The 246,738-nt window shown below is 44.6% G+C and overlaps 2 protein-coding genes across 5 annotated transcripts; one reads left to right on the top strand and one right to left on the bottom strand.

The window, feature by feature from the left end:
• Positions 1-118,054: 118,054 nt before the first annotated feature.
• Positions 118,055-172,438, bottom strand: PCBP3 (poly(rC) binding protein 3). The gene is made up of 14 exons (XM_056534291.1): positions 172,331-172,438; positions 150,040-150,142; positions 147,870-147,893; positions 146,577-146,609; positions 143,494-143,610; positions 143,156-143,287; positions 141,348-141,476; positions 139,213-139,287; positions 135,976-136,017; positions 134,953-135,031; positions 134,567-134,626; positions 127,172-127,224; positions 125,687-125,856; positions 118,055-119,753 (listed from the first exon to the last, which is right to left on the bottom strand). Exons 2-14 carry the CDS (start codon positions 150,106-150,108, stop codon positions 119,717-119,719), a joined length of 1,020 nt encoding a protein of 339 aa, XP_056390266.1. The 5' UTR covers positions 150,109-150,142; positions 172,331-172,438; the 3' UTR covers positions 118,055-119,716.
• Positions 160,821-239,150, top strand: SLC19A1 (solute carrier family 19 member 1). 4 transcript variants are annotated; one of them, XM_056534287.1, is made up of 7 exons: positions 211,786-211,926; positions 214,649-214,821; positions 216,629-216,879; positions 225,593-226,346; positions 227,203-227,395; positions 227,483-227,624; positions 238,374-239,150. In XM_056534287.1, exons 2-7 carry the CDS (start codon positions 214,716-214,718, stop codon positions 238,551-238,553), a joined length of 1,626 nt encoding a protein of 541 aa, XP_056390262.1. In that variant the 5' UTR covers positions 211,786-211,926; positions 214,649-214,715; the 3' UTR covers positions 238,554-239,150. The 4 variants fall into 4 exon arrangements, with proteins under 4 accessions (XP_056390265.1, XP_056390263.1, XP_056390262.1 ...); XM_056534290.1 differs by lacking the exons at positions 211,786-211,926; positions 214,649-214,821 and adding an exon at positions 160,821-161,017; XM_056534288.1 differs by lacking the exon at positions 214,649-214,821 and having other exon boundaries at positions 211,779-211,926.
• Positions 239,151-246,738: the final 7,588 nt, after the last annotated feature.

The following is a 246,738-nucleotide window of genomic DNA, read 5'->3' as shown; positions in this document are numbered from 1 at the left end:
CTTTGGAGATATTTGGCTAACAGTTCAAGGGGATCTATACTTTTATATATACATAAAAAGTAGAAAAGTAACAGAGAACATTGAGATTGGCGCCATGTTTAGCTTGCCATTAAATCACAGATCGAGGCTCATATACACACAATAAAGATCGCAGATCATATACACACTATACAGAGTCAGTCTGTGAGATTTGGGAGTGTGAGATGTGTGATATGGTCATTCATTTATAACTGCTTTTAAATGATCATAATACAATGCATTTTGTAGCCATATTTTGTCCACAAGCCCCAATCTGACCTGATCTGACAGGTGATAGTTCGGGTCATTAGACCCAGGTCAGGACCAGGGGCATAGCTATAAGGGGTGCAGAGGTAGCAGTCACACCGGGGCTCTGGTGCCTAAGGGGGCCCCCAAAGCACATCTGCTCCATAGGAGACCAGTGTTATAATTGGCGTACAAGTTACGCCCCTGGTCAGGACAGGACATGTGGCCTGTATATTTGTGCAAAAATATGTCTGTATTATTCTTGTGTGAAAACCATCCTTAATTTGTAAAACACTATACAACTAATTAACCTCTAGTCTAAGCCCGGTAACATTCACAGTATACTGGTAACTGCAAAATCACTAGTGGACAATACGCTTATACGTTATTTATTACCTAAATAAATAGAAGAAACAGATCTGCCAACAGCAGCTTGATGGGGGTTTTCAACAAAATGCTGTTTATGGGTCCAATAACATTATTACGTGTCTTTAGTACAGTCTGGTGCTTTTACAGGCTGAATATATGCATTTGACCACTGACTTTGAGGCACATACTGTAAGCATATGACACACAAAACTGAACGATTGAGATAAAAATAATACTAATAATAATAATGATGTAGTATTGCCCCATTATAATATATAAATGACCACACTCTGCAACATCTTGTATTCTGCATTTCTATAAGCCACATGGCGGAATATCCAATCGGAATCTGGCAGAAAAATTATGATCTGAAAATTTGAAAAAGAACAAAAAAACGGGGCGTTCTCATGTGATATCACCAAAAAAAAGGGAAAGGGGACCCACCACCTCACCTAATGTGTTGTACCGACCTGCTGGGAGGGTGCAACCTTGCAAGCCCAACACTGTTGGGAGGTACGGGTGGAGAACGGTGGATGGAGTATGCAGCTCTATCTCCCCTATCCGTGTCCTCTAGAGTACAGAATAATGGAGGAAGAGTAGGTAGATAAAAGTGGGGAATTTGTAGAGCGCTCCTGCTAGCAAAGGACGGACTCAAGATGCCACAGTTGCACAGGAGGATTTATCTGAACTTTTTTGGACAACGCGTTTCAGCGGTCACAAGCGCCTTCATCAGGTCCACAAACAAATGAGTTAGATGCGTCCTGAAGGAATGACTGAGACTTCCACTTAAAGTTCAGTTAAAAGCCTGAACATGTGAACACACCCCTAGGTCCAGTATTGTGAGAAAGATAAATACAAGTACATAGATGCAGCTGCTTGGTTAGGGTCTATTCGTATGGCAGAATTTCGGATTGAGAATCCCACCTCAAATTAAAGCCCATAGACTTCTATGGGATTTCACACTCCCATTCACACTACTGAATTCCCGCTTGCGGGAATTCAGTAGTGTGAATGGGAGTGCGAAATCCCATAGAAGTCTATGGGCTTTAATTTGAGGTGGAATTCCACAAGGCGAAAATCTGCCGTGTGAACAGACCCTTACTCTGATCCAGGTATTGGCTTGGAATAGAATCAATGTACTCTATTGCTTTCTAGATTAGCCTTGTTTGGGAGATAGGAGTGGATGCGATTGAAGTGGTACTCCGGTGGAAAACCTTTTTTTTTTTTTTTTTTTAATCATTTGGTGCCAGAAAGTTAAACAGATTTGTGAATTACTTCTATAAAAAAAAATCTTAATCCTTCCAGTACTTTTCAGCTGCTGTATAATACAGAGGAAGTTCTTTTCTTTTTGAATTTCTTTTCTGTCTGTCCACAATGCTCTCTGCTGACACCTCTGTCAATGTCAGGTACTGTCCAGAGCAGAAGAGGTTTGCTATGGGGAATTGTTCCTGCTCTGGACAAAAAAGAAATCCAAAAAGAAATTAACTTCCTCTGTAGTATACAGCAGCTGAAAAGTACTGGAAGGATTTAGATTTTTTTTAATAGTAAATAGTAAAGTAATTTACAAATCTTTATAACTTTCTGGCACTGGTTGATTTAAAAAATTTTTTTTTTACCGGAGTACCTCATTAATACCCAATTCCTTTATCCACAAAAACTTTTAATATCAAAGCAAATCAATTCACTAACATTATCAGCTGGTAGGTGGCAGGGCTATGGAAGGGAGCAGACTTTACCACAATTTTTATTCAAAATAACTAGGAGTAACTAGTTCAGTGGGGATACCGAATCTAATTGAAGAGACCTAGTGGTGTGTGGAGACTTATTTTCAGGCAATGTTCTATGGGAAAACAAGTATATAAATAAGCAAGAGGTACTGTAGCTAGGAAATGAATGCATCCTTGTCCCTCCTGCAGAAGAGATACAGGGCTATAGTGACAACTACAAGCGTGCATTCACCCTACAGAATTTCAGAGCGGAGAAATTCCACTCGGAAATTACAGTGCAGCACCCTCCCATTGTTTTCACACTGCACACTACTGAATTTTCACACTTGAATGTTCCACCACGGAATTTCTTATTCCAGACTCCACCAAAAGAATGAACATGTTCAGTCGGCACCTGCTGTGCATGGAATGTTCACCCAGAATTTCTCCAGATTGACATTCCCTAGTGTGAATGCGCCCTGAGGATTTATAGGTGGCAGATACACAAGGATTCTGGAGCCTAATGGTGATCCAAGACCCAAAACATTAATATTATAAATGGGGGGGGGGGGGGGGGGGTATGTAACAGATATTGCATTGGGAACCAGAAACTTCGATTACAATTTTGACGAGGACCGTTTGTTTTGTTTTGTTAAAGGGGTACTCCGGTGAAAACCTTTTTCTTTTAAATCAACTGGTGCCAGAAAGTTAAACATATTTGTAAATTACTTCTATTAAAAAATCTTAATCCTTCCAGTACTTATTAGCTGCTGAATGCTACAGAGGAAATTCCTTTCTTTTTGGAACACTGATGACATCACGAGCACAGTGCTCTCTGCTGACATCTCTGTCCATTTTAGCAACTGTGCATAGCAGCAAGGGCAGCATGGTAGCTTAGTGGTTAGCACTGCTGCCTTGAAGTGCTGGGGCCTTGGGTTCAAATCCCACTAAGGACAACAATAAATAAATTATTATTATTATAACATCAACAGAGAGCACTGTGCTCGTGATGTCATCAGAGAACATTCCAAAAAGAAAAGAATTTCCTCTGTAGTATTCAGCAGCTAATAAGTACAGGAAGGATTAAGATTTTTTAATAGAAGTAATGGAAAAATCTGTTTAACTTTCCGGAGCCAGTTGATTTAAAAGAAAAAGGTTTTCACCGGAGTACCCCTGTAAGCTCTGGGGGGGGTACTGTGTCCAGCATTTAGTTGTAAAATGAAAAGTATAAAAGGAACTGCTTACCGCCCTAATCCCAAGGCCATGACTTGACTATGCAAGTATAGGAAATAGAGATGAGCGAACTTACAGTAAATTCGATTCGTCACGAACTTCTCGGCTCGGCAGTTGATGACTTATCCTGCATAAATTAGTTCAGCCTTCAGGTGCTCCGGTGGGCTGGAAAAGGTGGATACAGTCCTAGGAGACTCTTTCCTAGGAATGTATCCACCTTTTCCAGCCCACCGGAGCACCTGAAAGCTGAACTAATTTATGCAGGAAAAGTCATCAACTGCTGAGAAGTTCGTGACAAATTGAATTTACTGTAAGTTCGCTCATCTCTAGTAGGAAAGCAATGCAAGCATCATCTAACAGCAGTAAGAGTGCCACCATACTGTTTAGAATTCATATAAACAATCCCAATAATAACATTGTTACATAGCCATCTTTCAAAGTGCCATGATCATACATATGTGGGTGGGTTGTATGCATGTACATTAACCCCTTATACCTCAACACAACTATGGGAATCACATCCACACCCATCCCTGATCGGTTTACGTACAAACTGACACCTAGCAAAATCTATCATATGTATTGTGTCCCCGGGGGAAGCTTTTTTTTTTTTTTTTTTCCTTGTACAAATGGAACTTATGATCAGAATCCTCTGCACCTCACATTTTTACTTTGAAGCCTCAACTGCTGCAATAACTCCAAGAAAGAGCGAGTGACACAGGCAACGTCTGCAGTCAATCTCTCTCCATATATGGCTGTTCTGCCACATCTGGGAATGATCACAGACACATGCTTTTAAGCTGCCAAACACATCTGTGCCAAATCTTTGCACATTTACCTAATGGGTGCCAGAATAAGACAGGACCACACTGCCACCTGGTGTTTATGTCTAGAACTGCATTACGCCCAAGGTCTGAATTCACTGCTCACTCTGTTAAATAAGACATATAAACTCCATTATTAACTATATTTCACCCTACTCTGCTTTGTAGGATTCTTCCCCCTCCCGAATTGTGTATGTCTCCAATCCCGCCTACACTTTACAGTATTTGGCAGGACTTTGTGTACGCACCCATCCCCCGTATAGCTCTGCAGCAGCCCCTTTCCGCTCCCCATCCACCGTAAAACTGTAGCAGATGAGAGCTGAAAATCACAAAAGTATAAACCAGTGTTTTTCAACCAGGGTGCCTCCAACTGTTGAAAAACTACAACTCCCAGCATGCCCGTTGGCTGTCCGGGCATGCTGGGAGATGCAGTCTTGCAACAGCTGGAGGCATCCTCGTTGGGAAATACTGGTATAAACACAAAGGCGTTAATTTTTAACGTAAATTTGTTTTCCCTTAGTCCTAACAGCAGCACAAGTGGGGTGTTCTGCCCCTGTGAAGCTGGCAGGACGGTGGAATTTTTAATTCCGCCCAAGCAATTTAAATTAATTAGCCCCCCCCATAAAAGGCCTCCTCCCCTAGGCCATCTCGCTTAATAACAAGTAACAAAAAAGTTTAGGGCGGGAAATTTGTGTGCTGCTGTTAGGACTAAGGGAAAACAAATTTACGTTAAAAATTAACGCTTCCCTTACGTCCTAACCAGCAGCACAAGTGGGGACTTAGCGAGTAACAACACAAATAGGGAGGGACTACGGCAGAGTGGCACTTAGGATTGACTGCCCAAAGGCCAACTCTTCCGATCGTTTGGCATTAACCCTGTAATGACTCAAAAAAGTATTGTGGGTGCTCCAAGAAGCAGCAGCACAAATCTGTTCCAGAGGAACAGACCTTTTCTCAGCAAAGGAAGTAGAGACTGCCCTAGTGGAATGGGCAGTGACAAAGGCAGGAGGAGTTAGCTCCTGGACTATGAAGGTCTCTCGGATTGCCTCCTTAATCCACCTACTTAGGGTAGGTTTAGAGGCTTTCAAACCCTTGTTCTTTCCAGAAAAAGAGACAAGGAGGTGTTCCGACTTCCTGAATTCTCCAGTTCTTGAGATATAGACTCTGAGAGCTCTAGAGATGTCCAGAGTGTGGTCAACCGCTTCTTCAGGAGAGGATGGATTAGGCAGTAGAACTGGAAGAGAAATGACCTGGTTGGTATTGGAGAAAGTCGGAACCTTAGGAAGGAAGGTAGGTAAAAACCTCAACAGGACTCTGTCCTGTAGAAAAACAGTGTAAGGCTCGAAAGCCGAAAGGGCCTGAAGCTCACCCACTCTCTTGGCTGAGGTTATGGCCAATAAAAAAGTGACTTTAAGGGATAAATATCTAAAGTCTACTTCTTCCAGAGGTTCAAAGGGGGGAGCGCATAACCCCCTGAGAACAGTGGTTAAATCCCAACTGGGAATAGGTCTGAGAACTGTAGGTTTAAGTCTTTCAGCCCCTTTGAGGAATCTTCTAACCAGGGATTCTTGTGATAGAGACCTGCCTAGGAAGGCAGAGAGTGCTGCGACCTGAACCTTTAAGGTGGATGGGCTAAGACCCTTGTCAAGGCCATCCTGGAGAAAACGCAGTATTGCAGAAAGAGGAGGATCTGAGGTAACTACCTCTTTCGTTGCACACCATTGAAGGAAAATCTTCTTTATCCTGGAGTAAACCTTGTTTGTAGACTCTGCTCTCGAGTGTGCAATAGTTCTCAAGACCTCCGCAGGAAGCCCACTCCTTAGTAGGGTCCTGTCAATCTCCAGGCTGTCAGATTGAGTCTCCTCAGATCTAGGCAGGAGCCTGTGTTGTGAGACACAAGGTTCTGCACGTGGGGAAGCCTCCAATAACACCCCTGACTCATCCTCATGAGTTGGGTGAACCAAGACCTCTTCGGCCAGAATGGGATGATGGCAATCACTGAGGTCTGGTCTTGCCTGACTTTCATCAATACCCTGGGTATCATGGAAAGTGGAGGGAATATGTAGGCCAGCCTGAACCTCCATGCGATGGACAGAGCGTCTATCGCCACCGGATTGTCCTCCTTGTAAAGGGAACAAAACTTGCTCACTTTGGCATTCAGCCGGGTTGCCATGAGGTCTATTTCTGGTGTACCCCACTTCAGGGTTATCCTCCTGAAGATCTTCTCGTTGAGAGACCATTCTCCCTGGACTGCAAGCCCGCGACTTAGACGATCTGCCACTACGTTGAGATCCCCCTTGATGTGGACTGCAACAAGGTGGGATAGGTTGAGCTCTGCCCACGATAGAATAAGTCCGGTCTCCCTGAGGAGCACTTGGGACTTTGTGCCACCCTGTCTGTTGATATAAGCCACTACAGTGGTGTTGTCTGACCGGACTCTTATTGCTTTCCCTAAGATATGGGGAGCAAAGTGGAGGAGCGCAAGACGAACTGCTCTCAGTTCTCTCATGTTGGATGAGAGTAACCTTTCCTGAGGGGTCCAGGTACCCTGAACCGGATGGTCGTCCAGATGGGCTCCCCACCCTAGAAGGGAGGCGTCCGTGGTCAGAGTGATCCACAGAGGTTGAATCAAGGATTTCCCATCTGTCAGGTTCGTCCACCACCTGAGAGAGGCACGGACTTCGGACGACAGGGTGCATTTTTTGTCCAACCCACTGGGGTTGCGATTCCAGGCAGTCAAGACCTGATCTTGGAGAGGTTGGAGGTGCCACAGGGCCCAGGGGACTGCTTCTGCAGACGCTGACATGTGGCCCAACATCTTCATTAGAGTTCTGATGGGCACTCTGCGGGGTACCGGCAAAAACTCTGCGGCTCTTATGACGCGCTCTCTCCTTTCTGGGGTGAGAGACAGCGTCATCCGAGAGGAGTCAGGACAAACCCCAGAAACCTTCTTGAGGTAGATGGAATGATCTCGGATTTTTCCCAATTTATGAGCCACCCTAGGTGTTGAAGAAAATCCAGGGTCAGTTGAAGATGAGCTTGAAGAATGTCTAGAGTCGCGGCTTTTAAAAGCCAGTCGTCTAGATAAGGAACAATCTCTAGGCCTTTTAGTCTTAGAGCAGAGACAACTGGAGCCACCACCTTTGTGAAGGTGTGGGGAGCGGAGGTAATGCCGAACGGTAGAACAGCAAATTGGAAATGCCTTACCATACCTTTTATGGTGACGGCGATTCTTAAGAACTTCCTGTGGGCAGGAAATATAGGGACATGAAGGTATGCATCCTTCAAGTCTATAGTGACCATGAGATCTTGTGGGTTCAGGATACTGACCACCGAGCGAATGGTTTCCATTCTGAACCGCCTTTTCCTTATAAATCGGTTTAGGTAGCGCAGGTCTATTATCATGCGCCAGTCGCCATTTGGTTTGGGAACCAAAAATATCGGGGAGTAGACGCCAGATCCTCTTTGATCTGGGGGAACTTCTTCCAAAGCTTGCTTTTCCAAGTATTGGAGAACTGAGGTTTCTATGACAGCCTGTTTTGGCTGAGGAAGTAACTTTGTTAAGACAAACTTCCTTGGGGGAGGGGAGGTAAATTCTATCCTGTACCCCGACTGAATAACCTTCAGAACCCAGGGATCCTGGATTTCTTGCATCCAGGTTGTAAGGAATAAACTTAAACGTCCTCCTACTGGAGGAGGATGGGCAGATAGATTCTCTGCAACAAACACTTGAGGGGAAGGGAGAGGGAAAACGTTGGTGGATGTCAGTGGAGAGTCATAGCTCGGCCTTCCGGTCTTTACCGCGGCCGCGACCTCCACCACGTTTTTGAAAGGACTGACGTCTCTGGGATCTAGGAGGGCCCTGGGACTTCCCCCCTCTTGCTCTACCTTTACCCCGAAAGGCCTGAACAGGAAGGCACCTGCCTTTTTTGTCAGCATAACCTTCCATTATGCGATCCAGCTCAGAACCAAATAGCCAAGTAGGCTCGAAAGGCATCCCACACAAGTTAAACTTGGAGGTGTTGTCCGCTACCCAAGGGCGTAACCACAAGGGACGTCTGCTAGCAGAAGCGAGTGCCATGGACTTGGCAGCTAGCTTAAGGTGTTGCTGGGAGGCCTCGCAGAGGAAGTCTATACCAAGGAGGAGTGTCTTGAAGCTGTCCAAGATGTCTTCCCTGGGGACATTGTTGTCAATCTCAGTCTGTATGCGCTCCACACGCTCCTTCACGAAGTCAGACACTTCTCCCGAGGCAATAGCCACAGAGGCAGACGCTGATGCTGCCGAATATGTGCGTCTGAGAAGGGAATCCACCTTCCTATCAAGCGGGTCTGGAGGTTGCTTCCATCATCCGCGGGAACCAAGACTCTCTTGGACAGTTTATTTACTGCCATATCAACCTTAGGAGGTGGCATCCAGGAATCAGATTCCGCGTCCGAGAGAGGGTACATCAATTTGAAGGTACGAGTGACAAGCGCAGGTTTATCTGGGTGCTTCCACTCAGCCTTCATCATCTTTTTGCGTGCATCATTCACCTTGAAAACCCAAGGTTCTCTAGAGGTGGATGCAGAGGCTTCCCCTTGGTCAACATCCTGGTCCCTTGACCGGATGGACCTAAGTAATCTCTGCGTCTTTTCCGCAGGGAAAAGAGGCGGAAACATCTTCACCTCAAAAGGCTGTTCAGACTGTACAGATGACCTCTGGTCCAATACATCGACCGACATAACGGATTCTTCCGCCACAGAAGGAGGAGTGGATTCAGTTCTAGCTCTTTTGGGAACAAGAGCACTCTTAATTTCAGATATGGAATTTCCCATAAACTCCTTCATCCAGATGAACATGTCCTGGACAGTAGGTTCAGCTGGATTAGAGGGTGGACGGCAACCGGGACACCTGTTATATTCGTAAGCGTCCGGAAGCGGAGTGCCGCAATTGGCGCAAGTTAGATGGCGTTTTTTGGCGCTAGCCTTACGACCACCAGAGTGTGGGTCACTAGAGGAAGGAGTAGACATGACTCTGGAAAGAAAGAAAATAAGTTAGGGATAATAAATAAAATTATTATCGCCCTAACGCCAAATAGAGAGGGAGAGATACCTATAATGCAGATAGGAGCTCTAACCACTAATGCTAGGCTTGTAAATAGGACTAGCTTTGATGGCAGCAGAGACTGAATGAAGGTCTCAGCTGTCTTTATATGGGAAGGGGCCCGGAAGCCCCGCCCCCTTCAGAGAAAGACCAGCCTGCAATAGGCTGAAACACCCGGAAGGGAATTTTAATAAAAATTATCCACTGAGCCCTTCCCTAACTAGGAAAGGGCTCACGCCTGAATTTTCACCTAAATATAAAACTTAAAAGGCAGCGCAAAGCGCTGAAGAAAGTGAGGCCGGGACCGGAAGTCGTCAGATGACGTACTTCCGGTCCACGGCTCGCACAGTGTAATGGAGGCGAGCGTGCGCCGGGACAAGTGGGAAGCCAGGCGGGTAAGAAAAAACCCGCAGCGGCATCCCTAATGCTATGAGGGATCACCGGATCCCTATAGCAACATAAAATAGTCAAAACAAATAGTTTTAAGATAAACCAGGCCAGAGGCCCAGATAATATAAAAAGAAAAAAACAGGGGGCAGTTGAAAAAGGTACTGCGCCCCAAAAATATCTCCCCAATACAGGGGAGACATCCAGGCAGGCTCCAAAGGAGCCTGCACCGTCCTGCTGTCCTTACACAGGACAGAAAAAAAGCGAGATGGCCTAGGGGAGGAGGCCTTTTATGGGGGGGGCTAATTAATTTAAATTGCTTGGGCGGAATTAAAAATTCCACCGTCCTGCCAGCTTCACAGGGGCAGAACACCCCACTTGTGCTGCTGGTTAGGACGTAAGGGAAGCCGGCATTTATCATTGTATGTTTAAGTGAAGCATTTTTTTTACACCATTTTTTGTGTGCTGGTAATGTGTAGGAACACCAAATGTATTAATGGTCACAGAGCATTTGATAAATTTTGTGCAGGTCACATTTTCTGAAATCTCTCTCTTGATATACTCCAAAAAGCTAAGTCTGGGCTGGTGTCGTTTTAGAGACTTTTCAGTGGCTTTGCGCCTTTTTTTTACACCTTTTCACAAAAAGACGCAGTTCATAAATCCCTTCCATATCATGTGTATTGCCAAAATCAGTGGATTGCAACTCAAAATCAGCAGAAATATGTCAACCAAAAGGTGCAAAAAAGGCACAAACAAACCCTTTTTTATGCCTTTTCTAGACACAAAAAACAGTCTAAAGACAATGATAAATGTCGGCCATAGGCCGACATTTATCATTGTCTTTAGACAGTTTTTTGTGTCTAGAAAAAGCTCAAAGAAGGCGCAAGCAGGGTTTATTTGTGCCTTTTGGTTTACACATTTCTGCTGAATTTAAGTTGCAATCCACTGATTTTGGCAATACACATGATATGGAAGGGTTTTATGACCGGCGCATTTTTATGAAAAAGGCGCAAAAAAGGCGCAAAGCCACTGAAAAGTCTCTAAAACTACACCAGCCCAGACTTAGCTTAGCTTTTTGGTGTATGTGAAGAGAGAAATTTCAGAAAATGTGACCTGCGCAAAACTTATAAAATGCTCTGCGACCATTTAATAAACTTGGTGCTCCTACACATTATCAGCACACAAAAAAAAGGTGTAGAAAAATACTTCACTTACACTTACAATGATAAATGACCCCCAAATAGTGCTCCTATTTCTCATGTATTCAATGCAAAAAGTTCTTATTTGATGTATGTTAAATACGTGTAAAAAGGAATGGCTAGGATGGCACCATGTTACGCTGAGCGCTCCGGGTCCTCGCTCCTCCCCGGAGCGCTCGCAGCGTTTTCCTGTTCGCAGCGCCCCGGTCGGACCCGCTGACCGGGTGCGCTGCGATAATGTTTCTAGCCGGGATGCGATTCGCGATGCGGGACGCGCCCGCTCGCGATTCGCATCCCGGCCCGTTTACCAGACTCGTTCCCCGTCTGTTCTGTCCCGGCGCGCGCGGCCCCGCTCCCTAGGGTGCGCGCGCGCCGGCTCTCTGCGATTTAAAGGGCCGGTGCGCCACTGATTGGCGCCTGGTTCTAATTAGTGTGTTCACCTGTGCACTTCCCTATATAACCTCACTTCCCCTTCCCTTCCTTGCCAGATCTTGTTGCCATTGTGCCAGTGAAAGCGTTCTTTGTATGTCCCAAGCCAGTGTTCCAGACCTCTTGCCGTTGCCCCTGACTACGATCCTTGCTGTCTGCCCGGACCTTCTGCTACGTCCGACCTTGCTCTTGCCTAATCCCTTGTACCGCGCCCATCTCAGCAGTCAGAGAGGTTGAGCCATTGCCGGTGGATACGACCTGGTTGCTACCGCCGCTGCAAGACCATCCTGCTTTGCGGCGGGCTCTGGTGAATACCAGTAGCAACTTAGAACCGGTCTGCCGGCACGGTCCACGCCAATCCCTCTCTGACACAGAGGATCCAGCTCAAGCTTGCCAAATCCTGACACACCAAATGCTGGATACAGGCAATAGGTAGATATACAGCGAGGTATGCATACAATCGAGCCACCAATCAAAAGGGCCGGGTGGAGGTGCTACGATAAATGAAAATGTAGGTAGCAATATCAGGAGTAAGAAAGAAGAAAATATATTTCCGGATTAGGCAACGGGAGCTCCTAAGTGGAATCAATCTTCTGACCAGGACATAGGAACATCTTTGTGCGCTCAGAGGCGATAACCGGTCATCGCCTCTGAGCGCACAAAGACGTTCCTATGTCCTGGTCAGAAGATTGATTCCACTTAGGAACTCCCGTTGCCGAATCCGGTGGTGAGTGCGGATATATATTTTCTTCTTTCTTACTCCTGATGTATGTTAAAAGCTGCTCCACTAGTATGACATCTCCACCAAATAGTAGCAGTCATAATGTAGTGACGCTGAAAGAGAATCCGTTCTTTTCTGTCTGTTTCCACGCACATCTGCTAACAATATTTTTTTAATAAATGAGGCCGTGGAACACATTTGGTTTTTGCTTATAAAAAAGTAGAGGGGGGTGAAGGAGGCAGATGACAGCATATAAGAGAGTGGGATGAGAGAAGGAGAGAAGAACAAGAGCATGAATGCTAGTATTGGATGGACACTTGGGCAAAGGAGTCTTGTGATACACAGTTAAGGAGGGGATGGTGGGCTGTAGCATCTGGCTCCCAGAAGCCGTGACCACAAAACATCTGTATGAAATATTATACTGGTGGTTTGTAGAGAAAATGACGCAGTGGTTAGAGATCAGACATGGGATTAATCTGCATTGTTGTGTTGCCAACAAGGGCCGATGGGGTCCATTTGAAGTACATCGTCCCAATGTTAATGCGGAGACCTTCAAGGCTATGATGTTCTGCGCTTGTGTTTATGTGTTCGATTAAAGGAGATTTTATCCAGAGATTAATTAATTACTTTGATGGTTTCCAAAATGCACAAGACTCATTATGTTATTACAAGAATTAATCCCAGCGCGCTCGGTCACTGACACAGGCGGAGATGGCTGAGCTCGTGATAGGGAGATAATGATTTCAGGGCAATAGACTGTTTTTTTTTTCAACATCTGTTCATTCCGGAAATGGAGGATGATTTTACACGCTGGCCTGATTTCCAAAATGCAGGGATGTCTGCAAGTCCTAGGAAAGAACCTTGAGTACTTGCAGTTTCTTCTTGTCATCCCACAGACGCGTCAGATTGGGTCAGGAATCTTAGCATACACAACGTGTTCTCTGTGTAGCTTCACTAGATCTGGTGTGATGTCATTTTCATAATTAATAAAAGATAAACTCTCGAGCTGACAAGGAGAGGAGTGTAGTCTGACCAGAGCGTATTCTGCGTGGTGTAGGTAAAGATACAGGGGGAACAGTATATTTTGTTGGTCGGTTTGTGGTAATTGATGTCCTCCCACTTTTTTCATTCACCTAAAACAGTGTTCACCTAAAACAATCCAAACAGCTTGTCTCCAGCTGTTGCAAAACTACAACTCTCAGCATACTCAGACAGCCAAAGGCTCCCATGAGTCTTCTCTCTTCCTGAAAATATGCAGATTGGTCAGACACAAACCACCACATTTTCTCCCGTTTTCTATGTCCCAACCTGCATAGGGAGGTCACTGCTCCCCCCACCTCCCATTCCAGTACGTCCATAGACGGACATTTTTTTTCCCTTCTCCCTAGAGATAAACACCCATTGGATCAACAAACTAACAGTAGGCTGCCTCTGGGGAGTAAGGAAAAATCATGATTTGTTGGGGGAAACTAAACCCGGACCCTGATCTAAGTAGGAATCCAAAGGGGACATTAAAGGGGTTATCCACCATAAGGTGATTTAAGTACGTACCTGGCAGATAGTAATGGACATGCTTAGGAAGGATCTGCGCTTGTCTTGGGGCTAAATGGCTGTGATGTGAGATTACCATAACACTGTGGCTAGCTTTTTGTGAACTTGTATTTCCTGTTTGACTTTTCTTTTTTTGACTACAAATCCCACAATTCCATTTTACTCCCTCCCACACATCAGCCATCCCACCCATTTAAACATAAATGAGCTGCATCCATCAAAAGACCTTTGGTATTCAATCAGGGTGCCTACAGCTGTTGCATTAGTTGCAGATTGTCTCTCTCCCACCAAGCGATCGCTCCACCCATTGAAGCAGACAGGCTCCCTGTCATCAGCTGACTAGTGAGTCAGGTCTCGGCCGCATTGCAAGCTGGGAAAAATCCGAGACAACAGTCATTTTGTATGCTGTTAAAAATAAATAGTGGGGTGAAAATCACAGAAGAATTGTGAGAAAACCGTCACACACAGGTACAGACACTATATTATGAACTATACTAACTTTACAGGCCCTGTAGCATAGTCAAATAAAAAAAAATCCTGGAATACCCCTTTAATATTCCAAAAATGTGTGGCAGCCACGGGGTGTTGGCAAGAGTACCTGATCACTTTGTGATGCCAGGGCACCGTTATCCTATACACAGTCTGAGGTTGAAGGCAGCTTCTCCTGGGCCAGACACGATGAGAAAATAAACACACCAACATCAGGTTACTGATAAGTGTCTTTATTGAGCAAATGCAGGTGGAATTGCATAGACAACTGGCCTTTGGTCCGAGAGTGAAGCGTAACCCCTTGGGAGCTCTGTTGCCATTCTGAGACTTGTAGTAGTTGAATGAATGAATTCTGGTAGCTAGGGTCCTGCCAATATACTGTAGCTTTCTCCGCAGGGGCATGAATTTCCCACACGGGAGTACACGACACACAGCACACCTGAGCCAACTTGTTGCTCAGGAGTTGAGCTTAGGGTGAACTAGTCTGGACTAGTACCAGCAGTAGACTGACTAACTCCTCAGGGAGACTTTTGGGGTTTCATTGACAGGCAGAGTCACACGGGGTTCACTGCAGGGTCTCATGGGTAGCATTCTTAAAGGCACAATAACATGTAAAATATATATACATAGAACAATAACAAAATTCATTTAAGAAAATATATTACTCTGATATTACAATACACACATAATCAATCTAACAACAAAACCTCCAGTGGGCCCAACACCTTGTGCTGCCAAGCTGCCAGAGACAGTCCAAAGCCACAAATGACCTTATGGTAGGGTCACATGTAGCGCATCCACAGCGTATTCCAGACAGACAGGACACACAGGCACAGAAGGGAGCTCACTCTAGGGACAGTTATCATCGCATCCACAGAGTGAAATGCTCTGCGGAGGCACTAGTGTGATCCTACCCTTAGGATTCAGTATTACAGCCTAAGGGAGTTCAGAACGAAGTTATGGAGAGTATGGGGAAATGGCTGTCACGATTCGGCTTACGGGTTGTGGATCCGCTGTGTCAGCGAGGGATTGGCGTGGACCGTGCTAGTGGACCGGTTCTAAGAGGCTACTGGTTTTCACCAGAGCCCGCCGCAAAGCGGGATGGTCTTGCTGCGGCAGTAGCAACCAGGTCGTATCCACTAGCAACGGCTCTACCTCGCTGACTGCTGAGAAGGTGTGGGACAGAAGGACTAGGCAGAGGCAAGGTCAGACGTAGCAGAAGGTCGGGGGCAGGCGGCAAGGTTCGTAGTCAGGATGGGTAGCAGAAGTTCAGGTACACAGGCTTTGGACACACTAAACGCTTTCACTGGCACAAGGCAACAAGATCCGGCCAGGGAGTGCATGGGAGGAGGTCAGATAAAGGCAGGGAGCAGATGGAAGCCAATTAAGCTAATTGGACCAGGCACCAATCATTGGTGCACTGGCCCTTTAAGTCTCAGAGAGCTGGCGCGCGCGCGCCCTAGAGAGCGGAGCCGCGCGCGCCAGCACATGACAGCAGTGGACCGGGACGGGTAAGTGACCTGGGATGCGATTCGCGAGCGGGCGCGTCCCGCTGTGCGAATCGCATCCCCGACGGCCATGACAGTGCAGCGCTCCCGGTCAGCGGGACTGACCGGGGAGCTGCAGGGAGAAAGACGCCGTGAGCGCTCCGGGGAGGAGCGGGGACCCGGAGCGCTAGGCGTAACAGTACCCCCCCCCCTTAGGTCTCCCCTTTTTTTTGTCCGGTGACTGCCTCCCCTGGGATGAGGACACCGGGAAAGAATGGATGGTTTCCTCAATGGCAGGCAGTACAGCAGGAGTAGGAATGGGGAGGGGGGGCAGAGGGTGAAGCTTGGCACGGGGCAGGGAGACACAAGGACGTGAGCCATGAGGAGGCACAGAGGCTTGCCAGACGGGACTGGGAGGGGGGGAGAGGCACTTCCTGTGGCAGGCAGAGTCCCAGTACTTGATCTCCCCGGTGGTCCAATCAAGGGTGGGCGAATGAAGCCGGAGCCATGGCAGACCGAGGAGGACCTCAGAGGTACAGCCGGGGAGAACGAATAGCTCAATCCTCTCGAGGTGGGGTCCAATAGACATGAGGAGGGGTTCTGTGCGGTAACGCACGGTGCAGTCCAATCTGGCTCCGTTGACCGCGGAAATGTAGAGCGGCTTGACGAGACGGGTCACCGGGATGCTGAATTTATTAACAAAGGACTCCAAAATAAAATTCCCGGAGGCACCAGAGTCCAAGCAGGCCACGGCTGAGAGGGAGGAGTTGGCTGTAGGAGAAATCCGCACGGGCACCGTGAGACGTGGAGAAGAAGACTTAGAACCAAAAGATGCCACACCCACGTGAGCTGGGTGCGTGCGTGCGTTTCCCAGGCGTGGAGGACGGATAGGGCAATCCACCAAGAAATGCTCAGTACTGGCACAGTACAGACAGAGATTTTCTTCTCTACGGCGATTCCTCTCTTCCTGGGTCAGGCGAGACCGATCCACTTGCATGGCCTCCTCGGCGGGAGGCCCAGGCGAAGACTGCAAAGGATGCTGTGGGAGAGGTGCCCAGAGATCTAAGTCTTTTTCCTGGCGGAGCTCTTGGTGTCGCTCAGAAAAACGCATGTCAATGCGGGTAGCCAAATGGATGAGTTCTTGGAGGTTGGCAGGAATCTCTCGTGCGGCCAGCACATCCTTGATGCGACTGGATAGGCCTTTTTTAAAGGTCGCGCAGAGAGCCTCATTATTCCAGGATAGTTCAGAAGCAAAAGTACGGAATTGTATGGCGTACTCGCCAACGGAAGAATTACCCTGGACCAGGTTCAGCAAGGCAGTCTCAGCAGAAGAGGCTCGGGCAGGTTCCTCGAAGACACTTCGGACTTCAGCGAAGAAGGACTGGACTGTGGCTGTGGCAGGATCATTGCGGTCCCAGAGCGGTGTGGCCCAAGACAAGGCCTTTCCTGAAAGAAGGCTTACTACGAACGCCACCTTAGACCGTTCTGTAGGAAACCAGTCCGACAACATCTCCATATGCAGGGAACACTGAGACAAAAATCCACGGCAGAGTTTAGAGTCCCCATCAAATTTGTCCGGCAGGGACAAGCGTAGGTTAGGAGCGGCCACTCGCTGCGGAGGAGGTGCAGGAGCTGGCGGAGGAGATGGTTGCTGCTGTAGCAGAGGCAGAAGTTGCTGTAACATGGCGGTCAACTGCGACAGCTGCTGTCCTTGTTGGGCAATCTGCTGCGATTGCTGAGCGACCACCGTGGGAAGATCAGCGAGACTTGGCAGCGGCACCTCAGCGGGATCCATGGCCGGATCTACTGTCACGATTCGGCTTACGGGTTGTGGATCCGCTGTGTCAGCGAGGGATTGGCGTGGACCGTGCTAGTGGACCGGTTCTAAGAGGCTACTGGTTTTCACCAGAGCCCGCCGCAAAGCGGGATGGTCTTGCTGCGGCAGTAGTAACCAGGTCGTATCCACTAGCAACGGCTCTACCTCGCTGACTGCTGAGAAGGCGTGGGACAGAAGGACTAGGCAGAGGCAAGGTCAGATGTAGCAGAAGGTCGGGGGCAGGCGGCAAGGTTCGTAGTCAGGATGGGTAGCAGAAGTTCAGGTACACAGGCTTTGGACACACTAAACGCTTTCACTGGCACAAGGCAACAAGATCCGGCCAGGGAGTACATGGGAGGAGGTCAGATAAAGGCAGGGAGCAGATGGAAGCCAATTAAGCTAATTGGACCAGGCACCAATCATTGGTGCACTGGCCCTTTAAGTCTCAGAGAGCTGGCGCGCGCGCGCCCTAGAGAGCGGAGCCGCGCGCGCCAGCACATGACAGCAGGGGACCGGGACGGGTAAGTGACCTGGGATGCGATTCGCGAGCGGGCGCGTCCCGCTGTGCGAATCGCATCCCCGACGGCCATGACAGTGCAGCGCTCCCGGTCAGCGGGACTGACCGGGGAGCTGCAGGGAGAAAGACGCCGTGAGCGCTCCGGGGAGGAGCGGGGACCCGGAGCGCTAGGCGTAACAATGGCATTAGCAGCCGACCGAAAGATCAAAATGATTGTTCTGGCGACTCTTTACTATGAATTATTGGCGTGTCTCAGTGTACGTCTACACATTCAGGTTTATATTTGCAATCATTGAATACAAGGTCACGAAATAGTAGAACATCATAAATGGGAGACACATACAAAGGAAAGACTGAGACTTCTCCTCTTTTCAAATCAATGGATTAAGGTTCAGTAATAGTAACTAAAAACCTAAACGTGGTGGATGGGGGACACATTTTGATCAAAAAGTGCGCTAAGAGCCTCCATTTTGTTGACCAAGTGTCCTGCTGCCATTTTCTTTTTTTACATGTCTTGTACTTGCCACAGCAGCATGCATCCGTGTATTGGGTTTAGGTGCTACATTTCAGTTTTATTTTGTTTTTGCTGTGCAATGTGGGGGGAGTGGCTCCCTCTGTAGCCGTGCATCCCCTCCCCTATTTCACAGGAGGTGGTTTTAGGTTGTTAGTGTATCCAGCATGTCGCCCAGCCTGAGTGAATGTTAGGGTCCCATCCTATATGAGGCCACCTCCACGTGATGGACCGGGGGGGGGGGGGCACATTTTGATCAAAAAGTGCGCTAAGAGCCTCCATTTTGTTGACCAAGTGTGCTGCTGACATTTTCTTTTTTTACATGTCTAAAAACCTAAACGTGTGAACATGGCCTAAAGGGCTTTTTAACCATGCACCGATCAACTTCAAGGGGTACTCCACTGCTTTAGTGTTTGGGGTGGAGCTATGACATCACGAGCCCCCTGCACTGGCCCTAAGCATTCATAATATTTTGTTCCAAACACTGAGCAGCGGAGTACCCCTTTAAACATCATCGATGAGTGCTCATATCGGGCAACTATGTGTCCATGTAATACATCCCTAAAGGACAGGACACAAGGGATGGGACTAGTTTCTTCATACTGAAAGCATCTTGAAGCTGTAATTAGCAACAAAGGCTTTTATTTAAAAGGGTATTCCGGCCATAGACATCTTATCCCCTATGCAGAGGATAGGGGACAAGATGTTTGATCGCAAGGGGCCATGAATGGAGGGGGCATGGCGTGACGTCTCCAGTCCCGGAAACAGAGGTTTCCGAGACTGGAGCAGCAGCCCCACATAGAATGCGGGTGCTGCACGGAAATCGTAGAGGGCCCCAGCGGCGGGCCCCCCACAATAGACAAGATGTCTATTGCCGGAATACCCCTTTAATACTTTTGTAGTATTAAATAAATATCAGTCAGCATCTTCAATACTTTTTCCCTGTATTATTTCACTTTAGTAAACATAACTTAATTTCCGGGCTTATTTGTATTGGTCTCTTTGTATGTATGGATTACTTGGGTTGTTACCAACATCTGGTGAAAATTTCATGTCAATAGCACCTTTGTTGATAATGGTGACGTGTTCAGTTTTTTCAACGCTGTATATCACTGCTTACTTTTTTGGACAAGCAGATCGTTTCACTGAAATGGGGCCTGGCCCTGTGAATATTCAATAATCAGGAGGCATACGGCATATACTTCGTGCTCAATATGTAGTTTCTGTAGTGCCCTATAGTAGAGCAACATGGAAACTACATATAGGAGCAAAAACTTCTGACATTTTTACAGGTGATGACTGTACAGTAAGGGCATTGTCACTTAATTCCATACACTCCATCGGCCGGGCCCTCTGCACCTGGCCCAAGGAGAGTAGGGATCAATTTAAAACAGCATTGAATCTCATACAAATTTGATCATCCCAATCCGGTGAAACTTGAATAAAATCCTCTGCAGAAATCTGAAGCAGGCCATAGGGCTTTGTTTATGCAATGGATTTGTAAAAAATCACTGAATTGTGATTTACTTGCCTTATTTGGCAACAGTATCCAGAAGAGTGGCCATTGCCAGGAAAAATGAGCTCAATCATGATCAGGATATGGAATGTTCAGTCTGGACTGTTGTCATAATAACATATTTTATACATTTTGAAATGTTTAAAGAAGTAAACTTAAAGGGGTATTCCGGGCAAAAACATTTTATCCCCTATCCAAAGGAATGCGGGTGCTGCAAGGAGATAGCAGGGGGTCTCAGCAGCGGGCCAGACATCTTATCCCCTATCCTTTGGATAGGGGATAAAATGTTTTTGCCCGGAATACCCCTTTAACCTCTAAAAGTTAACTCAAATGTTATGGTCATGCCATGCGGTTCTTCCAAAAATTTTGGGAAATATTTTGGAAAATTGTGACAAAGCAATGTGACATGGTAGCAAAATGTTAATAAGCTCCAAATGACTAAACGTAGCAAACAGCAATACCCTCTGTGCATCTCTTGCACTGCTGGTTCCATAGCCCATGCCATGGCTTAGTTCCATCGGCACTGTTGTACATGACATGTTGTACAGGGGCATATGACTATAACAATCAAGAAATCGCAACAGTAATGACATCAGTATGTACAGGACAGTGTGGGAAATTCATCATTGTAGGTGTAGGTGAAGCATTCTTGTACACCATTTTTGTGTGTTGGTAATGTGGAGGTGCAAAAATGTATTAAATGGTCACAGGGCATTTGATACATTTTGTGCAGGTGCCCTTCTACTCCACGGGAGGTTTCTGTCCTCCCTGAGCTCGCCTTAGGACACCTGCATTACGATTTGACAGGTGTACCGCCCAAGTGAAACTCCCCACATTTCTGAAACTTCATTCTTCACATACATCAGAACGCTAAGCTTAGTCTGGGCTTGTGTATTTTTGTGACTTTTTGACGGTTCTTTGGGAATAAGTTAAAGGAGTAGTCCTGTTTAGGAAAATGTATCTCCTATCCACAGGTTTACAGCACTTTGGCTCTCTCATAGGGATGGATGGAGGGTACGTACCAACCCCTGTTCCGTGCACGAGGAGAGCCAGGGTGCTGTGCAGAAGATCATGGGGGGTCCTGGCGATCACCAACCCCCCCCCCCCCCCCCCCCCCGCAATGAAACACCTATTCCCTATCCTTTCAATAGGTGATAAATTTTCCTAAACTGAAGTACACCTTCAATTTTGCAATGGAAATCCTTTTAAAGGGTTGTTCAGATATGAGAATATTTTTAAGAGGACTGTAATGTCTGTTTATCTGTATTTTGCATTTTCTACTGTTCAGACATTAGGTTTGTGTCTGAACAGTTTTTGGTGCTAGTTCTCCCTGGGATGGGAAGAGTTAACCATCCTGACTTCAGCACTGGGAGGATATATAAGGCATCTTCAGGTGCAGTTCTGGGCTGTAATTATACCTGTTACTCTAACTATGTTTGTATTATGTTTACTATGTCTGTTTTAGCACATGTATTTTGAGTTTTAACCATGGTTATCTGTCCTGTTTGATATATAGATTTTAGCTTGCCTTGTTTGAGTACTTTTAGTATTCTTGTATGGTTAGTTCTGCATTTTCTTTGTGTTTCCTTAGTCCGTATTCACATTGTGCGTTTTGTCAGTCCAGTTTTGACCTTGCTTGATCCTGGATCTCCTAGGATATAATCCTGTTCTGAGCCTTGTGCTAATCCATCTATCTAGGAGTGAGTTAGTCTTTTTCCTGTACTCATGTTTGCTTGTATTTAGTATTTTTGTTTCCTCCTAGACTATTATTCCACTAGCTAGGAGCCTATTTGGCTTTGGTATTGATGTGCCTTCATGATTGGGGTGGGGTGTCTAGTGTGTTCCTTGTTCTGAGTCCAGTGTGAACAGTGCTCTTGATTTCCCATCCTGTTAGTATGCTATACCCTGCCTTGTTTGGGTTTATATATTTGTTTGGTTCCATTATGTTCCTGACTTGTTTCAAAACATATGCAGTTGGTTTGTTTTGTTTGCCTTGCAAACCCATGCACTTTAGCGTAGGAAGGAACTTGCTCCAAGTTATCGATCCATTGTTTAGGGTGGATGGGCAAGTAAGCAGGGAGAATGGTCTTAGGGACAGCTTAGGGCTCACTTCTCCCTGCCCCCCATTCATGACAGAATTACCAGCCTACCCACTTGCTCCAGTGCCACTTTCCGTCTTGTATTCCTGGAATCCTGTTTTCAAGGGGACCTGATGCAAGGACCTCTTTGGCCAATCCTGAAAGCAGAAGTGATGGCATACTTCCATTCCTGTGGCAAGTATCTGCGTCCAGGTGGCAATTGTGAGGCCCCAGGTATTTTTTGTAAAAAAAATTCTGATTCATGTTTTGCTTGTTTGTGTTTTTTTAGTGTGTCCTGTGGCCCCTCTTTAAAAGGGGGCATGTACTGTAATGTCCGTTTATCAGTATTTTGTTTATATTTTCTGCTTTGGTTCCTGTTCAGACATTAGGTTTGTGTCTGAACAGTTTCTGTGTGGGAAGAGTTAAAGGGGTACTCCGGCGGAAAACATATATTTTTTTTAATCAACTGGTGCCAGAATGTTAAACAGATTTGTAAAAGACTTCTATTAAAAAAACCTTTACCTTTCCAGTACTTTTTAGCAGCTGTATGCTACAGAGGAAATTCTTTTCTTTTTCAATTTCTTTTTTGTCTTGTCCACAGTGCTCTCTGCCGACACCTCTGTCCGTGCCCGGAACTGTCCAGAGCAGCATAGGTTTGCAATGGGGATTTTCTCCTGCTCCAGACAGTTCCTAATACAGCCATCAGGTGTCAGCAGAGAGCACTGTGCACAAGACAAAAAAGAAATTAAAAAGAAAAGAATTTCCTCTGTAGCATACAGCTGCTAAAAAATACTGGAAGGGTAAAGATTTTTTAATAGAAGTCATTTAAAAATCTGTTTAACTTTCTGGCACGAGATGATTCCACAGGAGTACCCCTTTAACCTTCCTGACTTCCAGCACTGGGAGGATATATAAGAACAATATCACTGACAGTTGGACACAATGGTGTCCTATAGCTATTTTCTACCAGAATAACACTAAACCATGTAGCTAGAAATTCACAATTTTATTAAATCCTCGTAAAAAAAACAATAACAATACTATAAATAGTTAGTATCAGTACACAAGAAAGAAGTTCTCCTATGATGAACAACTGTATATCCCAATATACAGGGATCCCAGTTGTTCATCATAGGAGAACTTCTTCTTTCTTGTGTATTGATACTAACTATTTATAGTATTGTTATTGGGTTTTTTACGAGGATTTAATAAAATTGTGAATTTTTAGCTACATGGTTTAGTGTTATTCTCGAGGATATATAAGGCCTCTTCAGGTGCTGTTCTGGGCTATAATTACACCTGTTACTCTGACTGTTTGCATTATGTTCACTCTGTCTGTTTTAGCACATGTATTCTGAGTTTTAACCATAGCTATATGTCCTGTTTGATATATAGATTTTAACTTGCCTTGTTTAAGTACTTTGTCGGGTTTTAGTATTCTTGTTTGGTGAATTCTGCATATGCTTTGTGTTTCCTTAGTCCGTATTTACACTGTGCATTTTGTCAGTCCTGTTTTTACCTTGTTTGATTCTGGATCTCCTAGGATAGAATCCCTGAGCCTTGTGCTATCCATCTATCTAGGAGTGAGTTAGTCATGTGTCTATACTCGTGTTTGCTTGTATTTAGGATTTTTGTTTCCTCCTAGGCTAATATTCTGATCACTCTGGAGAGTGCCTGCTGTCTAGGAGCTTATTTGACTTTGGTATTGATGTCCCTTCATGATTGCAGTGGGGTATTGATGTCCCTTCATGATTGCTGTAGATTGTCTAGTGTGTTCCTTGTTCTTGAGTCCAGTGTGAACAGTACTCTTGCTTTCCTTACCTGTTAGTATGCTATATCCTGCCTTGTGTATATTTATATATCTGTTTGTTGGTTCTGTTATGTTCCTGACTTGTTTCCCGACATGTACAGTTGGGTTGCTTTGTTTCACTCATACGCCAATGCACTTTAGCGCAAGAAGGGGCCAGCTCCAAGTTGTCGAGCCATCGTTTAGGGCCAATGAGCAAATAGGCAGGGAGAGAGGTCTTAGGGACAGCTTTAGGGCTCACTACTCCGTTACCTTCCCCCAAATCATGACAAGGACTCTAATTGCTGTCAAGATAAAAACTAACCCATTCTCATCTGCCTCATTCCCCAGCCGCTGCAGTCCTGCTAGCTCACAGTTCCAGTGCTCTTAGCTTCTTCCTGTTTCCTGTTACATGGCGATCATGCATGAACTGCTCGCTTAGCCAATCACTGTTTCGGTTCTTTTAATATATATATTTTTTTAATTATGTATTAACACTGCTTTTATTTCATTATAAAGCATTTTTAGGGTAATGTTATGGCTTTAATTTTTAAGATAATAGATGCCTCTGTGAAAAACATAAAAAGTGCAAAAATGTATTGGTCAGGTGTAGCCTAATCACAAGTGACATAAATACTCATATACAATACAGTGTATTCAGAATTATTTTGAAAATAAAAATTAAAGATCATCAAAAATGTCTGATCTCAGTTTTTCATTACATAGTCAAGGGATTTGTGCTGCACATGTCAGATTTTATTGGGCTAAAATCATTATTTGAGGGATATTTTGTCTTTGAAAATGCATTTTTTAAGTTTTATAGTTTGATGCTATATTTCATTTATATGCCATAATGGAAGTCACAGGGGGGTACACACTTAAAATATAACTTTTAATCAGACACGTTCTAAAAGCATAGGCCCCACAACAAAATTAAGCCAGTATGGTAATTGGACACCAGATCTGTGATATGCAATACAGACCGTGTATGGATGAGGTGTGTATTGTATAGAGGGATAGGGTCTAGAAGAGCAGGGTACACAAATAATTGGTCACCCTAGTAATCCCTGTCGGGGAGATGTGGTGAGGTCTACCCCTGCTCCCACAGGGACCGTCGGAGCACTCGCCCTAGAAAGGGCGACCCCTGCCCCGATCTACCCCTTGGACTACACCCTAGAAATCCCTAGTAGTAAAAAATAGCCCTTGTTCTGGTGTACCCGACGTGTTTCAACCACATCGGTGGGTTCATCAGGGGTTAACCAGGCAAGATACAGTACAAGGATAAATATTATCAATAATTAAACTAATTACAAAAATAGAAAGATGTAAATAGTCGGGAAAAAGCGGAACCGTGAGCGCACATGTAGCTGGAGCACCTATGCGGTTTATGCAATAATGGTGCTAACACTTATGCTTATATTAACCTGGTGACAATGTTGCCCTCAGGTGGCTACTCACGGTTACCAAACGCTGCCGCAGTGGCGGTATCCCTAGGTGCACTGCCACAGTGGTGGGCAGTGCCTTCAGCCGATCGGTGTCCTGGCTTGCCTGCCGCGGACACCCATGCTGTATTTATGTGTGTCTGAAGCGAAAATCGCGCGCGCACACTAGCTGCCGCGCGTCACTTCCGGTCATGACGTCTAACTTCCGGTGACGCGTCTCTGGGCGCTGAGCGTCGCTCGTTGCTAGGCAGCGCTCAGGATGAGAGCGCAGCGCTGTCAGCAACTAGTAGAAACAAGGTATTAAGCCGGGAATAACAGACAATTGGACATAATATACAAGGTGCGGGGTGACGGATAACTCATATCTCGAATAGAATCGTGAATAAGTAACTAAGTTAGAGGACCTCAGTACCTCCATATGTATGTGCAGAGTGTCAATGGGACAACCGCATCATTAGGAGGGGAAAGGATGGTTGCTACATATGATGACACGGGGGGGGGGGGGGGTATGAAAAGAGCAGATAATTTAGAATGAAAAATAAATCAATAAAAGTGAAAACATATTGGAGATGTGTAACTGAGGTACAGACCTGACAGAGAGGGGGGGCGGGGAAGGGGGCGCTACTGGTGAGATTACTCCAAAAAGCAGGCATAACTCAAGGCCTCATTTAATCCACCAGGAGACTGTGTCTGTAGGGAGAAAATCCACCGGGTTTCCTTTTGGAGGATCAACCTATCCCAGTCTCCTCCTCTGGTGGGAGGTCTAACAAGTTCTATCCCCACAAATCTCAGGTTTTGGGCATCTCCGCCATGTTGGCCATTGATGTGCCGAGCTAGTGGCTTGTCGGCCAAATTAATGATGTCTCTCAAGTGCTCGCCAACTCTTCTCCTAAACTCCCTGATTGTCTTGCCAACATATTCCATACCACAGCTACAGGTGGCTTTGTAAACAATCCCCTTACTCCGGCAGTTGATAAAGTCACGTATGGAATAAATCTGCCCAGTATTGGTGCTAGAGAATGTTTTAGTCACTTCAATATGTTTACAAGCAATGCATCCGCTGCAACGGAAGCACCCTTTAATCTGCCTATTCAACCAAGTGCCTTGTGCCTGAGGTGGCACATAGTGGCTTTTCACAAGCCTGTCTCTCAGACTACGGCCCTTTCTGAAAGAAATCTGAGGATAGAATCCCAAAACGTCCTTCAGGTCAGGGTCCATCCTCAAAATCTCCCAGTGTTTGCTGAGAATACATCTAACATCTTGTGCTCCCCCATCATAGGTAGCCACCAATCTAATGAGATTATCTGAGTTCAAATCCCGGGGTTTGGGTACAAGCAGACTAGCTCTGTCTACCTCCCTTGTTTCTTGGTATGCTTTTCGTAGAACCCAATCCGGGTAACCTCTGGCCTGAAAGCGCTGCCTCAAATCAGCAGCTTGACTCATGAACTCAGATTGGGATGAACAATTCCTCTTCATCCTCAAATATTGCCCCTTAGGGATGCCTCGTTTTAATGGTACCGGGTGAAAACTACGCCATTCCAACAAAGAGTTGGTCGCAGTGGCCTTACGGTATACAGTAGTCTGTAAAGTACCCCTGGCGTCCTTCTTAATGAGGACATCAAGAAAGGGTAACTCGTTGTGTGCCAGTTCAAAGGTAAATTTGAGGCCTACTGCGTTGTTGTTAAGGGCGTCTACAAAGAGTGTAAAGTCATCACGGGTACCATTCCATATGACGAAGATGTCGTCAATATACCGTGCCCATAGCCCAACCTGCTCCGTGAATTGCACCAGTTGTTCACCAAAAACTAGCACCTCCTCCCACCAGCCCAGATAGAGATTCGCATAAGTGGGGGCACAGGGGCTTCCCATTGCGGTCCCTCTGAGCTGGTGGAAGGTGCGTCTGTCAAATAAAAAGTAATTCCTGGTGAGGGTGAAACGGAGCAAGTCTATAACAAATTGGCTATGGGCACGGTATTGGCAACCTCTACTATGTAGAAAATATTCTACCGCCGCTATTCCCAGGTCATGGGGAATGCACGAGTATAAAGACTCCACGTCTATGCTGGCTAACCATGTATTCTCCTCAAGGGTCAGACCATCTAACTTTTTTAATAGATCTGTAGTGTCTCGGGTATATGAGGGCAATGCCATCACAAAGGTTTTCAGTATGGCATCAACATACACACCAGCATTCTGCGAGAGATTGCCCACGCCCGATACTATGGGTCTGCCCTTGAGGGGTATGGTGCCTTTATGTATTTTTGGCAAGGAGTAGAACGTTGCCACCCTAGGATGGCGAGGTACCAGAAAATCAGCTTCTTCTTCGCTCACTAGGTCTGCATCCTTGGCTATCTGTACAATCTCAGCTAGTTCCGTACGGTACTATACGGTGGGGTCCTCCCTTAGAATCTCATAACAATCTTCCTTCAAGAGGAGTTCCAGACACATCTGACAGTATTTTAGATGGTCCATAATCACAATCTTGCCCCCCTTATCGGAGGGCTTGATTACTAGGGACTTGTCTTTTTCCAATTTCAGCAGTGCCTGCATCTCGTCATGGGTAAAGTTTGCATTACCGATTGATCTGACCTGATCTAAGTCATTTAAGACCAGGTTCATAAAGACATCGATACAGGACATATCACCCGTAGGTGGCATCTTTTTACTCTTATTTTTCAACTGAGTGAAGGGACCTGATCCACTGGGTTGGTCTCCTTCACTCATTAGGTCAACCAGTATTTCTGCATTCCTGAGGACGTCCCTAGGCAGATCAAGTTCCTGGGCACGACGTCTCTCACAGTTTGCATAGAATTTCTTCCAATGCAATTTCCTGGTGAACAGGTGTAGATCCTTCACCCAGTTGAATTTATTGAATGCCGAGGTGGGTACAAAGCCCAAACCCTTGCTAAGAATGCACATTTCAGATTCAGAGAGTTGATATGCAGATAAGTTAATAATTTGTAGGGCAGAGTTCAATTGTTTCTGTTCCTTAGTGGGTAGAACGTGTCCTGAGGGGGTCTCTCTGTTCGGGTGGGGCCCCACCCCTGCCTCCTCTCTTAGGACCTCTTTCTCCTCTCTTCCCACGGCCTCGACCTCGCCCCTTATTCCTAGATGGTTGGTCTCTATCAGAGTCAGAAAAATCGGTCTCTGTAGAGGAACCTTCAACCGTTGGTTCACCAGTGCCGCCTTTGGGGAGAAACACATATACTTTGTTGTCTTTAAAGTCCTGTAAGTCACAGACAAACTGTCGGTGTTTTCTCTCCTTCAGGTGGTACTGGAACCTTTCAATAGTGTTTTTTAACAATAACTCCTTGGCTGGAAACTCAGCCTCAGATGTAAAACCTTGAGTAATCTGAATATGTGACTTCAGTCTCTCTTCCAAGGAGTTGTGATTGATCTTCTCCTCCTCGAGGAGTATCTGCATAAATCTCAGGGAGCTCTGAGTGGCTTCTTTCTCCCACTTACTGATTAGGTTTGGGCTTCTATACCTTGCTGCTGAGGTTAAGTTAATCCGCAAACCTCTAGGTACGATTTGATGTTTGAGGTAGTTCTCCAGGCTCTGAATCTCCCACCAAGAGGTGATATGTTCTTTATAGAGCCTGGTGAGTTCCCTGAATGCGGATTTGAATGAAGGAGTATATTGTTTTTGAACAAAAATTTTGTCCGAAAAAACCTCCGATACCTCGGTAGCCCAAATGTCTGTATTAAGACCTGCCGCTAAAAATCCAGCCATACCAAAAAATTAAATTCTTTAAACCAATGATTCACAGTTAGTCCACTACGGGATGTGTGACAGTGCCAGAGAGAAAATAGAAGTCACAGGGGGGTACACACTTAAAATATAACTTTTAATCAGACACATTCTAAAAGAATATTTTCTATGTAGTAGAGGTTGCCAATACCGTGCCCATAGCCAATTTGTTATAGACTTGCTCCGTTTCACCCTCACCAGGAATTACTTTTTATTTGACAGACGCACCTTCCACCAGCTCAGAGGGACCGCAATGGGGAGCCCCTGTGCACCCACTTATGCGAATCTCTAGCTGGGCTGGTGGGAGGAGGTGCTAGTTTTTGGTGAACAACTGGTGCAATTCACGGAGAAGGTTGGGCTATGGGCACGGTATATTGACGACATCTTCGTCATATGGAATGGTACCCGTGATGACTTTACACTCTTTGTAGACGCCCTTAACAACAACGCAGTAGGCCTCAAATTTACCTTTGAACTGGCACACAACGAGTTACCCTTTCTTGATGTCCTCATTAAGAAGGACGCCAGGGGTACTTTACAGACTACTGTATACCGTAAGGCCACTGCGACCAACTCTTTGTTGGAATGGCGTAGTTTTCACCCGGTACCATTAAAACGAGGCATCCCTAAGGGGCAATATTTGAGGATGAAGAGGAATTGTTCATCCAAATCTGAGTTCATGAGTCAAGCTGCTGATTTGAGGCAGCGCTTTCAGGCCAGAGGTTACCCGGATTGGGTTCTACGAAAAGCATACCAAGAAACAAGGGAGGTAGACAGAGCTAGTCTGCTTGTACCCAAACCCCGGGATTTGAACTCAGATAATCTCATTAGATTGGTGGCTACCTATGATGGGGGAGCACAAGATGTTAGATGTATTCTCAGCAAACACTGGGAGATTTTGAGGATGGACCCTGACCTGAAGGACGTTTTGGGATTCTATCCTCAGATTTCTTTCAGAAAGGGCCGTAGTCTGAGAGACAGGCTTGTGAAAAGCCACTATGTGCCACCTCAGGCACAAGGCACTTGGTTGAATAGGCAGATTAAAGGGTGCTTCCGTTGCAGCGGATGCATTGCTTGTAAACATATTGAAGTGACTAAAACATTCTCTAGCACCAATACTGGGCAGATTTATTCCATACGTGACTTTATCAACTGCCGGAGTAAGGGAATTGTTTACAAAGCCACCTGTAGCTGTGGTATGGAATATGTTGGCAAGACAATCAGGGAGTTTAGGAGAAGAGTTGGCGAGCACTTGAGAGACATCATTAATTTGGCCGACAAGCCACTAGCTCGGCACATCAATGGCCAACATGGCGGAGACGCCCAAAACCTGAGATTTGTGGGGATAGAACTTGTTAGACCTCCCACCAGAGGAGGAGACTGGGATAGGTTGATCCTCCAAAAGGAAACCCGGTGGATTTTCTCCCTACAGACACAGTCTCCTGGTGGATTAAATGAGGCCTTGAGTTATGCCTGCTTTTTGGAGTAATCTCACCAGTTGCGCCCCCTCCCCCCCCCTCTCTGTGAGGTCTATACCTCAGTTACACATCTCCAATATGTTTTCACTTTTATTGATTTATTTTTCATTCTAAATTATCTGCTCTTTTCATACCCCCCCCCCCCGTGTCATCATATGTAGCAACCATCCTTTCCCCTCCTAATGATGCGGTTGTCCCATTGACACTCTGCACATACATATGGAGGTACTGAGGTCCTCTAACTTAGTTACTTATTCACGATTCTGTTCGCGATATGAGTTATCCGTCACCCCGCACCTTGTATATAAGGTCCAATTGTCCGTTATTCCCGGCTTAATACCTTGTTTCTACTAGTTGCTCACAGCGCTGCGCTCTCATCCTGAGCGCTGCCTAGCAACGAGCGACGCTCAGCGCCCAGAGACGCGTCACCGGAAGTTAGACGTCATGACCGGAAGTGACGCGCGGCGGCTAGTGTGCGCGCGCGATTTTCGCTTCAGACACACATAAATACAGCATGGGTGTCCGCGGCAGGCAAGCCAGGACACCGATCGGCTGAAGGCACTGCCCACCACTGTGGCAGTGCACCTAGGGATACCGCCACTGCGGCAGCGTTGGTAACCGTGAGTAGCCACCTGAGGGCAACATTGTCACCAGGTTAATATAAGCATAAGTGTTAGCACCATTATTGCATAAACCGCATAGGTGCTCCAGCTACATGTGCGCTCACGGTTCCGCTTTTTCCCGACTATTTACATCTTTCTATTTTTGTAATTAGTTTAATTATTGATAATATTTATCCTTGTACTGTATCTTGCCTGGTTAACCCCTGATGAACCCACCGATGTGGTTGAAACGCGTCGGGTACACCAGAACAAGGGCTATTTTTTACTACTAGGGATTTCTAGGGTGTAGTCCAAGGGGTAGATCGGGGCAGGGGTCGCCCTTTCTAGGGCGAGTGCTCCGACGGTCCCTGTGGGAGCAGGGGTAGACCTCACCACATCTCCCCGACAGGGATTACTAGGGTGACCAATTATTTGTGTACCCTGCTCTTCTAGACCCTATCCCTCTATACAATACACACCTCATCCATACACGGTCTGTATTGCATATCACAGATCTGGTGTCCAATTACCATACTGGCTTAATTTTGTTGTGGGGCCTATGCTTTTAGAACGTGTCTGATTAAAAGTTATATTTTAAGTGTGTACCCCCCTGTGACTTCTATTTTCTCTCTGGTACTGTCACACATCCCGTAGTGGACTAACTGTGAATTATATGCCATAATGGACTGAAAATCTGCCACATGAAGGGAATTTCTTTTTAGGCTTTATTTGGATTCGTGTTTTCTATGTAGCTGTATATATAATCTTTATCATGTGCATACCAGAAAAATCTAAGTTATGTTACAGTGTATATATATATATATATATATATATATATATATATATATATAGCCTGACAGGGCAGCAAGGGTACGAGGGAACATCTCCCGTACTGGGTTACCACAAACTCCACCTCTTAAATACAGTCGTCCTTGATGCCCAGTCCTGGAGGGCAGAGGACTGAAGTGGCCACTGGGGCCTAGTTACAGTTCCTGTGGCATTATGCAAAATGTTCTTCACAGGTCTGGTTATAGAACAAGGTAGAAACGCGTCCATGTAGCACTGTAAATGTCCATTGTACATGGCTCTTTGGTTTGGTAAACATGTGGGATTAGCAAGCTTTGTAACTGCTCTAGTAACACATTTTAGAACATAATATACACAAGTTTGCAGATTGGGCTGCCGGAGACTATCTACCCAATGCCTTGGCTGCTGAGGCCCCTACGGTTCTGAATACTTCTCCCCAGAACTCAACAAGTAGTGTGATACTATATAACCATTTTACCTCTGCATAATGTACTCTGCCTCTACACATGTCTTACGTTTAGTTTCAGGGGAACCCTCTGGCCAGTGAAGTACCCTGTACACGAGAACAGAAAAATGTTAGACAGATATGTATACATTGGACATTTGTGGACTACTACAAGTAATGTTACAGCCCTTACATAAGTGTTTATATATGAACTGATGTGTGGTACATAACCTTATACACTATATTGTGAGCTAATCATTGTAAGTTGTGGGAATTTGTCCTTGTGTTGACCTTTGGGACCTACACAACACCACTTCTGGAGAGTCTGGAACGCCTGCATCTTTGGGAGCTCTGGGAACCTCTGAAACTGCAGCTTGCTCTTCCTCAGCATACTCGAGAGCTGGTATTACTGGGTCACTGTCAGCAGTGGTGGAGAGACTGGTGACCAGGTCGGCACTCTAGAGACGAGGGTATAGCTGGAGCCTGTTGAGTACCCCTGTTGATAATCAAGTAACGGTCTCCTCTTGCTCCCCCAGTGATACAGCGATGAGTTTGAAGGAATATGGACTCAGAAATGTAAGTGACTTTACACCTAACGTGGATTCTCATGCTATTGAGTCTTTTGCAGAATGTGTAAAAAGGGATATTGTAAGACTAAAATGTGACTATGCAAGATTAAAACTCCCCAACATGACCAGTGGAGAAATTAACTCTTAAGTCTCTTGTCCATGACCACGACCTGGTCATCAAGCTGGCCGATAAAGGTGGCGCGGTCGTGGTCATGGACAGGGAACTTTATATTCAGAAGGCCTACAGGCAACTTAATGATACAGAAGAGTACCAATGTTTATCAGGTGACCCAAAGTTTGCGATTGAGAAAAAGATTAATGTGGTTATTGAGAGGGGTCTGGGTGCCAGATTGATTGATGAAGAGATTCAGAAATTTTTGATAGTTCTGTTTCCAGTAACACCGTTGCTATATCTGTTACCTAAGGTTCACAAAGACCGGGTGAATCCACCCGATCGTCCAATTGTCTCAGGCAGGAACTCGATTACTTTGAAGATTTCTGTTTTTCTTGACAAAGTTTTGAGACCGTTTGCAGTAAAGGCGAGATCTTACATCAGAGACACAGCTGACTTTTTACAAAAAATTGAGACTATTCAAATACCAGAGGGAACGATTATTGCATCGTTTGATGTGGTGAGTCTCTACACCTCCATCCAGCATGATGGGGGTGTAGAGGCTGTATCCACTTATCTACACCAAGCAGGATTTTCGGAGGTGAAGATTGATTTTTTGGTTTCCCTACTGAGAATAATACTGGAAAACAACTATTTTCTATTTAATAACAAATTTTATTTACAGAAGCGGGGGACCGCTATGGGTAGTAATGTTGCGCCGACGTACGGAAATATCTTTATGTCAAGATTTGAGGACTGTCACGTCTATGTATCCCACCACTCCAGGTATATCCTGGGGTGGTGGAGATACATAGATGATGTGTTTCTTATTTGGACTGGTGGATTAACTGAATTACTATTGTTTCAGGAATACCGTAACAGCAGGGACACAGGAATACGCTTTACACTGACCCACTCAACAGAAACGGTGAGCCTTTTGGATGTAAAAGTCACTATATCCAATGGACGGTTGTCAACTGACCTATACACAAAAGACACAGACTGTAATACACTTGCCATCCTAGACCGATGGTGAACTCCTTGCCCTATAGTCAACTACTGAGGGCAAGGAGGATCACGGACACTGATGAGAAATTTGAGAAAGCGCTGGAAAAAATGGTAGCCAATTTCAGAGAGAGGGGTATCCGCAGAAACTCATTGACAAACAGACCTCTGTCTTGTACATTAATTCTAGATATTTATCAGTGGGACAGGTCAAACCACATAGGGATCCCTGCCTGACCTTTGTTACTACAAATAGTGAGATATCCCCAGAGATTGGTAAAGTCATCCGCAAGCACTGGCACATATTGGAGGGCCACACAAATATCCCTGAATTTAGATCCCCACCAACCATGTCATATAGGCGTTCAGCTAACCTTAAGGACAAGTTGGTGAGGGCTGACATTTCTTTGAGAAAAAGTGACAGTCAACAATACCTTACTACAATCAGAAAAGGAAGTTTCCCATGTAGGTCATGCACTAACTGTGGCCTGATGTGTAAAGGTGAGAGATTCACACATATGGCCACGGGAAAATCTTACCCAATCAGATATTACCTAACATGTAACACATTTCATGTGGTCTATGTCTTGTGGTGCTCATGTGGTCTCCTGTATGTTGGGGAGACCACATGGGACCTCAAGACAAGACTGAATCAACACAGATATACGATTCACAAAAAGAAACTGGATCTCCCAGTATCTAAACATTTCACTGAACTGAACCATGGTGAGAGAGACCTGAGGTTCATGGTCATTGACCATGTGCCACCCATGAGACGAGGTGGGGATAGACAGGGTCGACTCAAGAGACTGGAACTGAAATGGATCTATGATCTGAACACCTTAAAACCATCTGGATTGAACGTTGAATTTAAAACACCACAGAGGGTGGTTGGAAGATGAGGTAAGCTAAGCTTCAGCCGGAGGGTGGGGACTAACTAGCATCAGAGTGGTTATTACAAGTGTGCTATTTACATCTTTACTGTTAAAGACATAATAACTAATACTCTTTCTCTCTTCCTTTGTTTTGCAGAGGCCATATGGGAATACTTCGTCACTCACTGAACACAAGACATATTGTTTTGCTTTGATCTAATAAATTATGATTATTCATATTTTTTGCATGTGTATATGTTTCAGAGGGGATATGGGAGTGCACCTCACGAATATCATCAGTAGCCTCTGACTATTGGATTACTTTCATTTTTCTCACCTTCAATCTTGTTCTTTAAAAATAATTTTTCATTTTTATTTTTTTATTTTTATTTATTTATTTATTTATTTTTTAATTATGTTATTTCATTTTTAATTTTACTTTCACATAATTTATTCATTATGATTTTATTTGATTTGTGGACATAAGCCAGTGTACTGAGTGCAATATTATCCCTAGATATGGGTTAAATCTCCAATTCTCTGTAGGGCTCTGTGCACACTAGTGGCCAGGACTTGCTGAAGTCCTCAGACTATGGATTTCGGCATGGACAGGACCACATGAGAACCAAGGCCGGACACTTGATCGTGCCTGACTGTGGTTTCCTGAATAGCACAGAGCAGAAGGAGAGAAGTGAATGAATGAGGTACCACCACAAGTACTGTGAGTTCAAATCTGGGCAGTCCTGATTTTATTTTATTTCTTTTATTATTTTTCTTTTTTCTTTTATTTGTCACTCTTTATTGTCTTTATCTATTTTTTGTTAAGAATGACCTTTTGTATATTGGTGAAGTTGAGTTGCCATGGTGATGCCGGCGCTGTCCGCATGAAAATCATGGCCGGGCCGACTGTGCGCGTGCACAGCGTGACGTCCATGAGTGGAACGCAGCGTCTGGTATACCTATGGCAACTTCCGCACTCCCAACCCTCGTTCTGAAACTACACATTTCCGGCGCATATGCGCCGTAGAATACCTCCACGCTGATTTACATATACATAGCGGTGAGTGGGGATTCCCTTATAGCCTGCAAGTATTGATTTTAATTGTTTTTAATACACGTGCACATATGTTCTGAGACTGCAATCAGAACCTTATTAAGGATATAGTAGAACGGTGTGTTATCACTTCACTATGTAGGGGAATATTATATATGGTTATAATGAGCACGTATTTATGTATACTATGGATTGTATGATGTATACCTTACTTTGTGTATTTTATGTTTTTCACAGATTTTTTTTTGTAATTGACTTTGTAATTGTTGCCATTATAAAATGGGTGATTTGGAACACTTGTATAAGCTTGACAAAGGTTGGGAGAGCCAGCAGAAATGTCGCTGTGTGACATTCACATGATGGAATAAAGTTTTTTCTTTTTCACCATATTGGACCTGTGTGCTGCAGATTTATATGAACTTTCTGTGAATTGGGACCCCTGACCAAGGTCTGGTTCTGCGTGCACCCACGGATATTGAGCTCAAGGGAGTGCTGTTTCTCTTTGGATTACTGGAGCCTGGTGTGGAGATTAGTGTCGGTTGGACCGGCCCCGGGGTTGGTGAGACACAGAAGATCGCAGGCTAACTCGGAGAAAACATGGGGAAATCCATAGATTGATGGATCTCTTCACCTGGGACGTACTCTCTCGCAGGTCTGACGGCTGGAGGAGATGGTGCCGGAAGCACTGGCAGATCTTCTTTCAGACACAACTTGATCCGGTTTTGGTGAACAACTTGCGGCTCATATCCATGCTTTTGTACTTTGTACACATCAGAATCTGGATAGGGTATGGCTGTCACCATGTATGGTCCTATCTCCCAGATAGAGACTAACTTATGGGTTCTTGGAAACTGACAAACTTTGTCGCCCAATTGAAGTGCTTTGGCAGAGGCATGAAGATTATAGTCCTGTTGTTGTCTTTGAGCCTCGCCCATCTTCCTACCGACTATTTTTTTGGCTTCTTGGATTCTTCTCTGGTGATCAGAGACCCACTCCAGGGAGGCTTTACGGAAAGTTGTTGAACGGGCCTTGGAGCCCAAATGCTGGGTCCTTAGGCAGCTGCCCATGGCGCCCCATCATCAAGTAGAATGGGGTGTATCCTGTAGAACAATGGGCTGTGTTATTATAGATCTCCAATAGTTCGGGCAGCAACCAAGGCCACTCTTCATGTCTGGAGACAGAGGCTGCTCGCAACATGTGGATAAAGACTTGATGCATACGCTCACAGAGCCTGTTCCCCTGGGGGTGGTAAGCAGTAGTCTGGAGTTTCTTACAGGCATGGAATTGACACAGCTCTTGGAGGAGTTGGGCCTCAAAGGTCGTTCCATGGTCCATCAGGACAGACTCCAGACACCCAAGGGTTTGCACCCAATTGGAATAGAACATCTGGGCCGCTGTCTTGGCTGTGAGGACAGAGCATGTTGGACCCCTTAATAATGATAATGGGGAGGTTGTCACAGGCGATAAAGAGAAAGCGGAGCTACTGAATGGGTTATTTAGTTCTGTATATACTAGGGAAGAAGGAGGAGCTGACATTGGACAGGTCAGTGCTGGTAACACATCATGTAATGTACTGAACTGGCTTAATGTAGAGATGGTACAAGGTAAGTTAAGTAATATAAATGTTAGCAAATCTCCAGGGCCGGATGGATTGCACCCAAGAGTTCTTAGAGAGGTAAGTTCAGTAATATCTGTACCCCTGTTCATGATATTTAGAGATTCACTGGTGTCTGGTATTGTGCCAAGGGACTGGCGCAAGGCGAATGTGGTGCCAATCTCCAAAAAGGGCTTTAGGTCTTCCCCAGGAAACTATAGACCGGTAAATTTAACGTGCATTGTGGGTAAATTGTTTGAAGGACTTATAAGGGATTACATACAGGAATACATAGGGGATAATTGTATTATAAGTGATAGCCAGCATGGGTTTACTAAGGATAGAAGTTGTCAAACCAATCTAATTTGCTTTTATGAAGAGGTGAGTAGAAGCCTTTACAGAGGAATGGCTGTGGATATAGTGTTTCTGGATTTTGCTAAAGCATTTGATACTGTCCCTCATAGACGTCTGATAGGTAAGTTAAGGTCTTTGGGTTTGGAAACTTTAGTTTGTAACTGGATTGAACACTGGCTCATGGATCGTACCCAGAGAGTGGTGGTCAATGATTAGTACTCTGATTGGTCCCCGGTAATTAGTGGTGTACCCCAAGGTTCTGTACTGGGACCGCTGTTGTTTAATTTATTTATCAATGATATAGAGGATGGCATTAACAGCTCTGTTTCTATCTTTGCAGATGACACCAAGCTTTGTAGCACGGTACAGTCTATAGAGGAGGTGTATAGGTTACAAGATGACTTGGATAGACTAAGTGTCTGGTCATCCACTTGGCAAATGTGGATTAATATAAAGTTATGCATCTGGGTACTAATAACCTGCATGCGTCGTATGTCTTAGGGGGGATTAAACTGGCAGAGTCACTGGTAGAGAAGGATCTGGGTGTACTTGTAGATCACAGACTACAGAATAGCATGCAATGTCAGGCTGCTGCTTCCATGGCCGGCAGGATATTGTCATGTATAAAAAAAGGCATGGACTCAAGGGACAGGGACATAATACTCCCCCTTTATAAAGCATTGGTACGGCCTCACCTGGAATATGCTGTTCAGTTTTGGTCGCATGTCCATAAAAGGGACACTGTGGAGCTGGAAAGGGTGCAGAGACGCGCGACTAAACTAATATGGGGCATGGAACATCTTAGCTATGAGGAGCGATTAAAGGAGTTACAATTGTTTAGTCTTGAGAAGAGACGTTTAAGGGGGGGATATGATAAACGTATATAAGTATATTAATGTCCCATACAAAAAATATGGAGAAAAACTGTTCCAGGTTAAATCCCCCCAAAGGACGAGGGGGCACTCCCTCCATCTGGAGAAGAAAAAGTTTAGTCTCAAGGGGCGACACGCCTTCTTTACCATGAGAACTGTGAACTTATGGAACAGTCTACCTCAGGAAATGTTCACAGCAGGAAAAATTAACAGCTTTAACCTCTTCAGGACATAGGGCGTATGGATACGCCCTGAATCCCGAGTCCTTAAGGACCGAGGGCGTATCCATACGCCCGTGGGAATTCCGGCCCCCACCGCTAGCCGGTTGGGGACCGGAGCCGGATGCCTGCTGAAATCGTTCAGCAGGCATCCCGGCATATCGCCCAGGGGGGTCATTATGCCCCCCCATGTCGGCGATCGCCGCAGATCGCTGGACAATTCAGTCCAGCGATCTGCGGCGATTCGGGGTCAATCGGGTCTCCAGTGACCCGGTGACCCGGAATTACTGGCTGTTCGGGGCCGTCTCTGACGGCCCCGAACAGCCAGAGCCTGCAGGGGTGAGGTGGCACTGGTGCCACCTCACGATCGCCCTGATTCGTCGGCCGGATTACCGGCCGACCAATCAGGGCGCCTGCTGCGGGTGTCACTCCCGCACCCGCTCCGCCCCTCTTCTGGAGGACGTGAGCGGGTGCGGGACGTGCACCCCGGGTGCTGGGGACCCCGATCCCCGGCACCCCTGTTGGGATCGGGGCCCCAGGAGCAGCTGCGGCGGCGGAGACGATGAGGGACTGACCTGCAGCGTCTGGATCGTTGGAGGTGAGTGACAGCCTCCTGCTGTTGCTTAGCAACAGCTCCCAGCATGCAAAAAGGGCATGCTGGGAGCTGTAGTTATGCAACAGCAGGAGGCAGACCACCACAACTCCCAGCATTCCCTTATGGGCATGCTGGGACTTATGGTTTTGCAACAGCTGGAGGCACATTCTTTCTATGGAAAAGTGTACCTTCAGCTGTTGTCTAACTACAACTCCCAGCTTGCACAAACAGCTAAAGTGCATGCTGGGAGTTGTAGTGGTGCATCTGCTGGTTGCATAACTACAACTCCCAGCATGCCCGTTGGCTGTCGGTGACTGCTGAGAGTTGTAGTTTTGCTTCAGCTGAAGGCCCACTGGTTGTGAAACTCAGAGTTTTTTTTTACCTAACTCAGTGTTTCACGACCGGTGTGCCTCCAGCTGTTGCAAACTACAACTCTCAGCAGTCACCATACACCATGCACCGTACATGCTGGGAGTTGTAGTTTTGCAACAGCTGGAGGCACACTGGTTGTGAAACACTGAGTTAGGTCACAAACTCAGTGATACATAACCAGTGTGCCTACAGTTGTTGCAAAACTGTAACTCTCAGCAGTCACCGACAGCCAACGGGCATGCTGGGAGTTGTAGTTATGCAACAGTTGGATGTCCCCCCCCCCCCAATGTGAACGTACAGGGTACACTCACATGGGCGGAGGATTACAGTAAGTATCTGGCTGCAAATTTGAGCTGCCGCAAACTTTCTGCTGCAGCTCAAATTGCCAGCGAGAAACTACTGTGAACCCCCGCCCATGTGACTGTACCCTAAAAACACTACACTACACTAACACAAAAAATAAAATAAAAAGTAAAAAACACTACATATACACATACCCCTACACAGCCCCCCTCCCCTCCCCAATAAAAATGAAAAACTTCTGGTACGCCACTGTTTCCAGAACGGAGCCTCCAGCTGTTGCAAAACAACTCCCAGTATTGTCGGACAGCCGTTGACTGTCCAGGCATGCTGGGAGTTTTGCAACAGCTGGAGGCACCCTGTTTGGGAATCACTGGCGTAGAATACCACTATGTCCACCCCTATGCAATCCCTAATTTATGCCTCAAATGCGCATGGCGCTCTCACTTTGGAGCCCTGTCGTATTTCAAGGCAACAGTTTAGGGTCACATATGGGGTATCGCCGTACTCGGGAGAAATTGTGTTACAAATTTTGGGGGGTATTTTCTGCTTTTACCCTTTTTTAAAAATGTAAAATTTTTGGGAAAACAAGCATTTTAGGTAAAAAAAAAATTTTTTTTTTTACATATGCAAAAGTCGTGAAACACCTGTGGGGTATAAAGGTTCACTTAACCCCTTGTTACGTTCCCCGAGGGGTCTAGTTTCCAAAATGGTATGCCATGTGGGCTTTTTTTGCGGTCCTGGCACCATAGGGGCTTCCTAAATGCGGCATGCCCCCAGAGAAAAATTTGCGTTCAAAAAGCAAATGTGACTCCTTCTCTTCTGAGACCTGTAGTGCGCCAGCAGAGCACTTTTCACCCCCATATGGGGTGTTTTCTGAATCGGGAGAAATTGGGCTTCAAATTTTTAGGGGTATTTTCTGCTATTACTGTTACGCCGAGCGCTCCGGGTCCCCGCTCCTCCCCGGAGCGCTCGCTTCACTCCCTCCGCTGCAGCGCTCCGGTCACGTCCTCTGACCCGGGGCGCTGCGATCCCGCTGCCAGCCGGGATGCGATTCGCGATGCGGGTAGCGCCCGCTCGCGATGCGCACCCCGGCTCCCCTACCTGACTCGCTCCCCGTCTGTTCTGTCCCGGCGCGCGCGGCCCCGCTCCCTAGGGCGCGCGCGCGCCGGGTCTCTGCGATTTAAAGGGCCACTGCGCCGCTGATTGGCGCAGTGGTTCCAATTAGGGTTTTCACCTGTGCACTTCCCTATATTACCTCACTTCCCTTGCACTCCCTTGCCGGATCTTGTTGCCTTAGTGCCAGTGAAAGCGTTCCTTGTGTGTTCCTTGCCTGTGTTTCCAGACCTTCTGCCGTTGCCCCTGACTACGATCCTTGCTGCCTGCCCCGACCTTCTGCTACGTCCGACCTTGCTTCTGCCTACTCCCTTGTACCGCGCCTATCTTCAGCAGCCAGAGAGGTGAGCCGTTGCTAGTGGATACGACCTGGTCACTACCGCCGCAGCAAGACCATCCCGCTTTGCGGCGGGCTCTGGTGAAAACCAGTAGTGGCTTAGAACCGGTCCACTAGCACGGTCCACGCCAATCCCTCTCTGGCACAGAGGGTCCACTACCTGCCAGCCGGCATCGTGACAGTAGATCCGGCCATGGATCCCGCTGAAGTTCCTCTGCCAGTTGTCGCTGACCTCACCACGGTGGTCGCCCAGCAGTCACAACAGATAGCGCAACAAGGCCAACAGCTGTCTCAACTGACCGTTATGCTACAACAGTTGCTACCACAGCTTCAGCAGTCATCTCCTCCGCCAGCTCCTGCACCTCCTCCGCAGCGAGTGGCCGCTCCTGGGATACGCTTATCCTTGCCGGATAAATTTGATGGGGACTCTAAGTTTTGCCGTGGCTTTCTTTCCCAATGTTCCCTGCATCTGGAGATGATGTCGGACCTGTTTCCCACTGAAAGGTCTAAGGTGGCTTTCGTAGTCAGTCTTCTGTCCGGAAAAGCCCTGTCATGGGCCACACCGCTCTGGGACCGCAATGACCCCGTCACTGCCTCTGTACACTCCTTCTTCTCGGAAATCCGAAGTGTCTTTGAGGAACCTGCCCGAGCCTCTTCTGCTGAGACTGCCCTGTTGAACCTGGTCCAGGGTAATTCTTCCGTTGGCGAGTATGCCGTACAATTCCGTACACTTGCTTCAGAATTGTCCTGGAATAATGAGGCCCTCTGCGCGACCTTCAAAAAAGGCCTATCCAGCAACATTAAAGATGTTCTGGCCGCACGAGAAATTCCTGCTAATCTACATGAACTTATTCACCTAGCCACTCGCATTGACATGCGTTTTTCTGAAAGGCGTCAGGAACTCCGCCAAGATATGGACTCTGTTCGCACGAGGCGTTTCGTCTCCTCGGCTCCTCTCTCCTCTGGTCCCCTGCAATCTGTTCCTGTGCCTCCCGCCGTGGAGGCTATGCAGGTCGACCGGTCTCGCCTGACACCTCAAGAGAGGACACGACGCCGTATGGAGAACCTCTGCCTGTACTGTGCTAGTACCGAACACTTCCTGAGGGATTGTCCTATCCGTCCTCCCCGCCTGGAAAGACGTACGCTGACTCCGCACAAAGGTGAGACAGTCCTTGATGTCTACTCTGCTTCTCCACGTCTTACTGTGCCTGTGCGGATGTCTGCCTCTGCCTTCTCCTTCTCTACAGTGGCCTTCTTGGACTCTGGATCTGCAGGAAATTTTATTTTGGCCTCTCTCGTCAACAGGTTCAACATCCCGGTGACCAGTCTCGCCAGACCCCTCTACATCAATTGTGTAAATAATGAAAGATTGGACTGTACCATACGTTTCCGCACGGAGCCCCTTCTTATGAGCATCGGATCTCATCATGAGAGGATTGAACTTTTGGTCCTCCCCAATTGCACCTCGGAGATTCTCCTTGGACTTCCCTGGCTTCAACTTCATTCCCCAACCCTGGATTGGTCCACTGGGGAGATCAAGAGTTGGGGGTCCTCTTGTTCCAAGAACTGTCTAAAACCGGTTCCCAGTAACCCTTGCCGTAACTCTGTGGTTCCTCCAGTAACCGGTCTCCCTAAGGCCTATATGGACTTCGCGGATGTTTTCTGCAAAAAACAAGCTGAGACTCTACCTCCTCACAGGCCTTATGATTGCCCTATCGACCTCCTCCCGGGTACTACTCCACCCCGGGGCAGAATTTATCCTCTCTCTGCCCCAGAGACTCTTGCCATGTCCGAATACGTCCAGGAGAATCTAAAAAAGGGCTTTATCCGTAAATCCTCCTCTCCTGCCGGAGCCGGATTTTTCTTTGTGTCCAAAAAAGATGGCTCCCTACGTCCTTGCATTGACTACCGCGGTCTTAATAAAATCACGGTTAAGAACCGCTACCCCTTACCCCTCATCTCTGAACTCTTTGATCGCCTCCAAGGTGCCCACATCTTCACTAAATTGGACTTAAGAGGCGCCTATAACCTCATCCGCATCAGAGAGGGGGACGAGTGGAAAACGGCATTTAACACCAGAGATGGACACTTTGAGTATCTGGTCATGCCCTTTGGACTGTGCAATGCCCCTGCCGTCTTCCAAGACTTTGTCAATGAAATTTTTCGTGATCTGTTATACTCCTGTGTTGTTGTATATCTGGACGATATCCTAATTTTTTCTGCCAATCTAGAAGAACACCGCCAGCATGTCCGTATGGTTCTTCAGAGACTTCGTGACAACCAACTCTATGCCAAAATTGAGAAATGTCTGTTTGAATGCCAATCTCTTCCTTTTCTAGGATATTTGGTCTCTGGCCAGGGACTACAGATGGATCCAGACAAACTCTCTGCCGTCTTAGATTGGCCACGCCCCTCCGGACTCCGTGCTATCCAACGCTTTTTGGGGTTCGCCAATTATTACAGGCAATTTATTCCACATTTTTCTACCATTGTGGCTCCTATCGTGGCTTTAACCAAAAAAAATGCTGATCCCAAGTCCTGGCCTCCTCAAGCAGAAGACTCCTTTAAACGACTCAAGTCTGCCTTTTCTTTGGCTCCCGTGCTCTCCAGACCTGACCCTTCCAAACCCTTCCTATTGGAGGTTGATGCCTCCTCAGTGGGAGCTGGAGCTGTTCTTCTACAAAAAAATTCTTCCGGGCATGCTGTCACTTGTGGTTTTTTCTCTAGGACCTTCTCTCCAGCGGAGAGGAACTACTCCATCGGGGATCGAGAGCTTCTAGCCATTAAATTAGCACTTGAGGAATGGAGGCATCTGCTGGAGGGATCAAGATTTCCTGTTATTATCTACACCGACCACAAGAACCTCTCCTACCTCCAGTCTGCCCAACGGCTGAATCCTCGCCAGGCCCGGTGGTCTCTGTTCTTTGCCCGATTTAATTTTGAGATTCACTTTCGTCCTGCCGATAAGAACATTAGGGCCGATGCTCTCTCTCGTTCCTCGGATGCCTCAGAAGTTGATCTCCCTCCGCAACACATCATTCCACCTGACTGCCTGATCTCCACTTCTCCTGCCTCCATCAGGCAGACTCCTCCAGGAAAGACCTTTGTTTCTCCACGCCAACGCCTCGGAATCCTCAAATGGGGTCACTCCTCCCATCTCGCAGGTCATGCGGGCATCAAGAAATCTGTGCAACTCATCTCCCGCTTCTATTGGTGGCCGACTCTGGAGACGGATGTTGGGGACTTTGTGCGAGCCTGCACTATCTGTGCCCGGGATAAGACTCCTCGCCAGAAGCCCGCTGGTTTTCTTCATCCTCTGCCTGTCCCCGAACAGCCTTGGTCTCTGATTGGTATGGATTTTATTACTGATTTACCCCCTTCCCGTGGCAACACCGTTATTTGGGTGGTCGTTGATCGATTCTCCAAAATGGCACATTTCATCCCTCTTCCTGGTCTTCCTTCTGCGCCTCAGTTGGCTAAACAATTTTTTGTACACATTTTTCGTCTTCACGGGTTGCCTACGCAGATTGTCTCGGATAGAGGGGTCCAATTCGTGTCTAAATTCTGGAGGGCTCTCTGTAAACAACTCAAGATTAAATTAAATTTTTCCTCTGCATATCATCCCCAGTCCAATGGACAAGTAGAAAGAATTAACCAGATCCTGGGTGATTATTTGCGACATTTTGTTTCCTCCCGCCAGGATGACTGGGCAGATCTCCTTCCATGGGCCGAATTCTCGTATAACTTCAGGGTCTCTGAATCTTCCTCCAAATCCCCATTTTTCGTGGTGTACGGCCGTCACCCTCTTCCCCCCCTCCCTACCCCCTTGCCCTCTGGTCTGCCCGCTGTGGATGAAATTTCTCGTGACCTTTCCATTATATGGAGAGAGACCCAAAATTCTCTCTTACAGGCTTCTTCACGCATGAAGAGGTTCGCGGATAAGAAAAGAAGAGCTCCCCCCGTTTTTTCCCCTGGAGACAAGGTATGGCTCTCCGCTAAATATGTCCGCTTCCGTGTCCCTAGCTACAAGTTGGGACCACGCTATCTTGGTCCTTTCAAAATTTTGTGTCAAATTAATCCTGTCTCTTATAAACTTCTTCTTCCTCCTTCTCTTCGTATCCCTAATGCCTTTCACGTCTCTCTTCTCAAACCACTCATCCTCAACCGTTTTTCTCCCAAATCTGTTCCTCCCACTCCTGTTTCCGGCTCCTCGGACGTCTTCTCGGTCAAGGAAATTTTGGCTGCCAAAAAGGTCAGAGGGAAAAATTTTTTTTTTAGTAGACTGGGAGGGTTGTGGTCCTGAAGAGAGATCCTGGGAACCTGAGGACAACATCCTTGACAAAAGTCTGCTCCTCAGGTTCTCAGGCTCCAAGAAGAGGGGGAGACCCAAGGGGGGGGGTACTGTTACGCCGAGCGCTCCGGGTCCCCGCTCCTCCCCGGAGCGCTCGCTTCACTCCCTCCGCTGCAGCGCTCCGGTCACGTCCTCTGACCCGGGGCGCTGCGATCCCGCTGCCAGCCGGGATGCGATTCGCGATGCGGGTAGCGCCCGCTCGCGATGCGCACCCCGGCTCCCCTACCTGACTCGCTCCCCGTCTGTTCTGTCCCGGCGCGCGCGGCCCCGCTCCCTAGGGCGCGCGCGCGCCGGGTCTCTGCGATTTAAAGGGCCACTGCGCCGCTGATTGGCGCAGTGGTTCCAATTAGGGTTTTCACCTGTGCACTTCCCTATATTACCTCACTTCCCTTGCACTCCCTTGCCGGATCTTGTTGCCTTAGTGCCAGTGAAAGCGTTCCTTGTGTGTTCCTTGCCTGTGTTTCCAGACCTTCTGCCGTTGCCCCTGACTACGATCCTTGCTGCCTGCCCCGACCTTCTGCTACGTCCGACCTTGCTTCTGCCTACTCCCTTATACCGCGCCTATCTTCAGCAGCCAGAGAGGTGAGCCGTTGCTAGTGGATACGACCTGGTCACTACCGCCGCAGCAAGACCATCCCGCTTTGCGGCGGGCTCTGGTGAAAACCAGTAGTGGCTTAGAACCGGTCCACTAGCACGGTCCACGCCAATCCCTCTCTGGCACAGAGGGTCCACTACCTGCCAGCCGGCATCGTGACAATTACCCTTTTTAAAAATAATTTTTTATTGGGAAAAACAAGCATTTTAGGTAATTTTTTTTTTTTTTTTTTACATTTGCAAAAGTCGTGAAACACCTGTGGGGTATTAAGGTTCACTTTATCCCATGTTACATTCCCCGAGGGGTCTAGTTTCCAAAATGGTATGCCATGTGTTTTTTTTTTGCTGTTCTGGCACCATAAGGGCTTCCTAAAGGTAACATGCCCCCCAAAAACCATTTCAGAAAAACGTACTCTCCAAAATCCCCTTGTCGCTCCTTCCCTTCTGAGCCCTCTACTGCGCCCGCCGAACACTTTACATAGACATATGAGGTATGTGCTTACTCGAGAGAAATTGGGCTACAAATACAAGTAAAAATTTTGTCCTTTTACCCCTTGTAAAAATTCAAAAATTGGGTCTACAAGAACATGTGAGTGTAAAAAATGAAGATTGTGAATTTTCTCCTTCACTTTGCTGCTATTCGTGTGAAACACCTAAAGGGTTAAAACGCTGACTGAATGTCATTTTGAATACTTTGGGGGGTGTAGTTTTTATAGTGGGGTCATTTATGGGGTATTTCTAATATGAAGACCCTTCAAATCCACTTCAAACCTGAACTGAGTTTGAAAATTTTGTGAAAAATCGGAAAATTGCTGCTGACCGTTGAAGCCCTATGGTGTCTTCCAAAAGTAAAAACACGTCAATTTTATGATGCAAACATAAAGTAGACATATTGTATATGTGAACCAAAAAAAATGTATTCGTAATATCCATTTTCCTTACAAGCAGAGAGCTTCAAAGTTAGAAAAATGCAAAATGTTCAAATTTTTCATCAAATTTACGGATTTTTCACCAAGAAAGGATGCAAGTATCGACAAAAATTTACCACTAAGTTAAAGTAGAATATGTCACGAAAAAACAGTCTCGGAATCAGAATGATAACTAAAAGCATTCCAGAGTTATTAATGTTTAAAGTGACAGTGGTCAGATGTGCAAAAAACGCTCCGGTCCTTAAGGCCAAAATGGGTTCCGTCCTGAAGGGGTTAAAACAGGATTAGATACATTCCTGGAACAAAATAACATTAATGCTTATGAAGAAATATAAAATCCCATCCCTTCCCCAATATCGGGCCACACCCCTACCCTTCAATTCCCTGGTTGAACTTGATGGACAAATGTCTCTTTTCGACCGTACTATCTATGTAACTATGTAACGGTTACAACCACATCCCACTTAGAGTAGTGATCCCCCATGGTGAGAGCATAAGTGTACCCGGACCGTGTAGCAGACAACTTGACATGGTCAAACGCGACCAACTGGTTAGGCCTTTCACTCTGGATGGAATGAAGGGGTGCTCTTGCGTCCTTGCACACATTCTTAGTGACATTACAGACTGCGCATTCACTGCACCATTTCTCAACGTCGCTCCGCATTCCGGTGATAGAATCTTCGCCGGAAAGTAGCTTCAGTCCAAAGAGTCCCAACTGATACTATGCGGTGAGGACCATTGCTGCGTCTCTTCGGGGAACCAGAATCTGGTGAAGTCGATCACCTGAGACCGGATCCAATGAATTTCTGTACAACAGTCCCTTGTGCACAAACAGTTGCTTCCTCGGTCGCCACAGACATTTGAGCTCATAGTCACACTGAGCCTGGCGTAGATGGGTTGGTGCCTTTTTTGCCAGAAAGTAGTCCAACAGATCCCCCATGACTCGACTTTCATTTTGAAGAGTCTTCCAGGTGTATATGTCTTCTTTAACCTTTTCAGACCTGGGCTAATTGTCCATGAGGGCGGTCACAACATTCTGGTTCACGAACCGTTAGTAAAATGGGGGCATCTCCACATCTTGACACACATCTTCGACAGGGGGTTCTTCCCCGGGGGTCATCCTAGACAGTACGTCGGCATTGACATGCGACTTGCCGCTTCTGTACTTGCTGGTGAAACTGAAGATGGCTAATCTTGAAGCTCAACGCTGTTTGATGGCATCCAACTTGGCAGTGTTTAGGTGGGCCAACAGGTTATTTTCTGTGTAGACAGTAAAGGGCGTGGCAGCCAAATAGTCTTTGAACTTTTCGGTCACGGCCCATACCAGTGCGAAAAGTTCCAACTTGAATGAGCTGTAATTTGCATCATTCTTCTCTGCCCCTCTGCGACTGGTATAAGCAATCACTCTCTCTTGCCCCTTTTGGACAGGACAGCTCCGAGACCCTCAAAACTGGCATCAGTATATAGCCGGAACGGCTGTCTGTAGTATGGATATGCCAAGATGGGGGGGTTCTGTCAGCAGATGTTTAAGAGCTGGGAATGCTGTCTCTTGCTCTTTGGCACCATTCAATAGGTAGTCTTCCATTGTAGTTCTCCTTCACTGTACCCCGTATGAGTGCTGTGAGGGGTTCTGCAATCTGGGCGAAGTGGGGAATGAGGCGGCGATAGTAGCCGGCAAATCCCTGGAATCTCCTGACATCTTTCACCATGTGAGAGGTAGGCCAGTTCTTGACAACTTCCACCTTTTCAGGATTGAGCTGGACTCCCTCGGCGCTGACAACATGACCCAAGTAGTGAACCCGAGGTTTAAGCAGATTACACTTTGACGGCTTGATCTTCAGCCCATGCTTGATCAGGACTTGGAAGACGTCTGACAGATGACTGAGGTGTTCCCAGTAGGACTTGGAATACACAATGACATCGTCCAAGTATAATAGGACACTTTGAGGGCGGTGAGTGACTCCTCGATCCTTGGCAATGGATGAGCGTCCTTGTGTGTGACATTGTTCAATTTCCTGTAGTCAACACAGAAGCGGATGGTTCTGTCCTTTTTCTTGACTAGGACAAGTGGTGCTGCCCAGGGATTCTGACTCTCTTGGATCATGTCTGCCTCTTTCATGTCAGCCAGCATTTTCTTGACAGTCTGATACATGCGCGCGACCAGGCGGTGTCTTTCCTTGATAGGTGGGCTGTCACCTGTGAGGATACGGTGCTGAATCATTGAAGTCTGCCCAAAGTCTGTGGGGTGCTTGCTGAAAGCCTCATGGTACCTCTTGGCAACAATAATGATTCTGTTGACTTGGTCCCTTGGGGTAGTATCATCTCCAACTTGGAGTTGCATCAGGGCTTGGGAGGACTTGTACCAGAGCCTACAGCCACTTTGGTTGCTTGCTGTTGGGCCACCTGATGTTCTGTCACAATGTCCTTCGACTCTAGGAGGTACAGCTACAGGAGTGTATTTGGGCAAGACAGTAGAAGAATCAGACGGGTTTACTAACCACATCGGGGCATTCCCATTGGTGACAGTGACAAGGCTTCTTGCAGCTCAAACAAGAGGATGATCTTCCAATTGCATAGGTTCCAGCAGGGCTTGATAGTCCTTATTCTTGACTCCGGGACGTGCACGACACCAGATGATGGTCTCCGTGTTTGGTTGTAAGGTCACCTACCTGATGTCTTGAACTCGTACTCTGCAAATTTCACCTTACTTGTTGGCAAACTTCTGCTCCGCCTGCAGGACTTTCAAGTGTGCTGCACAGCCCGCTGGCCTGAAAGGGAAAGATGGGGAAGAGAGGCATGCAAGACATCTAACACTTCAGTGAAACAGTTCTTCATAATGTTCATCCCCAATATAAACTCAGCAGACCCCTAATCTGTCACATTAGTTACAATCACTCCCTACCCGGTAAGTACATGCTTTCCCAACTGAATAGTTGTCTCCCAGTATCCTAGTCTGGGGACTGGTTGCCCATTACCCGCAACAACTCTAAAGTTAACATCCTCAGGCTGACAAAATAAACTAGCATCCCAATGCTGATAGAAAACACTTTTAGGTATAGTTGTGATCGGGGCTCCATACTGTCACGATTCGGCTTCCAGGTAGTGGATCCTCTGTGTCAGCGAGGGCTTGGCGTGGACCGTGCTAGTGGACCGGTTCTAAGAGGCTACTGGTGTTCACCAGAGCCCGCCGCAAAGCGGGATGGTCTTGCTGCGGCAGTAGCAACCAGGTCGTATCCACTAGCAACGGCTCTACCTCGCTGACTGCTGAGAAGGGGTGGGACAGAAGGACTAGGCAGAGGCAAGGTCAGACGTAGCAGAAGGTCGGGGGCAGGCGGCAAGGTTCGTAGTCAAGATGGATAGCAAGGGTTCAGGTAACACAGGCTTTGGACACACTAAACGCTTTCACTGGCACAAGGCAACAAGATCCGGCAAGGGAGTGCAAGGGAGGAGATCAGATATAGCCAGGGAGCAGGTGGAAGCCAATTAAGCTAATTGGGCCAGGCACCAATCATTGGTGCACTGGCCCTTTAAGTCTCAGAGAGCTGGCGCGCGCGCGCCCTAGAGAGCGGAGCCGCGCGCGCCAGCACATGACAGCAGGGGACCGGGACGGGTAAGTGACCTGGGATGCGACTCGCGAGCGGGCGCGTCCCGCTGTGCGAATCGCATCCCCGACGGCCATGACAGTGCAGCGCTCCCGGTCAGCGGGACTGACCGGGGCGCTGCAGGGAGAAAGATGCCGTGAGCGCTCCGGGGAGGAGCGGGGACCCGGAGCGCTAGGCGTAACAGTACCCCCCCCTTAGGTCTCCCCTTTTTTTTGTCCGGTAACTGCCTCCCCTGGGATGAGGACACCGGGAAAGAATGGAGGTTTTCCTCAACGGCAGGCAGTACAGCAGGAGTTGGAATGGGGAGGGAGGGCAGAGGGTGAAGCTTGGCACGGGGCAGGGAGACACAAGGACGGGAGCCATGAGGAGGCACAGAGGCTTGCCTGACGGGACTGGGAGGGGGGGAGAGGAACTTCCTGTGGCAGGCAGAGTCCCAGTTCTTGATCTCCCCGGTGGTCCAATCAAGGGTGGGAGAATGAAGCCGGAGCCATGGCAGACCGAGGAGGACCTCAGAGGTACAGTTGGGGAGAACGAAGAGCTCAATCCTTTCGTGGTGGGGTCCAATAGACATCAGGAGGGGTTCTGTGCGGTAACGCACGGTGCAATCCAATCTGACTCCGTTGACAGCGGAAATGTAGAGCGGCTTGACGAGACGGGTCACCGAGATGCTGAATTTATTCACAAAGGACTCCAAAATAAAATTCCCAGAGGCACCAGAGTCCAAGCAGGCCACGGCTGAGAGGGAGGAGTTGGCTGTAGGAGAAATCCGCACGGGCACCGTGAGACGTGGAGAAGCAGACTTAGAACCAAGAGACGCCACACCCACGTGAGCTGGGTGCGTGCGTGCGTTTCCCAGACGTGGAGGACGGATAGGGCAATCCACCAAGAAATGCTCGGTACTGGCACAGTACAGACAAAGATTTTCTTCCCTACGGCGATTCCTCTCTTCCTGGGTCAGGCGAGACTGATCCACTTGCATGGCCTCCTCGCCGGGAGGCCCAGGCGTAGACTGCAAAGGATGCTGTGGGAGAGGTGCCCAGAGATCTAAGTCTTTTTCCTGGCGGAGCTCTTGGTGTCGCTCAGAAAAACGCATGTCAATGCGGGTAGCCAAATGGATGAGTTCTTGCAGGTTGGCAGGAATCTCTCGTGCGGCCAGCACATCCTTGATGCGACTGGATAGGCCTCTTTTTAAAGGTCGCGCAGAGAGCCTCGTTATTCCATGATAACTCGGAAGCAAGAGTACGAAATTGGATGGCGTACTCGCCCACTGAAGAATTACCCTGGACCAGGTTCAACAGGGCAGTCTCGGCAGAAGAAGCTCGGGCTGGCTCCTCGAAGACACTCCGGACTTCAGCGAAGAAGGACTGGACTGTGGCTGTGGCAGGATCATTGCGGTCCCAGAGCGGTGTGGCCCAAGACAAGGCCTTTCCTGAAAGAAGGCTTACTACGAACGCCACCTTAGACCGTTCTGTAGGAAACAAGTCCGACAACATCTCCATATGCAGGGAACACTGAGACAAAAATCCACGGCAGAGTCTGGAGTCCCCATCAAATTTGTCCGGCAGGGACAAGCGGAGGCTAGGGGCGGCCACTCGCTGCGGAGGAGGTGCAGGAGCTGGCGGAGGAGATGGTTGCTGCTGTAGCAGAGGCAGAAGTTGCTGTAACGTGGCGGTCAACTGCGACAGCTGCTGTCCTTGTTGGGCAATTTGCTGCGATTGCTGAGCGACCACCGTGGTAAGGTCAGCGAGACTTGGCAGCGGCACCTCAGCGGGATCCATGGCCGGATCTACTGTCACGATTCGGCTTCCAGGTAGTGGATCCTCTGTGTCAGCGAGGGCTTGGCGTGGACCGTGCTAGTGGACCGGTTCTAAGAGGCTACTGGTGTTCACCAGAGCCCGCCGCAAAGCGGGATGGTCTTGCTGCGGCAGTAGCAACCAGGTCGTATCCACTAGCAACGGCTCTACCTCGCTGACTGCTGAGAAGGCGTGGGACAGAAGGACTAGGCAGAGGCAAGGTCAGACGTAGCAGAAGGTCGGGGGCAGGCGGCAAGGTTCGTAGTCAAGATGGATAGCAAGGGTTCAGGTAACACAGGCTTTGGACACACTAAACGCTTTCACTGGCACAAGGCAACAAGATCCGGCAAGGGAGTGCAAGGGAGGAGATCAGATATAGCCAGGGAGCAGGTGGAAGCCAATTAAGCTAATTGGGCCAGGCACCAATCATTGGTGCACTGGCCCTTTAAGTCTCAGAGAGCTGGCGCGCGCGCGCCCTAGAGAGCGGAGCCGCGCGCGCCAGCACATGACAGCAGGGGACCGGGACGGGTAAGTGACCTGGGATGCGACTCGCGAGCGGGCACGTCCCGCTGTGCGAATCGCATCCCCGACGGCCATGACAGTGCAGCGCTCCCGGTCAGCGGGACTGACCGGGGCGCTGCAGGGAGAAAGACGCCGTGAGCGCTCCGGGGAGGAGCGGGGACCCGGAGCGCTAGGCGTAACACATACGTGTACTAGTGACAGGAAAGATTGCCTACATACCTATACAAGATCTTACCCTAGCATAGCGGTCTGAGTTGTGCCATAACCGCGCAATGAGGGCACGCCTATAGAGGGCAAAAAGCAACCATGCTAGGATAAATACAATTCCTGAAATAAAACATCCTACATCCAGCATCCATTTTCATATACCCAAAGTAGACTATACCTAGTGTGCTGAAAGAGTAGCCCTGACCAACTAGTGACTACTAGAGGTGGTAACCATACCTTTGAAACCGTGGTAGTAACGTCCATCTGTAAAGAATCAACCTGAGAATAACCTTCGCTGCCAAATACTAACTGAACTATACCTATCACCATCCCTACTTGTGACATTACTTCAAATGGACACGGAAAGGCTAACTTCATGGCAGGTCTGACAAGCACCAATCCCCTGCTATTTAATAGGCAAAAACTAAACTGACAGGTAAATGACAAGAAATACCTATTACCTGATAGACCGTGTGGGTCATGTCGCCTGACAACGTTCACGAAGGCACCTTAACTGATTGAGACTGTAACAACAGACATACCTAACTAGCCACTGTACTGACCCAACTGGACTTGGAAGTGATGACCCGTTGCAGATGACAGCTCCCTGCGAGAGCAACGTACCTGTAGACGTGACCAGTGTTTAGGTGAACCATCATGCCTGTAGACCTAACAGGTCTTTGTGACACCGTCGTGCCTGAACCCGTCACAGGTCCCCGCGGAACCATCGAGCCTGTAGACATGACAGGTCTTTGTGAAATCATCGTGCCTGTAAACGTCACAGGTCTTTGTAAACCACTTTTTTTTTTTTTTTTTTTAAATACGTAAGTGTGAAATGCCATATTGAGATTGTATGCTATCTGAAACGTGTCAGATTACCTACATAACCATGTCAAATCAATTGCTCTGAAATGAGATCCTAAAGAAATGAGTCATGTAACTGTATTAAATGCACAATATATCTGCAACTAAATGCTGGCCCTCCTTAAAAGAGAACGCGCAATTATGCCGGATAGTTGAATCTGTGTACTATAACGAAATGATAACGTCATCGAGAAATACAACAGACGAGGTTGTATCTGACCTGAAAACGTGTCAGGTCATAACAAATATAACACACGACAAAATTGCTCTGAAAACGAGTCAGTAGCAACTGGCATTACCCCTTTTAACCTGAAGAGGAGTCAGGCAACAGGGTAACATCATGAGTATGCATGACAAGATACCTGTATGAAGCTGGCGTGTTGTTCTGAAGGCGTGTCAGTAACAAAAATGACCAATTGTGTCCAATACCCTAAGCAAATGATCTACCTCCCCTGTGTGCACCGCATGAAACATGTTAACCGGCATAACCTGCTAACAGTATACCAAACTACAAGTCGCTACTCAATATGTTATTGCTCTGAGACATGTCTGTAACAATAACCTATGTGGTGCATCCCCCCCTGCAGACGTACAAGGTTTAAGAATATGTGCTCGATATATCTGCAATGAATGTAAGCACAATATGAATACTGTAATCGTGTATTGTAAATATATGTACAGCCAGAGGTGCAACTGCTATTCAACACTAGGAACGAATGCACATAATAACCTACCCGCATACAACTATGGTAGTATGCAACAAATGCTGTGTACTGGTGCATGTATCATACACAAGCTGGGAGCGTAAGTACCATGAAAACGTAAGGAACGTTATGAATTTATGCTCTAACATCATTATGAGTACAGCATACATGCCTAGAAAATAAAGTGTAAACATATATCTAAAAAGATAAAAGACAACGTGCAACTATGCCGGATAGTTGAATAGGTCTACTATAAGTAACTGATAACGTGGTCTGGAAATACCACGGAGGAGGCTGTATCTGTCCTGAGAACGTCTCAGGTCATGACAATAAACCACAATGTAATTGCTCTGAAAATTTGTCGGTAGCAACCGACATTAACTCCTTAAGCTGAAGGAGTCAGGCAAATAGGGCAACATCCTAACAAAGCTGTATAAGCTTTCCGTATAAACACTATGCACGAATATGCAGTATGGAAGCTATGAGCATGAGTACAGTAAAGCTACGGGAGCATATGTGTAGTGTAGACTCTAAGGATGGAAATGCAGAAAAACTATTACCCATGTGCAGTACAACAAAATAAAGCTATGAACGTAACCAGACTACCAGACTATGAGCGTAACGTGCAACTATGCCAGATAGTTGAATCTGTGTACTATAACGAAATAACGTAATCGAGAAATACAACAGACGAGGTTGTATCTGACCTGAAAACATGCCAGGTCATAACAAATACACCAACGACAAAATTGCTCTGAATACGAGTCAGTAGCAACCGACATTACCCCTTAACCTGAAGAGGAATCAGGCAACAGGTTAACATTGTGAGTATTCCTGAAATTGGTTGCTCTGAATGTGAGTCAGTAACAACCGCGATTCAACCCCTGAAGGAACGAGTCAGGTGACCGGGTATTGAACAGCCGATTAGTGCCACTAAAATGATGACCACCCTTTGAACGAGTACCTGTGCCGGATAGTTGAATATGTGTACTATAACTAACTGATAACGTAGTCGTGAAATACAACAGAGGAGGTTGTATCTGACCTGAGAACTTGTCAGGTCATGACAATAAACAATGCGATTGCTCTGAACGAGTCAGTAGCAACCGACATTGACCCCTTAACCTGAAGAGGAGTCAGGCAATAGGGCAACATCCTGACAAACCTGAGTGAACTTTCCGTATAAAAGACTATGCACGAATACACAGAATGAATGCTATAAACATACGTACAGTAAAAGCTATGGGAGCATGTGTGTAGTTAAGACGCTATGGATGAACATGCAGAATACCATTACCCATGTACAGTAAACGCTATGGATGTTAGTGCAGAGAACATAACAGAATGAATGCTACATGTACACAGAATAAGTACTACAACGTGTCAGAATAATAATTACTACCATCGTATGTACAGAATGAATGCTACGAATGTCCGTGTAGTGTATTGCTACAATTCTATGTGCAATATACATGACGTGAACATGTCTGTGGTATGAATACAACGAGCGTATATGTGGTATAAATGCTATGAGCGTATAGTGGTATGATACTATGAGCAGTATAATGCTATGAGTATACTTGCGGTATCAATGCTAAGAGCGTATGTGCCTGATGTAGGCCATGTGTTTGTGCAGTATAAATGCTACAAGTACATGTGCAGTATAAGCGTCGAGCATATGTGCTACGAATTAATATGTGGCATGACGCTATGAGGTATGAGTACTATGAGCAGTATAATGCTGTGAACATGCTATGAGCGCATGGCCACAATTGCACGAAACAGCATGACACTATGTGTGAGAACCGTATGAAACCTGCGTGTATGAATGCGGTGAACATGTGAACAACAAAACCATGACCGTGTAACCAATATAACTGCCATGAGCGTATGAATGCGATGAACGTGTGAACAACAAAACCATAACCGTGTGACCAATATAACTGCCATGAGCGTATGAACCCTGCGTGTATGAATGCGATGAACGTGTGAACAACAAAACCATAACCGTGTGACCAATATAACTGCCATGAGCGTATGAAACCTGCGTGTATGAATGCGGTGAACGTGTGAACAAAACAATGACCGTGTAACCAATATAACTGCCATGAGCATATGAACCCTGCATGTATGAATGCGATGAACGTGTGAACAACAAAACCATAACCGTGTGACCAATATAACTGCCATGAGTGTATGAAACCTGCGTGTATGAATGCGGTGAACATGTGAACAACAAAACCATGACCGTGTAACCAATATAACTGCCATGAGCGTATGAACCGTATGAACCCTGCGTGTATGAATGCGATGAATGTGTGAACAATAAAACCATAACCGTGTGACCAATATAACTGCCAGGAGCGTATGAAACCTGCGTGTATGAATGCGGTGAACATGTGAACAACTTAAGAACCATGAGCGTGTGACCACTATAACTGCCATGAGTGTATGAACCGTATAATCGCTATAGGCAGTATACTGCCGTAACCAGTATGAAATACCATTAACATATGAACCGAATGATACTTTGAGCACATGAACCAGTGATAATTACGAGGTGTTTGATTGCCATGAACGTAACATGGTAGAAAGAACGTAACATGCCAAGAATATGTGAACAGCATAAATGGCAAGTTTGTGGACCGTGTAAAACACCAGCGAGTGAGAGAATAACCATGAGGTGAACAGCATAAACGAGTTTGCACAGTATAAATGCTGTGAATGTATCGTCAGTGAGTATATGTACCCTATATAATGATATTAGCACATGAAACTGTATACATACTATGCGCGTACGACCAGTGTGCCATAAGCGTATGAATTAACCATGAGAGTACAGAAAATAAGAAACTGATGGCGTTATCAAACCGTGAAGATGCTCTACTCGTGTGCACCTTGTACCAGTAATGCGTGTATGCCCATAATAAACCAAGCGTATGAACCGTATGGATACCATGCTCGTTCAAATAACGAGTATTACACTGTGTATACTATGATTTAATTAGATGTAGCCTGTTATATATTGTTATACTATACTATACTATTATACTATACTATGTTATACTATATTGAAACAAGACAGTCTGCAGAGCACTGCATCACCACACACAGCATATGCTACCCTGCAACGTGACCCTCTGCAGAGTATTGCACCACACCAAACAGTAAATGCCACCCTGTGTTGTAACGAGACCCTTCGCAGAGCACTGCACCACACTGGACATGCTAACTGTAATGACCCTCTGAAGAGCATTGCACTATGCCCTATATAATATGTTGTATTGAAACCATCCCATCTGCAGAGCATTGCAATAACTGTATAAAGTTTGTTTATAATGAGACCATCTGCAGAGTATAGCACTATACTGTATATAGTATATATTATATTGTAACAAGACCATCTGCAGAGCATAGCACCATAGCTGTATATCATGTATACTATATTGTAATGAGACCATCTGCAGAGCATTGCACCTTAACCATATATCATGTATACTATATTGTAACAAGACCATCTGCAGAGCATATCACCATAGCTGTATATCATGTATACTATATTATAATGAGACCATCTGCAGAGCATTGCACCTTAACTATATATCATGTATACTATATTGTAACGAGACCATCTGCAGAGCATATCACCATAGCTGTATATCATGTATACTATATTTTAACGAGACCATCTGCAGATTATTGCACCATAACTGTATATCATGTATACTATATTTTAACGAGACCATCTGCAGATTATTGCACCATAACTGTATATCATGTATACTATATTGTAACGAGACCATCTGCAGAGCACTGCACTATACCGTTATACAGTACATGTTATATTGTAACGAGACCCTTTGCAGAGCATTACACTGTACCGTATACTGCAAGGGCACCGTATACCCCGCAGACCACCGCAGTACACAGCAAAAGTTATATTGAAACGACTCTTTGCAGAGCATTGCACCACACTGTATACAGCAAACGTTATATTGAAACAACCCTCTGCAGAGCATTACGCTATACTTTAGATTAACGATAGCAGACAAGCTGACAGGACTGCAAAACGAGGACTGGGCAGCTGCCGCAATCTGTCCCAAGGGCATAGACAATTGTAGCTGTGCGGGTGGCGGGCGGTCCACATGTCGCCATGAGGCAGCTAGCGGGCTGCGCAAAATGCTGAGGCCGCACCACCCCCAGCACCGATTTAACTCACCTGCTTGCCGCTCCTGGCCCCCCCTACCGCTGCGGGCAGAGCCAGCCAGAACCATACCTGCCCAATATTACCTTATAATCAGAGTGAGACACAGCATCCCCAGATAAGACAGCCAGCGGAGCTGCCTGGAATGCCGCGCCTGCACCCCCCTAGACTCATGATCAGCGAGGCCTCCGCTCCGTGAGCAGCAGCTCTGAAGATTTTTGTGGGAGATTCAATCACCAGACCCAGGAAGCAGAGATTCCACAAACGACACGTGCTCCGCCCCTGTAGGAGAGGGGGGAGTTATATACACATGCCCCCACCTGTTCCCAATAAGCCCCACCTGGAAGTGCAGGGAGCGATAATTACTTCCGCCCCTCACACAAATACAGCCCATCAGGCTTTATACTAGACACTTGCAACTCTGTATCTATAAATGCCTCCAACGGTACACCTTCTACAACCATTTTTACACAGGGGCAAGAGGCGACATAAAATGAGAGTCCTGACTTAGGTAGTTTGGGGATTGGACCTGATGACTGTTTTCCTGAGGGTCAGTCCTTGACCTCAGGAGAAATCTGTTTAAATCCCAGCACTACATTTTCAAATGTCCTGATTTGTTACAGTAAGTGCAAAAAGGTCTTTGAGTCCCAGAGAGTCCACTGGAAGGAGGATTGCAGATATTGAAGTTCAATGTCCTGCCTAACACTCTGTAAATCTGAGGCTGAAGTGACTGGTAAAGTAGAGTCACAATAAAAACAAGCAATCTCCAGGAAGCAGAGCGGGATCAATGGAAGCGCTGAGACCAGATAAGAAGTTAAAAGGATTTATTTCCCATAATGCAACGCGTTTCAGTCACCCGCTTCCTCAGGCATCTTGGGTTTAGCAAATTACAAGGTATATATAGGGAAAAGGGGTTAACCCCTTCAAGGAGGAAAATTTAATTAACCCCTTGAGGGGTCAAGCCCTTTAGACCCTTCACAACAAGATAGAAGCACATAATAACATCACAACAAAGTACCCAATAAAACAAATACAATTAAAAACAAATATTATATTTTAACAAAAATATAAAAAATATTATAGTACTATATAATTTTTTTATATAGTACTATAATATTTTTAATAATGTTGTTAAAATATAATATTTGTTTTTAATTGTATTGTATTTGTTTTATTGGGTACTTTGTTGTGATGTTATTATGTGCTTCTATCTTGTTGTGAAGGGTCTAAAGGGCTTGACCCCTCAAGGGGATAATTACATTTTCCTCCTTGAAGGGGTTAACCCCTTTTCCCTATATATACCTTGTAATTTGCTAAACCCAACATGCCTGAGGAAGCGGGTGACCGTGAAACGCGTTGCATTATGGGAAATAAATCCTTTTAACTTCTTATCTGGTCTCAGCGCTTCCATTGATCCCGCTCTGCTACCTGGAGATTGCTTGTTTTTATCGTGATTCTATTTCAGCGGGACGAAGCTGCAGAGACCCTTTGATGATACGCCCTGTTCCATTGTTGTACTTGGTTGGAGTACAACTTCATGTGGTAAGCGCAATTAACACTTAGCGTTACCAACTCACCTTTGGTGTTACACTACGGAGCGCATCCATTTGTGCTTTTTTATTTTGGTAAAGTAGAGGACATTGGGGCGGGGACTGGTGACGGAGGTGGTATCGATCTGGCTACTGCCCCTAGTTGCTCTGGTACAGGTGTAAGGGGCACACAATCTTCCTCTAACTCAGTCCCGGACTCAATCACTTGGAAAGCCAGTCTTTTGAAAGCGGGGAAAGATAAGTTGGGGTTTTGGACCCCTAATATTCTCAGCTGGGCTTTGTCCCACTTATTATGAGCCCCATCAATAAATTTGTCCATTAACACCTTATTGCCCTGCTCAGGAGTAATACCATCTAGATTTTGGACAGTCTCTAGGGCATTCTGTATGGCTATGGTCTATGCTCTCAAGGTCTCACCTGGCTTTTGTCGCCTTTCATACAGCCGGAGAAACACCTCTGATGGAGAATGTGACTCATATACCTGATACAGTCCTTCAAAGATCTGTTCTACAGTTGCCTTCTCAGAGGCCGGCCAGGTGTGGACTTCCTCTAGCACTGATCCCTGGAGTTGTCCTGTGAGTAATTGCACCTGTTGATTAGGAGGGAAAGAGTAAAAGACAAACAAACTCTGGATTCTCTCTTTGAAATCCCTCAGGGTGAAGGGGACTCCATTATAGGTAGGGAGGACAGGTTTCCTCATGAATACCGGTGCAGATTCTGGAACACCAGGACTGTTGATGCTGACTACAGGTAGAGCTGACAAGATCCTGGCTGCTGGGGCAGGTGATGACCTCGCCGTTGTCGCCTGGTTGATCTGGAGAGCTGGGTTCTGACATCTTGTTGAGTTTTGAGTGCTCTGTCGCTTTAAGAAGAATAAGGTGCTTTCCCCTTTAAGATAATTGCTGAAGTGTTGCAGCGGCTTGGACTTGACTGATGGGGGTACTGTAATGGATGCTCCCCCTCTATTTTGCAGGCGCCCGGTTGTAATCCGTCTTGCAACCAGACTTGCAGGTACTAATGGGTTAATGCTAGCAGGTACTGACAGCGGAGACTTAATACTGACAATCGTTGGTGTTTGCAGAGTCTGCGCTGCAGTGGGTGCATGTCGGATATCGGCAGAGCCGGACGCAGCAGCCGGAACCTCCAATATGGCTGCGCCCAGGGAACTTTCTGTTTTGGTCCGATTGGCAAAATATTCCCCTGTGTAACACAGGGCTGCCCTTTGGTTCGTCCTTGCTTGATTGAAGAGGCGTCACTGCTGGGGACTGACGGGGCGGAGCTGCACCCGCTCGCGCATGGGAAACACCGGATCAACTTAACCCTTTCAGGTACTACCTCTATACAGTTCACAATAGCAGACAACAGTCTTTTCTTCCCCTCCCCTTCTATTTCACAAGCGCCACGGGTAAACCACTTTTAATTTGCAAAGTCCCATTCACTTTCTGGCTCAGACTTAAATTGCATCGGCATGCGGATCTTGCAGACAATATTGGACACAGTTTGGACTAGGGGAGGACTTGTGGCATAAGGCGCACACCCGTATCCTGTTCGTAGGATGCAAAAAGTTGTGGTAGTGGGGTGTGATGAGGGCAGATGTTGTTACTCTAGGGGCAGATGGCATTAACCCCTTGTATTTGTGATGCCAGGGCGTAGTTTAGCCTGAAACCACCCGAAGGTATACCGCTAAATCCTGGGCTAGGCACAGGGGCAATAAAGACTCTGATGCCAAGTTACAGACAACGGTAGCTTTACTGAAGGTAGACAGTTGGTGAAGTCTATACAGATTAGCCAGGGCCAAAGGAGGTGACCAGTGACGCAGAGACCTTAAAGGCTTGCTGGGACTTGTAGTAGGACAGAACAATTCACTGCAGATCACACTGACTTGACAGATGACAGGGACTGACTTGCCTTGACTCATAAAGCTGTGACTTTAGCTTACTTGACTTGTGACTGCAGGACTCGACTTTGAGGCCTCCAACATTCAGGACACACACACTAGGCGCAACTACACTGGACCTCAGCAGGAAGCAAGAGCTAAGAGCCGAGAGAGAAGCTAGCTCCACACAGGGCTTATATTGGGGAGACAAGCAGGGAGCCCATAGGTCACTCTTGGGATCACCTGGTCACTGGTACCTCCTGGGTAACAATCACATGACATAGCTCTTAAAGATACAACACATTTTATAATACAATACACTGCAGTACATTTGTATAGGGGGGAAACAGATGCAAGGGGCCCTGGGGACACTGAAGGAGGCTGCCTGACAGGGCAGCAAGGGTACAAGGCAACATCTCCCGTTCTGGGCCACTATATATATATATATATATATATATATATATGAAAAGGAAATGGAGCAGCACTCTCAGAGGCAAAAAATCTGTGGGTGTAGGCAGTCTCAGGGACCCCGGTCCTGGGTGCAAAAATTTGCAGAGGAAAAGAAGCGGCTGCAGCACACCGGAGTATCACAAAATGAAAAAAGTGTTTATTCCAGCTAAAAATAATACAACGTTTCTGTGGTCTCACACCACCTTTCTCAAGTCGACTTGAGAAAGGTGGTGTGAGACCACAGAAACGTTGTCTTATTTTTAGCTGGCATAAACACTTTTTTCATTTTGGGATACTCCGGTGTGCTGCAGCCACATCTTTTCCTTGAAATATATATATATATATATATATATATATATATATATATATATATATATATAATTATATAATATTGATATGTGATGTAATTTCTTACTATGACTAAGGTCCAGTCTTAGGACCGAAACGCGTCACCTTGTCATGTTCTCCTTGTCTTTTTGGCTTTCATTGGAATAAACATCCAGTTCCTTGATATTCGCGCTGGACATTTTGCTTTTGCTTGTAATTTCTTAATATGTTACAAATAACCTATTATGGAATACTGTCAATTGAATTTTGTTTTCACTTAGTACCACTTACCCACCCCATATTAACAGTTTAAAATACTGTGGTAAAAGCTGTATTTCTGAACTAATAGGAAGCCAGCTTCTGTCTTCACTCCAGCATCTACTACCTCACTGTACAAGGATGACTTAAAGCTTACCTGTCAGATTCCACACAATTAAAAAAAAAAAAAAATATATATATATATATATATATATATATATATATATTACTCAGTACCTAATCCTTGCCATGTACATGGAATGTCCGTTTGTTTGTTTTTGTATTTTTCTGTTTAGGTATGTATTCACACACTAGGGTGTTCTGAGCAGTTTGCCATTTTCCCTGGATAGGGAATGGTTAATGCTCAGAACCAATGAGAACTCGGGTGGGTCTATTTAAACCAGACTTCTCCTGCATTCTTTGCTGGTTATTTGTGCAATACACTTCCAAGTCTGCTTGAGCATGCACCTTGTATTTATCATGTGATATTATCTGAGTTTTAGCCATGGTTAAATAGTCTTGTTTATTGTAAATTTTAGTCTGTGTTCACACTGAGTCTTGTATGTTATAATTCCTGTTTGGTATCCTGGAGTCTATTCAGACTCATCCGGTTCTAGTCTACAGTTTTGTGTTTTATATTTCTATCACATGGTAGAGTGTGCCTGCTTGCTAGTAGTCTATTTGGCTTTATTATGCTGACCACTCCTTTTGTGGAGTGGGTGTCCAGTTTGTTTCTGTTCTGTGTCCCAGTGGGAACAGTGTCCCATGTCACCTGATCTGTGTAGTGTTTTTGCTTTCAGTTCTTCTGTTTATCCCCTTCATCTCCTGTATTCTGCTGTATACATGTTCCATACCTAGTCTAGTTCATTTTATCATATCTGCCGTTTATCTGGATTCCAGTTTGTGAACTGCTTGTTAATACACTATATTCTGCCCTGTTTGTGAGTTTACATTATATCTGGTTGTCTGGTAGTTTTCCCGTTTCTGTTTCTGGCCTGTGTCATTATCCTCACAGGCCCTGAGGATCCATCACTTGCCGCGACCCGTTGCAGAAGGGTTAGAGCAGGAGAAGCAGAATAATTTTAAACTTACAGTGTCAGTAGTTACTCTGGTTAAAACTCTAACCTGATTCTAGCATGGCATCTGATGGAACGTGGTATGATTTTTGCAATCCGAAGAATATATTTATAATGCAGCATCCAACAAAACATCAAACATCTATTATTTCTCTACTATTTTCAATTGTAAACACTAAGTTGAAAGCCAAAACAGAAGTAAAGTAGAGCCCTAATGATTTCTATGGGCACCACATTACAGCTGTACAACTTGGAAATAGTACAAATGCATTATATGGTGATTTACATAAGGACTAACTTATAGTTGACCATCCTGATGGATTTTAGCTTTGTATGGATATTTGATGAACATTATAGTCCCATCTTCCTCTTTCTTACCATTGAAAATATTTTTGTTTCTGCCCTTGTGTATTGTACATATTTTATGCATGACGTGTACTTTCTGACCTCAAGAAATCCCCGACTCTGTCCATTATAAAACACCATAAATTAGAAAGATAAAGCTAATTTAATTGCAAAGCATTTGGAATGTTGTATACAGACCATGTTTGAGTAAGAAATATGCTCTCTATAATGGGTGTTTTATCTTTAAGCCTAGGAATTACTTACTAATGTGTGTTAGAAACATTTTATGTACAAGTTATTAACCCCTTAAGGACGAAGTCCATTTTCGTCTTAAGGATCAGGCCAATTTTCATTTTTGCATTTTCGTTTTTTCCTTCTCTCCTTTTAAAATCCATAACTCTTATTTTTTCACCTACATACCCATGTGAGGCTTGTTTTTTGAGCGAAAAATGGTACTTTGTAACGACATCTTTCATTTCACCACAAAATGTACGGCTAATCGAAAAATATTATTTGCAGGCAGAAATTTGTAAGAAAACTGCAATTTTGCAACTTTTGGGGGGTTAGATTTTTACGCAGGGCACTTGATGGTAAAGATGGTATATTATCGTTAATCTGTAGGTCAATGCAATTATAATGATACCCAGTTTATATAGTTTTTATATTGTACAATTTAAAAAAAATGTTAACTTTTTTAAATCTAAATTGGTATGCATGAAATTTCCTTTTTCTGACTATGTTTAAGGACATATTTTTTGGTGTTTGGTATTTTTTTTACATTTATGCCATTTACCTTGTGGGATCAGAAATATGATATTTTAATAGTTTCGGCATTTGCGCATGTGGTGATACCAAATATGCAAATTTTTTATTTTTTTTTGTAAAATGTGAAAATAAGGGTAATTACATTACACAGTAAGATTGGCAATCCACGGATATAGCCTGGCTAAGCCATTTTCACTCATGGAACTCCCGTGATCACGTTCCATTCCGGGGGTTCCGTGAGCTCCCGGCATCTTTCCCTTTCATTTTAGACGCCATGATCAGCATCAGTTAAGGCGTCTAAAGGGTTAAATGTTGGGCAGCTGTGGGATCGCCGCCCTTCCTTTATTTCTTATATTTTTTAGTTACCTATCTTGATATTGCTCTGTATTTTCTGCTCAGCCTCACAGTCAGATGTAGACTTGCATTGAGGGGGTGGGGCATGAAGTCACGAGCTCCTGGCGTCGGCTCCAGCATTCGGAACAGTTTGTTCCAAATGCTGAGCAGCGAAGAACCCCTTTAAGTGTGAAAGGAGCTATGATTGGATAAGGCTGGACACACACCCCTCAGTACTCCAGGCTGCATTTCCTGTGTTTGGACTTCTGTCAGGCCAGCAGGAGTCCAAAGTCTGTGCATGAGATGGGTGGGAAATGTGCTCTGGACAAGTAGGGAGACACTTAGTGGAAGCTTTTTTAAGCACACATAAAACATAGAAAACTTCATCTTTTTTTAAACCAAGTATATGAGAAAGATTTTTTACTTACCATAAGAAAAATTTTTTTAACAACCCCTTGGGGACTGAGTCCATTTGGACCCTTAGGACCAGAGCAATTTTTGCAATTCTGACCACTGTCACTTTAAGCATTAATAACTCTGGGATGCATGTACTCATGAATTTGATTCCGAGAGCGTTTTTTCGTGACATATTCTACTTTATGTTACTGGTAAATTTTTGTCGATACTTGCATCATTTCTTGGTGAAAAATTCAAAAATTTCATGAAAAATTAGAAAATGTGGTATATTTATTTAATTTGAGGGTCTTTATGTTAGAAATTCCCCAAAATGGACCCCATTATAAAAACATCACCCCTCAATGTATTCAAAATGATATTCAGAAAGTTTCTTAACCCTTTAGGTGTTTCATAGGAATAGCAGCAATGTGGAGGCAAAAATTCAAAATCTTCATTTTTTACACTAACATGTTCTTGTAGACCCATATTTTTTATTTTTACAAGGGGTAAAAGGAGAAAAAGCCCCCAAAATATGTAATCCAATTTCTCTCGAGTAAGGAAATATCTCATATGTGGATGTAAAGTGTTCTGCAGGTGCACAAAAGGGCTCAGAAGAGATGGAGTGACAATGGGATTTTGGAGAGTGAATTTTGCTGAAGTGATTTTTGGGGGGCATGTCGCATTTAGGAAGCCCCTGCCACAACAGCGAAAAACACCCTGCATGGTATACTATTTGGGAAACTACACTCCTCAAGGAATGTAACAAGTGGTACAGTGAGCCTTAAAGGAGTAGTCCAGTGGTGACTCAGTGGTGAACAACTTATCCCCTATCCTAAGGATAGGGGACAAGTTGCAGACCGCGGGGGGTCCGACCGCTGGGGCCCCCTGCGATCTCCTGTACGGAGCCCCGAGAGCCCGCGGGAAGGGGGCGTGTCGACCTCCGCACGAAGCGGCGGCCGACACGCCCCCTCAATACAACTCTATGGCAGAGCCGAAGCGCTGCCTTCGGCAATCTCCGGCTCTGCCATTGAGATGTATTGAGGGGGCGTGTCGGCCGCCGCTTCGTTCGGGGGTCGACACCGGCTATCTGTCCGGAGAGAGCCGGGGCTCTGTACAGAGAGATCGCAGGGGGCCCCAGCGGTCGGACCCCCCGCGATCTCAAACTTATCCCCTATCCTTAGGATAGGGGATAAGTTTTTCACCACTGGACTACCCCTTTAACACCCACAGGTATTTCACAAATTTTCAATACAGTTTTCATTTTCACAAGGAGTAATAGGTGGAAGTGCCCCCCAAAATTTTAAACTCCATTTCTCTTGAGTAAGGAAATACCTCATATGAGGATCTAAAGTGATCTGCGGATGCACTAGAGGGCTCAGAAGGGAAGGAGCGACGTTTGGCTTTTGGAAAGCAAATTTTCCTGAAATGGTTTTTGGGGGCATATCTCATTTACGAAGCCCCTATGGTGCCAGAACAGTCAAAAACACCCCACATGGCACACTATTTGGAAAACTACACCCCTCAGGTAACATAACAAGGGGTACAGTGAGCATTTACACTCCACTGGCGTTTGACAGATCTTTGTAACAGTGTGCAAAATTTACATTTTTCATTTTCACGGATCAAAAATCTGTCAGTCACCTGTGGGGTGTTAAGGCTCACTATACCCCTTGTTACATTCAGTGAGTAGTGTAGTTTCCACAATGGGGTCACTTGTGGGTATTTATTTTTTTTGCATTTATGTCAAAACCGCTGTAACCAGCAGCCACCCCTGTGCAAATCACCAATTTAGGCCTCAAATGTACAGGGTGCGCTCTCACTCCTGAGCCATGTGGTGCGTCCGCAGAGCATTTTACGCCCACATATGGGGTATTTCCGTACTTGGGAGAAATTGTGTTACCAATTTTGGGGGTCTTTATTTCCTTATGAAAATGAAAAGTATGGTGCAACACCAGCATGTTAGTGTAAAAAATTTCATTTTTTAAACTAACATGCTGGTTTAGACCCCAATTTTACCTTTTCATAAGGTGTAAAAGGAGAGAAAAAAAAAATTTGTAGCGCAATTTGTATAGAGATACCCCATGTGTGGCCCTAAACTGTTGCCTTGAAATACAAAAGGCTCTGAAGTGAGAGAGCGCCATGCGCATTTGAGGCCTAAATTAGGGATTTTCATAGGGGTGTACCCAGATGCAAGCCATACACTTGCCTCCTCCACCAAAAATACTGTACGTCAGTTTTCCCCAAACAGGGTGCCTCCAGCTGTTGCAAAACTCCCAACATAGCTGGACAGTCAATGGCTGTCCGGCAATACTGGCAGTTATTATTTTGCAACAGCTGGAGGCTCCGTTTTGGAAAAACTGACGTTTTTAATTTTTATTATTTTTATTGTTTTTATTGGGGGGGGGCGACAGTGTAAGGGTGTAGTGTATATGTAGTGTTTTACTCTTTAATTAGGGTTAGTGAAGTGTAGTGTAGTGTTTTTTAGGGTACATTCACACGGGTGGGGGTTTACAATTGCTGCAGCAGAAAATTTGCCGCATCTCAAACTTAAAGCGGGAAACTTGCTGTAAACCCCTGACAGACCGTGCATGCTGGGAGTTGTAGTTATGCAACAGCTGGAGGCACACTGGTTGGAATTGGGAAACACTGAGTTAGGTCACAGACTACCGCAGTGTTTCCGGACCAGTGAGTGTTTCCTAACTCAGTGTTTCCCAACCCATGTGCCTCCAGCTGTTGCAAAACTACAACTCCCAGCATGCATGGTCTCTCAGTGCATGCTGGGAGTTATAGTTTTGCAACAGCAGGAGGCATACAGGTTGGGAAACACTGAGTTAGGAAACAAACAATGTTTCCCAACCAGTGTGCCTCCAGTTGTTGCAATACTACAACTCCCAGAATGCCCAGACAGCTGAAGGGCATGGTGGGAGTTGTAGTTATGCAACAACTGGAGGAGAACAGTTTGGCGACCACTGTGTAGTGGTCTCCAAACCGTAGCTCTCCAGATATTGCAAGACTTCAAATCCAAGCATGCCCTGACTGCCCAGGCATGCTGGGAGTTGTAGTTTGGCAACATCTGAAGGGCCAGATGTTGCCGAACTACCACTCCCAGCATGCCTGGACAGTTTCGGCATGCCTTGAATTGACATCTGGAGCACTACAGTTTGAACAGTGCCCTACCAGATGTTGCAAAACTACAACTCCCAGCATGCTGAGACTGTCCAGGCATTCTGGGAGTTGTAGTTCTGCAACATCTGAAGGGCCATGCCCAGACTGTCTGGGCATGCTGGGAGTTGTAGTTTTGAAACTCCTAGAAGCAGCAGTGAAGATCACTTTACGGCAATCTTCACTGCTGTGTCTGGGACGCTTCCGCCACCTTCCCCCGCTCTCCCCCAACATCCAGAGCGGGAGAAATTAACTTTCACCCCTGCCCCTGCCCTACGATTTGCCGGTCAGTCCTGATTGGCCAATCGCAGGGGATAGGAGGAGGTGGCACCTTGCCACCTCGCTCCTATCCTTTAAGATGATTGTGGCTGTCTCTGACAGCTCTGATTATCCCTATTTTCCGGGTCATCAGAGACCCGCTCAGCCCGGAATCGCCACGAATTGCTGATCTGATCAGGACCCCCCCAGGCATTTCCACGGGATGCCTGCTGAATTATTTCAGCAGGCATCCCGTTCTGATCCCTGTCCGGCTAGTGGCTGGGATGGAAATTCCCACGGGCGTACAGGTACGCCCTTGGTCCTTAAGTACCAGGGCGCAAGGGTGTACCCATATGCTCGTTGTCCCCAACAGGTTAATGAGAGTGCCCATTTAAGTATCAGGACGCAGGTCCTTAACAGGTTAAGGTATATTTGTCACTGTTTCAATTCTGATTCACGCATTAGTATCTATTTTATACTATATAATAATAATACTTTTAATTACATCTAGTTAATATACCCAGGACATTTCTAAAAAAAAAAAAAAGCTATTGTCTCTGTAAACTTACTTAAAGGGGAACTCCGGTAGAAAAGGCATTTTTTTTTTTATTAACTGGTGCCAAAAAGTTTAACAGATTTGTAAATCACTTCTATTTAAAAATCTTAATCCTTCCAGTTCTTATCAGCTGCTGTATGCTACAGAGTAAGTTGTATAGTTCTTCTCTGTCTGACCACAGTGCTCTCTGCTGACACCTCTATCCATGTCAGGAAATGTCCATAGCAGGAGCAAATCCCCATAGCAAATCTATCCTGCTCTGGACAGTTCCTGACATGGACAGAGGTGTCAGCAGAGAGCACTGTGGTCAGACAGTCTCAATTTCCTTTGTAGTATGCAGCAACTTATAAGTACTGTAAGGATTAAGATTTTTAAATAGAAGTAATTTACAAGTCACCAGTTGATTTAGAATTTTTCAAAGCACCCCATTAACACACTAGACACCTGCCACACACATCATTAACAAAACTGGACAAAACCACACACATCTTACTAGACACATGCACACATTAGTAACACACCTGATATATGCTTTGCCATGCTGGGAGTTGTAGCTTAGCAACAGCTGGAGGCACCATGATGTTAAAATTCAAGCCGCTTACTGCCCACATCTACCACCCGCCCACATCTACCACCCGCCCGCTAGCTGCTGCAGGACTACAACTGCCAGCATGCCCTTACAGGGAGATAAGTACTGCCTAACATGAAGCACCCTGAGTGCTGACATCCTACCTATACTCCTCTCAGGAGTCCTGTCATAACATTTCTGTACATTCTCTTACTTTTCCACTTATCCATAGGGCCGGCATTAGGGCAGGACAAACCAGGCAACTGCCTAGGGCCCCCATCCCCTAGGGGGCCCCCTGCCGGCTGCTAAGCATAGGTGTCCACACGGGGTGTGCTGGGTGTGCCTGGGCACACCCTAATCAAGCCCAGGGTGGGGGATCCGCGGCCCCCACTGAGCAGCCCGCAGGGGGCCCTCGTCACATTCTGGACATTCTGGACAGATTCTGGACAGATCTTTTCGGGACACACGGATGTCTCTGTTACCTTTCTACGGCGGCCCCCACGTTAACTTTAAAAACGCAGGGGCTGCCAGGAGGTAGCGCATGCAGGGACGTCCCTGACGTCTCGTGCGTGCGCCCATAGCAACGGAGGAGCAAAGCATCAAGGAGGACGCGCACTGGCCGGCATGGTAAGTAACCACCAGCACGTCTGGCAGCACCAGCTGGCAGCACGTCATCTTCGGTGTTCCGACCACCGCTCCTCCGGTCCCGGGACCTACTGCAATGGTCTATAGGCCATAGCAGTAGATTGTGACCCTGGCCCGGAGGACCGGTGCTCAGAACACTGAAGTGGGGCAGTACACAGACATACAGCCTCTATGAGGCTAAGGGCACATCCGCGTTTAGCTCTGTTCGGAAGATCCGCCATAGAATCTTTAGGGGTCACAAAATGAAGCTAAACAGGTCCATTGCACAATGGACACTAATTGGTCCTGACAAGTCCCATTGAATTTGAATGAGATCCAAAGGGTTTCCACCTTGTGTCCATTGTTTTGCTAGAGTGGATAAAAAAAAACCAGACCTGTAGTATTGTATTTCTTCACTCAACGACCATCATTTGAATGGATTCTGCGAACAGAACTCCGAACTCCTACGTGAACAAGCCCTTAGGCCGGTCAATGCACCATGTAAACATGAGGGATCTTGTAGATCAGAGCTCATTTCCAGAGCCTATTACAGACTATTGTGCTGAGATTGCCACTTGAACAATTGCAGGATCATTTCTGTGACCCTTTGCTTAATTTGTTTGCTGGCTGCACATCTCCTCTTGTGAATTACGGTTTTTAAGCAGGACAAAAAACAGCCAGGACACCTATTAGCACAACTTACTTGTTGGCTCTTATGCTTGCATTTCTCGGCTTCTTGTCTGAGTCCTTGTGGGAATATTGATATACAGGTTGTATATGGTTTACTCATTGCCTATTGATAGTGAATTTATTGCTACAACTATATGTACCTGGACAGTATTGGATTGTATACAACTTGGTATATTTATGCATAGAGGCAGCCATTGCATTAGATACACTTATAGGTGTCCTGGGTGGAGTCTATTTGACTCCCCCTGTTGTGGGGGGGGGGGCAGTTTTTTTGCCTTTAAAATGGTTTTTATGACGGGATAGTTTGGTCTGATTATACTTTTTGTATGTAATTCTAAATAAACTTTTTTGTACTGGATTGGGTGTGCGCTATTTGGTGTACTACTTTTTTCTTTGGTTTTGTATTGCTATATGGTACACGCAGCAGCACCCCCTATTTATTTATGTAGATTTTAGCTGAGCCTGCTGTTGTTTAGAGTGTTTCAAAAAATAGCCAGCCGACAGACAAGGGGTTTGCTTGTTCATTGGCTCATCGCTGGCCCTATTGGTGTGAATGGCTGATAATCACTTTGTGTAATGGGGCCCTTACTCCCTTTCAAATTTAGGATGATGTCATCAACATTCTTCAGAGTCATAGCACAGTGGCCTTAATCACCCTAAAGTACCCTTGTGTGCTCCCAAAATGTCTTTTTTTTAAAGCCGGTTTGCAGTTTGCCAAAATCTGAAGAGTTGGCCGATATGCTTTTATCAGTATACTGTTACATATAGACTACAAACTGTATGTAATACAGTGGTCCCTCAACATACGATGGTAATCCGTTCCAAACGGACCATCGTTTGTTGAAAGCATCGTATGTTGAGGGATCCGTGCAATGTAAATGTAATCGGCTGTCCGGACATGCTGGGAGTTGTAGTTTTGCAACATCCGGAGGTCCGCAGGTTGAAGACCACTGGTATTGGAGGTTATACTCACGCGTCCCCGCCGCTCCGGATTGTCACCGCTCGTCACCGCTGCCCTGGATGTCTCCCTCCATCACTGTCGCCGCGTCCCCGGGGTGTCCCCGATGCTCCGGCACGGCCTCTGCTTCCCCGGCATCCTCGCTCTCCTTCGCCGCCATCACGTCGCTACGCACGCTGCTCCAATTGGATGACGGGACGGCGTGCGCAGCGACGTGATGACGTCGATGGAAAGTGCTGACGATGCAGGGATCCCGAAGAGGATGCACCATAGCCCCGAGGACATGTAAATGATCATCAGCAGACCACACGGGGCACCGTAAATGGCTATCCGGTGGCAGCTGAAGCAGTCTGCGCTGCCGGATAGCCGTTTATGCGATGGCCCCTACATGCAAAAGCATCGTATGTTGATGCTGCCTTCAACATGCGATGGCCTCTGAGAGGCCATCTTATGCTGAAATGATCGTATGTCGGGGCCATCGTAGGTCGGGGGGTCACCTGTATCTGTGACATCACTATACACTATTATTTGTTAATATGGGCCACCATGTTCAGCATTAAATTGTCTGAAGCCATTTTGTACTATACAAGGGAACCCCAGCGCAGTGCTGGATCTACCATAAGACAGATACATCTACTGCCTGATAAATCCTATTGCTTTATAATGAGGTGCACAGTGTTCTATTGTAATGTCAATCACTTTGACTGAAAAGAAGCCCTGCATTCAGCTGTATTCTTTTTGTCATACTAGACTGCAGAGGTCTGAATAGAGACACAGGGGGTCATATTCAAAACTCTTCACATAAAAAAAATTTGTGTTTTGCACCAAAATTGTGGCACGAAAAAGTTTACATCAGATATTCAAAGTGTTTTACATGAGAATTTTCCAAGGTTTACGCTAGTCACACCAGTTCTGCAAAAGTGGGCGTGGCTATGTAAATTTCATGATTTGCATGATATTTTCAAAGGGGTGAGAGTCCATTTTACATAAAAAAAATTTCACATAATCTTTTAGCTAGTGTAGAAATCAAAGAAATGGTTGTAGTTTTTTTTTCTTTTTTTTTGGAAAAGGTGTTATTTAATCAAAATACAATACATCATTATTATTGGAAAATGTTATAAAAAATATTTTTTTCCTCTTTTTTTTTTTCACGGTCACTGCACCTGAACTCACATTTCAGCCCAAGAAAAGTTTTATACAGTTATCGCTTGTCTGGGCACTGGTAATCATGAACTATTACGTGAGATGCTTCCGCCAGAATTTTCCAGGATGTAAAATTTGGTTCCAAAATTGGCAAATTTGGCGCAAAAAAATCAAATATGGCGGCAACAAAAAAAAATTTGACAATTTTTGGCACGAAAAAAAAAATAACTAAAGTGGCATGAAAATAAACTCCCACATATTTTCAAAGCAGCACAAGAGACCTTTGAAAAATGTGAGGAGAAAAAATAAGTGTCATTAAGATCCCTGTAACAGAAATGACAGTAGTTTTTGAATATCTCCCCCACTGACAGAAGTGGGAGCGTAGCCTCATACAGCAGTGAACACATCAAAGTAAACTCCCTATGAATTTACGCTAACAATGCTGAATATTTTATGCCGCCCAAAATGACATCATCATCTTTTCCATGTGACGGTTCTACCAGTACGAACCGTTACACCATCCATGTCACAGGTTGCTCTCTTCAGCCAGAGATACAAAAATAACTCTGCACAGAAGTTTCTTCTTTAATGACTTTTACAGTTCGGTTGGGCGGTGTCTGTGGAAAGTAAGTGTGGGATTGTATATTTTGGCTTAGTGCGTGGAGGAGACGTTTTTCTTTTTCCTTTTTTGTCGTCTTTCTTTCACGTTCCTTCCCTCGGGCTCTGGAGTAAACTCGAAAGCAACACTATAAAAAGATGTCTGTGCTACCATAATCAAACACTGAAAGGCGGAGGGATTACCGTATGTTACTGTCCACAAATACCATGTTTACTGATATAAATACTGCTTATGCGTCATGAAAAATTTAATAATTTCATAAATAGCAGGTTTTCATTGTATACATATTTTTTTAAAGTTTATAATGGTTCTTTTTTTTTACTTTTTGTGACTTTTCATATAACAATTGTTACAGTTTTCACACTATACTGACACTATCTGTTTCTAACATTCCATATTTTAAAACATCTTCAAATATTCAACATTTTAACACTAGGTTGACTATTTCCTGCAGCTATTGCGCATAAGCAAGATAAACAGAGTCGTCTTATTATTATAAAAGGGATACTCTGCCCCTAGACATCTTATCCCCTATCCAAAGGATAGGGGATAAGATGTCTGATGGCGGGGGTCCCGCTGCTGGGTCACCCCTTGATCTCTGATGCGGTATTCCAATCATCCAATGCACAGAGCGAACTTCGCTTCACGTCAGATGACTAGCATTGCGGCGTCGGAGGCTTGTGACGTCACTTCCACGCCCCCTCCTATAGATCTGCATTGAGGGGGCATGGTGTGTTGTCACAAGGGGGAGTGGCCTCAGGCGCCGCATCCGGCATTCTAAATGATCACCGGGTACTGCAGGGAGTTCACGGGGGGATCCCTACGATCAGACTTCTTTGGATAGAGGATAAGATTTCTAGGGGTGGAGTACCACTTTAAAGGGTGGAAAAGTTAATGGCTGCTATATTGTACTGCTGATGGTCCAGATTTGGCAGGGTAGAAAAGAAGTCAAAATAAATGTTGACAGGACCAGACGACCATCTACTCTGTAGAGTGGCCTCCTGAACCTCCCCTGACATTGTGCAGCAAAATGTCACCAACATCAAATGTGTTCATTGGGGGAATACCTGCATGAAATTGATAAATTGAGAAGTACAGAACGGATTTTAATGTACAATTAGTAAAGTTGAAAATCTGTAATGATATAAATTGTGTAATTCATTGAAAACTTATTGACGTATTAATTGGTTAAAGGGGTAATCCTGTGGAAAACAAAAATTTTCAACTGGTGCCAGAAAGTTAAACAGATTTGTAAATTACTTCTATTAAAAATCTTAATCCTTCCAGTACTTCTCAGCTGCTGTATGCTCCAGAGGAAGATTAATTTCTTTCTGGAGTTCTTTCTAGTCTGACCACAGTTCTCTCTGCTGACACCTCTTTCCATGTCAGGAACTGTCCAGAGCAGGATAGGTTTGTTATGGGGATTTACTTGTACTCTGTCCAGGGTTGACATGGACAGAGGTGTCAGCAGAGAGCACTGTGGTCAGACTGAAAAGAATTCCAGGAAGAAATACAACTTCCTCTGGAGCATACAGCAGCTGATAAGTATTGGAAGGATTAAAGATTTTTAAATAGAAGTACCGTATTTATCGGGGTATACCACGCACCGGCCTATAACACGCACCCTCATTTTACCAAGGATATTTGGGTAAAAAAAGTTTTTTACCCAAATATCCATGGTAAAATGAGGGTGCGTGTGTGCGCGTGTATACCCCGATACATCCCCAGGAAAGGCAGGGGGAGAGAGGCCATCGCTGCCCGCTTCTCTCCCCCTGCCTTTCCTGGGGTCTAGAGCCGTGCTGCCGGCCCTTCTCTCCCCCTGGCTATCGGCGCTGCTGCCCGTTCTGTCCCCCTGACTATCGGTACCGGCGCCCCATTGCCGGCGCCGATAGCCAGGGGGAGAGAAGCGGCGCCGACAGCCAGGGGGAGAGAAGGGGCAGCGGCACCCATTGCCGGCGCCGCTGCCCCGTTGCCTCCCCCCATCCCCGTTGACATAATTACGTGGGTCAGGTCCGCGCTGCTGCAGGCCTCCGGCGTGCGTCCCCTGCGTCGTTGCTATGCACGGCGCGGCGCACTGATGTTATGCGCCGCACCGTGCAGCGCATAGCAACGACGAAGGGGACGCACGCCGGAGGCCTGCAGCAGCGCGGACCCGACCCAGGTAATTATGCCACCGGGGATGGGGGGAGGCAACGGGGCAGCGGCGCCGGCAATGGGTGCCGCTGCCCTTTCTCTCCCCCTGGCTATCGGCACCGGTACCGATAGTCAGGGGGACAGAACAGGCAGCGGCGCCGATAGCCAGGGGGTGAGAAGGGCCGGCAGCAGGGCTCTAGACCCCAGGGAAGGCAGGGGGAGAGAAGCGGGCAGCGACGGCCTCTCTCCCCCTGCCTTTCCTGGGGCGGTATCGGCGTATAACACGCACATAGACTTTAGGCTAAAAATTTTAGCCTAAAAAGTGCGTGTTATACGCCGATAAATTCCACTGAGTACCTGAGTACCCTTTTAAAGAAAACCAAAATCATGAACTAATTTAGGGCTGGACACATTGCTTTTTTATTTTTGCGCTTTCCTTTTTTCTTCTCGCCCTCCATAACTCTTTCAATTATCCACTTACAGACCCATGTAAGGGCTTGTTATTTGCAGGGCCAATTGTACTTTGTAATTTTACTATTAAAAATCAAAAGTAAGAATTTTTCGTAAGAAAAAGAGTATGCTTAAAGCTGTTCTCTTCTGACCCCTATAACGCATTTATTTTTTTCATATACATACAGTATATATGTATGAGGGCTAATTTTTTTGTGCCGTGATCTGTAGTTCTTATTGGTACAGTTTTTGTTTTGAAGGGTTTTTTTGATCGCTTTTTATTCATTGATGTCTACTGCACACGGACGTCCTTGCGCGTCAACGCAACGTCACTAGTCTGTGGCCGTCCCAGAGTAGAGAAGAGGGCCTCCCGGTGAAGATGGACAGCCCGGAACGACTAACCCTCCCCACCGGACGGTCCCTGTAGCATAGATGGCCGAAGATGGACGGCCCGGACCAGCTCACCCTTCCTTCCCACCGAGAAGAGAAAGCAACAACTGGGTAGGTGAGTAGAAAACAAATGGGGGTCTGGATGATGACAAAGGGATTGACAGGTGGTGATGATGAAGGGGGGATGATGATGAGGGGGATGATGACGAGGGGGATGATGACGAGGGTGATGATGACAGGGTGATGATGACGGGGGGATAATGACAGGGTGATAATGACAGGGTGATAATGACAGGGTGATGATGTTGAGGGTGTTAATGACTAGGGTCTGGATGATGACAGGGGGGATGATGACATGGGGGGATGATGTATTTCCCACCCTAGGCTTATAGTCGAGTCAATAACTTTTCCTAGGTTTTTGGGGTGAAATTAGGGGCCTCGGCTTATATTCGGTACGGCTAATACTCAAGTATATATGGTACTTTTCTTTTTGGATTTCCTTTCTGTCTGACCACAGTGCTCTCTGCTGACACCTCTGTCCATTTTAGGAACTGTCCAGAGTAGGAGAGAATCCCCATAGCAAACCTCTCCTGCTCTGGACAGTTCCTAAAATGGACAGAGGTGTCAGCAGAGAGCACTGTGGTCAGACAGAAAGGAAATTCAAAAAGGAAAGAACTTCCTGTGGAGCATACAGCAGCTGATAGGTACTGGAAAGATAAAGATTTTTAAATTGAAGTAATTTACATATCAACAAGAAATAAAGAAAAAACGCACATCAACTCACCACTCAAGTCTGAATTTGCGTCAAGTCCATGGCACATGTAGGACATGGAAGCACGGAAACCAATGGGCCGTATCCCACGTAGACATAAATCATAGAAAGAAGGAGGTGCAATTCCAGCTCCCAGGGAAAAAAGTGAGTTAAAACTTCAAACTTTAATATAAGTCCATATTAAAAACAGGAGAGTAGCAACATGTCACTAATAAAAAGTGAAAAAACGCTGATGCGTTTCAGGCTGACATATTAGCCCTTAATCATGGCATTGATACATACAATACATATCTGTTTAACTTTTTGGCATCAGTTGATTAAAAAAAAATGTTTTCCAGCGGAGTACCCCTTTAACATTGTATTTTGATTGTTTGGACATTTACGCACACAACAATACAAAATATGTTTATGTTCATTTTTGTTTGCATTATGTTATTATTATGTGCTATAGCACAGAATTGATCAGTGTTATCTTCACTCTAATTCTCTTTCCTGCAGAATAAGGGTGAAGAAGCAGAGCACCATCAGGAAAGCACTGAGGCAGGTAGGGACCCTCTGCCCATCATGCAGGCTAATCAGAACCCCACTATTACCCCGCAGTGGTCCAGATCCGACACCAGTTATTTACCGGTTTTAAGTGCCGCAATAGACTCTGATTGTGGGATCTATAAGGTAAATAGTCTTACAGCAAAGGGTTAGTAACTTGTTGCAGGCTATCAGCTGTGGCCCAAGGCTATTGATACCAGCTAGGCCCTCCCCATACAGAGCAGGATCCCATCAGAATCACATGCTTGTATGCACTCCAGTCAACACCTGGCATGCTCCTGACAGCATGAAGAATGGTGTCCTGGGAACCCCCTGTCAAATCTAGTTCAGGGTTTTAGTTAGCTTCTAAAAAGTGTGTGGCATTACTTGAAGGCTTCAGATACACCTTCCTCTCAATCAGATTTAAGTCTTGGTCAGACAATGGTATGTCTTTATTCTCCAGAAACTGCCAAACACTATGAGCCCATGAGGCCAGGCATTGTCCTGCACCAGGAGGAGCCCAGGGCCACTGCACCTGAAATCTGACAATAGCTCAGAGGATATTATTAAACAATATTAAACTATTAAACAATATTATACAGGCTGTGCACTCACTACTTTCCATTGTAGCAGAGCATAATTTCTAGAGTATTTCTAGAGTATCAATGTAAGGGGTGTACTCCTTATGGGAGATACTGTATCTATCCATGCCTTGGATAGCGTAAAAGAAATTAAGATGTTTTTACTCTTCTACCCCCATTCCCGGCAGCTGCAGCTCTAATGCTCAGTACTGGTTCCTACTTTCTGGTTCCTGGTGATGCATCGTCCCTGCAAGAAGTGCCTACTCACTGAGGGAGGACACCGCTGTGACCAGTGATTGGCTGGGTGGGGCAGTTCCTGCAGATACAAAATATTATGAGAAACCAGAAGGTATTGGTGACAAGTGAGGACCAAAAGTGTAAACATGGCAGTTGCAGGGGCTTAGGGTGGGTGAGTATAGAACCTTTATTGTATGTACACTTCCTCCAAGCATAAGGTACCCACAAAGAAGGATAGGTGGAGTAGTTCAGGGCAGTTAGGGGTAGTAGTCCCTCTAAACTGGATTAGAAATGATCTGGAAGAGCCAGGTCTAAGCTAATGTGTTGCACAGCAGGATCTGCTGGCATGAAAACACTGAACTAGGCCTAAACCTTCTTCTCCCCCACATGGCCAAGCAGGACATAGACATGACTTGTCTGCTCACTAGCCTAAGCTACTGTAGACTAGGCCATGACTTGATGTTCTCCACCTGTGGTGACAGTACAGAGAAACCTCAACTCTTGCACATCCTAATACCGTAGTGTATACAGATATAGCAGTGTAACAGACAATATGGCATATTATACAAGTTAAACATACAGTCATCTGGAGAGACTCCACAGCCGCACAATAGCCTTAGAGTACTGCAGCTGGGAGATGGGTACAGGGACACTGTAGGCATCTAAATAAAGGTTTCTACCCCCATCCAAGCCTCTTTACTACCAAATACATACCATACTTGCTGAAAAGTGTTTGGGTCTTATAGTCTGCATCTAGAGTGATCAAACAAGGTCACCATGACCATTTCCTAATTGATCGGGCAAATCGCTAATACTGTGCCCAATCACTGAGAGAAAGATGCAGCTATTCAATGCTATGCAGTGCTCTCCCTCCTCCTGTAAAGGACTGAGCTGGATGCTATGTGTACATCATATCCAGCTAACTATTACCAGAAAAGGTCCCCAAAACATAGCTTGCCAGTACAGAAGGTAAAGGTCTATACATCTCATGGATCTTTGATGATTTCACAGGCATGTTATCAGGCACATACAGTCATGGCCGTAAATGTTGGCACCCTGGAAATTTTTCAAGGAAATGAAGTATTTCTCACAGAATAGGATTGCCGTAACACATGTTTTGCTATACACATCTTTATTCCCTTTGTGTGTATTTGATCTAAACCAAAAAAGGGAGGAAAAAAAGCAAATTGGACATAATGTCACACCAAACTTCAAAAATGGTCTGGACAAAATTATTGGCACCCTTAACTTAATATTTGGTTGCACACCCTTTGGAAAAAATAACTGAAATCAGGTCGCTTCCTATAACCCTCAATAAGCTTCTTACACCTCTCAGCCGGAATGTTGGACCACTCTTCCTTTGCAAACTGCTCCAGGTCTCTCTTACAGCAATTTTAAGATATCACTTTTACTTTTAGCTGCTGAGGAAAAGTCCTATGGAGGACTTGAAACGCATCCAGCTTTTCCTTGTCAGTGCCACTCCATACAGCCAATATCCCAATATCCCAGAGGCAGAACCCTTCAATTTCCGGCGCATCAAACCTATGCGCAATGCTCCAGCCACGAGGATATGCCAAACCGGGCTAATTATCAGAGCCGTTATAAGGATCGGATCCTCTACAATTTGCTGTATCTTTTTGAGACAAGCCGTGTCTCTAACATCCGACCATCATCTGTACCAAGCCGGGACCACCAGTGCCACATCAGGTACTATGTATACAGCTATGCTGTGCTTTTGAAGCGCTGCATTCCCCTGTTTATTTGCCCACCAAAACCCACTGCATATTTTGAGACTGCAAAATCTCTAGTTTCATTCAAGAGAACTAAACCCTTTACACAATTGTATGCATACATAGTATCACTTGTCTAGCAACATTGTATCCTCCCTATAAGCTTACTTCAGACATCGCTGAATATCGTTGAGACTGCCCAGTCTCTAGCAGCGGGCTCTTTGCACAAAGAGTCAGAACTTATACATCGGATTACAAACGATTCACATACAAGGGGATTCATTTGAACATTAATATGCACTTTATTTTCATGGTACCCACCATATGAACTATTAGATCAATTTCTGAAGAATATCTCTATTTTTTTGGCTGGCTTATCGGACACTGTGGATAATTTTGACTGATTTATCGGACACTGTGGATAATTTTGGCTGTTTTATTGGATACTGTCATATATATTTTATTATAATAAACATATCATCATCCAATATTAATTGACCCTGAGCCTCAATTTCCATTTTTTATTTGTTGCATTTTTTACACCGTGGGTATAGGTGTTATTTGAGTAGCTCGGGTCCCAGGAAACTAGTTGATAAGAGCCTCTCCTACTCTTTATACATTTTAAGATCTCTCCACAGGTGTTCAATGGGATTAAGATCTGGACTCATTGCTGCCACTTCAGAACTCTCCAGTGCTGTGCTGCCATCCATTTCTGGGTGCTTTTTGACGTATGTTTGGGGTCCTGCTTGAAGACCCAAGATCTCAGACACAAGCCCAGCTTTCTGACACTGGGCTGTACAGCATGACCCAAAATCCATTGGTAATCCTCAGATTTCATGATGCCTTGCACACATTCAAGACACCCAGTGCCAGAGGCAGCAAAACATATCCATCCAATATATCCATACGCCCCCATTTTAAAGTCCTTGAGGACTCAGGGTGAATGAGGCTGTCTCGGACCCTTACCCAGCATAAGTGAGGTGGCACGGGTGCCGCCTCATGATCCCGTGATTGATCGATCGGTGGTCCCGGCGGCAGGATACAGCAGGAGGTGAGGCCTGTTCACCTCCTGCTGTTGCTTAGAAACAACTTGCAGCATACACAGCCAAAGGGAATGCTGGGAGTTGTAGTTTTGCAACAGCTGGAGTTCCAACTACAACTCCCAGCATGCCCCATGGTAGTCTGTGCATGCTGGGGGTTGTAGTTATGCAACAGCTGGAGGCACATTTTTCTATGAAAAAGTATGCATTCAGCTGTTGCATATCTACAACTCCCAACATGCACAGACTTCCAAAGGGCAATCTGGGAGTAGGAGCAGTGTGCTTCCAGCTGTTGCAAAACTACAACTCTCAGCATGCCCTTCAACTGTCAATGCATGCTGATTGTTGCAGCTGGAGACACATTGGTAGTGAAACAAAACTTGTTAGCTAACTCAGTGTTTTGCAACCAGTGTGCCTCCAGCTGTAAAACACTACATATACCACTACACAGTCCCCCCAGCGCAATAAAAAAAAAAAAAGTCTTGTACGGCACTGTTTCCAAAATGGAGCCTCCACCTGTTGAAAAACAACAACTCACAGTATTGCCGGACAGCCACTGACTGTCAAGGCATGCTGGGAGTTTTGCAACAGCTGGAGACACCCTGTTTGGGAAGCACTGCCATAAGGTACTTTTGTGGCAGATTCCAATCCCCAATTTAGTCCTCAAATGCGCTCTCTCACTTCGGAGCCCTGTCGTATTTCAAGGAAACAGTTTAAGGTCACATATGGGGTATTTCCTTACTCGGGAGAAATTGCATTACAAATTTCAGGGGGCTTTTTATCCTTTTATTCCTTATGAAAAGGTAAAGTTCGGGTCTACACCAGCATGTTAGTGTAAAAAAAAAAAACTTTTTTACACTAACATGCTGGTGTTGCCCCATACTTTTAATTTTCACAAGCGGTAAAAGGAAAAAAAGACCCCCAAAATTTTTAAAGCAATTTCTCCGGCATACAGAACTACCCCATATGTGGGCGTAAAGTGCTCTGCGGGCGCACAACAAGGCTCAGGAGTGAGAGCGTGCCATGTACATTTGAGGTCTAAATTGGTGATTTGCACAAGGGTTGCTAATTTTACAGCGGTTCTGACATAAACACAAAACAATAAATACCCATACATGACCCCATTTTTGAAACCACTCCTCACGGAACATAATAAGGGGTATAGCGAGCCTTAACACCCCACAGGTATTTGACAAATTTCCGTTAAAGTTAGATGTGAAAATGAAAAGAAAATGTTTTTCACTAAAATGCTGGTGTTACCCTACATTTTTCATTTTCACAAGGGAGAATAGAAAAAAAGACCCCCAAAATGTGTAGCCCAATTTTTTCTGAGTAAAAACATACCCCATATGTGGATGTAAAGTGCTCTGCGGGCGAACTACAATGCTCAGAAGAGAAGGAGTACCATTGTGCTTCTGGATAGAGAATGTGTCCGAAATTTAAGGCCACGTGTGTTTACAAAGCCCCCATAGTGCCAGAACAGTGGAACCACCACATGTGACCCCATTTTGGAAAATAAACCCCTCACTTATTGTAATAAGGGGTATAGTGAGCATTTACACCCCACAGGTGTCTGACAGATTTTTGGAACAGTGGTCCATGAAAATGAAAAATTTAATTTTTCATTTGCACAACCCACTGTTCCAAAGATCTGTCAAATGCCAGTGGGGTGTAAATGTTCACTGCACCCCTTATTAAATTCTGTGAGGGGTGTAGTTTCCAAAATGGGATCACATGTGGGGGGGTCCACTGTTCTGGCACCACGGGGGGCTTTGTAAATGCACATGGCCTCCCACTTCTATTCCAACCAAATTCTCTCACCAAAAGCTCAATGGCGCTCCTTCCCTTCTGAGCATTGTAGTTCACCCGCAGAGCACTTTAAATCCATATATGGGGTATTTCCATACTCAGAAGAAATGGGGTTACAAATTTTGGGAGGCCTTTTCTCCAATTACCCCTGTGAAAATGAAAAATTGTGGGTAAAACCAGCATTTTAGTGAAAAAAATGTAATTTTTCATTTTCATGTCCAAATTGGCAGCAATTTGTCAAGCACCTGTGGGGTGTCAAGGCTCACTGTGCCCCTTGCTACGTTCCTTGAGGGGTGTTGTTTCCAAAATAATATGCCATGTTGTTTTTTTTTGCTGTTCTGGCACCATAGGGGCTTCCTAAATGCGACATGCCCCCCCCCCCCCCCCCAAAAAAAAACCATTTCAGCAAAATTTGCTTTTCAAAAGCCAAATGTGACTCCTTCTCTTCTGAGCATTGTAGTGCACCCGCAGTGCACTTGACGTCCACACATGGGGTATTTCCATACTCAGAAGAGATGGGGTTACACATTTTGAGGGGCATTTCCTCCTATTACCCCTTGTAAAAATGTAAAATTTGGGGGGAAGCCAGCATTTTAGTGAAAGAAATAATAATTAATTTACACATCCAAATTTAACGAAAGGCGTCAAACACCTGTGGGGTGTTAAGGCTCAACGGACCCCTTGATACGTTCCTTGAGGGGTGTTGTTTCCAAAATAGTATGCCATGTTGTTGTTTTTTTTGCTGTTCTGGCACCATAGGGGTTTCCTAAATGAGACATGCCCCCCAAAAAGCCATTTCAGAAAAACTCACTCTCCAAAATCCCAATGTTGCTCCTTTCCTTCTGAGGCCTCTAGTGCACCCACAGAGCACTTGACATCCACATATGAGGTATTTCCTTACTCGAGAGAAATTGGATTATAAATTTTGGGGTGCTTTTTTCTTTTACCCCTATAAAATTTCATAAACTGGGTCTACAAGAACATGCAGATTTTTAATTTTCTCCTTTACCTTTCTGCTATTCCTGTGAAACACCTAAAAGGTTAACACACTTTCTCAATGTCATTTTCAATACTTTGGGGGGTGCAGTTTTTATAATGGGTTCATTTCTGGGGTATTTCTAATATGAAGACCCCTCAAATCCACTTCAAAATGGAACTGGTCCCTGAAAAATTTCCGATTTAGAAAATTTTGTGAAAAATTGGAAAATTGCTGCTGAACTTTGAAGCCCTCTGATGTCTTCCAAAAGTAAAAACATGTCAAATTTATGATGCAGATATAAAGTAGACATATTGTATATGGGAATCAATATATAATTTATTTTGAATATCCACTTTCCTTACAAGCAGAGAGTATCAAAGTTAGAAAAATGCTACATTTTCAAAATTTTCATGAAGTTTTGGGATTTTTCACCAAGAAAGGATGCAAGTAATGACGAAAATTTATCACTGTGTTAAAGTAGAATATGCCACGAAAAAACTATCTCGGAATCAGAATAATCTGTAAAAGCATCCCAGAGTTATTAATGCATAAAGTGACAGTGGTCAGAATTGCAAAAAAGGGCTTAGTCCTTCAAGTGAAAAAGGGCTCAGTCCTTAAGGGGTTAAGGAAGGTAGATTTCCGGGGAAGAACTGCATAATTGATTTTTTTCATAAAAGGAGTGTTACGCCGAGCGCTCCGGGTCCCCGCTCCTCCCCGGAGCGCTCGCTTCACTCTCGCTACCGCAGCGCTCCGGGCAGCTCCACTGACCCGGTGCGCTGCGATACCGTCTCCAGCCGGGATGCGATTCGCGATGCGGGTGGCGCCCGCTCGCGATGCGCATCCCGGCTCCCGTACCTGACTCGATCTCCGTCTGTCCTGTCCCGGCGCGCGCGGCCCCGCTCCCTAGGGCACGCGCGCGCCGGGTCTCTGCGATTTAAAGGGCCACTGCGCCGCTGATTGGCGCAGTGGTTCCAATTAGTGTGTTCACCTGTGCACTCCCTATTTATACCTCACTTCCCCTTCACTCCCTCGCCGGATCTTGTTGCCATTGTGCCAGTGAAAGCGTTCCCTTGTGTGTTCCTAGCCTGTGTTCCAGACCTTCTGCCGTTGCCCCTGACTACGATCCTTGCTGCCTGCCCCGACCTTCTGCTACGTCCGACCTTGCTTCTGTCTACTCCCTTGTACCGCGCCTATCTTCAGCAGCCAGAGAGGTTGAGCCGTTGCTAGTGGATACGACCTGGTCACTACCGCCGCAGCAAGACCATCCCGCTTTGCGGCGGGCTCTGGTGAAAACCAGTAGTGACTTAGAACCGGTCCACTAGCACGGTCCACGCCAATCCCTCTCTGGCACAGAGGATCCACCTCCTGCCAGCCGGCATCGTGACAGTAGATCCGGCCATGGATCCCGCTGAAGTACCTCTGCCAGATGTCGCTGACCTCACTACGGTGGTCGCCCAGCACTCACAACAGATAGCGCAACAAGGCCACGAGCTGTCTCAACTGACCGTGATGCTACAGCAGCTACTACCACAGCTTCAGCAATCATCTCCTCCGCCAGCTCCTGCACCTCCTCCGCAGCAAGTGGCCGCTTCAGGCCTACGACTATCCTTGCCGGATAAATTTGATGGGGACTCTAAGTTTTGCCGTGGCTTTCTTTCACAATGTTCCCTGCACTTGGAGATGATGTCGGACCAGTTTCCTACTGAAAGGTCTAAGGTGGCTTTCGTAGTCAGCCTTCTGTCTGGAAAAGCTCTGTCATGGGCCACACCGCTCTGGGACCGCAATGACCCTGTCACTGCCTCTGTACACTCCTTCTTCTCGGAATTTCGTAGTGTCTTTGAGGAACCTGCCCGAGCCTCTTCTGCTGAGACTGCCCTGTTGAACCTGGTCCAGGGTAATTCTTCCGTTGGCGAGTACGCCGTACAATTCCGTACTCTTGCTTCAGAACTATCCTGGAATAATGAGGCCCTCTGCGCGACCTTTAAAAAAGGCCTATCCAGCAACATTAAAGATGTTCTGGCCGCACGAGAAATCCCTGCTAATCTACATGAACTCATTCATCTTGCCACTCGCATTGACATGCGTTTTTCCGAAAGGCGTCAGGAGCTCCGCCAGGATATGGACTTTGTTCGCTCGAGGCGTTTTTTCTCCCCGGCTCCTCTCTCCTCTGGTCCTCTGCAATCCGTTCCTGTGCCTCCCGCCGTGGAGGCTATGCAAGTTGACCGGTCTCGCCTGACACCTCAAGAGAGGACACGACGCCGCATGGAGAATCTCTGCCTGTACTGTGCCAGTACCGAACACTTCCTGAAGGATTGTCCTATCCGTCCTCCCCGCCTGGAAAGACGTACGCTGACTCCGCACAAAGGTGAAACAGTCCTTGAAGTCAACTCCGCTTCTCCACGTCTTACTGTGCCTGTGCGGATATCTGCCTCTACCTTCTCCTTCTCCACTAAGGCCTTCTTGGACTCCGGATCTGCAGGAAACTTTATTTTGGCCTCTCTCATCAACAGGTTCAACATCCCAGTGACCAGTCTCGCCAGACCTCTCTACATCAATTGCGTTAACAATGAAAGATTGGACTGTGCCGTGCGTTACCGCACGGAACCCCTCCTAATGTGCATTGGACCTCACCACGAAAAAATTGAGTTTTTGGTCCTCTCCAATTGCACTTCCGAAATTCTCCTTGGACTACCCTGGCTTCAACACCATTCCCCAACCCTGGATTGGTCCACTGGGGAGATCAAGAGTTGGGGCCCCTCTTGTTCCAAGGACTGTCTTAAACCGGTTCCCAGTACTCCTTGCCGTGACCCTGTGGTTTCCCCTGTAACCGGTCTCCCTAAGGCCTATATAGACTTTGCGGATGTTTTTTGCAAAAAACAAGCTGAGACTTTACCTCCTCACAGGCCTTATGACTGTCCTATTGACCTCCTCCCGGGCACTACTCCACCCCGGGGCAGAATTTATCCTCTCTCTGTCCCAGAGACTCTTGCTATGTCTGAGTATATCCAGGAAAATTTAAAGAAGGGCTTTATCCGCAAATCCTCCTCTCCTGCCGGAGCCGGATTTTTCTTTGTGTCCAAAAAAGATGGCTCCCTACGTCCTTGCATTGACTACCGCGGTCTTAATAAAATCACTGTAAAAAACCGCTATCCCCTACCTCTCATCTCTGAACTCTTTGATCGCCTCCAAGGTGCCCACATCTTTACCAAACTGGACTTAAGAGGTGCCTATAATCTCATCCGCATCAGAGAGGGGGATGAATGGAAAACGGCATTTAACACTAGAGATGGACACTTTGAGTATCTGGTCATGCCCTTTGGCCTGTGCAACGCCCCTGCCGTCTTCCAAGACTTTGTTAATGAAATTTTTCGTGATCTCTTATATTCCTGTGTTGTTGTATATCTGGACGATATCCTGATTTTTTCTGCCAACTTAGAAGAACACCGCCAGCATGTCCGCATGGTTCTTCAGAGACTTCGTGACAATCAACTTTATGCCAAAATGGAGAAATGTCTGTTTGAATGTCAATCTCTTCCTTTCCTAGGATACTTGGTCTCTGGCCAGGGACTACAAATGGATCCAGATAAACTCTCTGCCGTCTTAGATTGGCCACGCCCCTCCGGACTCCGTGCTATCCAACGTTTTTTGGGGTTCGCCAATTATTACAGACAATTTATTCCACGTTTTTCCACCATTGTGGCTCCTATTGTGGCTTTAACCAAAAAGAATGCCAATCCTAAGTCATGGCCTCCTCAAGCGGAAGACGCCTTTAAACAGCTCAAGTCTGCCTTTTCTTCGGCTCCCGTGCTCTTCAGACCTGACCCATCTAAACCCTTCCTATTGGAGGTTGATGCCTCCTCTGTAGGAGCTGGAGCGGTCCTTCTACAAAAAAATTCTTCCGGGCATGCTGTTACTTGTGGTTTTTTTTCTAGGACCTTCTCTCCGGCTGAGAGGAACTACTCCATCGGGGACCGAGAGCTTCTAGCCATTAAATTAGCACTTGAGGAATGGAGGCATCTGTTGGAGGGATCAAGATTTCCCGTTATTATTTACACCGATCACAAGAACCTCTCCTATCTCCAGTCTGCCCAACGGCTGAATCCTCGCCAGGCCAGGTGGTCTCTGTTCTTTGCCCGATTTAATTTTGAAATTCACTTTCGGCCTGCCGATAAGAACATTAGGGCCGATGCTCTCTCTCGTTCCTCGGATGCCTCGGAAGTAGAGCTCTCTCCGCAACACATCATTCCCCCTGACTGCCTGATCTCCACTTCTCCAGCCTCCATCAGGCAAACTCCTCCAGGGAAGACCTTCGTTTCTCCACGCCAACGCCTCGGAATCCTCAAATGGGGTCACTCCTCCCATCTCGCAGGTCATGCGGGTATCAAGAAATCCGTGCAACTCATCTCTCGTTTCTATTGGTGGCCGACTCTGGAGACGGATGTTGTGGATTTTGTGCGAGCCTGCACTGTCTGTGCCCGGGATAAGACTCCTCGCCAGAAGCCCGCTGGCCTTCTTCATCCTCTGCCTGTCCCCGAACAGCCTTGGTCTCTGATTGGTATGGACTTTATTACAGACTTACCTCCATCCCGTGGCAACACTGTTGTTTGGGTGGTCGTTGATCGATTCTCCAAGATGGCACATTTCATCCCTCTTCCTGGTCTTCCTTCAGCGCCTCAGTTGGCAAAACAATTTTTTGTACACATTTTTCGTCTTCACGGCTTGCCCACGCAGATTGTCTCGGATAGAGGCGTCCAATTCGTGTCAAAATTCTGGAGGGCTCTCTGTAAACAACTCAAGATTAAATTAAACTTTTCCTCTGCATATCACCCTCAATCCAATGGGCAAGTGGAAAGAATTAACCAGGTCCTGGGTGATTATTTACGCCATTTTGTTTCCTCCCGCCAGGATGACTGGGCAGATCTTCTACCATGGGCCGAATTCTCGTATAACTTCAGAGTCTCTGAATCTTCCTCCAAATCCCCATTTTTCGTGGTGTACGGCCGTCACCCTCTTCCCCCCCTCCCTACTCCCTTGCCCTCTGGTTTGCCCGCTGTAGATGAAGTGACTCGTGATCTTTCCACCATATGGAAAGAGACCCAAAATTCTCTTTTACAGGCTTCATCTCGCATGAAAAAGTTTGCCGATATGAAAAGAAGAGCTCCCCCCATTTTTGCTCCCGGAGACAAGGTATGGCTCTCTGCTAAATATGTCCGCTTTCGTGTCCCCAGTTACAAACTGGGACCACGCTATCTTGGTCCTTTCAAAGTCTTGTGCCAAATTAATCCTGTCTCTTACAAACTTCTTCTTCCTCCTTCTCTTCGTATTCCTAATGCCTTTCATGTCTCTCTTCTTAAACCACTCATCATCAACCGTTTCTCTCCCAAGTTAGTTTCTCCCACTCCTGTCTCCGGTTCTTCTGACGTCTTCTCAGTGAAAGAGATACTGGCCTCCAAGACGGTCAGAGGAAAAAGGTTCTTTTTGGTGGATTGGGAGGGCTGTGGACCTGAAGAGAGATCCTGGGAACCTGAGGACAACATCCTAGACAAAAGTCTGCTCCTCAGGTTCCCAGGCTCTAAGAAGAGGGGGAGACCCAAGGGGGGGGGGTACTGTTACGCCGAGCGCTCCGGGTCCCCGCTCCTCCCCGGAGCGCTCGCTTCACTCTCGCTACCGCAGCGCTCCGGGCAGCTCCACTGACCCGGTGCGCTGCGATACCGTCTCCAGCCGGGATGCGATTCGCGATGCGGGTGGCGCCCGCTCGCGATGCGCATCCCGGCTCCCGTACCTGACTCGCTCTCCGTCTGTCCTGTCCCGGCGCGCGCGGCCCCGCTCCCTAGGGCGCGCGCGCGCCGGGTCTCTGCGATTTAAAGGGCCACTGCGCCGCTGATTGGCGCAGTGGTTCCAATTAGTGTGTTCACCTGTGCACTCCCTATTTATACCTCACTTCCCCTTCACTCCCTCGCCGGATCTTGTTGCCATTGTGCCAGTGAAAGCGTTCCCTTGTGTGTTCCTAGCCTGTGTTCCAGACCTTCTGCCGTTGCCCCTGACTACGATCCTTGCTGCCTGCCCCGACCTTCTGCTACGTCCGACCTTGCTTCTGTCTACTCCCTTGTACCGCGCCTATCTTCAGCAGCCAGAGAGGTTGAGCCGTTGCTAGTGGATACGACCTGGTCACTACCGCCGCAGCAAGACCATCCCGCTTTGCGGCGGGCTCTGGTGAAAACCAGTAGTGACTTAGAACCGGTCCACTAGCACGGTCCACGCCAATCCCTCTCTGGCACAGAGGATCCACCTCCTGCCAGCCGGCATCGTGACAAGGAGGAGATAGGATATATAGGTTTAGGAATTTCTAATCCATCGAAACTAAAATTTGATACAACCTGTTGATGTTTAAAGGGGTACTTCGGCGCTAAGACATCTTATCCCCTATCCAAAGGATAGGGGATAAGATGCCTGACCACGGGGGTCCCGACGCTGGGCCCCCGTGATCTTCCACCCCGCACCCCGTTAGCATCAGCCCCCGGAGCGTGCTCGCTCCGGGTCTGATTACTAGCAATCACAGGGATGGAGCATAGTGACGTCACGGCTCCGCCTCGTGTGATGTCACGGCTCCGCCCCCTCAATGCAAGCTTACGGAGGGGCTGATGCTAACGGGGTGCGGCGTGGAAGATCATGGGGGTCCCCTATCCTTTGGATAGAGGATAAGATGTCTTAGCGCCGGAGTACCCCTTTAAATGCCACAAATAAATATTACGTTTTGTCACTTGCAGTATCTGTTGTAACTATCAAAAGCTTTTTCTGCCAAGAGGCAATGTCTATATTTCACTTTTATATGTGATATCGTTGGCTTTTAGTTTTACACTATGACTTCAACATTTTGTTGTTTAATATTATTCTAAATCCAAGTTTCATCATCTTGTTTTAATTCAGAATCTGTTCTGAAATTCTAGAGAAAGACAAAAAGAAATATTTCAGAAGAAGGGTGTGCCACTCTAAACAAAAACTTTCTTTTAAAATAATTTACTTAGTTTCAGATAACACCTTTACAGTTTTATTGTTTTATTTACTATGGAGCTTGATTTTGCTTGATGACGTTTGATAGAAATAGATGGACATACGTAGGGTTTGACCCCTTTATTTGTACTCTTAGGGTTACTTCATACATAGTAACTTTGCTGCTGGTTTGATTTAGTAAAATTTATGCTGAAAAATATGCAGCATGAAATCAACCACAAATATAGTATGTGAGAACTGGGTTTTTCCATTCCACATAATGATGGCCCATCAATATCTGATTGACACAGGGCTGACACCCTGCACTCCCGGCAAACCGCTGTTCTACCAGGCTGCTGTGATCAGATTGGCGCTATAAACTAGGCTGGAAACAGTTTGCTCCATTCACTGTGTAGTGGCCATGCCTGGTTACTGCAGTTCAGCTCCCATTGCAGTAAACTACATTGAACTACTGTAACGCATGGATAGCTAAAAAAAAAAAAAAAAAATGTGAATTCCGATATTTATATATTATGACCAGTTTTACTCAAGCATATTATGGCTGCACCAGTATTATAGCTGAGTGTTCTGGCCCAACCATAGATTTAGTGACACACTCACTGTAAGACGAACAGAACTCCACGTCACTCGTTGGCTGATGCTTGAAAAGACCTTTATTCCAAAATGCTTGACACCCCCTCCTGTGTGTCAAGCATCTTACAGTGAGTGTTTCGCTTAGTACTATACTATTGACCACTGAGCACCGCATAGATGCAAGCAATATGGAGGGTGTTTGCCTAATTGGGATCCCAGAGCAGCCTAAGCTTGTTGCAGGGGGGGAATTAGCAGTGCCGACAGCGTACTCTTCTTTGTGCATAGATTTAGTGACACTAGTACTTGACTTTCTTTAGCTGTTCCCCATTGAGTGAATGGGGCAGCAGAGCATTTGGTGGACTACTGTTCCATTTATATTTATTCTCGTTATTCTCGTGTTCAGTGGGGGTCCTAGAAGTTGGACCCTCACTGATTGGGTGATAAGTTATAACCTAGTGATAACCCCATTTTGGACTAGGGCTAAATGGAGACTTTTTGTGGGGCTACAATTGCAAACTAAAGCAAAATATTGGGTTATATGCACTTGTGAGCTGCAGCTGTCAATTAATAGATAAATTCAATCAATAGCTCTGTAAAAAGTTTTCATGTTGCCTTAGCTGACAGAAGGCAATACAGATGGGTGTGTGTGCCCACAATTCCTCATACTAAGCTGCTGTTGAATACATATGGAACCAATCCGACTAAACTCTTGGCATGAATACAGGTAAAAGCATTGGTGTTGTTTAGGAGAGTTAGTACAGATATAGCATTTAGAACTTTCTGGCCTGTACTCCACCTTTAGTCACTTATGACTCACCTGTTCCTTGTCACCCAAAGTGAAGTAATTTCCCTTTTTCCATAAGGAATGTTCTAGGGTCTTATATATTGTGGGCTAGCTATATTTTCCTTCATATTTTACAGGTTTCCAACCTTGTTCGGTGGATGCTCTGACTTACTTTTTCCAGTTTGGGAAAGAACATTTGAAAAGTTTTTAGAACAGAACAGCATCTTCAGGGATCTCACACAGTTGCTTAGTACAACTGCAATAAACTCACAACAGGAAAACACTAGGGCTTGTCACCTTGGCTGGACACTTAAAGAAGGATTTGTATTTTGTTTTGCTTTATAGTAACTTTATGGCATTGCTTCAGTTTAGCATGATTCTTGCATATTTAAAAGGTGCCTGTCTCTTTAAGAAGCTTCAGACATGTCCTAGCAAGATGTTAGAGGTTTTGATCGGTGGGGTCCCAGTGTGAATACCCCCACTAATCCCTAAATTTAACATGCAGCAGCCAGTGTTTGAGCCAAATGTTGTGCCTGTTTACACCCCTGGGCTCTGCACTGATAATGGCACCTGCGGGGAAGGCGATTCCTTTGTGGGATGGCTGGGAGCAATGGATCCGCAGCCTTGCAATGGTTTTTGTCAGGTGGCCACTGGCCACGAAACCTTCCACTCCATAGACTAGTGCAGTGAAGGGGAGCTATACTGTGGGTAGTTTGCAGAGGTGCAAGGTGCAAAGTAAGACATCACTTTACTCTTTGGTAGTAATCTGTGGCACAGCACTCAGGCATAACCAGGAAAGTCCCTCTGACTTAGCAGACAGCACTCACCTAACCAGAGACCCAAAAAAGATATGTCCCATTACAGGATATGTGTCACTATTCGGCTTACAGGTAGTGGATCCTCTGTGTCAGCGAGGGATTGGCGTGGACCGTGCTGGTGGACCGGTTCTAAGAGGCTACTGGTGTTCACCAGAGCCCGCCGCAAAGCGGGATGGTCTTGCTGCGGCAGTAGCAACCAGGTCGTATCCACTAGCAACGGCTCAAGCTCGCTGACTGCTGAGAAGGCGTGGGACAGAAGGACTAGGCAGAGGCAAGGTCAGACGTAGCAGAAGGTCGGGGGCAGGCGGCAAGGTTCGTAGTCAAGATGGATAGCAAGGGTTCAGGTAACACAGGCTTGGACAACACTAAACGCTTTCACTGGCACAAGGCAACAAGATCCGGCCAGGGAGTGCAGGGGAGGTGATCAGATATAGCCAGGGAGCAGGTGGAAGCCAATTAAGCTAATTGGGCCAGGCACCAATCATGTGCTGGCGCGCGCCCTAGAGAGCGGAGCCGCGCGCGCCAGCACATGACAGGAGGGGCCCGGGACGGGTAAGTGACCTGGGACGCGATTCGCGAGCGGGCGCGTCCCGCTGTGCGAAGCGCATCCCCGACGGCCATGTCAGTGCAGCGCTCCCGGTCAGCGGGACTGACCGGGGCGCTGCAGGGAGAGAGGCGCCGTGAGCGCTCCGGGGAGGAGCGGGGACCCGGAGCGCTAGGCGTAACAATATGTTCCTACAGTCCTGTCTGGTTGAGTCCCTGAAGGTTCTCAGGGCTCACCTGCAGCGTTCCCCCATAATGTGTGCAAGTTATGTACTAAGGGTAAAAGTTTGTCACATGTTCAAGTCATATATTTTGTTACCTAGAGAGCACCAGGTGACCAGATGACCCACAGCTAGCCTATGGGCTCCTTGCACAGCCATTCTTTATAAGAGGGGGGGTACTACAATCTCGCTCTTGTGTTTCACTTTCTGCTGAGGTCAAGTCCAGTCCAGACGTCTCAGAGCCAGTGCCCAGTACATCTAGAGGCCTCAAGCCTAAATTGCGCCACAGATCTGTAAGTCAAGTCATCTTTGTCTGCTGTCACTATCTTCAGTTAAGTCAAGTCAGTTATAGTCAGCGTGGCTGTGCTAGAGTCTGTCATGTCACTGCAAGTCCCAGCAAGCTGCGAGGTCCCTTGTGTTACTGGTCACCTCTCTGGGAACCTTACTGCCCTGTAAAGACTGTTATACTTGTTCAACTTAAGTAAAGCTACCGTTAACCTTAACCTGGCCTTGGACTATTATTTACCCCTGCCTAACCTGGGATTACCTTTGGATGGTTACATAGGAAAACCATGCCCTGGCATCACGAACACTAATGGGTTAACACCATCTACCCCTGGGCAACACCATCTGCCCCTATACCTCACATTGCACCCCCGTGGCTCACCACAGATCAATGTAAGACAAAGAGGCTCTTGTACAACTTTTCCTCTTTTAAAAGACAAAATTAAAAATGCAAATTGTTTTTAAAAGGCAAAAAAACAAGGACAAGCCTGAAAGTTAAAGCCAAGAGGGCAGCAGAGCATACAAAAATAGAGCAAGCAAGAGTCAAACGAGGAGGGTGGTGTAGTACAAAATCAGCAGACAAAAGAGAAGACAAAATTCAGGCAAAGGTCAGGTCAGTTTAAGTCAGAATGCAGGGAACAGGCATAGGAAATAGAAAGCTAGTGAAGGGCATTAACCACAATTACTGGCATGTGAGCACAGCAGACCCATTTAAATCTACTGCTTCCAGAAGGCGTGAGCTCCAGAGCCGTTGTGTCCCACAGTGATGAGCAGTCTATTGCCAAACAGGATCGGTCACTAGGGACAACAAGGGATGCGGTCGAGGAGGCCTGGAAAAGATCTAAGGCATGGCTGGGCATGGGCAAAATAACATTATTACAGTATTCATAAAATAAAGTGCCATCCAAAGTAATACTTATGTAACATTCTCCAATATTTGATAAACACATCATACATTTCAGAAAACCGTTATAACTCTTATTTTATGTTTGTGTCTGAACTTAAAGGCTATATTTGTTTTTGTTTCTAAAAAATAAAAACAGGAGAAGCCTTGTTTAAATGTTACCTGTGTCCCTGTCTCTGACTGTTTATTTGCTGCTATTTGACTTTTTTGACAGGGCTTATCTCCCACAGCAATTATAATTTAGGGACTGATGGAGCAATTGTTTTTAAATACTAGACATAGAGACTTTTCTTGTCAGGTTTATGGAAAACCTAGGAATCAAACATTTCATATCACATCTTGTTTCTCCTATCATTCTTTGATGTTAAAACTGCCTTGTTACTAGAGATGTGTGCAAACTGCTATTGCAGCCCTTTGAGTTGTTGTCACTGAGCTTCTGCAGTCACTTACTAAGATACAATCACAACTCACACACTTATACTTTGTAGGTGAAAATGAGAATGGGATCTAGAAAACTCCTTGACGTTGAGAGGGCTTTTAAGATTTGGTTGTACGGCAATAGTCAGGAATGACAATAAAAGTAGATGAAAGTAGACATAGGACATGGTTCTGCTCTTAATTTTATGAAAAAGCTAGAAGAATTATTGTGTCTATAACATAAGTGACAGCAAGGTGGGGGGCACTGGGCTTTTTCAAAAACATTATTAATTCCATGTTAGAAGAGAAACATACACTAAACAGAACATCTGGTAATCCTAACTAAAACACTCTTTAGAATAAACCCCTTTAAACATTTTCCAAACCCCCCAATTCTCCCTGGGAGCCGAATCCTTGTGGTTTTATTTAGTAAATGTAGCGTGGGGAGTCCTATACTAAACAATGGACAGCAGGCAGAAATTAGCAACAATTTACATAAGCGCAGGGTGTGTTTATCTTCCCTGCGCTCAGCTGTTGGGCCATGACTTCCCTCTCCCTCTTACATTTTTTTTCCACTACTAGATTAGTTTAATGTCAATGAGGGAGAGAAAAATTACCCATGATGCACTGGAATGAAATAACCGCACTCCCACAAATCTGACTCATTTCAGTGATGCCACAGATTTTCCAGATAGTGAACTAAGAGACAGGCCTGGCCACAACTTATGAGATGACTCTTAAGTTTTCCATGGAGATATTGCTGCTACTGGTGCTGACACATGCCTGGATATTAGCTCCTATTCTACTTTGGTTAAATCTGAACATACCATGGTTAAATTCACTGCTTAAAATAAAGGGAACACTTAAAGGGGTACTCCACCCCTAGATATCTTATCCCCTATCCAAAGGATAGGGATAAGATGTCTGATCATTGGGGACCCCCGGGATCTCGGCTGCAGCACCCGTTTGTCAGTACTGCACAGAGAAAACTCACTCTGTGCGTAATGACAGGCGATACAGGGGCCGGAGCATCGCAACGTCATGGCCCCGCTCCTCGTTATGTCATGGCCCGTCCCCTTAATGCAAGTCTATGGGAGGGGCGTGACGACTGCCACCCCCCTCCCATAGACGTATTAAGTGGGCTGGCTGTGATGTCACGAGGAGCGGAGCTGTGACGTCCCGATGCTCCGGCCCCTGTATCGCCTGTCATTACGCACAGAGGGAGTTTGCTCTGTGCAGTAATGACAGGCGGGTGCTGCAGCCGAGATCCCGGGGGTCTTCTGCTGCGGGACCCCCCCCCCCCCCCCGCGATCAGACATCTTATCCCCTATCCTTTGGATAGGGGATAAGATGTCTAGGGGTGGAGTACCCCTTTAAACAACACAATGTAACTCCAAGTCAATCACACTTCTGTAAAATCACACTGCCCACTCAGGAAGCAACACTGATTGACAATCAATTTCACATGCTGTTGTGCAAATGGAACAGACAACAGGTGGAAATTATAGGCAATTAGCAAGACACCCCCAATAAAGGAGTAGTTCTGCAGGTGGTGACCACAGACCACTTCTCAGTTCCTATGCATCCTGGCTGATGTTTTGGTCACTTTTTAATGCTGGTGGTGCTTTCTCTGGTAGCATGAGACGGAGTCTACAACCCACACAAATGGCTCAGGTAGTGCAGCTCATCCAGGAAGGCACATCAATGTGAGTTGTGGCAAGAAGGTTTGCTGTGTCTGTCAGCGTAGTGTCCAGAGCATGGAGGCACTACCAGGAGACAGGCCATTAAATCAGGAGATGTGGAAGAGGCCATAGGAGGGCAACAACCCAGCAGGAGGACCGCTACCTCTGCCTTTGTGCAAGGAGGAGCACTGCCAGAGCCCTGCAAAATAATCTCCAGTAGACCAAAAATGTGCATAGGTCCTCTCAAATGGTCAGAAACAGACTCCATGAGGGTGGTATGAGTGCCTGACGTCCACAGGTAGGGGTTGTGCTTACAGCCCAAAACTGTGCAGTACATTTGGCATTTGCCAGAGAACAACAAGATTGGCAAATTTGCCACTAGCTCCCTGTGCTCTTAACGAATGAAAGCAGGTTCACACTGAGCACATGTGACAGATGTGACAGAGTCTGGAGACGCCATGGAGAACGTTCTGCTTCCTGCAACATCCTCCAGCATGACCGGTTTGGTGGTGGGTCAGTAATGGTGTGGGGTGGCATTTCTTTAGGGGGCCGCACAGCCCTCCATGTGCTTGCCAGAGGTAGCCTGACTGCCATTAGGTACCGAGATGAGATCCTCAGACCCCTTGTGAGACCATACGCTGGTGCGGTTGGCCCTGGGTTCCTCCTAATGCAAGACAATGCTAAACCTCATGTGGCTGGAGTGTGTCAGCAGTTCCTCCAAGAGGAAGGCATGGATGCTAGGGACTGGCCCGCCCATTCCCCAGACCTAAATTCAATTGAGCACATCTGGGACATCATGTCTCACTTCATCCACCAATGCCACATTGCACCACAGACTGTCCAGGAGTTAGTGGATGCTTTAGTTCAGGTTTGGGAGGACATCTCTGAGGAGACAATCCGCCACCTCATCAGGAGCATGCCCAGGCGTTGTAGGGAGGTCATACGGGCACGTGGAGGCCACACACACTACTGAGCCTCATTTTGACTTGATTTAAGGACATAACATCAAAGTTGTATCAGCCTGTAGTGTGGTTTTCCACTTTCTATTTTGATTGTGACTCCATATCCAGACATCCATGGGTTGATAAATTTCATTTTCATTGATCATTTTTGTGTGACTTTGTTGTCAGCACATTCAACTATGTTAAGACGTAAGTATTTTATACAATTAGTTTATTCATTCAGATCTAGATGTGATCTAGATATAGATCAGATGTGTTATCTTAGTGTTTCCTCTATTTTTTTGAGTAGTGTATTATACTATTTATGGATTGATTATGATGGATGATGCTTTGAGTTAGGGTCATTAAACGTGTGATCAGGGCTGAGATGTTCAAGCATGATATATATCACATCTATTATGGAATAATGCAGCCCTGAGCTCGCCCACAGCTACTTTCCCTGCCTACTTGAAAGGACGCTGCAGTCTGGGAAGTGCATCCAAGTTAAGTTCCCTGACTTAACAGGTGGCCACTGGTCAGAAAACAAAGTCGTTGTGAAACTTAGTTACATAGTTTAGTTACATTGTTTATAATGTTAAAATGAAGAAAAGAGTCCATCAAGATTAACCTAAAACCCAACTGTATTGATCCAGAGAAAGGCAACCCCCCCCCCACACCCCCCACCCCATGAGGCTGATGCTAATTTACCCATAACAGAGGCAAATTTTCTTCCCGACTCCAATATGGTGATCAGAATAAATCCCTAGATCAACGTACTATCCCCATAAATCTAGTATCCATAATTTGAATTAGTATATTTCATCACAACATCATGTGGCAAAAAGTTCCATAGTCTCACTGTTCTTACAGTAAAGAATCCCCATCTGGGATAATGGTGAAAATCAACTTCACTAAGTCCCTTAAAGACAATGCTAAAGAGCTGAACAAGCCTTGCTACGGGATTTGCTAGGCACAGGCTTTAACGTAGAGTACAGGACTAATGATAATGTGGCCTATTTGTAGGAGGTATGCCTGAAATGATATATACCTTGGCTCACAGAAATCAGACTCCTCAGGAATGTGTAGACGTGTGCTCCTGACCGAAGTCAGGGCAAGACTGAACTAGAGAGAAAACAATCTTAAACCTTAATTCCCAGGCTAAAGAGGGGGTGGAGACATGAAAGATGTTTTGCAAGAACTATCTATTATGTATATTATCACAGAAAAATATTATATATAAATATAGAAACACACATATGCAATGTAGGATTTTTTTCATTGAGCTTTCTACCAGCCTAGAACAGCACAAATATCTATAGTTCTGGTTCCAGGACCACCATCAGAGGGGTGCAGCCAGTTCCCCAGTAAAGGGCCCCAGCCCAGTGACCGACATTAGCATCGACCAACCTTAGCGACATTAGCTGGTTAGCATCCTCTAATGCCTGTACAGCAGCTAGGGCTGCTGTACAGGCCAACTCACGAACTGGTAATGCCTGTGGCTGTCTGGGCCGACTCCTGAACTGGTACTGCCTGTGGCTGCCTGGGCCGAGTCCTGAACTGGTACTGCCTGTGGCTGTTTGGGCTGACTCCTGAACTGGTACTGCCTGTGGCTGCCTGGGCCGACTCCTGAACTGGTATTGCCTGTGGCTGTCTGGGCACGCTGGGAGTTGTAGTTTTGCAACAGCTCTAGGCACCCGGGTTTTTTGGCCCCAAAAAATTATTCCTTAAGAAGGTCTGACTCACTTTTTACTGTCTTTATTAATTTGTGGTGCTAAAAGAAATTAGAAAATAAAGTAAAATAGTCGGCAGGCTCTTGGAATGGACTCTGGTGTCACTGACGGAACATGACTGTAGGTTTTGCCTAGCTGGGAATCAACAGCAGTGCATGTATATGTAAGCAGAAAACGTAAAAAAAAAAAAAAAAAGGCAGCAAAATACAATAAAGCAACATATGTTTATGATCAGTACATAATACTGAATCAGTGGCTGCAATACATGGGGAATGACTAGAGTCGCTCCCTTAGCTAGCATACTAAAGATTGTACGCTTCTATGCCAGATCGGAAAAAAAAATTCTAAATACTGAATAGTTGCATGCAATGGAGAAACAGGAAGCAACCAAGTTAATCACAAAACAGAAAGCTTTATGGCCGTCTTACAAAAGCACAAATGAAACCCATATGAATTTTTTTGCAATGGCTCAAGTCACACAAGACAAATACTCTATTTTAAGGTCAACTTAAAGCTTAGGATAACCAAAGCAAATGTATTAAAAACTGCAAGAAATTGTTAGTAAATCACTCTCAATGTATAAGCATACCACCCAGCATCTGACATAGCAGAAGTAACCAGACTTGTCTCAAGATCCATCTACATCTACTCCAATATGTCCATATTATTACAAGGCTTTCTTAGCAGGTTATACCTCTAAAAACTGTTACCAGTCCGGTTAACTTCTACAAAAAAGCATATGATCAGTGAAGAAGTGTCAGTTAAAATACATTTCTTTATTGAAGACTTCTTAAAATCAATAGAACTAATGGCAGAAAATTCACCAAACCAACATGTTTCCGGTGCAGCCACACCCTTAGTCTTGACAAACAGATAGCTACAACTAAGACTTTGTCCAAAAATCTGGCATAAGAATAACCCACACTAAACCTGTCACACAGGCTTATAGTGCAGGTGATGCTGATTTAAACGGTACTCACATTGTCCAGATTCGCTAAGCCGTTCCGCTGCAAATCGTGTTTTTCTATTTATACTAATGAGGGCCTCTGGGCACGGGCAGAGCTCCCATCCAAGCTTGGGGCACGCTGATGTCATCTTTGCCGGGTGGCTGCTCCGCCCTGCTCATAAATATTCATAACCCCCCTCCCTGCTCCTTTGCCCGTGCTAGTGTACGGCGCATGCGCCGCTTATTGTGTACTCCCGCAAGCGGCATTCCCCTCTGCCTCACTGCCACAGCCATCTTTGATACGTAAGAAGCTGAGGGGAATGCCGCTTCCGGGAGTACACAGTAAGCGGCACATGATCCGTACACTAGCACGGGCGAAGGAGCAGGGACGGGGGTTATGAATATTGATGAGCCGGGAGGAGCAGCCGCCCAGCGAAGATGACATCAGCGTGCCCCAAGCTTAGATTGGAGCTCTGCCCGTGCCCCAAATCAAGCTATTAAAGCTGACAGCGGCATCTAAAGAACCCTGTAAACGCTCCCTGGTGGTCCAGTGGGGTGGATAGCCCGCCCACAGCACGATCGTGGGGAGGTGATCCACTGTGGATATAACCGGAGGGCTTACCTCTGCTTCCTTGCTGGAAGTGCTGATCACACAGATCAATGTGATTCTATGGAATTACATTGATCTGTCCCTAAAGGGACTAATAAAGTGTAAAAAAAAAAGCTTAATAAAGTTTAAAAAAAAAACACATTAACCCCTTCCTTATTAAAAGTTTAAAACACCCCCCTTTTCCCAAATTCAATATAAAATATATACTTAAAAACATAATAAAAATAAACATGTGGTATCGCCGCATGCGTAAATGTCCAAACTATAAAAATATAATGTTAATTGAACCACACGGTTAATGGCGTATACGTAAAAAAATACCAAATTCCAAAATTGCATATTTTTGGTCACTTTGTATACACTAAAAAAAATTATAAAAAACGATCAAAAAGTTCAATCAAAACAAAAATGGTCCCGATAAAAACTTAAGATCATGGCGCAAAAAATGGGCCCTCATACCGCCCCATAAATGGAAAAATAAAAAAGTTATAGAGGACATAAGAGGACAATAATTTTTTTAAAGTAGTAAAATAAAGAAAAACCTATATAAGTTGGGTATCGTTGTAACCGTATGGACCTACAGAATAAATATATGCTGTCATTACTGTAAAGTGCACTGTGTAGAATCTGAAGCCCCCAAAATTTACAAAATGGCATTTTTTTTTCAAATTTTGCCCCACAAATATTTTTCTTTATGGGTTAGCTGTAAATTTTGTCATAAATTGATTGATGCCATTACAAAGTACTATTGGTGGTGAAAAAATAAGCCCCCACATGGGTCTGTATGTGCAAAATTGAAAGCGTTATGATTTTTAGAAGGTGATGAGGAAAAAACAAAAGTGCAAAAATGGAAAAACATGTGATCCTTAAGGGGTTAAAACTTACAACGTGGTGAAAAAATTTTTTTATAAAAAAAATTAGTTACTTTAGGGCTCCTAGAGCCATGAATTCTACAGAGGCCAGTATGAACTGTATCCAGGATGGTCAGAGTGGAGATGTAATGGGCACAGTGTAACAGTTATGGTCAGGAAGAGGTTATGATTCATTCACTGTGGTTTTATAGGGGGTCCCAATTTAGTGGGCAAAAGGTGGCAAGACTCCACGTTGCGGTAATAAAGTAGTAGGGTGTGACACTAGAAGACATTCATGTATGAAATTATTCAGTTACAGAAGTTATTACTACGTTGGAAACACAGTATGGCTGAAAACTGTATTATCCAGCTAGGAGTAGGATGAGGGGGGATCGACCCTGTCAGAAATAGAAGCAAGGAAATGATTTAATTATAAGTACTAACTGGGCAGATACAATGGAAACATACACATCTAATCCAGCTTTCAGAAGCAAGCGTTCTACTGTCAGAAGCATGAGTGAACACACAGAGCCCCCTGGAGAACAATGGCTGCCATTACAGCATTTCATTCTAGCATTCCAGGCTGGCATTACAGTTACTACCGTTGCAGTTATAGAGATTCAAATTGCTAACCAAAAGCTCTTTGAAATGTGTGTTTTTCTCCTATGGGTTACATTGAAATGTTTTAGATCATCCTAATTTTAAAATCAGATGATGACAACACAAGAAAACATAAAATGCAGCTGTTTAGTAATGATAAAGATTTATTCAAAACCTGCCATGTAAAAAAAGTAATTGCCTCCTAAACCAAATAACTGGCTGTGTCTTCCTTCATAGTAACAAGTGCAGGTAAACATTGGCAATAACACGATTGCCCTTTTACATCAATGTTGAGAATTTTATCCTACTACTTTTTGGAATTTTATTCCACTCTTTTATTTGTATTTTATCTGATTCTTTTGGCAGAATAGTTTTTAGCATGAATTGTCCATTCCAGTTCTTGCCACAGCATCACAAATATGTATGAATTGTGTCCTCTTTTTGTGACATCAGGTAAGTAACGCAAATGCTGCAAAAAACATATAGTGGAGATGAGCGAATCGAAGCGGACGAACCCAAATTCGTTACGAATTTCATGAAATATTCGATTTGCAACAAATGCGAATATCGTTGCGATTCTATTGCGTGAATCGCTTCATTAAACTCCATTTCCTGGGGTCCAGGCTCCAGGGCATCTAAAATGGCGGATCCACATGTCAGTACATGGGGCAAGGAACGTTGGGAAGGCAAGGCAGAAAGGGAAGTAAGCGGGATGACCCCAAATCACATGCAGGATGCAGCCTATCAGCAGCCAGTCACCCCTGTGATGTCACAGCCCTATATAATTGGCAGCCATTTTGCAGCTCATCATATCATTCATTACACTGCATAGAGATAGGATGGACATCGTTGTGTGTGTTACACAGAAAAGCTCATTCCAGCAGCGTTTCACATCCTAGTCACATCAGCGTTCTGGTGGACAGAGAGCAGTGTTTTTTTCACTGAAAAGGATTTTAACTGCAGCCATTAACCTCCCAGTCACTTTCTTCAGCATTGTATTACAGAGAGGGGCAGATAGCTGTGTGTTTCCTCATACATTTCAAAAAGCTGCCTCAATTTTTCTGCACAATTCTGTGTCTTTGTTCCACAACAACTCTGCTGGTTATACTTTTCTATAGATGGTATAATACCCAGCAGTCCATTCCTAATAGTCTTTGACAGAGTGAAATTTTGTGTTTAGTACTCAGCTTTTTTTGTGCTGCAACACTGTTGTGTTCTGCTGGTGTTGTGCAAAAATAAGTTTTTTTTAAGCGTACTGTACTGCATTTTTCTGCCCTCATAAGTGCATACCACATACGAACATCTAAGTAGTGTACTATTTTGTACCTGTTAATCTGTCAAGGGCTTACATACTGTGAAAGGACAGCAAAAGTAATCACTGGCTGGTGTATTACTAAAATACATTTTTTTAAGCATACTGTACCGCATTTTCCTGCCCTCATAAGTGCATACCACATACGTACATCTAAGTAGTGTACTATTTTGTACCTGTTAATCTGTCAAGGGCCTACATACTGTGAAAGGACAACCAAAAGTTATCACCGTCTGGTGTTTTACTCTAATATGTTTATTAAGCGTACAGCAGCGCATTTTTCTGCCCTCATCAGTGCATACCACATACGTACATCTAAGTAGTGTACTATTTTGTACCTGTTAATCTGTCAAGGGCCTACATACTGTGAAAGGACAGTCAAAAGCAATCAATGGCTGGGGTTTTACTAAAATACGTTTTTTTAAGCGTATTGTACCGCATTTTTCTGCCCTCATAAGTGCATACCACATACCTACATCTAAGTGGTGTATTATTTTGTGCCTGTTAATCTGTCAAGGGCCTACATACTGTGAAAGGAAAGCCAAAAGTAATCACTGGCTGGTGTTTTACTCAAATACTTTTTGAAGCATACCACAAAGCATTTTTCTGCCTTCATAAGTGCATACCACATACGTACATCTAAGTAGTGTACTATTTTGTACCTGTTAATCTGTCAAGGGCCTACATACTGTGAAAGGACAGCCAAAAGTAATCACCAACTGGTGTTATACTCCAATACGTTTATTAAGCGTACTGCAGCACATTTTTCTGCCCTCATAAGTGCATACCACATACCTACATCTAAGTAGTGTACTATTTTAAACTTTAGATTTAAATCTGTCAAGGGCCTAGATACTTTAAAAGGACAGCCAATAGTACACACCTGCTGCTGTTCTACTCAAATACTGTTTTAAGTGTAGTGTAGCGTATTGTACTCCCCTCATATACGCAATAAGTATGTCAGGCAGAGTAGTGCCAAGATGTGCACAGAGGAATAACAGAGGCCTAAATTCATCAGGCGCAGGCTGAGGTCACAGCAGAGTAGGGGTGTGTGGCAGCTGGAGTCGCAGCGAGATGTCTGAGCTCCTGGTGTTAGCTACCAGTCATGTCGTGATCAGCAACCCAGCAGCCATGATTGATCTGTTCACTCGGTCATCCACTTCATCCCAAGTGAGGTTCACTCGGTCATCCACTTTATCCCAAGTGAGGTTCACTCGGTCATCCACTTCATCCCAAGTGACATCCGACAACCCCAGTCGGTGGGTTCCTCAGACTCAACTCTCAGTTGGCATGGCCCTCATGCTGCTGCTGCCATCTCCAGGCTCTGTCATTGTGCTGCTCTATGGTGTACTCATGCTAATGCTACCACCTCCACGCTCTGTCATTGTGCCACCATATGGTCTCCTCATGCTGATGCTACCACCTCCAGGCTCTGTCATTGTGCCGCCATATGTTCTCTGCATGCTGATGTTGCCACCTCCATGATCTCTAATTGTGCTGCTCTATGGTCTCCTCATGCTGATGCTGCCACCTCCAGGCTCTCTCATTGTGCTGCTCTATGGTCTCCTCATGCTGATACTACTGCCTCCACGCTCTGTCATTGTGACACCATATGGTTTCCTCATGCTGATGCTACCACCTCCAGGCAAAGTCATTGTGCCGCCATATGGTCTCCTCATGCTGATGCTGCCACCTCCAGGCTCTCTAATTGTGCTGCTCTATGGTCTCCTCACACTGATGCTACTACCTCCAGGCTTTCTCACTGTGCTGCCATGGATACTACAAAACATAATTAACCTCTTCAGGATATAGGGCGTATGGATACGCCCTGCATCCCCAGTCCTTACGGACCGAGGGCGTATCCATACGCCCGTGGGAATTCCGGTCCCCACCACTAGCCGGTTGGGGACCGGAGCCGGATGCCTGCTGAAATCGTTCAGCAGGCATCCCGGCATATCGCCCAGGAGGGTCATTATGCCCCCCCAAGTCGGCGATCGCCGCAGATCGCTGGACAATTCAGTCCAGCGATCTGCGGTGATTCCGGGTCAATCGGGTCTCCAGTGACCCGGTGACCCGGAATAATTGGCTGATCGGGGCCGTCAGAGAGGGCCCCGAACAGCCATAGCCAGCAGGGGTGAGGTGGCACTGGTGCCACCTCACGATCGCCCTGATTCATCGGCCGGATTACCGGCCGACCAATCAGGGCGCCTGCTGCGGGTGTCACTCCCGCACCCGCTCCGCCCCTCTTCCGGAGGACGTGAGCAGGTGCGGGACGTGCACCCCGGGTGCTGGGGACCCCGATCCCTGGCGTTAATGTTGGGATCGGGGCCCCAGGAGCAGCGGCGGCGACGACGAGGGACTGACCTCATGCGGCGAGGAACGTTGGAGGTGAGTGACAGCCTCCTGCTGTTGCTAAGCAACAGCTCCCAGCATGCTAAAAGGGCATGCTGGGAGCTGTAGTTATGCAACAGCAGGAGGCAGACCACCACAACTCCCAGCATTCCCTTATGGGCATGCTGGGACTTATGGTTTTGCAACAGCTGGAGGCACATTTTTTCTATGGAAAAGTGTACCTTCAGCTGTTGTATAACTACAACTCCCAGCTTGCACAAACAGCTAAAGTGCATGCTGGGAGTTGTAGTGGTGCATCTGCTGGTTGCATAACTACAACTCCCAGCATGCCCGTTGGCTGTCGGTGACTGCTGAGAGTTGTAGTTTTGCAACAGCTGAAGGCACACTGGTTGTGAAACTTAGAGTTTTTTTTTTAACCTAACTCAGTGTTTCACGACCGGTGTGCCTCCAGCTGTTGCAAACTACAACTCTCAGCAGTCAATGTACACCATGCACCATACATGCTGGGAGTTGTAGTTTTGCAACAGCTGGAGGCACACTGGTTGTGAAACACTGAGTTAGGTCACAAACTCAGTGATACATAACCAGTGTGCCTACAGTTGTTGCAAAACTACAACTCTCAGCAGTCACCGACAGCCAACGGGCATGCTGGGAGTTGTAGTTATGCAACAGCTGGATGCCCCCCCCCCCCCCAATGAACGTACAGGGTACACTCACATGGGCGGAGGATTACAGTAAGTATCTGGCTGCAAGTTTGAGCTTCCGCAAATTTTCTGCTGCAGCTCAAACTGCCAGCGAGAAACTACTGTGAACCCCCTTCCCGTGTGACTGTACCCTAAAAACACTACACTACACTAACACACAATCAAATAAAAAGTAAAAAACACTACATATACACATACCCCTACACAGCCCTCCTCCCCTCCCCAATAAAAATGAAAAACGTCTGGTACGCCACTGTTTCCAGAACGGAGCCTCCAGCTGTTGCAAAACAACAACTCCCAGTATTGTCGGACAGCCGTTGACTGTCCAGGCATGCTGGGAGTTTTGCAACAGCTGGAGGCACCCTGTTTGGGAATCACTGGCGTAGAATTCCCCTATGTCCACCCGCATGGCGCTCTCACTTTGGAGCCCTGTCGTATTTCAAGGCAACAGTTTAGGGTCACATATGGGGTATCGCCGTACTCGGGAGAAATTATGTTATAAATTTTGGGGGGTATTTTCTGCTTTTACCCTTTTTAAAAATGTAAAATTTTTGGGAAAACAAGCATTTTAGGTAAAAAAATATATATATTTTTTTTACATATGCAAAAGTCGGGAAACACTTGTGGGGTATAAAGGTTAACTTAACCCCTTGTTTCGTTCCCCGAGGGGTCTAGTTTCCAAAATGGTATGCCATGTGTTTTTTTTTGCTGTCCTGGCACCATAGGGGCTTCCTAAATGCGGCATGCCCCCAGAGAAAAATTTGCTTTCAAAATGCCAAATGTGACTCCTTCTCTTCCGAGACCTGTAGTGCACCAGCAGAGCACTTTTCACCCCAATATGGGGTGTTTTCTGAATCGGGAGAAATTGGGCTTCAAATTTTTAGCGGTATTTCTGCTATTACCCTTTTTAAAAATTAAAAATTTTGGGGAAAACAAGCATTTTAGGTAAAAAAATATATATTTTTTTTACATTTGCAAAAGTCCTGAAACACCTGAGGGGTATTAAGGTTCACTTTATCCCATGTTACATTCCCCGAGGGGTCTAGTTTCCAAAATGGTATGCCATGTGGTTTTTTTTTGCTGTTCTGGCACCATAAGGGCTTCCTAAATGCAACATGCCCCCCAAAAACCATTTCAGAAAAACGTACTCCCCAAAATCCCCTTGTCGCTCGTTCCCTTCTGAGCCCTCTACTGTGCCCGCCGAACACTTTACATAGACATATGAGGTATGTGCTTACTCGAGAGAAATTGGGCTACAAAGACAAGTAAAAATTTTGTCCTTTTACCCCTTGTAAAAATTCAAAAATTGGGTCTACAAGAACATGTGAGTGTAAAAAATGAAGATTGTGAATTTTCTCCTTCACTTTGCTGCTATTCGTGTGAAACACCTAAAGGGTTAAAACGCTGACTGAATGTCATTTTGAATACTTTGGGGGGTGTAGTTTTTATAATGGGGTCATTTATGGGGTATTTCTAATATGAAGACCCTTCAAATCCACTTCAAACCTGAACTGGTCCCTGAAAAATACAGAGTTTGAAAATTTTGTGAAAAATCGGAAAATTGCTGCTGACCGTTGAAGCCCTCTGGTGTCTTCCAAAAGTAAAAACACGTCAATTTTATGATGCAGACATAAAGTAGACATATTGTATATGTGAACCAAAAAAAATGTATTTGTAATATCCATTTTCCTTACAAGCAGAGAGCTTCAAAGTTAGAAAAATGCAAAATTTTCTAATTTTTCATCAAGTTTACGGATTTTTCACCAAGAAAGGATGCAAGTATCGACAAAAATTTACCACTATGTTAAAGTAGAATATGTCACGAAAAAACAACCTCGGAATCAGAATGATAACTAAAAGCATTCCAGAGTTATTAATGTTTAAAGTGACAGTGGTCAGATGTGCAAAAAACACTCCGTTCCTTAAGGCCAAAATGGGCTCCGTCCTGAAGGGGTTAAGGTGTTGGTCCCCAGTTTCAGAAATTCCTTGCATTAGGGTCACTTTCAGGACTCCTGATGCCACCTCCAGGCTGTCTCATTCAGCCACTATATGGTATCCTCATGCTTCAGCCACCTCCAGGCTGTGCCATTCATCCAATATATGTTTTACTGATGTTTTACTTACCAGCTCCAGTCTGTGTCATTCAGCAACTACATGGTTTAGTGATGCTGCTGGGCCTATTACCTATATATGTTTATGGTAGCACTAGGTACCATACATCTTCAATGGAAATTTCAAAATTAATCTTTTATTCTTAGAGATTGTGAGGCCCTATTGTCTCCTCATCTGGCGCCAACTCCAGGCTGTGCCATTTGGCCACTATATGGTCTCCTCATGCTTCAGCCACCTCCAGGCTGTGTCATGCAGCCAATATATGGTTTACTGATGCTGCTGGGCCTGGGTCTGGGCCTAAACATTTTTTATAGTAGCACTAGCTACCCTAAATCTTTAATTTAAATTTCAAAATTCATCTTTTAATCTTAGGGATTGTGAAGCCCTAGTGTCTACTCATGCCAACAGCTCCACGCTGTGTCATTCAGCCACTATATGATCTCCTCATGCTGCCAACACCTCCATGCTGGGTAATTCAGCCTCTATATGGTCTCCTCATGCTTCAGCCACATCCAAGCTGTGTCATTCAGCCATTATATGGTATCCTCATGCTGCCAACAACTCCATGCTGTGTCATTCAGCCACAGCATGGTCTCCTCATGCTGCCAACACCTGCACGCTGTGTCATTCAGCCACTATATGGTGTCCTCATGCTGCCAACACCTCCACGCTGTGTCATTCAGCCACGATATGGTCTCCTCATACTGATGCCACCTCCAGGCTCTGTCATTGTACCGCTCTGCGGCAGTGATTCTAAAAGCAATGCCTGTAATCTGCATGTCATTCTGAATAACAGAATTATTTCACTACCCCAGCACACTCCATATACGTGTTAGAACAAAGCAGAGTGTTCTACACCCCTATTGAGGCTCTCTGTAATTCAGAAATAGCCATTATTAATATAGATTTGCCGCAAATAAATTCGTATCGAACCAAATTTTTTCGGAAATTTCGGCCAATCTGCCAAATCGAATTTTTCAAAAGTTCGCTCATCTCTAGCATATAGCATTGCTTTCCTGTTTGTGCCAATTCTAAAACCACAAATAACCCATTTGTTTTGTTGCTCTATAGTTACTCTTTTCATTTCAGATTATCATTGTACTTTCTGGTTGAGCAGTTGCTCAGTACTACAATTCCCAAATACATTGTTTCACTTAGCTCTTTATCACATCCCTCTTACCCTACCTTCTCCCCTCCTTCAGCACACCTGCCAGTTTCCCACCCCGAGCTGCTGCAGAACAATGCACCTGTGGTATTTATTACCGGTCTACTCCTCTGCCTGTGGTATTGTTCAGTACAACGCAACATGGCATAAACACACCCCAATCTTTCCTATATGTCCCAATAAAGATATATATGTATCTGACAGGGAGAGTTGCTGACATCACTTAAAGGGTGGGTCTTGTGCTCAGAGACAAGGTCCAGACAGCAGAGGATGATGCATCATCTTAGAAGAGCGGAAGGAGCTGGGAAGCTGCTGAGACAACACCACACTGACAATGAGGGAACTACACAACTTCTTGACATGGGTAATTCAAGAACATTTGCACAAATAACTGATCATTTCATCATTATATTGCAACTGTTTATATCTCCTATAACGTATAAGGAGTTTACGCACATTTGGCTTCTGGCTACAAATAGAGAATTACATTATATTTAAAAACAAAGTTATGTAAGACTTAATCACAGTGCCATGTGGTCTTCATTCGCTTCATTGTTCCTATTAGTTGCACATACAATATACAGTCTTACTTACTTGGAAGATAAATCATTGCACTTATCAATAAACAACTTTAGACAATATCTGGCATTTCTGTGAAGTGATGAAGGTCATCCACACACAATGTAGATATACCATCATGTCACTATGCTACCATGGAGCTCCAACCTAATAAATTAAGGTTGTACGTCTCCCTCCCACATATGGTGACAATCTATGTAATAGGCTTAATGAAGTTTAGGAGAAGCAGCATAAACCTGACATTTATGGGTCAATATACATTTAATTATATGTTCCATACAGCTTGTATTCTGATAATGGGTCCTGCAGGGTAACTTCTAGGAATTCATTGCAGTCATGCAGATTATTAGGACCAGTCCAGCGGAAATCCCTAACACATTACTTACAGTGGCTCCAACCATGAACTTCACTTTAAATTAACAGTAAGAACAAATATGTGAAATACAATGCATCAATTGTCCATCCAACCTGTGATCCGGCTGTTGCAATACGCAGTGTTCAAATTGTACAGGGCTTCAGTTTAAAGATTTTTTTGTATATGAAAGTAGATAATTCCTTTTGTCATTGGCATTGGCAAGGCCACCATTGCCTATCCTATTGATGAAAAAAATAAGTTCTGTATGTGTTCACCATGATTCGTCATTCTGGCACTGACCTATGTAAAAATATAGTAGATGTCTGTAACTAGGGATACACATTCATGATACCAACACTTCCATTAAGCATTGAGAATGTTCTTAGAATTAGTACTTCAAGGAATTCTAGGATGTTAGGAGAAAAATCTTTGTTGATAACACCAATTATTGCTTGTATTAGTTGTTCCGGAAGGTATACTTATTAAGATGAAGGGATCTCAAAGGTTTCAGAAATTTGGGGATATTGACCTTAGTACAACATAGCACTGTGGTGAGGAGGGTATACATGCTGAGTTCATGTCATTAAGGTAAGAACTTCTGATCAGACTAGAGAGTATACTTGATATCCATTACCTTGGGCATTGGTGCCCAATTGAACTGACTGGATGTCCTGTCATTATTTTATATTTTATCATTATATTTGTTGCTGTTTATTTGATACATATTATTATTTTGTTCCAATGAAGCACCACAGTTACTATAAGTTCCTCACTTTCTACTTTTGTAATTTTTTATAGTAATGTCACTTTGTTGTTTACTTATCAATTGTTTATTAGCCTTTTTATTAAAGGGGTTATCTGGCCAAAGACATCTTATCCCCTATCCAAAGGGGATGGGACCCCCCCCCCCCCATCTTGGTGCAGCACCCGCATTCTATGTGGGCTGTGTCTCCGGTATCGGAAAGCTCTTTCTTTCCCTGACTGGAGAGGTTACATAAAGCCACACACCCTCATCGCACCACACCATGCCACGCCAGCTCCATTCATGTGAATGGGAGGGGCGTGACATGAATGGAGGGGGCGTGACATCACGATGGGGCATGGCGTGACATCATGAGGGAGAGTGGCATTATGTCCTGTCTGCAGTCCCGGAAAGAAAGAGCTTTCCGAGACTGGAGACGCAGCCCCACATAAAATCCGGGTGCTGCACCGAGATCGCGGGATAGGGAATAAGATGTATTTGGCCAGATAAGCCCTTTAATACAAATGAAAAGCAACTTCAGCTTATTTTCAAACCGTATCAGTTTTATTTGGCAGACCACGGTTTTAAGTCCAGCAACAAAACTGGATACAGTCCCAAAATGATCCCACCAGAGTCACTATCTGACTCCGTCCAGCTCATTCAAGTGATTGGGGTGCAGCGCAGGTCCGGCGCGAATATGGCAGCAGACTTATTTTTAAACTAGCGGCTGCTGTATTGCAAAAACGTGGTGTGAATGCACCCTTAACTAAAGTGCTGGATTTGCTTTTAATTTGTTGCTAAATTTCATTTGTTGCTAAAGTGGTGTTCCTTCCATGCACGAGGGCCAGGTGAGCACCTATTTATTTATTATCTGCTGAACCAACTGGATTACAGACTATCCTATTCATCTGAAGAAATCCATACATGTGTTGCAGAAACAATCTCAGGCTGGGTCCACACTACGTTTTGTCCCATACGGGAGCGCATACGGCAGGGGGGAGCTAAAAGCTCGCGCTCCCGTATGTTACTGTATGCGCTCCCGTATGTCATTCATTTCAATGAGCCGACCGGAGTGAAACGTTCGGTCCGGTCGGCTCATTTTTGCGCCGTATGCGCTTTTACAACCGGACCTAAAACTGTGGTCAACCACGGTTTTAGGTCCGGTTGTAAAAGCGCATACGGCGCAAAAATGAGCCGACCGGACCGAACGTTTCACTCCGGTCGGCTCATTGAAATGAATGCCATACGGGAGCGCATACGGTAACATACGGGAGCGCGAGCTTTTAGCTCCCCCCTGCCGTATGCGCTCCCGTATGGGACAAAACGTAGTGTGGACCCAGCCTCATTCAGATGTAAGGAATAATTTGTCAAATGTGGCATCATTAAGTGACCTTTTCTTGCCAGGAAATCCATGGTGCCCCAAAACACTGGTTGACTCTTTAAAAATAACTATGTTTAGGCTTTTTTCACACACAGCATTTTGGTCAGTAATTGGTCCTCGTATTGATCAGTATTTTAGCCAAAACCAGGAACGTGTCCACCATATAGAAAAAGGTGCACATTTTTCTATTATAGTTTTTATCTATGTTCTTTTCTGGTTTTGGCTAAAAATACAGACAACAAATGAAGACCAGATACTAACGAAAACGCTACATGTCAACCTATCCTACCTCTGAAACCTCAAAAAATGTCAGAGAAAACTCAGTATAAAATCAAGCCATGGCACCCAGTCAAATGCCATCTGGGTGGCCTTCTCAGTCTCTCCCCAGCAGGCCTGGCCTAAATGAGGAGTCTCCCATCATTGGAGCCCAACAGGGAAGGAAGAAGCCGCCATGGGAATGCCCAGTTGCCACTTGAGCTGGTGGCATATGTATGCCTTATGTGTCTTGTGTTAGTGAACTAACTGGAAGAGACAAGTTTTATAATTTGCACATGGGGCCCTGTTGCAGATTCTACATCGGGGTCCAGAAGCTACAAGTTACGCCTCTGGTAACTGGTATATTATGACATTCAGAAATAAGCAAACTGAGCCATTGGTGAGCACAGAATAATATATATTCTTAGACTTTTCAATAAATAATTGCATACACATCAATAATCTCAAAATATTAAGAAGACAACATTATCATACTTAAATAAACTAAGTTTCATTCCACAGTGAAGACATCAGAAGCTAAGGGATCTCCAATAATGAAACAAGAAAGAATAAATTCAGATGTGTCTGGAGCAGAAAGAAAATTGGGCCTACTGTCTCTGAATACAAGGTAAGTATCAGCGTATAGAGATAGTAAATTATGCATTATATGAGTTGAAAAGGATAATCTATATACATTGGTAGTAAGGGGTTCCTTATTGAAAGTCATGAGAAGTTACTGTACTTGTAAAGCAGCATGTGAAGCAGACAATTTGATGCCCGGAGCAATAATTTTTTTAGAAAGTGAGAATGTGATTGATGGTCTTGTAATGCAGAGATCTCATTGATTCTCCCTACCTATATCCCCCACCGCATGGCACACAGAGTACTGTATTGATCCATCTAGTCATCTTTACATAGGCAGTGTGTTTATATGCTCTTTTCTGAAGCTTTCAACTTCCAAATCTGGACCAAGTGACCAGGATTTAAAGGGGTATTCTGGGCAAAAACATTTTATCCCCTATCCAAAGGATAGGGGATAAGATGTCTGATCGCAGGGGGCCCACTGCTGAGACCCCCCACAATCTCCCTGCAGCACCCGCATTCTATGCAGGGACTGCGTCTCTAGTTTCGGAAACCTCCGGGTTTCCGGGTCTGGGGACGTGACGTCACACCACACCCCCTCCATTCCTGTCTATTGGAGGGGGCGTGACGGCTGTCACGCCCCATCCCATAGACATGAATGGAGGGAGCGTGGCGTGACGTCACGTCCCCAGTCCCGGAAACATGGAGGTTTCCGAAACTGGAGATTGGAGCATAGAATGCAGGTGCTACAGGGAGATCGCGGGGGGTCCCAGCAGCGGGCCCCTCGCGATCAAACACCTTTTCCCCTATTCTTTGGATAGGGGATAAAATATTCTTGCCCGGAATACCCCTTTAATTAGATCGGCCAAATTTTCTGTCGATTTGTCTTTCTTAGAGTTGATCCCTGACACCAGGACAGTTACAGATTGCTATATATAAGTGACTACCGATATGATGCTCAGATGTACAGCATCTTCCTGTTAGTGGAGAATAAAGGAAATAAGTGTATTGCATTATAGAGCACTAATATTATACTCTGGGAGGTTCATGTGAATGGACACTATTGTACTAGTAACTACAGGGAGCATTAATGAGATTAGAACTATTATGGACACTGCAATGTGTCTGACACAATAATATGGTTAATTTTATATGGTAGGCCTAACACTCACAATGGAAGTGGCTCCAGGGCAAAGACCAAAGTGATCTAAGCTTTTGACATATCTGGATGGCATCTTAAAAGTCTATACAAATGACAGTAATTGACATATAGTGAAAAACACATATATGTATTGGACATAAAACATACAATAGAACTCCAATAATTAAGAAGCTTAAACTTTAAAATGTGTTGGCCATCCATTATATGTTCTACATTCAACACATTTAAGTATTTCTTCACTATATGGCTTCAATAAAGTTGTTTTCATACTTACCTGGAGCTGGAGGCCAAAGTTCACATCCTAGTTCTATATTGATGTTATTGCTGTTCTGGCACCACTATTTGGCCTACTCTTCTTTATAGGCTCAACTATGGGGAATAGGAGCAAGGGTACACCCATATAGAGGCACTAAGTGGCCCTGGTGTGAGGACAGCATACTGTGAGCACCACTGCTTGGACACCATCATTTATGACACTCACTCTGTGTACTCAGTCTCAGAATACAGGATCATTAGAAGAATTTACTAGGGTTAGTTTTAGAGGGGTGGTCAGGATAATAAGGCATTGGGTTGGGCTTACATCTGACTTATATGCTGTGGTATAATGACATTATCACTCCAACATAGCAGCCAGGTAGCGAATTGTGGCCCTTAACGGGGAATCACATAATCAGAAACCAGTGAATTGTAGTGCCCCTTTACGTTTAAAGCTCCTACATAGCAGCTAGCCATTACATAGGCTCCCAAAAGGCATACCTAAAGTGATCACTCTTCTATATATTTAAGGATCCAGTTGAGAGACTTTTACACAGGGGGCAAGGTGGTCTAAGACACTACTCCATGCAGGGTGGTCTAGACACTACTCCATGCAGGTGGTGAGCATGTATTGTTCTGGAGGCAACAGGTAAGGAGGACCCATAAAGTTCTCCGCATAGTATGACCTTAGGAAAGGAACAATTGGGAATAAACTCCAACCCATAGTTACGTCAGTGATTTAGTGAATTTTAAAGGAAGTCTCTGGGTGATGCTGTAATCCAAGAACATTACATGAAACAAAAGGAGCACATTCTGTGTGCAGCATTGTAGATCTTTCTTATTTGTCTTTGGATACTTTGATCACAATCACCATACCTTAGGGGAATTATGTAAGAATTTAGTGCAAATGATTTGCAGTAACCCACAGCAACCAATGACAACCCTAGCCTATTGAACCTAATAGGGGATTGGTTGCTGCAGATTGTAACAAATATTCTACCTTCACTACAGCATGACGTCAAGTAAATGTGAGGAGAACATGCTACTTACCTAACCACTAAACACAAATCCATCATTCCATTCAAAACAACACAATGAAAAAAAATTAAAGCAGCAGCAGCTTAATCCTTCACAGACAGATCGCCAATTTCCTAATGTTACTCTATTTCCCCTAGGAAAATTGAATGCATATTCCTTTAGCAAAAAATATGGTACATGCACGTGCTGCTGTATGAACACTGAACATTATGTTAAAATACTCTGTATACTGAGCCCAGCTAGAATATGTATGTAAAGACCAGAATGCACTGACTTGCAAGTCATTGAAACGTCATCTCTCAGCATGCATGTATTGTAATACATTAGTTATACATATGAAATCTGTCTGTAATATAATGAAGTCTTGTGCCATGAGCAGACTTTAATATGACTGTAATGGCTCTTGATGGAACAATATGAAGGGACACGTGGATCCGTAAGCATTCCATAAGCAGCTTTGGCAAGTCCTGTACATATCATACAGGTCTGAAGTGTAGTCGGGATGATGACAGAAAGTAAAAGAATTCTCGGCTGTGGGCGGAAGGGTCAGAGTAGGAAGTCATAGGAGGAAATCACAGCGTGCCCATCCCGGTAACCTCAGACGTCAGCCTGAAAAAGACAACATTGGGGGGGGGGGGGTTAGTGGATGGGCGGCAACACAAGGGGGGAGCATGGTAAGTAGATTATGGAGAAGTTGGGGGTTAGAAAAGGTAAAGAGCACAGGAATAGGAGTGTGGAATAGATGAAGGATTGTAAGGAAAACGACAGACAGCAAATCAGTAAAAGTTGCAACTGTAAAAATAAGTCTAGTAGCTGTCAGTATCCTGCTTCGCAATGTAGTGTGTAGGTATTGCTAATGCTGAACTCATTTTTACAACACTGAAGATGTTTTCTTCTCTTTATTCTTTCCAATGAGTCGTTCTAATTACAAACAATATTCCAGATGCAACCTTTTCTTTTTCTCCAACAATGTCACTCATTGTAAGCCAATGGGAATATCTGATGGCACTCATAGGTGCAACAGAGCATGTGTGGCAATAGCTTAGTCTGTCAGCAATTTTAGTCCCTAAAACCTGCTGACAACCCTATATTGAGGACAGAGAGAAGAGAGTGTAGCAAGATACTATGTCCTGGTCATGCAACCTGCATTATTGAGAAAAAATGTATTTCTGGTGTCCTGACAACCGCTATCGTAGCCGCTTAAGGAAAAGTTCCTTACATTTTAAGGGGTACTCCACTGCCCCAGCGTTCCAAACATTTTGTTCTGAACGCTTGGTGCGGGCTGCAGGGGTTGTGATGTTAAGGTCATGCCCCTTGTGACATCACACCAGACCCCCTCAATGCAAGTGTGGTAGCCCAGTATGGGAGGTGTTACCCTGTACTCCTGCTGCCCTGTTAGGCAGCCTCCTTCAGTGTCCCCAAGGCCCCCTGCATTAGTTTCCCCATTGTAAATATGTTGTACTGTATAAAATGTGTTATCAGTGGAGTGAGTGGAGCTAACTCTCTCTTTTTCACCAAGTCTTTGCTGAGGTCAGTCATGGCAAGTGTGTGTCCAGAGTTTTGGAGACCTCAAGTCAAGTCCTGCAGCCACAGTCAAGTGCAAGTAATCTAAACCTACAACATTGATCATCATCAGTCAAGTCAGTCTCTGTCAAATTGTCAAGCAACGTGGCCTGAACCAAATTGCCTAGTCCTACTACAAGTCCCAGCAAGCCCTTAAGGTCTCTGAGTCACTGGTCACCTCCTTGGGCCCTGGCTGAACTGTATAGACTTTACCAACTGTCTACCCTCAGTAAAGTTACTGTTGTCCGTAACTTGGCATTGGAGTCTTTATTGCCCTTGTGCCTAGCCCAGGATCCAGCGTTATACCTTCAGGTGGTTATAGGCTAAACCATGCCCTGGCATCACGAATATAAGGGGTTAATGCCATCTGCCCCTAGGGTAACAACATCTACCCTGCACCACACATTCCGCCACCACACAAGTCTATGAGGGGGGGGCATGGTAGAGAGCTGTGGGCAATTATGACAAAGGGCCCGCCTACAGGACACTTATTGCAGTGGCAGCTAAAGCATCATAGATTGCTTACATGCCCCCCTTTGGAAGTGTTATACCCCTCCTTCCCAGCTTCTATTCACTGTTCCAAAATAGATTCATTTTTATAGTAGCAAAAGAAGCTTCTGAGATTTACAAAGCACTAAAAGGGTCATGAGGCTGTAGAAGGTGCAGTAGGTACATTTTTTCCCTAATAAATTATATTACATCATCTCTCAAACCCACATGTATTACTGATTTATTCAGGAAATATCATGAAAAAGGTACACTTTGAGAACAAAGACTATACTCCTTCTTTTCACTTATATCTGTTTCAAGTTAGCAGTGACGTGTTTTATTAGCTATAAAAGAAAAGTTAGTTGGAAAATGACAAAATTCAAAAGAACTAAACGTAAGTGTGTTCACAGAAGAAGATAAATATCTGGATGTCATTATATTGCTTCAATCTGACAATTATAATGCCAAAACAGTTGTTGCTTGGCTCATATAGAGCTTTGCTCTCAGTGTAGTGTTTCCCCTGCTGAATTCAGCATAGCCTTATCTAAAACAGAAGATATTCAGTGCAAGAACGTAAAACTATTATTTGCCCTGATGAAGGAGCTCAAAGTATCTTGTCGGCCCTAGGCCCTACCTAATGACACTTTAGCAGTCTTTATCGGGGAAGGTATAAGACTCCAACAACAATGCAACAGTCACTTTTAGTGGTGCTCTGTTTTGATTCAAGATTGCTGTCAAAGAACTGCATTAAGAAATGAGTGGCACTTACCCAGAGAAGTGAACTTCATCAGGTTTTATTCATAATGGAGAACAACATCAGCATGCAAGACTGAATGGGCCCATGCAATCCTGCACGTTGATGTGTTGTTCTCTGCTATGAATAAAGCCTCATGAATTTAAAGGGTACCTCTCATCAAATAAACTTTTTATATATGTTAGATTAATGAATGTTGAATAACTTTCCAATAGCATGTTAATGAAAAATATGCTTCTTTCTATTGTATTTTTCCCGATCAGTCCTGTCAGCAAGTATTTCTGACTCATGCTGGAGTCCTAAACACTCAGAGCTGCCAGCCTGCTTTGTTCACAGCCAAACAGGCTGTGAACAAAGCAGGCTGGCAGCTCTGAGTGTTCTCCTTTGTGAACAAAGCAGACTGGCAGCTCGTAGTGTTTAGGACTCCAGCATGAGTCTGAAATGCTTGCTGACAGGACTGGTAAGGAGACCCCTAGTGGTCATTTCTTCAAAGTGGAAAATTAAATAGAAAGAAGCATATTTTTTAATAACATTCAATTGTAAAGTTATTCTGCATACATTAATCTATAATATATCAAAAGTTTTTTTGATGAGAGGTACCCTTTAACTGATCTGAGTGAGTGCCGTTCATTTCTCTATATATAGATTAATAGGTAATTACTTGGTAATGCTATCTATTTACTCATTCTTTGGTAATTCTAGTTAACGCAATAAAATGACCATACCTTCTGTTCTAAGAATGTGATAAACAGTATCACATACTTCATACTTTATGTGTACTTCAGTTTTTCAGACGTTTTGTTTCCTTTTCTTCCAGCATCCCTAATTTAGCCCCACTATCTTGGAGATATTTGTCAGGATGTGACAAGTGCATTTTTAATATCCAATAAACTTAGAGTGGGGTGGGGCAGAAGACTCAAGGCAAATCTGTTGCCCCCATCAAAGATATATTGAAGACTCCACAGCTATAACACTTTTAGAACATGACAAACTTAGCTATATGACCTCATTACATTGTCCCTGGATATTGCTTTACCATATAATTTGAACCCATGCATACTGTAAGCGCCACTTTCAAATAAAAAAAAAAATAAGCATTGAGTTATGTTGCCCCCACTCAGTTATAATGCCCCTTAGTGCCCTCAAATCAGTATTGATGCCCCACACCATAATGGTTCTCCACTTAGCATTTCCTACACTAGAATTCTGACCTAATAAACAACAAAGTAATACTCGCCTATCCTTGTTCCCTTGTTGAAATAAGATGCTCATTGTTGAAAATATCTGGGCAGGTGCAGGCAGACATGATGGTTTCACTGTGCTTATCATTATGCTGGCCTGTGCAGGGGCATTTCCCAGCATCTCATAGACTACAGGTCTAAACTGGTCTGTAGCCTATGAGAGTGAATTACAGAGAGGAAAGCTTACAGCTCCCTGCTCTGCTATAGTACTCAGCTGTCCTTAAGACACTGATACAGTTGGAAGTGGCTTAGGGGTATTTGGTCAAAAATCAAGGATATATATTAAAGGGGTACTCCGCCCCTGACATCTTATCAGACATAAGATGTCTGATCACGGGGGTCCGGCCACTGGGGACCTCCACGATCTCGGCTGCGGCACCCCAGCCATCCGGTGCATGGAGCAAACATTGCTCTGTTCTGGATGACTGGCGATGCAGGGTGGAGACTCGTAACGTCACTATCACGCCCCGCTCGTGATGTCATGGCCATGTCCACTCAATGCAAGTCTATGGGAGGGGGCGTGACAGCCATCATGCCCCCTCCCATAGACTTGCAATGAGGGGGTGTGGCTGTGATGTCGCGAGCCTCCAGCACTGCACCCGATGATCAAAACAAATGCCGGGTGCAGCATTTGGAATCTTTAATAAGTATGCATCCATCACATATGGCACAGAGATATAGTGGCCATATAGTGGCATATGCAGAGTCTTATTGTGCACAGGAACAGAAGTAAGGCCATAGTAGAAATAAAAGTACAAGGGCAATGAAGCATGCATGGATCCCTTACCCACAGTACACAGTCTTATGGACATGTTCTATCTGGTTTGACAAGATGCCCATTTTTTCCTCAGAAGATTAAGCATGATGTGATTTTATCTTACTTAGGATTCTCAATGAATTTATAAGGGGAAAAAACACAGCATCTCTGTATAAAATCATAGGCACACAGAGTTACAGTATAGATATGGATCTGTGTGCATGAGTGTTCAAAATGTAAATATGGGGGGAAGTAGCACAAAAATAAACAGTTCATATGTAGTACCCAATAGGGCAATCACTCACAGATCCATGGATATTCCGTTTCTGTTTCTTTGTATAACAAAATTTCTTAAATAGTATATACAGACATGGCATGCTGCGGTCTTTGCCTCTGTCTGGCTCTCCCAGCCATGGATTCAATGGTGTTTCGGGGGCGGACTAAGGGGGTCACGCTGCGTCAATGGCTAGGAGAGTCAGATAGAAGCAAAGACTGCAGCATGTTGTGTCTGTTTCTACTATTTAAAGAGTACTTATCCTGATCTAAACTCCCCCTAATACCCTCCCTCCCACATTTGTCCCTGACTCTCACTGACACTATCCCTGTGTTTCTTTTCATTCAAAACCCCCTCTTTCTACCTCAATAATTGGCTTTTTTGCTGCTCATTCAGCTTTTCTAGTGTTAGGGAATAAGGGGGCGTGGCCCAGCAAGCGCAACGTCATCTGAAACCTGCCTTGGCCCAGCAAGCGCAATGTCATCTGAAACCTGCCTTGGCTCACTTTCGCCCTTCCTCCACTATGCTGCAATTCCTGTAGGGAGCATGCATAGAGGTTGTGAACAAAGCACGGCCGGCAGCTCTGAGTCTCCTCCTCTCTGCATACTGCTGTTTACATGCAGAGAGGAGGAAGATCGGAGCTCAGAGCTGCTGTGCCGCTGCTGCAAATAAAGACAATGGTGGGTTCCTAAAGATAACTAATTTATATATATATATATATATATATATATATATATATATATATAGTTATAAACAGCACTATAGATATAGTAAAATAAATGGGGGCATGCAGTAAGGCAAAGTCCGGAGTGCCCTGCTGTGCTACGAGCACAGCGCTCGCCCCTGTCTGTCTGATTGACTCGTCTGGTCCTGGCTGCAGTCTAAGATTTCGGACTTATGCCAGGCCAGCATGAGTCCGAAATCTAACTGCCCGGAGAGGTAGGGAGACCCCTAGTGCTCATTTTTTCAAAGTTGAAAAATTAATAGAAAGCATAGATATTTTTTAATAACATGCAATTGGAAAGTTATTTTGCATACATTAATCTATAATGTATCAAAAGTTTTGAAAGGTACTCTTTAAGAAAGTTTGTTATACTACGTTTGAAAGAAATAAAAGAAACAGAAACTGAATATTCATGGATCCGTGAGTGATTGTTCTATTGGGTACTACATGTGAACTGTTTATTTTTGTGCTACTCCGCATATTTACATTTTGAACAGTGCTGCCTTTGAGGAGTATAGTGGAGCTCCAAAAGAGGGTTGAAAGTCTAGGCTACAAGTTGACGGTTGTGCTGATCGTTGTTAAATCTACTTCTGTGTGCATGAGGCCTTAGAGTTCTTTAAAGTTAAATTTAGTACTGTATTTTCTTTTATTTATATCTTTATTTTTAAGTTGTAGTAAAACCATGGCTAGTTTAATAAAAGTAATGTTGTACGACATACAATGCCTATTATACAGCTTACCTGGCGTTGATGAGGTACTGAGCAAGGCTGATGTTAGCTGGGCTTCCAGTGATAGTGATCTGACGCTCCGCTGACCCTTCCATGGCGCTGGCTATTTTGATTTGTGCTCCAGACATCTGTCGAATTTCATTGATTTTGGTCCCTTGGCGTCCGATGATGCAGCCTATTAGCTGAAAAATTAGAAAAGCTGAAACATATCCAGACGTGAAAGGATACAAGGACAACAATTGCCACAATGCCTGTGAATAGATATATTAAAGGGAATTTGTCATCACTCGCAAACTGAACCACAAGTCATAAGGACAGTCACCGGTGTTTTCTCCCCATTCCACCATTCAATAGATCTTTCCATGTTTGGGCAAAGGAAACAATCTACCAATCAAGGCCAGAGGAACAGGGAGTAGCCACCAGGGACTGCCCTGAAGACTCATGGTTCAGGCAGCATGAAAGCGATCACAGGTTTCCTTTAAATACACAAAATTCGGTAAAACAACAATATTTCCATGGAATATGATAAAATGATAAAATACTCAATTTATATGTACAAATAATATCTAAATCAGTAATAAAAAAAAGCAATTATGCAGTAACTTAAAACATATCCCTATCAACAGACATAAGTCCTGATCGCTGGGGGTCTGACCAATGGGGCCTACCACAATCTTTAGAACGGGGCCCGTATCTCTGGCCCTAACCTTCCAAGATGTAGTACTGATGGCCCCCTCTGTCAATCACAAGCTGTAGCGGTGCATTGCTATGGGTGGCGATTGACTGAGGGGGACATCACTGCCAGGACTCGGACATCTCAGAAGGTGGGGGCTTGAACACTCAGCAAGAAGAGACAGGCCTCGTTTGGGAGATCATGGGGGGATGGGGGAGGTGGTCCCAGCAGTAGCCACCCTGAGAACAGACGCTTATTTCCCATACCGTGGATAGGGGATCTGCTTATAATAACCGTATGATCTCTTTAAAGAACAAACTTCAAACATATATTTTTATCGAATGTAATTTGTTATTATAGAGGGCAGCAGAAATACAGCTTATACGGTATACACATGAATCTTGAACTGTTTAAAAAGGCACAGGAAATTCTGCAGAGATGATAGGCTCTTATTTTAGTGATACACGTGGTTTGAAAATATGGTGACATTATTGGGGAAAATTAATGGAGTTCATATTAATGCCATATCACAGCTAATATTGGACAATGGTCAGATATGACAGCATCAGTTGGCGTAAAACAGTCCCCTTTCCTGCTACTGATTCCGTGGAAAACAGTGAAATGTTTCAGAATGTTCTCTTTGGACTGAGTCCTAGTTGGATGTGCACCATGTAATCGACAATCGGCAACCAGCCGTAAAGTCATCTGGCCTGTTGGAACATGTCGGTAAATGGCCTGGTTTCATGTGAACACCCACGTGCTTGGCCATGTAAGAAATGATTTTTGTTATTCCTAAATTCTTGAGAAAGAAGAATCATACTCACATCATTTGGTATGGTGAGTTCATGAGTACTTGCCTGGGGACTGGCATCCATACCTATTATGTGAAAAAGTGTGTTAGTGTAAAGTCATAGTTTCCTAACACCCCAATTCCAATGTTCCTTTTGTGGCTCACCTGTTCCTTCCTCTTGCTATATCCTACTTGACATCAGCATTTCAATAAGCCTTTGAACTTAGCTTGGTATCTGACACTTATATTTCCCACCATGCACTTACTTACAGGGAAAACTGTCAAAATCCAAGCTAAGAAAGCCCTTGATGTACTACTTACCTGAACACTATATGTAAAGAATGAGCACTACTTACTGTATGTCATTTCTACAATTAACTCCTAAATGACTGATATCTCTACTTGTTAAAACACTAAAGCAAAAAATAATCAAAGTGTTTTACATTAATTAATTTAAGAAAAACAAATGATATGGATTTTCAGTGATATCAATTGATGCGTCAAGTAATGAAGTATAAAAAAAAAGACATGACAGTTTTAGAAAAAGGTCTAAAATATAAAAACAGAATATGCTTTTACCGGAAATCTATTAGGGTACCCATACTTGCTGACGGACCTTAATAGAAGCCATTACCATAAGTATTATAGTACCTATAATATGGCCCTCTGGTTTACCTTTTATCTTTAATATCAGTTTTACTGATATGCAAATTATGTTGTTTGATGCACATGGGGTGTTCTTTTAACCATCAGTGCACCACTACAGCCACCTGCCCACTAGCAAAACCTCCTCATGTATACCATAGCTGCCCCTCTACAGTGACATAAATCAGGGCTACTGCAGAGGGTCAGCTCAGTATTCGGAGGCATTGTTAGAGGAGCAGGCAGGAATGCCTCCACTGAACCATACACGTCAATATGCACATCAATAAAACTGATATTACAGAAGGGGTGCACTGACCAAATGGTTAATGGGCTGTTAGGCCCCTTTAGAAACCCAGGTACCCAGGTGCCCAGGAGCAATAACAAACTCTACATCCCTATAGCTATGTCTGCATATGTCCATGGCCCAGGAGGCAGCTGTCTTGCTTCAGCTGCTGCTCTGCTGTGTTAACAGCAGTTCATAGATATACTTTACAGCAGTCATTGGGAAAACTCTAGTCTGGAGATAACTCATTAACCTGCATAGAGATCATGGTGCAGGGAAGGAGAGGAAGATAGTGGTGAACACTGCCTGTTTTGTCTGCCTCTAGCTTTATAATAAGGACGTAGCATTGTAAACCAACCTGCATGTGATGACAATAGGAAGACTTCTAAGAAGTTATCTCTACAGAGCAGGAACTTGCAACCTATTGATAATGGGAAGACTGCTGAGAAGTGATCTCTACACTACAGGAAATGTCAGCCTATTAATAAGAGGAATACTGCTGAGAAGTCATCTCTTCAGGGCAGGAAGTGGCAGCCTATTAATAAGGGGAAGGCTGCAGAGAAGTGATCTCCACAGAACAGTAAGTGGCAGCCTATTGCTAATGGGAAAACTGCTGAAAAGTGAACTCTAGAGAACAGGAAATTGAGTCTATTAATAATGGGGGAAGACTGTTAAGAAGTGATCTCTACAGAACAGAAAGTGGTAGCCTATTGTATAGCTCAGTGTCCAGTGTAGAAAATGCAATATTTCAGTGTTTTGCATGGTTTATTTTTAACATAACATCATAGAAAACTATAAAAACATACAAAAAAAAGGTATATATATATCACTGATGTTAAAAAAAACTTGACTATCAATTCCCTTTAATTCAATGTAAGTATGTATTGTAGAAGATACCGTTTTAATTCATTTTTTATTGAAAAACTTTCTTGGGGCCTGTCATATTTGTGGCCCACAAATCACTTCTGCATTGTTTCTATAACCACTGTAACAGGATGCTTGTGATTTATGGCAATTAAATATAGATAGTAATCTCTCAAGTTTTTCTGCTAAATAGGTTGTTCAGCTAAAGAAACATTAGTAAAATAAAGCAACTTTCTAATATAATGTAATTAGCCGCAGCACAAATATCTTCCATATCAGCTGTGTTCTCTTATTAGTATGCTGTGAAGTCATGTCACAGGCTCTGAATGTATAGAGCCACCATGCCTCCTCCCCACTCCAGTGATGTAAAGAGGGGCAGCTGGTATTACTGCTCATTAGATTTCTGACTCATTAGATAAGGCAGCAGGGAGCCTGTTTTGATGGTAACTACTGTGATTGAGAACAGCTTTTTGCTGCCTTATCTAATGAATCATAAATCAAATGAGCTGTAATACCCTTTCCCCTCATTTACATAACTGGTCTCTTCTTGTGCTGACTAAAGGGGCAATTTTACCTTGAGGGATCACTGTAATCGACTTAAACAGTCTCCAGGAAGAGGTGGAGCGAAGTCTTCTTTAAATAGCAGCGGCAGAAAAGATATATACAGAATGTATATGTGCATAGCTTTTTTTGTTGTTACTGTCCTACTTTAGTCAGATCTCCACTAGTACAGTAGCTATCATTCATCATGAAATTCCTCAACCTCTAATATTAGGGAGATGACTATGCTGGCCTCTCGCTGTCTCCATGGCAAAACTCATTAGTGTCCTGCAGAAAAAAGGGAATTTCAGCTATTTTGTGGGCTAGATTGAGACCTCATATATTAAATTTTTTTGGCCTTGTTTTCAAGATATGTTTCTATAAATTAAATGTGACATTTTCAACATATTTTCTTACAGATGCAATTTGTGGAAATCATATTTAGCATATAACAAATGTTGACTTTATGAACATTATGCTTCATTTCTAGCATATTGTTAATTGTGTTAGCAAAATTAATTATTTATGATTTGCATAATTTTGTAACAAACAAAACACTAGGGTGGATGTTCTAGCATGAAAAAGAATAAGTTACAAACAGTAAGTCACTCACAAAGATGTGAGACCTACATCCATTTACACTGATAAAACATATTCTCTAGGGACCATAGTCTGTCCAGTCATTTCCAAGCTGTTTTGAATTGTAGAATGAAACCTTTTATGATATGGCAATGAAATGAAGCAGAAATGTACAAATATTTTACTGTGAAATAGTTTGGTACTTTATTGAAGACTTACAGGAAGAAAAAGTTAATTAATTGGATTTCTATATTAATTGCTAAAAAAAACATGGACGGATATCAGTGAAACACAGCCTAAACCAATAACACACAACCAATTATATTGTCTGCATCTTTCATAGAGCACATTGAGCCAACATCCACAGTGCAGGAAGAGAAAATAAGTAAAACTCTGTGATAACTTCTCCAAATACTAATTGGCAAAAATGTTTTCATTTAAGGAGATGAGATTGGAAATGTGATCTCTTGGTGTAAGTCATTTTTAGAAGCTCTCAGAGGATATGTTATAGGAGAAGGCAGAAACAGCTACTTAAAGGGGTACTCCCGTGGACTTTTTTTTTTTTTTTTTTAATCAACTGGTGCCAGAAAGTACAGATTTGTAAATAACTTCTATTAAAAAATCTTAATCCTTCCAGTACTTTTTAGTACTACTGACTCGCTCGATGTCATGACCACAGTGCTCTCTGCTGACCTCTGCTGTCCATTTTAGGAAATGTCCAGAGTAGGATAGGTTTGCTATGGGGATTTTCTTCTGCTCTGGACAGTTCCTAAAAATGGACAGCAGAGGTCAGCAGAGAGCACTGTCAGAGGAATTGCATTTCTTTTTTGGATTTCTCTTTAGTATACAGCCCCTAAAAAGTACTGGAAGGATTAAGATTTTTGAAATAGAAGTGATTTACAAATCTGTTTAACTTTCTGGCACCAGTTGATTTAAAAAAAAAGTTTTCCATGGGAGTACAGGGGTATTCCAGGAAAAAAAAACTTTTTTTATATCAACTGGCTCCAGAAAGTTAAACAAATTTGTAAATTACTTCTATTAAATTTTTTTAATCCTTTCAATAATATCAGCTGCTGAAGTTGAGTTGTTATTTTCTGACTGGCAACAGTGCTCTCTGCTGACATCTCTGCTTGTCTCGGGAACTGCACAGAGTAGAAAAGGTTTGCTATGGGGATTTGCTAATAAACTGGGCGATTCCCGAGACACATGTCATCAGGGACCACTTAGACAGAAAAGAACAACTCAAGTTCATCAGCTCATCAGTACTGAAAGGATTAAGATTTTTTAATAGATTTACAAATCTGTTTAACTTTCTGGAGCCAGTTGATATATAAAAAAAAGTTATTTCCTGGATAACCCCTTTAAGCTTTGCTAAAGACCAGCAGTCCACAGTTAGACAAATACCTACTCTCCCTAGTAGTGGACGTCCTGTAAAGATTGCTTCACGACACAATAGCAGTCCTAAAAGATCACTAAAGGGACAGCAAAGACCTACAAACTACAAAAGCGTTTATTTATGTGTCCATTATTAGGAAATACAGAAAAATAATCATGTTGATGGAAGGAAATCAAAAAGAAAGCTAATTTTAAGTTCTGACCTTTAAAGGTACTCCGGTAGAAAACAATTATTTTTTTTTTTAAATCAACAGGTGCCAAAAAGTTAAACACATTAGTAAATGACTTTTTAAAAATCTTATTCCTTCCAGTACTTATCAGCTGCTGTATGATCCAGAGGAAGTTGTTTAGTTCTTTTATGTCTGACCACAGTGATGTCTGCTGACACCTCTGTCCATGCAAGGAACTGTCCAGAGCAGGATAGGTTTGCTATGGGGATTTGTTCCTGCTCTGGACAGTTCCTGACATGGACAGAGGTGACAGCAGAGAGCACTGTGGTCAGAGAGAAAATAAATTCAAAAAGAAAAGAACTTCCTGTAGGAGCATACAAAAGCTCATAAGTACTGGAAAGATTAAGATTTTTAAATAGAAGTAATTTACAATTCTGTTTAATTTTACTGCACCGGTTGATTTAGAAAAAAAAAAAATCCACTTGGGTACCCCTTTAACTCTATCACAATGTTGCGGTATGACCTAAAGAGGGATTTGCATTCATGGCATCCTAGAGATATTAATGAACTGATAAACATTTGTCCAAAATTCCTCCTTAAGGCTAGGATTCCACTGAGGTTTTTGCATTGCATTGTTTAGGCTTCAAAATACCAGAAAAACTGCCACTGATTTTCCCTGAATTGTGTTTTTTTCTGGCATTTCTGCCTTTGAGTGGAAATTGTATTTTTGGGTCCTTTGGCATTTTATTCAACATTTGTTGGGTACCAAAAAAATTAAAATAAAAAAAGAAATGCAGTAGGGATGGAAAAAATGTTTTATACATTTTTAAACAGGGACCAATTTATGTGGGCAGGCAGGCATCTTTTATAATTTTTTTTTTTATTAGTAATGTATTTTAATAATGTTTTTAATATATTGTGTGTGTGTGTGTTTCACTTTTTTTTCTCAGTTTTTCGAAATTTTTAGGTAGTACTACTACTCCCAGTATGGAACAGACTGTTTCATGTTGGAGTAGTAGTACCTGTACTAATAGACAAATCGCCCCAGGTGTCACTCCTGACACCCCATGCGATCGTCCCATCTCTGCACTATACTCCAGCTGGCCAGTGATGTGAATAGAATTCACATCACTGATTCATATTTGGGTGTTTCGTCGGATGGTGGCAGCCAATCACTGTTCTCAGGGATGTGAATCCTATTCATTTCACTGGCTGGCCAGAGTATAGTGTAGAGATGCGAGCACAGGAGAAAGCTGCTCGCATCTATAGATAGGATGATCGCATCGGGTGTCAGGAGTGACACCCACTGTGATCTGTCCTTAACTGCAGGTACTACTGCTCTCAACATGGAGCACACTCTGCTCCATGCTGGGAGCTGTAGTACCTGCATTAATAGACAGATCGCAGTGGGTGCCACTTCTGACACCCCATGCGATCATCCTGAAAAATATAGAGATGCGGGCGGCACGGACGCTCTTCTCTGGTCCCCTGCACTGCCGTGTATATATATATATATATATATATATATATATATATATATATATATATACCTTTTATTCATATTTCCCACGGACAGTTGTGATTGGCTGGAACCATCTGGCCAATCACAGCTCTCTGCAGGAAATATGAATTTGTGATATGAATAACTTTACATCGTAGAACATAGTGCAAGATAGCTGAGAAGAGAGGCTGTGCTGTCGACTTCTATACATAATATAGGAGGATCACAACTGGTGTCAGAAGTGACACATGGGATGATCTGTCTATTAGTACAGGTACTACCACTCCCATCATGGAACAGTCTGTTCCATGCTGGGAGTAGTACTACCTAAAAAAATGTAAAAAAATTATAAATGTTAAAAACACACACACTTTATTAAACACATTATTAAAATACATTACTTATAAAAAGTTTTAAAACATTAAAAAATATATATATATATATTATTTTTACATTTAAATGGCCCCTTTCTACATTTTTATTATTGTCGGCTACATTTTTAGTGCCCTGCCCGCACACATAAATTGATCCCAGTTTAAAAAAAATTTAAACTTTCGTTACAAAAAATATAAATTTCATTAAATACAATTTTTTCCATCCCTACTGTATCTTTTTTTTTCCCTTTAATGGTACCCTACGAAATTTTATTAAAAAGGCATCTCCTTCCCTTTTATGGATCACTAAAAGTTCAAAACAGAATAAAAACCGCCAACAAAAACCCCAAAGTTAAAAACCACATGGTGTTTTTCTTGGCGTTTGTTCACTCCCATAGACTTCTATGGGACGAAAACGCCAAGATTTTCCCGAAAAAATTGCCAAAAGTCTCAACAAGAGGTCGTTATTGAAAAACTGCCAAGGAGCCAAAAATAGCTGAAAAATGCCTAAAGGATTGAAAAAAAAATGCCAAACGGAAAAACACCAAGTGGATATGACATTTTGCAGTTCCCTACTGACTTGCAGCTAACATCTGGCCGCAGCGTTTTTTCACAGAAAAACCGCTGTGCGGCAGAATGGGCGTTTTTGTGTGAAAAACCTTAGTGGAATTCCAGCCTAATGTGTGTGAAACTTGTTTGTAGCTATATGTAATGTTCAGAGGAGGTGTTTGCTGCTACAGTCCAATCTATAGTTTGGTAAATTCTAATCTAACCTCTGCTCCCTGCACTGTTGAAGTTTACTCAATGTCAGCAATAAAAGACTTGTACATGACAAGTGTGTGTATTATTAGTTTGGATAGTTAAACAAAGCAGGTTAATTCCAAAGAGTTCACTTTGGAAAATCACTGAATCAGTTGTTTATAGGAGAATTATTTGTCAAACGTCTTCACCACCTTCTAACCCTTCATACTTGGTTCACAATGTTCCAATGTTTTCCTGACTTAAGATGTTAATTGTATATAAAGGGCACCCACCCAGTATATTTACATGCAGATATATCTACTCCTGCTTGTTTTACCTGCTGACTGGCCCATCAAGTTTTGAGCTTCTTCAGAGGAATGTAAGGGCAGCTTTTCTCCTAAGGAGAAAGAAGAGATATATTTAACTTTCTTGCCCTTACGAATATTAATATTTTGTATCATCTAAGAAAGCTCAGAAATTGATGAAACAATGGGATAAATCCAGCATTACTTCTAATACAGATGACTAGGTCTACTAAAGATAAATCCCTACCATTTATTATGAAGTGTAAGCTAATGGAGTTAGCAGAACATTACTAATTGTAGTGTATTAAAAAGTAAATTAGTGCATTAAAAAAAACATAAATTAACAAAAAAGTGAAATGCCTGAGACGTGAGAAGAGAAAAGAAGGAAGACTCTAGAACGGGAAAGTTGGGTACGTACCAGGGAAAGCAGGGGTGGTCTGTCCGAGGGGAGTAAAGGGGGTTTGCTGCATGGCCAACTGGTGGAGCTTGGTCAACTGCTGAGGGGTAGGAGGGACATTAGAACTAAGAAGGTTATTGTTAGAAAGTACAAGAAGTCACAGGCACAAGAAAACAGAGTCAAATAATAAAATAAAACAAAACAAGTCATCAGGTTGCCATGGGACATACACACACAATGTAGAGGAGAAGAACTTGGCCCAAAAGGGCATGATGCATGTGGCATGACAAGGCCCACTTAATTTGTTCAGCATTAATGTTTAATTCTCAGTGTTCATTCCATTCTATTACTGGAAACATCCATGCTGTTTTCCCTGTACGTGATGGTCATTTAGACTATAATAAGCATTGCAGCCAAAATCTATGCCCTCAGGGCTATGTAGGCCATTCAGACAGCCAATCAGGCCAGAATCAGGTCAGATTTTTAGGAGATAACTAGTAAAGCAATGGTAATGTCCAACAATTTTGTTAGATGTTGGAAAATCTTACCACACCTTTTTTTCCAAGTGTATGGCATCTCTCTAGATAATGTCGATACCATTCACTTTAGGTGCTATAGGTCACCATTGATTAGTATTATGTTTACTGATGTGTAGATTCCAAAAACTAACAAAAAAATGATGGCGGCCAGTCCTTATGGAAGGCTCTAGTATTCCGTATTGGTATGACAATTTAGAGGATTGGAATCTGTCATCTTTAACATCAGCACTAGTTGTTCCTGTTTTGCCCTGTCTACATGTGTTGATGGGGGAAATGATAATACTATATGTAAAAAGGAATATATGACACAAATCTAACGATGAAGCCAAGTCCTCTTTCCATTGTGACATACATTCCATGGCCTCCCACCGAGTAACATATAAAGAGCTCCCATCTCAGACATATTAATATTATGATGTAATATTAATGATCAGTAACATCAGCATGCTGGGGCAGAAAGTGTAAGGAAGAGGCGGGTGATAGAAAATGAGAGATGAGAACTCACATCAGGGTGGGGAATTGCGTACTGTCCTTGGATAGAATAGGCCTGAAACAGAAGGGGAGAGAAAATCAGAGTGGTATATAGAAATGGAAATATAGCCATAGACTAAGAGAAGAAGACTATGAATGCCCTAAGTGACCCAGGGAACTACAACGCAACATTCGGAAACTTGCACAATTTCATACTATGGAATCGCATGCTTCTTATTTATGAGACTCATATAATGCAGATAATATGAGATAAGAGAATGACAAGTGTAATCAGTGAGGTCGTCAATCACATACAGAATATATTCTATAATTAGTGATGAGCGGAATTGGCCATATTCGAATTCGCGATATTTCGCGAATATATAGACGAATATTCGTCCAATATTTGCGAATTTCGCCAATTCGTTATATTCGCATATTCGAGGAAGAAAACAGTGAGTGAGTGGGCAACTTTACTATTGGTTGCTTGGGATGTTGTTGATAACCTCTGACAAGTGTATTTGCATCATTCTAATTGGCCCACAAGTGAAAAGAAGGAATATACGCATATCTAGATAAAAGTGAATATTGGTCATTTCGAATATATAGCGAATATGTGCGCAATATTCACGAATTCGCGATATTTGTGATAAAAATTCGAAATGCAAATATTCGGGCCCAACACTATCTATAAGTTGTCGCTTACTGTAGACTTTGTGTGATTTCATAGTGTTGTGCAATAGTCATGCAGCAAACATTCAAACTCCAGTGGAACTAACTAAGCACGTAGCTCAGCCTTTCCATCAGCTCTTATGGCAGAGCCTTCGGCTGTCCGGGCATGCTGGGAGTTGTAGTTTTGCAACAGCTGGAGGCACCCTGATTGCAACAATTTATTAAAATTAATAAAACTCTGCTGCAGGAGAATTTTTGAACGGAATATTCCCTCAGAATCCTGCTTGGAAATCTGCTGTGTGAACATAGCCTTAAAGGGGTACTCCGCTATGTTCACACGGCAGATTTCCGAAAGCTGGAGCCGGCCCCGGAACCTCATGATGTCATAGCCCCGCCCTCGCCCCATCATGATGTCATGCCTCAATGAAAGTCTATGGGAGGGGCTTGACGGCCACCACGCCCCCCACCATAGACTTCCATTGATGGGGCGGGGCATGACATCATGAGGGGGAGGGGGCTATGACGTCACAAGCTCCTGGCGCCGGCTCCAGCATTCGGAGCAGTTTATTCCAAACGCTGAGTAACCCTTTAAAGTGACAGTAATGACCAACTGTGTTGTGTCTTTACATCAGTGTTTAGCAACCAGGGTGCCTCCAACTGTTGCAATACCACAACTCCCAGCATGCCCGGACAGCCTTCGGCTGTCCGCGCATGCTGGGAGTTGTAGTTTTTGCAACAGCTGGAGGCCAAAAGCTGTCTTTGCATGCTAGAAGTTATGGCTTTGCAACAGCTAGAGGCCAAAGGATGTCCGTGCATGCTGGGAGTTGTAGTTGTGCAACAGCTGGAGACACTCTGGTTGGGAAATTGATGATAACATTTCCTTTTTGCACCATAAAGTGTCTGCAAAATTTTGGGTTTAATGCACTCAGGGTGCGTTCACACCGCGTTATTGCTGTCCGTTTAATGTATACATTTTGAAGGAGAAAAGTATACATAAACAGACGCTAAACACATGCTATTTAGCGTAATAAGATAGTATAACCTTGTAAGGGATTTCTACAAGTAACTTTCAAGCAAAAGTAAGTATAGACTCAGCGTACGCTACAATTACTATCGTTCAGGGAAGTCTACTGTATTATAGTGACATCTAGTGATTACTATAGTGTATTACAGTATTTTAATGAGTGCTAAAACTGTAAAGAGTGGGGAAGTTCCTTATTCCTACAGGAATGGTGTTACCTTTGCTCAAAATCCTTTTGATATATTCTCTACATTTTCTCAATATTTTATATTTCTAAGAAGACAAGTAATTGAAACCCACTAATAGATTTGTCGTTCTCTGTTTTTTCCATATGGAAAAATGTAGATATTGTATAATAACTAGTAAGAATTAATCATGCATATAATAATTCACGACTGGATGCAACTGTTTCTACTCCACATATTACCCAATGACTTGAACTCTCAATGTGCTAAACATCTGAGGACAATTACAATCTAAACACCATTAAGATAACAAAGCTATTAAGATAAACCCCATTAGTTCCCCAATTACATTGGTAGCATACCATCGCACTAAATGTACCCCCCCCCCCCCATTCATGCATAGGATGAGGGATCATTAGCTCTGAGTCCCACTGCCAGACCGATTGGTGAAAGATACTGAATAAGGCTCCGTGCACATGGGAAGTGAGAAAATTGGAGACATTGGAGACATACAGTGGCATATTATGAGCCCATCGACTTCCATGGGTGCCATATTAAAGGTTTGTACCACATGGGTTTATTAAAGGCCTAACAATGATGTAATCGTCAGAAAATGTATGTGCTATTAAGATATTAAGGGCCTACAGTTTTATTAAAGGCCTAACAATGATGTAATGATCATAATATTTATGTGCTATTAAGATTAAAGGGGTACTCCACTGAAAACATCTTATCCCCTATCCTTTGGATAGGGGAAAAGATGTTAGACCACGGGGGTCCCGCCGCTGGGGACCCTCGTGATCTCCGCTGCGGCACCCCTGTCATTCAGTGCACGAAGCTCTGTGCCTGATGACTGGTGATGCTGGCCTCCACGCCCCCTCCATTCATGTCTATGGAAGAAGGCATGACGGATATGTACTAGCCATCACGCCCCCTCCCATAGACATGACTGGAGGGGGCGTGGCGTGACGTTCGCGATCTAACATCTTATCCCATTATCCTTTGAAGAGGGGATAAAATGTTTTCAATGGAATACCCCTCTAAGGGTCCATTGACAATACAGAATATCTGTCTGGAGAAATTTCCATGTACATCAAGCGCCGCCGGAATCAATAGGCGCTAAGACCGTTCTCTATTGTTGGCAATGCATTTCCACACGGATTTCGCAGAAAGAATGTTCTCCTGTAATTTTCCTGTAGGGTTTTCCTGTAATATTCGCTATTATGAACACTAGGCAGGCAGCGTCTCAGAGCTAGTGATCCAGTCTCGATGAGTGATAACTTGAAGGATGAGAAAACATGCAAGAAAATTTTAGCAAACTAACGGGCAGAGGCTGGTGCTGCAGCAATAGGCTGAGGTTGGCAGTGGAGGCACCCAGCGGATCCGCTCTTACCTGACCACCTGCAAAAATGACAGGGGCGGATGCGGGTTTTGGACGGTAAGGGATGGTGGCACCTTTTGGTGGGGACTAGGAAAAGGGATAGGAGAGGGAGAGATAATATTAGAGTACCCCTCAGAGAGAGACAACAGCCACTTGGTGTAAAATAGTGTAATACTACTAAACAGAATCTATAATAATATAAAGGTTTGGTATATAAAGAGTGAAATTAGTCAAGTTCAAAGCAAGAGCTTACACAGCACTGTAAGAAAAGTTAGGTTTCCTTTACATGTCAAATCCATGCAGTTGCAAAACAAATTACATATTTAAGGCTGTGGACAATTTTGATACTTTTATTATTACGTTGCATTTATTTTGGCATTTAAATGGTTTTCGAAATGTTCAAATATAATGGGGTACTTTAAAAAAAAAGGCATATTCTTCTACCCCGATGCCCCACAGTTAGTGTTCCTATGTCTCCTGACTGTTCACTGCTGCTTCCCACTTCCAATAAGGTTGTTTGTGCAGGAAATACCCACTTGGGAAGTGCGGCCAGTGATTGGCTGAACAGGCATTGCCTGCATTAAAAAAATGTCCTCGATAGCCTGAAATAAACCTTAAAAATGTTGCTCCATTTTTCTTTTGTAGCCAATGTTTCCTCATGCATTGCAAGCAGCTTTGTCATATTTAGAGTGATATCCATAAGACTACTTACTGTTGGACAATCTACAACAACTCTTCCAAGCTGATTTATCCAAGAAGATTAAGAAGGGCCTGGATGACTTTCTTAAAAAAATATTATATTACAAGTTATGGTTACTAGATTATTAGATGTGGGATATTGATCCAGCAAGTTATTTTGATATATTTGGATTCTGGGAGGAATGTTTCCCCCTGGTTTGGGGCATCCACCTCATATGGGTTTTGTTCCTTCTTCTGGATCAACACGGTAGGGTTATAAATTGAGCATGATGGCTTTTTTTTGTCTTCTTTTAACCTTACTAATTATGTAACTTTGATCAATATTAAAGTTAATATTGGCTTATCAGATCTAAAACTGAAAAGAACTGGAAGGAACCTTTAAAGGGGTACTCCGGTGGAAAATTATTTTTATATATATATATATATATATATATATATATATATATATATATATATATATATATATGAACTGGCTCCAGAAAGTTAAACAGATTTGTAAATTACTTCTATTATAAAATCTTAATCCTCCCAGTACTTATCAGCTGCTTTATACTACAGAGGAAGCAGGATAGTTCTTTTCAATCTGACCACAGTGCTTTCTGCTGACACCTCTGTCTGTGTCAGGAACTGTCCAGAGTAGGAGCAAATCCCCATAGCAAACCTCTCCTGCTCCAGACAGTTCCTGACATGGACAGAGGTGTCAGCACAGAGCACCGTGGTCAAACTGAAAAGAACTTTGCAGCTTCCTCTGTAGTTTACAGCAGCTGATAAGTATTGGAAGATTAAGATTTTTCATAGAAGTAATTTACAAATATGTTTAACTTTCTGGCACCAGTTGATTAAAAAAATTAAAGTAGAAAGTAGATCAACAAATGAAAATGTGACCAAAATGTAATTGGAAAATGTAGCAAATTCTTAAAATACTTCATCACTATAGAGGACAGATAATCAACTGCAGATGAAATGAGCATGTCCAATTCATGTCTGTATAGAGCATCTTGCTTTAAGACTTACCAAACTTTATAGTGTGCAGTGTTGAGCCTATGCTCTTTATATTATAAGAGGAAATTTCAACTATTGGTTAAACTGAATGTTGACACAATTACTTCACAGTGATCCTATGGAACCACAGTGGGAAAACTCCATTGGAGTGCTTAATAAAATGATTGATATGTTACTTAAAAAGGAAGTAAGTATGAGATTTGCAAGCAGTGGTGGGAGATGCAGCATCAGACTGGACGGTGTGACACCCAAAGCCACTATTGCAAAGCATTCTGCTTTAAGTCTATAACAATATCACAGCTAAAGTTTAACACATTTCTTTGCGTTGAACATGTGGATTGGACTGTTCTTATTTATATACTAAGAAACAGCATCTTCCTAAATAGGCAGTGTTGGAAATGTGTGGTTTGGTGTGTATACATTACCGCTACTCCATTACACTGTACCTCCAACATCACTACACATATCTGCTTCACACACTGGATTATAGCATCGGGGGTGCCCGAAATTGTTACTGCGCGCTCCGTGGAGTTGGGAAGCATGTCTCCAGCCACCTGCACCTGAGCTCCTGTAGACTGCATGAGAAAAGAGAATACAATACTCTATGACTGGATCACTTAACTGCAGTAATCCTACTGCCTTCATGTTGTCCCTCTTGCTTACCGATTTGTATTTAGATATTTTAATAAGGGCCGGTGGCCTTTGCTGACATGTCAGTGTATAACATATACATATTGGACCACAGGAATCCTTGTTTTTCCATCCACTAATATAATAAAACATAACTCTCATTATTTGTCTTAGGACGATTAAAAACCTCATCCCACTGGTCTCATCGATATGTAAACAACTATTGCGTCATAGCCAGCACATCCGGGACATCACTGGTCATGGCAGACATCGGTGATCATGCCAATGCCTGCCATTAACCGTTCAGATGCCGTGATCAATACTGATCATGGCATCTAAAGCAGTGCTGCAGATGGTCCGGCTCATTGGACCACCTGCAGCACAATTGTGGCGTCCAATGAATGAAAATGGAGCTCTGCTTACCTGCTCCGTGATGCTCTTCTTGTATAGTATGCCCACAGAGGCAGGTAGTATTTTGTTCAATACATATTTTATTTATATATTTTATTCAATATATAGTATTCAAGTAGATTGCTGATATTACTTATCATTTCTTTGCCAATAAATAGCAGAAACAGCATCTTCCTAATTAGGCAGTGTTGGGAATGTGTGGTTTGGTGTGTATACATTACCACTGCACCGTTACACTGTACCTCCAACATCACTACACATATCTGCTTCACACACTGGATTATAGCAGTAATAGCAATCAAAAGATTGCTATAAATATTGTTGGTGATATAAAAATGTAAAATACTTTTTTTATGTAAATTTTACAAAAAAGTGGAAATGACCTTTTGGTACACCATGGGCCTCATTTACTAAGAGTGTCGGGTTTTTACTAGTGGGGAATGTTGTTTCAGACTTGCAGGATTCCTCTCTATTTACTATTGGGTAAAGTCGGGAAAATTTTCTGACCAGCTTTTTCTGGGTGGAAATGTCCAGTCATTTATCCACAGGATTTTCTGTGAATTCAAAAGTAAAACAGCTGGGTTGTGAAACCACGCCCCCTTTTGGACCGCCCATGCTCCCTTTGTGACAGACCATGCCCCTTTTTTGGCTTTTCACAGTGCAATGTCGGGTTTGTCTGATTTTCCAGGCGCAGACTGTCGAACACTGGCGCAGACTGGCGCAGACATGTCGCAGACACTCTGTGCCAAAATAACCAAAAAAAACTGGTCGGTTTCAGCTTAGTAAATGAGGTCCCATGTGTTTAAATTAGCGAACTAATAAATACAATGTTAATGATCTCGTACAGTGAACAGTGTTAAAGTCCAAATAGAAGATTTTTGGTCACATATACACAAAAGTGGTATCAATAAAAACTACAGATAGCAGCACAAAAATGAAACCCATACTGCCCTGTATATGGAAAAATAAGAAAGTTATAGGGCGCCAAATAGGGCAATTTTAAACATGCCTTATTTTTTTTTTTACGTTTGAGTTTTTTTTAAAGCAGTACAATAATAGAAAAGTAAATAAACACGGGTATCGTTTTAATTGTATTGACCAACAAAATAAAGACAACCTGTCATTTTTACTGTAAAATAAACCACATACAATCAAATCCCTCCCAAATTTGCAGAATTCGATTTTACGGTAATTTAATTTGCACGGCACCTACCTCTCTAATTTCCTTGATCTTGGAGCCACCTTTTCCAATCAAAGACCCACACTGACTGGCCGGAACTACAAGTCTTAAAGTGACAGGAGGTTTGCTGGTTGCGGTACTGTTACTCATGGAATTTATGATGTCCTAAAAAGCAAGAATACATCTAAAACTTATAACGTTTACAATCAGAAGATGATTTTTAAAACATAACCTGTTATCTGGACTGGCATTTAAAGCTTCTTTATTTTCAAAATTTAAAATAAATCTGCATTTGCTCCACATGCATAACAATATTAATCCTTTTTTCATTTGGTGAGAAATAGACACTAAAAATAATGTAAAACTTTTACCTCTTCAAACTTATAGGCAATCATAGCAAAAGCCTTGAAAATTGCATCTGTTGGTCCAGTGATGGTAACAATTCTTTCTGGGCAATTCCCTTCTGAAATGTTAATTCGGGCTCCACTCTAAGTTAAAAGTAAATGCTCTTTAATAATGACATAAAAAAAAGACAAACTCTAAAAAGTGCTAGATTCTAAGATCACTCAACAATCAACATGTCTGCAAGCATTCCATCAAAGGGGCTAACCATTCCGGATATCTCCTTTTCTAAATGAAGACCCACAGGCTCCAAGCTGATTGTGAATAGGTTACGATAAAAACAAGCAATCTCCAGGTAGCAGAGCGGGATCAATGGAAGCGCTGAGACCAGATAAGAAGTTAAAAGGATTTATTTCCCATAATGCAACGCGTTTCACGGTCACCCGCTTCCTCAGGCATGCCTGAGGAAGCGGGTGACCGTGAAACGCGTTGCATTATGGGAAATAAATCCTTTTAACTTCTTATCTGGTCTCAACGCTTCCATTGATCCCGCTCTGCTACCTGGAGATTGCTTGTTTTTATTGTGATTTTATTTCAGCGGGACGAAGCTGCAGAGACCCTTTGATGATACACCCTGTTCCATTGTTGTACTTGGTTGGAGTACAACTTCATGTGGTAAGCACAATTCACACTTAGCGTTACCAACTCACCTTTGGTGTTACACTACGGAGCGCATCCGTTTGTGCTTTTTTTATTTCTGTGAATAGGTTAGACCAACTTCTATGATGTACTTAAATGGGTACTCTTTAAGTTTCAGGAACTGTCCAGAACTAAAGCAGATACCCATAGCGAACCTCTCCTTCTCCGGACAGTTCCTAACATGGACAGAAGTGGCAGCCAGAGAGCACTGTGGTCAGTCTCGAAAGAACTACACAACTTCCTCAACACCACACCTATCCTTGGGTTGTGTGCAGCATAACCCATCTCTATTCACTTCAATGAAATTGAGCTGCAGTACCACAAACAAACAGAGGACAAAATTGGTGCTGTTTCAGGGGAAAAGTCGCCTAGTTTTTCTAATTCTGGAGAATCCCTTATTTTACTTGAATATGAATAAGAAAAACAGAAGCAGAATAACAAGATAACTTTTCAGATGGAGAGAAGAATCCTATTAAAGGGGTTCTACAGGATAAAAAAAATTGGCTACTTTCCTCTATAAACAGCACCACTCTTGTCTTTTGTTTGTGGTATTACAGCTCAGTTCAACAACAAACCTGAAGAAATCTTTGGTGCTGTTATTGGAAGAAAGCAGCCATGTCTTTCTAATCCTAGATATCCCCTTTTTAGACAATGGTGCTTCCTCAGCTCGTTTCATAACTTTAAATACTTTCATCTATGTGTTGTGAATTTCTGCAACAATGTATGCCAAATTGAGCCAAAACTTGCATGTGCTGATGCCACATCTACTCCATGCAAAGTCACCCCCCCCCCCCCACCTTCCTGCCTCTTGTCCTGAGTGGCACAGAAGCCAAAAAAGTCACACAATTAATGGACAAAACGAGGCAAAAGTGATGCAACTTTTGGCAGTCTGCACTGCTTACGAAGATTGACAGATCTCCCCCAATGAGTCCAAGATTATTTTCAGTTGAACTTCAATTACTGGGGTAGGTGGCCTATATAAATCCACTGTAAGACTGTTGGGGAGGAATGGAAATCCACGGTATCATGATCAGAGGCTGAAGTCTTCCATTCTTATAAGAGTGGAGACCTACTGGGCGCTTGTGGGGGAATCAGAGTCTCCCATAATCAAGGGCTAAAAAGATTTATAGCCAACGAAAAGGTCTTTTTTAAAGGTCAAGGAGAAGTTCAGTGGTATGGATAGTAATGCAAGTTCTTGTGCATTGTCGACCAAACACGAGCATAATTTGTTGTAGAGGTGGAAGATTTTGTCCTATCTTTTTTTGCATGCGTATTTTTATAAAAAAGTAAAAAAAAAAATATATGTATAGAAATAAGCATAAAAAAGACTCCCTTGATTAGAATTAGAATAATGTTCTGAGCTAAAGAATTTATACACACTTAGAAAAATTCTTCAAAATATAAATAGTATGCAAAAAATAGAACAGATGTCCTGTTTAAGAAGCTCCAGGCAGAGCTTAGTGTATAAATTACCAGAAATATATGCATTTGATGTTTGCATTATTTTGCATGAAATATTTATTTTACTGTACACAACAAGATTTGATTTTAAAGGGGTACTCCGCCCCTAGACATCTTATCCCCTATCGAAAGGATAGGGGATAAGATGTCAGATCGCGGGGGTCCCGCTGCTGGGGACTCCCGGGATCTCGGCTGCAGGACCCACCTGTTGCGGCTTCCGGCAGCGCTGGAGGCTCTCATCCTAACGCCTCCCGACCGCGGTGATGTGAGATTGTGACGTCATGACTCCGCCCCCGTGTGACATCATGCCCTGCCCCCTCAATGCAAGTCTATGGGAGGGGGGTGATGGCTGTCACTCCCCTCCCATAGACTTGCATTGAGGGGCGGGGCATGACATCACATGGGGGCAGAGTCGTGACATCACGACCTCACGTCACCGTGGTCGGGAGCCGAAGCCTCCAGCGTTTCCGGAAGCCGCAACAGGTGGGTCCTGCAGCCGAGATCCCGGGGGTCCCCAGCGGTGGGACCCCCGCGATCTGACATCTTATCCCCTATCCTTTTGGATAGGGGATAAGATGTCCAGGGGCGGAGTACCCCTTTAAATATAGAAACAAAAGACCAAAGAAAATAATCCTATGCTCAACAACAGGTGAAGACCATGTTATCGATGTGGAGGAAAAGTATGACAATAATTTAATAATTCTTCACGGCATTTAAACACCTAAATATTGAATTACAGAACAAACTGAGGATGGGACATAAGAGACATGATACGAAAACCTTATTATAATTATTGTATTCACATAATGGATGTAATTCTGATGAATATATATGTAGGTTTGGGCATGTAAAATTCTTTAACAACTATGATACGGAGCAGAGGGACCTTCTGGATCTTCTCATGTTGGATCTCCTAACTGTAGAACTAATAAAACCTTTCTAGCCTACTTACCTCTTCCCGCATCTTCTTCACAGTTTCTCCTTTCTAAAAAACAAACAAAAAGATTTATTTTACTAGTCTACTTTGCAAAACTAGACTATTGTACACTGTTGATGTGTGATGGAAGGAAAGAATTGACCTGGAAGTGTTTTATAGAGTAAAACCGAGCACAAAAAATGTCATCCTCATAAAGGTATGTCTATAACTGTTTAACGACAGAAATATTTTTATTTCTAAGCAGAGACCTCTATTTTTACAGGTTTTTTTTACATATGTTTTTTTTTAGTTGGTCACACATCTACCTGTGTACAAAGGGGGGGGGGGGGGTAGCCATCAATGATGTAAGAGTGCACAAATGATCCAGACTGTGGGATATATAGATAGATAGAACGAAAGAAGGAGAGATAGATAGAAAGATAGATAGATAGATAGATAGATAGATAGAACGATAGATAGATAGGATAGATAAAAAGAACACTTGCATAAAATGAAAAGTTTTTGAGCTAATCTGTCATTCTGTCTATTTTTACTGTACTAACCGTAAGATGCTTGTCAGAATAATCAAGACAGGGTCATCGAAGAGTTATTATTATAATATTCTATTTACTTCAAATCTTTTTAATAAGGAGTTTCTTATTCTTATGCTTATTGACATAGAGGAACCACTTAAGAGAACCTGTGGCATTCAAAGCGCAGTCCAATCAGCAGGCAGTATGTTATAGTGCAGAGGGTGCTACGCAGATTAAAGGGGTACTCCAGTGGAAAACTATTTTTTTTAAATCAACTGGTGCCAGAAAGTTAAACCGATTAGTAAATTACTTCTATATAAAAATCATAATCCAGTACTTTTCAGCTGCTGTATGCTCCAGAGGAAGTTCTTTTCTTTTTGAATTTATTTTCTCTCTGCTGACACCTCTGTCCATGTCAGGAACTGTCTAGAGCAGGATCAAATCCCCATATCAAACCCACTCCTGCTTTGTACAGTTCCTGACATTGACAGAGGTGTCAGCAGAGAGCACTGTGGTCAGACTGGAAAGAAGTTCAAAAAGAAAAGAACTTCCTCTGTAGTATACAACAGCTGATAAGTACTGGAAGGAATAAGATTTTTATATAAAAGTCATTTACAAATCTGTTTAACTTTCTAGCACTAGTTGATTTAATAAAAAAAAATTTCCTCCAGAGTACCCCTTTAATATATAGAATCAAAGGAAAAATAAAACAATTATGTAATTTAACTTAGGATTTATTGATCTGAAAGTTCTAAATCAATGTTGTATAAAATATTGAATCTAGAATGATTCTTACCTTCCCAATTATGCTTCCAACTTCCTGTATTATGTAAAATAAACATAGGTCAATTTTAAATCATACACAGCAAATATATAATAAAAAATCGTCATTGGCAAAACAAAATAATATATCAGGACTGTTAATAAGCGCCGGTACATGGACTCATCAGAACCATTGTTCAATCTATTCTACACTGGTCAGGCTTGATGTTGTCATTGAACAATGAGAGAAAACAGAAATAAGATGGGAAATAGCTCACTTGAGCCACATTTACACAAAAGGCATAGACTTTCTCATTTAACCTGTTAAAGGAGTACTCTGGTGTAGAACTTTTTTTTTTAAATCAACTGCTGCCAGAAAATTTAACAGATTTGTAAATGACTTCTATTTAAAAATCTAAATCCATCTAGTACTTATCAGCTGCTGTATACTACAAAGGAAGTTCTTTTCTTTTGAATTTCTTTTCAGTCTGACCACAGTGCTCTCTGCTGACACCTCTGTCCATGTCAGGAACTGTCCAGAGCAGGAGAGGTTTGCTATGGGGATTTGGTCCTACTATGGACAGTTCCTGACACGTAAAAAGCACTGTGGTGAGACAGAAAAGAAATTAAAAAAGAAAATAACTTCCTGTGGAGCATACAGCAGCTGATAAGTACTGGAAGGATTAAGATTTTCAAATAGAAGTCATTTACAAATCTGTTTAACTTTCTGGCAGCAGTTGAATTTAAAAAAAAATGTTTTCCACCAAAGTGCCCCTTTAAGGATGAAGAAACTGTGTGCGCTTCATACCCAGAGGGTCATGACTACTTTCAGCAGCCAGGACACATGGGTAATGCCGGGCATCGCCAATCGGGCTGATGCCCAGCATTAACCCTTTAGAAACCATGATCAAAGTTGATTGTGACATCTAAATGCAGGATCTAATGTTGCCTGTAGCTCAGCGGAGCTGATCGGAACATCTGCTGCTAAATCATGGGTCCCAATCAGCTAAGTGGATGGTAAAAGGGCCCTTACCTGCCTCCTCGCCATCCAAACAGGTGCTCTGATGCTGCAGTCAGCCATGGCAGGCTGGAGCAGCAGAGCACCGATAATACTGATAAATGCTGAGCCAAATCATAGTTTTGAACAGTGTATGCTATTGCAAGATTGCATGCAATAGTCCCCTATGGAGATAAAAATTAAAATGGGTTTAAAAAAATTGTTAATAAAAAGTGAATTAACCCCTTCCCTAATAAAAGTTTGAATCACCGACTTTTCCCATTTTTTAAATAAAATAACGTAATAAAAAATAAACATACTGGTACCGCCGTGTGCGTAAATGTCTGAATTATTAAAATATAATGTTAATTAAGTTGCACAGTCGACTGCATACACCTAAAAAATTACCAAAGTCCAAGATTGGCCATTTCTGGTCACTTCATTTAACAAAAATTTTTTTTTATAAAAAGCAATAAAAAAAAGTCCCATCAAATCAAAAATAATACAGATGAAAACTACAGATCACAGCTCAAAAAATGAGCCCTTATATAGCCCTGTGTGCAGAAAAATAAAAAGTTATGGGGGTCAGAAGATGACAGTTTTCAGCATACTAATTTTGGTGCACGTAGTTTAAATTTTAAAGCAGTAAAATAAAATAAAACCTATATAAATCGGGTATCCTTTTAATCGTTTGTACCAAAAAAAAGCACTGCATAGAAACGGGAGCCTCCAAAAGTGACAAAATGACAGTTTTTTTTTATATTATCGCAGATTTTGTTATACAATAAGTGATGTCATTACAAAGTACAATTGGTGATGCAAAAAAACAAGCCCTTGTATGAGTCTATAGGTACACAATTTTAATCATTATGGTTCTTAGAAGGAACGTGCAAAAACAAAAGCCGCCATGCCCCCTCTCATAGACTTGCATTGAGGAGGCGTGACCGTGACATCACGAGGGGGCATGTCTGACCCAGTGTTCGTAACATTTAATTCCATCCTGGCCAGTGGAGTACCCCTTTAAGGACAGAAACATGTTGCATATTTAACTTTTTTCAAATAAGTACTGTCATGCGATCCCGGATCTCCTGAAATCTGGTCCTGATTGCTTTCTGTTGCTTTCCTCATATATTGGCTCCACCCACAAAACATGTGCTTGTGTGTATATTGCTAAAAATAGATACTAATAGATGAGCTGACCACTTACTTTTCCATGCATTAAAAGACGAATTGTCAAGGTGACATTTAAACCTCCTTCTGAGACTTTAGACTCCATTTCAAAAGTCAAGAATTACAATTCTTTGGGTCACCTGTGAAATACATAAAAAAGGAAACACAATCAATATAATAATACTGAGATAAGATTATAATGTGTCCACATAGAAACTAGTATATCTGTATAACATGTAATAATTTGCTACAAAACTGTTGGTCTTACCAATAATTTACAAAATGTGCACGTTTCTTTCTATTATATTAAAGACAAAAAAAATCTATACAAAAAGGGAGTCACTCCCAAAATTCATACAACTCCATATTTTATTATTGCCCCAATTATATACAAAGAATAAAAAGCATTAAAATGTAGAGTCACACAATGGAATAGGGGACATTCTGTGCTCAACAATACCAATAATAACATGGAAGACCATCATAAGACTCATAGTCACTCAGTATAAATGTGCATCACATACTGCAATTGCAGTATTATTACATAGATGACATAAGTATAAAAAAGGTTTCTAAAACTCATAACATACCCAATATACTAGTGCGGAGCACTGGGATAATGTCACCCCTTAAATTTTATTCATATACATAATATTGCAGTATTTTTCCGGACATGAGAGTGTCTGCAGTATCTTTCCAGTATAATGTAGACTTCCATTATATTTCTTTCCACCTAAAACAGGACAATTTGGCATCTCATAGGCTCTGAGTAGATTATTAATTTTCATAAATACTGTAGCGACCAAAATGGATCTATACTTTTTTCAACATATGGTAAGCTCCTAAATACCCTATATTATTGGCTGTAGGTTACCAAAATGTTATCATTGAATTCTGCGGTTATGTGATCAGAAAAGAGCCCCCTTCAAAACCTTGCCCCATAAAGATACATTATACAATTAATCGGTTCACAAAGTTGGAGGTAAAAATATTTGGGGGAAAATTTGGACATTGACTTGATGGAACATGGGATCATCATGATTCAAAAGCTACAAAATCCACAGATTAATTATAAACATGACCTGAAATTATAAACAGCTCAAACAACATAAACATAAAAACAGTTTACAGACAATGTAAGACGCAGTTAAGATATTAAGTGACTAAGTAACTGTGCCTGGGGATAAGTCCAGGACCCGTGTTTCTTAAAGTCTGCTCTTTGGCCTTAATAGCAATGAAGACGTTTCATGTGGTTTACTCTTTCCCTGTTTGTGTATTTTTTTTTTTTTTTGTAACATTGTAATGTTGTAAATAAGCTAACTTTGAAATTGCTGATTAACTAGAAAGAAAAATGTAAGGTAAAAAAATTCACACACAGCACAACCATTTTTAGAATACATTTTATATATTCTTTTGAAATGTTTTTAGGGAATGTACATAGATTTTGCAAACCAAAAATTCAAGTAATTAGTTCAGCCCCCGAGAGCTACAGTACTGTACATAACTTTACACATTCAAGGGTTGAACTTGTGGTTACCCTGTGTTATTTTACTGTATTCCCTGTTACTTTTCAATATAAAAAAGTAAAATAAAAATATAATAAAAAATAAACAAGAAATGAAAGCTATTTTGTACAGCATGGCACAGCACAGGGGCACTGTAGAGAGGTTGTTTGCAGTAAATCTGAAATGCTTAAATTTATAAATTGCAGTAAAAAAGCTTTAGGGTATGCTCCTACATGGCAGATTTGTAGCAGTCTGGGAATGTTGTATTAATCTGAATGTGTTCTGTAAAAATTCATGCATGTGTTTTATAAACTACTCCATAGAACCATTTTACTAAATAGATTGAACTTTAAAGTTGTGGAGAACCTTCTCCCCAAACTTATTTCTCTATTTGAGAAATATTATGTAACATATAATCAGTGTTTACAAATATGTTGAATGACACTTTTACTGCTGCCCTTAATAAAGCCGGTTGTTTCCGGCAAAATGTTGGGGAGGTCGATTAGCCAATGGGGGAGATTTATCAAAACTTGTGTATAGGGTATGTGGTGCTGTTGCCCATAGCAACCAATCAGATTGCTTCTTTCATTTCTCAGAGGCCTTGTTAAAAATAAAAGAAGTGATCTGATTGGTTGCTATGGGCAACTAGTCAGCTTTTCCTCTACACAGGTTTTGATAAATCTCCCTTAATATGTTTTAAACAGCATAGATGTGAGTTGAGGTTTGGCTGGGTTCACACCACAGTTTAGCAATACAGTTCCCATATCAGGTTTTTGATAAAAAACGGATTCCTCACCTGACTAAACTGTATCAAAACGTGTGTACAAATTTGAATCCGTATACGCAGGGGTGAAGTCCTGGGGAAAAAAAAGTGTGGGAACTCACCCAAAATTTCCACTTAAAGGGGTACTCCGCCCCTAGACATCTTATCCCCTATCCAAAGGGGACCCCTGCAATCTCCCTGCTGCACCTGGCATTCGTTTAGAGCATTGGGTGTAGCACCGGAGGCTCGTGAAGTCACGACCACAGCCCCTCAATGCAAGTCTATGAGTGGGTGCATGACGGCCATCACGCCCCCTCCCATAGACTTGCATTGAGGGGGAATGGCTGGGATGTCAGGAACCTCTGCCCCCCTTCGCCAGTCATTCGGCATGGAGCGAAGTTCACTCCATGCACCGGATTTCTCGGGTGCCACAACCGAGAACCGCCACTGGGGACGCCCGCGTTCAGACATCTTATACCCTATGCTTTGGATAGGGGATACGATGTCTAGGGGCGGAGTACCCCTTTGCGGGCTGGTCCTGCAGGACTACTGCTAATGGGAACTGTGTTCCTGGTGTGGAAAAAGTGTTCCTGCAGGACTTGAGCCCTGCGTTTACGGTTGCAAACAATGTAGGGTTTGAAAAATGATGTCCGGTTGCATCTGTTTTAAGAAAAAACGCATACGTTTTTAACTTTTCATTCCATTATGAATAAAGTTTCACTTGTTTGATTGAAATTCCAAGAAAAAAATTGTGAAAAGTCAAAAACTGTTCTGTACGGTTCCCATTAACTCTAATGTAAAAAAAAAAAAAAGTATACGGTTTTTCAATACGGTTTTTCACCCGGACCAAAAACCATGGTAGGCTACAGTTTTAGGTACGGGAAAAAAACTGACAAAACCGTACAGGATGCAAATGTACACAACCTGATGCATCTTTTGGCAAACGGTTTTCAATGGAGAGTCAATGCATATGGTTTTCAATACTGTTCCGTATGGTTTTCAAATTGAAAACATATATGGGAACTGTATTGCAAAAACGTGGTGTGAACCCAGCCTTAGTGAGGGATAGGATATAACTCCACAGTGAATTAAGAGTGAAAAATGTTCACACAGGCTAACCAAGTATACCCTATATTTCTGTATTGAGTAATTACTGTAACATGATCCATCACTCATTACCCTTGTGGTTTTAAAAGAGCATTTTTGTGCACTATTGGGGATATGGTTTTAATAAGTATGAAATAAAGATAATATTTTTAGGGGGGGATCCCTATTTTAAGGGAACTAGTCCCTGTGGGGATTTCAGCCCTAAAGGCTTTTGTTGGAAATAAATTATAGTCTGTGAACCACCTGGGAAACCTTGGTTTAGATACAATTCTAGAACACAATTACATTAATGTATGTGCTGAAATATAGAATCCCCTCCCCTTCATCCACCTATACCCCTTTCCTTCACCTCCTTGCTTGAACTTCATGGACATGTGTTTTTTTCAACCATACTGACTAAGCATTAGCTTGGCTCTCCCTTTTGTAGTATATTAGACTTATGCAAATATAATTTGTTGTTGTGTATACAGTATTACGCTTATGCTATCTGCCAATGAATATAAAGATACAATTTTTCAACATCTTATTTTCTTTGGACTCATGTTTACAATATTTCATTACGCTTTATTAGTTTATTCACTAAATTAACATAGCAAACAGACATGATTTTGGAGATCTAGATATTATTAAGAGAAGAGATATCACAAAAGGACCCAGATTACATCCAACACACCACATGCTGACAAAGACATCATTAATTCCCATGTCTGCATCTCCTGTGTAAATGTTTCCAATTGACTGAAAAAGTGGGTCATGTGCTGAAGCGGTGAGATCTATCAGGGTTATTGGATTACTCACGCTTCACGTTCTCCTCTACTTCTGGGAACACAAGTCTTTTCTTACCCATCAAAGAAAAAACTGAGATGTAGAATTTGCACTTACTTTATCTATTAATAGGAATCAATTTATCAACAGACAGACCCATTAATTTGTAGGGCATACAAGGAGAAGGTGAAGGGATAATGGGACTTATCTGGTGATAAATGTGCTTTAATATCTTATTTGACAACATCATATACATTTAGTAAAACTACATTGACAATGTTCAGTAGTATTAGAACATTACCACCCCGAGGACTGAAATTTTAAGTTTTTAGATTCATTAATGAAAGATAAATACAAATTTAACATACGATTTCTAAAGTAAATAAACTCATTGTTCAGTATGAAAGTATATATTTAGTTTCTGAAATCGGAGTGGATAAAAACAACTGCTTAGTTGCTGACAATTTTTGTCTTCCAGTGTTGGGGTCCGAGTTTCAGTTAACCAAGGGCCATACATGGAGATTATGTTCTTCCGTGCTTGCATGGGTTTTCTTCAGGTACTCCACTTTCCTCCTACACTCCAGAAATATATTGAATGGTGAACTGGCTTCTATTGAAACTGATCCTAGTGTGTTTCTGATATAGTGATTTTGGAATGTGAGCCCCAATAGGGACAGCAATCAATGTGAATGGTGACTATCTCTATACAGCACACTTGGCAGAAACTCGGCACTGCTTCATATGCTAACTCAATTAACTGCTTCATATGCTAACTTATTTTAGCAAACCGCCATGTGCTTCCATGTCAAACAAAAGATGTAGGAAAATGTACAGTATATCCAAGAAGTAAGAAGCGACGGAGCACTCACCATATATTGTCTTGAAAACAAGGCTTCTTTATTAAATCACTTCATCTCAGGTACAGCGCAGGGGAAACAGGTGTGGAGGGTGGTGGTGTAAGAGATGAAGTGATTAATTAAGAAGCCTTCTTTTCAAGACAACGTATGATAAGTGCTCCGTCACTTCTTCCTTTTTTTTTCCAATACAATCTTTATACAGCGATACAAAATATGTCAGTGTCATATAAGCAACTGAAATAAACAAGGTTCTGTTCACATCTGCGACCTTGTTTCCATTTATAATAGAAGCCACAATGCAGTTTTGACTGACCCCGTTGCTAGAATTTCTGATGTAGGAGCTTGAGGATTCATTGACGTTTGAATTCATCTGAAAGGGGTTTGCTGATATTTATACAAAGGCTACAGAAACAGCCTCATTCACATATATGGAACAAATTTTGAATACCAAAACTTTCTTTAACGAATCTGTGTTCCTAGATGTGTAAACATGCTCTAATAGTAATATAAGTGATGTGAATCAATCTGACGTCTGCTGACTGCCAGGCACCCAGGAGTGTTCATGTTGCATTCCCCTGAAATGTCTGTAATAATTTCATTAGCTACTGAAGAAATTCCAAGATTAATAAAATTCAGAGGAATAGCTGATTGAGTAATTCCTGGATATCCCCAATGCACGGTGTAGAACACATTCCTACCTTATAAATAAATAATGGCAACAAATTGCTCAGTGTCACAGCTGCACTGATCTCTGTCTCTGCAGCCCAGCACAGCCATATGACATTGTAAGTGGAGATTACTGTATATCTTACATGATTGAAAAAGCCAAGCATTATTGTCCCGTCCCCCCCCCCCCCCCCCCCCCACACACACGCACACACACAGATCAGATAAAAGGAGTACACTGTATGGCTTCATGTCTTTGCGACCAACATCCCCTAGGCTATTATCATTACCAATGGTCAGTAACCATTTAACAATAGATGACCTACTCATTGGAGGACAGCTATTGGGAGTTTCTCATGAATAGCTTTGTGCAAAATTGTATTGTATCCTACCTTTAGAACTAACAGTCAACATTTCCAGTTTCAGGTTAAGCATAATATAATTGTAATAAATAATCATGATCCAACCATAAAACATGATTGTAAACAATACACATTGTCAAATCGATAGGTTCCAACTATTGGAAATTTTGGTTTCTTGGTTACTCTTATTTACAGTATTTCGGGTAATTTAGGGATCTTCTGGTAACTTATGGGCCTTTTCATTCTTACCGGTTCTACAGGAACCTGCTCATCCCTGGTGTCCCAATAATAGTTTGCTTGTTCCTAATGGTCCAGTGGTAGTTCATTCCTCTATAGTAGTCTAGTGGAGATTGAGCTTTTGGCAGCTTCAATACGCAATGGCTGTATGATGACTTTGCTTTTAGGTATGAGATGGTAAGTGTCAGTGTGGAAACTTAAAGAAGACCTGTAGCCTACCCAAAATAATGAGTTGGGTGCTTAGGGTGCCCGGATCACACATGTTTTTCTGTTTCTTGATACACCCTTCCACTCCTGAGATATGACGATTTATAGTTTGACAATTCAGGGAATCAATAAGATGGGGGTAAACTTAATTTTAATAATGGGAGTGACTATTAGATGATGAGTGGGATTATACAGTAATGGGGTGTAAATGTTTTACATTGAGGGACATGTTTGACTAATACACACTCCATGACTGTATAATCCCACCCATCACCTCTCACGCACATTATGAAAATGAAGTTCACACTCTAATCTAATTTTAAACCAACATATGTCAGGAACGCGAGGACGTATAAACAAACAGTAAACAGGTGTGTGATCAGGGCACCCTGTATATTTAATGAACCCATTATTTTTGGGGGTCGGCCACAGTTCCTTTTTAATAGTCAGCTTTAGATAAGTGAGGATACTTTGGTTTCTCATGAACCCGTTTACCTTGTCGTTTCTAAGAAATAAGGGAGCTTATAAATCAACTCAAGCTCATCAAACATCGTTTCAGCAAATATCCCAGAACACTGAAATACTGCTTACTTTACCGTATTTATGCTTGTCCATAGCTTTTTGTGCTTGAATGAAAAGCTAAGAATATTTGTAAATAAGAGAATGAATAAATCAATATATTTACTTTCCTAGACAGACTAAACCTTTACTTTATGTATTACACTTAAAGTATAACTGTCACTTAAAAAACTTTTGACATGTCAATGTTTTGATCGGTCAGGATCTCGGGGCTGAGACCACCCTCGATTGCTACATATAGCACTCTACTCCCAGCTCATGACTCAAACCAACTCGTTAGTCTATGGAGCTCGTGTCCTGCAACAAGTTGGATCAAGCAGCAAGCAGGAAAGTGAAGCGCTCAGCCGCGAACCACTCCTGGCTACATCTAGCAATTGGTGGAGGCCTCAGCCTGTGTGACAGGTCAAAAGTTTTGTTTAAGTGACAGTAATGCTTTAACATACAACAGTAATGCTTTAACATACAACATTTCACATGGTCTTTTTAAGCATCAACTTCTCCAATTTTTCTTAGTAAGCTGACCATGCAACTTAGAATAATATTAACTGAACTCGGTGACTTTGGTGGGATCAGCCAACCACCTGAAGTGTATGATGGATTCTTGACTTTCCCTTAAACGTTTAAAGAATATGGAAAGAATAAGAATATATAACATTTGGCACTTTGCATGACACAAGGTAGAATGGAGATAACATTACTCTCCCGTTAACCTTATTTCTATAGTGCTACAGTTTTCTGGAATCATAAAATATATTTTACCCATAGCCAAACAGCTACTTATCTAGAGAGTGCTCTACAGCATACATTTGGTGCACAGAAATCATTTTTCTCCTGTACTTCTCTACCTGACAAATCACATTATACATTTTCAGTTGCCCTAATGGAACATGTACAGCAATGGACCCTTAGGGGCCTGAACATTCAGTACAATTGTCAATTATATTCTTGCTTACAGGATAAGAAATCCCTTTGTTCACTGGGAATAGCACAATATATACGCAGACTCTATTATTGGTGAATGGGAGTTTTCATGTATGATGCTTATTGCAGCATGATGTGGATAGTTTTATGACATGTATATTAACTGGAACTAAAATATACATTTTGTCAGTTAATAAAAATAATATTTTGTATTTTTCCAGAGACTATTCTGCTACAATCTTAAAGCTGTGTATTTCTACACCAGCCTGGTCTCATGATGGTCTCATAATAGATTTGCAGCCAAATCTCAGATTTATCTATTTGTGCCTTAGGCTGCATGGCAGGATCCCATGGGGCTCAATTACAGCATAAGAATGATAGTCACATGTTATCTCATCTCCTTAACAGTGCAACTGAATATAAAACTTGTTACAAACCAATGCCAATTAGTTGCTTATTACAATTGTCCTATAATGTGACTTCATGCTACTATATATAATCAATAGATTACAGCTCAAACAAACATACATATAATGTAATTAATTATAAAGCTAATTTAGCCCACATTATTTACCTGTATAAATTAAAGTGATATTTGAATTTCTATAACAATTCTAATTTTTGGAGTAACAACATTATTAACCCTCTTTTTTAATGTTTTGCTGGGTTGAGGAGACAAAATGAGGTCATTCTGAAAAGTTTTGTCTTGCACTATGTCCAATGGAGAGGTCCAGAAATCCCCATGTTCTGGCTAATAAGGCCTCAGTAGAAAAGACTGAGAACCCATGAGCTTGGGCTGTACTTAAAGGGGTACTCCGGTGGAAAACTATTTTTTTATATATTAACTGGCTCCAGAGAGTAAAGCAAATATGTAAATGACTTCTATTAAAAAATCTTAATCCTTACAGTACTTATCAGCTGTTGTATACTACAGAGGACCTTGTGTAGTTCTTTTCTGTCTGACCACAGTTCTCTCTGCTGACACCTCTGTCTGTATCAGGAACTGACCAGAGTAGGAGCAAATCCCCATAGCTAACCTCTCCTGCACCGGACAGTTCCTGACATGCACAGTGGTCAAACTGAAAAGAACTATGCAACTACCTCTGTAGAATATAGCAGATGATAAACATAGGAAGGATTAAGATTTTAAATAGAAGTCATTTACAAATCTGTTTAACTTTCTGGCACCAATTGATTTGCAAAATACATTTTCCACCAAAGTACCGCTTTAAACTACACAATCCCAAAGAAATTTCAATAATCATATACATTATGTTGCTTTTCTATATATTATGTGGTTATCATTGTTTCAATACACTTTGCATCAATAAATAGCACATACTAATACAAGGAACATTGTAATATATATTTTCAGAGGAAAATGTATTCTATTTCCTCTTATATATCTTTTTTCCTTCATCCCAAACTGTTATGCAGTGGAAAAAATAGCTCAGTTCCATTCTGCAGTTACAAAATGGACTTACTGAGAGATCAGATGGCATGCTGCCAATACAAGTCTATAGAAATGGGAGGGGTGAGGAGTGAGTTTAGAGAGCAGAAGTAGAGAGAGAAATAGAAAAACTGCAAAGAGACTACATAAGCTAATTGTAAATAATAGATCTCCCCCCCCCAGGGCTTGAGTCACAGCTAAGACTGTTCACTACTGTTATATAATGTCCCCTGTGTTGCTGGGATCCCTGTGTGTGTGCAGCTTATGGAACACATCCGAGACATTAGACATTAGACTGAGCCCACTAGCTCAGAGACTACTGAAAATTAGAGATGAAGCCCAAAGAGAGAAAAACTAGTGACAATGTCATATACAAGGTATATAATGACTAGACATAGTGTTATTTCTTATGTACACACAACAGCTTATCCAGAACAGTCACCTGAAACTACAAGTATACTTGTTAATAGGATAATATTATACACAGGGCAGTCACAGGCTGTAGACCATTGATGGAAATGTATAAAGTGTATGCATTAATATATATGGTATCTTGCACTGGTCTATTTTTTGTGCTTGTTCCTAACACAAAACAAATACAAATGTCCATGAATTTTCTTCTGGAGAGATTAGTAGAGACAAATCATAACTTTATATAGCAGACAATGTACATTATGTTTTATTGCTCCAAAAATATATTTCATTGAGTGGGACTATGCAAAGTAGAAACAATGAGAAACAAAGGGTTAGGAGATGAAGGTAAGAGGGATTCAGTAGAGACAAAGACCAAGATTTACTATTGCAAATATGCCAGAATTTTGCAACATATTTATTTTGCATTTTACACACTTTTTTGACAGTTTTCCAATAAAGGTATATGATCTTAGTATAAAAAGGTACATGGCCTCTATATGCCAAAAACAATATGCCAACACTTTGGCCCATGATTCCAGTTTGAGGTACACTAACTAAAAGTTGTGTAAAATTATACTAGACAGTCTATAGATTTACCAGATTTATCAATCAGCCTGAAACACTGTGATAAATCTGGCACATTTAAAGACTGTCCTTCTTAGTTTGCACTGTAAAAAGAATGAGATGTTTTAGTAAATCTGTGCCATCTAGTGCTCTGTACTGATCAAGTGACAGAAATATAAGTGCCCAGCTAATGTGGCTGATGGGATGTAGTTAAAGGGTTACTCTGGTGCTCCAGTGTTCTGAACATTTTGTTCAGAATGCTCAGAGCCAGAGGTTGTTATCATGACGTCTCGGCCACGCCCCTTGTGACATCATGCCACGCCCCCTCCATTTATGTCTATGGGAGGGGCTTGTCGGCCAACACGCCCCTCCCATGGACATGAATCGAGGGACCGGGTGTGACATCCCGAGGGGTTGTGGCCGTGATGTCACGACCACTGCCATTTGTTTAGAACGCCGGGTGCTGCAGGAGATCACGGGGGCACCAGCAGAGGGACCCCCGTGATCAGACATCTTATTCCCTATCCTTTGGATAGAGTACCCCTTTAATTCAGAAACCAAAGGGAGGAAAAGTTTGATGGATAAATGGCAGACATGACTCCTTCTCGATAAGTCTTGGTGAGTCTGACGCATGAACCCCACTGGATACACTAAAAAGTCAAATTAAATTTTTATGGGCAGACGTGCACGATGAATCAGCCACAAGCAAATATCATTCATGTAAGGGTTTAGATAAAAAGCTAAATAAAAATGCTAAAAAAAAATACACGGATAGCAATTTTACTGTTAAACTAAATAAAAATATCACATTGGCTGAAAACCAAGATGCAATGAACCATTAGATTTAAAAAGAACTCAGACCCATCCGTACTGTATAATGATTATAGTTTTACTAACACAGCCAGAGGATGTGAGAGTATACTCTGTCCTGAATTGACTTCTTTTAACGCATTAGATAGACTTATGTAATATATAAAGTCAAGTTGGAGAAAGTCAGTCTTGAGCTGACAATTTAAATTTAATAAGATATAATAAAGGCTTTCTATATCAGTATATCAGGTTGCCAACTTTATTATCCTACGAGCCTCTGTGCCTGTTTTGCTAAATCTCCTCCAAAGTGCTTTGGGAGGTCTGTATATATAAGGTCTAGGATGTATAGATAGGGTATGTCTGGTTTGGGGTCTGGTCTGGACTCTGTACAGTGGACCCTCAAGTTACAATATTTGGTTCCAGAACGATCATTGTATGTTGAAACCATTGTATGTTGAGACCAGAACTCTATGGAAACATGGTAATTGGTTCTGAAGCCACTAAAATGTCATCCAATAATAGGAGAAAGGATTAAACAAAAATAGGTAGATAACTAATACAGATAAAGCAAGTCCTTACATATAAAAGTAAGAAAGATCTGCTGGGAGTTGTAATCACTGTCTATGTAGAGGGCTGGGCCAAAAATGAAAGAAGGGATCTGATTGGTTGCTATGGGAAACTGGGCAACTTTTCATTTGGACAGATTTTGATAAATCTCCCCCAAAGACCCTATAAATCACTGGTCTCCAAACTGTGGCCCTCCAGATGTTGCAAAACTACAATTCCCAGCATGCCCGAACAGCTGTTGTACTTCTGCAACATCTGGTAGGCCAAAGGTTGAAGACTACTGCTATAAATTAATAGAATTTTTGGAAATCAAAAGTGAGCTGTCTGTTATATATCTAGTTTCTTTAACAAAGGGAACCACATCAGTTGCCTGCAATGGTGATGTCAGTACTGCACGTACCGCATTTTTCGCCCTATAAGACGCACCGGCGTATAAGACGCACCCAATTTATAGGTGCAAAATCTAAAAAAATAAAGATTTTGAACCCAATAGTGGTCTTCAACCTGTGGACCTCCAGGTGTTGCAAAACTACAACTCCCAGCATGCTCGGACAGCCGTTGGCTGTCCGGGCATGCTGGGAGTTGTAGTTTTGCAACATCTGGAGGTCCGCAGATTGAAGACCACTGCATAGGAGGTAATACTCACGTGTCACTGGACCCGTCACCGCTGCCCTGGATGTCGCTCCATCGTTGTCGCCGCGTCCCCGTCGCTCCGGAACGTCTCTGCTGCCGGCCGGGTATCCTCGCTCTCTGTCGCCGCCATTACGTCGTTACGCACGCCGACGCACGTACGCGACGACGTGATGACGAGGAAGGAGAGCGCCGGCCATACAGGGGATCCCAGAACAGAGAAGACACCGAGGAGGCAGGTAAGGTCCCTCCCGGTGTCCTGTAAGCATTAACCCGACTATTCAGTCGGGCTGTTAGGGACCGCCGCGGTGAAATCGCGGTGGTCAGCTATGATCGGCGTGTCTGAAGGGTTTATACAGGGCATCATCGCGATCGGTTTTGGGGAAGAAAAAGTGCGAAAAATACGGTATATGTAAGGAGCAGCCTTAATCATATCATCACTCAAGATATTGCTATCTCTTTTCACTGCTTGATACGCATACATTTATGTAGATGCAGATTAGGTTCCACCTGCAATGAGGATGCAAATACAGAAACCTGTGTTTCGAACAGCCAGGACTGGATGAAGTTTGGCAAAATTTAGGGGGGTGGGAGGGGGACACCTTACTTCTACAACTTATGTGGCTAACTAACCTGTTGACAATTGTATGTTGAGGCCATTGTAATGATGTAATATAGAGTGGTTCGGTCTGACTATTCCCCTATCTGCATTTGGGAAAAACATTGACCAAGCTTGTGGGATTTTAAAGGGGTTATCCAGGAAAAAACTTTTTTTTTATGTATCAGATTTGTAAATTACTTTAATAAAAAAAATCATAATCCTTCCAGTACTTAGCTGCTAAACACTACAGAGGAAATTCTTTTTGGAACACAGTGTTCTCTGCTGACATCACAAGCACAGTGCTCTCTGCTGACATCTCTGTCCATTTTAGGAACTGTCCAGAGCAGCATATGTTTGCTATGGGTATTTTCTCCTACTCTGGACAGTTCTTAAAATGGACAGAGATGTCAGCAGAGAGCACTGTGCTCGTGATTCAGCAGAGAGCTCTGTGTTCCAAAAAATAAAATAATTTCCTCTGTAGTATTCAGCAGCTAATAAGTACTGGAAAGATTAAGAATTTTTCATAGAAGTAATTTACAAATCTGTTTAACTTTCTGGCACCAGTTGATTTGATTTAAATAAAAAAAATTCCATCGGAGTACCCCTTTAATGGATGAAATACGCTGAAAACTAAAACTTTGCTAGGCCGTTATTACCTCTATGCTTCTTTGTAAAGTCAGAGTTACCCAATGGTACAGTATGGACCCTTTGAATTCCATTGTCAATGTAATAAAGAGAATCTGACAGCTATTTTACCTGCACTAAATCCAAAATGTTGGGTTATAGTGCTGGTGAATAGCTGTAAAAAGAAGGGTAACTTACATTTTAAAGGGATACTCCGGTGGAAAACTTTTTTCTTTAAATCAACTAGTGACAAAAAGTTAAACAGATTTGTAAATTAAAAAATCTTAATCCGTCCAGTACTTATTAGCTGCTGAATACTACAGAGGAAATTATTTTCTTTTTAGAACACAGAGCTCTCTTCTGGCATAATGAGCACAGTGCTCTCTGCTGACATCTCTGTCCATTTTAAGAACTGTCCAGAGTAGGAGAAAATCCCCATAGCAAACATATGCTGATCTGAACAGTTCCTAAAATGACAGAGATGTCAGCAGAGAGCACTGTGCTCGTGATTCAGCAGAGAGCACTGTGTTTCAAAAAGAAAAGAATTTCATCTGTAGGATTCAGATGCTAATAAGTACTGGAAGGATTAATATTTTTTAATAGAAGTAATTTACAAATCTGTTTAACTTTCTGGCACCAGTCGATTTAAAAAAAGTTTTCCACCGGAGTACCTGTGACGGACTGACTCCGCCAAAAGTGACTTCTCCTTCTGGATGACAAGCCCCAGCATATCACAGGCAATATCCCCAGGCAGAACTAGAGATTATTGCATCCTTGTACCCAAAGAACCAGGCAACACCAGTCTTCAGGTATAAAATCAGAACCCTTTATTGTGGAACAAGTGTCTTCTTTTATAGGAAGGACATCACAGGGGGGAGGGTCAGTAAAGACAATACAGGTGACAGTGAGTCTGGGAGATGATCCAATAAAGGTGATTAGCTCTCCCTATACAGTGCCTTGAGTGCAAAAGGTGGAGGTGTGCAAAAGTTTGACTGTGTGCAAAAAGGAGAAGCATGTGTAAAATTAGTGTATTGTACAAAAGGTGAACCATGTGCAAAAAGTGGACCGTGTGCAAAATGTGAACCATGTGCAAAAGGTGTATTGTGTAAAGGAGGTGGACAGTGTGCAAAAGGTCGACAGTGTGCAAAAGGTAGAGCATGTGCAAAAAGGTGTATTGTGCACAGAAAGTATATGAAAACAGTAAATAAAAGTATTTTGACTCTGAGCTTTATGTCACTGGACAACATCAAATAGTGCAAATAGTGATGTCCTAAAGTCCATCCAAGTAGGCAGGGTGACTCCAGGATCCGTCACAGTGCTCCCCCTAATAAAACGGCAGACCCGGTGCGATCCCAATGGATCCACTTGGGGCTGTCCGGGCTTCAACCACCAGATGCAGTTGTCCTGGTCCTCCTCTTGGTTGGGGTGTGCGGCAACAATGTAATCTAATACCAGCAAACCCTGTATGAAGCTTACTGGGGCTCCCCTCAAAAAAAATTTCTGCTTTTCCTCCCCTCCCCGGCCAGGGGAGGGGGAAGGCCTGGCCTGGCCCGTAGTCTGTGGGAAGGAGGCAAGCTTCAGAGCCCCTCCGAAGCAACATTTCGCGAAGGAAAACTCCATCTGTCACAAGTTGAAGGGGCAGGGGGCCGACTGCTTCCTCACTCGGTTGCAATATCTGCCACTGAGGAGCCGCACCGACTGTGCCAGCCCCTGTACTGTTCCACAGCTGCTGGGGATCCGGGTCAACCTTCTGGGATCCTGACTAGACCGATGCAAGGTTCCAGAGTCTCATCTGTAACTGCAGACCTGCCAGCAGTCTTCAGTGCTAGGCAGATTGTAGCAAAACTCTGCCCTGATGCCTGCACTTCAGCCAGAGAAGTGATCACTAGGTGGAGAGGAAGGTCGACTACCTTCTCACCTGTTTGCATTGTCTGGCGCTGGGGATGTAAACCAACCACTCCATCTCCCAATATGGAATTCTGCAGCGGGGAAGCTGCAACAACTGTGCTTTCACCAGTACCGTTAAACAGCCGATGGGGATCCAGGCCGACTGCCTGCGATCCCAGCTGTACCAGTGTAGGGATCACGGTTCCCTCTGTAGCTGCAGTATTTGTTGTTGAGCAGAGTATAGTAGGACTTTGCCCTGAAGCCGGCGCTTCAGCCGGGGCTGTGCTCAGTAGGTGGAGAGGGAGGTCAACTGCCTCCTCATCCAGTTGCAACCTCTTGCGCTGGGGGGATGAGCCGACCGCTCCATCTCCCGGCGTAAAATTCTCCATCTGGGGAGCCGCACCGTCTGTACTTGCTCCTGTGCTGTTAAACAGTCTCTTCGGATCCAGGCCAACTGCCTGCGATCCAGGGTGGACTGGTACAGGGATCACGGACCCCTCTGTAGCTGTAGAGCTGGCACTGGTGTCTGATGCGGGACAGAGTGTAGCAGAACTCAGCCCTAATGCCGGCGCTTCCACCCTGTTGTCCTGACCGGATACTGCTAGAGCGTCGCGGTCTGGTGTGCAATCCAGGATAAGGGGAAGACAGAGACCAGCCGTCTCATCTGTGCTGGTTTCCTCTGCTGTACATGGCTCGTGATGGTAGAAATCCCCCTCAAACAAGGACAGGTAGTCTTCCTTGAGGTACCATTCCTGATACGTCAGCCAAGATAGATACGGTTCCAGGTCTGGCACCTCCGACTGTGGCAGCATCTCTCTCCCCTTGTCCGGGATGTCCCAGAGTCTGCATGCCTTGGTACGGCCAAAGTCGTACTGCTCCTCGAATGCATCCCCCAATAGACCAGGCCAGCCGAAGTCTGTTCCTTCCAGAGAACAGGCTGTGTTTAGCTCCGACTGCCTGCAGCTTGCCCACCAGTACAGGGCACGGTAATGAGCCTCGAGCTCCATTTCTTTCTGCACCAATCTGTGTAACTCAACCATATCGCTGCCCGTGGGTTGCTCTCTGAGGTAGCGAAGCCGCAAGTGGACCTGTTCCCTGAAGCGCTATTCTGGGGTGGGCAGGACTTGTGCTCAGCTTCTCACCGACTCCTCAAGAACAACTTCCCAAATCTGCAAGCGAATTAAGGCTCTCTTGCATGGACATCTCTTCCAAGGCATACTGCAGCTTTGCTATATGGAGTTGTGTCAGCTGTGTAAGGACCCTGTTTACACTCTCTCATGGAGGATCTTTGAAGAGACCCAGGAACCATTGCACCTCTCTTCGGAAATCCTCCATCCTTACAGGCTCTTCCTCTCCAGGGTAAGTTGCTGAGACCGGGGTCAATCCAGCGGCTGTATCTCCCCCAGCTGGGCTGGTCTCAGTGTTGATCCTGGAGAAGTCAGATCCCACCATTGCCACCAATTGCGCCGGACTGACTCAGCCTAAAGTGACTTCTCCTTCCGGATGACAAGCCCCAGCATATCACAGGCAATATCCCCAGGCAGAACTAGAGATTATTGCATCCTTGTACCCAAAGAACCAGGCACAACCAGTCTTCAGGTATAACATCAGAACCCTTTATTGTGGAACAAGTGTCTTCTTTTATAGGAAGTACATCACAGGGGGAAGGGTCAGTAAAGACAATACAGGTGACAGTGAGTCTTGGAGATGATCCAATAAAGGTGATTAGCTCTCCCTATACAGTGCCTTGAGTGCAAAAGGTGGAGGTGTGCAGAAGTTGGACTGTGTGCAAAAAGGAGAAGCATGTGTAGAATTAGTGTATTGTACAAAAGGTGAACCGCGTGCAAAAAGTGGACCGTTTGCAAAATGTGAACCATGTGCAAAAGGTGTATTGTGTAAAGGAGGTGGACAGTGTGCAAAAAGTCGACAGTGTGCAAAAGGTAGACCATGTGCAAAAAGGTGTATTGTGCACAGAAAGTATATGAAAACAGTAAATAAAACTATTTTAACTCTGAGCTTTATGTCACTGGACAACATCAACTGATGGGTACAAATATTGATGTCCTAAAGTCCATCCAAGTAGGCAGGGTGACTCCAGGATCCGTCACAGTACCCCTTCAAAGAAGAACTACGGGATTGAAAAATGTATCCCCTATCCTAAGGATAGGGGTTAAGTTTCAGATCGCGGGTGGTCCGACCGCTGGGGCCCCGCGATCTCCCGTACGAGGCCCCGGCTCTCTGGTTAGAGAGGACGTGTTGACCACCGCACGAAGCAGCGGCCGACACGCCTCCTCTATACACTGCTATCGGAGAGCTGGAAATTGCCGAAGGCAGCGCTTCGGCTCTCCCATAGCAGTAAATGGAGGGCGTGTGTCAGCCGCCGCCTCGTGCGGTGGTCGACATACCCTCTATATGCAGAGAGCCGCGGCCCTGTACGGGAGATCGTGGGGGGGCCCATCGGTCGGACCCCCCGCAATCTGAAACTTATCCCGTATCCTTAGGATAGGGGATAAAATGTTAAATCCCGTAGTTCTCCTTTAAGGTTAGGTATGTCCTAAGTTCTGCACGCAATGGAGGCAGGGAGCTGGCTCGCCCAGCTCCCTTGCCTCATTAATATTCCGCAGAACTCAGGACATACCTAACCTTAAAATGTAAGTTACTCTTCTTTTTACAGCTGTTCACCCGCACTATAACCCAGGATATTGGATTTAGTGTGGGTGAAATATCGGTCAGATTCTCTTTCATGATTCTTACTAAAGGGTCAATAACAGGGCATTGTACAGGACATGGAATGGTTTACTAGTATTTCAGTATTGTGTTTGCTCTTTTTCCTCATGTGACTCTTCAGATCAACTGTCTTTTTGTTGTAGGGCACACAATGGGCAGTCATAGGATAAGCACTGTAATAATAGATAAGTAATTATAAATCATGTACAACTGCAAAAAATGATACATTTCTCTTTGGATTTAATCATGTATACACACTTCTTAACATCATAATTATGGCACTCAAAGTATGGATGGACAAGTAAATGATACGCAAATAATGAAAAAATGGAAACAAAATATTAAAAACATCTCAATTTATGCACCATGCAGAGATATACATGTCCTATTGTGCCTTGTCATGCTATAAGTAAAGTTATTAATGGTGTTCTGAGGAAACTACTGCCATGCTAAATGCACTTGGGCACGCTGATCATCAAGATCTGCTGCTGGTAACTCCCTTTGCAATTGCTGTAAAATTATGTCCCAGAAATACACAAGGGGAGGCAAGTCTGGAGACACTGCGGGCCATAGTAGCAAATTTAGGCCATGCAGGTTTTTATACAATAGCAACATGCAGCTTGGTGTTGTCATGTTGAAAAATGGTTCCTGGGACATGGCCATACTACTAGTTCCACAACCAAAACTCCAAGTTGTTACTGAACCTGGAATGAAGACTAGAGGGGTCTCACTACCATATATTATGTCACCCTACAGCATAATGCTAGGGGTCACTGGGGATCATTGTGCATGTGACCCAGATCTATTTCAGGTTAGATGATTCTTTCAACTGGAACAGGATTTGAGACTTGCTTGTACCAGGCGTTGGCTTCAACAGAAAACACAATTGGCCTCAACTTAACTGATTTAACCTCGGAAATACACTCTTAATAGGAGTTTAGACGTTTCTGTGACTTACTAGTCTGCCTAGCAAAAGCAGAGCTAGAAAAGAGTATTCACTCTTCTATGGCTAGATCGAGATTCTGTCTAGACTGATCTACCCAGAAGGAGCGGAGCTTGGAGATCTCCTCACCCTACTCTTGCAAAGTTCAGCCCTCTTGGGAGAGGTGGTTTTACTGCTGACTAGCAAGTTTTTCTAGAAACTTTTACATAGAAGCTGACTAATGAGCATGACCAATGATTTCTTCATCAGATACCTCAATATCTGTTGTAGCAGTGCAACTCTAAGAAACAGTTATTCAAGTGACCTCTAAGAGATTTAGGAAATCCTCAGCCACACGACAAAGTCACATATTTGCATCTGGGACATGGGTGTCAGGACACTGCACTTGTACATTACCAAATTGTAAAGCACAAACAATATTGTTTACTAGAGGGGTCATAGAGGGAATTAAGAAACTACAGAATCTTGAATCATTCTAAAAATAAAAAAAGGAAGAGTGGACCCCATTCTCAAAGGATATCGGACAGCTGGTTCACCTACATCAAACTAAACCTGATTGAAAAGGGGTATCTCTTACTAAGATCCATGGTCTGGTTCCAGAGTTATAGCCCCTGTTGCTAATATGTAAATTTCCACTTGTGCGCAAAGGAGGTGGGAGCTGGCATTTTGAGCTTCCTAAAAATCCATTCCCTCCCACTTTGTAAATATGCATATTATCTTCATTGTCACGTCTTCATGACATGAGAGTCTACTCCCACGTGAGTCTTGTGCGCTCTGCCCCCCTACATCTAGAAGTTGGGTCGTGAGGCAGTGGCAGATTAGAGCTCCACTTTGCTCCTAGACCATCTTGGTGGGTCTGTGCTCTGCTAGCTGAGCATGAAGCTCTTGTGGGAATATACTCTTGGGTTTAATGTGGGTGAACCAGCTGTCCGATTCCCAAATTCAGGGTAGGAGCTATTATTTCAATATAATATAATGAGTTGATACATGTCTGTTATCAGGTACATCATCTTGCAGACGTTAGTTCTGTATTCATGTCTTTTTCTTCAGGGCTCTTGGGGCAATTCAGGATTGTGAAAGCCAATAAAAGTTTACAGATAAGCTGGGGAAGTTCCCCACAGCAGTCTCCTCTGTCAGGACTGCAGCTGATTGGGAGTGACTTAGTAGAAGTGCGCTCGTCTTGGGAGGTGTTACGGTTGTAGTCGCTGTGAAACGGGCTATGTTATGGAACCTGATGGGCTCCAGAAGATCGGTATGCCAAACATGGTTTCCATTTATGTGGACATAGGGCTACTGAACAATGCTTTATATCTTGGCTATTTGGCATGGTACCTGGTTACTGTTTGCCCTGATGATCCACAGTTACTTAGACAGAGCAGAGCAAGCTCTAACTTTACCCAATTTTTCCAAATTATCAGGGGTCCCTAAGGCAAACTTCTTATCATATGTTGCCTGTATGCTGTCAAACAAGGTGGTCAGGATTTACTGCAGCATACCTCTGATGGTCCCACTGAATTTAATGGACCAATGTAGTCAACAACTAGGTACTACATCTGGTCCATTTTCCAAACATATGTGTCCATTTTGAAAGATTGAAAAGTGTAGTCTGCTACACTTTTGAGTCCTACTAAATTTAAAATATATATTTGGAAAATTGACCAGACATAGTCAATAGCTGACTACTCAATGGGCCCATCGAAAGCACATTACCGAATAATATTAAATGAGGAGTAGTAACTATATTTGAGGAGGATAACTCGGGACCTATATTTTAGGAGTCGAAATCTTTCAGGGTGGAATAATGAAGTGTTATGTCCATACCTTACTTAATCTCAGTCTGCATTGCAATATAGTGGAAAGATAAGTATAAATTTATAGTCAAGAAGGACTATCCAAGCCTAGCTAAATGCCCATTTGTTTTAATTAACATACATTACCCTTCCATTTGCCTGGACTTTACCTGACAGTAGCTTGTCAAAAATGTGATATACCAAAGATCATTGCGTTTAGCAAAAATATTTACAAATATCTTCTCATCCTTTGTTCTATAAAGCAGATGCAATATATTTATATAAGTAATTGGAAATGAAAGAAGTGCTCCTCCCCCCCCCCCCTTTTGATGGATGTTAAGGTAATGACAGGACACAACATGAAGCTTTTATGTAATACAGCCATAGATTGTATTTTGGATCTGCTATTGTCTGTAGACCCCAATTTACTCGCCTTCATAATCATTGTTTCATTATTATTATTATCTCTACCAGGCCGAGCTTTTTATACACAATAAAATCATTAAGCCATATATATTCAATTATATACAAGCAGATCACACAATTCACCATATATCATGGCTGAACCCAACAGCAGGGTCAAGGAATGGAAGGAATAAGACGTAGCCATTTATATAAATAAGGAATCCTTTAAAAACCTACAGAATTAAACAGTAAAGGAACTAAGACACAATGAAAACCAACATGAAAGAATGGCAACATTATGTAACAGCCTGACAAAATAATTACTTTATATCCACATATATATGTATATTGATGGTGGCTCCAGTGTAGCGACGCTGGGGCTTTCATGACATGAGCATATAAGAGAAGGGGATATTAGAATTGTCTGACAATGATCTCGCTTGTGAGATGGAGGAAATGGTAAAAAAATGTGCGCTGGATTTGTCTCACAAAATGGATGCCTAGGGGCTGAGAGACATGATATTATTAGGGTTTCCACCAGATTGGGGATATATTGAAGATTTTTACTCCAACAGATCATTATTAAAGATATAATTGTGAATAGACCTATATATTGCACTATAATGTATTACATAATATGATGATCGTACATGTTAATTATAGTAAATATCTTCTAATTCTTTTCATCGTAGGTAAAAGAGCACAGAATAGCAGTAAATATAAACAAGATTACAGGTAGAGAGAAATAATAAAAAAAAACATACTACATTTAATGCCTATGAGTTAACTAGCAATATATGCCAGTAACATTACATCCCCATTATCAACTGAGATTTCCTTATTTCCCTTAACCTTAAAAGATCAATTACTATTCCTTCCAATATTTTTATCTGCCTCCCATACTTTCACTGATACCTATGGTCATAAACAAAAAACGATGTACTTACCGTACTAACTACACGTTGGTGGATCTTGACCGGTCTGTAATTTTATGGATTTCTTTAGTAGGGTTTGTTTGGCGGGATGTAGTCCTTTTGTGGCTTGGAGAAAATCAGAAATGCCAAGGGAAAAAAATAAATGAATTCCGATAGGGGTTTTGTTCTGAGCTCTTAACACGAAAAAACCTTATTGGTCCTACTAGAAAGCCACATGACCAGCAGTGTTGCGCATGTGACCTATTTTCTTCCAAAAATCCTTATTTTCTGTAAATGGGATTCACCGCTGTAGGTGCTCGCACAATATTTCCTACAGCTGCCTCTGATTGCTGCGACTGGACTCCATTCAGGCATATATGGGGCAAGTGCCATAGGCAGCAGAGCCCATGGAAAGGGTCAGAAATTATTGAAGGCAAATGGTATATATCCAGTTAACAACCAGTCTAAAGAAATAGAAGTGGCCAGTGCCGCGTTTTACAGAGCACCTATATTTTTATCATAGGGTGGTTTGCAAAATCGTAGCCTGGCACTGAGGATGAACTGATGCAGATAAATGCTTTTGGCACATCCTCATGGGTACAGAAGAGAAAGGAGGGGTCGAATGCCCTTTAATCTCCTCATATCTCCGGTGATGATTAAAAATGTGCATACCCTACATACGAATAAACATATACACATGCATGATATGTGAACTATTGAACATATCTACTAGAGGGTATTGATAAACACTCTCTGACCAAACGTAAATTAACAAAATATTAACCAATCGGCAACAAGATCAATTCATGGCACCGCAAATTAGACGCTGCGTACATATAAGATCACAGTATGCAAAGAGTTAACCGCCAGCCTGGCTTTCATATCAGATGTGTTCAGTTTTAGTGATGGATAGAAATGAGGATTTAAAGCTCCAGATTAAAATCACTCAGCTGCCCCCCCCCCCCCCCCCCCACCACCACCACCCACATGAGCATCCCCTGCCAGCAAATGTTACAGCACTGCAGTAATGCACATGTAATACACTAATGTCTGTAATCTATGTGCAAAGGCCTGCAAATTGTATCTTTAGTAATGTCTGTATTCCTCGTAACAAGAAAGTAATGTGACAGCTACTCATAGTTTTAAGGTTATTCCATGGGCCATAGTCCATCGTCATGAACCTTTTGCTGAGGTATAATGTCCCCAAAACTGGCATTAGATCTACTGCATGTCACTAAAGGGGGGAATTTTTTTTTTGTGTTGAGTGCATGAGATGAGGTATATTAAAAAGTGGGTCTTATATCAGCACCTACCATTCAAACTTTTACAATTTTTCTCAACAACCTATTTATGTTTAAGTAAACTTACAATTAAAAAAATATGAATATGGTAACAATGGTATAAAATGCTTAGCTAATAAACATTCTTTTTTTAACACCTGTTGCAAAGGTACTGTCAGGTATCCTATCAGTTTACTTTATTTATTTATTTATTAGGAATTAAAATATAAATATATTGCATTTGTGATTGTAGGCCAACAATAGTTTTTTTTTTAGAAAAAATATATATCCTATGGTTTCTAATGGTGTATAAAGAAGTTGTTATCTATATGCTAATGCGTTTATTTAGTGTGTTTCTGGTTTCTGAGTAAAAAAAAGAAAAACAACATATATATATATATATATATATATATATATACATATATATATATATATATATATATATATATATATACATACATACATCTATTATAGCCGTCATAACCAGGAAACCAAGCTGAAAGACTTACCAAGTTCTGTTGGACCTGTGACCAGGGTAGGTGACAGCCAAGGCTGAAGACCCGGCTCATTGTCATCCTATAAGTAACCTCTGCCATGTCCCTAAGCAAGGTCGGGTCTATAAGAGGGAGGGTGACCCTGATGTTGTTGCATTAATCCCTTCAGAAGGGCGTGAAGGGGAGAGAGGAGAGAAGAGTGGGAATTCAAACACATGTCATAGGATGCACATCCTTAGGGCAGGAAACAATGCTGTCTCTATCCCAAATCAATGTTGTACCTTCTAGTTAACCTTCAGCTTCTAATGAAGCCGATTCAATAGTTAGCTTACAATGTATCACTCAACTACACAACAATGTTTCCAGTGAGTTATACCAGCAGTTAGCCTATAATGAGTGAGCGTCAACTAAAACACCATTCTGTGAATGATATGGTCTGAATAGGATGGGATCATAGTGTCCGGACAAGTTTAGGTGTCTCTAAGCAATTTTGCTATTGCCTGGGCAATTCTGTCTTGCTAAATTGCTTAATTAAATAAATAAATAAATATCGCCCATTTTCCCATTTGGTACACTTAAAGGACAACTGCAGTGGTATGACACTTATCCCCTATCCACAGGATAGGGGATAAGTGTTTGATTGCGGGGGGTCCGACCGCTGGGACCCCCTGTGATCTCCTGCACGGGGCGCCACCATTAGCGCTCATGGTGAGCGATAAGGCGCGTAGCGTCGACCTAGAGGTCGATGGTGACGCCCCGTCTCCTCCCCGTCCCCCATACAGTTCTATGGGGGAGGCGGGGAGGCACGAATGCTGCCTCCCCGCCTCTCCCATAGAGATGTATGGAGGAGGCGTGCCGGCTGCAACGTCATGCTGCGGCTGGCACGCCCCCTGAACGGGACAGCCGTGGCCCCGTACAGGAGATCACAGGGTGTCCCAGCAGTCGGACCCCCCACGATCAAACACTTATCCCCTATCCTGTGGATAGGGGATAAGTGTTAATCACGCTGCAGATGTCCATTAAAGAGTACCTGTCAACAAACCATATTTTCTAAACTATCTCAGATTATATTCCCTGACTACTCCTAACACCTCTCCTGCCCTAAAAAAAAATAATTCAGAACTTTAAAAAGCTCTGTATCATACATTTCCCCTAGGCTCAGATTGTGTGAGCTCCCGGCAGGAGAGAGTGGGCTTTACCCAGCAGGCACAACGTCACTGAAGCCTGTGAGAGCTGTGCCTCACCATGCCCCGCATGAACTTCCTGAGTTGGGTCCAGGCCAGGAGGAGACCAAACTAACTGCTTGACTTATGCAGGGAACAGAACAGAGCCACCTAGTGAATGTTTTTTCAATCACATTAACAACATATAAAGGTTGAACATTTTAACAGCAGAGAGTAAATAGCAAAGTGTCTTATAATTACATAAGGAACAATATATTAAAAGATTAGTTTAGGTGACAGGTACTCTTTAACTTCAGGATAATAATAATGAAACTATTATTATTATTATTAATGATAATAATAATAATAATTATAATAATAATGTTTAGTCTGCTGTGGGGCCTATTTATCAACCATTAACCATTATCCATTAACCATCATGCACAACAGTTTTGGAGAAAAAGAGACCAGGATTTAGGCACATTTATGAAAAACAACTTTAAAAAAGTAGCAAAAACAGGTGCACAGGAGGGAAAAAGGCAAACGTCTACTCTATGTTTATCCCCTAGTATCGAAAAGGTGCCATACTTTTCTCCAGTGTAGTAATGTAGGTTATGACAGATGTATCAAATGGTGCAAATTAAATCATACATTTGTCGCAAATTAATAGAAAACATTGACTTACATGTAAATTTTGAGAAATGTGGGGCGCTTCATCCACTGTGACTTAGTGGGAATTAAATTGGGGGACCTATTACTAAGCCATGCTTCTCTAATATAAGACAACTGAGCCTAAAATTTATATCTTTATTAAAGTATTTCAACCTCTTAAATCTTATAAGCGGAAATTAAAGACATTTTCAAAAACTTTTCCAAATAAATAATTGCAAAAGTAGTACTATTTACAGTGGCGTTCATTCAGGGGTGTACAGTGGAGGGGGAGAGTAGCAGTCGCACCTGGGTCTGGATGTCTGAGGGGGCCCCAACGTCCCCTCTGCCACATAAAATAACTCTTATCTTATAAATGGCACAGGACAGGTGGGGGCCCTGGAGCTCTACAGAAGCTTTTTTTTTTTTTGCCTACCGTATTCTTCGCCGTATAAGACACACTTTTTCTTCCCCAAAACTTAGGGGGAAAAGTTGGTGCGTCTTATACGGCAAATACATATTAAAACCTGTCCAATCGCAGCGGTCGCGGTGATTCCCTGTATTAACCCTTCTGACACGACGATCAAAGCTGACCGCCGCGTCTGAAGCGAAAGTGACACTAACCCGACTGCCCAGTCGGGCTGTTCAGGACCGCCGCGGTGAAATCGCGGCGTCCCGAGCAGCTTACAGGATACCGGGAGGGACCTTACCTGCCTTCTCTGTGTCTGCTGCGTGCCGGGATCCCCTGCATGGCCGGCGCTCTCCTTCGTCGTCATCACGTCGTCGTGCATGCCGTCCCGTCATCCAATAGGAGTGGCGTGCGTAATGGCATGCGTGGCGGCTTGCGGTGCGGCATGCTGGCGGTGACGGAGAGCGAGGATACCCGGCAGCAGAGACGTTCCGGAGTGACGGGGACCCCGGGGGACGTGGCGACAGTGATGGAGGGCCACATCCAGGGCAGCGGTGACGGGTCCGGAGCGGCGGGGACACGGTAGTATTACCTCCTATACCAGTGGTCTTCAACCTGTGGACCTCCAAATGTTGCTAAACTACAACTCCTGGCATGCCCGGACAGCCAACGGCTGTCCGGGCTTGCTGGGAGTTGTAGTTTTGCAACATCTGGAGGTCCGCAGGTTGAAGGTTCAGAATCTTTTTTTTCTAGATTTTCACCCTAAAATTGGGTGCGTCTTATATGCCGGAGCGTCATATATGGCGAAAAATATGGTATATCATGCACACTCACCACTAGTTCTACCTGGCCATTGTTTTATTCCAGCACAACTGCACTCTTGTGTTATATTACTCTAACTTGGTCATGTGATCACAAGACTGACTCCCCAAATCATCCAGTGTTTTATGGTCACAACAGGATGTCAGTTCTGACTCTAACTTCCTGTGTTCTACAGGATGACATCATTACCTACCAGATCCCTTCCTACTAGCTTCCAGACCCCTTGTCTCCTAGCTCTCTCTATTGGATCAGGATATATAGTAGTCATATACCTCCCCTGAGGCTGTGTTTCCATGTTGCATTTGTTGCTGCTTTCTTTCAGTTTTTGCTGTGATTTTCCCCAAATCATGGCAAAAATTTTGATATTGCACGCCGATTTTGAAAAATCACAGCAAAAACAGCTAAAATGCAGTATAAATGTGTATAAATTTAACACATAAAATCTTCCTTAAGGGTCTATTCACACATACAGTATTCTGTGCAGATTTGATGCGCAGGATTTCAAGCTGTGTTCAGTCATTCAGTTTACATTGAAATCTGCAGCAGAAAATCCTGCGCATCAAATCTGTGCTTCAAATTTGCGCAGAATACTGTACATGTGAATAGACCATTAGAGGGATACTCCAGTGGAAATTTTTTTTTTTAATGAACTGGTGCCAGAAAGGTAAACAGATTTGTAAATTACTTCTATTTAAAAGTCTTAATCTTTCCAGTACTTATCAGCTGCTGTATACTCCACAGGAACTTCTTATCTTTTTAGAATTTCTTTTCTGTCTGACCACAGTGCTCTCTGCTGACACCTTTGTCGATTTCAGGAGCTGTCCAGAGCAGGAGCAAATCCCCATAGCAAACCTCTCCTGCTTTTGACAGTTCCTGACATGGACAGAGGTGTCAGCAGAGAGCACTGTGGTCAGACAGAAAAGAAATTAAAAAATAAAAGAACTTCCTCTGTAGTATACAGCAGCTGATATGTACTGGATTTGTAAATAGAAGTAATTTACAAATCTGTTTAACTTTCTAACACCAGTTGATTTAAGGGAATCTGTCACACAGGCTTGTAGTGCGGGTGATACTGATCAAAACGATACTTACCGTGTCCCGAAACCGTCCAGATGTTCCGCCGTTATTTAGCTTTTTTTCTTTAAATGTAAATTAGGTCCTTGGGGCATGGATAGAGCTACGGCTGGAGCTACGGTCACCCCTATGTCATCTTCAGCTGAGTGGGTGCTCGCCCGGCTCATCCATGTGCATTATCCCCCTCCCTGCTCGCGCTGTAGGTTTACTCTACAGCGCATGCATCGCTTCACCCTGGAAGAGGCGCATGGGCCATAGAGTAAACCAGCAACACAAGGAGAGAGGGGGATTATACATATGGATAAGCCCGGCCGAAGAGAACATAGGGGTGCCTAGAGCTCCAGACGTAGCTCCGCCCATGCCCCAAGGACCTCATTTACATATGAAGAAAAAGCTAAATAACGGCGGAACGGTTGGACGGTTCGGGACACGGTAAGTATAGTTTTGATCAGTATCACCCACACTACAACCCTGTAGGACAGGTTAGTGCAGGTAATACTGATGACAGATTTCCTTTAAAAAAATGTTTTCCACTGGAGTACCCCTTTAAGTTATGCCTATGTATACATATTAGCACTGGAATCCAAAATAACAGAAACAAACAGTGGCACCGATACCTTAAATCCTCACAACCACGAGATGGATATACTCACTCTAGGTAGGTAACCAGTTCAAGCCATACATGGCGGTGCTAGGACAATGCAGACAGAAGTCATCATTAGAAAAACTGAAGAAAAGGACAGGCGTCCTGCACTCACCGCGTAAGACCTGGTCACTCGGCTCCCATCTCGGGCTGCTCCTCCGGTAGGGACTTCAAGACAGCGTGGGGCGCTCAGAGGCGACTGCAGGTGGTTTTATGCATCGGAATGCGCTTCGCCCGGGACACGGTAAGTATAGTTTTCATCAGTATCACCCACACTACAACCCTGTATGACAGGTTAGTACAGGTAATACTGATGACAGATTTCCTTTAAAAAAAATGTTTTCCACTGGAGTACCCCTTTAAGTTATGCCTATGTATACATGTTAGCAATGGAGACTCTAAAGCACAGATTCAATTGGGTCTCAAATTATGACAAGTCAGAAAGATCTGGTCAATGTGCCTCAAAACATTTGCATGGTCTATGGTATGTAAGCCATTTACTTCTTACTTTTATAATATAATTGATTATATCATGTGATAGAATCATGAGCCACATGGTTTTATCTACATAGACATTTTGGTGATCCATTTTGATGATGGTATGGGAATAACTTTTTATATATTTTATAAATGAATCATTGGGACACCATTTAAATATGAAGCAAATATATTCACTGATAATAATAATCTGAAAAAAGTTATATTATTATGTTGTTTAATAATTGCTCTAATAATGCATTTCTGTTGTCAGGTTTACCGAGAAGGTGTCAATGGGTATTAACATTATTACATGTTCTAGAGCAGTAAAATTTGCTGCTTGACATAGTACAGTAATAAATATTATAGGTAGAATTCGCCATGTACTGAGTCCTATGTGACAGAACGAGCAGGGGTTAAAAAAGATATGACAGTAGGAAGACAGATGGGAAGGAGGGGTCATGGGGGAGAGAGGAAGCTTACATGGGGGTAGATGATGTCTGTAGATTGTGGCCCGTTCACGGGCTGACCTGCTTATGTCTTGTCTGCAGAAATTGCAAGACACTAAGCAATGGCTAGTGCGGGATCCTCACATCAAATCTGACACTGGAGATGATCAGCCATCATCCTGAGGTTATGTTATAGACCATATATTGGTCCTGTGCAATGTTATCAGCCATCATCCTGAGGTTATGTTATAGACCATATATTGGTCCTGTGCAATGTTATTGACATAAGTGAAGGCTTCTTTCTCTTTATTTAATTTGGAACAAAAAAAAAAAAAAACAGCAGTTATCTAGGAAAATAATTAAAGGAAGACACCGGGTGCAACTGATACATCGTGTTAGATAATATTCAGAATCCGCATAACTAGGAACATTCCACTCTGTGCTCTGTAAAGGGGTACTCCATTGGAAAACAATTTAGTTTTTTAATCAACTGGTGACAGAAAGTTAAACTATTTGAAAAATTAAAAAAAATCTTAATCCTCCCAGTGCTTATCAGCTCCTGTAGACAGAGGAAGTTATTTTCTTTTTAAATCTTTTTATCTTTCTGCCATCAGTTGACTAAAAAATAAAATATTTTCCACTCCTGTGGAAAAAAAAATTGAAAGTCAACTGGTGCCAGAAAGTTAAACAGATTTGTAAATTACTTCTACAGTATATAAAAATCTTTATCCTTCCAGTACTTATCAGCTTCTGTATGCTCCACAGGAATTTTTGAATTTTTTTTCTGTCTGACCACAGTGCTCTCTGCTGAAACCTCTGTCCATGTTAGAAACTTTCCAGAGCATGAGCAAATCCCCATAGCAAAACTATCCTGCTCTGGACAGTTCCCCACATGGACAGAGGTGTCAGTAGAGAGCACTGTGTGGTCAGACAAAAGACATTCAAAAATAAAAGAACTTCCTCTGTAGTATACAGCAGCTGATAAATCCTAGAAGGATTAAGGAATAAGATTTTTAAATAGAAGTCATTTACAAATCTGTTTGACTTTCTGGCACCAGTTGATAAAAAAAAATATGTTCCACCTTAAGGGTAAGGTCACACATAGCACCTGAAATTCCGCTTCCAGCTAAAATTCCGCTTCCAGATTTTTCAATGCACAATTGTGCAAGCGGAATTCTGCAGCGGAAAATCCGCAAGTGGAATTTCAGATGCAAGAAACCCGCTGCGGATGTGCTACATGCGTCCCTTCCCCCTAATAAGAATTCTGGATGAATTAAAAAATCAAATACTTACCTCTGCACTCCAGCACCACTTTCACTGTGTCGGTCCCTGAGCTGGCACAAGGACCACCCAGTGGCTGAGGAGGGATATTTCCCTGTGTTTCCTTAATTTGATTAGTTTGGTATCAAGATGTGTGAGAGAAAAACTGAAGAGATTTTTCCACAGTGACCAATCACAGTTCAGCTTTCACTTTACCAGAGCTCATTAACATGTGAAAGCTCAGCTGTAATTGCTTGCTGTGGGAAAGTCTCTCCACTTTTTCTCTCTCACATATTGATAAATCGGGCCATAGTGTTTTCTGGAAGGAGAAAAAGCGAATAATTTTTTGTGGCATTTTTCAATGCATTTTCACCAGCTTCTTTTTACTGAAAGACACTGTAGCCAGATGTTCTGTGTTAGTTTACAGTGTCTGTGTTTGTTTGCTATATGTTAATCTTGGAAATGTCCTCTGTTGTATAGCAGTTTGGAACTGGCGGTGAACCTGTTCTATCCGGTGCTTTTACTGCATATGGAAGGCCCTCCTAATACAATTATATTGTTGAGTCAGCAGTGGTTTACAGGTGTCATTATTAGGTTGTACAACAAGTGTGCACAGAGTTCACTTGAGTTGTTCCTGATTAGATAAGAATTGGCTAATGAGGGCAAATGAGTTCACAGACGGCAAGTGTCACTGATACAAGAATGCTTTCTATGTGTGGTGGCTAAGTGTATTTATGGTGCGTTAACACATTCAGTTTTTTACTGAATTCATTTCATTCAAAGCCAGGAAGGGATATAAAAAGCTTCAGTCTTTCCTTTATACATGTCCTCCATTAATTACCGGTTCCTGGCTTTGTAATCAATAATTGCCCTTAATCCCTTACCGCGTACTGGAGGTGTTGGCAGCATGAGGAGACCATATAGTGGCTGAATGACACAGCTTTGATAAGGCTGAAGCATGAGGACACCATATAGTGGCTAAATGACACAGTGAGGAGGTGTTGGCAGCATAAGTGTTACGCCGAGCGCTCCGGGTACCTGCTCCTCCCCGAAGCGCTCGCGGCGTTTCTCTCCCTTCAGTGCCCCGGTCAGACCCGCTGACCGGGAGCGCTGCACTGACATTGCCGGCGGGGATGCGATTCGCATAGCGGGACGCGCCCGCTCGCGAATCGCATCCCAAGTCACTTACCTGTCCCGGTCCCCGGCTGTCATGCTCTGGCGCGCGGCTCTGCTCTCTAGGGCGCGCGCGCCAGCTCTCTGAGATTTAAAGGGCCAGTGCACCAATGATGGTGCCTGGCCCAATCTCCCTGATTAGTTTCCACCTGTGCACTTCCTACTTATACATCACTTCACCTGCACTCGCTTGCCGGATCTTGTTGCCTTGTGCCTAGAGAAAGCTACTCTGTGTTTACCACTACTGTGTTCCTGACCTTCTGCTATTACCATTGACTACGAACCTTGCCGCCTGCCCCGACCTTCTGCTACGTCTGACCTTGCTCTTGTCTACTCCCTTGTACCGCGCTTATCTCAGCAGTCAGAGAGGTTGAGCCGTTGCCAGTGGATACGAACTGGTTGCTACCGCCGCTGCAAGACCATCCCGCTTTGCGGCGGGCTCTGGTGAATACCAGTAGCAACTTAGAACCGGTCCACCGACACGGTCCACGCCAATCCCTCTCTGGCACAGAGGATCCACCTCCAGCCTGCCGAATCGTGACAGTGGATCCGGCCATGGATCCCGCTGAGGTCCCGCTGCCAGTCGTCGCTGACCTCACCACGCTGGTCGCCCAGCAATCCCGACAGATCGCCCAACAAGATCACCAGCTGTCGTACTTGATCACCATGACACAGCAACTTCAGTCACAGCTACAGCAGCTTCAGTCACAGCTACAGCAACTTCAGTCACAGCTACAGCAGCAACAACCATCTCCTCCGCCGGCTCCTGCACCTCTTCCGCAGCGAGTGGCCGCTCCTAACCTCCGCTTGTCCCTGCCGGACAAATTTGATGGGGACTCTAGACTCTGCCGAGGTTTCCTGTCACAATGTTCCCTACATTTGGAGATGTTGTCGGACCAATTTCCTACAGAACGGTCGAAGGTGGCTTTCGTGGTTAGTCTCCTGTCTTCGAGGAACCAGCCCGAGCTTCTTCTGCCGAGACTGCCCTGCTGAACCTGGTCCAGGGTAATTCTTCAGTAGGCGAGTACGCCATCCGATTTCGTACTCTCGCTTCCGAATTATCTTGGAACAACGAGGCTCTCTGCGCGACCTTTAAAAAAGGCCTATCCAGTAACATCAAAGATGTGCTGGCCGCACGAGAGATTTCTGCCAACCTGCATGAACTTATCCATTTGGCCACCCGCATTGACATGCGTTTTTCGGAAAGACACCAGGAACTCCGCCAGGAAAAAGACCTTAATCCCTGGGCACCTCTCTCACGGTATCCCTTGCAATCTACCCCTGTGCCTCCCACCGAGGAGCCTATGCAAGTAGATCGGTCTCGCCTGACTCTTGAAGAGAGGTCTCGCCGTAGGGATAAAAATCTATGTCTGTACTGCGCTAGTACCGAACATTTCTTGGTGGATTGCCCTATTCGTCCTCCACGTCTGGAAAATGCACGCACGCAACCTGCTCATGTGGGCCTGGCGTCTCTGGGTATGGAGTCTGCTTCTCCATGTCTCACTGTGCCCGTACGGATTTCTCCTTCTGCCAACTCCTCCTTCTCTGCTGTGGCCATCTTGGACTCTGGTTCTTCTGGAAATTTTATTCTGGCCTCTTTGCTTGATAGGTACTGCATCCCGGTGACCCGTCTCATCAAGCCGCTCTACATTTCTTCGGTCAACGGGGTCAAGCTGCACTGCACTGCACTGTGCGTTATCGCACAGTGCCCCTGCTTATGAACATTGGACCGCATCTCGAGAAAATTGAATTTTTGGTTTTGCCCGGCTGCACCTCTGAAGTCCTCCTCGGTCTGCCATGGCTCCAGCACCATTCTCCCACCCTTGACTGGACCACCGGGGAGATCAAGAATTGGGGTCCTGCTTGCCGCAAGAAATGCCTCACGTCTGCTCCCAGCCCCGTCTGTCGGGCCTCAGTGTCTCCTCCTGTGCCTGGTCTCCCCAAGGCCTGTCAGGACTGTGCCGTGCCTCCTCATAGCCCCCGTCTTGGTGACACGCTGCCCCGTGCCAAGCCTCACCCTCTGCCCCCCCTCCCCATTCCCACTCCTTCTGACCGGTCTGCCATTCATGAGTATACCCAGGACTTCACTGTCCCCCAGAAGGAGACTCTACAATCGCTCCCAATGTCCTCGTCCCAGGTGGAGCGACATCCCGACAAAAAGAGGGGGAGACCTAAGGGGGGGGTACTGTTACGCCGAGCGCTCCGGGTCCCTGCTCCTCCCCGAAGCGCTCGCGACGTTTCTCTCCCTGCAGTGCCCCGGTCAGACCCGCTGACCGGGAGCGCTGCACTGACATTGCCGGCGGGGATGCGATTCGCATAGCTGGACGCGCCCGCTCGCGAATCGCATCCCAAGTCACTTACCTGTCCCGGTCCCTGGCTGTCATGCTCTGGCGCGGGCGACTCTGCTCTCTAGGGCGCGCGCACGCCAGCTCTCTGAGATTTAAAGGGCCAGTGCACCAATGATGGTGCCTGGCCCAATCTCCCTGATTAGTTTCCACCTGTGCACTTCCTACTTATACCTCACTTCCCCTGCACTCCCTTGCCGGATCTTGTTGCCTTGTGCCTAGAGAAAGCTACTCTGTGTTTACCACTACTGTGTTCCTGACCTTCTGCTATTACCATTGACTATGAACCTTGCCGCCTGCCCCGACCTTCTGCTACGTCTGACCTTGCTCTTGTCTACTCCCTTGTACCGCGCTTATCTCAGCAGTCAGAGAGGTTGAGCCGTTGCCAGTGGATACGACCTGGTTGCTACCGCCGCTGCAAGACCATCCCGCTTTGTGGCGGGCTCTGGTGAATACCAGTAGCAACTTAGAACCGGTCCACCGACACGGTCCACGCCAATCCCTCTCTGGCACAGAGGATCCACCTCCAGCCTGCCGAATCGTGACAATAAGGACACCATATAGTGGCTGAATGACACAGCTTGGATAAGGCTGAAGCATGAGGACACCATATAGTGGCTGAATGACACAGCGTGGAGGTGTTGGCAGCATGAGGAGACCATATAGTGGATGAATAGCACAGTCCGGAGGTGGCTGGAGACTTTAACAGGAACAAAATGGTACACCATTTAGATGTACATATGTGGTATGCACTTATAAGGGGAGGACAATGCACTCCAGTACGCTTAAAACAGTATTTTTCTACAAAACCAGCAGGTGTGTACTTTTGGCTGGCCTTTCACAGTATCTAAGCCCTTAAGACTTTAACAGGAACAAAATGGTACACCATTTACATGTACACACTGGTTACACTTAATAGAGGACAATATGCTTTTAGTGCTCTGCGCACCCTAACTGGCTGGCTACTATTAGCTTTTCAGTTATTGTACACATCAGTGCTGCAGCCCACAGTCGCTGTGTACTACACCCAAAATTGCACTTTCTCTCTCAATCTCTCTCCCTTCCCTATCAGTGCTTCTAGGCTGGATTTGGGCTTGAGGTGACTCGCTGCTGTAAAAAAGCTTTTCTGTGCAACACACACTGCTCTCCATCCCTCTCTGCAATAGAATTCTGATGTGACTGGGAGGTGAATCGCTGCTGTAAAAATGCTTTTCTGTGCAACACACACTACTGTCTGTCCCTCTCTCTCTGTAATAGAACGCTGATGTGAGCAGGGCTTCAAAATCCCTCCCAAAAAACACCACAATTTTAGAGACCCAGGCCCAGCAGCGCCATCATTTATTGATTTGAAATTTAAATCAAGCTTTGAGTGTCCCGGACCCCAGCGTGTGGGTACGAAGGACCAAATTCAACAAGCCCCCACAGGGCTCATGTGGCCATGAGATGTAGGCGCAACGTCTCCATTGCCCTGACCGGCCATTGTTTCCAAGACTTTTCGCCAAGGCAAACCATGTGAAGAACAGCGTGACACCGCCGTGCCCTGCACACATGGTATGCTGAAGGGCCACTGAGACTTTTCCGGGCAGTGGAGGCTTAAGACACAGTGGAGGATGTGGAGGCAGAGTAGCACACTGTCACAGGACCAACGGGCTGACAGAGTGTAGCAGGAAGCAGCATTGAGTACACACCAGGGCTTCACAATCCCAAAGAAAAAACAACAATTTTTTTAATTTTTGAAGAAGATTTAGGACAGCGGGTGCTACCTATATATTGCCTGAATGACACAGCCTGGAGTTGGCTGATGCATGAGTACACACCAGGGCTTCACTATCCCACCAAAAAAACACAACAATTGTAAAAATTTATGAAGAAGACTTTTGGATAGCGGGTGCTACCTATGAGAAAATTTGAGATTCGCAGACCCAGGCCCAGCAGCGCCATCAGTAAACCATATATTGCCTGAATGACACAGCCTGGAGTTGGCTGATGCATGAGTACACACCAAAGCTTCACAATCCCTAATAGAAAAGACAAACATTTTTGACAAAAACTGTTGACGAAAATTTAGGAAAACGGGTGCTACCTATATATTACCTGAATGACGCAGCCTGGAGTTGGCTGCAGCATGAGGAGACCATTGAAATGTCAGATTTTTTTTATTTAAAATTTAAATCAAAATTTGTGTCCCGGACCCCGCCGTGTGGGTACAAAAGACCTAATCTCACAAGCACCCACAGGGCTCATGTGGCCATGAGATGTAGGCGCAACGTCTCCATAGCCCTGACCGGCCATTCTTTGTTTTTGTACCTTTGTTTAAGAACAAGCGCATATCCAAGAGTCCGGTGGACAAACAAAAGACAATTTTCTCTAAAATATTTTTTTATGAAATAAAGAAGCAGAGTTCATCCCTCTCCGTATTATTTTTGAAAATTTTTATTAAAAAATATCACACACAACAAGCGTTCAATTGTGTACTGGTTATTATTTTGGAAAATTCAAGTTTATTACTGTGAAAATTATCAGAAAATTTGAAAAAAACACTACCCAAGAGTGTTTAATAACCCCATACATTGCACTATAAATGTTGAAATTTTAATTAAACATGTATGTATGTATTTCAAAAATCCTAAAATTAAAGGCCCAAGCCCAGAAGCATCATGAAGTCAAGTAGTTCCTGAAAGACACAGGAGCAGTCAGGCATAGGCATCAGCAGTACCCAAGAGGCTTTAATAACCCCTTACATTGCACAATCAATCGTAAGATCGAGCAATAACAGGTGTGTTATGCCCTCAGATGTCCGGGGCTGCACGCGCGCTACACTGAACGGACCAGCGTGTGTCTATCCTTCACCCACTGGTGCAGGAAACCCGCTGAACCCCATTCGTGATAGGGATCAGGGATTGCAATTATTTGCCAGGAAAGAAGAATCCCAACTAAGTGTGGGTCATAAGCTTGGGTTCATTAAGTCCCTGCCATTTGTATACACCACATGTCTCTACTACCGATTGGATGGTTTAGTGAGGCCCTCGGATCGGCCCCTGCGGGGTAGGAGAAGGCCCTCCCAGAGCGCCGAGAATTTAAATATCATTGTTGAAATTTGCATTAAGAATGTATTAGCTACTGCTAAAATTCCAAAAATTCAAGGCCCAAGGCCAGAAGCATCAGTGAGGCAAGAAGTTCCTGAAAGACACAGGATGAGTCAGGAGCAGGCATTCGCTGTACCCAAGAGGGTTTCATAACCCCTTACATTTAAAGATCAATGTTGAAATTTGCATTAAGCATATATTTAGCAACTGCTAAACATCCAAAAATTAAAGGCCCAAGGCCCGAGACATCAGGGAGGAAAGTAGTTCCTGAAAGACACAGAATGAGTCAGGAGCAGTCATTTGCAGTACCCAAGAGGGTTTCATAACCCCTTACATTTAAATATGAAATTTGCAATAAGCATGTATTTAGCTACTGCTAAACATCCAAAAATTAAAGGCCCAAGGCCTGAGGCATCAGGGAGGCAAGTAGTTCCTGAAAGACACAGAATGAGTCAGGAGCAGTCAGGAGCAGTACCCAAGAGGGTTTCATAACCCCTTTACATTTAAAGATCAATGTTGAAATTTGCATTAAGCATGTATTTAGCTACTGCTAAACATCCAAAAATTAAAGGCCCAAGGCCAGAAGCACCCATGAGGCAAGTAGTTCCTGAAATACACATGATGAGTCAGGAGCAGGCATTTGCAGTACCAAGGAGGGTTTCATAACCCCTTACATTTAAAGATCAATGTTGACATTTGCATTAAGCATATATTTAGCTACTGCTAAACATCCAAAAATTAAAGGCCCAAGGCCAGAAGCGTCAGTGAGGCAAGTAGTTCCTGAAAGACACAGGATGAGTCAGGAGCAGGCATTCACAGTACCCAAGAGGGTTTCATAACCCCTTACATTTAAAGATCAATGTTGAAATTTGCATTAAGCATGTATTTAGCTACTGCTAAACTTCCGAAAATTAAAGGCCCAAGGCCAGAAGCATCAGTCAGGCAAGTAGTTCCTGAAAGACAAAGGATGAGCCAGGAGCAGGCAATCACAGTACCAAAGAAGGTTTCATAACCCTAATTGATAACCCAAGAAAGTTTCATAACCAACCATAATTGGGAAGTTGTCACGATTCGGCTTACAGGTTGTGGATCCACTGTGTCAGCGAGGGATTGGCGTGGACCGTGCAGGTGGACCGGTTCTAAGAGGCTACTGGTGTTCACCAGAGCCCGCCGCAAAGCGGGATGGTCTTGCTGCGGCAGTAGCAACCAGGTCGTATCCACTAGCAACGGCTCAACCTCGCTGACTGCTGAGAAGGCGTGGGACAGAAGGACTAGGCAGAGGCAAGGTCAGACGTAGCAGAAGGTCGGGGCAGGCGGCAAGGTTCGTAGTCGAGATGGATAGCAGGAGTTCAGGTAACACAGGCTTTGGACAACACTAAACGCTTTCACTGGCACAAGGCAACAAGATCCGGCAAGGGAGTGCAGGGGAAGTGATGTGATATAGCCAGGGAGCAGGTGGAAGCCAATTAAGCTAATTGGGCCAGGCACCAATCATTGGTGCACTGGCCCTTTAAGTCTCAGAGAGCTGGCGCGCGCGCCCTAGAGAGCGGAGCCGCGCGCGCCAGCACATGACAGCAGGGGACCGGGACGGGTAAGTGACTTGGGATGCGATTCGCGAGCGGGCGCGTCCCGCTGTGCGAATCGCATCCCCGACGGCCATATCAGTGCAGCGCTCCCGGTCAGCGGGACCGACCGGGGCGCTGCAGGGAGAGAGACGCCGTGAGCGCTCCGGGGAGGAGCAGGGACCCGGAGCGCTCGGCGTAACAGTACCCCCCCCCCCCCCCCCCCCCTTAGGTCTCCCCCTTTTTTTTGTCCGACAACTGCTTTACCTGGGACGAGGACACCGGGAAAGAATGGAGGGTTTCCTCAACGGCAGGCAGTACAGCAGGAGTGGGAATGGGGAGGGAGGGCAGAGGGTGAAGCTTGGCACGGGGCAGGGTGACACCAGGACGGGGGCCATGAGGAGGCACTGAGGCTTGCCTGACGGGACTGGGAGGGGGGAGAGGCATTTCTTGTGGCAAGCAGAGTCCCAGTTCTTGATCTCCCCGGTGGTCCAGTCAAGGGTGGGAGAATGAAGCTGGAGCCATGGCAGACCGAGGAGGACCTCAGAGGTGCAGTTGGGGAGGACGAAAAATTCAATCCTTTCGTGGTGGGGTCCAATGCACATTAAGAGGGGTTTTGTGCGGTAACGCACGGTGCAATCCAATCTAACTCCGTTGACCGCGGAAATGTAGAGCGGCTTGACGAGACGAGTCACCGGGATGCAGAACTTATTCACCAAAGACTCCAAAATGAAATTCCCAGAGGCACCAGAGTCCAAGCAGGCCACGGCTGAGAGGGAGGAATTGGCTGAAGGAGAAATCCGCACGGGCACCGTGAGACGTGGAGAAGCAGACTTTGAACCAAGAGACGCCACACCCACGTGAGCTGGGTGCGTGCGTGCGTGCGTTTCCCAGATGTGGAGGACGAATAGGGCAATCCACCAAGAAATGCTCGGTACTGGCACAGTACAGACAAAGATTTTCTTCCCTACGGCGATTCCTCTCTTCCTGGGTCAGGCGAGACCGATCCACTTGCATGGCCTCCTCGGCGGGAGGCCCAGGCGTAGATTGCAAAGGATGCTGTGGGAGAGGTGCCCAGAGATCTAAGTCTTTTTCCTGGCGGAGCTCCTGATGTCTCTCAGAAAAACGCATGTCAATGCGGGTGGCCAAATGGATAAGTTCTTGCAGGTTGGCAGGAATGTTTCGTGCGGCCAGCACATCCTTGATGCTACTGGATAGGCCTTTTTTAAAGGTCGCGCAGAGAGCCTCTTTATTCCATGATAATTCGGAAGCAAGAGTACGAAATTGGATGGCGTACTCGCCCACTGAAGAATTACCCTGGGACAGGTTCAGCAGGGCAGTCTCGGCAGAAGAAGCTCGGGCTGGTTCCTCGAAGACACTACGGACTTCAGCGAAGAAGGACTGGACTGTGGCTGTGGCAGGATCATTGCGGTCCCAGAGCGGTGTGGCCCAAGACAAGGCCTTTCCTGAAAGAAGGCTCACTACGAACGCCGCCTTAGACCGTTCTGTAGGAAACAAGTCCGACAACATCTCCATATGCAGGGAACATTGAGACAGAAATCCACGGCAGAGTCTAGAGTCCCCATCAAATTTGTCCGGCAGGGACAAGCGGAGGCTAGGAGCGGCCACTCGCTGCGGAGGAGGTGCAGGAGCTGGCGGAGGAGATGGTTGCTGCTGTAGCAGAGGCAGAAGTTGCTGTAACGTGGCGGTCAACTGCGACAGCTGCTGTCCTTGTTGGGCAATTTGCTGCGATTGCTGAGCGACCACCGTGGTAAGGTCAGAGAGACTTGGCAGCGGCACCTCAGCGGGATCCATGGCCGGATCTACTGTCACGATTCGGCTTACAGGTTGTGGATCCACTGTGTCAGCGAGGGATTGGCGTGGACCGTGCAGGTGGACCGGTTCTAAGAGGCTACTGGTGTTCACCAGAGCCCGCCGCAAAGCGGGATGGTCTTGCTGCGGCAGTAGCAACCAGGTCGTATCCACTAGCAACGGCTCAACCTCGCTGACTGCTGAGAAGGCGTGGGACAGAAGGACTAGGCAGAGGCAAGGTCAGACGTAGCAGAAGGTCGGGGCAGGCGGCAAGGTTCGTAGTCGAGATGGATAGCAGGAGTTCAGGTAACACAGGCTTTGGACAACACTAAACGCTTTCACTGGCACAAGGCAACAAGATCCGGCAAGGGAGTGCAGGGGAAGTGATGTGATATAGCCAGGGAGCAGGTGGAAGCCAATTAAGCTAATTGGGCCAGGCACCAATCATTGGTGCACTGGCCCTTTAAGTCTCAGAGAGCTGGCGCGCGCGCCCTAGAGAGCGGAGCCGCGCGCGCCAGCACATGACAGCAGGGGACCGGGACGGGTAAGTGACTTGGGATGCGATTCGCGAGCGGGCGCGTCCCGCTGTGCGAATCGCATCCCCGACGGCCATATCAGTGCAGCGCTCCCGGTCAGCGGGACCAACCGGGGCGCTGCAGGGAGAGAGACGCCGTGAGCGCTCCGGGGAGGAGCAGGGACCCGGAGCGCTCGGCGTAACAGAAGTGTTGGTGTAGCAGCATGGTCAATCTACTCTGAGGCATCTGGCATTGGTGGCTGGAAATCCTGGCTGATCCATCCCTGATTCATCTTGACAAACGTCAGTCTCTCCACCTTTTTAGTGGACAGACGAGTTCGCCTTGGGGTGACTATGGCCCCGGCCGCACTAAACACCCGCTCTGATGGCACACTACTGGCCGGGCAGGACAGCTTTTCCAGGGCAAACTCTGCTAGTTGCGGCCATAAATCAAGTTTGGCTGCCCAGAAGTCCAGCGGATCTTCAACGGTTATTGGCATGGTCATGTCAAGGTATGCCACCACCTGCTGGTTCAGGTCCTGCTCCATGTCTACCTGCTGCTGATGAGTTGCTTCACTATGCGGGTGAAGAAGGCTACTCATCAGCGACTGTAGACTCAGGCTGCTGATTGAGCTGGTACTGCTCCTGCCACCCCTCCCCTCCCAAGCAGCCATGGCAGTGGAAGGTGAGCGCAGAGGGCCCCCCGAGTCAGACCTGCGAGTGGATGGACCATGTGGCCGATCTGACTACGTAGAATCTCTCTGTAGTAGGTCAGTTTGTCCTCCCTCTCAGTGGGTGTAAAAAAGGCCCCCATTCTGGGACGGTAGCGAGGGTCTAATAAGGTGGAGATCCAGAAGTCATCCCGCTGACGAATTTTGACAATTCGGGGGTCACTACGCAAGCAACTGAGCATGCATCGTGTCATTTGCGCCATTGACTCGGAGGGACTACCTGCCTCCATCTCCACTGCATACTGCCACAGTGTGTCTGGGTCCTCTGTCTCGCCTTCCTCATAACCCTCCAGCTCCTCTGGCTGCTCCTGCTCCTCCTCTCCTGTCCGATGAATAGAAACACCGGCCATCTCATCCAAACTAAACTGTGCTCCGCTCTGCCCCTCATCATCCTCCTTCTCCAGTTCAGCCCCCACAGGGCTCATGTAGCCTTGAGATGTAGGCACAACGTCTCCATTGCCATGACCAGCCATGGTTTAAATCATTTGTTGTAGGAAATGTAGGAGTGGAATTACGCAGTTCATCCAGGCGACTTACAAACAATGTGGCATCCTCAAAGGGCCTCAGCAAACGGCAGGTGTCACGTATGAGCTGCCACTGGTTCACATTGAAGTTACACAGGGGAGTACTCCAATCTGCTTGGATCATCAAGAAGTCGGTGATGGCTTTTCTTTGTTCGTGTAGTCTGTCCAACATATGGAGGGTGGAATTCCAACGTGTAGCAACGTCACAAATAAGTCTATATTCAGTAGTAGAGAGACAAACTCTGCACAGCTCGGCTAATTATTAACACCTGTCATCCACTGCCTCTGCTGGCTCAACCACGTCTGATGGTGCTCACTGGTGATATCAAAGTCCAATGCAAATATTCAATTGAAGAGAGAAAAGAAAACCAGGGCAACTCACCAAATACGTAAACTTCAAGCTTCTTTATTAATCCATGAAGGGTATAAACAGTGCAAGACACGGGTGGACAGAACACAGGGGGACGTTCGTTCGGGGCTACGGTGCCGTTTCGAAAAATATGCTTCAACTGGCCCACATCGTCTTCCAGCCTGAAACACATTTAAATAACCCTCCCCTCCGTTGCCATAGAAATGAACCAAACAAAAGGTAAGTGCAATTAAAATGTTAAAAACAACTGTGTGATATACCTAAGATTCTGTTTATGTTAATAATGCACTGAGCTCAGTACGTTCATTAAGACCTAAAGGCACCATTGCTTCTAAACGAAGAATCCATTTCATTTCACTTCTTAATAGTATTTCTTCTCTATTTTTCCCAGGATATCCATGTTCGATCCTTTCCAGGCCGGCAAAACGGAATCCATATTTTTCTCTAGAATGAACTTCATTAATATGTTGTATAAATCTAGTGGCTCCGATGCCGGTCCTGAGGGATCGAACATGTTCTCGGATTCTGTAAAATAAGGGCCTTTTTGTCTACCCAATAAATAATAGCTTACATTTACATACCAATGCGTAAACCACATGGGAGGATCTGCATGTAATACATTGTTTCACATTAATACTATTACCTGCTAGCTCTACAATTCTACATTTCATATTTAGAGAGCAAAATGAACATGAACCGCAAGGGAAATTCCCTTTTGGGCGTAATTCAGACAACCAATTCTGTTCCGATGCGTTTTTTCTTTTTTTCAATAAATCTCCAACTGTCTTAGTTTTTCTATATGTAACAATCGGTTTTTCATTCGTAACTTCTGCTATATCAACATCCTCTTGTAAGATATACCAATTATTTGTTATTGCCTTTTTCACAACATTATTAATAGGAGTATTTGAGGAAGAAAAAACGCAACGTTTATTATTTTTTCTGTCTTTCGTTTCAGCAAAACTTCTCTTGGTACTCGATCTATTTTCTTTCCTGCATCTAAAATTAAATTAAGAGGATAACCTCTCTTTTCCAATCGATACTGTAAATCATCTGCCTGTTTTTGAAACAGCATGTGGCTGCTATTGATTCGTTTTAGTCTGACTAGCTGACTGTATGGTATACTATTTTTAACCTGAGGGGGATGGGATGATTGATAATGCAACAATGAATTTTTGGCAATCGATTTTCTAAAACCAGATGTCACTATATTGCTATCCACAATATCTATCTGTACATCTAAAAATTCAAGATGTTGATCTCCAAATACATATGTAAAAAACATATTAAGTCCATTAACTTGGTTAAGATATTCAGCAAAGGCTGCAAATTCTTCCTGTGACCCATACCAAATAATAAAGAGGTCGTCCACATATCTGAGAAAAAGTTTAATTTTACCATTAAAGGGGTTCTTGGATGTAAACACCCACTCTTCTTCCAACATGGAGAGGAAAATATTGGCATAGGCACATGAGGTAGGAGACCCCATGGCTGTACCATGTGTCTGCCTATACCAATCCCCTCCATATTGGAATACATTATTATTCAAAACGAATATAATGGCTTCAGTAACAAAATTAATAAAGTCAGATGACTTGCCTGTTGTCACGATTCGGCTTACTGGTTGTGGATCCGCTGTGTCAGCGAGGGATTGGCGTGGACCGTGCTAGTGGACCGGTTCTAAGAGGCTACTGGTGTTCACCAGAGCCCGCCGCAAAGCGGGATGGTCTTGCTGCGGCAGTAGCAACCAGGTCGTATCCACTAGCAACGACTCAACCTCGCTGACTGCTGAGAAGGCGTGGGACAGAAGGACTAGGCAGAGGCAAGGTCAGACGTAGCAGAAGGTCGGGGGCAGGCGGCAAGGTTCGTAGTCAGGATGGGTAGCAGAAGTTCAGGTAACACAGGCTTTGGACACACTAAACGCTTTCACTGGCACAAGGCAACAAGATCCGGCAAGGGAGTGCAAGGGAGGAGATCAGATATAGCCAGGGAGCAGGTGGGAGCCAATTGAGCTAATTGGGCCAGGCACCAATCATTGGTGCGCTGGCCCTTTAAGTCGCAGAGAGCTGGCGTGCGCGCGCCCTAGAGAGCGGAGCCGCGCGCGCCAGCACATGACAGCAGGGGACCGGGACGGGTAAGTGACCTGGGATGCGATTCGCGAGCGGGCGCGTCCCGCTGTGCGAATCGCATCCCCGACGGCCATGACAGTGCAGCGCTCCCGGTCAGCGGGACTGACCGGGGCGCTGCGGGGAGAGAGACGCCGTGAGCGCTCCGGGGAGGAGCGGGGACCCCGAGCGCTAGGCGTAACAGTACCCCCCCCCTTAGGTCTCCCCTTTTCTTTGACCGGTAACTGCCTCCCCTGGGATGAGGACACCGGGAAAGAATGGAGGGTTTCCTCAACGGCAGGCAGTACAGCAGGAGTGGGAATGGGGAGGGAGGGCAGAGGGCGAAGCCTGGCACGGGGCAGTGTGACACCAGGACGGGGACCATGAGGAGGCACTGAGGTTTGCCTGACGGGACTGGGAGGGGGGGAGAGGCACTTCCTATGGCAGGCAGAGTCCCAGTTCTTGATCTCCCCGGTGGTCCAATCAAGGGTGGGGGAATGAAGCCGGAGCCATGGCAGACCGAGGAGGACCTCAGAGGTACAGTTGGGTAGGACGAAGAGCTCAATCACTTCGCGATGGGGTCCGATACACATCAGGAGGGGTTCTGTGCGGTAACGCACAGTGCAATCCAGTCTGACTCCATTGACCGCGGAAATGTAGAGCGGCTTGACGAGACGGGTCACCGGGATGCGGAATTTATTCACAAAAGATTCCAAAATAAAATTCCCGGAGGCACCAGAGTCCAAGCAGGCCACGGCTGAGAGGGAGGAGTTGGCTGAAGGAGAAATCCGCACGGGCACCGTGAGACGTGAAGAAGCAGACTTAGAACCAAGAGACGCCACACCCACATGAGCTGGGTGCGTGCGTGCGTTTCCCAGACGTGGAGGACGGATAGGGCAATCCACCAAGAAATGCTCGGTACTGGCACAGTAAAGACAGAGATTTTCTTCCCTACGGCGATTCCTCTCTTCCTGGGTCAGACGAGACCGATCCACTTGCATGCCCTCCTCGGCGGGAGGCCCAGGCGTAGATTGCAACGGATGCTGTGGGAGAGGTGCCCAGAGATCTAAGTCTTTTTCCTGGCGGAGCTCCTGGTGTCTCTCAGAAAAACGCATGTCAATGCGGGTAGCCAAATGGATAAGTTCTTGCAGGTTGGCAGGAATCTCTCGTGCGGCCAGCACATCCTTGATGCGACTGGATAGGCCTTTTTTAAAGGTCGCGCAGAGAGCCTCGTTATTCCATGATAACTCGGAAGCAAGAGTACGAAATTGGATGGCGTACTCGCCCACTGAAGAATTACCCTGGACCAGGTTCAACAGGGCAGTCTCGGCAGAAGAAGCTCGGGCTGGCTCCTCGAAGACACTACGGACCTCAGCGAAGAAGGACTGGACTGTGGCTGTGGCAGGATCATTGCGGTCCCAGAGCGGTGTGGCCCAAGACAAGGCCTTTCCTGAAAGAAGGCTTACTACGAACGCCACCTTAGACCGTTCTGTAGGAAACAAGTCCGACAACATCTCCATATGCAGGGAACACTGAGACAAAAATCCACGGCAGAGTTTAGAGTCCCCATCAAATTTGTCCGGCAGGGACAAGCGTAGGTTAGGAGCGGCCACTCGCTGCGGAGGAGGTGCAGGAGCTGGCGGAGGAAATGGTTGCTGCTGTAGCAGAGGCAGAAGTTGCTGTAACGTGGCGGTCAACTGCGACAGCTGCTGTCCTTGTTGGGCAATCTGCTGCGATTGCTGAGCGACCACCGTGGTAAGGTCAGCGAGACTTGGCAGCGGCACCTCCGCGGGATCCATGGCCGGATCTACTGTCACGATTCGGCTTACTGGTTGTGGATCCGCTGTGTCAGCGAGGGATTGGCGTGGACCGTGCTAGTGGACCGGTTCTAAGAGGCTACTGGTGTTCACCAGAGCCCGCCGCAAAGCGGGATGGTCTTGCTGCGGCAGTAGCAACCAGGTCGTATCCACTAGCAACGACTCAACCTCGCTGACTGCTGAGAAGGCGTGGGACAGAAGGACTAGGCAGAGGCAAGGTCAGACGTAGCAGAAGGTCGGGGGCAGGCGGCAAGGTTCGTAGTCAGGATGGGTAGCAGAAGTTCAGGTAACACAGGCTTTGGACACACTAAACGCTTTCACTGGCACAAGGCAACAAGATCCGGCAAGGGAGTGCAAGGGAGGAGATCAGATATAGCCAGGGAGCAGGTGGGAGCCAATTGAGCTAATTGGGCCAGGCACCAATCATTGGTGCGCTGGCCCTTTAAGTCGCAGAGAGCTGGCGTGCGCGCGCCCTAGAGAGCGGAGCCGCGCGCGCCAGCACATGACAGCAGGGGACCGGGACGGGTAAGTGACCTGGGATGCGATTCGCGAGCGGGCGCGTCCCGCTGTGCGAATCGCATCCCCGACGGCCATGACAGTGCAGCGCTCCCGGTCAGCGGGACTGACCGGGGCGCTGCGGGGAGAGAGACGCCGTGAGCGCTCCGGGGAGGAGCGGGGACCCCGAGCGCTAGGCGTAACACCTGTTTTCCGTAGGATAGAGGTCATAGCCTGCACACCCGAATCCAAAGGGATTCGGGTGTACAGGCTCTCCACATCCACGGAGCACAGTTTTAAACCAGGTTGCCAATGGAAATTATTCAGAATTTTGATTAAAATCTCCGGTGTCCCTGAGATATGAAGGTAATTCTCTCAATAGAGGCGACACCAACCAATCAACATAACTGGACAAATATTCAGTCGGTGACCCAATCCCAGAGACAATAGGATGCCCCGGGGGCTGGGTAACCGACTTGTGGACTTTAGGCAATATATACCAGGAGGGTTTCTTAACGTTCCTAGGAAGGAGACGTTCAGCAGTTTTTTTTACTGATAACCCCTTTTTCATGAAACTTCCGAAGTAACGATCTCAGGTTGTTAATGATCTGTGGAAAAGGATCTTTTTTTAATTTACAGTAGGTGTTCTAATCTCCTAACTGTCTAAGAGCCTCTGTGTTATAGTCAGTAGTTTTCCAAAGAACTACACCCACACCCTTATCAGCTTTAGTAACAACAATATCTTCCCTTTTTATTAATTTCTCTAGGGCTATTTGTTCTCTATCTGAAATGTTGCTCTGGACCTTCGGGTAAATGAGGGCTTTAACTTCTTTTAAAACTGAATTCTGGAATACATCAAGTGGACTCCCAGGTGTAACAGGGGGATTAAACAAAGATGGATTACCTCCTGAAAAAAAATTTTCACTAGTACTATCTGTTCCTTCAGAAACCTGATCACTAATATCAGCAAGGAACGTGACTAATTCACACTCCTCATCAGTAAATTCACTAGGTACACAAAACCCTAAAGGCCCTATTTTGCAGCTAGTTTTTTTTTATTTTAATTTTAATTTTTTACAGCAGAAAAAAAAAAATTTAATTTAATTTACGGACACCTTTGAATACCGTATTTATCGGGGTATACCACGCACCGGCCTATAACACGCACCCTCATTTTACCAAGGATATTTGGGTAAAAAAAGTTTTTTACCCAAATATCCATGATAAAATGAGGGTGCGTGTGTGCGCGTGTATACCCCGATATACCCCCAGGAAAGGCAGGGGGAGAGAGGCCGTCGCTGCCCGCTTCTCTCCCCCTGCCTTTCCTGGGGTCTAGAGCGCTGCTGTCGGCCCTTCTCACCCCCTGGTTATCGGTAGCGAAGCACGGCGCTATGCACGGCGCGGCGCTCTGACGTCATGCGCCGCGCCGTTCAGCGCATAGCAATGACGCCGGGGACGCACAACGGAGGCCTGGAGCAGCGCGGACCGGACTCAGGTAATTATGCCACCGGGGATGGGGGGAGGCAACGGGGCAGTGGCGCCGGCAATGGGTGCCGCTGCCCCTTCTCTCCCCCTGGCTGTCGGCGCCGCTTCTCTCTCCCTGGCTATCGGCGCCGGCACCGATAGTCAGGGGGACAGAACGGGCAGCGGCGCCGATAACCAGGGGGTGAGAAGGGCCGACAGCAGCGCTCTAGACCCCAGGAAAGGCAGGGGGAGAGAAGCGGGCAGCGACGGCCTCTCTCCCCCTGCCTTTCCTGGGGGTGTATCGGCGTATAACACGCACACAGACTTTAGGCTAAAAATTTTAGCCTAAAAAGTGCGTGTTATACGCCGATAAATACGGTAAGTCCTCTTGGAACTGGACATAATCAAATTTTTGATGATTTGAAGATTTGGATGAGGACACAATCTCAATATTGAATAAAGGATTGAAATTTGGCCTTAGAGAAAAATTTGATTATGTCCAGTTCCAAGAGGACTTATTCAAAGGTGTCCGTAAATTAAATTTAAATTTTTTTTTTCTGCTGTAAAAAATAAAAATAAAAATGAAATAATACTTGAAGGTGAAACTAGCTGTAAAATAGGGCCTTTAGGGTTTTGTGTACCTAGTGAATTTACTGATGAGGAGCGTGAATTAGTCACGTTCCTTGCTGATATTAGTGATCAGGTTTCTGAAGGAACAGATAGTACTAGTGAAAAGTTTTTTTCAGGAGGTAATCCATCTTTGTTTAATCCCCCTGTTACACCTGGGAGTCCACTTGATGTATTCCAGAAGTCAGTTTTAAAAGAAGTTAAAGCCCTCATTTACCCGAAGGTCCAGAGCAACATCTCAGATAGAGAACAAATAGCCCTGGATAAATTAATAAAAAGGGAAGATATTGTTGTTACTAAGGCTGATAAGGGTGTGGGTGTAGTTCTTTGGAAAACTACTGACTATAACACAGAGGCTCTTAGACAGTTAGGAGATGAGAACACCTACTGTAAATTAAAAAAAAGATCCTTGTCCACAGATAATTAACAACCTGAGATCGTTACTTCGGAGGTTTCATGAAAAAGGGGTTATCAGTAAAAAAACTGCTGAACGTCTCCTTCCTAGGAACGTTAAGAAACCCTCCTGGTATATATTGCCTAAAGTCCACAAGTCGGTGACTCAATCCAGTTTTTTCTTTCTCAAATACTCCTATTAATAATGTTGTGAAAAAGGCAATAACAAATAATTGGTATATCTTACAAGAGGATGTTGATATAGCAGAAGTTACGAATGAAAAACCGATTGTTACATATAGAAAAACTAAGACAGTTGGAGATTTATTGAAAAAAGAAAAAACGCATCGGAACAGAATTGGTTGTCTGAATTACGCCCAAAAGGGAATTTCACTTGCGGTTCATGTTCATTTTGCTCTCTAAATATGAAATGTAGAATTGTAGAGCTAGCAGGTAATAGTATTAATGTGAAACAATGTATTACATGCAGATCCTCCCATGTGGTTTACGCATTGGTATGTAAATGTAAGCTATTTCATACTGGGAAGACAAGAAGGCCCTTATTTCACAGAATCCGAGAACATGTTCGATCCCTCAGGACCGGCATCGGAGCCACTAGATTTATACAACATATTAATGAAGTTCATTCTAGAGAAAAATATGGATTCCGTTTTGCCGGCCTGGAAAGAATCGAACATGGATATGCTGGGAAAAATAGAGAAGAAATACTATTAAGAAGTGAAACGAAATGGATTCTTCGTTTAGAAGCAATGGGGCCTTTAGGTCTTAATGAACGTACTGAGCTCAGTGCATTATTAACATAAACAGAATCTTAGGTATATCACACAGTTGTTTTTAACATTTTAATTGCACTTACCTTTTGTTTGGTTCATTTCTATGGCAATGGAGGGGAGGGTTATTTAAATGTGTTTCCGGCTGGAAGACGATGTGGGCCAGTTGAAGCATATTTTGCGAAACGGCACCGTAGCCCCAAACGAACGTCCCCCTGTGTTCTGTCCACCCGTGTCTTGCACTGTTTATACCCTTCATGGATTAATAAAAAGAAGCTTGAAGTTTACGTATTTGGTGAGTTGCCCTGGTTTTCTTTTCTCTCTTCAAACAAATAAGACTATGTTGTGGGATACCGTTCTGACGCTGCAGCTCAAGGAAGGCGTGCTTGGCGGTGTACGAGTGGCTGAAGTGCATGCACAGTTTCCTTGCCATTTTCAGGATGTTTTGCAAATGGGGTGAAGACTTGAGGAAGTGCTTGACAACCAGATTCAACACGTGTGCCATGCAGGGTGCATGTTTCATACTTCCTTTTCGCAGCGCGGACACAATGTTCTTCCCGTTGTCGGTCACCATGGTTCCCATTTCCAGATTTTTGTGGAGTAAGCCATACTCGGATTTCTTTACGAATGAACTTTAGCAGTTCCTCCCCTGTGTGAATCCGTTCGCCAAGGCAAACCATGTGAAGAACAGCTTGACACCGCCGTGCCCTACACACATGTTACGATGAAGGGCCACCGAGATTTGGAAGTGCAGTGGAGGCCGAGGACACAGTGGAGGATGAGGAACCGGCGTCGCACACTGTAACATGACCAACTGCCTGAGAGCGAGAGCGTGGAGGAGGAAGCGGTGTGACCTGTCCAAGTTGCTGTTGTGGCTATGCAGGAACCACATTTACCCAGTGGGCCGTAAAAGACAAGTATTGTCCATGCCCGTAGTTACAGCTCCACACGTCGGCGCTGCCGTGCACTTTTGAACACATCGACAGGCTCAAAGACTGGCCTACCTTCTCTTGTACAAACTTATGCAGGGCTGGTACTGCCTTCTTCGCAAAGAAATGATGGCTTGGGACTCTCCACTTCGGCTCGGCACAAGCCATCAATTCTCTGAAAGGTGCAGAGTCAACCACTTGAAAAGGGAGGGACTGCTACACCAGCAACTTGGACAGGAGCACATTCAACTTCTGTGCCGTTGGATGAGTGGGCACATACTGTTGTCTCTTGGACATGGCTTCGCTGATGGATTGTTGGCGGAATGGCTGACTAAAAGCGGGAGAAGCAGGAGCGACAGAAGGAGGGTTTGACACACAGCTCCCTTCGGCTGAAGTGGTGGAGCCTTGGCTGGATGAAGGAGGGAGCGGATGGCCACTGGGTGATGCAGCAGGCTGGACCACTACATCGGAGCCACGGTTCTCCCAGGCCGCTTTATGGTGGCGAAGCATGTGTTGATGCAGGGCCGGGGTGCCGACATTGGGACCCTGGCCACGCTTCACATTCTGCAGACAGATCTTGCATGTGGCTACGTGAACCTCCTCAGGATGCCTGATGAAAAACTTCCACACCGCCGAGTAGCTGATTTTCCCACCTGCAGTCCACACTAATTGACTGCTACTGCCACTGTCTCCAGGAATCCCTGTTCCACTACCTCCCGGAAATGTAGGCTGCCGCAAATCAGGTGGTCTCCCCTGGGCACATTTGGCTTCTGAATTTCCACTCCTGCCACCACACTGACTGCCAACTGTGCTACCGCCTTGCTGCCTCAAGGGCAACCTGCAACTCTCTTCTCCTGATGATGATGAAGCCCCTTCTGCACCCGGCTCCCAATTGCGATCGGCTTCATCATCATCAACAGGTGTGTGCACGTCACTGATGTCCTCCTCAGGTTCCCCAACAGTGTCTGCTTCAGGACCCTGAACCCTTGCAACACCGCCTCCCACGTCACTCTCCGCATCACTACTTGGCCGCCTAGTGCAGCAAGCGGCGCATGTCTCCTCCCCTTCTTGGCTGGGCAGTAGCTGCTGACTGTCCTCTATTGTATCGTCCTCAGTAAATAGTGGAGCTGAACCCACAGCATAAGATACTTCTTTAGGAGAGGGAACAGCATAGGAAAAAGGCAATGGGAGGACAGGGACTGCTCCCGGGCCATGCCAACTGAGGGTTGTGTCTGAGGAACCCACTGACTGTTTACTGGGGGTGTCAGATGTCACTTGTGATGATGTGGATGAGCGTGTTAACCAATCGACGACGGCAGATGGGTTGCTGGTCGAGACATGACCTCTGGCTGAAAACGGGAGCTCAGGGCTCTTGCTGCGACTCCTGCTGCCACTCGCCCCTAGTAAATGGTACAATACTTGGATGTACCTATGCGGTATGCACTGATGAGGGCAGTAAAATGCGCAACTATACGCAGAAAAAACACTATATTTTTTAAAAACACCAGCCGGTGAATACTATTGTTTGGACTTTGACAGCATGGAGCACCTTGACAGATTATCAGGTACAAGATGGTACACTACTTGGATGTACCTATGCGGTATGCACTGATGAGGGCAGTAATATGCACAACTATACGCAGAAAAAAAACTCTTTTTTTTTTTTTTTTTAACCCCTTAAGGACCGGAGGTTTTTCCGTTTTTGCATTTTCGTTTTTTGCTCCTTGCCTTTAAAAAATCATAACTCTTTCAAATTTACACCTAAAAATCCATATCATGGCTTATTTTTTGCGCCACCAATTCTACTTTGTAATGACGTCAGTCATTTTGCCCAAAAATCTATGGTGAAGCGGGAAAAAAAATCATTGTGCGACAAAATTGAAAAAAAAAAACGCTGTTTTGTAACTTTTGGGGGCTTCCGTTTCTACGTAGTACATTTTTCGGTAAAAATGACACCTGATATGTATTCTGTAGGTCCATACGATTAAAATGATACCCTACTTATATAGGTTTGATTTTGTCGGACTTCTGGAAAAAATCATAACTACATGCAGGAAAATTAATACGTTTAAAATTGTCATCTTCTGACCCCTATAACTTTTTTATTTTTCCGTGTATGGGGCGGTATGAGGGCTCATTTTTTGCGCCGTGATCTGAAGTTTTTAACGGTACCATTTTTGCATTGATAGGACTTATTGATCACTTTTTATTCATTTTTAAATGATAAAAAAAGTGACCAAAAATGCACTATTTTGGACTTTGGAATTTTTTTTGCGCGCACGCCATTGACCGAGCGGTTTAATTAATGATATATTTTTATAATTCGGACATTTCCGCACGCGGTGATACCACATATGTTTATTTTTATTTTTATTTACACTGTGTTTTTTTTTTTATTGGAAAAGGGGGGTGATTCAAACTTTTAATAGGGGAGGAGTTAAATGATGTTTATTAACTTTTTTTTTTCACTTTTTTTTTGCAGTGTTATAGGTCCCATAGGGACCTATAACACTGCACACACTGATCTTCTATGTTGATCACTGGTTTCTCATAAGAAACCAGTGATCAACGATTCTGCCGGATGACTGCTCATGCCTGGATCTCAGGCACTGAGCAGTCATTCGGCGATCGGACAGCGAGGAGGCAGGTAGGGGCCCTCCCGCTGTCCTGTCAGCTGTTCGGGATGCCGCGATTTCACCGCGGCTATCCCGAACAGCCCACTGAGCTAGCCGGGATGCTTTCGGTTTCACTTTAGACGCGGCGTTCAACTTTGAACGCCGCGTCTAAAGGGTTAATAGCGCGCGGCGCCGCGATCAATGCCGCGCGCTATTAGCCACGGGTCCCGGCCGTTGTTAGAGGCCGGGCCCGAGCCGCTATGACGCGGGGCCACGCCGTGGCCCCGCGTTATAGATCGGGAGTGGACACATGACGTTCCAGTACGTCATGTGTCCTTAAGGGGTTAAACACCAGCCGGTGAATACTATTGTTTGGACTTTGACAGGATGGAGCACCATGACAGATTAACAGGTACTAAATGGTACTATACTTGGATGTACCTATGCGGTATGCACTGATGAGGGCAGTAATATGTGCAACTATACGCAGAAAAAACTCTGTATTTTTTAACAACACCAGCCGGTGAATACTATTGTTTGGACTTTTACAGTATGGAGCACCTTGACAGATTAACAGGTAAAAAATGGTACAATACTTGGATGTACCTATGCGGTATGCACTGATGAGGGCAACAATATGCGCGACAATACGCAGAAAAAATAAGTAGTTTTTTAACCCCTTAAGGACTCAGCCCATTTGGACCTTAAGGACTCAGACAATAAAATTTTAACGTTTTCGTTTTTCCTCCTCCCCTTCAAAAAATCATAACTCTTTCATATTTTCATCCACAGACTAGTATGAGGGCTTGTTTTTTGTGCGACCAGTTGTCCGTTGTAATGCCATCACTCACTTTATCATAAAATGTATGGCGCAATCAAAAAAATACTATTTGTGTGGGGAAATTAAAAAGAAAACCGCAATTTTGCAAATTTTGGAAGGTTTTGTTTTCACGCCATACAATTTATGGTAAAAACGACATGTGTTTTTTATTCTCTGGGTCAATACGATCAAAATGATACCCATGATTATACAGTTTTCTATTACTGTTGCGCTTGAAAAAAATCGCAAACTTTTTAACCAAATTAGTACGTTAAAAATCCCCCTATTTTGAAGACCTATAACTTTTTCATTTTTCCGTATAAGCGGTGGTATGAGAGCTAATTTTTTGCACCGTGATCTTTACTTTTTATTAATACCATATTTGCTTATACAAAATTTGTATTACATTTTTTATAAATTTTTTGGGGAATAAAATGTTATAAAAAAAAGCAGCAATTTTGGCCTTTTTTTTTTTTTACGTTCACGCCATTCACCATACGGGATCATTTACATTTTATTTTAATAGTTTGGATATTTACACACGTGGCAATACCAAATATGTATATAAAATAATTTTTTTACACTTTTTGGGGGTAAAATAGGGAAAATGGGACAATTTACGTTTTTATTGGGGGAGGGAGTTTTTCACATTTTTTTTACTTTATTTACTTTTATTTTTACACTTTAATAGTCCCCATAGGGGACTATTTAAAGCAATCACTCGATTGCTAATCCTGTTCAGTGCTACGTATAGGACATAGCACTGATCAGGGTTATCGGTAATCTTCTGCTCTGGTCTGCGGGAAGGCAGAACAGTGCAGAAGACTCCCGGAAGGCAGCGGAACCAGGTGAGGGGACCTCCGTCTGCCGTGCAGGATGATCGGATCGCCGCGGCAGCGCTGCGGACAATCCGATCATCCTGTTAAGTGACCGCAATGCTGCAGATGCCGTGATCGGTATTGATCACGGCATCTGAGGGGTTAATGGCGGACATCCGCGGGATCGCGGGTGTCCGGCATTACCGGCGGGTCCCTGGCTGCGATCCACAGCCAGGACCTGCTGCGCTTGATGCCGGCATCGCTCCGATGCCCGCGGTTATGCTCAGGACGTAAATGTACGTCCTGGTGCGTTAAGTACCATGTCACCAGGACGTACATTTACGTCCTGCGTTGTTAAGGCGTTAAAAACAGCAGCAGCGGATTACTTTTGCCAGGAGTCAGGACTTTCGCTGTATCTAGACTTGTTACAGATACAGAATAGTTGACTGCTTTGATGTAGGCATGTGTTATGCACAAATGCACTACAGTCCGCTGAAAAAGAACGTATTTCTGAACAGCAGCAGGACCCAACAGTGCAGCACCAAAATAAAAAAAATACAGGGATTAAACCCTAAATTGCACTCTGTCACACAATTCTGAGCAGCAGATGATTTGTGGAGCAAAAAATACTGAATTGCGCTGAAAAATTAGGTGGTAAGATGGTTGATAAAGTTCAGGCAGCTTGGAGATCTGTATGAGGCAGTTGACAGCTATCTACTGCCCCTCTCTGCTGCAATGCTCAATAACGTGAATAGGAGGTTTAGCATTCAATGATCCTTCTCAGTGTGAACAGCAAAGCACTCTGCACTCCTGTCTTTCCCCAATGCTGATGTGACTAGCAGTTGCAGTGTAACACTGTGAATCGAATATTTAATTAAATTCGTAACGAATTTGGGTTTGTCAGCTTCGATTCGCTCATCTCTAGGTGACAACACTGTTTTTTTTATGTCCATGTGTATAATAACCATTTACCATAAGTTAGTCTAGCATGAATATTTATTAAACACTCCAACAGGGTTCAGGTGCATACACTTGATAAGTGCAACTTTCACGAAGAATTTCTCGTTACGATTGAGGTATGTACATGTAAACGTGCGTGCAAGGATCAGCAATCCACCTGCACTAAGAGTCTAAACTTTCTTGGCTGTAGCTATCAGCCGGGCACACACTTATGAATCTCCCACCTCTAGGAGTCTCTTGGTCTAAAGACCAGGCGCAAAAGCTTGATGGTTACGTTACAACTGGAACAGTCTTAGCAAAGTCCTGCTAGGCACATTTCTTGAACTTGTTGCAAACAGTCTGTGAAGACAGAAACAAACAAAAAAATATTCAAAGCAGAATGAGTGTCAGCTTCAAATAAAACTCTGGCGACATCGTCCTCCTCTTCGCCTAGAGCCTCTACCCCTCTCAGGATCACGAGCAGGTAAAGAGTTAATGTGGCTCTCCCACACCACATTGGTCAGGATAGAATGTGGCACAGAAGGATTGAGGTTATCCGTCGGTGCTGGTTGATTTGGCCCCACCTCCTCATCAGGCTTGGGCCGCAGCACATTTGTTGGTACCTGGGGGGCAGACCAAAGCTCCTTGTCGGGAGTAGGCCCAGGTACTTCTGTTGGCACCCATGGTCGAGGCCAAACCTCCTAGACAGGAGTAGGCCAGGGTGCTTAGCTGTAGACAGTAGGAATTGGTTGCTGTTGTAGAGGCTCCTCCTCCTTGAGTACGTTGGTGGAGGCATCAGGAGCAGGCCATTTCGGCCTCACCTGGAAGGGATCCGCTTCTCAATCATTTGATGGCAAATACTTGAAAGGCAATTGTGTTGGAGCATAAAGTTCTCAGTGTCGGGCCTTCAATTGTTCCATCAGGTCGGCTATTTTGGCCTCCTGGCGGGCCCTTTCTTGTTGTGCCTTAGGAACCGATGGTAGAGGTTTCCCAGGCAGTGGTTGAAGCACATCATGCATATATTGAATAAAGTCAGGTTCATCCCCAAAGACCGATTGGGGCAATTTGGGTGAGCACGGTCGTGCATTTTGCAGGGAAGATAAGGGTACCTCTGGTTCAGGGCTGCTAGAGGAAGAGAAGGCAGCTTCAGGTGGTGTGCTTGCCGAGGATTCCTCTGTCGGGATCTCAGCCCATGAGCCCCAGGTGTGGTGGTGAGGGGACAATCTCACCGGTGATGGAGTTCCGGGTGTCCCTGTGGTGTCCCCCGGAGAGGTATCCTGCCAGTCGTCGTCGTCGTCATCGGGAGGTGGGGGAAGATTGCAGGCCCTCTCTTCATCCAATGACAACCGCTGCAATCGGTTGGCAAGATCGTGGAACAGCTGGGCTGTGACCGCTGCAACTTGTTCCGGTGCCATCTTCGTGCGCAAGCCACCTGGACCGCTGCTCTCCGCCATGTCTGTATCTTCCGGCTCTCCTTTGTGCAGACTGAAGAGGTCGCTGTGCAGGGTGTCCTTTATACTGGGCTTCGCCAAAATGGCTGCTGGACGGAAGAACGTCATCGGTGCAGCCCCGACTTCCTGTTCTCCCGGAAACAACAACCGCGTCTCTAAGTTCCCTTTCGGCTGCGATACACTCACTTGATAGCCCCGCCCAGGTGCGAATCGCGGCGCAGCGCGGGCTTTCTTCGCGCGTTTTTCCGGCAACGAGTTAACTGTTGCAGTGCTGACCGTACCTGAGGATCGTAGCATATATTCGCATTTCACTTTACACATTTCTGCAGCAATAAACTTTTCGTCTCCCCCCTTACTTTTCGCGTGTGCTCTCTGCACGCGGCACCATATGCAGTCTTCCGTACAAGTATATGGTGCTCCGTAACACATGGGGACAGTCAATTATACAGGGGGAGTACACTTTACTTGGTGGCAACAGCTCGAGGCACACACCCGTATCCTGTTCGTAAGGCGCCAAAAAGCTATGTGGTAGCTTGGGGGGTGTAGGGTAGCTGTGCAGGTAATAAAGGGTGTTTGTTAACCCTTGCTATTCGTGACGTCAGGGTGAGGGCTCCTCAATAAAGCTTTTACTACCGCCGCCCTTCCCAGGAACGATAGGGAGGTAGACGATACTGAGTTTAAGTAGTGAGTAATAATGGATTGTCCACAACCGGAAAGCTTCTGCAAACAGCGTTAACTTTACTGAAGATTTTCTGTATACTTCAACAACATAACAGTCTCTCATCAATACAGCTTCCTTTTGGAGATTGACAATGGTTGGGACTTTAGCTTTAAGAGTCTCTAGACTATTGCGATGTTCCACTGGATTTAGAGAATTAGTTGCGGTCCAGTAGTCAGGTTAGTATTAGCAGGAATTAGTATAAGACTGGCGATTTTTGGTTCTGTTGAGGCCATAGATTTTGAGGCCTAGCGTGTCGTTGAAAGCTGCGTAGCACACAGTGCTGTTAGTCCGGCATCCACGAGAGCAGCAACCCAAGAGAGCGATAATTGGACGCAGCTCCCTTATATGGGCAGGGGCTGGACTAAAGCTAATTGGTCCATACGGATGTCAATCACCATTACAGAGAATGCTGGGTAGCACGTGACCCAAGGACCTCCTAAGGTCCTGCAACATACCATAGAGGTTACTAGCTTGGTCACATGACCGTAGGTCCTGCGACGCTGAACAAGGTAAGTACTATACAGTCCTATATAATATAGTTAGAATTACTAATACAGTGGTCCCTCAACATACGATGGTGTTTCGTTCCAAACGACCCATCGTTTGTCGAATCCATTGTATGTTGAGGGATCCGTCCAATGTAAAGTATAGGAAGTTACACTCACCTGTCCCTGCCGCTCTGGACCGTGTCCTCACCGCTCCTGATGCTGTCCCAGGGGCTCCCGATGCTGTCCAGCTGCTCCGGTGTCTTCTTTGGGATCCTCCGGCTTCTTCCGCATCTTCTGCAGGGTCCGGGCCTCGCTTTCTGGTGACGTTATTACGCTGCTGCGCCGGTACGGTGTGCGCACTGACATAATAACGACGCCGGAAAGCGAGGCCCGGACCCTGGAGAAGATACAGAAGACGCCGGAGGATCGCGAAGTGGACCCGGAGCAGCGGGATAGGTAAGTGAACCTGTCCGGGATGCTTAAACTGCTATCCGACAGCAGCTTAAGCATTTTGCGCTGTCGGATAGCAGTTAATGCGATGGCCCCGACATATAAAAGCCATCGCATGTCGATGCTGACATCGACATGCGATGGCCTCTGAGAGGCCATCATATGTCGATTTTATCATATGTCGGGGCCATCGCATGTCGGGGGGTTACTGTATATTTATTAATATAGAAATTAAACTTAAGGAGAGGCGACTAGAGGCTGTCCCACCTGAGGAACCCTACCTGAACGTAGTTACTCTGACTTTGGGGACCTTTACACTAGGTACTGGATGCAATACGGTACCGGGACACCAAAAGTCAAAGTGGTCAGAACATCCCAATGCAAAGATATTAACCTCTTACCAACATGTTGTTGGTGACATGTGATGGACCTCCTGATCCATCATGCAGTGAAACAAGCAGATAAAACAATTTCTCTACTCTTTCAGTGGCAGGACCCAGCTGTCAATCACAGCTCCCGCCAAAGCAAAGATCGAGATTTCTCCAGTTTCGGTAGAGTTAACTCCATAGATGCCGTGGTAAGTACTGACCACAGCATCTATAGGATTGACAGGCTCCCCCTGTCCCCCATCAGTGACCCTGCTATGCGATCGCAGGATCCCGTTGCCTGTCATGGCAGCAGGAGGTCAGCTGATGGCCTCCTGTCTGCCGAGTAAAGAAGCCTGTAAGGTCCATAGGCTGGATCTCACAGGCTCAGTGGGGGAGATTTATCAAAACCTGTGAAGAGGAAGGGTGGTGAAGTTGCTCATAGCAACCAATCAGATTGCTCCTTTCATTTTTAAAAAGGCCTGTGAAAAGAAGCAATCTGAATGGTTGCCATGGGCAACTGCACCACTCTTTCCCTACCCAGGTTTTGATAAATCTCCCCCAATGTCACTAAAATTCTGACAGTAATTATATGCTGCAGTCCAGATGTCCTGCTGTAGAAAATAAGGCTTCTATCACACCGCTGTAAGGACATGGGGAATAATGGGAGAAATATTACTGCATGTGCCCTCTTTTTCTCCCGCTACAAAATAACGGTGCACAAAGGATCCCATTATAGTTAATGGGATCCATTGGGACCCGTTATTGCCCATTGTAACCCGTCCCGATAACAGCCGAAAGAGGCTGAAAAAGATCAAATTTAAAGCGGAATTTCGTAGTGTGAAGGAACCCAATGGCTCCATTTTCTGTGTTATGCTGGTGCCTGGGCTCTGGCATTCAGCTGATCATTGTAATGCCAGCCATCAGTCTATCTCAGTGTTTACTTAACACTGTTCCTCCAGCTGTTGCAAAACTACAACATTGAGCATGCTGGGAGTTGTAGTTTTGCAACAGCTGGAGGAATACTGTTTGGGAAACACAATGGACAAGTCATCAATAAAATAAGTCTATATATATGTGTGTGTGTGTGTGTGTGTGTATATGTTTATATATATACAGTATATATATATATATATATATATATGTGTGTTTATATATATGTGTGTGTATATGTTTATATATATACAGTATATATGTGTGTGTATATATGTGTGTGTGTGTGTGTGTGTGTGTGTGTTGTTTATGTGTTTTGTGTGTGTCTTGTAATGCTACCTAGGAGAAGCTAGAGGGCGCTGTAGCGTTCCGATTACGTATACACATGTGTTTTTTTTTCCTGGTTTAGATGCATGTTGGGAAATGTAGTCAGGCGCGGAATGCCGGGTAATGTAGTCACAATGTGCAGCGGGCTGACTTGTGAGTGTAGAAGGGACATTGTACAACGTGTTTGTGACAGGAAGGCTGCATGGTGTGACTGAGCTCTGCGCTGCGGTACCGCCAGGACACAGGTAACGGCTCGTGTGGGCAGGGAACACATGGCAGTGTGCCAGGCACTAGTGCTCTTGTTTAATGTGGATGCCCAGAGGTCTTAGACTGGGGGTACACATGTCCCAGGTCACATGATGCGGTTTGAATGCGATTTTAGATCACTAGAGTCACATGTTACTGGAATAAATTCACCCCATGTCAGTGTTTCCCAACCAGTGTGCCTCCAGCTGTTGCAAAACTACAACTCCTAGTATGCTGAGAGTTGTAGTTTTGCAATAGCTGGAGACACATATGATTGCTCTTTGTGCTGATGGGACTATATGTCACCTGTGTGATATCTGACTGTCATCTACATTTAGCACAATGTTCCTCAAACTGCGGATCTCCAGCTGTTTCAAAACTAAAATTCCCAGCTTGATCCAAAAGCTACAGGGGCCCCATGTGGCAGCGATATCTTTATCTTGTATTATTGGGTAAGGGGTCTCCACTTAACATATATTGTGTCCCTTTGCTCAGGCATCATGGGGTCAGTGTGTGACCCCGGGCAAGAAGCCATTGGAGATGTTGTGCTTCATTGTCGGGACCGCATTGGGAAGTGCAGGTGCAAAACTATGGGGCAGCGATATGACCTACTAATGTGCTATAGTGCTCTTTCCCAAACCTGTGACATGTTGGAAGTTGTAGTTATGTCACAGGCTGCAAACCACTACTATGGGGATTCTTGACTGGTCAGAGGCTAAACCATGGTGATGTGGGTACATGGCATCGTGGAGACGTGGGTACATGGCATCGTGGAGACCTGGGTACAAGGCATCGTGGAGACGTGGGTACACGGCATCGTGGAGACGTGGGTACACGGCATCGTGGAGACGTGGGTACACGGCATCGTGGAGACGTGGGTACACGGCATCGTGGAGACGTGGGTACACGGCATCGTGGAGACGTGGGTACACGGCATCGTGGAGACGTGGGTACACGGCATCGTGGAGACGTGGGTACACGGCATCGTGGAGACGTGGGTACACGGCATCGTGGAGACGTGGGTACACGGCATCGTGGAGACGTGGGTACACGGCATCGTGGAGACGTGGGTACACGGCATCGTGGAGACGTGGGTACACGGCATCGTGGAGACGTGGGTACACGGCATCGTGGAGACGTGGGTACACGGCATCGTGGAGATGTGGGTCCAACAGTACAGCACATACAGGTGTAACGCTAATGCGTTTTGGATCAAGAGTGATGCTTGGCCATGACTAAGGATCACTCCGGATCCGAACGTTGGCGTTACACCTGTATGTGATGTACTGTATATCATACTACAATAAAGACAATCCACTTTTGCCCTGTACTACCTGCTGGGCATCTCTCCTTGTATGTATCTCAGAGCTGGGAGCGCTGCCGCCCAGTCAGTGTACAGATGTGGTGAAGGTCGTGATTAGAGCTGCCTGCTTCTGCTATTGTGATCATGGAGATGTGGCGTGATGTGGGTACATGGTATCATAGAGGTGTGTGAGGTCATGTGGGTATATGGCATCATAGAGATGTATGGGGTCATTTGGGTACATGGCGTCATAGAGATGTTTGGAGTCATGTGGGTACATAACATAATGGAGATGTGGGTACGTGTTATCATAGAGGATGTGTGGGGTCATGTGGGTACATGGCATCATAGAGATGTGTGGGGTCATGGGGGTACATGGCATCATAGAGATGTGTGGGGTCATGTGGATACGTAGTATCATGGAAACGTGTGGGGTCATATGGGTAGATGGCATCATAGAGTTATGTGGGTACATAACATCATAGGGATGTGTGGGGTCATGTGGGTACGTAGTATCATGGAAATGTATGGCGCCATGTGGGTACATGGCATCATAGAGATGTGTGGGGTCATGTGGGTACATGGCATCATAGAGATGTGTGGGGTCATGTGGGTACATAACATCATGGAGATGTGGGGTCATGTGGGTACATGGCATCATAGAGATGTGTGGGGTCATGTGGGTACATGGCATCATAGAGATGTGTGGGGTCATGTGGGTACATAACATCATGGAGATGTGGGGTCATGTGGGTACATGGCATCATAGAGATGTGTGGGGTCATGTGGGTACATAACATCATGGAGATGTGGGGTCATGTGGGTACATGGCATCATAGAGATGTGTGGGGTCATGTGGGTACATAACATCATGGAGATGTGGGGTCATGTGGGTACATGGCATCATAGAGATGTGTGGGGTCATGTGGGTACATAACATCATGGAGATGTGGGGTCATGGCATAATCAGAACCCCACAGCTGCTAATAAACCTGACATAGGTCAAGTGTCTTTCCAGCTGGGCTCCTTTGAAACAGAGATACTTGGCTACCAGACACCTCTGCACACTCTTATTTTATAGCAAAACAAGAAACTGGATGTCCAGCGCCAAGATTCGTGCAAAACGGATTCTTTAATGCTTAAAAAGCCATAACAGGGGTCAATGTGACGCGTTTCAGGTGCGTTAGCACCCTTAATCGTACAATTGTACGATTAAGGGTGCTAACGCACCTGAAACGCGTCACATTGACCCCTGTTATGGCTTTTTAAGCATTAAAGAATCCATTTTGCACGAATCTTGGCGCTGGACATCCAGTTTCTTGTTTTGCTATAGTGGTGCTGCCTCGCACAGTCCGTGCGCCTGGGGCCCTGGAGGGTGAGCTGAGAATTCCATTACTTCTTCTGTTCTTATTTTATAGGGAATAAAGCAGTGGGCAGTGTGTGCAGAGGTGTCTGGCAGCCAAGGCATAATGGAGATGTGTGTACATGGCATCTGAAAACAGATGTGCAGGAACCATCAGACAGGAGATTGTGACTGATGCCCCCATTCACTTTAATTCCCATCTCTGCACTGCTCTATTTTTGGGAGAAGGTAAAGTTTTTTTTATTTACGTCCCGTATACTACACACTCCCATTGTGCTGAAATTAGAAATTAGGTGAGAGGTTAGACAGTCTGTGCAGTCACATGTCATCATGTCCGAGCCCGGAGGCCTGGTATTATATAGAACCAAGGTCTCCAAACTGTGGACCTGTCTATGATAAAACTACACCTTACAGCAGGCCCAGAGATCCACATGCAAAAGTAACCTTTTCAGGTAAGAGAAGAGAAATGCTTGTCACCCCAGCCTGGGTGCAGTGCAATGCTTGCCAAAAATTCATGTACAAGCTGGTGATTGGATTTTCCGTTCACCAATTCACACTTCGAAATTTTTGAAGTGGAATTTCTGAACGGAAAATCCGCTTTAAAATATCTGCCTGAAGAATGGCGTAGCTCACTCTTCAGGCGGATATACTCGCGGAGCACATTGCAGTCCATTGGGGACGGTAATGTCCGTGTTGTCCACGACACTGGCCGCACTCGGAATCTCTAGACGGAAATTTTCCGTCTGGAGATTCCGCAGTCTGAACCACACTAAACCCAATACACCGAGTTATAAAGCGGGGGAACAGGAGACCGATGTGAGGTCTCTGACTAATATACATACCTTCAGTCCGGTGCCCGATCCCTCTGATGATCGACTTCTATCTGCGCTCAATTGTCCACAGGAGGCGGGCCCGCCGGCTGGATTCGAATATTCATGGTCACGTGAGCGCTTAGTAGGCACAAACACTCGTGACCAGCCACCATGAATATTCAAATCCAGCCGGTGGGGCCACCTCCAGCAATTCAGTGCAGATAGAAGAGGAGAGGATCGTCAGAGGGAGTGGGGGTCGGACTGCAGGTATGTATATTAGTCAGAGACCCCGCATCGGTCTCCTGTTCACCCGCACTATAACCCGGTGTATTGGGTTTAGTGTGGGTGAACAGATGACCATTTTCCTTTAAGGGCATATCTTCAGGGTATGCCATAAAAGTGTTTGATAGATGCAGGTAGATATCCTGTAGATATACCATAAAGGGATATTCCCATCCAGGATGTGAAGGACTGCCACTATACCATGCCATACAGGTATGAATAAGTTTGCAGTGTTGATCTAGACCAGTGTTTCCCAACCAGGGTGCCTCCAGCTGTTGCAAAACTACAACTCCCAGCATGCCCGGACAGGCTTTGGCTTTTTTTTTTTTATATATCAACTGGCTCCAGAAAGTTAAAGGGGTAGTCCAGTGCTGAAAAACGTATCCCTTGTCCTATGGATAGGGGATAAGTTTCAGATTGCGGGGGGTCCGACCGCTGGGGCCCCCCCGCGATCTCCTTTATGAGGATGTGGCTAGCTGGCCAGATAGCTGGTGTCGACGTGGCGGCCGACACGCCCCCTCAATACAGTGCTACGGCAGAGCCGGAGTTTCCCGCGGGCTGCCGGGGCCCTGTACATCTGAAACTTATCCCCTATCCTTAAGATTGGGGTATGTGTTTCAGCACTGGACTACTCCTTTAAACAGATTTGTAAATTACTTCTATAAAAAAATCTTAATCCGTTCAGTACTTATGAGCTGCTGAAGTTGAGTTGTTCTTTTCTCTGACACCTGTCTCTGGAACTGTCCAGAGTAGAAGCAAATCCCCATAGCAAACCTCTTCTACTCTGTACAGTTCCCGAGACAAGCAGAGATGTCAGCAGAGAGCACTGTTGCCAGACAGAAAAGAACAACTCAACTTCAGCAGCTGATAATTATTGAAAGTATTAAGATTTTTTTAATAGAAGTAATTTACAAATCTTATTATTATTTGTCATCCAACAGGGTATAATCTTAAAATGGAGGCAGATCATGAAAAGAATGAGAAGCTGGAGCCTCCAGAGGAACATGAGCCTCCTGTGGAAGACACGCCATCGCCCTCCGAGGACAAGCCAGCACCGACAGAGGAGCTCAAAGGATGGAAGTTTCTTCTCTTTTACCTGTGCTTTTATGGGTTTATGACTCAGCTGCGCCCAGGAGAGAGCTTTATAACTCCATTCCTACTTAGTCCAGCAATGAATTTTACCAAAGAGCAGGTATGATGTCCATACTTTTACACCATGATATTTAAGGCTAAGGTTGTACAATCTTTTTGCCACCTAGTTGAGACTTACATTTTTTTTACTGCCATTGATTGAGCGGGCCGTCACTCCTGCTTGTGTCTGAATACCCCTTTGAGCATCCACCCCCTGGGCACTTGTCATAGCAGTGGCTAGGATGCTGCAAGATTTTCATTTTTTAGCTCGTGCAGCCTACATGACCGTAGTAGAGATGAGCGAACTTACAGTAAATTCGATTTGTCACGAACTTCTCGGCTCGGCAGTTGATGACTTATCCTGCGTAAATTAGTTCAGCCTTCAGGTGCTCCGGTGGGCTGGAAAAGGTGGATACATTCCTAGGAAAGAGTCTCCTAGGACTGTATCCACCTTTTCCAGCCCACCGGAGCACCTGAAAGCTGAACTAATTTATGCAGGAAAAGTCATCAACTGCCGAGCCGAGAAGTTCGTGACAAATCGAATTTACTGTAAGTTCGCTCATTTCTAGACCGTAGGTATGTTTTAACTCTTGTCTCTGCCTCTATATGGAGCTGTCCGCAGTTTTATAAAAAATACTCTTTTATTAATTGGCTGCAGAGTTATACTACTCCCCTGACTCCCACTGATTATCTCTTCAGTGTGCATGTTCTCTAGTATATACTTTGAGATGCAGCCCGACATCTGCTCTTCTGCTTCTAAGAGCTGATAAGGAAAAAACCCTCGCAAGACCATAGACTGAAGGTGCAACTCATAGGATATACTAATAATAAGCTATAGTATGTACGACAAGTTCTGCGTCACTGATCTATCACTTGCTACATCAAGTAGGTGCATTGATGCGACATCGCCCCCTCTGTCAAATGCATTATTTGTATTAAAAATACCATACCACCTTAACGGAAATAGGTGTACACAAGAGTTTCTTTAGTAATAGCTTATTCTGTACTACAGGCAAAAAACACATTTCTGGAGTACTTCGTTAGGGGCTAAAAAATCCTGACAGATTGCCTTTAAACAAATACTACAGACACTTGCCCTATGCCTCATAATGCTCAATAGTTAATCGGGTTCCTCCTGTAATAAAGTGGATTGGGAGTGTGAGGTTGTCACACATGCTTTACTTATTGAGGAATGTAGTAAGCTCCAAACTGCTGTGAAAGCATGTGAACTGTAACCTTTGTCCATTCCTTAAACCCAAGCTTCAGTCATCTAGTCACAAGCTTACGAGTCTAAGACACAGGGCTAGGTGTTTGTTAAAGGGAACCTGCCAGCTGGAAATAGTTTAAGATTTTATGCAAGTCATTTTTTATCAAGATATTGAGAAGGAAGTGAAGGAACACTCTTAAAGTGCGTAGGCACCACATAGAGAGTGAGGGCTCAGGCCTAAAATAAAAGTATTCTACAACCAAAGGTAGCTAGCAAGAGACTTTGTGGAGATTATCTATCTAGATATGACAGAGCCAAATCTTTGTCCATATATTAAAGGGTTATCCAATTTGAAAAGTTTATCCCCTATCCAAAGTATAGGGAATAAGTGTCTGATGGCGGTGGGTCTGACCACTGGGACTGCTCGGCGCTCCGGCCCTCCTCAGGCACAGAGTGGGGGTTGGCACGCGCATTCCATGCCTTTCAATGGGAGAGCCAAAGTGCTGGATCTCCGGCTCTCCCATAGAGAGTCATGGAGGGGGTGTGTTGACCCCTACTTCGTGCGGTGGTTGGCATAGAATTTAATTTACACTAAATTGGGTTATAAATTCTCTAGCTATAGGACTATAGATTACACAGTATATGGTTCTAAGGCTGGATAATTTACGACCCAACCTAGTCTAGGGCATGCTACATGCTTCCTAAAATCTACAAACCAGGAAACCGAGAGAGACCAATAAAAACAGGTATAGATACATTAACGGAACAGAACTCTGGTTTAGGAGAAAACATGTTAAAGCCATTTGTGAAAAAACACTAAACCGTGTAATACAGGACACCACTGACTTTTACAACAAACTCACATTACAAACTTGCCCTCCAACTCCATCTTGGTAACAATGGATGTAGAATCCTTGTACAGTAACAGCCCACGCAAAGATGGAATTGACACCTACTCTTTGCTTCACTCATCCCAAACCCACAAACAGAAATACAGCCCTCAAATAGGATATAAAAAAACATGTTACATTGAGAAACCCAGTCAAAAACACAATGTAAGGATGAATCTACACCGGTCTCCATCAACCACCATAATGAAAATGACTATTGCACCTCAATTTAATACAACTTTACCCAAACATGTCACTTTATACATGACCTTAGAAGAGTCCTCTGTGATAGGGTTCCCATTTTGTAACATTCCCATTTTGTATAAAAATAAAAAATCAGCCTCTACTTACCTCCTGCCACTCCCTTGGTTCCTCCATTGTCTCGCTGTGGTTAACTCATCTTTAGGGTTCCCTGGGATCAATACATAACTCTGCAGCTTAGTGAATCGCTGGCCGCATCAATGTTCTGCTTAAGCCTGTGATTGGCTGAGCGGCAATATGATGTATTGAACACTGGCCCCGGTCTTCTTCCCGGTGCCGAACGGGACATTTCTACGGCCAGTGTTTCACTGAGCTGCTCATGACATATTGGCCACAGAGGACCAAGAAGAGAAGCACGCCAACAGAGTCATCGGGGGAGCAGCAAGGGGTATGCCTGACACAATAGAAATGCTGGTTTAAAAAAAGCCCTGTCCCGAAGTACTCCTTTGAAACCAAAATTTTTAGAGAACATTTCAAAAAACGCCCAAGAAAGGAAGACTTTTAAAGCCAAAATAATACATTTTTATTATTGCAAGAACCAAGGACTTCATGGGAATTAGAGATTCATAGTGCGTTATCAAAACTTCATATAACCGATCTTCCCTTCTGTATCTCTCCATGGCTGAGATATTATCGTTCCCACTCTTGCTCCCCCACTTGTAACCTGTGTGTTTTCTGTTTATGTGCTCATAAATGCTTTTGACTTTATAAAGGAAGGACTCCTGAAAGATTGTCTCTACAAAATACTGGTAGTCCAATAAAAAAGGTACAACAAGGTTCTTCAGCATCCTATGATTTTGCATCTATCTCCCTATAGCCAAAGATAAACTACCATACCATAGGGAAATTAGGTATTGTCATAGTTAGAGATGAGCGAACTTACAGTAAATTCGATTCGTCACGAACTTCTCGGCTCGGCAGTTGATGACTTTTCCTGCATAAATTAGTTCAGCCTTCAGGTGCTCCGGTGGGCTGAGAAGAGTCTCCTAGGACTGTATCCACCTTTTCCAGCCCACCGGAGCACCGGAAAGCTGAACTAATTTATGCAGGATAAGTCATCAACTACCAAGCCGAGAAGTTCGTGACGAATCGATTTACTGTAAGTTCGGTCATCTCTAGTCATAGTGCTGCAGACTTTGGACTTGAGAACTTCAGTCAGGAATAAGTATTGCAGAAAAGGGGATTTAAAGTGGCTGAATATACTGAGAGAGTGCAGAGTCATGTAAGAAAATACACAGTTATGTCATCTAAAGCTGATTCAGTACAAGTTTCCACCCAGTGATTTTGTTATCCCCGTGTATATAGTGTTATGGTGTATCGCTAGGATATGCCATGACATGATTGGGGTAGTCTGAGCCAGTGTGGGGAATGAAGAGATAAAGGGACATTTCTTTTACATAGCTGTGATCCCATTGTATAGGCAACTACAACACAAATGGATGGTCAGAAGCATGGCTGTATGTGGAAAATAAGACACACCGATTCAGTAGAAACAGCGCTGAACGGACCACACAGAGGGTAAAAGCCAGTAATGGTTTATTTCCCAAGATGCAACACATCAACCTTTTGGGGTGAGCTGAATTTTACCCCTTGTTTTTATGTTGCACATATATTGAATATACTACACTATGGAGCGCTCCTATGCTTTTTTATATTCACCACATGGCATTTTTTGTGTGCCAAAAGACTGCGGTTAGATGTTATATGGGAGTTAATAGGGTAATATGAAATGCCAGTGGAGACTGCAGTGTCCGCATGGTCCTAGCGCCGACTGATTCAGATTCCACAGTGTGAACCTAGCCTTAGTGGTGTATTTCTGGTCTCTCACAAGAGTAAAAAAAGAGAAAAGGGATTTGCACCCCTAGTGAAGCACGTTCATAAAGTGTGCTAAGTGATAATCCACTTACCGAGCAAGGTTGCGCTAAGAGCACAACACCTGGAAGCGTGAGTAGAAGGTAAAGACCAGCAGCCACGGTCCTCCGGTATGAAGATAACTCCCCGGTCTGTAGCAACTCAAAAAGGCAACGAAAAACGACCATTCTTGGTGCTGGTGTCAGGAAAACAGTAGGGCTACCACATCTGGTATAGTCCTTAAAAACACAAACAATGCGTTTCTGGTCCAGAACAGACCCTTCGTCAGGCAAGGTGTATACAGAGTGAACACAAGGTGAGGTTTAAAGGGGTACCGTAATTTAACGTAACCTTTTATGAACGTAACAACCTCTTTTAAAGAGGTACTCCGCTGCTCAGCCTTTGGAACAAACTGTTCTGAACACTGGAGCCGGGAACTCGTGACATCATAGCCCCGCCCCCTCATGACGTCACGCCTCACCCCCTTAATGCAAGTCTATGGGAGGGGGCGTGATGCTATTTCACGACTTTTTGTTAAAGTTGGATGTGTAAATGGAAAAAAAAATAATAATTCTCTAAAATGCTGTTTTCCCCCCAAAATTTTACATTTTTACAAGGGGTAATAGGAGAAAATTACCCCCAAAATTTGTAACCCCATTTCTTTTGAGTATGGAAATACCCCATGTGTGGACATCGAGTGCTCTGCTGGCGCACTACAATGCTCAGAAGAGAAGGAGCGCCATTGGGCTTATGGGAGAAAGAATTTGTTTGGAATGGAAGTCGGGGGGCCATGTGCGTTTACAAAGCCTCCCGTGGTGCCAGAACAGTGGACCCCCCCTCCCAAATGTGACCCCATTTTGGAAACTAGACCCCTCACAGAATTTAAGGGGTGCAGTGAGTATTTACACCCCACTGGCGTTTGAAAGATCTTTGGAACAGTGGGTTGTGCAAATGAAAAATTACATTTTTCATTTTCACGGACCACTGTTCCAAAAATCTGTCAGACACCTGTGGAGCATAAATGTTCACTGCATCCCTTATTACATTACATGAGGGGTGTAGTTTCCAAAATGGGGTCACATGTGGGGGGGTCAATTGTTCTGGCACCACAGGGGGGCTTTGTAAACACACATGGCCTTCAATTCCGGAAAAATTGTCTCTTCAAAATCCCAATGGAGCTCCTTCTCTTCTGAGCATTGTAGTGCGCCAGCAGAGCACTTTACATCCACATATGGGGTATGTTCTTATGGGGTTAAAAATTTTTTTTTCCTATTTTCCCTTGTGAAAATGAAAAATTTAGGGTAACCCCAGCATTTTAGTGAACATTTTTTTTTCTTTCTCATTTCCCATCCAGCATTAACGGAAATTCGTGAAACACCTGTGGGGTGTTAAGGCTCACTATACCCCTTTGTCATGTTCCATGAGGGGTGTAGTTTCCAAAATGGGGTCACGTGTGTATTTATTTTTTTGCGTTTATGTCAGAACCGCTGTCAAATCAGCCACCCCTGTGCAAATTACCAATTTAGGCCTCAAATGTACATAGTGCGCTCTCACTCCTGAGCCTTGTTGTGCGCCCGCAGAGCATGTAACGCCCACAAATGGGGTATTTCCGTACTCGGGAGAAATTGCGTTACAAATTTTTTTTCCTTTTACCTCTTGTGAAAATAAAAAGTATGGGGCAACACCAACATGTTAGTGTAAAAATTTTTTTAAAAATTTACACTAACATGTTGGTGTTGCCCCATACTTTTTATTTTCATAAGGAGTAAAAGGAGAAAAAAAGCCTCCCAAAATTTGTATTGCAATTTCTCCCGAGTACGGAAATACCCCATATGTGGCCCTAAACTGTTTCCTTGAAATACGACAGGGCTCTAAAGTGAGAGAGTGCCATGCGCATTTGAGGACTAAATTAGGGATTGCATAGGGGTGGACTACGCCAGTGATTCCCAAACAGGGTGCCTCCAGCTGTTGCTAAACTCCCAGCATGCCTGGACAGTCAGTGGCTGTCCGGAAATGCTGGGAGTTGTAGTTTTGCAACAGCTGGAGGCTCTGTTTTGGAAACACTGCCGTACAATACGTTTTTCATTTTTATTGGGGAGGGGGGACAGTGTTAGAGGGTGTATATGTAGTTGTGGTAGCCCTTGGGGGGTGTATGGTAGTGGTGGTATGGTATCGGTATATGAGGGGTTAATGTTAACCCTATAGTTCGTGACCCCAGGCTGAGGGCTGGTATGCTGAGGCAATGCTCCGGCCTATTGCAGCCCTTCCCAGTAACGATAAGTGCATGAAATGACTGAAGGTCCACAAGGAGAATAAACTTGAACTTGAACAACTTTACTTGAGTGCTTGCGATACATCCAAGGCACAGTACAGTCTCATAAAACAGTCCTTATATTGCTTAGTGACTGACAGTTGTTGCGGACCTTGAGCTATTTTAGAAGGTCTCTGAATTTATCAGGTCTTATGAATTTATATTAGGTCCGGTGATGCTGCAGAGTGTCTGGGAATTGATACACTCTCGATTTAGCATTAATCAGCCGTTGCCGCAAGGCTCGGGCCTAACTCACTGCGATAGTTGCTGCGCAGATCCTTCTCGTTTGACAGCCCAGGAATTAGAGAGTGAAAAGATGGCCGCCGCTCCCTTATATGGGCAGGGGGCGGGGCGAATCCGAATGGTCCGAACATCTGTCATTCACCATTATACAGAGTAATGGGATTGCATACGTCACAGGGCCTCCAAAGGTCCTTAAGCAGAATACCATAGAGTTTACCTAGTCACGTGACCCGCAGGTCCTGCAACGCTATGGAACAGGTAGCTAACCATTTATTTACAGATATTTTACTATATTTACATCAACCTTACATAAATTACTGAACTATTAGTTGGAATAGAGGCGACAAGGGGCAGACTACTTAACAGGGATCCCTACGTCCTAGGGACTCTGGCTATGGGGACCCACACATACGTAGGTACCGTATAAGATGCGGTACCGGGACACCACAAAGTGTTTTACCCTTTATTATTGTTAGTGTAGTGTTGTTAGGGTACATTTGCACTGGCGGGTTACGGTGAGTTTCTCACTTGGAGTTTTCGCTGCGGCGAAAAATTTACCGCAGCTGAAACTTGAAGCAAGAATCTCACTGTAAACCTGCCCATGTGAATTTACCTTGTACATTCACATGGGGGGGGTCAAACCTCCAGCTGTTTCAAAACTACAACTCACAGCATGTACTGACAGACCGTGCATGCTGGGAGTTGTACTTTTGCAACTGCTGGAGGCACACAGGGTGGAAAACCTTCAGTTAGGTTCTGTTACCTAACTCAGTATTTTCCAACCAGTGTGCCTCCAGCATGTACTGATCGCCGAAGGGCATGCTGGGAGATATAGTTATGCAACAGCTGAAGGTACGCAACTACAACTCCCAACATGCCGAGACAGCTGTTTGCTGTCTGGGCATGCTGGGAGTTGTAGTTTTGCAACATCTGGAGGGCTACAGTTTAGAGACCACTGTATAGTGGTCTCAGACTGTAGCCCTCCAGATGTTGCTAGGCAACTTACAGGCTTCTGTACGATCCAGTGAGCCAGCCACATGACATCGTCGATCACCATCGCCCGCAGCCTCTGTATGGTCAGTGGTACTTCTGCCATCGGTCCCCTTCGGATTCCCCGTCCTGCCTTTCGGTTTCGGTGGAAACCGAAAGTTAACCCCCCCTGCCCCCCATCTGCTATTAGTTGTCGCTCCTTGACGACCAATAGCAGAGATAGGAGGGGTGGCACCCCTTCCACCTCACTCCTATCCCTTCAGGGGGATCGTGGGTTTCTTAGACAACTGCGATCCCCCTTATATTCCGGGTCACCATAGACCCGCATGACCCGGAATTGGCGCAAATCACTAGTGTGAATTCACTAGCGATTTGCAGCGATTACCCACATGGGGGGGTCTGATAACCCCCCCCCCGGGCATTTGTGCGGGATGCCTGTTGATAGATATCAGCAGTCACTCCGGTCCGGTCCCCGTCCGGCGCGGGGCGGGGACCGAAATTCCCACGGGCGTACAGGTACGCCCTTGGTCCTTAAGTACCAGAGAGCAAAGGCGTACCTGTACGCCCTTGGTCCTTAAGTGGTTAACATGTGTTAGTGTACCTTGTTGCTGTTGTCCTTATATAGGGTGGCATATTAAACTGACACATTCACATTTAGTACTAACAGATTTTGTCTTGTTTTGCCTCTACTAGACCGTGCAAGCTGTAATATTGAAGTCTGTTAGGCTTTTGGTAGAATTTTAGGGCTCTGTATCCCCAGCTTAGCTCTATATCAGTGTTCCAGAGTGCCTCCAGATGTTGCAAAACTACTACTCCCAGCATTGCTGTCCAGGCATGCTGGGAGTTATAGTTTTGCAACACCTGGAGGCACCCTGGTTGGGAAACATTGCTCTATATCTTCACTGTAATCTTTATTTGATTCCAGACAAACTGCATCTTCCTCGATCAGCACTGCCTCACCTTCTGCTTTCTACCAACTTTGACATCATTTTATTTATTTATTTTCCGCTTTTCTTTGTAGGTCACCAATGAGATTACTCCAGTGCTGAGCTACTCCTATATGGCAGTGCTAGTGCCAGTTTTCCTCCTGACTGATTACTTGCGGTATAAACCGGTGCTGATCCTCCAGAGCCTCAGTCACATCTCTGTCTGGTTATTGCTCATATATGGAACAGATGTAATTGCAATGCAGTTTATGGAGTTCTTCTATGGCATCACCATGGCAGCCCGAGTTGCATATTCTTCCTACATCTTCTCACTGGTTTCTCCTTCCAGATATCAAAGGGCAGCTGGGTACTCCCGATCTTCAGTGCTTATGGGGGTTTTCTTAAGCTCTGTCTTAGGACAGCTGTGTGTCACAGTGGCCGGTTCCCCCTTTATGACTCTCAATTACATCTCACTGGGCTTCATGTCATTTGGACTGATCCTCACTCTTTTTCTGAAACGTCCCAAGAAAAGTCTTTTCTTCAATAAAAGAATTTCTAAGGAACAAAATGGGGTTCACCAGGCTGATTTACAAAAATTGAATCCTGAAGCCAAAGTTGAGGGATTGTGCAGTGGGTGGAAAGACTCTGTGTTTTTCCGCATGCTCCGAGAACTGAAAGTAACTGTTCGTCATCCCAGACTACGTATCTGGTCAATATGGTGGATCTTTAATTCTGCGGGGTATTACCTTATGCTGTACTACGTGCAGATTCTATGGAACGAGATCTATCCTACCATAGACAACCGCAAGGTATACAATGGGGGTGTTGATGCTGCTTCTACACTTCTTGGTAAGGTTCCTAGAGGAAATAAAACTATAGAACGTTAGTCATTTGCACCAGTTTCATAAGTGTTTATTATCATGGGAAGTCAGCATAGTCATATTATTTTTAAAGGGGTACTCTGGCCCTAAGATATCTTATCCCCTATCCAAAGGATAGAGGATAAGATGTCTGATCGCGGGGGTCCCGCCGCTGGTGACCCCCACAATTTCTCATGCAGCACCCACCTGTCTCAGGTGCCATCACGCCCCCTCCCATAGGCTTGCATTGAGGAGGCGAGACGTGAGGTCACAAGGGGGCGGAGTAGTGATGTCATGCTACTCCGGCCCCCGTGGTCGTGAAGCTTCAGACACGAAGCCTCCAGTGCTGCATGAGAGATTGCGGGGGTCCCCAGCGGTCAGACGTCTTAACCCGGAGTACCCCTTTAATGTGTAGTAATATGACAGTAAAGTGACACATTTTTGATTCATTAGTCTCTACTTTGTATCCCAAAGATATTTTAATAAAGCAGAAACTCCCTTTAAAAGGGCACTGTTGCTTAAAAAAACGTTTGCTATGTTACTGCTGTATACTCCTACCCGCTTGTTATAGTGATCAGTGGGGGTCTCGGTACGGACATTATAATCAATCAAAACTTTTGACATGCCTCTGTGACATGTCAAACATTCTTTTGGAATGACAGAGACACTTTAATCAATTCATATTTTATGTATATTTTATCTATGTCCAACCAAGTATCGGTTGTGATATCTTGTTTGGGGATGTTACAGTTGATATTGTATTTTATGCTTTTGATATGTGCTATAAATGTATAGGCCTGGACCAATATGAGTTCTAATAATGTTATTTTTGTTTTGGTCTTCAGGTGCCATCACCTCATTTTCGGCGGGGTATGTTAAGATCCGCTGGAGTTTGTGGTCCGAGTTGGTTATTGGAGTGGTCACTGCTTTCCAGGCAGGGCTTCTTATGCTCATGAATTCGACCTCAAATATCTGGGTGTGCTATGTGGCTTACATCCTTTTCCGCAGTTCATACCAATTCTTGGTTCCCATCGCCATGTTAGTAACCCATATGTTTTTTGCTTTGATATGATACCTGTGTTATACATGATCACAGGGGATTTTTATTTATTTATTTTTCTTTAGTTTCCAGATTGCCAGCTCTATGTCCAAAGAACTGTGTGCACTGGTGTTTGGAATCAACACCTTTTTTGCTACAATATTGAAAACTATCATCACCATTATTATCGCTGACAAAAGAGGCTTGGCGCTTTCTGTGCACCCTCAGGTAAGAGATAAGAAATTCCCACAATAATGAATATGATCATTTCTCAATTTTTTTTTTTTTTTTGGGGGGGGGGGGGGAACTGTAGTAGTACATAGGATGTATGACTTGCTGCTCAGTAATGTAAGTCAGCATTGCATAAAACATTACCGGATTACGTTCTCACCACTTACCGGCTGTGCTGAGTGCAGAGTGTACGACCTGGCAACAGTCGGTGTAAGTGGTTGGGGGAGAAGGAAGAGCATTTCAAATGTAACGTACCACCACAATTGATCATTTTGTGGTCACAACAACCCAAAATATGCCCTCCCTTAGGGACCTCACCAACACCATTGGACAGACTGAACAACAAATAATGTAGAAGTAGCACCACGTGGCCAACCAATAGCGCATAGAAACAGCGCTAGAGATCACTGGAAGGGGGGATGTGGGTGAGTACTACCCAAATTAGTTGTTTTTTTTCTTTTAAATAATTAGGCAATTTGGGCAGAAAACTCTTTAAATGGTACATGTCATTAGCAAAAACTTTTTATGAAAAAATGTAGAAAATAACATGTATATTTGTAATATACGTTGGTTAAAAAAATGTGTGTATTTCTCGGCCGCTCTTCATTGGGGGACACCTTACTGATGGGTATATGCTCTTGCCATTAGGAGGCGCTGACACTAGGAAAAAATGTTGTCTCCTCCCTGGCAGGATATACCCGCCCACCTGCAGCGAAGTAATCAGTTTTAGCTAGTGTCAGCTAGGAGGCAAGACACAGGTATGGGTGCTCCCCAGACCTGGTCTTTTTTATTATTTTCTAGAAAGGGCTGTTTAGTCAGATTCTTTTCTCTCTTTTCTTTCCCTTTTTCAGGTTGGGGTCCAGGAGCATGGCGCTATCTGTTACCCCATATATAAAAGTATGCAATGTTAACCCCTTCCCGCCAACATCCAGTGCCTGTGGTTGCACCTAGGGTCCGGGTCTCCCTATCTTCCCTGCTCGTCCTGTCTGTTGCAGCATGACGGGATGCAGGTGACTACAAAAGCTGGTTGAACGAGCGGGTCCGGGCAGTGAAGGGTTAACCCTGCCCATTTTATTCATGCAGCTTCGGCTGCATCTGCTGTGCTCTGCATGTCTGGGTGACTGGTTACTAGGGAGCTGCGCCGACTGCATGCAGATCCTAAACTTTCACTTTCTCCTACAAGTCGCGGACACGTGCCGCCAGCGGACGCCGTCTTTTCCTCACCTCTGCGCCAGGTCTGCTGTGAGGAGCGGCGGAGTGTGCTATGGGATAGATCAGCCGGCGGGAGTTATGGGGCATCATGGCGGCACGGGCTGCCGCGGATAGCTCCACCCTTCCTCCCCTCATTAATCGTGCGAGCGGGGAGATCAGGCAGCTCCTTCTCCCGGCTTGCACGCTGCTGCGGGCAGGTTCAGTGAGACTGGCTTTCACAGCAGTGTTAGCTCCGCCCCCTCTCCCTACCTCGGAGCTATGTGACGGCTTAGTAGGCACTTCTAAGCGTGCTGCTCTGGCCGCCACCACTCCGGGGACTGCACGGGGTTAAGATGACTGCCACCATGGTGTGAGTGTCCTTCCAGCGCAGGGTGCCTTGCTCTTCTCTTCTTCCCTGTTGAAGCAGGAAGAGAGAATAAAAAAAAATAAACTCAGTACATTGCTGTAGTTTGGCGCCCTCTTGTGAGCACTACTTGTATTGCACACTACCTTCTATTGCTAGGGCCCTTTCCTATGGTCCGTATTAGGGGCTGCTTCATTGTTTCAGTCACCCTAGGGGGTGACCTACTATATATTAAATACATGAGCCGCTCAAGATATCCCTCTGAGGTTTCTCGGTCCCTTAGAAACTAATGGGGATATATTCAGGCAGTCTGTTCTCCGCTTCCACTGAGGGCCATACTACGTGCAAGCTCTTTGCGTTCCTGGTAGACACCCAGGTCTCTTATGGGGTTCCTCATCTGTCATTCTGCCGGCCTCCCATCGTGGGGGGTTCTTGGCATGTCATACTCTGATTCCTTTTTTCCACTGGCACCGCATCTGGTGCTCCAGCTCTTCTCATCTGGCGCTAGTTTTCCAGGGGAATATCCCTGCGTGAGCATGGTTTGGACCTGATATCACTATGCCACACAGTGGTCTCGCCGGTCACTCATCTCATGGCTGCTGCCTGTCCCACATCACATGGTTGCCATATCTGCGGTTGGTGTTGCCCCCATACCAGTAAGCCAGACAGTGGTCTACATGGTTGCCTATATCGCCTGTCATACATCAAACGACTGATGTATCTGAAACTGGACTCCGGTACCTCACTACTGAGTTCGGTGCTAACAAGAGGAATCGTTGTCCACTATGGACCCATACCAATAGGCCAGACGTTGGTCTGCATGGTCTTCTACACTGCCGGTCGTACCCCAAACTGCTGATGTATCTGTGGCTGGAGTTCCGATACCCCACTGCTGGGTGCGGTATACGTTGAACTGACCCAGTGTGTCCTACGGGCCCTATGACTCGATGTCTACTACGGACCCATACCGGTAAGTCAGACAGTGGTTTGCTTGGTTTCCTCTGCCGCCTGTCACATGGCTGATGTATCTGTGGCTGGAGTTCAGATACCCCACTGCTGGGTGCAGTGTACGAAGAACTGACCCAGTGTGTCCTATGGACCCTATGCCTAGTTGTCTACTACGTGCCCATATTAGTAAGCCAGACAGGGGTCTGCATAATTGCCTACACTGCCTGTCATACATCAAACAGATGTGGCTGGAGTTCTGGTACCTCACTACTGTGCGAGGTGCTGACAAGAAGACTAGTTGTTTTATATGGACTCATACAAGTAAGCCAGAAAGTGGCATGCGTGGTTTCCTATGCCACCTGTCACACATCACATGGCTGGTGTATCTGTGACTGGCCTCCCGGTACCTCCCTACTGTGTGAGGTTTCCGACGGAACGACTCGCTGTCCACTATGGATCCATTCCAGTAAGCCAAACTGCGGTCTGCGTTGTTTACTACCCTGCCTGTCACACATCTCACGGCTGTTGTATCGGCCGCTTCAGTTCCGGTACCCCACTGTTGTATGCAGTTTACGTAGAACTGACCCAGCTTGTCCCACGGTCACTATGCGGGATGTCAGGGATGAATTCCACGGATCCTCTGCCTCCCTCTATTTCTCAGGGGGCGGGGCTTCTCGGCCTCCCCGCCCTCCCACCTATGCCGAAGGGGCACAGTCATCGCCTGTCTGACTGTTCCCTTTTTGCCAAAAGCCTGGGGGAGTTAGTGTTCAGCCAGATTGTTGTCTACACTGTTTCCGCTGCCATCGGTCTTGGACCTCTGGGCTGCCGCGGACATATCCAGGTTTCCCATACCCCATTGCTGGGTGAGAGACCATGCTGTAAGGTCCTTACAGGTATACGGGATTGCTACCAGTCGGACAATGCTTCATCTGTTGGGTTTTCTACATCACCAGGTCGCCTGTTGGATGGGCCCCGCTTTCTGTGGGAGGTTGAATCTGTGGGAGTGATCGGGAATCCTTCACCTGCCGGCCAGACTGTTTTCCGCATGGCTTACTGCTACTTCGGGTCACCTACCATACACTTTCACCCCGTGGACGGTAGTTCAGGTTACTCACTGCCATGATGTAATTTTCGAGTGAGTCACCCCATTTTGCTCCATGGGCCTTATACATTGCACCACATACTGGTTTAAAGGATTACCTATTTGTCCAGGTCCCTCTCTGCATGCCTGCTTCTCTGTCCGCAGGCTGGTATCTCACTCCACTGTGTGTTTCCGTATGCCGGACCCGGCATGGCCATGGTCCCTTTGCCGCATAGCCAGACTGTGTCTGCCTGGTGTTCTAATCCACCTGATTACCTCTCCCGTTTCTGCTTCTATAGCTGCAGTCTGGTGCCTCTCTTCCAGGTGCAGTTCCTCAGAGTGTGTACCTGTGGGTTCTTGGGATCTTTTCTTCCTGTCAGTCACAATGTGTCTGCATTTTCCAGCTCCACATTCATTCTTCGTCTCCTGAGTCTGCATCTGTAGCCTTGGTGTCTGGCACCATAGGAAATGGGGTCTGGGCTTTCTTTCTGCAGGTCACAGGGATTTTCTCAGCAACAGCAGCATCACTCTGTTCTCCTTTCTTAGGTTGCACTGTTGGTCTGCTAGAGGCATACCTCCCTTCCTCCGTTCCCATTCTGGTGGGATGCAAGAAAATGAAAAAGCGGATTTTTTCTGCAGCGCTGGACCCAATGTAGCCAAAAGAGACCAAGCTCTTAAAGGTATAGTCAAAAAGCGTTTATTTGAAGCACATCTACGCGTTTCTGGCCCAGAGTGGGCCCTTCATCAGGACAAGGTGCTAGTGCAAAGACCATAAGACACTGACATTTTATACACACTGGGATGGACTTTTACACAAGTTTTTTTTCAATAAAAAAATTAGGGTATTCACAAACAGCAATTAGTAAAATGACGTAACAATATTGAGATTTAAAATGCATAAAATTACTATATTGTTTATTAAAATCACAAATAACATTAAAAGGATATGGTTGTGCCATATGTATGGTGTTTAATTGAGACTTATGATATAATTTTATTAATAGAAAGGGGATTTCTGTAGTGTATGGACATCTCCTCATGTTTTTAATAAATTTACGTACAGAGCAGTCACTTCCGGTGTGGACATAGAGAGAAGAGGAAATGTAGAGTACTAGTTAAAACAACAATGTATTGGAGTGCTCTCACACAATGTGTAGCGTATTTGTGATGTTTGACACTGGAACGAGTTATTTTTACTTGCTGCCAGCCAGTGGTGTAATTAACGCTGGCGGCAATTTTAGCAGAGGGAGCGATATATTGCCATAGTGGAGGGCAAAAGAAGCGGGTCTTGATATGCTTACGGGCAACATAGCGCTCTCATTGGCACTTTTGCTGTCCGATAATGCGCACAGTCATCATCGCTGTGATGTGAGCACAGCGTTGGGGCTGAGTGTAAAAAGTTGTCAGACGGTAGCGCTGTCATTACGACCTAACGCTGTTATAAAGTGTAGGCACAGTAGATAGTAGTATTGAGGCCTGGGGGGGACCCGTGGCGGGAGGTGATGTACATAGTTAGAATTAATAGATTAATGAATGCGAGGGGGCGGTGTGACAGCTGGAAGAATGGGACATAGTAGAGAGAACCGGGGGGCCCTATGATAACACATGGTAAACAAGGAAAAATTGGGAATAATAGTACATAATGGGGACAGGGGAAGAAGAGGGACAGTATAGATGGGGTAAAAGTGAAATGTAGATGCCACAGGGGTGTGATGGGATGTATAGGGGAGGGAGGGGGTGAAGTATACAGTGGGATATATAATAGATGGGATAAATTGTGAATTGTGGACGCCACAGGGGTGTGATGGGATGTACGGGGGCGGGGGGGGGGGGGGGATTATACAGATTGATATGCAGATATAGCATTTTGATGGGGGGGAATATTGGAACAATTAGTATAACATATAACAAAATATCATGATGTACTATGTTAAAGGGGAATGAATTTTTGAGGGGAAGAAATTATGCATATCAGAGAGGGGAGGGGGAGAGGGAAAAAAGGGGGGGGGAGTATTGGAACAATTGGTGTTACGTATAACATAATAGCATGATGTACTATGTTAATGGTTATGGAATTTTTAAAGGGAAAAATGTATGTATACGTATGGGACATGATGATTGTGGAGAGGGAACAGAGTGTAGGTGTATATACATATGTATATACATGATAATGACGTAAGGGAAGAGGGGGTAGGGAAGGGATAGGGAAATAGTGGGACAGCAACACTGACATTTGGATGCTGTATTAATGGACATTTAGAGGTAGGAGGGGTTGTTTTGGTACTGATGTATATTGGACTTAAAGGAGTAGTCCAGTGGTGACCCAGTGGTGAACAACTTATCCCCTATCCTAAGCATAAGGGATAAGTTTGAGATCGCGGGGGGCCCCCTGCGATCTCCTGTACCGAGCCCTGACAGCCCGCGGGAAGGGGATGTGTCGACCTCCGCACGAAGCGGTGGCCGACACGCCCCCTCAATACAACTCTATGGCAGAGCCGAAGCGCTGCCTTCGGTAATCTCCGGCTCTGCCATAGAGATGTATTGAGGGGGCGTGTCGGCCGCCACTTCTTGCAGAGGTCAACACCCGCTATCTGTCCGGAGAGCCTGGCCCCCGTACAGAGAGATCGCAGGGGCCAGAAACGCGTAGATGTGCTTCAAATAAACACTTTTTGACTATACCTTTAAGAGCTTGGTCTCTTTAGGCTACATTGGGTCCAGCGCTGCAGAAAAAATCCGCTTTTTCATTTTCTTGCATTTTGTTACCATGGACAACTCCAGGGAGTGTTCGGAAGGATTGTAAGCTGCAGGACCACAAAAGACTCGCTCTACACGCGATCAGAGGTGTTTTGCTCTTAGCATAACACTATATGGTCAGTGAGATTAAATCCTCTTATTTACTATACTAATTAACTGTACTTCACTAGGGCGCGTTCCCTTTTTTTCCTTTTTATCTCTTACATTCTGGTGGGATGTCTCTTTTTAATGTGCTCTGGTCTGCTCGGACCACCGGGCCTAGGACTGCTTGGTCTCCTTGGTTTGGACTCTGTCCTTAGAGGCTGTGGTGTGCCTTTCTTTTAGGGGAGATCTGTCGGGGGTTCCATTTCTGGGCCTAGTGTATCTTCGCCTGGCCTTGTGGACATGTGAATTCAGTCTCTGGACTGATTCCTTTCTCTGGTGGTTGTTTTTCCCACCCTAGGGGACTCCTTTGGTACATCCCATCAGTAAGGTGTCCCCCAATGAAGAGCGACCGAGAAAAGGAGATTTTTTTGTACTCACCGTAAAATCTCTTTCTCGTAGCTTTCATTGGGGGACACCACACCCACCCATTTCTTCATCTTTTTTCCAGACTATTCCTTCTGGTTCTTGGGTTGTTTCTCCGGGATTCCTTTCTAGGGTCCTTTTGGACATATGTCTTTGTTGGCTTCTCCTACTGCTTTGTGACAAAACAGATTACTTCACTGCAGGTGGGCAGGTATATCCTGCCAGGGAGGAGCAGACTTTTTTTCCTAGTGTCAGCGCCTCCTAGTGGCAAGAGCATATACCCATCAGTAAGGTGTGCCCCAATGAAAGCTTTGAGAAAGAGAGATTTTACGTTGCGTACAAAAAAAATCTCCTTTTTGTGCCTGCAGCTATTTCCTGTGTGCTTCGGTGAGGAGACTGAATACAAGAAGTGTCGGTGGACGAGCGGGCCGCTGTGCACTGAGGACGAGCGGGGCTCTGTACACATCAGGCTGATTGACAAGCCAGAAGCCTGCACAGAGCCCTGCTTGTCCCGCCCTCACTTCCTGTATTTGGTATCCACAAAGAAACACACAGGCAATAGCTGCAGGGACAGCATTTTTCCCTAATAAATATAAATATATTTTTACCAATGTATATTACAAATATACCTAAAATGTTATCTACATTATATTAAGTTTTTTGGTAACAGGTACACTTTAACTCCTTGGGGATGGAGCCCATTATAACCCTAAGGACAGGAGCATTTTTTGCAATTCTGACCACGGTCACTTTAAGCATTAATAACTCTGGGATGCTTTTACTTTTCATTCTGATTCCGAGATTGTTTTTTCGTGACATATTCTACTTTATGTTAGTGGTAAATTTTCATCGATACTTGCATCATTTCTTGGTGAAAAATTCCAAAATTTGATGAAAAAATTGAAAATTTGGCATTTTTCTAACTTTGAAGCTCTCTGCTTGTAAGGAAAATAAACATTCTAAATAAATAATATTTTGATTCACATATACAATATGTCTACTTTATGTTTGCATCATAAAGTTGATATGTTTTTACTTTTGGAAAACATCAGAGGGCTTAAAAGTTCTGAAGCAATTTACCAATTTTTCACAAAATTTTCAAAATCGGAATTTTTTAGGGGCCAGTTCAGTTTAAGTGGATTTGAAGGGCCTTCATATTAGAAATACCCCATAAATGACCCCATTATAAAAACTGCACCCCTCAAAGTATTCAAAATGACATTCAGTAAGTGTTTTAACCCTTAGGTGTTTCACAGTAATAGCAGCAAAGTGAAGGAGAAAATTCAAAATCTAAATTTTTTACACTCGCATGTTCTTGTAGACCCAGTTTTTGAAATTTTACAAGGGGTAAAAGGAGAAAAAGCCCCCCAAAATTTGTAACCCAATTTCTCTCGAGTATGGAAATACCTCATATGTGTATGTCAAGTGTTCGGCGGGCGCAGTAGAGGGCTCAGAAGGGAAGGAGCGACAATGGGATTTTGGAGAGTGAGTTTTGCTGAAATGGTTTTTGGGGGGCATGTCGCATTTAGGAAGCCCCTATCGTGCCAGAACAGCAAAAAAAAAAAAAAAAAAAAACACGACATACCATTTTGGAAACTACACCCCTCAAGGCACGTAACAAGGGGTCCGGTGAGCCTTAACACCCCACAGGTGTTTGACGACTTTTCATTAAATTCGGATGTGTAAATGAAAAAAAAAATTTCACTAAAGTGCAGGTTTTTTCCCCAAATTTACCATTTCTACAAAGGGTAATGGGAGAAAAATTCCCCCAAAATTTGTAACGCAATTTATCCCGAGTACAGAGATACCCCATATGTGGCCCTAAACTGTTGCCTTGAAATACGACAGGGCTCTGAAGTGAGAGAGCGCCATGTGCATTTGAGTCCTGAATAAGGAATTTGCAGTAGGGGTGGACCCGGTTACAAGGATGGGGCTTGTCTCCACCAAAACCCTACAGCAGTGTTTCCCAAACAGGGTGCCTCCAGCTGTTGCAAGACTCCCAGCCTGCCAGGACAGTCTATGGCTGTCCGGCAACACTGGGAGTTGTGGTTTTGCCACAGCTGGAGGCGCCGTTTAGGAAACACTGCCGTATGAGACGTTTTTCATTTTTATTGGGGGGGGGGCGACATGTAAGGGGGTGTATGTGTAGTGTTTTACTTTTTATTATTTGTTAGGGTAGTGTAGTGTTTTTAGGGTACATTCACACAGACAGGGGTTCACAGTAAGTTTCCTTGAAGGAAACCCACTGTAAACCCGCCCGTGTGAATGTACCCTCAGCTGTGGCAAAATGACAACTCCCAGAATGCACTGACAGACCGTACATGCTGGGAGTTGTAGTTTTACAACAGCTGTAGGCACACTGGTGGGGAACCACTGAGTTAGAAAACAGACTCTAGCTCAGTGATTCCAACCCATGTGCCTCCAGCTGTTGCATGACTACAACTCCCAGCATGTACGGTCTGTCAGTGCACTCTGGGAGTTGTAGTTTTGCAACAGCTGAAGGCACACGGGTTGGAATCACTGAGTTAGGAAACAGACTCAGACTCAGAAACAGACTCTAGCTCTAGTGTTTCCCAACCAGTGTGCCTACAGCTGTTGCAAAACTACAATTCCCAGCATGCCCGTACAGTCAGATGCTGGGCGTGTAGTTCTGCAATATCTGGCCCTTCAGATGTTGCAGAACTACAACTCCCAGGATGCCTGGACAGTCTGGGCATGCTAGGAGTTGTAGTTATGCAACAACTGGGGAAGAACAGTGGCCTCCAAACTGTAGCCCTCCAGATGTTGCAAAACTACAACTCCAAGCATGCCCAGACTGTCCAGGCATGCTGGGAGTTGTAGTTCTGCAACATCTGAAGGGCCAGATATTGCAGAACTGCATGCCCAGCATCCCTGACTGTCTGGGCATGCTGGGAGTTGTAGTTTTGCAACATCTGGAGGGCTACAGTTTGGAGACCACCATATAGTGGTCTCTAAACTGTGCCACTTCAGATGTTGCAAAACTACAACTCCCAGCATGCCCAGACAGTCAGTGCATGCTGGGAGTTGTAGTTTTGCAACATCTGGAGGGCCACAGTTTAGAGACCACTACACAGTGGTCTCCAAACTGTGACCCTCCAGATGTTGCAAAACTACAACTCCCAGCATGCCCAGAGACAGCCTTTGGCTGTGTGGGCATGCTGGGAGTTGTAGTTTTGCAGCTTTTAGAAGGCAACAGTGAAGATCACTTATCGCGATCTTCACTGCAGCCTTCTCAGCCGCACTTTCCGGCCACCGGCTCCGCAGGTCCGGGTAAGCCGGGCCATGCCCCATAACCCCCCCCGCTCTGTACCGACTTCGATCGGTGCGCAGAGCGGGGGGAAATGAACTCCAACCCCCCGCCCCCCTCCTGCCATTGGTGGTCAGCTTGACCGACCAATGGCAGGGGATAGGAGGGGGTGGCAACACTGCCACCTCGCTCCTATCCTTTAGGCTGGTCGGAGCTGTCTCTGACAGCTCCGATCAGTCTTATTTTCCGGGACATCAGGTCACCAGTGACCCGATTTGCCCGGATCGCGGCAAATCGCAGGTCTGAATTGACCTGCGATCGCCGATATGGGGGGTCTCAGGACCCCCCTAGGCATTGCCACGGGATGCCTGCTGATAGATATCAGCAGGCATCCCGGTCCAATCACCGCCCGGCGAGCGGCAGTGATCGGAAATGCCGAAGGCGTATGGATATGCCCTCAGTCCTTAAGTGACGGGACGCGAGGGCGTATGCATACGCCCTTCGTCCCCAAGGAGTTAAATATTTAAAAGGCAGTAATGGACAGTAGAAAGGACAGTGGCACATAAGCAATATCCATACTGTGAAGTGCATAACCTTTTTTGCTGTCTCACCTTGTGTATTTTTATTTTCCAGTTTTATGTGTATTTTGGTTACTTCACACTTTTGGCAGTATTGTACCTTGTGGCTGCTGCCTGGGTTATCATCCGGTACAAGCAAGAAGAGCACGTGGAAGAAAATGAACCGGCAAAGCCACAAGCATCCACCGAGCAGAAGGTGGAGACAGATAAATCTACTGTCGAGTCACATGCATGATTTGAGATTGTGGCCAAGTGTAGATGATCAGTGTTCCAGTATTAGCACTTACTCTGCAGCGGTCTGTGCTGTGTGCAGGGCTGCCGCAGTTAGAAGTAAGTCTTTAGGCATAATGAGACCTAGTTGTGCTAGTGTCAAGGTACAATGCTGTGAGATCTCGCCCTCTTGCACAACAGCCGTATGAGAGATGTGTTTGAACAAGGCTGCTTTGTGTCCTGGAAGAAGGAAATGGTTTACGAAGTCTACTGAGAACAACTAAAGAATAAGAATCTCAGGGATTTGGCATTGCCAAAATACGGAGAGTTCTTTTTTTTATCTTGGATGTCAGCGGATGTAGTTCTCTTATTAGCCTTCGAAACAGCGTTTTCCAAACAGTGAGTCTCCAGCTGTTGCGGAGCTACAACTCCCAGCACGCCCGGACAGTTGAAGGCTCTTCCCTATTATGTACAGTGTTAGGAATAATGAAAGGCTCACACTATGGGTGTAAAAGTGCACTTACAGTTTTCTATTACTGTTTGTATATACAGAAATTTGATGAACACGGTTTTGCATTGTTTGCATATTCCCTGTACCTTTTGGACCAAAATAAACAGAGAAATGCAATTTGCTTCAGAACTATTTTTTTTTCTTTCTTTGCTTTCACATCTATAGGGAAACCATTCAGGGGCTGCTATACATCTGCTAGATTATTTTTTGTGTATTTATTGCAATCATGATACAATAAACCAAAATGAAGTATTTCTCACAGAAAAAGATTGCAGTAACACATTTTGCTATACACATGTTTATTCCCTTTGTGTGTATTGGAACTAAACCAACAAAGGGAGGAAAAAAAGCAAATTGGACATAATGTGACACCAAACTCCAACAATGGTCTGGACAAAATTATTGGCACCCTTAACTTAATATTTGGTTGCACACCCTTTGGGAAAAAATTACTTAAATCAGTCGCTTCCTATAACCATCAATAAGCTTCTTGCACCTCTCAGCCGGAATGTTGGACCACTCTTCTTTTGTAAACTACTGCTCCAGGTCTCTCTTATTGGAAGGGCGCCTTTTCCCAACAGCAATTTTAAGATCTCTTCACAGGTGTTCAATGGGCTTTAGTTCTGGACTAATTGCTGGCCACTTCAGAACTCTCAAACGCTTTGTTGCCATCCATTTTTTGGGGGCTTTTTGATGTAATTTATGGGTCATTGTCATGAAATCCTGAGATTTCATGATGCCTTGCACACATTCAAGGCACCCATTGCAAGAGGCAGCAAAACAACCCCAAAACATCATTGAACCTTCACCATATTTCACTGTAGGTACTGTGTTCTTTTCTTTGTAGGCCTCATCCCGCTTTCGGTAAACAGTAGAATGATGTGCTTTACCAAAAAGCTCTATCTTGGTCTCATCTGTCCACAAGACGTTTCCCCAGAAGGATTTTTGCTTACTCAAGTTAATTTTGGCAAAGTCTTTTATGTCTCTGTGCCAGCAGTGGGGTCCTCCTGGGTCTCCTGCCATAGCGTTTCATTTCATTTAAATGTTGACAGATAGTTTGCGCTGACACTGATGCTCCCTGAGCCTGCAGGACAGCTTGAATATCTTTGGAACTTGTTTGGGGCTGCTTATCCAACATCCAGACTATACTGTGTTGACACTTTTCATCAATTTTTCTCTTCTGTCCACGCCCAGGGAGATTAGCTACAGTGCCATGGGTTGCAAACTTCTTGATAATGTTGTGCACTATGGACAAAGGCAAATCTAGATCTCTGGAGATGGACTTGCAACCTTGAGATTGTTGATATTTTTCCACAATTTTGGTTCTCAGACAGTTCCCTTCTCCTCTTTCTGTTGTCCATGCTTAGTGTGGCGCACACAGACACACAATGCAAAGACTAAGTGAACTTCTCTCCTTTTTATCTGTTTTCAGGTATAATTTTTATATTGCCATCTGTTACTTGCCCCAGGTGAGTTAAAAGGAACATCACATGCTTGAAACAATCTTATTTTTCCACAATTTTAACTCCTTAACGACGTAGGACGTATATTTACGTATATTGCGCCGCGATCCCGCATCATATCGCGTCGGTCCCGGCGCTAATCAACGGCCGGGACCCGCGGCTAATACCACACATCGCCGATCGCGGCGATGTGCGGTATTAACCCTTTAGAAGCGGCGGTCAAAGCTGACCGCCGCTTCTAAAGTGAAAGTGACCCGGCTGCTCAGTCGGGCTGTTCGGGACCGCCGCGATGAAATCGCTGCGTCCCGAACAGCTGACCGGACACCGGGAGGGCCCTTACCTGCCTCCCCGGTGTCCGATCGGCGAATGACTGCTCCGTGCCTGAGATCCAGGCAGGAGCAGTCAAGCGCCGATAACACTGATCACAGGCGTGTTAATACACGCCTGTGATCTGTGTAAGAGATCAGTGTGTGCAGTGTTATAGGTCCCTATGGGACCTATAACACTGCAAAAAAAATGTTAAAAAAAGGGTTAATAAAGGTCATTTAACCCCTTCCCTAATAAAAGTTTGAATCACCCCCCTTTTCCCATAAAAAATATTAAACCGTGGAAACAAAATAAAAAATAAACATATGTGGTATCGCCGCGTGCGTAAATGTCCGAACTATAAAAATATATCATTAATTAAGCCGTAAGGTCAATGGCGTACGCGCAAAAAAATTCCAAAGTCCAAAAAAGCGTATTTTGGTCACTTTTTATACCATTAAAAAATTTATAAAAAGTGATCAAAAAGTCCGATCAAAACAAAAATCATACCGATAAAATGTTCAGATCACGGCGCAAAAAATGAGTCCTCATACCGCCCCGTACGTGGAAAAATAAAAAAGTTATAGGGGTCAGAAGATGACATTTTTAAACGTATAAATTTTCCTGCATGTAGTTATGATTTTTTTCCAGAAGTGCGACAAAATCAAACCTATATAAGTAGGGTATCATTTTAACCGTATGGACCTACAGAATAATGATAAGGTGTAATTTTTACCGAAATATGCACTGCGTAGAAACGGAAGCCCCCAAAAGTTACAAAATGGCGTTTTTTTTTTCAATTTTGTCGCACAATGATTTTTTTTTTCCGTTTCGCCGTGCATTTTTGGGTAAAATGACTAATGTCACTGCAAAGTAGAATTGGTGACGCAAAAAATAAGCCATAATATGGATTTTTAGGTGGAAAATTGAAAGGGTTATGCTTTTTAAAAGGTAAGGAGGAAAAAACGAAAGTGCAAAAACGGAAAAACCCTGAGTCCTTAAGGGGTTAAAAGGGTGCCAATAATTTTGTCCAGACCATTTTTGGAGTTTGGTGTGACATTATGTCTAATTTGCGTTTTTTTTCCTCCCTTTTTTTGGTTTAGTCCCAATACACACAAAGGGAATAAACGTGTGTATAGCAAAACATGTGTTACTGCAATCCTTTTCTGTGAGAAATATTTAACTTTCTTGAAACATTTCTGGGGTGCCAACATTTACGGCCATGACTGTATAATATAAAACGTGTGCTGCAGCAAACTTGGCCCTACCTATCCTTTTCAAAGCCACTAAGTATGCATATTATATCAAGAGGGCTACTGATGTGTATCTCCGACAGTAGGCTGCAACTTATCACACTGTGTAGGCATAAAGATACCGGTAGTTATGTTTTCCTTCTATATCAAAGACTGCTTCTCTTTGCCTACTAAACAGGGGCTTAGTTCCCAATGCCATCCTTCACCTTGGTAGTGGGAGCTGCTGAAGAATCGTGTAAGTTAAAGGGGTACTACAGTGGAAAACAATTCTTTTAAAATGGTGCCAGAAAGTTAAACAGATTTGTAAATTACTTCTATTTAAAAAATGTAATCCCTCGAGTACTTATCAGTTCCTGTTTGCTACAAAGGAAGTTCTTTTTTTTTTTCTGTCTGACCACAGTGCTCTAGGTTTTCTATGGAGATTTGTTCCTGACATGGACAGAGGTGTCAGCAGAGAGCACTGTGGTCAGACAGAAAAAGTCAAAAAACGAACTTCCTCTAGAGAATACAGCAGCTGACAAGTGCTGGAAGGATTAAGATTTTCAAATAGAAGTAATTTACAAATATGTTTGACTTTCTGTCACCAGTTGATTTAAAAAAAAAAAAAAAGTTTTCCACCTGAGTGCCCCTTTCACACTGCCGTTGCACCCGAACGGCTGTTTAAGTTTTTTTATTTTCTCGTGACGGGCAACAACGGGTCCCGGTGACTCCCATTTACTATTATGGGGGCCACTGGGTACCATTATTTTTTTGATGGGAATATCGGCAGAAAAAGACTGTGCTTGAAGTTATTTTTCTCTCGCTATTCTCCCCAGCTCCCATGACGCCCGTCACACTGCCGTGTCATAACGGCAGTGTGAAAGTAGCCTAAGGAAGTGTCTGTATAGTCAGGCGGCAGTAGATGCTGTCTATTGGAATCCTTCGAGCCAGGCTCAGCTCTGCTGCTATATATGGATAGGTACATCATATAGATTCCCCAGGAAGCCCATAGTGATATAACTTGATCAAACATGGATACTTATGGCACAGAGGTTGACATAAGTGTCTATATTAAGCCTTGCGGCTAAGCCTGAGGTGGAGGATCCCGAAAAAACAGCTGTTGCCGGTGCAGGGAACCCTGATTGTTGAAATCTTTTCTTGCGCCCCTGGGTTGCATCTTCACTTGAGGGATGATTAAAGAGTACCTGTCACCATATAAAACTTTTAATATAGTGTTCCTTTTGTAATTAGCAGACACTTTCCCATTCACTTGCTTTTAAAATTATCAACATAAATATGTTTAAAATGTAATAGTAAAAAACGGCCACTAGGTGGCTCTGTTCTGTTCCCTGCCACAATTAATACAGTGAGTTTGGTCTCCTCCCGGCCTGGCAGGAGACCAAACTTAGGAAGTGTTTCTCTGGTCTGAGCTTGATTGATAGCTGCAAAGAGCCTCACTGAAAGCTACACAGAGCCTGAGGTCTTCTATTGATCACAGCGCTGCAAAGATGTCAGGGCAGAAGTGGTCCCCCAGCAGGCATCAGTGATGTCATGCTTGCTGGTAAAACGCTCACTTTCTCCTGCTAGGAGATTGCACTATGTGAGCAAGAATAAAGGTATGATACACAACTTTTTAAAGCTCTGAATTTTTAATTAAGGGTGGCAGGAGTGTTAGGAGTAGTTATGGAACATAACCTGAGTTAGTACCATTTTGGTATTGATCTGACTTTTTAATCGCTTTTTAACTTTTTTTTCTGGGATTTTATAAAAATTGCAATTCTGTGGTTTGGTATTTTACCGTATGGGATACATGATGTTATATTTTAATAGTTCGTACAATTATGCACGCAGCGATACTAAATGTTTATTTTAAAAAAAATTATGTTTACATGTTTTTATATAGAAAAAGGGGGTGATTTGAACTTTTAACATGGAAGAGGTTAATGTGTGTCTTTTAATCTTTTTTTTTTTTTTTTTACACTTTATTAGACATTTAGGCCCCGTTCACACTACGGAATTGCCGCGGAATTTCCGGGCGGAATTCCGCGGTGTGAACTTTAACATTAGTGTGGACGGGTCTCCGCGAGACCCGTTCACACTGCGGAATTTCAGCGGCGGACATTTCAGCCGCTGCAAGTGTTCCGCGCAAAGAAACAACATGTTCATTCTTTGCGCGGATTCTGCGAGCGGACCATAGCCATCAATGGTGACGGCTCAGTGCCCCGCGGCCCTAGCGCCGAAGAAACCCCGGCGGCGGCTGCCAGGCGGAATCTCCGCTCGCAGAATTGAGCCGCGAGAATTCCGTAGTGTGAACGGGGCCTTAGGGTGTGTTCACACTGAGGAATTGGAGAGGAATTTCCACGAGTAATTCTGCTCGCTTTTTCCTCTCCAAATCATTCAGCAGTGAAAACCCCATAGAGTTGTACAGAATTTCTGCCCCTCAGTTCACACTGAGGAATTTCCTCAAGCAGAATTCTGACGAGGAAGTATGTTCCGCTTGAAGAATGAACATGTTCTTTCTTTCAGGCCGAATCAGCGACGTTCTCCCATAAAGATCAATGTTGTTGTTTTTTTTCAGTCAGAAGCATATGCGTGCGGAATTCGCGCAGAATTTCCGAAAAAAAGTATTTATGAAAAAAAAATATATATATTACGCCCACTCTCCACCCACTTTTTATTCAGCAGCCATTTTGAGATTCCCATTTCTGATTCTGTGACTGTATTCAGAGTCTGTGAATAATCTCTCTTTGAGAAAAACGCTAAATTTTCACCAAAAATTTGTGGAAACGCCCCTGAAAATCAGTCTGTGGAAATGGCCGCTGGAACTCCTCCCACTCTTGATACTCCTCCTCCGCATGAAACCTGCATTTCACGAAATCGCTAATTTTGAGCGAAATTTTTATTTTCTGGGTGGAAATCTTCAGCGTGATTTTTGCCCCAATTCCTCAGTGTGAACATACCCTTAGGAGGAATCATTAGATCCCTCATACAGATCAATAGAGTTCTATTGAACTCCATTGGTCTGTTTGCTCTGCGATAGATTGATAGAGCCTAGTCCAGCCAGGCTCTATCAAAGTCTATAGTGGACAATCCCCTGCAGCGTGATCATGCTGAAGGGGGGGTGATCCACTCCACTAGCCCACCAGGAAGCATTCACATGTCCCTTTAGACACCGCTATCAGCTTTGACAGCGGCAATCTAAAGGGTTAATAGCCAGCCGCAGCAATCGCCACATGCTGGCTACTAGCGGTGTCCCCCGGCTACTGAGAACAGCCGGGGGCTGCAGAGTATGGAGCGAGCAGGAGTCAGGAGCCCACTCCATACAGACTACTGAGCGGCGCCGCACTTGTCAGGTCCGGCACTGCATCCGGGCGGAATAAGCCGAACTCCTTTGCAACCGGATGTCAGTTTTCAAACCGTATACAGTTTTTAACTGTTTACGGGTTAAAATTTGTACACATGTTTTGATACGGTTTAGTCAGGTTTTGAGGAATCCGTTTTTCCTCAGAAACCTGATACGGGAACTGTATTGCAAAAACGTGGTGTGAATGCACCCTAACTAAAAAAATTCTGATAATACAATTTTTACAAAAACTAAATTGAAAAAAGAAAAATTTTCGGTTTCAGCCAAAAAATTTCCTTTCGGTGCATCCCTAATAATTACATATACTTTTCTATAAAACTGCAAAAAATTTAAAAAACTAAATACACTGCTTCTGCACCAGGAGAACTTATACCAAAGTACAGTATTACTAAAATTGTTACAGCTCCATATCATGTAGAACAATGAGGACATGTCCGCACATGCCCATGGGATGCCTGTGGTTTTTCAATGTATATGGATGGATTAATGAGCTTATGTCTTCCAATTCCTGTTTCTTAGCTTAGAAACCAATCTTTTCATTATGTCAAGTATCAAAGATTGGAGCAGCTCATGTGTCAAGGTTTTCAGATCTTTTTAAGGGTGTATTCACACACACAGGATCTACTGCAGATTTGAAGCTGTAAAATCCAAATTGTTGATCTGCAATTGCAGATTTTACAAGGCAATACGAATGTATTTTTTATAGCCTTGTAAAATCCAAAACTGTGGATTTTATGTCAGACAGGAGGCTCGTATCAAATGCAAAGTCTTTCTTTATTCAGCTCAATAGCAGAAAGAAATGTACTGTAAGTTCAAACTTAAAGAAAAAATAGAGAGGGATGCAGGTCCCATAGCAACTGACCGCATCCCTCCTCTTACAATTCCACCAATCACATCCGACCTTGCTCCATAAAACCTGGCTCTGGCTCCACCTCCTCCTCTTTCTTTCTGCTCAATAGATCAGATAAGTAACAGTCCTTAACTGCGGTGTATTTTGTTCTCTTTTATGCTTGGGATTGACTGATTTGTTCAGTTTCCCTCATTTATCTCCTCTTCTCTGTATTTAGCTCCTACCTATTTCCATATCTTATTGTGCAATCTATATTTTGGTACCGGGGTAGATACTGTATACCCCGGTGTTTCTATCCACCCTTCCCACCTTTCCTGCTTTCTGGGGCTCCGTTCGGGCGCTGTACTTACGCCCCGGGTGGCTCCCTGTTCTTTTTCTTACTCAGGTTTTTTCCCCTATCTGTTCTGTCGGAGCGCCATTTTGGTGACGCTCCTCTCCTTCTCGGCCCGTGGATCCGCCTCCTTCTCGGCTTACCAGCGCACGC

Source organism: Hyla sarda, chromosome 8, assembly GCF_029499605.1.
Source record: "Hyla sarda isolate aHylSar1 chromosome 8, aHylSar1.hap1, whole genome shotgun sequence".
Taxonomy (NCBI): domain Eukaryota; kingdom Metazoa; phylum Chordata; class Amphibia; order Anura; family Hylidae; genus Hyla; species Hyla sarda.
This window is presented reverse-complemented; position numbering and strand designations above follow the sequence as displayed.

Bases quoted from the DNA above. Each gene is read 5' to 3' on its own strand.
- PCBP3 (XM_056534291.1), bottom strand. From the start codon at position 150,108: ATGGAGTCTAAAGTCTCAGAAGGAGGTTTAAATGTCACCTTGACAATT. The intron at 143,288-143,493 runs GTAAAAGTTTTA...CTTGCTTTTTAG, and splicing joins TTGCCTATAAGTTTGAAGAG to GACATCATAAATTCCATGAG. The intron at 119,754-125,686 runs GTAAGCTGTATA...TGTCTTTTTCAG, and splicing joins CAGTACCTCATCAACGCCAG to GCTGACGTCTGAGGTTACCG.
- SLC19A1 (XM_056534286.1), top strand. From the start codon at position 214,916: ATGTCATCATGTCCGAGCCCGGAGGCCTGGTATTATATAGAACCAAGG. The intron at 215,046-216,628 runs GTAAGAGAAGAG...GTCATCCAACAG, and splicing joins TGCAAAAGTAACCTTTTCAG to GGTATAATCTTAAAATGGAG. The intron at 227,625-238,373 runs GTAAGAGATAAG...TTTATTTTCCAG, and splicing joins CGCTTTCTGTGCACCCTCAG to TTTTATGTGTATTTTGGTTA.